The sequence below is a fragment of the Tachypleus tridentatus genome, chromosome 4, assembly GCF_004210375.1.
Source record: "Tachypleus tridentatus isolate NWPU-2018 chromosome 4, ASM421037v1, whole genome shotgun sequence".
In the NCBI taxonomy this organism is placed as follows: Eukaryota; Metazoa; Arthropoda; class Merostomata; order Xiphosura; family Limulidae; genus Tachypleus; species Tachypleus tridentatus.
The window spans coordinates 59236516-59524873 of record NC_134828.1 but is presented as its reverse complement, the minus strand read 5'-3'; the positions used below and the strand labels follow the sequence as shown (position 1 = coordinate 59524873).

The 288358-nt window shown below is 33.2% G+C and overlaps 1 protein-coding gene and 4 long non-coding RNA genes across 6 annotated transcripts; 1 reads left to right on the top strand and 4 right to left on the bottom strand.

Moving 5' to 3' along the window:
- Positions 1-86345: 86345 nt before the first annotated feature.
- Positions 86346-109917, bottom strand: LOC143249214 (uncharacterized). The gene is made up of 3 exons (XR_013027635.1): positions 109433-109917; positions 100405-100541; positions 86346-86479 (listed from the first exon to the last, which is right to left on the bottom strand). It is a non-coding gene; the product is annotated as an uncharacterized LOC143249214 (long non-coding RNA).
- On the top strand, positions 86464-186845 carry LOC143249216 (uncharacterized). Its single transcript, XR_013027637.1, has 3 exons — positions 86464-86603; positions 108689-108870; positions 185320-186845. It is a non-coding gene; the product is annotated as an uncharacterized LOC143249216 (long non-coding RNA).
- Positions 120916-158515, bottom strand: LOC143249213 (uncharacterized). Of its 2 annotated transcripts, none has more exons than XR_013027634.1 (3): positions 157778-158515; positions 147541-147632; positions 120916-127508 (listed from the first exon to the last, which is right to left on the bottom strand). It is a non-coding gene; the product is annotated as an uncharacterized LOC143249213 (long non-coding RNA). The 2 variants fall into 2 exon arrangements; XR_013027633.1 differs by lacking the exon at positions 120916-127508 and adding an exon at positions 141117-146023 and having other exon boundaries at positions 157778-158514.
- Positions 186846-188682: 1837 nt separating the features above from the next.
- LOC143249211 (homeobox protein DLL-1-like) lies at positions 188683-205606 on the bottom strand. The gene is made up of 3 exons (XM_076498692.1): positions 205119-205606; positions 201993-202174; positions 188683-189911 (listed from the first exon to the last, which is right to left on the bottom strand). Exons 1-3 carry the CDS (start codon positions 205450-205452, stop codon positions 189510-189512), a joined length of 918 nt encoding a protein of 305 aa, XP_076354807.1. The 5' UTR covers positions 205453-205606; the 3' UTR covers positions 188683-189509.
- Positions 205607-215567: 9961 nt separating this feature from the next.
- Positions 215568-234506, bottom strand: LOC143249215 (uncharacterized). The gene is made up of 3 exons (XR_013027636.1): positions 234074-234506; positions 231290-231367; positions 215568-215914 (listed from the first exon to the last, which is right to left on the bottom strand). It is a non-coding gene; the product is annotated as an uncharacterized LOC143249215 (long non-coding RNA).
- Between the last annotated feature and the right edge of the window lie 53852 nt (positions 234507-288358).

Here is a 288358-nt window from a genome sequence, read left to right as displayed (position 1 = left end):
AAGGCTAACCAAACATTTTAACTTTTCACGTTCATTATACTACAATAATTATATAACTTGTCATTAAGTAAAGAAAACTATCTACTGTAATACTTCAGGCTAAATGCAGTTATATTAGAATTTTACTTTTATAGCGCAGGAATGTGTTTTATTTTTACGTGAAAACATGTTTTCAACGAAATTAATAAGTTGTTTTTCTTTAAGTGTTATGTTTTACTGCTAGATGGCGCTACATCGGCAATTTCAAATTGAAGCAGTGATTAAGAGAATTTGAGCACGACAAGCTGCTAAACCATGTACAAAATTGTACATTTATAAACACAGTTTTTACTGATAAAATACAGAATTTTTTTAAAGGTAAAACACATCGATTTTCGCTTTATTTTATAGTATGTTATTTCTTAATTGTAGAATAATATTCTAAATTTTCTTTGAAAAATTTAAGTAACTAATGATATTAGAAGGGTAAAAAATTTAGATAGCCGTTAGCAAAAAATTAAAATTTGCATATGCTTCTTGGAAACTATGTTTAATGGATACATCTAGTTATGTACTAAAACTACTTTAAACCACCTAGTTATCTTTAAAAAGTTACTTAAAACTACCTAATTATATAATAAAAACTATTTGAAACTTAAAATCTACTTAAAACTATCTGGTTATCTACTAAAAACTACTTTAAACTATCTAATTATCTTTAAAACTTACGTGAACTTCCTGGTTATCTACTAAAAACTACTCTATACTACCAGTTATCTTTAAAAACTTACTTAAAACCACCTAGTTATCTACTGAAAACTAGATAAAAAATATCTAGTTATCCATAAACTATCTAATTATGTTCTAGAGACTATTTGAAACCACCTAGATATCTACTAGAAACCAATTAAAATTACTTAGTTATTGTATAAAATTTTCTTAAAACCACCCAGTATCTACTAGAAACTACATAAAGCTAACTAGTTATCAACTAGAAGCTACTTAAACCACCTATCCATCTTTTAGAACTTACAACCTAAGTATCTGCTGGAAATTAAAGTAAACAACTTAGTTATTTTCTAAAATCTACTTAAAACTACCTAGTTATCCATTAAGAGCTAAAATAACTAGTTATATATTAAAACCCATTTGAAATCATATAGTAATGTGCTATAAAGTGTTTGAAACTGCTTAGATATGTACCAGTAGCTAAACCATTTGGTTATCTACTAGAATCTACTAAATAACCTACTTATCTATTAAAAACTAAATAAAACAACTTAGGTATCTTATAAAACGTACTGAAGACAGCCAAGTTATCTATCAAAAACTAATTTAAACTACTTATCTACTAAAAACTATTTAAAACTGCTTATTTAAGTATTAGAAACTACTGAAAACCGCCTGATAATATTTATTTCTTAATCAGACGTTTCTAGTCTTTATACTATATACAGTAAAGGTAAAGATAAAACTGTAAATTTTACATAACCACAAACTCAGATTTCCTGTTAACAATACACAGCCTGTGAATCACCTAAAACAGCACTAAAATGCGTGGTTATTCTATTTTTTTCTCTGATTACCCAGCTGCTTGTTCTGACAGACTGTTGCTGTTTACATGATAATTGAGATAAGTAACTGTTTGAATGTTTTCATTTCAAATATATTAGTATAATATATATTTTAGTCTAAGTAATTATTTTTATCAACTATGCATTTTCTACTTACTTTTTAAATAATTAACTGTTTTCATTTCCGATGTATTACTACAAGCTACATGTTAATCTAATTATTTAATTATTTTGACAAAAAGGTAGGAAAATAAACGACTTTTATACTACAGATAATTGTAAAAGTAATTTTATAATCTAACAAATATTCTAATACCAAACAGTTGTAGTTATCAACTAACCTTAATGGAGCCGGAAGTTGTTGAAAATAAAATGTTATTTTTAGAATTATCTAGCGTATGAAGGTGACTTTAAAAACCTTTTTATCAGAATGTGTAAGTCTCTCCAGTAAACATTGTACAAATTTTGAGAGACAACAAGTAATTAGTTAACTGTTTTCACTCCTGTTCTATTAGTACAGTCTACACGTTAATCTAAATATTTAACTGCTTTTTTTGAATGATTTGTTAATGAAGCACCTGAATTTGATTTTTCCTCAAGACACTCTCGGGAAAACATTGTACACCTAAACACACAAAAGTAACTTTAGAAAATCTGTTAACATTTGTTAACAGAAAATAATATAATCTTAGTAAAAAGTGATTCAGATACCTAAATGTATAAAACACAAAAGACTTAACTAATAAGAAGAAAGGTGGGCTGAGTGTGACCCAGGGTCCAGCTTTACGGACCATGTTTCTTGTTCTCATCCCGCCGAAAAAAAATATAACTTTTTCACTTTGTGGTGCTTGTTGACTAGTTGCCTTCCCTGCTGACTTTTAAGTTCAAAATTAGGGATGACTAACACAGAGAGTGCCTGAATAGCTTTGTTCGAATTTCGGGAAACCAAATCAAGAAGAATGTGTTAATTTACATAGAATTTGAGTCTTTGTGTTTTTTAATTAAAATGTAATTTTTGACATTATGATTCTAATATGATGAGGGGGATTTAGCATATTAATGAGAAAAATATAACCCTAGACGAAACGTTATAATTCAGACACATACACTAAAGTCTTAATCTGAATGGTTGTGTGGAGTCATGGCTAAGGAAGCCATGAATATTTTAGCACAAAATTCAAAGTTTTATACATGTATGTCAATGAACTTCTTAGACTTATTGCTGCAATTCATCTATTGAAACATTCATATTCCTACTGTTATTTGACAACATGTTATAAGTCGAAACTTATGGTATAACACTACAAAGTTAGAGATTTCTAGATCAGTACATATTGTGTAACAACGTGTAGCAGTAAAAGTAGCTATATAACTAAGCCATATAATATATGCTGAGTGATTTAACAAAAACAAAGTCAATTAATTAAACCTCTTTCTTCCATTTTACTGAAAAATGTATTTGAAGTATGAAAACAGAAAGTAAATATACTATGTAGTAAAATTCCTATCGTGTTAAACAAAGAATTAAGAGAAATTAATAATAATTAAAAATAAGCAAACTGAACAAACTCTGATATGCCATAAATCTGTAGGTCTTTGTCTTGGTTTGTGGCTATCCCTTTAAAATAAAGAAGCAGCTAGGCCTAAACATCTTCTTAGTTTCACAAGCCTACGACCCCCGCTGGTACAACGGTAAGTCTACGGATTTACAACACTAAAATTAAGGGTTCGATTCCCCTCGATGGACTCAGCGGATAGTCCAGTGGTTTTGCTATAAGAAACAGATACTCACAAGTTTATAATATATATATATATATTACCCCTAAATTACCAATGTGACATTCCACCTCATTTATGAATTTATTTATTGTTGAAAACTCCAAAGAATTTTACTGATGAGGAAACCTTTCATCAATTTATTTCAGTGCCTTAATTTTAATTTTATATTGTTCCTTGTCCATCATAATGAATTAAGTGAGCCTATTGTGAAGTAAACCATAATATTTGTAAGCTCAGGGAATTTTGGTATTAATGAGATGTTCAGTGAATACACCAACTTGCTTGATCGGTCGTTTTATTCTTTGTTGTGTTAAAGAACAAAATGTGATGGTGTACGTGTGTGTTGAACGCCCTCCATTGTTATAAACCGTTAGTTCACCGCTGAGTTACTGTAAGGAACTAGATTACTTTAGGTCAGTCATTTTGGTTGAGATATTGATAATTCCTGTATAGATAACTTGCATATTTTTGATTATGAGTAAACAATTTAATACTTTTTTTCGAGTTATAACTTTGAAATATTGCAAGAAACTGTTGAAAACAACAATAATACCAGCGTCACACAAATGTGAGCAGTCTTACGATAACACTAATAAAATGAGCAATGTAAACAATCTTATGACATCATTAATAATGCAAATCAGTATGAGCAGTTTTATGGGAACAGTAATAACAGACCCGTGTGGGCAATCGCATGATAGCAGGAAATATGAACAGCAGTGTGGGCAATCTAATGTCAACCTTAATGATGCATAACAGTGTAAGTAATCAAATGACAGCAATACTGATACATAGCATTGTGAATAATCTTATGAAAATAGTGCTAATGCACAACAATATGGGCAAATCTAGTGACAGTGGTGATGCACAACAGTATCGATATTCCCATTACAACAATGATAATACTATGCAATAAGGTGAGTAACACGTTCTCAGTAACGTTGAAATCAGGTGGTCCTGGACTCGAATGCTAATTTATCATCGTGTAATCTCGAAATATATACCGCTTGTCTACTTGCACATATTTTACGAAACTCGTGGGATTCAGCTAAAGAAAAAGAAAAGTCAAGGTAAACGACTGTTTTATCCTTGTTTGATGAGGTCTGTGTAGAGATAAAGGGAACCATCTTATAGGGGTGGTACTAACAATAGGCTCCACAGTACACTCCAGCAAGAGCTTGTCATTTGTTCTTGGCTGGGCTCTCCGTAATGAGTAGGTCTCAACAGAAAATTATGATTGAAGCGTAGCGTGAGCAATAAGATATGAACAAGCCGCGGGGCTCAGCGCCATCTGTTATCAGAGCTTTTCACAATGAAATATTGTCGACTAATATCTACATTCAAAAACTCTCCTAACCTTTCTAGCAGAGATCACTAGGTTTAAACTTATCAGATGTATATCTTGGAGAGTTTTGAAGAAAAGAATACAGTAATTTCACACTGATACAATTTGTAGCAACTGTGATAAATCGTGTAGTACGAGGACAAAATTTCTGATTTTCTAGCCCAAAATCGTGAGTAAGTGAAATTCGGTTTAATTATCGGTGACCTAATACTTAACATATAACATTCTTATCTGCAGTATGTGTCTTTGAAGAATTATTTAAGTAATGTTATAAAATAAGTTTGTTAATAAAAGTTTGTTTCATAACAGCTCCGAGAAAAGGAAATTAAACAGATTAAATATAAATCGATTTGATTAAACGATCAATAAATTACCTTTTGACCCCACAACATTTATTAGATGATTCAAAGGCCTTCCTGAAAAATGAATTAAAATACTTTTTTTTCTCAGGAGCTAAATGTCATTTAATCAAATCATTTATATTCGTTTGTTTGTTTTATTTCTAACTAAGCACGATACTAACCAAGGGGTTATCTAAGCTCTGCCCACAACGAGTATCGAAATGGATTTCTAGTGGTATAAATCCGTAGGCATATCATTGAGCCATTTAAAAGCCATTTATGTTCGAAGTATCCAAGTATGCATGCACTTGTACCAATCAAATACATAAAATCAAGATAAACGGTGGTTTTACAACATAAGTTATAGAGATTATCCTGAAATTGTTTTGGAAGAAAAATGATCTTTTACAAATCATGGTTAGTATTAGGTTACAGAGCACGAATTATAAAACAGCAAAAATAAAAAAAAACGCGAAGTAAGTTGACTTAGGAATGTTTGTTTCTTTTTAATTTCGCGTAAAGTTATCTGCGCTAGCCGTCACTAATTTAGCAGTGTAAGATTAAAAAGAAGGCAACTACTCACTCGCCCACCGCCAATTCTTGGGCTACTTTTTTGTGGGATTACATGCCACTTAATGTCTCCTCTACGGCTGAAAGGGCAAGCATGTTTGGTGTGACGGAGATTCGAACCCGCGATCCTCAGATTGCGATTCGAGCGCCCTAACCATCTGATTTAGGATAATACGTCGTAAAGTGATTACCTTACGTACTACATATATTGAGTTTGCATATCTTTTTTGTAAATTTTAAACGTAAAATACATAAAGTTTGAAAAAATGAACTGATACAAAAAGCTGTACAACATTTATCGAAAAGTCGTGTTTGTCCATCTTGGCAAAAATCAAAATCTTTCTCTATTCTCATTCTGGATGCAAAACGATTACTTTTCTCAGGTCGTGATTATCTTGGATTATTGTTTAAATTTTCTCTTTATCTATATATTAACAGACTGATTTTTGTTTTTCATGTCAGAGGTAAATGAACATTTAGTTATCAAATGTTGCTTTTTTTTTACATTTGAGGTCATGTTGTCGATTTGCATGATTCTGTGTTTCATGTACGTGTAACTATAGTTACCTTGAGTTCTGATATCTACTTAACCTTGTTTAGTAAAACAGTATGTACGTGTCTTCTTCGTTTGAAACCATTTATAATTATAGTTTTATCTGTTCATCAGTTCGACGGCCGTTCTTCCACACATACACACGTATATATATATATATATAGTGAAATTTTTACCTTATTTTTTTATTCATCAATACACAGTATAGTAAGTGTACTGTGTGATAACTGCCGTATGCTGTATCATTAAAGAAAAATAACCATGGTGTATGATAAATATTCTATGCTCCAGCAACCTCTGTATCCATTAGTAATTACAGTTGTAATCAGCACTAGCAGACAACTATGAAGTACTATAGAAACTGTAAGCATTATCTAAAAGTAGCTACGGTGTTTAGTAGAAGCTGTATCCAACACTAATAGCTACCTACTAAGTATTGAAGAAATTTCAACCATTACTTAAAAGTAACTATACTGATATAAAAGTTATATCCGTCAGTACAAACACCTATGTTGTGATGTGACAGAAGCTGTATTTTTAAACATTTAAATATGGTTGTTGGTAAAAACACACATTTTCTACCGTGCCTCTAACTATAAGACATATTAAAAGTTGTATCTATCAGTGGCAGGTTTTATTGAAGCTGTTTCATTAATAAAGTAACTATGGTATGTTGTAGAAGCTGTATTTGCCATTAAAATACATCTATGGTGTCTTTTAGAGGCTCTGTTCTTCAATAATAGGTAAATAAATATGATATCTTGTGGATTACATATTAATGAACATCACGTAATTGTGGTGAATGATGGAAGGTGTATCCTTCAATAACTGAACTGCGTGATAAAATTTGTATCTTTATTGAAAAATGAAGCATGAAATGTATACATACATCCGTGTAGTTCAGTAAAGCCTATTTGCTTTCTTTAGTTGTATTTTAGGTTTAACAGACTTATGACACATGGTTATATGCCAAATATTCATGATAAAAACTTAATATTTTTATGGTAACTGTTATATCTTTCAAAAAAATGTAAAAACATTTACAATAGGAGTCACACTCTTAAGTAAAAAAGTCGCTGTAGTGAAGTGCAGCAACTGGAGGAAATAACTATTATTTGATCTCCAGTAATGCTATTCTTATTGAAGAAAATTTGTTGTGTTTTCAGGATGTCGAATAAACTTTACCCTAGCACTGCTTGTTTTAAATTTCGTGCAAAGCTACACGAGAGCTATTTGCGTTAGTCGTCCCCGAATTACAAGTGAAAGACTAAAAGAGAGGCAGCTAGTCATCACCATCCATCGCTAACTCTTGGGCTACTCTATTACTAATTAATAGTGGGATATTCATTAAACCTGGTTGCAAGCTTCAATGGCAGTTATCTACAGATTCTAATAATATATATATAATTTCTCTAATATATTAATTAATTAATTGTGTCATTAATTTACAGCATCTCTGTGCTGAGAATAACCTATGACTTACAACACATCTTATTCATCTACGTGTACTTTAGGAGAACTTACAATGTTCTCTTGGTTCTTTAAATTAAATAATATAAGAAATTCACATAAAATGAGTTTGGACTTTCACATGTTTAACAAAGCAGGCCCGGCATGGCCTAGCGCGTAAGGCGTGCGACTCGTAATCCGAGGGTCGCGGGTTCGCGCCGTGGGGGTGTATAATGTGACGGTCAATCCCACTATTCGTTGGTAAAGAGTAGCCCAAGAGTTGGCGGTGGGTGGTGATGACTAGCTGCCTTCCCTCTAGTCTTACACTGCTAAATTAGGGACGGCTAGCACAGATAGCCCTCGAGTAGCTTTGTGCGAAATTTCCAAACAAACAAACAAAATTAACAAAGCATTTTTAACAAACCTGACCTCAGTCATGAAATAGAATAGAAAATCATAATCACAATGTTTCTGTATGTGATCTTGTAAATCTCGGTGAACAAATATTTATTCATTGTTGACACACCAGTCATGACCGTGTAGTTTCTGAGAGCGAGTTTTTTTTAATTGCAGAGAACTATTGTTTATTATAGAATTCATGAACCCGTTCTTTCTATATGAGAGTTTTCGTGAATTTAATTTGAGGAATTTGTATTGTTTTGTTCAAAACAAGAACTGTGCTTACTGTGAAATGTTTCCTAATGAAACCTATCACCATAACGCATGTATTATGGTTTGTGATAGCTAGAAAACGTGAGGTACCTCTACAATTATTGATGTGGTCTATATTCACTCTATCACGCTTTCAAACACATTTTTAAAAAAATGTATGTGCTAAGTTACCTACGAGTTCGTGACTTAGTTTAATTACCAGACTGTGATAACAAAAATGTCACTCATATAATACAAATAAAAATTACCAACAAGAAACGTTGCAGTTATTGTCTCTACTCACTGCTGATTTTTTTGAAAATAAACAGACAAATATTACAAACTGTTAGAAACCTTTATCACAAAATGCAAAAGAAATGTTACGATCAGCTTATCATATTTGTGATTATTGATTAACAAAAGTCTAAGAAAACATTAATGAAAGTAAAATAATATGGAGAACAATGTTTCATTGACACTATGTCCGCTATATCCCGCATCTACCGATCTTTTGTTCATCAGGTCTAGTGGGATACGACAGATACGGTGATGGTTGAGATTCTGTTTATATTATCACATTACATAAGTAAAAACCGCTATGGTTTGAAATAGATAAAGTAGTTCAAGTGAAATATTTTCATGTTTATAAGAACCATTTGCAAGTTATAATTATAATATGGTTTGATAAAAGAACGTAGTTTTAAAACAATAGAGTTTTAAACATTTACTCATTCATTTATTCTTAATAGCCTCTGACCCATTTCAAAATTTTATGTTTAATATTTAATGACATTTCACATTAATGGTTGGATATGTTTTATTTTGTCTTTAATATATTTGTATGATTGTCTAACTGTAATAGTAGAGAACTAACAGCAAGTGACTATGAGTAAGTTGTTACTGCTAAGGATTTGGTTTGACAATTGCTTCAGAAGATTGTGACAACAGCAACAGGATTTGATTTAAGAGTTCCTACAAAACAATAACATGTGGTTTAATTGTTGGATTAGTTGACTGATAAAACAACAGTAGTGTTTGGTTTACCTGTTGCTCCGGAAAGACTGGAAAATAAAACTACAATTTCAATACTAGAAAAAAGCCCAAAAATTTGGTGATATAAGGTCGTTTATTTCTAAAATTAAAATGTATTCTGTACATCAATATGCACTACAGAAATTAAATAATTAAACATGAAATTTTCGTTAAACAGCTGCTACAGAAGCCTAAAAATAAACGTTTGCATGTGATGTGATTGTTGACGAAACTGACTGAAAATAACGATGGGATTATGTTTAACTGTTGCCATAGCGGATGAAAAAATATTAGCATGTGTTTCAGTTGCTGGATTAGTTGACTGACAAAATAACAATTGGATTTCGTTTGATTGTTGCCATAGACAATGACAATACAATAGTATGTGTTTTAATTGTTGGATGAGTTGACTGATAAAATAACAATTGGATTTGGTTTAATTGTTGCCATAGACGATGACAAAACAATAGCATGTATTTTAATTGTTTGGTTAAATGACTGACAAAATTACAATGGAATTTCGTTTAACTGTCACCAAAGAGGGCTGATAAAAATAATAGCATGTAACTCAATGGTTGTTTTAGTAAACTGACAAAGCAACAGAAAATAAAATAGTTGGCTGACGCTTAAGTCGAATGACAAAAGTGTGATAGTCAACTTAGTTAACAGAACACTGTAACCTGATATATATTTTGCATTTTAACGCTTTACAGAAAAATATATGCCATATTTAAAACTTGTTATCATAATTTCATAATAAAAGTAATTTTTTATACGTAGCTCTCATTAATTAGAACCATAATTTGAACATTATCGTATAAATATGAAAACAAATGAAGATAGGTAGAGAAAACAGAGAGAAAGATAGTTAACAAGCTACGTGAAAAGCTAAAATGGTGCACATAAATATAGACTTAACCACAATTAGACAGAAAGCAGATGGCGTACGTTGCGTAATGTTGTCACATGCTAGCAATTGACCAATAATGCTTGTAAAGGAGGTTTGACATAAAAATTGCTATTATTATTGAAAACGTACATATAACTTTCGAAAGTTAGATATTATATGTCTGAAAGTGAGGAAGGTGGTTGAGTTTAAACGTTTACAAGAACGCTGGAAAAAAATTAGATGGTTTCGTTTCCATAAATCCTTGTAATTGTGGCAATTACGTTGTATTTTTTATTTTCCTTTATTTTTTTCTCACGTGCACGTAATAAACTTCTCTGCCCAAAATTGTTATTAATTTATATCAAAATTTAGATATAAACCATGTACTTTGGTATCTTACACGTAGGTAGACATCGCTCTTGCACAGCTCAATATACACCAAGTTTCTCGTGCACCTTTTTAAATATATAATAATTGAAAACTTCATCATATATAACTATACAGACTTCACGTATAACTATACTTATGTGTGGGCTTATATGCATATAATCAAAAATGAATCACTACTTTGCCTCTTTAATTCTGTAAAACCGTACTTTAGTCTCCATTAGAAAACTGTTGGCTATGATTTATTCAATTCTCAATCACGATAAAACTACACGCATATAATTTACTCAGATTTTCGGAATATATTATTAAAAGTCTGATCGGGTAACAGTGCAGTAACAGATGGCTATATAGCTACTAATCAATATTACTTTGAAAACTTTATACTTAAACTAGGTCTGAAGTGCTTAACAGGTTCTGAGTTAATACATTATAAAACATGTGCTAATGGACTCGATACTACCTCTATCGTTCTGGTGTCTGTTTTAGATTTTCCTTATCATTAAGTTGTTAATGAATTATATCATCCGCTCCATACAGAAATAAATATAATGCATATGTTAAAAGTATTCTGTTTAACAGCTGTTTTAATTTATTTATCGGGAAAAATTAACACTATAGATATTGTTGAAACAATTTCTTTGTTCAAAATGTTATTTTCAGCCCGATAGAAACAACGAAAAAATAAAAGGTCAGTTGAGACCATTTTTCTAAATATTCACCTAAAGAAAGAACCTGTGAAGTAGGTCCGTCTCTGCACTAATTTGTAAAATTTTTTTAATTTCGGGCTAAACTACACGAGGGCTATCTGCGCAAGCCGTCCCTAGCTTAGCAGTGTAAAACTAGTCGTTTGTCGTGGCTAGCTGTCCTTAAGTATTATTTCAAAACGGTTTTGATTGTGTGAATGACTCATCTAAGATATAATGGTATGTGGCATATGCAGCTGTTATTTATTATAATAGTAAAAGCAACTGTATATCATGAGCCAATATACTGGTTCATAATAGGAATCGCAAACTCTCACAGAACGTTCTGACAAAAAGCACCTTAAATAATAAAGACTGAATTCAAGCCGCACTTTAAAACCTTTACTATTAATTGTTAAAGCGGATGTAGAGATATCAAAATGCACGAAAAATACGCATATTAGACTTTCAAGGAAAAGAAAATCTGCTCAAAACGACCATATTGTAATTATCATTATTTGCTTGTCAGCTTACGATAATAAGGCTTGATATATTGCAACCAAACCTCTAGTAGAATACTAAATGAGGTACTGCGAAGGTCTTAAAAGTATTGAAAAGTCGATCTCTTTTTCTATATTTTACATTACCTCTTGAAGTTAGTTTTCATAGACACATGTATCGTTTCTGTGAAAATCTCATGTACAAGGTGAAACAGAAATTATCAGCTACTAATAGCGGATGACTTAACATATAGATACTTAACGGTTTGTACACTATCCAATCAGTGTCCTTATGGAGCCAACATCTATTATGTATGAAATGAAGGACTAAAAATACATATAATATTAAGTTTTATTACCCTCATTCGTAAAGTAATTACTTTAAAAGACACGAGAGTTTCTGAAAGCTATGTTTCAGATTAATATTCTTTATTTTAAAAGGCTGCTTTTCTACTGGTAAAACTGTATACATACTTAGTGTGGGTTGTGCCTTTAAGTGTATATTTGCCCATTACTATATATAACACATAGTGAATTTAGTTAGACAGAAACTGTAAACGCTCATTGTATTTTCAAACAAATCTGAGTGACAATCTCTAAATGCAACTACATATTTTACATTTCGAACTAATGCGATCAAATATTTATTATCTACAGTATATCATTATGAACGTATTAGCTAGTTTCTAGCTATGTTTATTATCATTACAGTTTATAAAGCTAGCTACCATATCAAGTATTCCTTTACATAAAGTTGAGCATTACAAAATCTGACAAACAAGCTAAGTAAAAAGGTAGGAATTAAAAAAAATGAAAATAAGGATCGTAAGAAAAGTAAACAAACAATGTTGGAGACGCTGTAGACATTATTTACTTAAACTCCAAATCCCTATTTTGACTCCAACAAATGTAATTGTAGATAACAGCATGAAGCCAAAATAGGGATTTGTAGTTTCAGTAAATAATGTTTATAACTTTCTTTGTTTATTTGTTACGATCCTATTTGAAGATTTCGAATTTCTAATTTTTTTATTTATTCATCTTGTAAAATCTACCTGATATTTGTCATAATCGTAAAGGAATGTTACATATAACATCTTGATGCTGTTTAACATAAAGGAATAAATCTGCTGTATAATGGTATCTTGCTGCTATTAAAATTATAAAGAACAGTTGTATGTTAATATCTATTGCTGTTATAATGGTAAAAAATTGTTATATATATGACATATTGTTGCTGTTATGAAGTCAAAATCTATTGTATGTAATATCTATTTGCTGTTATAATGGTAAATATTGTTATATATAATATATTGCTGCTATTATAATGATAGCGTTCTACTGTTTAACATGATGCTGTCAGATATCACGTGCATAGTTTGTGAATTTCGCTCAAAGTTATAGAAGGGCTATCTACGCTAGCCGTTCTTAAGATGTCAGTGTAATACTAGAGGGAAGGCAACTAGTCATTACCTCCCACCGCCAACTCTTGGACTACTTTCTTACCAACGAATAGTGGGATTGAGCGTCACATTATAACGACCTCGCGGCTGAAAGGGCGAGCATGTAGAGTGCCAAGGGGATTCATACCCATGACTCTCATATTACGAGTCAATCGTCCTAACCACCTGGCCATGTCGGTTCGCATCATATGTAGCTGCTGTTTAATATAAAGATAAAGCCTTGTACATAATACGTAGATACTGTTTACCGCAACGGCAATGAGCTGTTGAAAATCGTACATTGCTGCTGTTCAATATAACGGAATTCACATGTTTTGTATAATGTCTTACTGCTCTTAACATGCTAAAGTGCTTTATTATCCTGACAAGGGTGTGTGTGTGTCTTTTCTCATAGCAAAGCCACATCGGGCTATCTGCTGTATCCACCGAGGGGAATCGAACCGCTGATTTTAGCGTTGTAACTCCGTTGAATAACTGCTATACCAGCGGGAGCTATCCTGATGCTAAAGAGTAAACTGTTCGTAAGTGCTCGAGTTTGAAACCCATTAGAGTTTATGTATGTAATATCTATTTGAATTTATAATATTTAAGAGCTGTTGTATATAGCATCTAGCTGCTGTTTAACGCAGTTGTAAAGAGTTGTTACATATATATAAAACTTCTGTTTAATATTGTATTCAGTGACTCAATAAAATATTAAATCGGTGCTTTATCTTGGTAATGGAAAGTCAAGTTAATTGAAGAAAAACTCACCAGACCAATTAAATTTCGCTTTGCTGTGTAAGATTTCAAATAAAATTAAAATTGAAATAGTTTTTACACCATATAAAAGTAATACGCTTACATCCTGTTTACGTAGCTAATTTGTCAATTAGTCATAAGATTAAGCTTGAGATTGTGTGTAATAAAAGTCGCTAATTTCATTCTGCTAAACATTTTCTGTTAATATTATATGACTTGAATGGTTTAGAAGTAACAATAAATTTGGATTACAGATGGTTTGGTGTGAGGATTACGAAAGGCACAGTAAAAGTTCTGCTTTCTACGTTATTAGAAAGGAATATTTTCATTTGAAAACACACAATAATTACACAGTACAAACAAATTTTTGTAGTATTCTATCTAGTATAAACTGTAGCAGGCTTCTTGAAATTTGACATATGTTTTTTTACCTGAAAATTATTGTTTTAAAGTGTCAACACTCATTTCCATTGAACTGACGTAAAGTATTTAACATCTGTCTAAACTTCTAAATAAAAGTTTAGATCGTAAATCTTGTAGTTCCATAAAGAATGTTAAATATTCAATATATCATCCTTTTATTTTCTCCTAAATTATACTAATTAGGCTTAATTAGATACAAGCTGATGTGATGTGTAGAATATCTGCTTGAGTTATGGAGCTTTAGCTGGGTAATAAGTCAGTTCGGTTTATTGGAAGTTACAGAAAGAGAATTCAAACACCATAACAGAAAGTATGGTGTTTGAATTCTCTGCCTATAACTCCCGATGAGGCAAAATTACAAGATAACATATTTACCATAACCAAAACAGTTAATGTTATAAATTTTCCATTTGCATAACAAACAATATATGTCCAAGTGTGGAATTTTCCATTAATGTAATTTTAGGAAATTAGCACTTCTTCTTTTATAATCTGTATGTGCAGTTATTTGACAGAGTCAAAACAAATAAATTAATTATCTGTATAAAAATAAAGTATTGTATCTGTAGTGAAGTGCGCAGTATTAAGCCTGTGGTTAATATTAACCTTGGGTTTTACACGAAAAACCATAAATCGTATCGGAAATAAGGTATTGTAATATAAACCATTTTGTACCATTCTTCTACGAAGACTTACAGGAGTTCGTTTTGTATTAAACTTCTATTTATGATGATAAACAAGGCTCTACACCTTCCGGTCCCTGTAACTGAGCTAGACCAGCCTGGTGACCTCTGACCTTTTAATTAGAAACAAACTCGCAAACGAGACGAGTGCCACATCCTGAATTATTCCCTGAGTGTTTTAGCGGGCGACACGTTGGCGACGGGCCTGGGATACAACATAAGGTACACTCGTCTTTACAGTTACATAAGTATGTCGAACTGCTGGAACTTGACTATTCTGAAAGAGGGGAGAAGATTTCGTAAAGAGCTTCTGCATAAGGCATTTGTCATTATAATAACAGAACGATGTGAAATTGCTTGAGTTTGGCCTTTCTGAGACATGGGTAAATACTTTCAATGAACGTGCCACATGGCACCTGGAACTCTACGAGTTGATGTTTCTGTAACAGTATATTTCACACTTAGGCTCGGCTTTCCTAATTATTAGGATGCGAAATAGAATATCGACTTTACTTCTTATTTACAAGTAATATTATGTTTATCTTCTCTTTTTATGTCTCTTGTAGTGGAATTTTGTCATTATTTATGTATTTACTTAAACCGTTTTGAAGACGCTTACACTGACATTTAAATTAAATTACACGTTGACATGTTTGAGAGGTGAAAGTATAGAACATGTGATATTTTTTAATAACTAACTCCAATTGTTTACTTGAAGAGGTTTCTATCAGTATGTATTTGAAAAAAAACTGATCTTCTGTTAGGTTTTAATTTTAGACTATATTTCAACAGTAACAAAAATATCATGATAAAGTAACGCAATAACATAAATATGTTTTACTTGTGATAAAACGTGACTGTTTTTAATTATTGATTATAATAATAGCCCTTCCGTAAAATTATGAATAATTTTATGTATGGTAATAAAAATGGCTATACGTTATGTTTATTATCAATTACTGAAGGGAAATAATTCAAAAATAACTCATGACTAATTATTATAAAGTTTTAATCGATGTCACACAACATGCTTGTAAATCTGTGTGCTCTAATGCTCTAAATTAGTCTTTTGCTTTTTAAAAAAAAAAATTAACGGAATTTTTAACACAAATAATTCATATTTCTAAAATCTTTAGACTATCTTGATAGTAAGAAATAGTTTTTCCAGGTTATTGGGTATTCTTATTAATTATTGTACGTATAAGTTCGATTTCTAAGAAGGTTTATGTTAATAGTTATTTGGTATTTGAAATGGCCATAGTAGTTTTGGAGGTTTTTTAGAGGTTATTAAACAAGCAATAGGTTCTGTAAACTCTCCTTTCGAATACTTTTAAGTTCTTAATAATTGAGCTACATGTGTTTTTGAAAAAAAAGTACTAGTACAAAACATTCTTAATAATTGAGCAACATATATTTCCGTAAGAATGATTAGTGTTGAAATATTCTTAATTTTAGAGTTACGCGTGTCTATATAATAACATGTCTAAATATTGTTAGTGATTGAGCCACAAGGTTTGAGTGAGACAGACTGGCGTTTAAATATTCTTAGTGACTGAGCCACACGTGTCTATGTACAAGAATAACAACTATTGAACAATACTTATTGATTTAACAACGCGTGTTTGAATAAGAAATAGTGTTGTTGAAATATTGTTGGTGACATATATTGTTGGGTATAAGAAAAATAGTGCTGGAATACTCTTAACGATTTAGTATCTGCGCTGGGTATGTAGAAATAGTGTACAGAATCAAGACTTCCTACAAACTGTAATTGTTCAGCATGTATACCCTTGCACGTTTTCCTGTCAATTTACTTGTGTTTTGTTTAATGAAAGGTGTTAACTTAACTGATTCAAATATTTACCAGTAAGAACAAAAATCACTAACGCAGGTTAAATAAACACTCCAATCAGTAGTGTTCTGACAGGATATCATTGTTTACTCGTCCGCTACCAGCTTAGGATTACTTTATTTCTAAGCTGAAAAACTTCGTTTAGAGTAAGTTACGTTTAGTGAACAAATGTACTAATGATCTAACCTAAATCTTTAAAGTTTACCCTTCCTCTGAAATATTATTTGGATTATGGACGAAAGTGTGATTAAAGGCGAGAATGTACGTGATATAAGTCAATGCGTTTTATGGTATTATATATTTGAAATGAGATCTGTTATAATATATTTAAAATTTACTTCCTAGTTCTGAACAATGTAGTTGGCTTACCTTCTAATCTTGATCTATATAGTTACCTTATTATCAGGTTCCGATTTGTATTGTTAGATGCTTCTTATCAACTTTGACTCAAACTAAATGCAGCATAGTGATGATTAATGTAAGCTCTTATAGGATTAGTTTTTAAGACATAATATATGAACATCCATATAAGTAGAATAACACAGATTCGTCTCACCTTTCCATTAAATTTTATATCAGTGGTTCTCGTTATACCTTCTAATAAATCTTGCACATTGCTTAATTTTCTTATATATATATATATCTTTTTCTTCAGTCGTATATTAAAACGTAATGGATTGGTTAGTCTCAATATGACAAGAACGGTTTATATTTCATTGGAAAATTTAACAAAAATAAATTTATTTAAAATCCAAGTAACTTCAACTAAGTATTAATTTGTTGGTGCAATGTAGTATAAATATATTTTATTTTGCACCACATATATCACAGTATTCTACAAGTCGCATTATAACGTTGTTTTTTATTCATATTAGTAGTACATTCCTTGCATTTGTGTTGTGTACATAGAAGTGCGTAAGTAATCAGTTGAATACGCCATAAAATAGAAACAAAAACTAAATGGATTTAGGAGAGTCAAAATTTATTTATCGACTACAAAAAATATTATAATCCATTAGATTCAAATAATACTTGATATGTACTCACTATACAGAATGGTCCGAAATGAGTAGGGATGTTATAAACGTTTAGTGTTTTTTAGTCAGTACTGGAACTGACGTTCCTAACAATGTGTTTAGTTCTTGCGTTGACTGTTACACAACAAACGGTTAAAACTGGCCCTTCTATTTACCTATTTAATTATCCTTGTGCTAATGATACCTAGGAACCAATAACATTGATCTTTTTAATTTCCTACCTAATTCTTTTTGTGTTGACCAATAAAAATCCACACAAAAAAAGAAAAAGAAAAACTAATAGTAACTCATCTATCTCCTTAAATGTTGATTGTGCAACTATTATAAATGCCAACTAATGTAAATAAACTGAAACGTGCGTCAACAGATCTCGCCCCAATATATATTTTTGACGTACTATTGTTTAACCACAATATTTACATGTTTTATGATGAGATTACATAAATGAGGATAATAAATATCTTAGTAAAGGTACTCACTATTTTAATGTATCAAAGGGCAAGATAATTAATTGTATAAAAATTATAGAAAGAAAACTAATTCATTTGTAACTTGGTTGTTTCGTCTCTCTTTTCTTTTATTCATTTCGCTATCTGACATCTTATATCGAAAATACTACAACGCATTTGGGTAACTGTAAGAGATGTTTTATTTTGTATGTTAGGTGAAGTATCACCTTCTTGAAATTAGAGAACTAACATATAGTGAAAATAGTATGAGGTCAACAATCCCTTGTAAAACTTCTGATAACCCGTTACGAATGGAAAGGAATTATTATTATTATTGGTATGACAAGATTTTCAGTATCGTTATGTTTCAGTAGAAAACATAAGATTATCGATATCATTTTATTGAATTAAAGAAACTAGGTTAATAGTAATAGGTTACAATAACTCATTAAGAAGGAAGAAGTTATTAGTTTTTATTGTACGTACTACGGAAGACAAGGTTATTAGTATCGTCTTTAACAAGTTCATTTTAAAATAATTTCTCAATCACACCTGACGACAGTCTTAAGACATTATTTTGATTGGTGTTTGGGGAGTAACACTATACTATCCTTTAGATTTGAAGCCTGCACTTAAGTTAATATGGCAGTGCCTCAATTAATTTGTTTTCTGTCAGTGTTGTTATCATAATATCCGATGTGTTCTGCAACCTAGCTTTCGTGATGTTTATCCTTAACCTGATTTTGATAAATCGATGTTTATTCTCTATATAATCGGTTACTGTCATATTTCATTATACTTAAACCCAAAAATTATCCTTAAGGTTTGTTTGTTTTGTTATTTATCCACAAAGCTACACAAAGAGCTATCTGTGCTCTGCCCATCACGGGTATCTAAACACATTTTCTGGCAGTATAATTCCGCAAACATACTGGGGGCTGGCTATCTCAAGGAATAAGTGACAGGAAATAAGGCAGAAAATACTATATTTTTTCATTGTATTATTACTTAAAAATGACATCTCGTACGGTGGTGTATATGTAGATTTTCTTATCAAGTTGTATGAAATAATAATATTCAAATAAGACGGTTTTTATGAATTAATATACAATATTTGCCATAACCTTGTGAAGGAGGTCATCTATCATAGTAGGTATGTAGAACAAAAATACACATTGTAAACAGATTTCACAGATTTAAGTGACTATTTTTACTTTGATATAGTTTGAAAATATTGAATCGATACGTTTCTGATTATGTTGTTATGACATGTTTCAGATTGGCTACTTGCCTAAATATTCGTTGTCATTTTAAACTAAATGTTCGACGATTGATCGTTAAAACGCCATCTATGTTATAGTTACAGTATACCTGAGGAGGTCTTAGAAGATATTAGATAGGGTATTCATATACTATGTATTAATTCGTTACACAGAGCCTCAGTTACTATCATTTGACATGCTGTATTTTATCTTAAATGTTTCTAATTCATCTGTTGTACAGGTGTGTACAAACGTTTAACTTCTTACATATAAAAAAGTAATGACTCAGTTGTACACTCAATAGATCAATCAATAACAGCACCTTGAAGATGTAGACAAACATGAAAATAATTGTCTCTGTTTTATTTGCCCTCATGAATTTAATGAACTCCTTATAATTACCGTTCGAGGACTAAACAGAAAACATGGGAAAATCACCAGTTTGTCGGCTTCGTTGCAGAAATACGAGACACGAAATAATGATTAATTACCAAAATTTTGTTTCAGGACTAGCACCTGAAGTTTCAAAACGGTTGATTTTAAACAGTGAAAAGAGTGGTATACTATCAATCATGTATTTCATAAAATCTACAACATTACGATACGTTTCAGTAAAATGGTTTTGATAAAAAATATATTAACTTGCAACAAAAGCGTAATTCTTAATAAAAGTGCTAAATGTGTGTATTAAAAAAAATCCGAATAAATTTCAAATAAATATTTATTCTAAATAAAGTATTATTTTTGTCTATAAATAAAAATTAAATTTTTTCTAACGGAAAGCAATATACCGCCCATGTAGAGATATATAACTAGATAACAACGGTTGTAAAGATATTAATAAATATACACATTTATAAGTGCATAATTATAATTATAGTGACATATAGTAGATAATTAACATTTCAACCGTCAGTACTTGTTAAAACTCCATTGTTAACGTTCATTGTATAAAATGTTCACATTAGCAAACGTTCGAGTTATAAAAGTTTATAACGGGTATTCATATACAAACGTTCGGTGTATAAAGCGTATACACCAATAAAATTTAAGTGTATAAAGCATATACACTAACATATTTAGCAAATGATTTGTGTATAATGTGTGTACACCAACATGTTTGACAAATTTTCAGGTTAAAAGTATTTAGACTAACAACATTTTGGTACAAAAACATGTACGCTAAAATTGTTAGCAAACGCTCAGTGTATAAACTGTGAACACTAACACGTTTAACAAGGTTGGATTATGAGACGTGTTCCTTTGGAGCTGTAGACATGAAATTGATGCATAATAATTAATATCTTATTTAATTGTTCACTTGTTTTAAATGAAAAGTTAATTTTTCTTAAATTTTTAACTGTGTTTCTATTTTTGTTGTATATTTTCATTTCAAGGAAAGAATACAAGCAGTTGATGATTGAATGGCTCAAGGATTTTGAATTATTGAAGTTAAACTTTCAGGTACACTATGAACAAAACACTCATGATGATGTTCGTGACGTTAGACAAAAGCTACGTGACTTGTTAATGCAATTCAAGAAAGAGTTAATGCGTGAAAATATCATGATCGTGTGAAAAATCTCATTAGTTTAAAACAACTCTGAAAATATACGGGAAACTTATTTAGGTAATAGAGGCATGTTCGTAAAAATATCACTGACCGCAAACAAGGTTATCATATCATAAGTGTTCAAGAATGGTTTAATTTACTTATTTCAACGGGAAATTAATAAATATACGTATTTATTTGTGATTGAAATTCATACTGTATTATAACCTACTCAACGTTTATTTTAAGGTTAATTAAGCATAGTATTCTTAGTTTTATGCGGTTTTGTATAGAATCTCTCTCGCTCGTGAAGAAAGCGAAAATAATTGTATACACCTTATGTAATAGATTGAGATGAGCATCTTTCAAAAATGGCATATGTATAGTAATAAACAAGTGTAATTTTAAAGCTGTTTGTCTGTAAATAGCATGAAAGTGTAAGTATAAAACTATTCAGGTTGTTATTAATGTTTTTGACAACATCTGTTTTAATTTCAATATTTTCTTTTTCTCAAGTGATATGACTGGTCACAAAGATTTTACATACGCAAGAATCCATAAATATTTGTGGATAAGATTTGAACAACAAAAAATATACTGAGCTGAATTTTGAATTGACTTTAGAAGTCATAGTCACACTGTCTAGATTGTTACGATTACACCACTAAATGTAAAATACAGGATGAGGTGTTATTACAGCATTTGGTTAGAATTGTGGCAACTGATGGAGACAGACAAGGAAACCACAAAGTAACGTGCTAAAAACAGAACTATAATTGCACCAATTGTAATTTGGATGTAGCTGCAAACTTGGTTGTTTGAAAAATAAAAACATTCAAGGGCCTAAATCACGTGCATTTTATTGCTCACCTATCAGTTAAGTAGTTGTCGGTTGGCACAGTTGATCATTATATTTCATTAGCTGTAATCTAAGAAAATTTATACCGTTTAGAGGGAAGCACGCGACCCTGTTTATAAGCTGGTTGATCTACGTGGTGTCAGCCATGTTAAGATGAAAAACTTAAATCTGTATAATCATTATAATTTTACCAAAGAACCAGTTGCCTGTAACAATAGCACAGCAATATATGTGAATACCCAAGTAGAGCTAGCCCTGGTCATTGCAAGGCGGTCAGAGCTTAATTCGTGCAGTTGGCGCTCTAAAAAACAGTTATTGGACTATCATCTACTTAAAGAAAATCGTACATAACGGTCTCAGGCTGAGCTAATTGAGGTCTACACATCCCTATGCAACCTTTACTGCGGGTTACCTACATGATCATTAAATCTCTTATTTGCACATTTATGATACGACTGAATGCTTCAAACGGAGTGAATCCAGTCTCGTCTGTTAGATATCAGTCGTTCTTGAGCGTGTTGATAAAGTAGGTCCTTTTCGACCCTCGAAATATTTCGTCTTTGTTTTGAAGTTTGGTTTGAATGGCAATTTTATGTTGTATAAACACATAGACATTTAAATTACAAGGGTTTACGTATTGCTTATGACAGTTTACTTGGATATTTACCTTGTGTAAGACGAATACGCACCGTGATCAACACAACATAAACTGAAGGTATTTTTTACTTCTAAGTTAATTTTACATAGTATTGTACTGTAAAAGTTCGAAGAATATTTTCAAAGAGTGCTTGGTAATGGTTATATAAACATTAACTTACAATAGCTAATCAAACCATTTCCAGTGCATATTTGACAAGAATATTACTTGATTTACCATTAAGTGTATCCAGTTCTTCTAAGAAGTTGTATTTGCCAAATATATGTAAATAGAGTTAAACACTTGAAATCTATTAAAATCAAAATTACCAGACCTACAAGTAAAGTCAAACCAAACGAAGGTTTTATTTAATGAATTATTAACAGATAAACTTCTCAAATTATCGTTAAGACATCAGTGCTAGATAACAATGTTTTGTAGTACTTGAGAGAGACAATATTTAATTGTCTCTTGATTGTTACTTGTAGCTGATGATCTGTATGAACCTCATGGTGTTAAATGTAGTTGTTAAAACTATCAAGTCTAGCAAGAAGCACAAGTTTATAATTCTTACTTAATAGTTTTTCTCGTCTTTGCGAGAGACGATTAGAATCCGAAGTACGATACCTAATATTTTAAGGGCTCTTAACTCTTTAATTGGCTTTTCACTTGTTAGCCGTAAGTTTACGGATTTACAATGCAGAAGTCCAGTGCTCGATTCTCTGCGATGAACAGAGCGCAGATTGTGTAGCCTTGCACTAAAAACAGACAATAACAAAGTCCTAATTCTATTGATTGTTAAGTTGAATTTTGGTTTCGCTGTAATAGCTTGATTTAATAATAACTTGATTCAATCACAATTTCAATTAAAATGTTATGTATGTATGCATAGATATATGGATGTTATATCTTGTTTTCATTTTTTTAAAGGCCCGATTTCACTTCAGCCGAAAGGCTGGTTGGCCAGCAGAGAGTTTAAACCTCTCTTTGGTCAAATTATGTGATAAAACTAAACTTTTTATTCTTTTTAATATATCTTAGGAGACGAAATTAGATGTGGTGTGAGAGCGAAAAATTGTAATATATATTATTTTTATATGTTGTTTGACAAATTTGTTTCTTTCTTTCAATATTCTTGTGTTACATTTCTTGTTTTGTGTTTGTTGTTTTTTTGTCCAACCATTATTTCAAACAGCAACGGAAGCATGGAAAGAACAATCAATTCGTAGGATAGAAATGGTCGGACAGGTTCTGCATAAAAACATCTTGAGCAGGTTCATTGGTGGCAAGTACATCACATAAGGGCTTTACAAATGCAGGTTGTAAGAATATCCTCTTGGTGGAAGTAGAAAAGAGAGGTTCCCAAAAATAACATTACAAGTTTGAAAACAGCATTGAGGATACCGAAGTTTAAGGCCTCTGAGATGTACTAGAACCTGTAGAAAATGAACACAGTGATTATGTTGAAAGCGACGTGGAGGGCATGACGCTTCATAAATTGAAGTCTGGTGTATAAGGGGTTATATGTAGTGTGGCCATAGTTTAAACAAGACCCAATGAATGCAGAAGAAAAGGTAGATTTTAACGTTAGAAAGTTTCCGACAATCGTCATAAGAAGTGGAGTTGGGAGGAGACAAGAACAGTCTGGTGGAGCTTCATTTAAGGTGTTTATCAAATATGACTTCAAAATGCTTGACACCATTTCAGAGTCAGATGTAAACATACTCAATCCAGATACAAAACTGGTCCAAAGACAACGACCTTGGCTTTTATAACATTAATGATAAAACATTACCAACGACTGTAAACCAAGAAGGCGTTGACTGCAGCTTGTAAGACTCTATTAATAGTGGCCATTGTCTTGCATGTGGCATCGACAGAGGTGTCATCGGAATGTATGTAGAATATGTATTTGCTACTTGCACGGTGCTTTTAGATGTCTTGTTCTCACCACAGTGAATTCACGTCTGTATAGAATTTGAAGGATACGTAACACCGACGCTATGAATTTATTATTCTAAGTTATTCAGAAGACAGGATTCTAAAAATAAATATGAAGCTAAATATTTATACCTATATATATATGTGGGATTTTTCGATGATTAGCACAGATAGTCCATTGTGTAGCTTTGTGCTTAAAACTTCAAACACACAAATTCTCTATGATTCATTATGTACACTGAAGTAGTAGTATCGTAAACATAATGTTCTTTGTCTTCTGTCTGTTTGCTGAACTAATGAAATCGTTATGTAAAAATCACTAAGCTCAAAAACCAATCTTTCCTTGACAGCTCCTGAAATATATATTCTTATAAACTGTTTTTTTAAAATATTTAAGCCTACGTGCATTATTGCTCTATAGCTAATACATTAACACGAGAACTAACGAATTGTAATGTACACACATCGTTAAGCACGAGATAAATACTTGAAGGTTAGCACCTAGAAAAATAGCCGTGAGCTGTAATGGGTCATTTTAACATTTAAATTCACGGCCCGGCATGGCCATGTGGTTAAGGCACTCAACTCATAATCTGAGGGTCGCGGGTTCGAATCCCCGTCACACCAAACATGCTCGCCCTTTCAGCCCTGGGGGCGTTATAATGGTACGGTAAATCCCACTATTCGTTGGTAAAAGAGTAGCCCAAGAGTTGGCGGTGGATGGTGATGACTAGCTGCTTTCCCTCTAGTCTATCCCTGCTGAATTAAGGATGGCTAGCACAGATAGCTCTCATGTAGCTTTGCGCGAAATTCAAAATAAATTAAACCAAACCAGTTAAATTCATTTTAGTGTACCATTTTAACATGTAAACCCTTAAGCCGTAGCGAATATTTTAACACCTCTTGTATTTGGAATGTATTACTTTTCATTTTGATTTACTATTTATTGTAATACTTTTATTATTAAATTTGCTTTCTATTTTGAATTTAACATACATACTTAGATAAAAATGTCTTAAGCCGGCCGAACACAGTGTGATACTATTGGATTTACAACAAACACATAGTTTCATCTATTAATGGCATGATGTGAGCATAATCTAAGTCATTTAAGTCTATATAAACTTATTATAGTTAACTTAAATTGTTTTATCAACAAGGTTTGAATTAACTAGTCATACTTTTGGGTTGTTCACAGAAATCTGATAAGCAGTACTTATAATTAAATAAACCAACACTTATAAATATAGTTCATTAAGTACTTTATGGAAAATTACATTTACGGAAAATTGCTTTTGTAATTAATTAGGATTAACCTAATTTGTTAAGTAAGCTGCATCTTGGTTTATAGTGTCGATATCTAAATACAGTGAAGTGCAGGCTTAATAAATTTATCTTTTTATTGCATTTAAATATTTACTTTTGTTGTTTTCCATGATGAAGACTGTAATGGTTTAAAACTACAGGATTCATTGTACTCGAAATTTATACATACGTTTGTATGTACATAAATATATAGGCATAACTGTTTTATTTCTGTCATCATTGGCTTATTGAGTTACAGCTATATATGATAACGTAAATTATTTTTTTTACACTTATGGGTACTTAAAACTGAATTATATTTATTTATATTTCTAACGTTAATGTATTTTTATTTATTCCTATTGAGAAGTTTATAACAGACTGTAAGAACAGCAACTTAGGTATTCTATTTGGACAGCTACGACACAACTTCTAGTTAAAACAAGAGATTTATTGTGGATTAACAAAGTAAAAGATAAGTGTGTTTCATAATTTACATACACATAACAGAAATGTGACTTAACAACGCAATTATGTACCTAAATAAACACAATTTTAAATAAACCTGCACCTTATATTTATTGTTAGAAAACGATATTTCACACACATTTGTGTTATTTTGGAATAACAATGTTTGTGTTAATTTATAACTCAACTCTTTATAGTGATTACAATTTCTCTCGTGTTATCGTTTAACCACAGACGTTCAACATATACTAACATTTTGCTGAACTAATTATAATGAAGACGGTTTTAATAGATTTAACTATAGTCATATTCAATATAAACTGCTTTATCTCATTAACTAACAAATTACACTTACTATTCTGATGAATTATTCACTAACTGTTTTCGTTATGAACTTTCTGTTTATTGAAGTACATAACAGTTTATCAAACTTATTAATTAGAGATCAAAATAGGTTGTAGAAATAAAATATCCATTCATAAACGTAATGCAAGTCATACTGCTATATATTTATCTGTAATACATTTTGATCAAAGATGATAAGATCTGGAGTCATTGCTAGTAACTGAAGTGTCCGTTGTGTCATGAACATTTGCCAAAGCAGTTACTATTAATTGATCCAAATACCTTTAAGTGTTATATATATATATATATATGTATTTACAAACGGGTTAGACAAAAATACTATTAATCAAAAACATCCTGTCCTGTGCAAATTAGTATTAGATAAATACTGACTGAATTTATTTAATTTTCATTGTTTTGACAAAGTATGCTTTGTCAATAGTACAGGTGAATATAGTTGTCACAAACACAGCCATCTTCAAGCTAAGAAAAAACAAATATTGTCTACAGACTCTCAGCATGATTTGCACAAATATGTTTGGGAATATTTCGTAAGTTGAAGCTCAAAATATGAGAGCCATACAGTTGACCGGCACGTACCGCATCATTCTGTTGTATAATATCCGTTGTTTAAAGGAACTTTTTACACTAATAATCTCGTTTCAATATATATATATATACAATTATTATTAATTTATGATCTATGTATGTTTCTCACCTCAACATTTGTGAGAAGGGCGAAGTAGCAGACTGCTAGTTTTCAATGAAGGAAATATGTTTTGTATATGGAAAAATGTTCCAGTTTTTTTTTTTTTAACTACTCGTTCAAATTACGTGCATTGAAAGAGTGGGTTTTGTAACATAGAAAAATGTTATTATTACTCATTTACATATTCTTTGTAGCCTAATGTTTAGATGGGCTTCGCAGAAGCTAAAACTGGCTCAGCTTTCAGGTGCTATAATAGGTCTACGAGGCTAACTCTTGTCACTGGTTTTGCAAATAATTTTTATGCGACTTTTAAGCATACTTTCCGATCAAATTATTTAACCTTTTCAGTGACAAAATGAAATGTCAACTTTTGTATTCAGAGCATGTTTAGTCCATTTTGATACTGTTATTGTAATGTTAAATTAGCACCTAAAGTTGAGTATAACTAAACAGAATCTGATCACTCATAGGATTGTTGTTAACCGCTCTGATACAAGGATTTTAAATTAATTCTACACTAAGGCCTACACTGTTTAATACATGTTCTATTCTCAGGTTTGTAACTGAATTCTTTTAGGAAACATACGTTAGCTTTAACATTTTGTGAGTAGAGTTTTTCTTCTGATAATTGTTTCGTTCAGATTATTATCAGAAATATTATATTTAGAAGAATATAAACGAAGGTATACATATATGTGTATGTGTGTGTGTGTACGTGTACGTGGTGCGTATCTATTGATTGTATCAAAGATAGTCATTATTTGTTTGTTTGCATATTAAGGGTATCTAAATCCGTATTTTAGGGTTACAAGCATTCAGACGAATCTCTGAGTCATTTGGGGCAACCTTGTTTATATCCAAATAAATAAATTATCAGTTCTAACATAGGAAAATATTAGGCCTAACAACAAAACTGCCCCTGTAATATTTACACATAACCGTGAATTTATTCATCTAAGTGACTTAGCAATTATTGATGTTAAGACATAGCCTGACAAACATCTAAAGCGCCGAATATAATCCTATAAGTAGCTTCAATAATGTAATAAACATATCGACTTCTATGAAAAAATAAAATTATACAATCATAAATCTTATATGTTCTCCCTATGGTTCAGCGGTAAGTTTATGGACTTTATATGTTAAAAAACTACTTGGTTTTTCTGAGCGGTTCAATCAAAGTTTATTTATACATTTTGTCTAAAATTTCTACCGTATATTTTTTTACCTGAAACAAATCGATACTATTTACACAAAAACTAAGCTGTTATTACGTTAAACACGCACACAAATTATGGTCTAAAAAGTGTTACAAACACTTAATGAAATTAAACGAATGTTTCAATTTTTTTTTTCAGTTTGCTTTAGCTCTAAAGTGTGATTGATGATCTCAACGTTTCACTTTCTGTTTAAGATGTATTTTACTAAATGTTGAAAAACGAGGGAACTGTTATTAATTAATGTTTCTAGAAGAATTTTCAAAGTTCAAACTATTGTTTATGGCAGGCTCTAAAACATTGCTTCTCATATTTCCCTCAATAGTAATTCATTATTTATGTTTGGATTTCCAATACAATTATTGATTAATAGTTGTTGTTTGTTGTTAAGCATAAAGCTACACAAAAGGAAATCTGCTTTCTAACAATATAAATTTGCATACATGCTGCGGTGCCACAAGGGGCTGATTGATAGTTCCGATGTACCTTATGTCTGGTTGTGTACTTCGGAAGTTAGTTAAGTATAAAGGAAGTGTCATTAAGTAGGAAATCAGTTAGAAATGTTACAATATTTTTGTGTTTTACTTTAAACTCGGCGCAGCATAACCAGGTGATTAGGGTGCTCAACTCGCAATTTCGGGTCGGTGGTTCGCCCTTTTAGCAATGTTGGCGCAATATGTGACGGTCAATCCCACTATTCATTAAGGAAAGACTAGCCCAAGAACTGGCGGTGAGTGGTAATGACTAGCTGACTTTCCTCTACTCTTTGACTGCTAAATTAGGGACGGCTATCGCAATTAGCCCTTGTGTAACTTTGCGCGAAATTTATAACAAACCACACCTTAAACCCTCTCGTATTATTTCAAATTACACATTATTTAATTCGGACATTTCTCTCTTTAACCAGAATTAATTAGCAGACTAATTTAAAAGAAAATGTGCTTAAAACCAAACTCATGAAAATTTATTCTACAAATCTAAAAATCGTAAGGCAAGACAAGATGTTTTTTAGATGTAATCTTAATTGATTTATCTGCTTCTGAACTAAAATTATTGGTATTAACGATCCGACTGATATACATCTCGCTTTTAAATACATTCATCAAGTTCTTAGTGCTTTTACATTTTAATTAAATCATCAAATTACTAGTCTAGTCACTTTTGAATAGAATAATCGAATTATGTGTCTTTTTCATAACTGGTTGTGCTTTATGATGCTGATCTGTTTTAAATGGTAGGTTGATTCTTGTTTTTAATCATTTCGACTACATAAACTGAGTGGTATAATATGTTATTGTTACGTACCCTTACGTTTACTTTCTACACCAATTTTTTTTTTTTTTGTTAACAAAACTTATATAGAAATTTGTCATTGAATAAAAATAATCCTGTTAATGAACATCACAGTTTCTTCCATCTTACAACAATTACCTTTTTATGTTTAGTTTTAGTTAGCGTGTAATACATTAGATATATATATATTTCTTTTCTAATGCATTTTGTTTTCAACAAGACTTATGTTTAATTTATTCATGGTTAAAAATCTGATAACGTGAACATTTCAAATATGTATCGATCAGAAAATGCGATGCCTTTTTTCAAGGGAAGACCGTATAATGTTCTCCATACTTTATTTCCCATTCTAGCTCTTCCTTTTGTTTCTTACCGTTTAAATGTTGTCGCACTACAAGTACTGATTTTTATTAGTTTGCTGCGTGGTGTTTGACCTATGTTATGTTTCTCGTACAGTTTCGCTTTTAAACTTTGTTTTGAAGGGCAATTCGCGTTCATATTTATTCTCAATTATAATCAGAAATGTATAATTTTAACAAATATAACACTATGAAATATATTGCTCAAAAGTAAATATTCATTTTGATCACAGTCATGATTTTGATAAGAAATCTATTTCAACAAACATAACACTACAAACTTCAGTCTGATCATGGTCATGATTCTGAATATAAATGAACAATTTCAATGAACGTAATACCTGATTGCAAACTGAAAATAATTCCTCCACGACTCCAGCAATTAAAGTAAACAATTTTACAGAAAGAAAATAAAAATTGCAAACTACTTAAATTAATGTATGCACTCAGTGTGACTATGAATCAACAAGAAAAGTGGCAGAATCTCACCTGCCAAAAGTTAAATATTTGTAACAAGATGACTTATTAGTTCTTATTCGAAGAATGTTTACCTTAATGGCTAAATTTTTGCCATATTTCTGCCACTGTTTATCATTAACGCTTTCAGTAGCCGGCTCTAAAATATTCTTCTTTCATAAGTTATGAGAACAGACAGTGTTGGTCTCTAAAGATTACATTTATGGCATCATTACAATTTAATAATCCTATTATTTATAGATTCAGTTGCAAATTGTTACCATTTTAACTCAAAACTTATTCACAGCTTTTTGCTATGATCCTAAACAATTTTAATGTTAGTAAAACCAAATTTATTAGTTGCATAGGAAAACAAAACATTTTTTCTCTATTGCATGTCTTCAGTAAAATATATTTTAAAAGATAAATTTATATAAGGTAACCTTTCCCATTCTAAAGTTGCAGAGTATTTTTGGAACAATGTCAAGATACATTCAAACAACAAATCCTGGACTACACACTAAAGGGCAATCAGTTTGTATACCATTCCAAGGAATATTCTATAAACTATTTCTAGGTACCTACTAACACTGAACTGAAACGTAACTCATTTTAACTCCACATCATAGAATATTTTATGTAAATAGTGAATTATTTCACCCATTGATTTTAGTGACTCCTGAGTGTTGTAACAAACACAAACATAAACTTATTTAATTTGCAGATCCATGCAGACGATGAACACATAAAAACAATTCGATAGTTTGAAGATTAAACAAACAACTTGCACGCCACGCTCTTAAAATGATGATACAAAAATACGTAATGCTATATGTTTATATTTGAATCAAGACACACAACAAAAGCAATGTATTCTGTACATATTGAACAATGAAACTTGATTCTGTAAACAGTGAACATTGAAGTTTATTGTATAATAATGAACAATGGTACTATATTTTATTAATAGTCAACAATAAGGTAGTATTCTATTAATAGTGATCAATGAAAGTATATTAAAAGCTGGTTTGTTGAATTATGCAGATAAATAAAGTATTATTATTACTATTGCTATATAAATGCTGTATAAATATAGGTTTTACTACGGTGTGGAAAAAACTAAGGATACCATACACATAATGTACAACTCACCGATATAAAAACCTAGCTTTGTTCTTTAAATTAAGATTAGTGATATGGGGTAGAATTCTCGTAGATTCACATTTATTTTTAATATCCTACACAAACATTTGTTAAACAATACAGGTGGAATAATTAGTAGCATTAGGTATACGTAATCTGCAAATCTATATGCAAGTAGATTTTTCATGGCAGAAAGTAACAATTAAAAACTCTTGCATCTATATTTTATAACACGTGGCAAATACACTATATTTTGCTAGTTGAACAAAGACGCTACATTCTATAAATATTGAATAAAGAGTCTGTACTGTATTTACAGTGAACAATGACAAAATAATCGGTAAACACAAAAGGTATGAAAATAAACCACGACAATATTACACCATTCTGGAATTTATTATGATAACCTGTATTCCAAATTAGAAATTTCACGTGATTCAAATTTACATGTATCGTATTCCAGATATAGAAATTTGACATGATTCACATCTAAATAGTCTGTATTCCAAAGATAGAAACTTAACGTTATTCAATTCCCTATACACTGTATTCCAGAAAGTTATTATTTCAAATCCATGTATACTGTATACTAGAAACTTTGCATTATTTCAGACCTTTTTAGACTGTATCCATAACTTTTGCGTTACTTCAGATCTAAATACCATGCTTAGTTTTTGAGGTAAGTATAATACCACTAATGAGAAACAGTTCCGAAACTAATCACATTGTAACTTCCGGTTCCTTGTACGATTTATTGATCAAACCACTGAATGCTATCACTTTGTACATTACCAAAGAAAACAACGACAATTATGTCAGGATTCGCAAAGTTGTCAGCAACAATAAAGTTGCTGTCTTGTAATTACTTCTCTGTCCTCTTAGCAGTTGAAATGATAACTTCACTACCAAGGACTACTGTAACCACACGACACATGACACGTAGTTTAGCTCAGTCATTAGCTCTGAAACTACTGCTCTGAGGATATCGAATATGATCACCGAAAACACCAACGATTGATGCGAGACCTCACGGGTTATGAAACCGGGGCCGGTAAATCTAAAACCAGCTCGCCTATCCTAGCTTAGACGGATCCATCAAATGAAGCCGGTGAGCTTTCGCCGAGGGTGAGCACCATACTGCGGCATGTTTGTGTATCTAAGCTCCCAAGCCATTATTAGAGCGCGCTGGCCCGCTATCCCAGGAGGAGTGTTGGTCGATTTGATAGATTAGAACCGGGATGAGGACAGTTAGTTCCAACTACCACCCCGAATTTTTCTCGGCACCATTGAAGTCCAAGTCGGCTCTCTGTACAACGGTTAGCCACGCAGATTATGAGCGTTGCATTTACTTGGAAGCTAAAAAAACAATAAAATAAAACTGTCATTAGATTGAAATTGGCATGTATTTTTACGGTACATTTATCAATCTCTTATTAGTGATATTATTCGATTAAAATTGACATATATATTCTATGATATATGTATCAGTATTTATAAGTGACATTATTAGATTTGAACTGGCATATTCGTTCTACAACACAGAAGTATCATTTTCTTACTAATGTTATGTTTAGTAAAAACAGATTAAGAAAGAAATGGATAAAATATTTAAGAATTAAATAGACACATATAAAGTTCTAGTTTCTCCATATTATCTACAACTTCATTACCGAAACCTTAAACATGTTAGCTATTCAGTATAGAAATGCAACTTTGTATTGTCTAAAAATAATGTGCAAAATGAAAACTTATTAAAGAACTAGTTTCGATCTTAGTTCTGCATCGTGGAATACTCTTTGAGAGATGCTAGAATTATTTAAACATTAATTTGCACATTAAAATACAAACTTTGCCCAATTTATTACTTAAAATATTTTTATAAGAGATAGTTTAGAAGTTGATATATCTAGTTACTGCATCCAAGAAATATTTATTTACAGAGTGTGTCTGTTTTTAGTAATTTAGTTTATGTTTTTAAATCAGACACAGTAATAATTTTGCTGACGTCATTCTTTCTTTCTTTGAAGTTAATTGCAAACCTAAACAATGGGCTATCTGTGCGGTGCCCACCACGGGTATCGAAATCCGGTTTTTAGCGTTATAAGTCTGCAAAATTTCTACTGCACCACTAAGCAGAAGGAAAAAAAAAATTCAAACAAATATATTCTGAAAAATAGAGTAAAATCTTTACAGTAAATAATTTTTACTTCAGTTTAATGTAATAAGTTATTTTCAATCGTTAACTTGCTAAGAAATTGTTCACAATAACATTAACTAACTACTGGTAGAAGTAAAACGTTTGAACTAATTTCATCTCATAGTAAGTAAAAACTGTTACTCATTTGGTAGTAGATGTTACTCGTACTAGACTTTCACATTTTAAACCGTTTAGAAATTTAATTCCAACTACGCTTGAGTACTGCTATATTATTCACTGTGTCGGCCTGTTCTCTCTTGTTTCGCTCCTTATGGAAAGATGGCAGCACACGTCAGTGCACAAATTTGGAGTACTTTTTCTTTTTCTTCTTAGTTGAGCGGAAAACGACTTGTTTTTTAATTTGGACATTTTCACCGCTGAACCTTATCTCTTTTCTTGGATAATAGTCATATACTGACAACTGTAAAAAAAATTCACTTCACGATAATTATCTTAATTTTCGAAAAGATACTTTTATTTTTACAATTATTTTGCAGTATTGGTAACAATTCTATCATACTTCAAAATATAAGAATAACCGTTTATGAACGTGCACTTAGGGCGTTAAAATAAAGGTGTTGATCTACAATATAAAATAAATCAGTTTAAAATACTGTTATTAAATTGTATATCTCAATAATTATGTCGATGCTCATAAAAGTAATTAATTTAGAAAAAAGGAATATTTAAGTTTTATGGCAATTTAAGCAAATATTTTGTATTCATGTTCGTTTTTACTGTTCTCGTTCTTTAGTGTACAGCGATTAGGGTGTTGTCTTTAAACAATAATTAGTTTCTGGAATGGTTGATTGTCATTTTGGGTTATAACATTGACCGATATGAATGATGCTTAAGTATATCTGTATTTTTTTTTTTTAATAATAGCTATGCATTCTCGTGATCCATCCCACGTTAAATATCTGGCCATGGTTTAGTGATTAACTTGTCAGATTCTGAATCTGTGTTTACATGGTTCATATCCCTTCACCAGAAATCAAAACAAGTCTTGTACTTTAGTACCGAGAGCGCGTGACAAGCGTGACAGCAAATACCACTATTTTATTACAGAAGTACAACAGCTGGCGATGGACACTCTTGGAAGGATGCTCTCCTTAAGTTTGTAAGTTCAAAATTACTGACCAGTAACACAGGCATAACTTGTGAAACTTAGCGTTAATATCCGGAACAAACCAAATCTGTGTTAATCAATAAGTTAGTCATTTGAACACCTGTTTTTATAAACTACATTTCGTTACTCAATCATTATAATTAATCTTGTCTAAGCTTTTCCTGATTATACACGTTGATGAACAGAAACTTATGTTTACCTTCAATGGTAACGGAATAGAACAAAAAACAGAGACAACAGCTAACTAGCAGAAATGAATTCGAAATTCTTTAATTTAATTAACAAGTTAAAGAGTTGCTCCAGATTGTTAGATACCAGAAACTCGATGAAAATATCATTACTTGTAAAGCTCTCTCAGCACTATACTCTGTTATTATAAAAGGGAAACGTCAATACCAGGTATGTTGATAGAAACGTCGTTACCGCAAAGACTAAGTAACTTAAAAAATTAATCAAATTATGTTGCTTTGCAGTATGGTCAATAGTCTTGCGACTGAGAGAAAACAGCTGTTTTTGGTACTGTAGTATAAAAATTGACCAATGAAAACCAATACATACACGATGTGTTTTACTCAAATCGTGGTGGGTTAATTTCTAGATATGTGTTCTTAGAAAATCAATTTATCTATCTGGTTTCTCTCTCTGTTTAACAATTAGTTTTTTCAGCGAAATAAAAATACCAGATATAAAAAAATAATTAATTAATTCTATAAAATAGTAGGCAGTTCACACAAGTGAATTGTTTAATTATTTAAAACTATTTTTAAATAGTGTGTTATTTATTCATCCAAAACATTATAAGTTGGGTAGCCTAGTTTACATTTTTTTTTCTGGCTAATCCAAACCATCACAGACAGTGATTGACAAATAATAGTAATAAATTACTGTATTTTTTAAATAACCTGTTTCAACAATTGATGGTAGTATAACTTAGTTTATAGATTTTATTGAAAATTATGAAACGGTATAAACAATAAAAAACTAGTATACTGTTTATATTGACATTAACAGTAGTGTTGCCCTGATTACATTGTTATGAACCATCCTGAAAGACTACATTTTATGAGACCAGAAACAACTGACTTGCTGATCCTACAGTATTTAACTCATGAATGAGAAAAGCTCTCTTTGATTAAGAAGGTCTGTTCATCATTGTCCCTTGTTATGGTTTTAAACCAATTAGGATGGATGGCAACGTCACAATTTTTAGGACATGTTCACTTGGCACGTGATCCTAGGTTAGCATATTAGTTTACTTGTGTTAACAATTTTCTTTAAAAAAAAACCAAAATACTTTTGCTTACAGCAATACACAAACAAATTTATAAACTACATTTAATTGCTTTAATTAGGAGTTCTGTCTTTAAATCTAGAAAAAAAAGATAATTAGTTTTAAACACACGACTTAGCTGTGTATGTGGCCAGATCCTTCGAATAATTTTGTAAACTGATATTTAATACTTAAACATATTTTCTGTCAAAAAGCATAATAACAAATAGATAAATAAAAAAGATGAATAAGTAAGGAGAGGTTAACCTCAGTGCCTACACACGATAGCGTGAATAACTTGATCAATGTACCTCGTTTTTATTTTGCGTCTTAACAAACAATCGGAATAACTTCCACTTTATTTTTCACTTCATCACTGCATCGTTTCTCACAGTTATCTCTCACTTATCCATCATTAATTTTCCTTTGCTTTTCTAGTCACATATCGTGGCTAAAGAGAGGATGTAATACAATTGTGATTCGACAGCCTTTGGCTGAAATGAAAAGGCAATTACATGCATATATTTACCCATGAATAGTGAACTGGTAACAAAACCTTCAAATATACATGGTTTATGAGCACCTCGATTATTCAGATAAATGCGAAACGCTATACCTAAGATATAAAAATATCTTAAAATAGAAAATATTTGATATTATTATTAAATTGTTTATGCAAACCCTTATATTTATTATAGCTAGATATTCTTCATGTACGATGAAGCAACATTCTAAGGTATTTTTTTAATGTGTGAAATAAAATTTGCACAGTTAAAGCACAAGCTATTTTTTTCGTTTCATTTTCTTGTGTGTGAATTTGTGGTACACTTCAAATTGGAATGGATCGTTATTGTTGCTAATTAAAGTGTTCTAAAATAAGAGTTTTTGATCCTGCTGATGTTTAATCGTTCCGTACACGTATACATTTGGATGAAATCATAGAGTTAAGTGTTGATTAATGAGCTTTATCATTAAAGAATCCAATTTTTTTCTAAATGCCGAGATTTATCATGAGGTCAGTGGTAGTACTTTTGTGTCAAGATTGGTACCTTCTTTAGACAATTTATTTATTTATTTTTCTTATTATGAAAAACAATAGTTAAAAATTTGTCACTAAGAGTTTAAACCACTTTATTTTTAAGAGGTACATAGATTACACGTTTACTGTTTTTAAAAACTCAAACAAGTTTGCCAATTATCTTAGTATTAGATGAGAAGAATAACAGTATTAACTTCACTATTGAACATTAACAAGGTTCTGGACACTTTAAATAGCTACAATAATAATCATTTCCAATATGAAGTGTTCTATAGAAACCATTTAATCGGCTCTGCTTGATTATTCAAATTTTATTCAAAACATTTTTATGGAAAATTTAGTTCTGATATTGTTTTATCTGAAGAAATAAAGTGTTAGTGAACCAAGTATATTTGAAGTTTATATTATCCTATTGTCGTCAGCTTACATTCTTTAATTATTAAAAAATAATTAGAGTATGTTATTCGATCTATAGACATGGTTAGCATGTGTATTTAAACCTAATTATCCTCTACAGCTTTTTTGCTTTTTAGGTATTAGGACAGACAGAAATCCTGTTTAAAATCATCGAACGTGGTTTATAGGTTGATTTGTCCTTGCTGCGAACCATGCTATATTGGTTCGACTAAAAACAACTGCTAAGGCGAAAGAAAGCATATGTTTACCTAAGATTCCCAATTAAGGGAGTGTACTTGAACGCGCCTTAAGATTATATGACGTTGTTGTTCGTTCTAATTCGTTTACTATCCTAGCAAAGGCCAATAAGGAAAGAGCCTCTGAATAAAAGAAACCTTACTCATATACAACTTGAAACCCGAAATTAATGTTGTAGGATCAGCTGGTAGACTATTTCCAGCTATGCAAAACATTCTGAGAGAATTTAAACAATAATAAACTGGTAACAATAATAACTTTGTAGATTGTATATAACGACTGCTAAAAACATTAATAATCTTGCAGTAACCCAGTTTACACTTTTACCGTCTTTAATGAAAGAGTAAAGACAAAAATAACACACCCGTGAAATGTATAATCTAGTATAACTTTATACAATAGTAAAGACAAAATTATACTTTTTCCCATTCTGAAACAATATAGAAAATAAGAGAAAGTAATACATTAGTTTATTATTTTTTGTCACTGTTCCAAAAATGTCATTAATATTGCACGTTCTGTTGTTTTAAATTTCCATACTGAAATAGCACAGACTATAATAAACTAATATACTGTTTACACTTATTGTGTTAAAACAATCACAACAATTAAACTGGTATGTTCAATGGTCAAAAAGTAGTTTTCTATGTATGTTTTCAAATAAGTATATTGTTTGTGACTGTTCCAAAAATGATAGCAGTAGAACTCAATGATACGTCCTCCTGACTATTCTGTAATAACAATAATGAACAAGAATATTTTATAAACTGGTTGTTACAACAACTGACAGTTGTGTAGCCAGTTTAAACTGTATATACTTACTGTTATATTAGAACTGATGACAATAAACTAATAAGTTCAACGATAAAGGAAGCAACCTTTAGTGGAAAAGTGTTTTAATTTCATGAAAAAGAACGTTTCTGATTATAATAGTGTTACTGTTACAGTCAGACTGATACTTATGGTATGACTTTATTATGGGACGAAACGTTTTTAATATTAGTAAAACTATTTTCTTACTAAAAAAAATTCCTTATCATTGAATTTTTTTTATAGAATCCTAAATGAATATCAAACTAAAATGTTGTTCAAACTTATTATTTTAGAAGAACATCAGTGCTAACTCTAATATCATTTTTATTGTTTGTTCCGTAACAGAAACTATAGGAACGCAACAGGTAGTAGCAGTTAGCTATCACAACAATAATTTCAGTCGAAGTGCTTAATGTTACAGTATAGAAACTCTATGGTTTCAATGGAGTGTTTTGCTAACGGATATAATAATGTTATTTAATTACATAATTATAAATATGTAGGTTCTATTTCTTCCTAAAACATAGTTACAACATAGATGGAGCTTGCTTGCTTTAAAGCACAGAGACATTGGTCTATCAACTAAATCCAACGCAAGGAATTAAACCTCGGTTTCATGGTGCTGTAAGTCTGCAAACATACTATTGTCCCATTTGAGGACAATGAAGTGCTAGAGATGAGAGAAGACTTGCTTCAAAAAGGTGACATCATTGTCCGTTTATGGCGAAGTAAAATTTCTTTGTAACAAAAAAATAAATGTTTAACAAATTTCACAAACAGAAAGAAACAAATTAGTTTAAAAGTTGGAAACAAATGAATATTATTTTACAGAAAAATAAATAAATGTAATAAACTAAGACTAGAATGTAGTGGAAACTAAACACATAGTTTAAAAGTTCTCTAAAGAAGTGGCAATTACAAACACAAAGAAGATAAACGCATAGTTTCTTTGTGTTTATAACTGTCACATTTAAAACTTCACGTACACTTCATTACAGAACTTGTAAGCGGAATCATTTCTTGGGATTCTATTATGTATAATGGAAACCCGGACCTGTTTGTAATATTTCAAGGGACCACACATCACTATCTCAAGTATTATAAGCAACCATAAAGAAATACTTCTGATTTTATTAATACAGAACTAGCATAAAAACGTTTTATAGGATGTTTAGTTTCGAAACTAGAAATGTTGACTGTCGTACCATTTCCATATTAAATTTTTCAATACATGAACGATATAATAACTTAGTTTAATATTATTTTAAACTCGTGTACAGAGTTCTTCCAGTGCAAGAGAAACATAAAGATATTGGTTGTTTGGTTTGAAAGTAATTTGGGTACTATTTTTTTCATTAGATGAATAAAATAATAACATTTTATAGGTTGCTTAGTTTTGGAATTGACAGTACATATTGTTAAGCAATTTGTGTACTGAGGTTTTAATACAAAAGCAGTCTAAGAACCTCATTATATAAGTTGCTTACTTTTTAATCTGGAAACAGTAACCGTTGTGCAGTTTATATACACTGAGTTTCCCGGACCATACGGTGCAAAGTACCAAATCAATCAAACTTTAATGTTATATCATGTTAGGTATTATTTAAATAAACATATTTTGCAGACTATGTTCATCATTTGATAGTTCGAGTAAAGCTTTGTAGATTAGTCACGAAATGTTGAAGTAAAAATGAATGATTAAAGATATAAACAAATCAAGTCTCAAATGATTAACGTTAACTTGAAAGTAATTATGTGACTCAATATTACTTTTAACACCGGTTATTAAACAAATAAAGCGAAAACAAGATATATTTTTAATAACAGTTAACTGCACATTACTACCAATGATGTTATATACAGTAATATATAATATTATAGCTGGTAATAGCTCATCACTTATAGATGATGACGTGAGAGGTAATTTAAAACAGCAGTCAAACATGAAAGTTTTACAATGTCAATGGCTTTAAGTAACTATGGCCTCTTAACATTTAGCACAACTGACCAGCGAGAGCAAAACCTATTCAGTAAGAACAACAACAACAAAAAAGGAATAACAATAAACTGGTTATATCCACGTGCGTGTACTCAAACAGTGGAGAATCGTTAGAAGATAATAAACTATGTCGATTTGATCGGCAAATATACCCGCTTCACTGGAGCTGTTCTTCAGGTTTGCTTTCTCAGAGATAAGAAATATAGCTAATCTTTAATCACGGACATCTCGGTCTGTTAGACTTCTGTGTCACAACTCCATGGTCCACTTGTCGTGTAATGTATGAAGAGGGGCGGATAACGTCTTGACCAGAGTTTGACCAAAACCAAACAATGACCTACTTGTTCCGTCATTAATGTAGCTGAAAAAATGGTTCTCCAAACCGAGTCATCAGGACTTCGAACCACCTTATCACTCTTTCGACTAAGGCATTTGTTTTCGTTATTTTTTTATTATCATTATTTTAGTGAACGTACAAACGACCCGCCTCGATGTGCTAGCTACCGAAAAGAACGTAGCGAGCGAGGAAAAAACAAACGAAATGGGATTTTAATGATAGTCTTTGTACGGACCTCGAGGTCGGTTCAGCTCGATAATCTGTGAACAACGTGTAGCGGAGACAAAGTGTGTATTAGTGGGCGACAAGTGAGCACCCTGGTGAGCGGCTGCCTTAAAGAATAAAAGCCACAGTCGGGAAATGTTTCGCTTCCACATTAGTAGCAAAACCTTTTTAACAAAGTACAGAAATCGTTTTTAACAATTGTCGGTTAGTTTCAGAAGCAATTTCTTCACTATTTTGATGCTATTAGTAAATATCTATTCAAAGTAAAAGTTCTGAAGCATATTTTCTCTTTCTTTTGTAATGACATTTTGCTTCCATTACACTCACAGGGTGGACAGAAAAGTGCCTCCAATTGAAAATATTGTTAATTTGTTATATCTTTTATTAGATAACAAAAAATGTCTAAAACTACGTGTTTTCAGGACGCACTCGATGAAGTCTGTTCTTATATTATCTCAAATCCTAATTTTAACAATAGTTTTCGTAAATACTGAACTTTTCATGATTCTAGTTAAATTTTTTCATATAAAGTGTTGTACACCTGCTGTAATTTCTTAGATCTGCTTATTACAGTTAGCTTGCAAAATGATCAAGCAACACTCTCTACAATAATCGAGTGTAAAAATGAAACTCGGAATAACACAAACCAGTTTTACAAGTTAATATTTAGTCGGAATTCTTTTGGATTTCAGTACTACTTCACATTAACATGGCATGCTTTCAATGAGTTTGTGCAGATGTTCCTGAGTGATTGACTGCCATCTTGCTTTAAGCACTTCAAAAAGTTAATCTTTCGTGTTTGGCTTCCGATCTTTCGTTAATCGGTTTAACTCAGCCCATAAATTTTCAATCTGATTGATATCAGTTGAATGACCTGGCCATTCCATAACATCAATTTTTTTTTATTTCTAAGATGTCTTTAAACGACTCCACAATTGCAGAGAAACTTGTTTGATAATTTTGTAGACGAATTGGAATAAGAAGTTCTAAGAAATTACAGCAGGTGTATAATACTTTTTTTGAAAAAATCTAAATAAAACAAATCATAAAACGTTCAGGTATTTACGAAAGCCAGTGTTAAAACTAGGATTTGATGTCATATTTGAACAGGTTTCGTCCTGTGCGTTCTAAGAACGTATAGTTTTATATATGTTTCTGTTATCTAATAAAAGATATAACAAATTAACACGACCGAATCCCCCATCTCACCAAATATGCTCACCCTTTCAGCCGTGGGGGCGTTATAATGAGAATCCCACTATTCATTGCTAAAAGATTAGTCTAAGAGTTGGCGGTGGGTGGTTATGACTAGCTGCCTTCCCCGTAGTCTTACAATGCTACATTATGGACGGTTAGCGCAGATAGCCCTCGTGTAGCTCTGCTCGAAATTAAAAAACAAACAGACAAACTAACAACATTTAAGGGGACACTTTTAGTTCATCCCCTGTAGGTCAAAGGTAAAAAACTCTTCATAAACTAAGGTTTTTGATCTGTTTTTTCTTCATATTTTTTCCAATATAGATCATACTTTGCACTAAGATACTTTTCGACAACTTCTATAGATTGAAAAAATAAAATTTATAATTTCTCTCATTCTTGTGATTTCACCGGATTCAAATATGAAAGAAATCCAGAGGTTAGGACTTTTACATTTCTATTCTTTTAGTATTTTAACCCATTTAAATGAGACTGTATGTAACGATACTTTACAAAACACATCCCAAAGACTGAACTATATAGATTATGAACTTGGGCTTGTATTTTGATTTTTACAAGGACCAAAGTTGAATAAAATTCGAAAATCAAGTTGTTTTTTGTTGTTGTTTTGAATTAAGCACAAAGCTACACAAGGGACTATCTGTGCTCTGCCAACTACGGTTATCGAAACCCGGTTTTTAGCGTGGTAAGTCGGCAGACATACCGCTGAGCCACTGGGGGGGCGAAAATCAAGTAATAGGGAGTTAATCAGTGATGACGAGAAACCCACTTGTTGAGAAATTTATATGCAAAAACGGCTCGTTTGGGCTGAGAAAACACTTTTACATAGAAGAGCGAACAACCCAAAGAGTTTCTCAGCCCAAACGAGCCGTTTTTGCATATAAATATAATAGGGAGTTAGTTCTAAGCTATACATTGTCTGCAGCTGTAAATGCATTAAGATGTTGTTATTAATAGTGTTTGGAGTTGTAAAATGCATAAAATTACATATACCGTGTGAAAGAAAATGTCTTATTTGTTCAAATGTTATCTACGAGATTTTGTCACTGTGAATGAATATATATATATATGTGGTAACTGATTGTTCTGCGTGTTATAAGGTCCATACTTATTATGTACCAGTGCATTTTATTCGGATAAAAGCCTCTTTTTAATGTTTATTCTTGTGAATTATATATGTTATAGTATGTGCTACCTTCGACTGCCTTGAATACTATTCTGTGTTAATCTGCTGTGACACTCCATATTTATTTGATAAAGCGGTCCTATTGTCTGATACCTGTTACAGCTCTCTGTTAGAATGTTGTTTAATGTTGTTAAAGCTAACCCTTTTAAACATGTATCAAGATGAATATTCATTGTTCACCATTCCATCCATTAATTTTGGATGTTGTTGGTTTTTTCAAATTGTTCCTGATATGTCACCTTTATTACCTCCCTGTTCATACCACCTGTATTACCTTTGTGTTCTATGTTGGTTTCGACTGAATGATGCCATTAAACTGGTCTGTTATACCTGCTAGCATGACGAGGCTGTGATGTACCTGGAGTAATCCAGGAGGGTCTTGAAGTCATGAGTGCCAAAGCAGTAGTGGCAACAGGTATACAGCTCGTGATTTGTTCTGTTCCATGTTGCATGGTAATTTGTGTCTGAGATTCTAATTCTTGAACGAATCCAGAGAGAGAGAGAGAGGTGTAGTTGATTTGGTTCTTACAGTTGCGAAATACTTTAGCCTGGTGTTCTTCTGTACATTGGCTATGGACTCGTCGATCGTATTATTGTAATTTTTTTAAATGCTTCTGCATACCTTCAGAAAATACTTCTGCTCATTTCCCGTGGCTTTTTAATTTCAGTATATACATCAGTATGTACATCAGTATGTGCATCAGTATATACATTTTCTCTTGGTTCATATTTCTTCTGTAAAACTAATATAAAGTTCTTCTAACCCCTTTTATCTTTTCGCCTATTTTTATATCTTCTTTTAATGGTTGTTTCTTACTTTTTTTGGTCTTTGAAATGTCTTTCATTCTTCTGTGTTACTGTTCCTCTATTTCACCATTTCCATCACGTCTTTGATATCGGTTACGAGCACCTGCTGTCATCTTGAAGCTCAGTCTAGATTATATTTTATTTTTAGTAAAATAATCTCACTCATAGTCATTAAGCCACTTGATTACTATGTAGAGTAAATAGTTCCTCTTGTCAAGAAAAAAGACGCAAAAAATACAAACACGTAGATTAAAATACAGCTTTCACAAATATATATTATTAAAATTTATGCTTGATGAGATTTCATTTGGTTAAGTGGTGCTTATTGTTGTGCTATGGTATAAATGATAATCACTGATATATATTTTTAATATTGGTGTTTGAGTATCACTGTAGCATAAGAAAAAAAACCATCATGTGGCGCCATCTAATGCTTTTTTTGTAAACTGGTTCCGTTAGCTTTGGCACTCTTCTCTTAATAGCGTGATGCAAAATAATTTATAATGAGCTACTAATTTGACAGAGCTGTGATAGATTATTTATTCTAAAACCTCTTCAAGATATTGGACAAACAAGTACATTTCACATGACATATTCCTGAGCAAAAAATATTAATAAGCGGATATATTCTAATATTGATTATAAGGCTACACCCACTTAAAGGGAGAGAAAACATTAATCTTTATAATTATTTCGAATTGTATGTCATTTTGTATGTTATTATTAATAATAGTAGTTTGTTTTGAAAAATTAATGTCGAAATGTTCCGCTCTCAGGACCATTAACCAGAATAAAAAAATAAGATATCTGTTTTCCAATAAATTCCTTCATAATCTGTCTATTGGATGGAAAAATATATATTTTGCCAAAACTATTTACAAGAATATATAGCTAAAGGGCACATCTAACAAATAAGAACATTTTTCTTTGTTTTTATTGTTATTTTGGTATCACTGTTCTTCAACCCGTTTTCTTTTTGAACCATGTTTTATTGCAAGGGTTTTAAATACGGATGTACTTTATTGAAAACTTCTTAAGAAGTATCTAACGCTCAGCTCTGTTTGTTATTAAAAGAAAGATACAAAAATTTCTATCTGTGCTCTGCCAATCACTGATTTCGAAACTCCATTTCTAGTATTATAAGCTCTGAGACTTATCACTAAGCCATCATGTTGCAAATATTAAGTATTCGATCTGAATAGTCGCTGCTGGTACAGCGGTAAGTCTACGGATTTACAGCGCTAAATTCAGGAGTTCAATTCCCCTCGGTAAACTCAGCAGATAACTCGATGTGGCTTTGCTATAAGAAAACACACACACACACTCGATCTGAACAATTTTTGACGCTGTAGCGATCTTGTTATGAGCACTTAAAAGCAACAATACAGTCATATATCACTTCAACTCAGTACAACAGTGCTTTATCAAAGGCCATGCTAGAATGAAATAACGATCAGATACGGAATACATTGTCAAGTGGATGTTGTTTATACTAGCTGCTTTCTTTTCAGTCTATCAAGTCAAAATTAAAGTATAGCTATGAGCAGATATCCCTTGTGAAACTTTGCGCGAAATTCTGAAAAAAGTAAGTATGAAAAATCATTTAAGTCTTATCTTTAATTTATAAATATAAGTATATCTGAAAATGTTTTCACAATGGGTCAACAGTAAGTGTAAGGAACAAATGCATTATAAAGCAACGTAATAAACTGAATGATTTTAATGTTTACTAATTTGCATATTAAATGCGTAGATAACAGTGAACTTTAATTCAGTTTAACGCACGTTTTTATATCTGTTTACAATGTCTGTTTGATTTATCTTGAATTTCGCGCAAAGCTACTAGAAGGATATCCGCGCTAGCCGTCCTTAATTTAGCAGTAATAAACTAGAAGGAAGAAAGCTAGTCATCACCACCCCTGCCAGCTCTTGGGCTACTCTTTTACAAACGAATATTGGGATTGGGCTTCACACTACAACGCCCTCATTGCTGAAAAGGCGAAAAATTTGATGACGGTGATTCGAACCTACAATTAACAGATTGCGCGTCGAGAGCCCTAACCACTAAGACATGCAAGGCCGTTGGGAAAGTAAACAAATGCACGTGAAAATATAAAACTATATTCTAGGGTAAAGCTCTATTCTGTAATCAAAAATTTTGGAGCCTAATTACAAAAAAAACATGGAAGAGTTGATACAGGCGTACTGTGAAAGAAAAGCTTTTGTAATTTAAGTAAGCCACCGAAAGATAAAACACAGAAGGAATATCGCGTGGTATGAAAGAATGAGTAGTTTTAAGCACGAATAACAGTTTTAAGAAGCTGCCAATCTAATGATAAAGCACATATTTGATTAAGGTATACGCCATTAATGAAATGTTAGCAAAGGAGTCATTTATGTTAACGAGAAAATAATTTATATTATAAGGAAATTGATTTGAGTACGCATGCATGTATTTAAGGCTGTATATAAGTAGCAAGTTACATTTTGTTTCAAACACTTATCACTCAATTTAGAACTCATATTCTGAATAAAAAACGAAGGAATACTGTTAGTTTACATGTAGTTTAAGTTAAGTGACCAAACAGCGAAAACAATATCATTTGATATCCATAGTTGTTCGCGGTGTTGAAATATATGAATTAAAATTTAAGTCTCTTTTGCAAGCCTATGAAATGATAAATCTTGCAATCAATAAAGGGACATATTTAGGTAAATCATTAATTCTATCTCTATCAGTTAAGGCTCAAATGATACTTTTGTTTTGTTTTGTATATAATACTTGACTATTGTCTAGCGTTCTGTGACGAATCATATTGTGTTTAATGTAACGTTACCTAACATGCTTCCCACCTGGCAGCTCCCAAGGGTTCCTTTAACGGGAATTATAATCACTCTCAAAAGAAACGTTTTAACCAACTACTTGTACCAGTGACGCAGTGAATGTCGAAGTTCTCTCTTAATATTATCCATTTACATTTTGTGTGTGTGTGTGTCTAGGTAAGTGTTTTATTACTTGTCATCTAGTTTGTTTGATTTACATATGCAGAAACATCATGAAATATGAAATAATTGGGAGTGCGTGAGTAGTAAAGTGCTCTGTATTTCCATTTATTATATATTAGTAGAGGACCTATATGTATAGCTCTATATGGTCAAATAAGCATATATATATATATATATATGTATGAATGACTGATGTATAAATCATGAAAAGAAAGAAAAAACCTTTAAATGATGGCTCTCATAATTTCCTATTTTAAAAAAAAATCCCTTACAACAGAATGTTGTAACCGTCGTTATGAGTGGTGGAAATTGTACGTGTTGGTTGTGGTAAAAGGACGGATTGGCTGCAGATTTAAATCGATTGTTGCTATGCGTGTCGCTTTCACAAACGGAGAAGACTTTTGCTAAACACTTTATTGGATTTCCGTCTGTACTTGTCGCTAATACTTGTGTACTGCCTTGATGACTGCATTATAGTTAGTTTTATTGTACCTAGTGGTAAGTTTAATCAAACAGAACACAGAAAAGAAATCCGTAGTTACGAATCAACGTATTCTAGATCAGGGAGGAAAATTAAAGCACTTATCCAGTGGAAATATTTGTCTAACTCTGTGATAGCGGGCTATTTGTTGTGTCCACTAAGAGGAATCGAACCCCTGGTTTAAGTGTTTTAAATCCATGGACTTATCGCTGTCCCAGTGGGGGACATTTGTTTAATTAGCGAGCTTACTTTATCGTCAAAGATTAGCGGTTTAGAGTTCGCTCAGAAACAGTTTCGAACTTAAGGCAACATTAATAAAATTATCTGTCATTGTCTTTATTTTTTAACTATTAAACATAAGCGAGTCCGTAGCGCCCTACCACTCACACTAAGGAATTGAGTGCAATCATAGTACAGGAGGAAATTTACAGTACAACACGGAGGCGAACCGAGCATATCAACTCGGTATAGTACAGGAGGAAATTTACAGTACAACACGGAGGCGAACCGAGCATATCAACTCGGTATAGTACAGGAGGAAATTTACAGTACAACACGGAGGCGAACCGAGCATATCAACTCCAAAAACCAGCGCTCTACCAGCGCCCTCTGAAAAAAATCACGTGATGTTTTATTGGCAAACCCGTACTCGCGCGTTTTTCAATGTAAATAAACATTCAGAAAAATCTATAACATAATTAAAGTGTCCAACGTCAACAGTAATTAGCAACTCATACAGATGTATCAACAGTAACATACCTTTAATAATAAATTGTTTGTTAACTACCGATGACGTGAGGTTTCTTGTTGCACATGCAGATAGCGATTAAATACGAACGACTTTTATGATTGCAAAAAATATTATTGTTTATCCCTCTTCAGACATTGCACAAGTGACTATAAAGTCACCCGTACCTTTAATCACGTTGCCACAATTTTTTGCTTGTAACAATCATTCAGTTTGAGAATTATTAACCCAACGATACAAAATTGCATATCAAAGTCAAGTCATTTCCAGTTATTTCAAGTTTCGAAAGCAAATCGAAATGTTAAGTATTATTTTATATTGGTTTATTGTTTCGTAAAAAAGGTTTCTATATTTGCTTGTTTGTTACACGATGGGCTATCTGTGCTGTGCCTACCACAAGCATCGAAACCCGGCTTCTAGCGTTACGTGTCTTCAAACTTACCACCGAGCCACTGGAGAAATCATTTGTGGATTTCACCTCCTCAAAAATCAATTGTGGACTATATTTTCACATTTGTATCATGTATATTCTGTAAAATACTCGTAAAATATAACAATAAGAGGTTTAGTATAGAAAACGTCAAGTAACATCTACAGCACTGCATATTTCTTCTTCCTCTTATCATGAATGTGCTTTAGAACACATAAGATTATTTATTACAATAGCATACGACATGGAAATTGGAAAAAATCCAACTTTCAAATTCATAACAAATACACATGATGTTATAGACTGCAGAAGTACTCCGTAGTAATGAGAATTACTTTAAAATACCAGTCTTAAGTTGAATGAAAAGAAGAGATTTAAAAGGTTTGTGTATGTACGTGTACATAATTATTACGACATATTCACGTTTTGGGTATTGTTATTTGCGTCTTGGGCGATAAAGCAGTTCATCTTTGAATATTTTGAGATTGTAACTAAAATAACCTGATATGATACTCAAATATTTAATACTATTAATCATTAAATTGCACGTACAAGTTTCACGCTTTGTCTCAAAAATAAGAAAGGGTATATTTTAATACATTTATATGATAAACCAACTGATGTCTTGTGATATAAACGTTACTTATTCAGTATTTGCTTATCACTAATTTTACTGGTATGAAAAAAGGATGTATGATAAATAGTTCATAGTGTCAATCGTACTTTTGTTAATTTATTTCACTATTTTTGTGCCAAATAATGTACGTGTAATTTGGTAAAACTAATTTTACAAATATAATATATTTTATCTCCCTCTTACGCGTGATTGCATCTTCTTACAACTGCATAATTTTGTTTTGTTCCTGAATAAGTATATTCAACTTTAAAGGAAATATAATTTTTTTGTATATTTCAATGCAACAACAGTAGTGATAAAGAAATGCAATGTCTAACAGTTTTATTGGCCAGGGAGAGACTAATATTTCATTAGGGTTTTCAAAACAAAAGAGAGACTAATATTTCTTTAGGGTTTTTAAAACAAAAGAGAGACTAATATTTCATTAGGGTTTTTAAAACAAAACATTATATTTCGTATATGTTGCTGCTTTTCACGACTTTAAGATAAACACTGAAATAAAGATAAAAAAAACGATTTGTCACATAAGAAAGATGAGACTAATGTTTTGGTTCTTTGTTAGTAAATTAATCAGTTGTAGAAGTTGCTCATCATTTACAACTGACGATGTTGCACGGAGGGGGAGTGTTAGCACTCTCTACGTAGGGATGGTACGGATACCCGTGTGTTAAAGCAATACGAAATTTATCTGGATATTGTTCACTATACGTCATCGGAAGCTAGATGTGAAGTGCTACCTAGTTATTCAAAGTGTTCCAAAGTCGTAAACCGCCAAATAGCCGAGATTTCTCGGTGTTGTTGAGGTTCGGCATGGCCAGGTGGTGAGGGCGCTCGATTCGTAATCTGAAAATCGTGAGTGCGAAATTCCCGTCACATCAAACTTGCTCGCCCCTTTTGGGGGCGTTATAGTATGACGGTCAATCCCACTATTAGTTGATAAAAGAGTAGCCCAAGAGCTGGCGGCAGGTGATGGTGACTAGCTGCCTTCCTTCTAGTCTTACACTACTATATTAAGGACGACTATCGCAGATATCTTTGCTCGAAATTTAAGAACAAACAAACAAACACATTTTCCTTCATTATTTTTCTTCAAACAGAACTATAATTTCTCATTATAAATATTACTCTATTATATAATATATTATATATATATTTGTTTATATTATATTATATAATAGTAAAAATAGTAGAATTCTTAAGGTAATTACCATTAAAGGAAAGGTGCCTACATAGTTCTATTTGGTTTGATTTGATTTGCATTTCACACAAAGCTACACGAGGGCTATCTGCGCTAGCCATTCCTAATTTAGTAGTGAAGTACTAGAGGGAAGGGAGCTAGTCATCATCACCTGCCGCCAACTCTTGGGCTACTCTTTTACCAACGAATAGTGAGATTGACCGCAACATTATAACACCCTCACGGCTGAAAGAGCGAACATGTTTATTTTGATTTGGATTCGAACCAGCGACCCTCAGATTGCGAGTTGAGTGTCATAACCATGTCGGGCCTAGTTCTTACTGTAACTACAATTTTGTCATCATTTGATCTAGACAAGCAGTCTTTACAGTCTTTGACTACTTATTTTTCAGTTTATTTTATGCAACATTTATAAAGCTTTAGAATACAATTTATAAGCTATAACTCTCGTACGCCATCTTATAGAAAAAGTAAACAAATAATTATTTCTTCCCCCAGTAGCATAGCGGTATGTCTGAGGACTCCCACCGCTATAAACCGGGTTGCGATACCCGTGGTGGATAAAGTACCTATACTCTTTTTTGAAGCTTTATGTTTAATTACAAACAAACAAACACAAATAATTATGATGAATAATATATCGCTGATTATAAAAGCTACATAAGGCTGGCTATTGGACTTGAACAAAGGAATGAAACAAGATAAGGATGGAAATGAGTACTTCATTGGTTAATGATCACATGGCATACTAAGTTGTCTGTTTCTTTGTTTTTAGTATTATGCACAAAACTACACAAAGGTCTATTTATGCTCTGTACACCACGGGTATGAAAACTAGGTTTCTAGCAGTATAAAACTAGGTTTCTAGCAGTATAAAACTAGGTTTCTAGCAGTATAAAACTCTCTCGATTTACATGGAGAATAAACTTCTTGCGTTACTGGTTTCCAAAACAAACAGAACTATAATTTCTCATCTTAAAATATTACTCTATTATAGTAAAATTAGTAGAATTCTTAAGGTAACTAGAGGAAAGGTATAATGAATAAAGCTGAGGTTCTATTTAAACATCAAAGTTTTGATAAAGGGGTAGGAGACAGTAATGTAAGGATTTTACTCTACATGTAAATTCTATTATAGTTTTCATTCAAATACTATTATGTCTTCGTGTATATAACTCATAATTCTTTATGACTTTGACTACTAGTATCAACAAGTTTTCAGATTCACAGAACTTACGCCTACTATCTGCTGTTACCGTTCTTTGTTTTTTTACTTCTCGAGAAATTGTAGCGTGAGTTTCATTTGTTTTCTATTTGTTACATTGGTGTTGGCCTAGTATGGCCAGGTGGTAAGGGCGCTCGACTCGCAACCTTCGGGTTATTCCCGTCTCACCAAACATGCTCGCCCTTTCAGCCGTAAAGACGTTTCAAAGCGACAGTCAATCCTACTATTCGTTAGAAAAGAGAGTAGTCCAACAGTTAGCGGTGGGTGGTGATGACTAGCTGCTTTCTCTCTAGTCTTTCAATACTAAATTAGGGACAGCTAGTGTAGATAGCCCTTATGTAGTTACGTCCGAACTTCCAAATAAACCAAATCATTGTCTCTAGTGTAATAGCTGATTGTGAATTATTATAATTATTAGCACCTGAATGTCAGTACGTTATTAATAATAATATTTCTTTATGTTCCCCAGATGCTATAAATTTGCCGAGAATAATTTATTTATTGAAAACTGAAACTAAACTATAGTCAAAGTAATAGGTGTATAATAAAATGATAATAATTTATAAGACACACAAAAAGGTGTATAATATTTTAATGTAAAATACTGCTAGTAATTCGGTTTTTATTATTATACACCAAACGTGTAAATGAAAAATCGATGGCTTAAAACAGGTAAACATTTATTATTTGAGGTCTTTTTCTCACTTATAGTTTCGTGTGTTCTTTATTTCAACAGTTTCGTTTGTATGTATGTGTACATTTGTAATGCACAACTCTATAATGCATTGTGTGAGTGTGTTTATCTCATAGCAAAGCCACATCGGGCTACCTGCTGAGCCCACAAAGGCGAATCGAACCGCTGATTTTAGCGTTGTAAGTCCGTAGACTTATCGCTGAACTAGCGGGAGGCATAATGTATTGTGAAAACTCTCTATACGAGATTGGAATTCTAATAAGAAAAGTCTATATTTTTATCTCAAAATAGCTAATATCGAAGGTTTAAAATGTAATAAGAGCCTCTGAATAAGCGATAAATCAGTTTCTAAAGTTAATCTAAAGGTGCACAAATCGTATGGCCGTAGCACTCTTAAACTATAAATATACGGAATTTGTAAAGTTTTTCAACGCGCATTGAAAGTTAACAGATTTTACTTCATGCACTGATTGTTATTAGATTTTGTATTTTTGCCAATCAACTAAAACCACTTTCCGCCGTTCCTAATATGTAGGCTACCGAGCAGAGGAAGGCACTCTCTCATCAGAATTTTAACACCCACTAAGGAAGTGTCTGTCGCTCTTATAACGTACCTACAGCGTGAAATGCGCAAAGGTATTTTTGTGTTATCCAGCTGTTTAAATTAGGATCAGTCTGCGCCGTATTTTCTCTTAGACTTGTAATATTATTTTCTTGCTAGTGAGTTTTGATCAGTAATTTAATTGTTTGTAAATATCGTGCATGATCAGATTTACAAGCTGTCCAAAACTGTGACGTGTATAAACTTAACGTACGATCAGACAATAACAGTTACGAACTAACGATTTGTGGTGTATGAAGGACACAGATATGCAGTTTTTTTCCACTTCCGTTCATTTAAATGCGTGTCCCGTTTGTGGGCTTCAAGATATCGAGTCGATATTCAGTTTGCATTCCTGTTTTGGCTAACGTATCAGTCATTACAGTGGCTGCTGCATATGCGGATCATTCACATATACCCCCCTCGGTGATAAAAAAAAACAAACAAACCAGAACTGATAGCTGGCGAGTGTTCCGTCTCCTTTCTAGCGTAGCGTGTTTACTGATTCTTGAATCTGATGGTACAACCTTTTGACGGAATTGTTAACTCACGGATTTTCCCATATATGCTACGATATTGTCTTTGGAACATAATAGTAGATTTAATATCTGTTAGTCTCAGAGCACACTTTGTATTATTTGCTGCCTTGTTTGTTAATAATGTACTTAACGACTGCACATGTGTTATATATAATTATATTTATCATGGCAAAAACTACATACTTGTGCCTTTCATTCACTGTAAACAGTAAACTGGTAACTGTTACTGGCTAGTGTTCGGGTTTGTAATACGTCACGTAATTCTTCGACTTCATGTATTGTTTATAAGTAATGTAATTATAACTGGAATCTTTTAAAATGTATTGGAAAGAATATAAAAATGCTTCTGAAACACGTTGACACAAAACTCTGTTCAGAAAGACATATTAAGTCAGATAGCAAGCTGCTATGTTTATATAATGTGCTAAGCCAGTAAGTTACACGATCATACATTATGGTTTTGTTAATCTGAAGATGACCTAGGAAGGTCGAAATGTTCTTTTTTGCTTATCAGTAAAAGTATTAATACCCATACCAGTGATACATAAGTATACAATCAGTTTCATATTCCCGACCTCTTTGTTTCTCAACTGGATGGAAACAAGGAATGATTTTTACGACGTCTGTATTCCTAAGAAATTTTAAAGCATTTCGTTTACAGTGTGAGTTAATAAACATAAATAATCATCTGATGATGTTCTTGCAGAAATAAACACAGGCAATATGTTTAAAGTAATTATAATATAAATTCATGAAAAACACCCATGCATATGTATGTCTTCTATTTTAAATTAAAAGGGCAATTTCTTGTATTATCATTTATGACTGTATTTCGGTCTTTTTGAAGCAAAGTTACTATTATTAGTGTTAAGCTTATTATAATAATGTTCAAATAACATTTTGTTTGTAAAGTTACAGGTCGTCGCTAGAAGTTAAGTTCATAAATATATATATAATTGATTTTAAACCATTAAAGAAAGCATACTTTGTAGGGTGGCTTGACCAAATATTCATTGATTACATTTGTAATATTTTTTAAATTGATTGTTTTTTGTTACAAATAATGAGTAGAGTATGTAAATCTGCAATACATAGCCTATATCTGAAAAAATATATATTAAAAAGACACATTGATATAGAATAATTCGGTGATATATTATCCGTTTTTGAAAATTGCAATAAACTCAGTAGATCAATGCATTGCAACTCAAGACTCAATTCGTAGGTAAAGAATACATGAACCTTTTATACCGCAATAGTACTTATTTAATGATACAGGAATATTTGTACAAAGAATTGGTTTCATTAATTTATAAGTTACTTGTATTTCTTATCTACATAGATTACATACTTTGGACCTAAAAGTTGATTCGATGCTGCTATAGACGACATCTCCTACACTAAAATTTTAAACTGAAGAGTTAAAGTAGCCATAATTAGAAGTTGAATTATCTCGAATTATATATTTATATTAATGATTAATGGTTAGGCGCATCAGCCTCAACTGCTGTAAGCTAGTCACCATTGGCGTTTGTCTTCTGAACAACACAGTAAATAACATACAATGTTTGTATGACCACTACCTCGTTTTCCATCGTGCGCAAACTTTGTTGTTTGATAAAACTTTTTTTAAATTCATTCTCCAGTACATGTTTGTGCATCATGCAGAACGGGCCGCAGTCGACCATTCTAGTCTTGCCACCCTTAGCGACCCTGATGAATCTCACTTCTACGTTTGCTGCCTTGGATAATGACTATTGAGCCTATTTATTACGTTCCGCACGAGATCCTCTAATGTTTCTCTTTTCAAATTGACGCGATTTCCGGCCGGTCTTGGTGTTCTGTTCGTCCGTTTGCTGACTCTGTGGCATCTTATATCTGTAACAGGTGAAAGCAGTCAGGCCTGCACCCACGGACTTTCCTAGTACCAAATGTTCACGCTGCGCGTGCTCTTGTCGCTTGACAGCTCACGTGAATACGTATATAGCTATTTATAGTCAACTATATCGTCGTGTATATATATGTTGGTTTAGTACTGTAGAAGCATTCTTGGTAAAGTGCGCTAAAAGGTGCTGTTAAAAGCCGTAAAAATTGAAAAAAATACATTATTTGGGATTGAAGCACCTTGATGACCCTATGATAGATTGATTACGAACAGAAAATAACTTTTGGTAACTGGGTCTGTAGAAAATTGAATTAGGCATCAGGTCATGTTAGGTGTTTGTTCTACAAAATGCGTAACCAATTATTTATATATATATATATATATTATAATACAGTTGTGTTAGTCAGAAAAACCACAGTAAATACACTCTCTAACATTTCTATCATCTTCGTCTTGCCCTGTTACTAATTGCCTTGAGTGGACATATTCATACAACAAGTAAATCTACTGGAAACACATTTTCCTAAACAGTGAAATTGTATTGCCACTAAACGCAGTGTTGTTGTCCATACCTACAAGCAGAGGCTAAATTGGACCAGAACCGGTTTCCGCTTTCTATCCATTCAGGTTATTAGCGTTTCTGGTTGTTTGATTGAAGAAAGAGTACCAATGTTATTCAGAAGGAAACCAACAGCAGAATACACCAACCTTTTAATGCCTAATATTGCTATTACAGGTTGTGAACACACATGCATATATATACATATACAAGTCTGTATATGTCTGTGGGTGTGGACGTATACTCGCATTCTGTTGCTATTGTAAGGTGGATCAGAAAAGATGATTTTCCTGTTTCATTATAAGAACGTATGGGTGAAAGTAAAGAAAAATGTAATATTTTGTCAACCACACTATATTTGCCATAACGATGAGGCCTTTCGACAATACCAGAGCTAATAATGATGACTAGGATCTCAAAAATATCGGTTATCTTCCTTGTCTGGACAATAGCTAAATAACTGAACATGTGATAAAATGACTAATACAATAATTATTAGAAGTACGTAAGTAGTGATAACTCCATTGTTTGCTTAGTATTATTCATTGACCTTCTCTGTTTATGATTTCATTCATAATTATGGAATGGAATGTGGAGAAAAATCGGCTTGTACATACTTGGAATCTGATTCGTTCTAGCAAAACTGTAAAACGAAATCTGTAAAATTAACATTGACTGTCAATGAAGAACCCATTTCAGTGTTATTTCAATGTGTTCTACGAAAAACTCGTGTATTTCTATACTGTTTAATATGTTTCTTAACTAGATTTATTTAAACTGTGTGACCGTTTCGAGACTTAAAAAGCACAGATAAGGAGTGATTTTACATCAGCACAGCATTAAACTTGAAGTCAAGTTGAGAACAAATAAAATAAATGTTTATTTTTAAGAACGTTCGTAATAATAGGTCATAATTACCGTGTTTCTATTGAACATAGTACCTCGTAAGCTATTTGCTTAGGAATCGTTGTATCGATCAAAGGGTTTCTGAGTAAATTATAAATAATTTAACTTATAAGTTATTTAATGTCTAATGAAATTTCCTGCCTTGACAAATATTTCCTGAGAATAGCTACATGTCATGTGTTAAAACATATGTATCCATGTACGTGTGTATGCTACATCCAAAGAAGGCAAAAAGTTCAAAGGTTAAGCAAAAAGGAAAGAAAAAAGAAATGAGTAAAATCATTGCTACCACCTATTGTGTAGATATTTATTGTTCGTGCAATATTTGAAACTTTTGTAACCATCGATAGCTCAGTAGTAAGTTTGGGTTTTTATAACACTACAATTCGGGGTCTAGGTTCTTTCGGTAAGTCACACATAAATATTTCGTAATACATTATCTAATGTACGTATGAATATTTTGTTAATTAAGTATTTGAACCAATATTTATTGCTTTTCTTCTTCGACCCCCATGTTTGTGTAGATCAAAGATACGGTTAATTGCCGAAACACCTGTATTGGTTACTTCCCAGAGAAAGATAAATTTATAGCTCCCTATTTTTTCATTTCTGTGTTGTTAAGCACAAAGCTACACAGGGGTTGTCTGAGGTGTGCCAACCACGGGTATCAAAACCCAGTTTTTTACGTTATAAGCCTTCAGAATTACCGAGAGGGAGCTATTTTTTGGATAGTTAAGGTTCGAAAGATAAGATATGTGTATACGAAATTATTATTTTTTTTTATAACAGAAACTTCTGTACACTTCTATAAATTGCTAATTCCAAAATACACTTTCGTTATGTATTCATATCTTTCTGGATCTCTCAACTTTTATCACATTGACTCTTCTTTCTTTGTTATTTAATTGCACGGAAAAACATTATTGGTCGCTGTTGGATTGTCCTTTTTGCAATTTATCAAGAAATGTAACTTTGTTACTGTCTACAGTACCATAGTATCCGTTCTTATTGTTGTACACGAATGTCAGTAACGCTGTTTACGCAGTCATCATATATTCTGCGTACCAAACTGAACAGCTTTACATTTTTACTGTCCATGTTTCTTTTTCATATATTGCCTATCTATTTAAAAACTTCAGAATCTACGCCTCAAATATTATTAATATAATCAAAATCTCAGAATTTCATCCTGGATAGAAAATCACCTCCATTCTATTTAATTTGTTCCTAGTATAAATCCGCTTTTGAGCTCAGATAGATCTTTTAACAACTGGAATTTCTGTTTTATCTGTTTAAGGTTAACAATGAGCTGACTGCATGAATTGCAAATGATTGTTTCTTACAACAAAAAAACGCGTACGTTTGTTTAAACTCAAATCAGGGTTAACGCATTTAAATCAAAGACGTTAAAATAGAATAAACATAGATCACAGAAGCGTATAAATAAAATCAACAGTTACGATACAGATATAAAAGTAAAACGACTCATGCTAAGGAAGAAAGTGTGTGAAATAGTCTGTTCAATGATAATAATAATATAAAAAATGCTGGAAAATCAGACTATTACTCAGTTACTCTGGCCAAACAACAGCTTAATACTATGCAACAACAGAAAGAGAAACTCATTGATTGAATTTCTTGCAAAGCTACACGAGGGCTATCTGCGTTAGCCTTGATTAATTTAGCAGTGTAAGACTGTGTAAGAAGGCAGCTTGCCATCAACACCCACCGCCAGCTCTAAGGCTACCCTTTTACCAATGAATAGTTGGATTCACCGTCACATTATAACGCCCCTCACGGCTGAAACTGTGAGCATGTTTGGTGTGACGGGGATTCGATCTCGTGATCTTCAGATTAAGAGTCGAGCGCTCTAACCATCTGGCAACGCCGAGCCAAGAAAATCATGTGGGAAAAGAAGTTTAGGGAACATAATCTAGCTTATATAAAATTAATAAGAACAATCTCATGCGCGAATCAGAAGAGTTTAACAACAACGAAAGATTAGGAACATTCCAGGTTTACGCCCAAGACACAAATATAGTCAGGAAGCTCAATTAAAATCAAAGTATAGAATATGGAGAACGTTATCAGTCTGTAAAGAAGCCACGTGGGAATAAAACATAATAATTCAAACTTAATAACAAGGCAAATTAAAACGGCATCTGCGTTCGATAGTCACGTTTATAATACAGTGTTCTATACATAAGTGGTTTGTAATATTTAAGTCTCTATGGTTTTAGATTTAAAACCAACACAACAAAAAATTCCAAAGACCTTGCTGAAACTTTTCTCAATTAATTTTATCATCACGGGGTTTAAAAACAAGGACTTAATCTTTTGAAGAGATGGTTTGTTTGTTTCTTTGTTTCAAATATTCCAGCAAAGCTACACAACGATTATCTGTTCTAAGTTTTGAATTGTAACTGATAGACACTGGGGGAATAACATCACCTTCCGATAGCTCATGTACCACTTAATTGAATAATAAGGCTTGGTCATTTCTCTTACAACGCATCAAAGAGCACGATTTTACTTTAACGAGACGTAAATCTTAGATCCACAGACTTATAATCCGGCCCGCTAACTACTTGACCATGGCCGATCCATGTGAAGGAGATGGTTATGCTCAAATACATACTTCACTGGGTATATTTGCGCATCAATTGGTAAGACTGTGGCATTCACATACTCACAACGAGAGAAAACAAAGGTTTTTGGTAGGGTATGGATTTTTTAACAATGGTTTGCCAAGAAGAAAAGCTTCTAATCTGACTGAACTTCGAGAGATAGTGTTGGGATTATGGTCGAAAACATCGAGATTGCCAAAATGATGGATCAATGCATTCTACTCAAAATGCGTTTTAAAGAAATTTAATACTCTTAGTTAATATACTAAATTAGCCGCATTATTTACTGGGTTGATATCTACGTAGTAACTTCGGTGAGAAGATACGATCAATTGGTGAAATAACACATTCATGGCTCTTGTCACTGTATTTGCTTACGCATCAGTTCTAACAGGGTATTTCAAACTATAGTTATCATGAAAAAAAAAGGTAATACACACTTGTGACATATTACTCATTTTATCTGTTTATTTTACACTATTTTTTTTGCAATATCTTCAATAGGAAATAGCATGCGCAACACACTTTATATTTACTGATCCAACGCCATTTTTTAAAGTAGCTTGTTTGCTGAATAATCTATATAATATATATAATAATTTCCTACGCTTGACGTGATGTTAAGTCATAAACATCATTCACTTGGTTTATGAAAATTATTTAACTCATAAGTGTAGTAACGGCTATAATATTTTATATCGAGTCTGTATAAATGATTAATTACGGCTAAGGAAATGTACCTTATTTTCTGATATTGTTCAGATTCGTAAAGCTCGAATTTCTTCTCTCTTTCATTGGACAAGCGTGCGAACGTAATAGTTTTATAACATGTTTGACGCCTTCTGCTTATATTAGACGATAGTCATGCTTTTCTAATTAGAGGATAAGTCAGTCGTAACGATAGAAAATAACTTGAATTTCGATGCTTATCTTATTTTCGTAGACAATCACTATGAATACCTAGTTCTGAAAACATTAGCTGGATAAAATACGATACATCCAATGAATTAACCTACTGATGGTTTTGAATAAAGCAAGTAAACAAACTTCGTATGTTCGTAGACTTCAGATTTCTTACATAATTCCAGGTTGATAAAGAACTAACGCTATCCTTTTTTTGTAAGTTAGATAACATAAGAAAAAATACTTAAGTTCACTAAAAATGTAAAATGTTACATCCATAATAATATAAATATTTTGAGTATACGAAATATTTACAGCAATTTTTTCTTTCTTTTGTGTTCTTTAATACAACTTACATTGGTACAACGATTTTGATTATAAAAAATAATTTAAGTAATTTTGATTTTCAAAACCTTTATTGTTTAGCATGTTTATACAAACTAAACACGTGCAATGTAAATATGTGTAAAAGCACAGCTTCATGGTAACTTGCAATGAGTATGTCCTTGACAGCTGTTGTTTATGTATACACGTGCAGAGAACTTTAGGAATGGTGACAGTTTTCTTATCGATACTTTTATCCCTTGGTATTATGTGGACATGAAACTTTTGTATTACACCATAAAGTGTTACTTTACGGAAATATACAAGGAGTTCGGCTGTAAATGTAAACTCACAGGCCGATGTTCATACATCACCATTAAACAAGCTTAACAGTTTTATAGTGCTTTGTTACTGATTTTTGTTCATATTGATCTTAAAATGATACAGTTGTATTTATCGCTGTAGTTAATACACTACTACATTATCTAAATATCTGGCGAAATAGGAATGTCAAACTGGTTTCATGAGGTTCTGAGTTCTGACTCCTAAGCCAGGAAGAACAGAAACTGGACATTTCCGTAAAAAGGTAATTTATATCAAATAGTCCATCTCCAGAACTGTGAAAGAACTCTAATTTATTGAATCATGTTATGCAAGAGCTATTGATCCGCTTTATTGTTGCTTGAATATATTTGTCTTTTGTTATACCTATTCAAATAACTCAGATTAAGAAAGCTTTTATTCTTTTTTTTTTAGACTACCAATATTTGTTTCCAACATTTTTAGATAAATAGCTTCTATTCATTTTAAGCTGGAAACAATGCTCCGTTCCTCTGTAAGCGCCCCCCGCGAGTACAGCGGTATGTCTCGGGATTTACAACGCTAAAATCAGGAGTTCGATTCCCTTCGGTGGGCTCAGCAAGTAGCCCGATGTGGCTTTGCCATAAGAAAACACGCACTCCTCTATACGTAAAGTAGATGAACAGTGTACAGTTTTTATGTTCTTCTTACTGAAAACTGTATAATGTCAGCAAAAAACGATAAGATTAAACTTACCATTTTATGGTGATGTAATATCACACAAATTACCTATCAGAAGACTTACTCTATCAGCCCAGGTGTTATACACCATCGAACTTGGTTGTTTCTGTAGTGTTCTGCTACTAACTTTCGTTCACATTGATCTTTACGAAAGAAAACTAAGCTGTTTCACCCATCTGACTATAATGACATTTTATATTGGAATAGGCTTTATTGCTCTTTTCTTTCTGCATAAAGTTCTGAACTAAAACAAGCCTTGTTCTCACACTTTTCACATTGATCTCTAAAATAATGGCTTTATTACTCGTATTTTTTACATTGTTCCTTGCATGTATTGACAGTGATTACTGGAAAGTGGACCTTGATCCTCGCCCTCCTGTTCATAGTAATAATTCAAAATGGGGTTTTATTACTTAGATATTTCCAGTAAATGGCTTACCCATTTACCTCACCTCTTCTCACAAAAGTGTATTTCTGAAATGATATGCATCATTTTTGCTTGCAGCCGTTCATGGTGAATTCCTGGAAAGTGTTCAGTAGACGTTTATTACGGTTATAGTTATTGCACCAAAACGCATAAATAATTTAATGAGAAAATGTTTGATATTTTATTAACTTCACAAAATTACTCGCAAACTAAAAGTTTCTTTGATTTTTGTGAACTTTTTGTTCATCTTTTCTTCTTAATGTTTGTCCTGGCTTTTTTGTGTTTTTATAAAAGCTGTGCCTAATGATTTTAAAATTCTGTAAGTTTCCTTGGATGTTATTCTAGGATGTTCGCTTAAGGAAATTTGAAAAAGAGTGAACTTGAAATTTATATGAAGCTGTTAGTAATATATAATCTGTAAACTAGCTGGTATATTATATAGTTGTATATTTCATTTTGTATACCATCTTTCTTGTAGATATTTCCAGCTGTCTTGAACTTTATAACGTTGATTATGGAGAAGAACGTAGAAATTACAAAATTCAAAAACATCTATAAGTTTCCACTTCTTAAAAGCACGTACTAAAACAAATACAATACTTATGTTCGTGAAAATACCTTGCATAGAAAATTAAAAAATAACTCATGTTTTACTGTTTTTATTAACATATATATATATATCTCTTTAAAATGCAGAATAAATTTACATCTATTAATTTATGCTTTAAAAGTGTTTTTATATGCATATGTATATGTTTATATATACACACACAAGTTGAAGCCCGCAGTGGCACACCGCTATGTCTGCAGACTCACACAGCTAAAAATCGAGTTTTGATACCCGTAGTGGGCATAGCACAGGTAGCCTATTGTATATCTTTGTACTTAATTCTACACAAACAACTAAACAAACGTGAGAAAGTAAACACCAAAAGTATCTCAATTTACATTCAAAACATATCGAAACTAAAAACAACATATTTTGCTATACGATGATTTTCATCTTTGTCTTGCGTAGCATGAATTTCATATATGATTTACAGAAGACTAATAATGTGTATATATGTTCAATGCTCACACGTTTTTAACGGCTAGCTAAGCGATTGGTAAACTCACCAAAAACTTTTGATATCAGATTTTAATTCATGATGGCTGATAATATAGGAATGTTATGAACGAATCAGTCAATATACATCAAGAATCTTATAATTATTGACAAGGTCATTATTCACAAATAGATAACAGAGTTTTTAGGTTATACATAGGCTCTTGACGTGTTGTTTCTAACTCTAATTTCGTTCGTTGAAATTGCAAAAACAGCACTTTTCACTGACGTACTCGTCACTCAGTAAAAATAGTTCATGAGCTCATATCTTAGAAGTTTTAAAGATCGATCAGCCGTCTTGTCGATACTATAATACAGACCAAGTAGTACAAAATGTGACTCAAACCTCTCCTAACTTTTCTGTAAAACAACAAAAGGAAGAGAAAATTACAGTCAGCCGACTGAGGGCTTCTTTGGTACACTTTATGCTATAGCCCTGAGAACAACGCATGTGGCCAAACTGGAGTTAAGCAGGCAGTTTGCTAGCAGCAAACCTCTTCTAATGAATGGTTTGGAGAAATATTCTTTCGTGACGATCTTAGATCCCATAAAAGAAATCAATATATCGTGATCAGAAGAATTTCACTTATTTCGACAGTAATTTCAAACAGCTTTTCTCCAGAGAGGGATCATTCTGGTAACTCTATCAAAATATACATTAGAATTTGCTGATATTACTCAAACACGTAATAAAAACGTATATTTTACTAACAGGGAGTATTACGACACAGAATCAAAAGCACCTTGACGACTAATGTGAAACGTATTGATAGAAAAACAAGACACTGTTCAGGAAAGAGGAGGTTGTTATTAAATCCACAAATATATATATTGATGACGAAGATATATATGTTTACTTCCTCACACTGGAACAGCAAAATGACTTCGGTTTCTGTTGTCAGAGAGCACCTTGCTAAAAACAGTGCATTTAATATTTCTACATAATTTTATATAAATATAAATGATGTAATAAAGTGTCCTTTGTTCAACACTAGTGTAGAGTAAAAACACTGAGACTTTATAATAAAGATGAACTGTTGAAATAACAACAGTTGAACGTTGTTATGGACATATAGCGTTGGTTGACATAGAACGTTGATTGTATTTCGTCTTTTAAGTAGTATACAGATCACATCGTTCATAAATTCGTGTTAAACATCAGACAAATGTCATTTTTATCAGGTCTGAGTAATTAATCTTACTTTACTGATACTTATTTTTTATCTTTTAAACCAATTAACAAATACAAAAGGTAACTTGACCTTTTACTAAAATCGTTAAAAACATCCGTAATAATAGAAATGTTGATGCATTTATATCGACTTTTTCCATAAGTTTTACTTTTTAAGTTTTTAAGAACTGTGCCAAAAATATTTTAGTCGTAAATAACTTAAGTAATTATTATTTAATCACCATTCACATAATAATTTTTATTTGTTTGAATTTATTGTCAATTGCAATGTTAATAATTATATACTCGATCTTGAAAATTTACAAAATTGTATTCAATGACAGTGTTAATTATAGCAGTTCTTCCAGCATCTGTAGATGTTTATTTACTATTAGAATTTTCTTGCAGGCAGGGAATATTTTAACGGAATAACAACACTACAGTTCAGGGTTCGTTTCCCTGCGGTGCACAGAGGCAGATAGCCCTTTGTATAGCTTTGATTGAGCTTAACTACAAACAAATCCAAAGCTATACAAAGGGCTATCTGCACTCTGTACACCGCAGGGAAACGAACCATGAACTTAAGCATTGTTATATCGTAAAGTTATTGCTTACCTACAAGGAAATTCTAATATGGATATCGAAAACCAGTTTCTAGCATTGTAAGTTCGCAGACATATCGCTGTGCCATTGGGGGCATGAATCTATGCATCAGAAAAGCGTATTTTTATTTGTAACATATGTTAGTAGCTAATCTTTGAATATGATAACCACACATATTTTGTTAGCTTACCTTTAACACAAGTTATAAAATTAAAATCAACTTAATTGTTAATACATTTGATAATTTAAAAGTTCAAAATTAAATTTATTTTCAATTCTATTAGAAAAAGCAAATCACAACTTAAATTATACCAGTAAAATTTTTCACTTCAAACATTTATTTCTGTATTAAACATGTATCTTGGTTGATCAGCAATAAGTTAACGGGTATGTGTGTGTTTTTCTTATAGCAAAGCCACATCAGGCTATCTGCTGAGCCCACCGAAGAGAATCGAACCCCTGGTTTTAGCGTTGTAACTCCGTAGACATACAGCTGCACTAGCGGGGGGCGTAAGTTAACGGACTTACAATGTTAAAATGTGGGGTTCAAATCCCTACGGTAAACATCGCGCAGATAGTCCACTATGCAGCCATGCACTAACCCAGCAGCAACATCAACATTATGATTGGTTTTTGGACTTTCGATTAAATATGGTTTTCAAAATATATTACTCTAAGTTTATACTATTTAGAATTAGATAGTTGAAAAAAAAATTGAAAATGGTATTGGTTAAATAAGTTAAAACATAACGTAAGAGAAACATTAAATATAGAGACGAATTTCCAAAAAATGTTTATTTTGATTTTATAAGGTTGAAACAAAGCAACATTCAAATGAGCTAAAATTAATCTTTGTGTTTTAATGTTGCCCTGTGTACTTTAAATAGGCGAACAAAATACACAATTTATATGCCTAAACACTTGGTTTTATATCACTGTTATATCTTTTAAACTTCTCAAATCTCTGACTTGTTTGCTTTTACACACAAAGCTACACAATGGGTTTCCTGTTTCGTGCACACCACGGGTATAGAAACCCTATTTTCAGCATTATAAGCCTTCAAACGTAACACCGACCCACTGCTAGGTCAAAATCTATGATGTTTTTCGTTATTTTTAGTTTTTCATTAAAAATAATGTAACAACAATGGAAAATACGTAACGGTATCGATATGTTATTCATTTTTATGAGTCTAAAGTGTGTCAAAATAAAAACAGTAAATTTTTTTGGAGTTTATACACATCAGTTTGAGGTCAATTTTCAAATTACAATGGCTTTTACTTGAGCAAAAGACCTCCTTAGCACTGAATATAGCAGACATAGCGTGGTTGGCATATAATTGTATTATACTTTGCTTTCACTAAAACCTTATTATAAATACTTAGCATATGTATTAGGAGTCGGCTCGATGACTAAGAGCAAGATCGAAAAAATCACCAAGTTAAATCTGCACAATCTCATCACAAGATAACTGATGAATGTTATTTATGAATGGCTGTGTGAAGTTTCAGCTTGCTGCAATACAGTGCACAATTCGAATCAAATACACCTGTTCTGCCTCTCTTACGAACTTCATGGTTGAATTTTTTGTTTATTGTATTTTGTTATTAACTTCCACGTTAAGAACAACTTATGTGTATTTATATATATTTATATTAGAAGGTGTTGAAATGATAGATATATCGATATTTGTTTTTCAGAACTTAAAGCACATCTTAACATTTAATGCAGTGAAGTATTTTTTATAGAAAGAAAGTTAGCCGATCTATTCTCTGAAACCTAACTCGGATATTCTTTAATAGTGAGCTATAACACTTGGCTCTGTACTAATGAGTCGTTTGGATAGATGATTTTTTGGGCCTTAATTCATTGCCACTAGTGGACTTTGATTGTAGAATTTGCATATTTAAGATTGTAACAAATCAGCATAAGAAACTATAGGGTTCTTTCTGCCTTTAAGCATTGTCATTGACAAGTTACAATATGATTTGGAGTAATAAACAAGTTCACCACATGTCATTTTATTAGGAAACTACGTAAGTAAAACTATTGGAACTCAATAGAAGTTTTGCATTTCAATCTTCATGTAAAATGCTACTGCACCCTACATTGCAAGATGTCTCATGACACTCCTGAGGGGATCGAGTAATCGACAGATATCTGCAACATGGACTGTTCTCAAATCTCTCTTATGCAGAGTTCTGGTTTTGGACCACCTTTTGTTGACGAAACTTAAACATGAAACGTGTAGTGTAACATCAAAAGCAAATAATCAAAATGTAATTCTTATCTTCCCTTGTTTATTGTTTTTCATATCTTACGTATTCATTTCACTAGTGTAACCAAGTGTACCTAAGAAACTGTATCATGGATATTTTAGGTAGAATATACATAGTAAATAGCAATATAGGAATCCAGGTGTCATCCCACTCTATAGAAACACGCTTACGGTAGACAAGTAAAGACAAAACTCTACCTGGGAAACCATTTTCTATGTAAGTTTTTTTTTTTGTTGAATACGGGAGAAGTAAAAGCTTTGCCCAAGTGGAGTTGATCTTCAGCTGTCTCTCAACCAGGATAATAAGCTGTGTTAGGCCTGTAGCTTGGTAATATAATGCCTTTCTAAGTGTCATAAATTTGTTTCTTGGCCATCTGTGAGAGATCTGCCATGATGGGGACTATCTGGGAAGTACAGTGAAGAATGAGAGGAATAAATGGATTTAAATGTGTGTTTCTTATAGTAAAGCCACATCGGTGTATCTACTGTGCCCACCGAGGGCAATCGAATCCTTGATTTTAGAATTATAAATCCGTAGACTTTCCGCTGTTCCATGGGGATTTTAACCGACTGATTTTTCAGTCTAATAAAATATGAAGACAGTAAACATTAGCAAGGCTATCTGTGCTCTGCCCACCACGGGTATCGAAACCCGGATATTAGCGTTGTAAGTCCGCAGACATACCGTTGAGCCACTGGGAGGCCGTAATGACGCAGACCCTACCTTTGGCAATAATTCTTTGGCTGTGTATTCTTCTCAAGAATACAGTCAACAACGGACACAAAAATGGTCACAACGAACACTGACTGTCCACATTTCTCGGTCAGCGGTCGTATCTACAACTAATTATTTTTGGCGCTGGAATCGTCCTTCTCATCGACTTGCTAATTCATCAACAAATATTATTTATTTCTCTTATGATTAAGTCTCGAGCAATAAAAATTACAGCAGGACAACTAATTACCTAACAACCCCCTAAGTTGATTTTTTTATTTTAAGAATCAATAATAAATCGATAATATTTAGTAATATCCAAATTATGACAAATAAACGTATAAAGTACGCATCTGTTTATCTTTAGCATGAAATTACACAAGATAAATGGTGAAATTTACAACATTTTGTATAAGTTGAACTTAAATAAACCAAGCTGTTTATATCGTGCTGAAAAAAATTACTGTCTGGAAAGTTATGCTTCAATGTTACGCATTCATGGTAATCAACTCGACAGCCAAACAAAATTTATGCATTTTGTTAACTACCTTGCCAAGACAACATTTAAGATGTTTCATGACAAGCACTGCACCCTCGGCCATTGACAACAAAGATTTCATTATGAGAGTGGTGGAATAATGTGTTTTGATCGGATATATTTACCTACTATGATATACATATTAAATTTAATATTTTACAACTTTGTCAGTAATTCTAAGAGCTCATGAGTAAAAATAAAGGAAAATATATCGCAATATGTGAACTACTTTTAATCTTCAGCACCCAATACTGACGAGGCCTTTCCCTAATATGTGGACACATCGGACCTGTTAAGAACGAAAGATATAAATTAACGGTATAAGAGTTATATATATATATATATATATATATCGAAGTTTTATGAATAATTACTTTCATGGTGTAACACAAATTATGCAAGTGAATTGTAATTATTGTCATAATTATTTAAGCCATTTATAAATCCTCGTGGAGTATAATAATTAAGAACAAGATATTATTTATTTTATTGTAATGCTGATTGTTCATTTTTCTCTTAATTAACTCTACTAATGTTTACAATTTGTTTACAAACGATTTGTTTGTTTGATTTGAATTTCGCGCAAAGCTACTCGAGGGCTATCTGCGCTAGACGTCCTTAATTTAGCAATGTAAGACTAGAGGGAAGGCAGCTAATCATCACCACCCACCGCCAACTCTTGGGCTACTCTTTTATCAACGAATAGTGGGATTTACCGTCACATTATAACGCCCCCACGGCTAAAAGGGCGAATATGTTTGGTGCGACCGAGATTCAAACCCGCGACCCTTGGATTACGAGTCGAACACCTTTACACGCTTGGCCATGCCGGACCTCAGTGAACGAAGTCTCCCCGATAAGGATCAAGCAACCACAGCATCAACAGCAGAAAACCACCTTAGTCATTCTAAGAAGCATGAGCCCGGCATAGCCAGGTGGATTAAGGCGTTCGATTCGTAATCTGAGGGTCGCGGGTTCGAATTCCCGTCGCACCAAACATGCTCGCCCTTTCAGCCGTGGGGGTGTAATAATGTTACGGTAAATCCCACTATGCTTTGGTAAAAGAGTAGCCCAAGAGATGGGGTGAATGGTGATAACTAGCTGCTTTCCCTTTAGTCTTACACTGCTAAATTAGGGACGGGTAGCCCAGATAACCCTGGTGTAGCTTTGCACGAAATTTAAAAACAAACACACAAACTAAAAAGCACATACTGCAGTGGTTTAAACGCTATATAGATGACCTTTCTTCGTTTTCAACGACCGTCATGTATTGATTCAGATAATAAGCAAGTGAGTTGTATTTACTATTAAATTTATCTAAGTAATTTACAGATCAGAATTTAAGGTAATAATTACTGTAAGAACAGAGAAGACATACATCTAATATATGAATGTTATGCATATAAAAAAGGCTTCTCATCCAGATTAAACCCTTTGCTGTATTTAAACTCAACTGCTCCTAGTCCACGTTTGATCACTTCCAGTATTAACACAGCTACACTAATCTGTAGATCAACTCCATTACCAAACTAGATTCTAAAAGCTTATTTTAAATATTTATCATCGTCCGAGTACTTCCACCGAAGTACATTTTCTTAGATTAAATGAAACAATATATTATTACTTTAAGCGTTGGGCGACTTCCGTTATTGTATATTCCTTCATGTCCATTACTGAGGCAACTTCACCTAAATTGTCCCGTTCTACCCTAAAGTACCTGCTGTATTGCATTTGACGTTCATTTTAAACGAAACGGATTCTAATGAAGCGTCTATTACAGTAATGAAATTATGTATGCATTACATATCCTATCCTCATTAATAATTTGACCAGATGTTATTTTCATACATGATTATTGAGTTCTGCAAATACCTATATCAATTATTACTGTATTCAGATTTTTCTTTGAGTAACTCGCCTGTTGTTTATTGATGTTTTGGACGAGGTACTCGAGGCATGCATAACTATTACAGATAACGTCAAACGGAAAATTACTATTTCTTAAAAAACTGTCAAATTTTAAACATAATGTCTTTATTTTATTTTCTCTAGAAAGTCGCGGTTTCGCTTGAATCAAATGACACTTGTAATAAAGAGCCACTACTACTTCACGTATAAAAAAATGAAATGAATGTGCTTTAAACTGAAAGAACTTTAATGGAAAGAAAATAAGTTTTGAAATAAAAATTTTTAACAGCTTAGAACTAACCAAAAAAGAAGCTTGTGAGTTATATTAAACTACGACACTTGCTTGGTCGTATAAAGCACGCACAGTTAGTTATTTTACATGGATTTCGGCCTTAAGGTATTGTTAGCTAGAGGCGGCTCTAACTGCTGAGAGATAGAGCTGACTACAATGCGTTCTTATTCAGAAATGTCACGCTATACCTTCATCAGATCTTTAAGGATTTTATGTGTCGTGGCGAGACTACACGCCAGGACTTAAAGTTTCATTATGATACCAATTCATTTTATAAGAGAAAACATGGAATTGATAAATCAAGAACGAAAGTCAACACTATCAATTATTTAACTCAAATTAAGCGAGTAAAAATTAAATTCATTATCACAGATGTTTGGAAAATAACAGAATTGTGAACACGTGAGTGATGAACCAAACATGAGCACCACTGCTACAGCTTTTCTTTCTCAACAGGCCCAGAATGGCCAGGTGGTTGAAGCACTCGACTCGTAATCCGAGGGTCGCGGATTCGAATCTCCGTTGCACCAAATATGCTATCCCTTTCAGGCGTGGGGAAGTTATAATGTCGCTGTCAATTCCATTATTCGTTGGTAAAAGAGTAGCCCAAGAGTTGGTGATGGGTGGTGATGACTAGCTACCCTCTCTCTAGTCTTACACTGCTAAATTAGGGACGGCTAACGCAGATAGCCCTTGTGTAGCTTTGCGGGAAATTCAAACAAACCCTTTCCTGAAATATAAAAAAATCACTTTATTTCTCCGTTGTTATTTCACAAACGAAGCTCAAATCTTGTAATGTGTTAAGTGGAGTTCTATTACACGAAAGTTTTTTCTCGCTAAGCAACAAAAAACAGAAACGATCATAATGTTGAACAATAAATCAAAGAGATCTAGAAGTATATAATTTGACTAGCAGTAGAAATAGCTTATGTTTTGTATTTGTAAATTCAATATATGATATTTATAATTTAATCACCAAACACGTATTGATTACTGTGGTTATTACCAAATATCCGTGCCTTTTCAGTCGGGGGAGCATTGTAAAGTGACTGTCAATCACATTATTTGTTGGTGAAACAGTAGACAAAAGGTTGGTGATGGGTCGCGTTGACTGGATGTATTCCTTGTAATTTATCACTCTTAAAAAATCTAGCCCTCATGTAGCTTATATATTTATGAGCAAAATTTAAAACGTACAAAAACCTATTGCTAATTTTCATTTTCGCGCAAGCTAGTTTAATGTTTAGTTGGTATGTGTTTGTGTGTAAGTGCAAAATTCAAAGTGCTTTTGTAGCTAGTTCTCTCTCTTTACATACATTTTCAAAATTAATTGAAAACTATTTTTGTGTGTGAGTGTTTTTTTCTTATAGCAAAGCCACATTGTGCTATCTGCTGAGCCCACCGAGGGGAATCGAACCCCTGATTTTAGCGTTGGAAATCCAGAGACATATCGCTGTACTAGCGGGGTGCAACTATGTTTTGAATGTGCATGTATCTATTTGTATCTATGTTTGTTTGTTCGTCATCCAGCCAATAATTGCACTAAATCAGAATAATTATTATGAAAATATAGGCAATGATACTATTTATAGCAGTATAATTAGGTGAATACCCTCATGGTTCCTAGGACAGAAATGTCACTTGACAAAAGTGTAGACGTTCTGTGAGGTTAAGATTGTTATATGCAACAGACTGAGACGAAATTTTATTATTCAAGAAAAAACATTGAAGGGGTTACGTGAAACAAGTACTATAGATGATAGAACTGTGCCTTGAGAAATTTCAAATCTTCAAATGTGATAATAAGTTATTCCCTTTATAATCTTAGATGATAAACGAAAATCCAGTAGATATATTTCCAGGTAAGCTACAAATAAAAATGGGTATGCTACCATTATAATTGTCAGATACATATTAGCACAATGTGTGTAGTTGCTCAAAAGACACTTTTTAGTTGAGATAAAATGTAAAATTTTAAATGAGAAACAGACTTGAAACATGAGTCCAAATTAACATTGTTTGATAATAACCAATGATGATTTAATCGATGGCAAAGAGCAGAATGTTATTACGAATAAGGTAAAAATGTTGTAATAAAGCATTTTGGGAAATCAACTTAAGTTTGTAGGATATATTGAGGCCAAAGATGCTAAATATCTACACAAAACTGATGGAAGTTTGACTACGGAAAGGTACATGCAGATTATGTTCCATTGTTTCATTCACTCAAGAACAAGACCTGTCAGCCAGCGATTCATCTTCCAGCTAAACATTATCCATGAGCATCCAAAAAATAGTGAAACGATACATTGATGTACACGAATGTAGATAGAACAACCGCAATCATAGCGTTGCCTGCAAAAAGATCTAATATGAATATTATTAAGGTTGTTTGTAGTTTTATGAAAACTTTAGAAGCTCAAAAGGCCAGCTCACAACTTTACTGAATTGTGAAGAGTAATACAAAACTTATGTAACTATGTTTTATAATCATGTATCGATAATCACTTTTGATAGCATATAATTAAGATGCATTGATCTATTTCAAGCAACTACGAAATAATAACGTATTATAAAACAGATTCGCATTTTTATTTATTTTCAAATAATGTATTCTATGAATAATAAATTGATCATTTAGTAACAATTATTCATTTTTTGTGTGTATGTGTTGACTTCCATAATTATTCCTTACTCTGTAGGTCGTTTTATCTTAATACATTTTTCTGTGTCCATATCAACTGAAAATTATGTAAATAAAAAAAATATTCCGACAAATAATTAAGTTTATTTGTGTTTATTTAAATCAATTCGTCATTTTATTACACTATACTTCCCGTCAATGCATTCAGCATATAGCCCCACGTGGCTTTGCTATAAGAAAAACACACATACACTATACTTAAAAATTACATGTATTTTTTTCATAATTTTTGGAGAAGTAATTAATTAACAAATTTTAGTTATCTAATAAACAGTGTAAAAAGCCATTATTGCTTGATGTAGAAAGTTTATTTAATCAAAAAATGCAAATCAGTATTGGCTTCACAAAGGATATGTCATCTTTTCTGACATAAATAAACGATGTTGTTTATCTTAAATGTTGTTATCCTTTAGTTTTAAATTACGTTTCCTTTCGAACACATCGATTGCTAATAACTTATAAAATAGTGTTTCATAAAACTATTAGTCTCGTATCGTCCAACCCAATTGATAAATTATGGCATTAGCTGAAAAGCTTATTGGGCACTGACCAGTTGGAAACAACACATAGATTGAAACGCTATTTATTACACATTTCTGACTTCGAGACGCAATGAACAAATTAAATTTAATTTCTTCTGGGTGACAGGATTGCCACTTGATACGTTTAGTAAGAGCTGCTCCAGTGTTCTGAATCTTTTTCTTAAGGGGTTTAATAATAACTGATTCAATGTCTCTGGGCTGTCACTTGATACTCTTAGTTGGAGTTGAACACTAAGCTTAAGCTGTCCCTTAATGTATTTTAACACAGTCCTTGTTAATATGTTGATATCACACCATTTTCTATAGCAACTAGACTCTTAAACAACAATATATTATCTGATTTTCATTATTTGTTGAAACTAAGCAAATACTTTGGCAAGCTTTATTAAAGTTTCTATGTGCTGAAGAAGTGCTGCGGTCTTAAAAGACGAATGAACGAATAAAATACTTAGAAAAATGTATAATTTAATCTGATGTTTCTTATAGAATTGTGATCATCGATAAAGTCTGAACTAATTTTTTACGAATATTTAATTTTTATTAATTAAAGTAAATAATGTGTACCGTTAATCTAATAATTTGAGCTTGAAACGATAAATTATAAAACAACATATTTTGATTAAACTGAAATACGTCACTACTTAATGATCGCTAGAAAGGAAACGTTTTTATTACTTACATAGTGGAGGTCCTTTATTTTAATTAATTTATAACTACTTGTGACTAAAGTGTGTGTATAACTCATATCCACACGTATCTTTATGCTTTCTTTATCTACAACACATAAAAGAAAACAAAAAATATTTTCCTAAACATTTTGGTTTTTAACATTCGCTAAAGACAGTCAGTTATTTAAACTATTATTAACTTTGACTATACACCAAAATTTTCAAATAGGTATAAAGTAAAATTCAATTACATAAGCTTTTCTCAGTATTCAAAACTGCTCTAATAACAAGAATATTCTAATAAACATCAAACCTATCTTTTAAATTGTAATAATGCCTTAATTATAATTTAGAAAACTTAAATCTAGCATATAAAGTTTAACATAAGAAAAACACGTAAAGTTTCTAACAGTAATGTTTATCATGGAATCAGTTAGAGAGCAAAAATAGCATTGTTAATATGCAATGCAATAACTGTTCTCAGCAAGTTAAGAACACCTGCCATCTACGTTTAGTAGGATCTGATGTAAAATATATTTTATTAAAGTAGAAGATAAATATTTGCTTTATATACATTATTATTATATTTATAATATTATTATTTATACATTATTAAATTTATTTAATGAAATCTAGTTCAATATTTGTTGTAAAATTCAATCTAATATAATGAAATTCATGGAACGAATTCCAATGAGAAACGTTTCATGCAGTAAATCATATTATATAACCAGATAAGTCATGAATAAAGACATGTTAAATTGTCTAAACTTCTAATTATTATCAAATTAAAATTCTACAGGTAATACTCTGTTTTCTAAGAATATTTAACATAAAATTGTTTAATAAAATGTGAAGTGTAATGCAATGAAATTTAATAAATAGATTGACTTACAGAAAAAAATTCAACTTAAAAGAAAATTGTAGTTAAACATACTTAGACAATTGGAAAGTATTTTTCTATTTTTTACAAGGTTATGTATATTTATGTACATTTTCTAAAATGTTCAGCCTCCAATCACGAAGTTAGCATATACACATAACTTTCGGTAAACTCTGAATAGATGTTGATTAGATTGTCAACCCCTAATTCTTTCATGAAGTACCCTTTAACATTTTTATCTAAAGCAAGGGTTATAAGGTTATTATTTCATATTCATCTAAAGCAAGGTGGCAATCATTCTCACTCTTGACCTTGGCGCTGCTACTACATTCAGCTAAATTGCGGTAATTATCAAATAAAAAGTTTTTGATAAATAAGTATCTCATAGTGTGCTACTCTCGGGTGGCGAGCAAATATGTGCAGTTTGCAATATCTGTTTCGCTCAAATAAGTTCGTAGCGATATGATTTTTATAGTTGTTACATATAATAATGTTTGCTAATAGTAATATTTTATATTAGGCTCTGAGTTTGATCGTATTTGGTTGAGTGTTTTACTAACAGCCATAGCTAATTTATTACATTAAAAATATAAGAGCTAACTTTATGAAAAATGCTGTTTTTTTAATTATCTATGATGATTTTATTTATTTAGTTTTCCAAAGCATATAGTGACAGGAAAGTTCAGCTATGTTGTGGATAAGACTTGTGAAATATAAGTATTTTATTTGCTACATGAGTGAGTTGAAAATGTCTGTAGTTTGTTTAGCAAGATATAGTTACATTAGATTAATAGGTGATCGATGACAGTGGAGAGGAGGGATAAAGTTCACGTTATTGGCGACAAATTGAACTGAGTCAACCCTGCGGCTGTGGGAGTCGATACGATTATATGAGGATGGACAAAGCTGACACGAGTAAATACGAATGACTGACCGACCAGTGTTGTTCTAATGAAGTCACTTATAGTCAACAAGTGTGGCACAGAGTATCGTTTGTCTGTGCTTAAAACTACAGTTCACTTGTAGAAGTCGATCAGATGTATAACTCATAGATGATTTCATATAAAGGAATTAATCAAGTGTATAACTCTTAGATGGATTTAACGTAAAATGAATTGATCGTATGCTTAAACTATAACAAAAATTAACAAAAACCTGAGTTAATTAAGTGTATAAGCCATAATTTTAGTTAATATAGAGGACTAATCAAGTTATAACCTATTACTCCAGCTAATTAAAAAAGTTAACCACATGTTTAAGCTAATATACAGAAGTCACTTTGATGAATAAGATACAGATCTAGTTACTATATCAAGGAAGCAGCTAGATGCATAATTTATAAGTACAATAAATAAAAATGAATTTATTATGTGTATGAACCATAAGTGGAGTTAACGTAAATGAGTTAATCAGGTGTATAAATCGTAACTGTTGTTAAAATAAAACACTCATTTACATTAAAAAAATCAGAATCAATCAGATTTATAAACTACAACACAACATGAAGATACGCATAGAAAATATATTTTAAAATTCTTATTGTTATTGTTTTATTTCTTACTTTTGCGTTATAGACATCTGAAATGTCAGAGATAAATTGTGATTGTTATTAAAAAAGATTTCGAAACTTTTTTTTTACCCAAAAGATCATAGTTCCTCAGAATTACTATGTAAAAAATAGGTGAAATACTTCTAGTACAGTGCACTACCTGGAGTCGCATATATTTCGTAAAGGAGAAATACCTGAAAAGCGCATTCTATGGAACAAATTTTGAAAGTAAAGATTATATCGAAGTAGAAAATCGTCATTGTATTTCGATGTAAGACAACTATTTTATAATCAATACCACGTTTTTTCTTTTGCTAATATGAATTATTTGCTTAGGGGGAAAAAAAACAGATGTTCATTCATATGAGGCAACTTTCTCCAATCATTTTTTACATCAAGCGTTATATTTTTTTGTGTATGGAATTGATTTGAATTGGTTGAAATAGATTTAAGTTTTTGAAGCGTTTATTTGGCAAAGGCACACACTATTTAGTCTATTTGTTTCCCACTACTACAGTTGCCCTACCTGAGCGTGTGGTTAGGTGTAACGCTATTAACGCTTTCATCTCCACCCCCAGTAGCATTCAGTGTTTCCTAAAGTTTGAAACATAATAGAGAACAACAAGTAGAGATCGATTCGGTTTGGCGCTTCACTAATGTGGAACCAACATCTTCGAACATTCTCATGAGACGATATAAACTGCTTGGTAGGAAATTACGCATTTCAACTCATTAATTTCAACCAGCCATGAAATTTTACCAACATCGGGAAGAATTGGAAAACTAAATTGCAAACCTTTATACAAGAGATCGAAAGGAGGAACACATTGGTAGTAGAGCGAGGAAAATCCGCCCCCTGTTTCTCAAGCATCGATTTCTAGTCGCTCTGACTGGGAATATGGTTTTGTTAAAAGATATTTATCGCTTTCCGAACCTCACCAGGAAAGCAGTTTTGACTGTAACCTCACAAAATAGTATTAATTAATTACTCATTCTTATCGTATGATCCATGATAGCAATGAAAATTATAAATTTGAAAACTGAAAATTATAATTTCCAAAAAAATTCATCTTAAATTGCACATAGCTATTTCATTTCAAAAGGTACGTGCTCTGGACAACCAAGAACATTTATATTTGATGTTTTATCATGCATAACACCTTAATGGAATTAAATGGTTATTCTTAAGTTTTTTTTACAGCGAAGGAGAAATTACGTTGTGTGCTTAATTACACTTTCTGTGCTATAATGAAATTGAGCAGTAAGAAACTAAAGTAAAATATTTTACAAATACACAAATTGGCTTTGTCAATTCGGACTGTACTAAATAGTGGATATAGAACTTTAAAAACATATGTACTCAAAATAGAGCAGGATTGTAAGATTGGTGCTGACAACTGTTGTATATGAATGAGTAATTTGGACCGATATTCCACATCAAACTACCATTATGTTTAACGTAAGTTATACACACTTTTTAATAAAACACACATACAAAAACCTAGAATAATAATGAACGCCCGAGATGAATATTTCTCGGGAATCTGGTGCTATTACTGTCTCACCAGAAATAAAATATTGCTTGTGTGATCGGCTCGCCACAGTTATGTGAGACAGATGGTCTTTTCCTGGAACTCAAAGTGACGTACACAGTCAGGGGAAAATATTTTAGATGTATACATGCGATTATCACGTTTATTGGTTTTTAACGAAAACCTAAATTGTTGTAGTTTGAGATTTGAGACCTAGCTTTTACAGACGACAACAAGAGGACAGTAGCCTTATCCATGTTGGAGGTGATAAAGATGTTATTTAGAAGATGTGGTAGTGTATGAAAGCTAAAATTATATTAAACAAATGGGGGATCCTAATAACCGACAATTAAGAATTTGCCTCTCAAATTTTCGGAGATGAAATAGCTAATTTGCATTAATTATTGGCTTACACGATCCCTCTAGTGGCACAGCGGTATATCTAGCAACTTATATGTTAGAACCTAGGTTTCGATACCCGTGTTTGGCAGAACACAGCCTTTTGCGCAGCTTTGCTCTTAGTAACAAACAACGACTTACATGATATTAATTAGAAGCCTATTTTTACCGTAGATCGTGAATTAGATTAATTAGAATAAAGATAATATGTAACTGTGTGTGTACTAAAATAAGTATAACTAAACTATGAATTGTTTAATGATAATTTAAAAAATTTAATGATAAAATAAATCACAGTATGCTCTGATTGAAGTGTAGGCTTGTTTTTCTTTTGCACAATAATGAGATTAAACTCAGACGATCGTTCTTCTGTCTGTTGTGGTGAGTAATTTGTATGGATTCTGTTCAAATTGTAAAGAACAGTTTGTTTTTCCACAAAGTATTGCGTTAATCAGTTGCGTTAACTTACATCAGTGGTAAAATTGTACTTTTCTATATAAACATCATACCGATGACAAATGAAATGTTATCACCAAGTAACATGAATATATATTTAGTAAATGATGGTCTGAAAGCAACAGAATAATTTTTAAAGTAGATTATATTATTAGTGATTTAGAAAGCAGTTTTTTTTTGTCAGATGTTATGATTAATCTACAGAGTGTTTAATGGATACTCTGTATTTAAGATATTTAAGAAAGCTTTGCAACACAATTTGTACTTCTTTGTAATTCTAATATTTAAAATACTTTAAAAATTATTTAATACGACTAGATCTACAAAGTAGCTTCCATAAGAATTTATTTAAAACAAAATGTTTAATTTAACAAGGAAGAGAAAATGCAATAACTGCTTATTTTAAGGAATAAATGTAAATTATTTTGATTTCTATAACTATCTTCAAAAACCTTTCATTTTTCGAACAGTATCTACAAGTAACTTAATTAATTGAAAAACAAATTAATAATAAGATGCTTAAGTAGATAAATGCACGAATGAAAAGGAAAAAGAGTGAAATTTACGTCACTATCTCCACGAAAAACAAATGTCGTAAATAGAAGTTTGTATTAATTTAAACTTTGAATACATAGGAATAGAAAAATAACTCAATTGTTCTTGACGGAAACCACAATCGAAGAGAGGAAACGGAAGTTTTCTATAATCAGTTATTGCTATCACAAGCTGTTGTTTGTTCAGGTTGATCTTTATATTTTCATGTAAATGATCAAATAACTCAGATAATATTTTTCACACTTTATATGAAAACTATAAGATTATCGGCCAGAAAAATGTGCTTCACAGATTATTATGATGCTGTATTATTTTACCATTTAATAAATTATTTATATTTTGTTTTGTTTTCATTGCGCCAGAAATGGAATAAAAGTAGCAAAGCTGAAATATGAACAAGTTTTATTCCATTCCTTTAAGAGATATTTAGTTAAGATATTGGTTTAGCAACACAATCTCTTTTTTTTTTTTTACACAGTAGCTTTGAGATTCTCTTAGTGAAATTCCTTGTTGGCTCACAAGCAACTTCACAAACATCCAACAGTAAAATCCAGAGATCAATTGCCAGTGGTGGCCAAAGCAAAAGTATTCTATTTTGTGGCTCTGCTCTAAAACACACAAAAAAACCTATGAATGAAAATTATGGCAAAACAAGATATTAAACAAACAATAAGGAATTATTTAAAAGTAAAAAGTGATGTTTCAATTAAAGAGCGTAATTAGAACATTTCTTCTGCTAGTCTTTGATTCAAACTCCATGAGGAATACAACTACCAAAATATAAAAATGTGAACAGGGAATGTTTCAGAAGTTGAATACAACAAGTCTACAATTACAATAAGCAGCGCCCTCCATAACAGTTGAATAAAAATACATTTCTCTCTTTAAAAACTTTTAGATTGTATTAAAAAAATTAACTTTCTATCATTAGCACAGAAATATGTAAAGAATGGCGTGAAACGAAAATGAAAACTTACACGTCCGTTTTTATGTGATTATTGAAGTTTGAACACAATCTTGGATTTTGAATTTCTTGTAGATACACTGCTGCCCAAAATCTTAACGTCAATAAACATAAAGAAAAAAATATGCATTTTGCGTTGTTAGACTCAACACTTATTTGAGTAGAGTTTCGAAAGATGACAATAAGAAAAGGGAAAATAAAAATAAAAAACTTTTCTAGCATTTAATAAGGAAAATGTGAACAATATGAAATTAGCTTGAATACTAGCTGGTCAAAAGTTTAAGACCATATAAAAAAAAAGTTCTAAACAGGGTAGGAAATGCCCAGCAAGAGGTCTCAGTAGTGAGTTGCACGGCCGTCATTGCTAATAACTTCAAAAATTCGCTTTGGCATGGTCGATATAAGCGTTTGCAGAAGGCTGGCTGGAATGTTATTCCAAGTGATGAAGATAGCTTCACGAAGATCATGCACTGTTTGGAATTGACGCCCATTTCTATAGACTTCCCTTGCCATCCACACCCAAACATTTTCAATGGGGTTCATTTCAAGCAAACACGCTGGATAGTCCAAAAGAATCACGTTATTTGCCATGAAAATGTCCTTTGTCCTGCGGGCATTGTGGACTGCAGCATTGTTCTGCTGAAAGATCTAGTCATTTCCACACAAGCGAGGGTTTTCAGTCAATAAGGATGCTCTCTCCAACATGCCAATGTAGCCAGCCGCTGTTTGACGCCCCTGCAGCTCCATTGTTCCATGGAAGGAGAAAGCACCCTAGATCATGAAGGAACCTCCACCACTGTGTCGTGTAGAAAATATCTCCGGTGGGATATCCTTATCGTGCCAGTAACGTTGGAAGCCATCTGGACCATCCAGGTTAATTTTTTCTCATCAGAGAACAAACCCTCCTCCACTTTTCTACGTCCCATGTTTGGTGCTTCTCAGCAAAGTTAAACCGAGCTGTTTTCGGTTATTGCAGTACATGGAAATTACACCAAATAAAGTGAAATTGCTAGAGAATTATGGATAAACAAAGGCATTGTTTGTCTCTATAATTATGAAAAGAAACAATACAATTAGAAGATCTACTGCAAGGGACAGTTCGATTTATTTACAAGAGACTACGTTTAGAAATGATCACCAGCTCTTCTAGTTATGTAGAAATGGCTGCACAAAGTTTACCCTACAAGCTTAATGGTAACAACTCACAAATAAGTCTGTATTAAACCTTCTGGTTAATGTTAATGGCCGACTGTTAAAGGCTAATTATTTTGTATGGCACTTCTCACACAATAAATAAAGGTCATCGCCAACGCAGTCTTCAGTGGGCAAGGAAACACCAAAAATGACACTCCCCATACTGGCGATATACAGAGTTTGGAGATGAAGTCATTGTGCAAAAACCAAATGTTTGTTTGTGTACGCAAAGGTTGATCAAAAATTAATTTAATGTATATTAACTAAGCAGTCACATAACTTTACAATTTTAATAATTCCGTTCTGATATATTAACTATTAAAATTTGTGTTTCTAAAACGTATTTTGTATGAACATACTACATGATGCTAAGTGCATAATTATCTGAATTGCTAACATAACAAATGTTTGCAAAGCCGGCTGTTACTTCTGCCAAAGTTTACGATCATATTTAACTCCTATTAAATTTCCTATTATTTAAGCGATACACGGCATCAACAGACAGATATGGCTTGCCTTGAATCTACTACATTGAATAAACATTCTTGCTTCTTATAATAGAAAAGTGGCATGACTGTATTCAACGATCAATTAATCTAGAGTAGAAGCAGAGATCTTTTATCTCTCGTTCCTGTCGTCTTTTGAAGCGTTATCATGTTGCATAGGCAATGGAGACATGACATCTGGAGCATAAAAGCCTTGTAGTCTCATCTGTTAGTATGATGACTGCATAATGAAACCTATGATGTGATGTCAAACAGGTGGAGCTAACAATTAGTGTTTTACTTGAGTTTTGGTGTAGTTATAGAACTCAGAGATTATTTTGAACAGTTTTCAGCTGTTTTGCTACTTTTGCTGATTCATTCCTTTTCTTCTCTATAGTATGGTTCAACCATTTAAAACTGTTTAGCTACAGAAGTCGAGATGGCTCTCAGACTCTTGTGGTGCTGTATCAGTTCTCCATGTGGTCTCTTAATAATCTTCTCATGGAGTATCTTGTCACATTCATCAACAGATATGTTTAAAAATGGCCATTTATTGGAAGTGACCGTGTTTTCTTGTGGCACTCAACCTTAATGCTTCTAGCAAAATAAGAAACAGGTTGTTAAATATTGAAGTAAAAATGAGTTGAAAATACATAAGAAATTACAAATAATGTGGCTGCCTCGGATTGTCTGCTTCTTTTGTTTTAAGATGATGACACAGTGACAATAATGTAGTAATGTCTTAAAATTACCTTATTCTGTTTTACTGTCTCATGTGGTATGGAAAGCTGTTAAACATGGAGCCCGATATTGCCAGGTAATTAGGGTGCTTGATTCGTAGTACAAGAGTCGTGGGTTCGAATCTCTGTCACACTAACCATCCTCACTTTTTCAGCCGTGGGGACGATATAATTTGACGGTCAATTCTACGATTCTTTGGAAAAAGAGTAGCCCAAGAGTTGGCATTGACGATTATGACTAGCTGCCTTCCTTCTAGTCTTAGACTGTTAAAATAGGGACGGCTAGCGAAGGTAGCCCTCATGTAACTTTACGCGAAATTAAAAACAAACAAACTTTTAAACATGTGTAAGAAGTTAATGTTTAAAATCACAATATGATGTTATCTCAAAGACAGTTTTCCACAAGCCAGAAACAATATACTATTAATGTAGGAATTCAAAGCACATGCTATAAAATATATTAAAACAGTATATCACCGCTTTAACAGACGCTAATACAAATATGTTAAAACAAAATTATAAATTCTTTATAATCAAGCGCTTAGTAAGTTCACAATTATTCTGTATACGAATAACCTTTATATAGAAAATTGATATTTCTCGTCTTTTAAAGACATTTGAAAAAAGAATGTTTAGCTAAAAATGATTCTTATAATATACATGTGTAATAACAAGTAATAATCCGTGAAGGTCGAAACGTTGTTCGCTCCTCTAGTGATTTTTCTACCCATACTAGTCGTTCTTAAATATATAATAACTAGTAATATCATTTAGAAAATAGTGTTTTACAATATCTTACTATCGATAGTTAAGCGTCCTCAAAATAGCTAAAAAATAAGAAACGAATTAGCCTTAATGTTTTTCTTCTAATTTTGAAAGATTCAACGTTAAAAATATTCCAAGATACTTAAAATGAAAATATTACAAAGAAGCTGAGGCTACGTTTGAAATGTGAGGAGTTTTTAAGTATCCAAGGTATGATTATGTAAAACATAACATCTTCATTTTAGTATCTTACTATATATTAAAATACACTTGAATACTCTTTATCCAATATGAAGCGTTTGTGCCAGGCGTATGTATAGTCCTTTAAGCATTTGATTATTTTAAATCTTTCATGTTACTCCAAAATACAACCTGCCAAAATACACATTTCATTTTATTTGGATTTCAGATAGTCTTCAAACTTTCTTTAATATGTTATAATTTTGTTTTTGTTTTGCGACGTACATGAGGTTTCGAAATAGTATTTGTAGTGTGTCCAACACAAAGAAAGAACCCCAATATTTCGTGTTACAGTCACTGAACTTATCGTTGATTTAACAGGGTGTCGTATTTAATTTTATAACAGATTTAAAAAGTTAACAAACTGCAAAATAACAATATGTTATTGTCAAAGTTAGAAGCCAAAAGCACAACGATAAAGTTTTCAGTTGTTGTCCACAATTAATGAATAATTTGTGAAACAAAAATGTGAAACTTAGAACTTCATACACAAGAATGTATAGAATAATTTGCAGAATAATTCTCCATAGTATATAAAGGTTAAATATAATATATATAAAATGCAGTTAAAAAACTTTAAACTCCTTTGGTCATACATTGAACACTTTCATACTGAGAACAAGATGGTGAACAATAACACAGTGATATTAAGAAGATCGATGCTCAACGAGATTAGAGCTTCATGCTTCCTCTGTCGAACAGAAATAAATCTTACTATAAGTTTAAATTTATACCTCTAATCTCAGTAGATAAGAGTACTTCCTGTTGACGGCGCTAATGTTCTTCTAAGGCAGGAACTGCTTAAAACAATAGCAGATTCTCACAAAATAGGCTACATGAAGGAAAGCCGTGTCGGCGGCTAGAAACTAGTAATTTCATCCCAACTTGGCTTGCTTTGTGCTGCCGGCACTTCAGCTAATCGCTATGGCGAAATGGCCCATAATTATTACGTTTGTCGCAGAAGCTGAAAGCCGGGACCTGAGGCCTCTGTTCAAAATGTTGAAACGTCTTTAGCGATTTAAAACATGTCATTTGGAGATGCCACGCCGTGCACGTTTGGAGGTATGCAGAACAGAAAGGCTCCTCCAACTGATCAGCCCACCTGACCACTGGTCGCTGTCTTGATACCACCAAGGATCCTCAGGACTTCAGGAATACCTAGTAAGAAACAAGTGATTCGAACATTACACTATTATCTACTGATATTTGTTGTGGCAGCCACGTAGATGCAACAGCTTCTACATAGAAACCTGAAATACTATTAGCCATGATCGACTGATAGGTGAGTCTGTTCTATAGAGCAAGGCTACGCACCAAACAGGTTCTTCAAGGTTTCATTTTAGTGTTTAGGTACATCTTAAACTAATATTACTTCTACAACTACAAAATATTTATGAACCATGTCCATTCTTTTATTTATCAGCTGAAATATTAATGCAAAAATCATCGCCTATTCCAACGAAATAATTGGAATATGCATTGTTTACAGAAAGTTTAGTTACTTTTAGTTTCCATTCTCTTCAAAGAAAAAAGATATCATTTTAATGTTTTGTTAAGCATTGTTGGTGACAGAGCTGAATAACTCAAGCCTTATTCAGTTTAAGGTCTTAATAAGTATAAAATATGGGTTTTGTGTCATGCAGTTAAACTATCCACATAAAAAAACAGTATTGTTTTGTAGCTGTATGGACTGGTAGATTACACAAAGTTGATATCAATAAATTACTTAATGACAACCTTAGCTCTGTCTGAAGTCAACCATAATCAAAAACACGATTTCTTTTCTTGTGAATTAAGGTTTGACAGCAGGTTTTTGTTAGTTACGGATGGTCAATAAAGGACGTAATTCCATAGTATTTTACATAGAATAATTATAGCTCTCCACCTATTTTGTGGACGGACACATTAAATTCGATTGGAAATCTACGAACTTAGAGAAAAACAAGGCACATTTTTTAGCCCTTCCTAGAAGTCTTAGTTTCAACGTAAAAAAAAGTACATTGTGATGAAAAGCGGTTATATTGATGTTGCATAGTACTACTGGTTTTTCTAGAAGTGTTTATATTTGTGTTATATGATCGTGTTGTTTCTCTTTGAAGTGTTAACATTTGTGTAAATCAGATCTAATTTTTCTAGAAGTGTTTATATTTGTGTTATACAGTTGTGTTGTTGTTTTTTCTAAAAGTGTTTTTTATGTTTGCTGTGATGGTCATTAAATTGTTCATTTACGTAAATTGAAAATAAAAATATCAATCGAACTTACAATTTTATAACTGTTTTGTAGAAATGACAAAAAATAATTTGACGTTTGCTATTTGTATTTCGAACAACAGAAAAGACATTTAATAAATCGGTAAAAGTATTTTAAAGTTAACATTTGCCTGCTATATTTACACTAACTGTTTTAGAAGTTTGCACGAGGACGTGGAACTTTGCACCATTGGATAGTTTCACACACAGAAAAAAAAAAGAAACAGTTATCACGCCAATAGAAAATATAACCTCATTTACAGTGTCCTAATACCAACTTATACGTAATATCTATAAGCAAACATTAAGTAGTCACATATGTTTATATTGGACATCTGATGATGTTTTTTCTTTGTTTTTTGAATAGTCACATTTCTTTCATCGGTAACTAGCATCCTCCAACCAATAATTGCCAAATGTTAGATGGATAGTTTTGAATACTGTTGTTAAAACAATTAAGCTCTTATTTTAAAAGTTTCTTTCGGGTCATCAATTTTATCAGTTACCAACGTACTATATTACATCATAACGATTTACAAACTCAAATATACAAATAATTCAAAAACTCGTAATATATATATACATGATATAAAAAGCTGTTCTAAAGGCGAAAATTTACCAATATTTATTCAGAGTGTTTTCAAGAGCACTGATTCACTATTTTGTTTAGCTTACATCTATACTAATACATTCTACGATTTAAGCCCGTTAATGAAACTACCTACCATTACCTCTTTCATTATTCTAAGCTACAATATACTGTTTTTTTTTTCTTGTACCTCAAACCAATACCTGTCTACGCTACTTTTGTCAACGATATTAATAGAATTAAATAACTCAATTCATTGGGAACTATTGTGTTTTTTTTATACAGGTATAAATGTCAATATTAATCGACTCACATTTTCTTCCTGAAATATTTAACATACTTTAAAAGACATTATTAATAAAATTAATTTGCGACACAACGGAAGTATATATACATGCCAGTTTTCGCCAATCATTGTATTACATCAAGAATACTATTCATTTTCAGTCGCTTTTATTCCCTGTAACCGTACTGAAAAAAGGTGCGAGTACGTAATACATAAATCGTTACTGAATATTTTAGTCACGTATTTCGGATATATCTCTGTTTTCTATATACTTTTTAGTTTGACTCAGTTGTTATTAAACGCAAAGGTACACAATAGGCTATCTCTGCACTACTCACTACGAGTATCGAAACCAGATGTTTAGCGCTGTAAGCCTGTAGACGTATTGCTGAACCACTGAGAACATACTTTTTAGTAATTTCTGAAAGTAGCTATTCAAAATGTTATTTAATTTTCTTTTTATCAAACTGCTATGCAAGGTTTCAGGGTTCTTTTGTGATACTGATAAATCTTTACTAGATATATTACCTTGTTCATTGCTAGTATTAATCCAGTATGATCAATAATGTATTTGAATCATACTGTAATCTCAGTCACTATTCAATTCATACGTTATTTGTAATCATAGTTCCGTAAAATTAATCTATTATTTTACATTTATTTTTTTGCTCGTATACAATATTTCACACTATCTCAATGTTCTTTCCACATTTTGGTAAAAAGACCAGAAAAAAAAAAGATTTTTATTTATACTGCGTATAGTTATAAAAGAAATTTTTATTTTAGCCAACGTTTCGCCTCTACGGTTTCATAGAGGTTAATACACATGTAAAAGACGGTTTGTTTTCATTCATAAAGAATAACAAAACGGATTTTATATATTATTTATGGAACAATCATTCATAAAAGAGCTCTATTAATAAATGCGTTGATATAATAATTTTTCAATATTTTGAAAGCACATTCATAAAATTAAAACATTTATCACGGTTTCATGTTATCCACAAAATGTAGTAAGAAAATAAAAAATCCGAATGCTTGTTTAAAAATAACTTCAATTGTAATTCAAGAAGTTGGTTTATATTATACACGACGTTCGATATAGTTGGTCTTAAAAATGGTTAATTTGTCATTCAGAAGTATAACATGGAATACACCTTTTTCAAAAATTAAATATATTTTTTCCAGAAGCAAATTGAGTAGTAGCATTTGGGAAATTATCTATTAAAGCCAATTGTTTACTGCCTTTAATAAACAAAGTATGGCATAACGGGTTCTTATACTTGAAACCTATACGACATACAACTAAGGGTAAGTTGATTAATAATTAACATTTTTACTTTTAATCATATGAAAGTTAAAAACAGTTCAAAGTTCTAATAAGTTTACAAAACTTTCTCTTTGAGCTCATTTCACTTTCTTGATCCTTATTAGAAAATTTCCTAAATCAAATCCAGATACATTTATTCTAAGATCTAACTAAGCATAGCCTAATTTTTATGCCCGCATTTCAAATACCAAACAATAAGTCAAGATTCCTTTTTTTATTGAACTTTGATCCAGAATCTATTTCAATTTTCATTATTGTGTTTTCAATAACACTAAATTTTGTCTCCTCTCAATATTCAAACCGTCAGTGCAAGAAAATTAAATAACTCTTTGTTGATCAATAAAAATAGAATTTGGTCTTAAAGAACTATATTCCTAATTTTGAATTACAAAGAAAGGATATTTTTAGTTAACGTAAATAAAAAATTTACTTGAATCTCCTTGTCGTAAACTCCTCTCTATGAACTACACATATAACATATTTTTACACATTGAGAGAACCTCTCTTACTTATAATTTTTTTGCCAAACAGACTTTTTAAAGTACCTTTCTTAAATAGTTGTGGTTTAAATAGTCGAATGATTTTCCATACTCAAAATCAGTAACAACTTAACATTTGTTATTATTTTGTTTTGTGAAATTTATTAGACCAAATAACTTATTTGTTACTTTTGAATTTCACGCAAAGCTACACGAGGGCTATCTGAGATAGCCGTCCCTAATTTAGCAGTTTAAGACTAGAGGAAAGGCAGGTAGTCATCACTACCCACTGCCAGCTCTTGGGCTACTCTTTTACCAACAAATAGTGGGATTGACCGTCACATTATAACGCTCCCATGTTTGATGCGACCGGGATTCGAACTCGTGACCCTCGAACGTCTGAACCCACCTGACCATGCCGGACGAACCATATGACTCATAGGAAGTTTCCTTTTTGTTTTTATGGCTTTAAAAAATTATTTATAGCCAGTATATACCAGTGATAACGATCGTCATTTTTTTAATTCCATCATATCTCCCTTATTAAGGCAACCAGCGGTACAACGGTATGTCTGCGGACTTACAACGCTAGAAACCGCGTTTCGATACCCGTTTTAGGCTCCTTTTATCAAACAATGGAAAGGAGATCACAGATGTAACATCAACATTTTATTAATATTCAAATTTAGAACAACAGACTCTCAGTGGAAGTGTTTGAGTTCAGCAAACAGTTAACATTTTACGTGCCCACTTTAATAACTGCAGACTGTCTTTCAGATATTGTTGCAACACATTTATTCAGAGTATCCTTTGAAATTTTACTCAAAAATATAAAATACACTCCCATAAAGTTTTTTTAAGTTACATTTCATTGGTCAAGTTTTTTACCTATCAAATTCCAAATCTGTTCAATTAGGTTAAGACCGGAACTCGGTGGGGGCTACTGCATTATTTGAATGACTTCAACAGCTTCTTTCTTAACTAAGCAATTTCTACATAGATTGGGTGAATGTTTGGAATCATTGTTAGTAGAATTATTTACTGCTAATACGCAAACCACTAGGTATACCAAAAACAATCAGTATCTGATAGTACAATCAGTATCTGATGGTACTTGCGCTGATTCACTATTCCATGAATTTTACAAATATCTCTTATCACCTCAACAGTAAAACACCCCAAACCATCACACTGCCTTCTCCGTGTTTCATGATAGGTGCTGTATATTGAGGTATCTTTCACCTTTCTTCCCCCGGATATACAACCTACGCTTTGAACCAAATATTTCAAACTTGAACTCAATCGCCCATAGCATCCTTTTATAATTATCAAAATTCCAGTTTTTTTTTATTTTTAATCAAATTTCTGTTTCTTGACAATATTTGGATATCAAAATGAAGGTTTTTATAAACTGCTACACGACCAAATATTCAGTTCTCGTCTAGCCTTCTTTATACTGTATATTTGTACACTTTACTGTCATTTGGTGCATGGTCATTTATCTTATGTGTGAGATCAGTGGTGCCTTTCCTTCTATCCAGAAAGCTTCATAAATAAAGATACTTAACATCATTTTCATTGAATTAAAGTGTTTTGCCTCTTCCTTTTCTATTTTCGAATTTGTCTGTCTCGATCTCACGATCTAGGGTGTACTTAACACTGTGTAGGGAGCATTTCAAGTCTGCAGCAATTTGTCAGAGAGTCCAATAAGCATCACGTAAATCATTTAGATAAAGTTTTTCCTCCACTGACAGTTCTCTATACTTTTTCGGGCCATGGTATGACATCAAAACTTAATATATATGTAGTGTTGAACACTTTTTTTACTAAGTTTTATTTGTGGAGTGCTATTAAATTGATTTACTCTTGCATATACCCGTATCATATGCTCGCTTCTTACTAGTTTTTATATACAGATAAAACATTGCATAGAGTATCATGATAGTTATTTCATACTCTAAATTGGATCAGTGTGTTCATTCAAGAACAACCATTATGACATACCCTTGGTCATATGTATGGAAATTCTGAAGACTGATAAGTATTCTTAACCTGGCTTTTTCATTTGTCAACAGGGATCAGTGATATAGTGTTGAATTTGCATTCTAGAATCACATGAAAGAATTAGCCCAATAAAATGCAAAGAATGATAAAATATTCTCTTGTCATAACACTGTTACACAGTACTGTAAATATCCTTTTGTCATAACACTGTTACACCGAACTGTAAATATCCTCTTGTCATAAAACTGTTACACAGAACTGTAAATATCCTCTTGTCATAAAACTGTTACACAGAACTGTAAATATCCTCTTGTCATAACACTGTTACACAGAACTGTAAATATCCTCTTGTCATAATACTGTTACACAGAGCTGCAAATATTCTCTTGTCATAACACTGTTACACACTACCGTAAATATCCTCTTGTCATGACACTGTTACACAGAACTGTATTTCACTTGAGTTACTCCACCATTTTTATTCTTCAAGGCTGTTAATATAGCTTTTGTTATAAGTATTTGTCCTACTGTAAACAAAAGAAAGATGTAGTGACTGTAAACATTACAGCTCTTTAGATTCAGTCTCAAATTTATTGTATTTTGTAGGAAGCTTTCTCAAAGTTTCTTCATACATGTGGTATGTATTATTAATCAGAGATAGCTAAGATAATTATATTTGTGAGCACTTACTTTCTTTCTTAATTCATATTTCCACTAGGAAACGTTATTGTGCACTTTAATCGTCCTTTCAACCGGTCTCATCACTTTCCAACGTTTTGTCTTCTTTGCTGTGTTTGAATATCTGATGTAGTTTGGTTAGTTTAATATGCGGTATTTATCAATATTTTATTGTCAACGTTATATAATCAAAATAGAATCCAGATAGCTATCATAACTACGAGATTTTGTCTGTTTGTTTGTTTTGAACTTCGCGCAAAGCTACAAGAGGGCTATCTGCGGTAACCGTCCCTAATTTAGCAGGGATAGGCTAGAGGGGAAGCAGCTAGTCATCACCCTCCACCGCCAACTCTTGGGCTACTCTTTTACCAACGCATAGAGAGATTGACCGAAGCATTATAAAGCCCTCAAGTCTGACAAAAAAGTACGATAATGTTTGGTGAGAATGGGATTTGAACCCCCTACTCACTCTGAAATTGGGGGTCGAGCACCTTAACCACCTGGCCATGCCGGGCTTAACAAAGAGATATACCTTATAAAGTATATAATAATACCAGTAAATTATGATCAAAAGAAACTACGTAGATAGGATAAAAGTAAAAAATTAACTTAGTAACTAAAATAATTAATTTGATGTTCTAATTTACAGAAACATACAGCGTCATAAAGTAAACTTGAAGTGATTAGTATGTACTTATCATGAATTGGATATTCTCGCTGTTAGCGAATATTTTAGTTTAGTCCAAAATCCTTATGTAATCTAACAATATGACATATTAATGGGCTGAATGTGACTTAGCAGCTAGCGTGTTCAATTGTGAAACCAGGGATTCATGGTTCGTGATTCAGTGACGAAAAAAAATGCAATTTTCATTTTGGGCACACGAGTGCATTATAAGAGTGATTTTCAAATCTAGTTATTCGATCAGCGAAGTGTAGCCCAAGATTTGGTGGTTAGCGCTGTTTTAATCTGCCTCTTCTCTGCTCAAAACTAGAGACACCTATGCAAGTATGTATAGCGGGTCGGACATAGTTTAGTGGCTTTCATAGCTGACTCTTCATCTGAGCGTCCAGAATTAATGATCCAGCACGAAAACTAGCTCTGCAGTTTAGAACCATCGGTGCCAAAAGAGTGATGGTCAAATTTCATTATTAGATTAAAGCAGCTCAAAAGTTGGCGGTGGGTGATGTTGACTAGCTTCGTTCCCTCAAGTCTACTGGTTCAAAATTCGGAACGGCTTGCACAGATATCCGTTTTGTTGCGTTTCGTGAACATTCAAAATAAACTAAACGAAGACAAATAAAATAATTACAATGTAAAGCAGAGATAAGCTTCAGGATAATTATATAAAACTAAAGTAAGGATGTAATATTAAGAACGCTTAAGTGATAGCATTCTTTCAACAAAAAGTATGCATAGTTATCAAATCACAGGTGGTTGGTTTGTTTTCTTTTGAATTTCGCGCAAAGCTACAAGAGGGCTATCTGCGCTAACCTTCTTTAATTTAGCAGTGTAAGACTAGAGGGAAGGGAGCTAGTCATCACTATCCACCGCCAGCTCTTGGGCTACTTTTTTACCAACAAATAGCGGGATTAACTGTCACATTATAACGCCCCCACGGCTGAAAGTGCGGGCATGTGTGGTATGACAGGGATTTCAACCCACGACCATCAGATTACGAGTCGAGTGCCTTAACCACCTGGCCATGCTGGGCCAAATCACAGGCGATTTCATTCAGGAAGATCTTCAAGTTAGCTAGTAATATTAAAATATATGTTAACGAAATACTTAGGTTACATAAAACTCGTTTTAAATTATACACATTGTGGCTTTAGTTAATTCGTTCTGTGAATTTACGGTAAAACACTACTGTGTCTTAATTATATAAAAGTGATGAAAGAATTTCATATTTTTGTGTGCAAAAGAAAATTAAAAATTAATCTACACAGTGCTGACGATAACAACGAATGATTAATTAGTTAGTTTAAAATTGTTTGCTTAAAATTCAATTTTAGTAATTATTCAATTAAGAACATACAAGAAAGTATTTCAGTATGTAAAGATACTTCTACTAATTACGTAACATGCAGAAGGAGCTTTACATGATATATTTTCTTTCAAAATACAGTGCAAGAATTTAAATAATTTTAGTAATTAGAAGCAATGAATGTCTATAAAAAGAGAATTTAAAACACATGTTGTTATGAAATACCCTGAACAAGGTTTTATTATTTTCTGTACTTGTTCTATTACTGTTCCATTATATTTTGTTGTAAAGTACATAGACATATATCAGAGTGTGACCGCATTGTTATTTTACGAAAATGCTTAAACTGTATCATTTCTCTTCTTTAATTATTAAAATACTTAGACATTAGGCGAATTCATGACATTCTAAAATTCGCATATATGAAAATTACCAACTGAAAGAATGTAACCGTTGCGGTTTGAACATGCTTAATGCCCACACATATATCAGTTAAAACTAAACAGAGATGTGCACACATATGTATTAATACACTTATATGCATCTTTTCACGCATGCATAATACTGTGGAATGATATGTATTTCATTCTGTTTCTGTCTTGGTGAAATCTGCCATAATGGTTTAATGTCTTGCTCAAACTTTAACAATAATTTTATGTGTCGCGTTTAAACCTCGAATGATTTTTTTTGTTTTGCAGAATCTTAAAATAGTTTAGATGTCTTTTTTAAACCTGTCGTGATTTCCTGTGTTATTCAAATTTTACATAGTTTTTGTATGCCTTATTCAACCTTAAGATTTTAACAATGAAATGGAAACACTATACCTCTGAATTATGTGCAGATACTACATTCTTAAATATGTAACTTATTTATGGTAGGTAAAACTGTAGGCACATTTAATATTGTTTTTAATGAACTGTTATTCGTTCAAAGCCACTAGATTTGGCATTGAGAAAAGCTCTAAACCGACTACACTATTTTTGTTTTTAGATATTAAAGCTATCTGCCGGTGGGCTTAATTTTGAACCACAGACCAGAGGCAGAATGTTAGCAGCACACTGTTATTCACCATCCACCATACGTGATTGACTGTCACTTCTAAATCGCACCGACATTTTTAAAGTGCGAAGAATATTTTGTGATATCACATAAATTCGAGTCCTGCTCGACAGTTTCGAAACCCACAACTCTATCACAGAGACAGTCCACTCCCAAATGATAACAAAAACAAGATTAAATTATTAAAGAATTCGAGTTTAAAAACGGAGAACACAACATGAGCTACAAGCCAACATGCACAAACACAAAAATGAAGATAATGTTTTATATGTTTATGAAATGTAAACATTTCAATATCTTTAACGGTTACCTGTACAAATTAAAATATGAATGTGTTAGTTGATAAAAATATATATATAAACTTGTTTCAAAGTGGACACAAATCACTCTAGGGGATATGAAATCATTTCAAGTCTGACGAAAATACAAAATCATTTCAGGTTTAGACAAAATACAGAAAATGGTTTCAAGATGAACAAGCTAAGATTCATTCCATGTTTGAAAGTTTGTTTGTTTGTTTTTGAATTTCGCACAAAGCTACTCGAGGGCTATCTGTGCTAGCCGTCCCTAATTTAGCAGTGTAAGACTAGAGGGTGCAAGATTACGAGTCGCACGCCTTAACACGCTTGGCCATGCCGGGCCTAGACATACCGCTGTACTACCATGTTTGAAAGAGACATACAAGGTTTTAACAAGAGGTACAAATTATTTTAAGATTGAACAAGACATACAAAACTGGTTCAAAAGCAAAACAGAAGTCATCACAGGTCTCAAAAAGAACGTGTAGGTTATTTTAAGATTAATAACAACACAAAATTATTCAGTGTTTGAATGTGGCATGTAAAATTATTATTAATGTTTAAGCAAGACATGAAATCATACAAAGTATGTTTCACAAAGTTAAAAAATAAAAGAATTTCGAGATTGAACATATTTCAACAAGAGGGATAAATTTATTTAAAACTTGAAGAAGTCAGACTGTTAATAAAAAATCATATCACGAACATCACTTACTTCAAAATACTGTTATATTCATAGCTATTCCCAAAACCTGGTGCACGAAGCAATAGCAAAACGAATATGAGAATGTTTTACTAATACCAGTTGTCTTTCTCCTTTCTGACGGCATTGCAACAAAAGCTTTTATGTTGAATTAACTTTTCATGTTCGTCTTAATATGACCTCAAAATTAGGCCGGCAAAAGAACTGTTATTTTTGAGAAATGCTTGCCACATTACAAATGATATCGGGATAACGTTTACTTTAAATATAAAACATATTTGATGAGTTACATTTGTAAATTATAACAATACGTTGTCTGTTTATATCTTCAATTTATACAGTTTATACTGATCAAAGAAGAACTGGTGCTCTCGTTTAGGTCGTTAACTAGCAAAGTTTAAAAAAACAAAACAACAAGAAACAAACATTCCACCAATGAAACTTCAGCAAACTTTTAATGAATATGTCATAAAAATATCACTGAATCCTGATTGGATATGAATTACACTGAGATAGAATTGCACTATAAAGCACATGTTTAAAATTAATGTGTTTTAAAGAGTAGGTCCAGCACTTCGGTAGTTTATTTAGATACCGAATATCGAACACAAGACTTAACACATTTTCGTTTCTTTCTGTTTTTGATGTAAGAGTAATATGTTACAGTGCGCATGACCTATAACGTTTCGCTTGACATTCAGTTAGGCCTACACCGCATAGCTATGATAATTTTTCGATACCCTATGAATATATATATGTATATGCTTACTATATCAGATAGTAAAGGTGTGATAGACAGTTTTTATTAACAACAATGTGAATGTACGTGTAAGTATGTGTTTTTTCTGGGTTGTGATGAGTAACAACGTGCAATGTGAGAGATTACATTTTTATCTACAATTCTAGATAAAGTTTGACTAATGATAAGCTATAAAAAACTGTCTGTGACAGCAGTTACAGCCAACAGACTTGCCACTACAAACTTGACTTAAACACCTGAAGCCCGGCGTACGTGAGTTCTCGGCGTGGCTATATTATTTTAACTCGATTCTAACAAGCACTTGGGTTGAGTGTCCGTACGGCGAGTGAATTATTCACGACACAAGAGTATGGCTTATTATCTGTCATGACGGTACACCCAAAGAGCGGCAAATGACCCACAAACATGCAAGGGTTTATTCCTGACTGTCTATCGTTAAATCAATACTTCTATTGATTAGAAAGAGCCACAAAAACTTCGTCAACATAACTATTTATGTTATCTACAATATGATTTACTCGTAGTTCACCGCACTGCTGATAGATGGCGGTAAGAACAATAGTTCAGAAAGTGCACTCGTACCGAGACGAAATAGAGATTTGATATAAAACAAATAGACAGACCATGCCGTTGTTTGAAAACAGCTCGTAGTTATTTTAAAGCTGCAATATATTTTGTACTGCTTTCGTTTTCAACATAAACAGTACAAAACGAATATTTCCTGAGATACTTTTTTAAGAAGTAAGTTCCTCTTTGCTATATAAATAATAATGGTCGTTAATATTTTATAACATTTGTTTAATTCAACCGTGTAAGTATAAATTCCCAGCAAAATCAATTTTACGTCAAAATACCTAATGTTGTGAAGTAACATCTTATTTTCTTTTGCAAAACAAGTACACAATATAGTTAAAATTAAGTTGTTTCATTTTTCATTATAATTTGACTAAATATTTTTGTAGCGGAGTATATAAAAAATAGAGTTAACGTATTTGAATAAAAATATGTTATATGCTTTCAAACATAACAATGGCAGTCAGTATCTTAGCGTGGATAGGGGGTAGGGTACTGTAACTACTGACAACTTTGGTCAGCGGTTCAAAATTAGGAAGAACATTAGATAGCCTTGTAGTTGCTTTGCCATTAAAACAATTTACAACTAACTATTAATGAATTACTATATCTGTTATTACCAGATACACATTAATAACAGTTTATACATTAATTTTCGGATGCTAATCAGCTGCTATATATAAGGAAAACCTGAAAAGTTTTGTGTGTTATGGTCAGTCTCCTTAGGACCAAGGAAAGACTCCTGAACACTTACCACACAATAAACAAACCCTTTTTTTAAAGTATTTTCCTAAAGATGGGAGCATATTAACAGCTGAAACCTGCGATGTAAGTTAGTTAGTAATCACTATCTAGGAGCAGAAATAAAGGATGTAGCTAATAACCACACTTAGAAGTTTGTTTAGACTTTTAACCATTCCAACAATTGATATTCGATTGCCTCAATCTCCACACGAATACTTTTACAAGTTAGTTTACGGTCTGTTATATTCGTTACAAACTTCATGAAATACAGAAGACTATTCAAACCAGGAATACTGACGTTTAATCTTAGATTTTGCAATAAAAGCAAATAATAAAACATAAAGTACTTTCCTTCAAGTATGTTATTACGAACTGTTAGGGAATATCCAAGCGTTTCTAGTGTAAACTTAGATTAAATGTGTAATTTGGAAAGGAAGAACAGAAAGCATGAAAGTCTGTGATTATTTGAGATAATCACATCGTCCTTCACCTTTATTACTGTATCTAATGGTACTAAACACATGCATATTAAACCAATGTAGATTCTGAAAAAAGGGAACGTTTAGGAAACAAATAATATTAATATAGTATTACCATTACAAATCCATTACCATGAAAATGGTACAAGAGTAACTAGAGTACTGTTTTGTACAATACACATCGTATAAGTACTAGGTATACAACATTAGATGTCAATATTGCGTTTAAGCTAATTATAGAGACTGCAAAAAAAAAATATAAATATATAATATATAATAATTGTAGGAAAACCAGAGAATGTGCCAAGTGATTTTGAGTTAAATTTCAAAGTTTTACTATAATCATATACGCATATTTAGACAATACGGACATTTTCTACTACATGTATGATGTTTCACTTTATGTCACAGCCGACTAAATGTTTCTAAAGTAAAATAGAGTTCATCGTATCTTGAGATACTATAGCCACAGTATTGGTTTTGTTTGTTTGTTTGTTTGTTTTATTTTGCGCAAAGCTACTCGAGGGCTATCTGCGCTAGCCGTTCCTAATTTAGCAGTGTAGGACAGCTAGTTATCACAACAGAAATTGACTTCTATATAGTCTTTCTTTAATTTCTTGCTTTTAAGAACGTTGCGTATTACGATTAGAAATAACCTGAAACTGGGTTAAATGATCATTTAAATGCAGAAGTTAATTAAATGTCGATATGTTTCAAATGTATGATATTTGTCAAAAAGATTGATGCACACGGTTTTCTTCCTTTTCTTAATACAAATACACTTTAACATACAAATAATAATATAATTTATAATAACAGTTAATACAATAATTATTTATATACAGAAGTTTCACAAACTTACAAACAATATTGAGTCTTCTATCTGATCCGGAACTTTCTTGGTATCCTAAGAAGGATTCACGATTCAGTTAACACGGAGCTAGATTGCTCTTCTCCTTGGGTTTCTCGTCATCACGATCACAGGTGAATTTTTCACAGCTGAAATTGTATAATGTCTCCGTAAAAATACTAGCGTGCGATGTTAATCCAAGTTCGAAATGTATAAAAGTTCATGGTCAAATATCTGAAGTTCCTGATTAATAATCTTTAATCACAGGTGTAGTTTTCGAGGGTTGTAGTATACCAGCAAACCAAAAGTATATACTGTCTTTCTGCGAGTTGCGTTTGTTACTTTTATAGGCTTGGGAGGAAAGTTTTTAGAAATTTCAGCCTGTACAACAATACTAACGATACATGAGTATTTACATATACACACACACATTATTGGTTCTTACATTTTTAAGTTTCGGATTTCTTGGATAGTCAAGACGGTTTCACTGGGAGAAAATCTTACCTTATTAATATTTTTGCATTCATTGAATAGGATATTGCTTAAGTAAGTGAAAGTATGTATATGGACTTGGTGTATCTAAATTTTCAGGAATCATTTGACAAAAGTACCACATAAAAGGCCTGCTAAAACATTGTCTCTTTAAGTGTATGAAAGAGAGTGGCTCATTGAATAGAAAACTGGCTAGATAATAATAAAATAGAAGGTTATAAATAGAGTTTAATCAAGTTGATTTTTTTGTCACAAATGAAGTACTTCAGGGAACAGTGTTAGGACCTCTACTCTTTTTAATTTATATCTGTAACACAGATGAGAGAGTGGTCAACTAATTAATAACATTTGTTGATGATATTAAATATTTGGCTGTTTCTGGCTGTGAGAAGGATGCCGCTTCTTTACAAAATGATTTGGATTATCTGGCAAATTAAGCGAATAAATAGCACAGGCTTATAATTATATCAAATACATATGTATGTATATCACAATTTTAATTATAATTTTGGTGCGAATGACCTGAACGGTGTGATTGAAGACAAAATATATTGGTGTTATATTTTATCAGTCTCTTAAACCATCAAAGCTATATGATGTTGCTGGTGGTAGGGCAAATAGGATTTTAAATTATATCTGCAGAAGAATTGGATACAAATGCAAAGAGATTATAATGTCATTACCCAGGTCACTGGTTAGGCAAGATTTGGAATACTCTGTTCAGTTTTGAGTTCTATACTTCAGAAAGAATATATACTTTTTTTAAAAAGTCCAGAGGAGAAATCATCAGGATGATACTTTGGATGTAAAAATTGTCACACGAGGATAGAAAAAGAAAAGTTAAAATGGGACAGACTGAGTTGTTTAAAATTCTGGGAATGAGAGTGTTCATGCATCATTTTTATTTCATGTTTAATAATCAGAAGAGTTAAACTAAGGGAAACAAATATAAATTGTCGCAGGCAACGAACAACCTTCAGCTAGGGCAAATCTATTTTTTTAAAATAATGATTTTTTATGGGTTGCCTTCAGGTATGATAGAAGCAGTTAACGTAAAGGGTTTTAAGGGAGACCGTAATAAGTATATGAAAATTAAGGGCTGGATTGTAGTTTGTATTTCTTTTGTATTAGAATTTAATACAGCAGATGGGACAGCCTAGATTGATCAACATGTCTCTCGTTGCCCTCAAATTATAGGTATGCATATATATCAAGTGAAATATATAATAAAAGATATAGAGGCTGGTTTACCAAGTGAAGCATATAATAAAAATTACACAGGGTGTTTTACTAAATGAAGTAACTAATAAAAATCATTCAGGCTGTATAACTAAGTGAAGCATATAATAAAAATTGCACAGGGTGTTTTACTAAATGAAGTAACTAATAAAATTCATTCAAGCTGTATAACTAAGTGAAGCATATAATAAAAATTACACAGGGTATTTTACTAAATGAAGTATCTGATAAAAATCATTCAGTATATAAGTGAAGCATATAATAAAAATTACACAGGGTGTTTTACTAAATGAAGTATCTAATAAAAATCATTCCGGTTATATAACTAAATGAAGTATCTAATAGAAATCATTCAGGTTATATAACTAAGTGAAGCATATAATAAAAATTACACAGGGTGTTTTACTAAATGAAGTATCTAATAAAAATCATTCCGGTTATATAACTAAATGAAGTATCTAATAGAAATCATTCAGGTTATATAACTAAGTGAAGCATATAATAAAAATGACACAAGGTGTTTTACAAAATGAAGTATCTGATAAAAATCATTCAGGCTGTATAACTAAGTCAATAAGTAACTTCACGTTTTTTGTTTTAGGATCAATATTTACTTGGCCAACGCAAGTAGCTCAATTGCTGGACTCTGGTGTTTTCAAAATATCTCATGAACTTAACTGTGTTTAAATAAATCAATGAAAACCTCATGAAAGTAAAGTTTTTGGAAATAGATTATTCGTGCCATGATGACATTTCAACTTAAGGATGTTACCAATCTTAAATGACATAAATTTAGACGGTATTTAAAACACTTTCTAGACATGTTAATATTAAGTAAAATCGCTTGATTATTTTACTCTAAAATCATCAAAGTTCTGAGAAAGAACGTGAAAGAGCATGTTTATAACTATTAAAAAGTACTTGGATAAATATTTGAGCTATTTTCATTACAATAAATAGTACATAGTACACGTGTTATTGGATTAGATAACTGATTGGGTTTGATAAGAAAAATGGTAAATGGTACATGCGTTATCGGATCAGTTAACGATTGGTATTTTAATATTTCGAATAGTACCCATGTTATTTGATATGCTATCGGCTCGTGTAATGAGGATATAACTAGTATTTACAATACACGTTTTAACTGTTATTTGAGGGTTATTATTTTCAAACAATACAAGGCGCACACAGTAGACGAGTTAAAGGCTGATGTTTGATGGTGCAAAGAGTACATATCACGCTTTTATTGGATCACTTAAGGGGTGGTGTTCTGATGGTATAAATAGTACATAATACACTTTATTAACTGCTGGTATTATTAAGATATAAATAGTACATAGTACACGTGTTATTCTATCAGATAACAGTTGGTGATTTGATGGTATAAGTAGTACAGAATACACGCGTTGTTGAATGAATTCTCGGTTAGCGTTTAGATAAAGTAAATAGCATATAGTAAACATGTTATGGACTATGTAAGTCTACCGCTGGTACAGTGGTAAGTCTACGGATTTACAATGCTAAAATTGCGGGTTTGATTCCCCTCGGTGGACTTGGAAGATAGCCCAATGTGGCTTCACTATAATAAAAAGACACGCACAGACTCTGTAGATGATTTGAATTTTGATGATATAAATACTGCACAATACACAAGTTAATGAATCAGTTAACGGATGTATTTTTATAGTAAAAAACAATACATAGAACAGATTGTGTTATTGGATCAGATAACGGTTGGTGTTTGGGCATTATTATTGTATCAGATCAGTAAGCAGTCGGTGTTTTGATAGAATTAGTAGCACATAATACATGTTTTATTATACCAGTTATTGTTTGGTGTTGTGATGGTGTAGCAGTATACGGCGCACGCTTATTCTTAATGGCTAATATTTTTAATGGCTTCTATGTTACTGGGTCAGCTAATGTATGTTTTTATATAGTGTGTGTATATACATATTACAATTTTTATTTGATCAGTTGATGGCTGAAAATTGGTAATACACGAGCTATTCGATCAATTAATGGCTGGTAAGTGATTCAATAAATGATATAAAGTACATGTGTTATGGGATTGGTTAAAGGATAATAATTAGTACGTGTGCTAAAGGATCTTGTAAATGTTGGATTTTGAAGGTACAAATAGTACACATTACACGTGTTATTGAATTAGACAACTGCTATAATTATAAAGGTATGTATATATATTATGGTTGTTTTCGTTTTGAATTAAGCACAAAGCTACACAATGGGCTATCTGTGCTCTGCCCACCACGGGTATCGAAACCCGGTTTTTAGCGTTGTAAGTCCGCAGACATACCGCTGAGCCACTGGGGGGCATATATATGTATTACCTTTTATACGTGTTGTTGGATCGGTTATATTAAAAGTACATAGTACAAATATTACAGGATCAGTTAACGTTTGGTGTTTTAACAGTACAAAATAGGAATATTTGAGTTATAGATATGGATAAGTGCATGTTTCGTTAATAACAGTGTAATTTCGTGATAAAAATATTTTAATGGTGGTACGTAAAACTAAAGTATTTTAAGATTACATCGAGTGCTATAACACTTTATAAAGCAGTTATTGCTGACGAGTCTTTTAGCTTATTTCTTCCATTAAGTGACAGCATTTCTTTGAAATTCGATAACAATAGTTTTCATTTCTGTTGGAAAAAGCGACTTCGATATATAAAATAAACAGGAAAAATACTTCAGTGGTACAAAATAAACATAGGTAAATATTTTAGTACTACGAGATAAACAGAAGTAAAGAATAAAGAATACAGCATGACAAAATAAACAGAAGTAAGAACTTCAGTGCCACAAAACAAACAGAAGAAAAGTCTTCAGTCCTACAAAAGTAAAGACTTCAATCATCAAAATAAACATAAGTAAAAACTTCGTTGCTACAAACTGACAGAGGTGAACATTTAAATGTTACAAAATAAATAGGGATAAAGTCATCAGTGCTACAAAATAAATAGAGATAAAACAGCCTTAAACAGAGATAAAGACTGAAGTGCGGCAAAATAAACAGAGACAGATACTACAGAGTAGCGCAATAAATAGAAGTAAAGTTTTCAGTGCTGCAAAATGAACTAAGATACAGATTTTAGTGCTAAAAATAAACAGATTAAGGTAATAACTATATTCTAAAATACATAATAACGCAATGTAATTGGTTTGTTACTGAAATATGTAGTTTAAGCATAGTAATAATAGAGTTTAGATATTAATAAGGTGAAATTTCGTATATACTGATTATACAAATTATAATTCACGAGAATGTAAAAATGAGTTATTGATAAACGGCTGTGAAAACGAATAACATCTAAGTTTCTAGATGGTTCAGTGCAGTCACGTCAGACACCTAATTTTTGTACGAGGGACAGTCAGAAAACGAAATACTTGTGTTATCAATAGAGAATTAATAATAAACATCATTAAACAATAACAAGTAGGGTGCATTTTCCTTTTCATATTATAAAATTTAGATTGTTTCAATAAGGCAAATATTTTAAACATATTTATTCAGATATTTTTACATGAAAGGTATTTTGGGGCGGAAGTTAGAGGACGTGCCTATCCGCGATTTATGGACATGACGCCACTAATTTAACGTCATTATTACTTGTGAAGCTAGTGAGAAACTACTTGGTATTAATTTGTCTCTCCATGAAATCTGTAATGAAAAATATTTCTCTTCATGTCAAACATCACATGAAATTTGTGTGTATGTGCCTTTTAAATAACTTTTCACATGCTAATTTTGTGTGTATATAGGCAACTTTTCACATGCTAATTTTGTTTATATATAGGCAACTTTTCACATACGAAAATAGGAATATTTTTCTATATACACATACTAATTTTGTGTGTATATAGGCAACTTTTCACGTATTAATTTTGTGTGTATATAGGCAACTTTTCACGTGTTAATTTTGTTCAATGAGAATCAGAATTGATTATTTATATGTTTGCTCTACAGATTAAAGAAGTAAAGTTGACATATTATGAAACAAAAGTTAATAGTGCTTATAAAGAGTGAAAAATCCCTGATTTTTGTTTTGTCGTGACTTTTCTACCTTCCAACGAAAATCTTTCCACTGTAACGATATTAAAGCAAAAACTATAATTATGACTTTCCTAAATAATGTTAATGTGTTTTGATTTATGGCTTGAATATTTTATAGTTATAATATAATTAATCAGAGTTCTTCCTCATGATTTTGTTTATTCATTTAACTTTATTTAGATATAAATTATTTAATTTCACTAAATAATATGTATATAAATATATAGATCAATATTTATTTTACTAAAACCTTGTGTTTATAGAAAGGAAAATCAAAAACTTATTGACAATTTAACGATATACCAGCACTATCATAAACTATCTATGATACGCTGTATTAAACAAATAGAATAAAAATAGTTTTTTTTCTTAACTTTAAATTCAGGTTATACAGCAAAAATCGTAGGTAAACCTACCACGTCACGTAACTATTTTTACATTAACTACTTCTTTATCTAAATTCAAACTCTTTGCCAGTTATCATTAATCAACAGAGACATCACTTCACAATTCTTAATTAACTACCATCCCTAGCTGAATTTTTCAACTAATTTGTTTATCTGTACTTCAAAATTTAATAATTTGCTTTTCATTAAGAACACTTCCTTCCATGAATTAGTAATAAGAGTTGGTCTTTCGACCCTAAAATCCTGGGTTTGATTTCCCGAGTGGACGGATTGTAGATACAGCATTGTGTGGTTTTTCGCCAATAAAAGTAAAGAAAACGCTTTTTCTTAAGTTTAAAGTTACTTAGGTCACACATAACTTTAAATTACTGTTCAGTTACTTTCAAAACATTTTAACAATTGCAATTTAAACTAATCAGCCCTCTCTCTCAACATCATGCTTTTCTTTGTTTTTTTTAATTTCTCGCAAAACTACACTAGAGCTATTTTCTAGCCATCCCTAATTTAGCAGAAGACAAGAGAAAAGGCAGCTAATCATCACCATCCACCGCCAACTCTTAAGCTACTCTTTTACCAACAAATAGAGGGATTAACCATAACATTATAACGTCCTCACGACTAAAAGGCGAGTATGTTTGATGTGACGGGGATTCGAAACCACGTCCGTCAGATTGCGAGTCGAACGCCCTAACCTTCCGGCCATGCCAGGGCCTTTCTTATTATCCCAAGTACACAAATAATAATCTTTTCACATTATTCATTAACTGCTCTTTCTTCTAGTCGAGTCTTTTAAACAACATTTTATTCATTAGTTCCAATTAAAGGATAAATTTTTACTCGTTAACTTTCTAACCAAAACATCTTTCACAACACATTCTAAATAACCTTACTTCGGGTAAGAAGATCAGTAAGAAATAAAACTTCTATTATGTTTGATATTATTTACCCTAAGTTGGACACAGGACAGTGGACTTTTTAAGCCATAGAATTCATTGAAGTACAAACAGAATTTAAACTACAAGACATTCTAGTTTCGTGTGGTTGAATACTCGAGCATAATTTAAAAAAACTAAAGGTTTCTTACTGTTTATTAAAACACACTGAAACGTTATTCCGAAACACTATGTATCTAATGAAAATTAATTTTAATCAATAATAAAAAATAATCTAATATTTAAGCATGGTACTTTTTGAAGAAACTTTCTTTCAAAATTTAGTCGTGTAAAAATGCCCTAAATGCTTAAGTCTTTCTTCTACTTTAAAACTAGACAAAAACAGCTCAATGTATATTGAGTTTATAGAAAGTTAAAAAGTAACAACTGAGTATCAAATTATCTTTGAGTCTACATATTTCAATGCTTAATATCACCGAAATATTCTGTTGTAAGTCCCATACATGAAGATTGAGGCCTTCCGGTTGATTAAGCTTATTTGAACTGCTTAGTTAAAAAGATTTCTTTCTAGCAAGATTTTGAATTCAAAGAGAGTTTCATTTACGCTGAATAAATACAAGTAAAATAAATCTATTGTCTAGAGCACCTGGTTTTCAAAATTTCTCTAGATACTTTCTAAAATTTATTTTATAATTTGGTCAAACACCACTTCTAAAATATTATACGATCAATATTTTCTATATAATGAAAGACTGATTCAGCAACCTTTAAGTTATCAAGAGAAGCATAATACAATTAAGAAAAAAGAAAAAACGCTATCTATAAATACAAAGGTGTCGCCTAGCTGAAACTTTGACCTTCTAAATAAACACTGCCAAAGAGCTGACGGTTGCATTTTGTAAACAAACATTATCTGGCTACTGACTAATAAACATCACTTCCAATCATTATCTAATTAACATTCAAACTTCTTAATAAACACTGCCAAAGAGGTGATTGTCAGTTTTGTGAACAAACATTTTTTAGACAGTGACTGATATGGTTAACTTCTGATCATGACGTATTTATGATTTCAAACATTTAAATAAACAGTTTATATCTACATATCGACAGACCCTCTAAATAAATGTTATATAGAGGGTAAAGAGCTTATAATCTAAATAAATGTTTTTATTTTGTCAGGGAGGCAACCCTTTAAAGAAGTCTTTTTCACTAACTGAAAGGTCGAGTTCGTCATTCTTCATTGGCCCATCAGTTCACCACTGACTGTAGACAAGTAATGATGAAAGAGATTCAGAATGTACCATCTTCTCTACTTCGGTTCAGCCTAGATCATTGTCGTAACAGTCGTTGTGTTCAATTCAGTAAGTTAATAAACCTAGTGGTCCATGATGACGAGAAACCCACATGAAGTAAAAATGTGTTCTGAAGACAACTGGTACGGGTATTAAAACTTTAATTAAAATAAAGTGAGGAACATTTTTTTTTACACTGAAGATGACCTAAGAAGGTCGAAACGTTGTTCTATACTTTATTTTAATTAAAGTTTTAGTACTCATACCAACTGTCTCTGTAATACATTTAAACATAGTGGTCATTTTAAAGCGTTATAGCTTTTGTTGCTGTGATGAGTGGCACTGTATACAGCGCAGATAGCCCTCGTATAGCTTTGCGCGAAACTTAAAAGCAAATAAGTACTATATACACTGTGTAAAAATAGTTTTACATACTTCGATTTGTATTTAGAGTGTTGCAAAGCTAGTTTGATAAGCAGTATAATCAATGTAATCTTTGGATCCGGTCATATATCGTAATCTATATTAATGCTGGCGTAGAAGCTGAATGTTTTAGATTTAATATTACCAGAGCAGTAAAAATTATACTCTGTGATCTTGGGTTCATGTTCCACTTACACAATATGTTTACCTTGCATAGCTCCTCCTTCATCGACTATGAAGAATAACTAAATGTTGGTAAGAGTGATGATATAGGACTGTTCGTGCCACATCTTGAACAACATTACCTAGTCTAGAATGACGAAAAGCGCCCGTTACACTAGAAGGTAACATGCTAGTTAAAGCCAATAAACATTATGTTCATCCGAGTGGTCACATAACACAATTAGAGAGAGTTATTCCAATGATACACCTCCGACGCCGTGCAACTCTAAGCTGTCAGCCGGTGAGCCCACCCCGTACGCTGAGGCTTCCACTTTCGTCCGCCCCTCCACAGCTGCCGCGGCCTCGGGGCAGTGAGCGGCGACAACACGGCGCCGCTTGCCATCGTCCGTCCCTCTTCCTGAAGGTATGGCAGGTTGAGACGAGAAGTAAGGGGTGTAAAATGTCATATAATCCCCCTTTCTCACGTCAGTCATAACGAGTCATAATGCACAGTGTGTTCGTGTCTTGCGAGTGCTCATTTAACGACGCAAAACAACAACTGTACTACAGTTGAACCGGGTAAGCTACCCGGGTAATATCTGAAACAGGTTTCTGACGTTGTAACTCTTGCTTCAGGTATTCACAATATTTATATTTTATTTTTAATTTTATTATTCAATTACGATGAGACAAAAATGAAAACAAAAAGAGCTCATGAGAAGTGTTACAAAAACCTTTAATTTTGAACTTACAGTTTGCATCAAAAGTGTTCAAAAATCTTTAGTTTTCAACTTACAGTTTACAGAAAAGAGACTGATGTTAAATTGTGTATCAAAGACACTGCTAAGTAGTTGAATAATTATCATATTTATGTAATTCTTTAATACTCAGATTTATATGCTGTAGCTACGCACATGCAGACATAAAGGTTTGAATGTTTTGGACAGAAAGATACAGTCTGGAGCACAACCATTATAATATCTACCCAACTTACAGATATGGTCCGAATTATGAACGTTATAATGTTTGTCAAATATACATATATCAGTTCGGAGTACGGTCGTTATAATGTTCCTATAATATAACTAACAAACATTCGAATAATATGTGGATAGACGGTACAACGTTTGTCTAACCTACAAATACTTTCTACGTTCAGTTGAAAGTGTTTTCAACTGCGCTTCAACACAGTCTAGAGATAAGCGTTGTACTCTTTTATTTGCCAAACGTATGGACAGAATCATTATAATGTCTGCCAGACCTATAGATGCTGTCTAGGAACAAATGCTATAATGTTTGCCCAACGTTTTTTCAAGGTCTGGAGACAACTGTTATAACGTTTGTCCAATGTTTAGATACAGTCGGAAAACAATATAGTTTTAATGCTTGCTATATCCAACTTCTGAAGAAACAGTCTAGAGAAAGCCGTTATAATGTTTGCTTAACCTTTAGAGACAACCGTTATAAGTTTTGTCCAAAATATGGATAGAATTTGGAGATAACTGTTGTAATGATTTATTTTTCCAGGATCTAGGTTTTACAGGTTTTAGAATAATAACCTAAAGACATATATTATAATTTATGCCTAGCGTATCTAATACAAGAGAACTGACCATAACTATTTTTACTTATTATTATTTCTCTGTTCTTGAAGAAGGAATGAAAGTCAAATTCGAACCAAATTTGGGTTATAGTGTATGTTTTAACTGGCTTCATTGGCTATTACGTACAGAATATGGCAAGTTCTTGAGCAGCTTGGCTTTTAAAGTTTCAAACACCAACAACAATAAAATATAAAGTTTGAGCTACAGCACTAAATATTTATTTTCTACGATCTAACATACACGTAATGTAATTTTTTTTTTAGTTGGAACACAAGCATTGTTTCATAATACAGTTGTGCAAGAATATAAAATCCGGCATAAACGTTTTTAAGTGTATACATCCGAAACAGAATATGTTGTACATTATTTATAATAAAGCAAGTATAGATGCATATTTAAAGAGATCCAATTTCTGCCTGCATATGTAGACAAAAGTTGGATGTATATATTTGCTCTTTACTGAAAATATTCAATACAATGTAGATTATTTATAATAAAGCAAGAACACGAGCATATTTAAAGAGATCCAATTTCTTCCTGCACATACAAAGGTTTATGTAGACATTTGTTATTTACTGAAAGATCTTCTCTTCTTCATGGTTTTCATTAAAGATTCAATTTAATTCCACTTTAAACAATCATGAATTTTATTTAGTTTTTATGAAACTTTGTGTACATTCATTGTATATTCCTCCGTAAAATGCGTGGTTGAAGCGACATTAAAACACAACTTTGAGCTTCAATTACGAAATTGCAAACGTAAACGTTCAGAAATTTCAATTTAAAGTTTTATATGGAAATTAGAAGAGCTTCGGTAATGTTCAGTGTTTGCACGCGACTAGTTTATTGTTTCCGTTTCTCTGGAATAGCTGTCATCTGGTTTCTGTAGAGACATTTATCTTAATAAGTGGAATTCAATTAGAGTTCTCTTGCTTAGCTGATGGAACATAGATCTCTATGATCGGTTCGTTAGAGCAGAAGGCTTGTTGAGACGGGAAAATGATCAGACAAAACGAACAGATTATGCACGCAGCCCAGTAATTAGCGAAGAGAGAAACTGAAATGAAACCTAAATTGTTACATGCGTAAACAGTTCAGTAGTGATTTTCATAGCTCGCTTTAACGGTTCAACGGGACTGTATAACGGTAAATGCCCTAATGAGACGTCGTACTAATTAATTTTCTGAGTATTTTGTTTTACATTTAATGTAATGACGTATTCTTATGAGAAGAATGCTTCTAGTTTAACGATATTAAATTATTAGTCTTAAGTTATCATTCAAACAAATTTCTCAATTCATAAATACGATTCATATATACTCTATATAGATATTTGATATATTTCATAACATAATTTCACACGTTAAGTCGGTATGAAACAAGATGTAATTCAAACAATTACTACAAAATCTAACAGTTAATGTATACGTGTAAACTAGTTATGGGTATATCGGACTACGATCTTGTAACATATTGTCCAATATCACACAGAAACAACGTATTACTTTCACAAAGTTTTAACTTTCTAAAGTCTTTTGTTGTTGATTGTAAACGTGTGCAATAAGCGATCCGCATGAGAAATTTATAAAACACAAAAAGTGAGATAATGTGTACAATAATGAAAGAATAAAATTAAAAAACAACAACATTACAATACAATAAGATGTGCGTAACACTCAAAAATGAATTTTGAAGCAAAACAAAACAATATCAAAATATATACACAAAACATGTTTGTTTCTTGTTGGGTAAAAAGTAGCACAATGGACCATCTGTGTTGTCCCCACCACGGTTATCTAAATACAGTTTTTAGCATTATAAGCCTCCATATTTTCCACTGAGTCACTGGTGAACCATAAAGTTATATTTGTTTGAATAAACAGTTTTTGATCTAAACCCAATAATATCTTATGGAACTAATCAGGTTTAGGGTATTTAGATCATTACTGCGTACAAGGCCCAGCATGGCAAAGCGTGTTAAGGCGTGCGACTCGTAATCTGAGAGTGGTGGGTTCGCATCCCTCTCGCGCCAAATATGCTCGCCCTTTCAGCCGTGTGAGCGTTATAATGTGACGGTAAATCCCACTATTCGTTGGTAAAAGAGTAGTCTAAGAGTTGGCGATGGGTGGTGATGACTAGCTGCCTTCCCTCTAGTCTTACACTGCTAAATTAGGGACGGCTGGAGCAGAAAGCCCTCGAGTAGCTTTGCGCGATGTTCAAAACAAGCAAACAAACCCAACTATTCAATAAGTACTTGTAAAGCATTGTGATATTGTAGAAACTGAAATACTCGGAAGTAGCCACTACTGTTTTATGTTGTGTTTCTTTCTCTTCTGCCAAATGTACATATATTATTGTAAGCTTAGAAAAAATACTTTTGCTTCTGCATTTTGTCAACTCTATTGTTTTCTGGAGAAAAAAGTGTTTGTTTGTTTGTAGTTAAACAAACTAAGAATGTCAAAACTCAATTTCTAACGTTCTAAGCCCGCGGACATACCAGAGAAGGGAGAAAACGTTACCTCGTTTAGTCATATACCTGGAATATGTTCATCAGTCATTTCAAATTTTAAATCATATCGACATTGTGATGAAAATACATATCAATAGTTATGTCGAAAAAAGTATATTTAATATTTTGTTTCTATACGGTGAACGTACAATAATGAAAAAAACAAAACCATTTTCAACAGTTATGCTGTTTTATGAAAAGCACATCTGTTGACATAAATTAAAACGTATCCAAACATGACACTGAGTTATATTAAAATATCAAAGTGTGTGTTTATGTTTTTTTATAGCAAAGTTACATCGGGCTATCTGCTGAGTCCACCGAGGGCAATCGAATTCCTCATTTTAGCTTTGTAAATCCATAGATTTACCGCAGTACCAGCGGGGGATAAAATATAAGAGATTCCAAATGAAAATAAATTGCACTTTAAACAGTAACCAACACCCATTATCACACAAAATTAATGCTTGCATGCCAAAATTATGAGAGGCAAACATAATTGTAACTGATGAAATAGGTTAGATAAAATAAGTTAATCACAATTATCACCTTTTTAATAAATAGTGCTGATAATATATAGTAATTAATAATTTCAATCAAGAAATCTTTGAGCCTGGAAAATTGTCTTGAATGTATCAATACGTATTCGAAATGCAATCCTGTTACATGGGTCCGGCATAGCCAGGTGGTTAAGGCACTTTCAGCCGTGAGGGCGTTATAATGTTACTGTCAATTCCACTATTCGTTGGTAAAAGAGTAGCCCAACAGTTGGCGGTGGGTGGTGATGACTAGCTGCCTTCCCTCCAGTCTTACACTGCTAAATTAGGGACGGCTAGCTGAGATAGCTCTCGTGTAGCTTTACGCGAAATTTAAAACAAGCCAAACCAATCCTGTTGTGTAACAATTCGTTCTTGGAATTTGCAATTATATAGTTCATATTTTTGCATACATTCATCTATTGGCTCGTTCTGTTGAAAGAGAAAAAAAATCGAACGTCTTACTTTTTTTATTTTCAAAGAAAAAAGGTTGCAAAGCTGTGTACTCTACCATTCAGGCTACCATTGTAAAGAAAAAATCATTGATTTGTTATTGTTTTGTGCGATACGCAGAACTGCATTGTCACTATAAGCTTTAAAGTATTCAAGATATCTTATCATGAGCATACGGATATTTTATGAAAGGAAACCAGCAGTAAATTGAACCGTCTTTCACAAATATTATTTATTATACATCTATATTGGTTATCGTTACAAAAATAATATATATACTTCATTATGAAACAAATTTATAGAGGATATAAAATATTTTAGAAATCTTGTACAAACATACTTTTTTAAAATAGAAGAATAATATAATCAGTCCGAGTTATGTTTAATAAACTCTCAGTACAAATTCTTAGCAATAGTTTAGACATTTTATATAATCAATTTTAATAAACAAAGATAAAAAAATGCTGTTGATACACGCTGTTATTCTTATGTTAACTTCGCACATGTCTCTGTTTTTCTAATGTTTTTACTATTTGTGACTCATGTTTTTCAATAGGAGTTGAACCATTTGGTTTAATTTAGTCAACAGTTTGTAAATATAATACCTCGTATTGGTGTCTTACACTTAATCAGTTCGTTCCACGTCTTAATAATTGTGATATTCTGTTCAAGTATAGCTGAAGATCTGAACTCATAAACAAAAATGGTACAGAAAACATTGATGTATTTTAATTGTAATACTAAGTTGATATATTTAACCTTAATAATTCACGTAAAAATATTTGTCTTTTTACTGACTGTACTGACGAAAACTTGCAACTGCCTCAATTTCTATTCCAACTCGCTGTACAAATAACAGCAAAAAAGATTAACCTTAAACCACACATTTTGGTAACTTGTCCACAGATTCTCCACCCAGCGTTGTTCATGATTACGCACTGTGAACAATGTCCAATTCTCAATTTTCATTGTAAGCAGCTTTAAGTATGACAACAAAACAATATTAACCTTAAACCACACATTTTGATAAATTGTCCATATATTCGCCACTCTACGTAGACACTGGATTAAAATACCATTCTTATACAGAAACAGAAATCACGAGTTCGTTGGAACTGCAACGGTAGGTGTACCGTTGAATGGAATTTTTGTAGTTACAGTTTCTTCGGTCATTTCATTTAACGACAACTTTCATTGAGTTTGAGAGATGACTATTATTTATATTATATTTTGAACGGTAACAAAAAGTATGGTTAACGTCTTCGTAATAGATTTTTGAGGGTCATAAGGTTCTCGTTCTTAACCCAAGTTTCTACCTTGTTCTCATTTGGTGTGAATTATTGCTATCTTAAAATTTCTGTTGTGAAAATTAATTTCTACCTCAACAGAGAAAAATAAAGGCACAAATATTTCCTGGAAATATATTGTATTTTAAGGTCTCGATTCGATAACAACTTTGATCTACAAATATCGCTTTCCAAAGAAAAAAAAACTGTGACAAATTTCTGTACCCGTAAATTAACACTTGACAACTTTGCCTATCTACATTGCTAGGAACTTATAGTAAGCCAATTATTTGGTTGTCAAACCCATCGCACTTGTCGCTAAGGCTTTTCTATCTACAACCACTTCACTAGCACATGCTAATCGTTTTTGGAAAACTGCAATTAAACCTCTGTAAGTGATATTATGTAGCTGTTGTGGAAAGAAAATTTACATTCACTTTACACTTTTACACTTACTTTATGTAATGGTTGGCTGAAAGAAATTCCACGTCGATCTATTTTCATATTCGGACAGTGTTGTGATATGTAATGTACATACATATATATATTTTAAAAAATAATTCTATGAAGCATTTTTAACTATAATTTGTTTTTTTATTGTATTATAACAATATATGAAAATCATATGTCAGAAAAATAATGTTTAAAGTCTTAGTGTCAGAAATAATACTATTTTAAAATATTTAACTTGACAGAATTATTTGTTTATGTAAAAACTTTAGGGCTGTAATTAATAGTTAAATCATTACTTGAATACTAAGCAAGCAAGGGCAATGTCTTTGATTACCATAAATTAACATACAATAAACGAACAGGAAACAACAAAATTAGAATGAAGAAAAATGTCTTTAAAATATATATACATATAACCTTGAAGGTGAATTCATGGTTAAACGAAAGCTTAATGACTTTATTTTTACAATCGTGTCTATAAAATCCAGTAGAGATAAAACAAAAAAACCGACCATGATAGAAAGTGACGGTAAACCATTGTTACACAAAGTACTTTGAAATATAAATATTTGAAATTAATAATAAACATCATATGTATGCTCATTGCTTAAAATAATTAGATTGCTATTCAAAGTTTTTTTCGTTCAATCTATTGTTTTGATGGCGAAACGGTATTGTGGAATTTAATTTATATCCTTTCCTCTTATTGAAATTATTCTTTATTTTATTTTACACGAAGGAGCAAGTAGGGTCTCTGGTAAAGCTGTGGATTTATTTTTTTATGGGGGGGGAGCTGGAGAGCTGCGTTCGAATCATTGCGGTACCACAAAATATTTCTTGCATTTTAAAATGTAAGTACATTAAAAGGAACACGATATAAATGATGAAGTTATTTTTGATACAACAAAATTAGGCCCGGCATGGCCAGGTACGTTAAGGCGTTCGACTCGTGGGTTCGAATCCCCGTCGCACCAAACATGCTCGCCCTTTCAGCCGTGGGAACGTTGTAATGTGACGGTTAACCCCACTATTTGTTGGTAAAAGAATAGCCCAAGAGTTGGCGGTGGGTGGTGGTGACTAGCTGCCTTTCCTTACACTGCTAAATTAGGGACGGCTAGCACAAATAGCCCTCGTGTAGCTTTGCGCGAAATTAAAAAGACAAACAAAAAACAAACAGCAAAATTCTCAGTTAGCTTCTACACTTCCTATTGTTTGATACTTACTAACCGATCTTCGAGCAGAAACAGCTGCACATAGCACACATCTTGTGTTTCCCTACTATTGTAGTCTTCACGCGGACGGTGGGTGCTGCTGATTGGCTGCCTTCCCTGAGGTCATTAATTCAAAATGAGGAACGGAGGCAAACAGTTTTATATCTGTCATAGATATATATCTTCTTTAGAACTAAACGTGATAGAACACAAATGCCCCCCAGTGGCTCAGCGGTATGTCTGCGGACTTATAACGCTAAAAACCGGGTTTCGATACCCGTAGTGGGCAGAGCACAGATAGTCCAGTGTGTAGCTTTGTGCTTAATACAACACAACACAAATAGTCTATTATATTTGATTACACTTCATGTTAATATGATGGGGAAAAAAAGACCGTGTTTAGATCATATTGATTTGTTTTCATCCTTTTTTAAATTTATTTTGTATTTAATTATTGGTATTATTGTAGAAATCAGTAACTTTTTGTTGAGTTAATATAACTGAAAGGTCATTTATATTTGATTCTATATCTAACAGTCCAGGTGAAAGAAACAAATACTAGATAATAAATTTAAATAATGCTATTTCGTTAATTTCATCATAACATTTAATTAACGAAACAAATAGGTATTTTTATTGAAATCCAAAACTATTCCAAGAGAAAAAAGACTGTTTATAATATTATGATAACGTGAACCATTCTTTACATAATTAATTCTAAATGTGTTCAAACTAAAGCCACAAATTTATTCAGGCTAACCAAATTCATAAGACCAGTTTCCAGATCAAATATTGTCGCTTGCACTACAAGGTTAACATAAAGACAGCATGGTTACTTGGAAAAATTTATAGATGAATTGTGTGGTATATGGATTACGTAAAACTCAAGTAGCCTTTATAATACTTTTCAGTAATGACATCATCGTTTTCGATTACAGCGTTCATCCTGAGAATGGTACAGTACGTAACATATCCCTAATAGGTTCCACAAAGACTTTGTACGTAACATCTCCCCATAAATCTTCACAGTGATGTCTACGTATCACAGTAGATCCAAGCTTACAATGAGACAATAACTAACAATTTTCAAGGTACCTCCACGATGATATTGCATGTAACACCCACCTTCCAGTTTCCTTCCATTGGTCAGCAGAGGTGAGCTAAGGGGATCATAATAGCCAAGCACGATAAAATTGGTGAATGGGTCCTCCAGTCCTCAACAATTAGTTTTATCGTGCATGAATGTGACGCTTGTGGTGTTAGTTCTGGTATGGCAGTGTTACCAGTTGGCTACACTTCCGATCACTTGATACTTTCTAACCCGTCTTCTAACAGAAACAGTTCAACATAGTAAACATTTTGTGTTGTCTTAGTACTGCAGTCTCACAAATATATTTTATTAGTCTAAACTCAAATGTTTGTTGTACCAGCAAGGGAATAACGATTGGTCAATTCACCCTTTGTTTATATAACAATGTAATTTGTATATAATATTGAGTTATGCCCATTTCAAGAAAACCTTAAATTTCTTTCTATCATTCCTCATTACATGTATGAAAGATATTTTGTCAGACGTTACTCGCCATATAGGACTTTCCCAGTGCCTATGCTAATTTTATGACACCTTCTTCTCACCCGTAAATACCTTTTGTCTTATAACCAACCGCCTTCATTTTTTTTTATCATAAATATAGTTGACAATGCTCGATTTGATGACTTTGGTTACACTATTGTTTAACTTAATGATATCAGTTTTAAACTATCTTGACGAACGTACTGGAGAGCAACAGTATAAATGACCGAAGACTTCTAAGACCATATCTAAACAGACCAAATATTTAGATAACCTGTTGGACCTACTTCAGAAAATTATGCGAACCTGCTTTCTTCAGCCATCTTTCTTGCGAAAATAGTTATTTATTTCTACATGTGGCTGGAATCAAGTGTGCGTTTTTTAACTTAAAATCCTTCCTCACTTTCTTGTTAACAGCGGTAACAGATATGTCTAACTTCGTTGCAATGGCTTTTTGTGTCGGAAAGTTTTCTTTCATAACCATAACCTTCACTTTGTGATATGATCATTGTTGTGTATTGGCTTAGGATGTGTTTTTATAACCATTTAATGTCCTAAATGCTTTGCTATGCGATATCTTTTAGCTCCAATTAACACCAAGGCTTACTCTGAAACATAGTTTGATTCAGTAGCCTAAGGATGCTTTGATATAATGTCTACAGTTTGTTCAGCAATATCTTCCAAACATTAACGTAAACGTATAGATGCATATAGAAATCCCAAATTCTTGTATTAATAAATTGTATCATCTGAAGCAAAATAAAAATAGCTTAATTCTAGTTAACATCATAACTCTAAGTTTTATATAAATAAAAGCATTTTTAAATTAACAATAACTTTATTGCCTACTGTGGCAAAACCGTTTTGCTGCTAAAATTCACTATTACACTCGTGCTACCTAGCAGAATAAACATTCGCGATGATTTAAATGCGCCAATACCGGAATCGTTCAGTAGCAAAGCTGAAGACTTATAACACTAAAAACTGCATTTCGACACTCGTAGGTGCAAGATAGCCATAGTGTGGATTTGCGCTTAACGATAAACAAAAAAACTAAATGACCTTTAGAATTGCATATAATGGCGTATAGAAAATTAAAATAATTACTCTTTAACAATTTTAGCGAATGTGACAAATAAGTAATTCGATATTTATTACTGGTTGATTAAAAAAAGACACGCATGTTTATGTTTGCTTGCTTTTGGAATTTCGTGCAAAGCTACACGAGGGCTATCTACACTAGCTATCCCTAATTTAGTAGTGTAAGACTAGAAGATTTGGTGTGTTTTGAACTTTGTGCAAAGCTACACGAGGGCTATCTACACTAGCTGTCCCTAATTTAGCAGTGTAAAACTAGATTCTAGTTCCCAACCGGTGGGTCGCGACCCCCAAGGGGGTCGCAAAGCCTTGGCAGGGGAGTCGCGTAGCCTTGTTAGAAGTAGCTTGGGATAACATTAATTTTATTTCATCAATTACATTTTCAAATCGCGAGTGCCAAAAGGTTGGGAACCCCTGAACTAGAGGGAAGGCAACTAGTCATCACCTCACATCACCAACTCTTGAGCTACTCTTTTACTAACGAATAGTGGGATTGACCGTCACATTTTAACGCTCCTACGGCTAAAAGGGCGAGCATGTTTGGTGTGGCGGAGATTCGAATCAGCGATCCTTAGATTACGAGTCGAGCGCCCTAATCACCTGGCCATGCCGGTTCTTATAATATTTATTTTCGTATATTTTTTTAGAAACAAATCAGTGTAAATTTAATAAAGCAACTTATTCCAAGTGTTATTTTTAAACAATGTCACAGAGACTGAAACTGAGTTAAATGATAATTTAAAAGTTAATTAAATGTCGATATGTTTCCAATTTATTATATTTGTCAACAAAAATTACACACACAGTTTTCTTTCTTAAAATAAATATATTTTATTATACAAAAGCAATAATACAATCTATAACAATGATTATTATAAATAATGATTCATATACAAATATTTAACAAACTTACAAACAATATCAAATCTTCTATCTGATCTGGGAATTCCTTGGTATCCTATCGAGGACTCACGGTGAGCGAATTAAATTGGATTTGATATAGGCACAGTTCACTTAACGGATAGTTGGCTACGCTGATCACATGCGAGCTTTCAGCGGCTGAAGTTACATAATGTCTTCATAAAAATACTAACGTCTGATGGTAATCCACCGAAATTAAATGGTTTGTCATATTCTAAATCTACAAACATTCCTGGTCAATGTCTAAAGTTCCCAATTAATAAGCGTTAATCACAGTTATAGCTTTCAAGGTTTATAGTATACCAACTGTAGCAAACCAATAACACGTACAGTCTCTCTGCGATTTACGTTTGTTTAATTGAAATTCTATAAATTTCAGCTGAAACAGAAATACTGGCGATCACTAATATTTACATACACACAGTACATTGTTAAGTTTTACACTCGAGAATCTTCTACAACTTTAGTGAATAGGCAGGAACTTCGCAATTCACATTTAACAGTATAAATTAAATGTATTTATAAATTTTCTAAATATATTTAAATTAAACAAACACCAATATTAAAATGAATACACTGAATGATTTATTGTTTTGGAATTACGCACAAAACTAAACAAAGAACTATCTGTGCTCTGCCCACTACAGGTATCGAAACCCGGTTTCTAGTGATGTGTGAGTCCGCAGACAGTCCGTTGTGCTACAGGGGGAGAAGCTACTACATGTATACTAACAAATCCATCACAGCAATCACTAAGAGTGTCGCTCCCCCCTAGTACAGCGGTAAATCTACGAATTTACAACGCTAAAACCAGGGGTTCGATTCCCCTCGGTGGGCTCAGTAGATAGCCCGATGTGGCTTTGCTATAAGAAAACAAACAAACACAAACTAAGATTGTCATAATTTTAAATACCAAATGTAAATAAATTGACAATACAACTGCTAAGCCAACAATACTGCAGGCTTCATAAACGTGTTTAACTATAACAGATTAGTGAATTACAAGGTCCAGTATAAATTTCACATAGCTATTTTAATAATTTTATTCTTTATATTTCTTCTCCAAAATAAACATATTGGGTGTAACTCAGCATGAACAAAATTTTGTGAGAACAAATAACTAGTTAAACAGACCAGATTGAAGAATAATTTAAAAGTTAAAGAAATTAATTCTTAGGAGATTTAGATTGTTATTAAATGCATACGTTAAGCTAACAGTTCACATTAACTCGCTTCTTTGTGAATACATATGCGGCAAATATTTATAGCTTACTCCATATTTGAATGTCTATATATGCATTTAGATAAACATTATGACCAATGTTACTGATATGTTATATATGATTGGTATGTACGTAGTATTTACGAGATGAAGAATTGCTTTGGGCATATATTACAGGCGTTATAAGCTGTGTACACATGGAGTACATCCTTTTGTACTATTGGGTACTTCTGTGTAAAATAAACGACTGTGAAACTTACTATACTTAACTGTGAGTTTCTACATGGATAATTAAATACGCTAAGCACTTGTATTTGTGTTGTTGTTTTTTTCAGTGGAATGTCAGAGAATAATTCTCTACATCTATTATCTTCTCAGTACTTCAATTATTCAAAGATGAGTTTTATCAGATGATTGGAAAGATGTAATGACGAACTTTACTATTCCTGCATTTATGTAAGATTTATCGGCTCTTGTGAAATTTTAAAATAAGTTAAATAATTAAAATAAGACGTTTTACATACACAACACGTAAAGCGTATTTATACAAATAGTCAAAGGCATTCATAAGCACTCTATATGTTTCAGAGTTTCCACTTCGTTTTCACCAGTAACTTTTAATTTTTACACACTTGTTACAAGTAATGTGGCTTTACGTTCTCCGTTATTTTAATAACTTAGTGACCAACCTTTGGAGTGATTACATCATATACCAATAGAAGGACTAGCTGAGCCTTTAACTCTGTTTATTTTCACTTTCATTTCTTTTTATTATTTCTAACAATTTTAGAATATTTGAAGCAGTCATACCGTGGGGTTATTATAGAATTATGGTTTTATCCCATGCAGTTGTGTTTTCCATGTATCCTATAATATTGATAGTTCGGTTATAAGCTAACACGTACAAATGACATGCACAATTTTATGGGATAAAACTATAATTTTAACTTAGCCTCACAATATAACTGCTATAAATTTTCTAGATTTGTTAGAAATAGCAAAATGTAGGGTACTTTGCAGGAGCCATATCCGATATTCAAGCTTTTTTGTTTTATAATATCTACAAGAATATGCAATGTTTTATTAGAAATCCAGTGATGGATGTTGAACTACAATTTAATAACCTCTAAAGAAGCTACTACAGACTCTTTACCTTTATCCATGCAAAAATCAGCATTATCGAACTACTAATTAGGAAATCTACGAGCAGCGTTTGAATAAACAATCCAGACTTTGAGCTTTTGTTCCTCCTGCGAGATGCAAAGTTAATCGGCCGGATGGTTAGGGCGATCGACTCTTAATCTGAGAATCACGGATACAAATACCTCTTCGCCCTTTCAGCCGTGGAGGCGTTATAATGTTACTCTCAATCCCACCATTCTTTAGTAAAAGAGTAATCCAAGAATTGGCGGTGGGTCTTGATGACTAGCTGCCTTCTCTCTAGTCTTACACTACTAAATTAGCATTGCTCCAAATTCGAAAAACAAAGAAACATATTGGAGCAATCTTGTGAATATAGAGTAGCAAATGTCCAAAGTGTTACAAGTGTAGCAGGTGAAGATGTGATCATGGCACACCAGTCGCTCTAAAAATTAGCTGTAAATGAGATCAAGGAAGCTTAGTCGGAAGAGGTGCTGTCAAGTGCCCAGAGAGATGTACTTCTATGTACAGGGATAGGAACGTTTGGAATGATTTTAAATTTTGGGAAAAGCTACACGAAGCCTATCTGCGTTATACGTCTGTAATTTATCAGTAAAAGACCAGAGGGAACACCACCCTTCGCCAATTCTTGGAATTCGAATTACTCTTTTACCAATGATTATTAAGGTTGTCCTTCACGTTATAATGCCCCCACAGTTAAGAGGGCGAACAAGCTTGGTGACGAGGTTTCGAACCCACGATCCTCATTTTGCGAGTCGAGCACCCTAACCACCAGGCCATGTAAAGGAACAATATACTTAAAGACGTATCTAGCATCTTGCACACAAACGGTAATAGAACAGAAGTAAGAGGATGATTCAGGATTATATAGCAAAGAGAAATCCGAAGATTTTCTCTGACTACATGAACATTACAACAATAAAAGGGTAGAAAAGAGTACTAAAATGATGGCAAAATATCCTGCTAATGGTTCATTTTGATAGGATGGGAACAGTTAACGACTATTCGGATAAGAGAAAAAGCACAGAATAATCGTCTCCGGATCATTCAATACATCTATATACTTCACTCTTAGGTTGTTAGGTGTAATGGAATACACGCCACCTACCAAAATAGTAATATTTTACTGCCGTTGACTCGGAGATTGTTTGTTAAAAAATAGCAATTAATTCTATTGGTAATGGGGTAACTTACTGTATTGGTTTGCCAATTAAAATATTGAATGGTGTAATACCACATAATATATAATAAGTACATAAACTTTCTTCTGCAGATGATGCAGACACGACAAAACATATTGAGTGCATTTTAGACGATAGTCATAGATAGTTTCAATGAACATATTGTATTTATATATAGGTCTGTAGTGGTTTTATTGTCTTCAAATGTTTGCATGTATTAATATAATTCCTGTACGCTGAATTCGAAAATGATACTTGTTTTCTCCATCACATACATATTTTTCACAAAATGCAATATGTACTTTTACACAAATTAATAATTTTCATTGAACTCGGGTAACATTTTGTTACGCTTATGATGTTGATAGCCACTGGCTATAGATTTCTCTAGACAAAGTGCGACGAGATATTCCTATCGATCGTTCTAGAACCCAAAACTGTCTATTGCGATAAATGAAATAATGATTTGATCTAAATAAGATATTTTTTCCTGAATTATAAAACATCCTTAGGTAATAGAAAAAAATATTATTTTCAAAAATCTTCATAGCTGAATTATGTAAAAGATGTTTTTAAAACCAAACTAATTTAAATTCGCCAACCTGTGTTATTTATTTGTTTGTTATAGTACTGTTCAAGTCAATAATATTACGGTACGCGTTATTAAAAATATTTGTTTTTCTACAACATAAGTTGTTTTTTTTGTGTTGTTTTTTGAATTTCACACAAAGCTACTCGAGGGCTATCTGTGCTAGCCGTCCCTAATTTAGCAGTGTAAGACTAGAGGGAAGGCAGCTAGTCATCACCACCCACCGCCAACTCTTGGGCTACTCTTTTACCAACGAATAGTGGGATTGACCGTCACATTATAACGCCCCCACGGCTGGGAGGGCGAGCATGTTTGGCGCGACGGGGATACGAACCCGCGACCCTCAGATTACGAGTCGCACGCCTTAACACATTTGGCCATGCCGGGCCTCTACAACACCAGAGCAAAATTTTTTGTGCACTATTATAAGGTTAGATATCAGGATCAGAGTTTGGTCTGTTTCTATAGAATAGGGGGATTATAGCACTCTAACTTATTATAAAATTACTAGATAAGAACTCGCCTTTCTGAGCTCAGTGCTGTAAAGAAAACAAAACCTCGTGTGGTTGTGGTCCGATACAGAATGCAGGTGCAAAGTGAAGAACAAATGAACGTGTTGGCATGAGTTTGAAAAAGGAATATGAAAGTCAGGAGTTCAGCGAAAAGGAAAATGTCAGGGAATGTGTGAAAAAAAACAAATAAACCGAGAGAGGTAAAGAAATAAAGCAATATGATCCCAGTAAGAAACGGAATATATTTCTAAACCTCTGTGTTATTCATCATTGTAATAAACAGCAACGTTTTATCTTTATATTAGCATCAGTCAATTTCTGACAAAAATAATCACAACGTGAGTAAAGTTGATGGACATAAGAAGGTGAAGGGAAGAATAAGAATGTCATTATGGACCGTTTCTTATTAATCTACACTGACATGAAGTTTGAAACCGCATTTTCAATATCTTTACATTTCAGCGAATATATCATGTTTGTTATATGAAGTAATCCTTAAAATGCTGGTATATGTTAGTTTTGTATCTTTTATTTTTCTAGGCATTAATTTGAACAAATTGAATGGTTTGGGTAGATACAACGAATTGAAAAAGTTTAAGAACACCTTTTTCTTAGTCACTGGAATTTCATGTAATCATATGTTGGAATTTGTTTTAAGTTGGATCAACTTATGATAATATTTTACCTCGACTCGACATGCTTACAGAAAACTGCCTTCAGTGATATTGTTCCTTTAACGTATAGCAAGAATGTCTTACAAGGAAATCAACTTCTAAGGCAAAAGAAAATAAATGACATGCATCAGAATTCATACAATAGAAGGATTTTTCGCTTTAATAATTACAAACTATAATTCGTAATTTATTTCAATAATAAATTTATCAACACATATTTCACGCTCTAACTGCTTAACACACGCGTAGCTAACAAATTATTTTTGGCATTTCACTGACACTAATTGTTACGTTGATTAAACTACAAGCTTTAAAATTATATTCAGACTTTTATAAAAGGTAGCTATGTATTTTGTTTTTCAGTTTATGGTACTAGCGTCCCACCGTTCTGAAATCTTGTCAGCAGGAATGGATTTGTTTTTTTTTCTTTTGTGATAAAACAGAAAACTTTTTAGAAAATGGAAACCGCCACTGCCTGATTGATGTTCTTCGACACATCACATTACCATCGGTGTATATGTTGCAGCGCGAGGGAGGCGTTTCCTTTGGAGTGCATACAAACTACTGCTCAAGTCTGGAACTCAATGTCCCCTCCGTGCGCGCCAGCTCACAAGCTTACGTTGGTTGAAGAGAGTGGGAACTCACGTCTGTCTGGCACAAGAGGATATCCAGTGAACAGCGCATCGAGTCTCACTAGCCGGGAAAATTGCTGTCTTTACGTAGCAATCTGTTTCTCCCAGTGCTGCATTATTAACGCCTGCCCGTCCATTTACGTAAGTGCAAGTAACAGGCGAGAGTGCTTCACGCCTTCAGGCAGCACGAAACACTTTTAGGACATAATTGATAAGCCATAATGCGGAATTTTCGTGCACCCACCAAGTTCTGGGATGCAAGCGCTCCACTACAAAGGTTGGAGATGAATTAATAATAGCTCGGTGAGCCGAAGCGCTCTACGTTTCCGCCGTTCATATCAATTAACATACGTGTTTATCTGCGGTTTCGATTCTGTAGGACCGAGTATGCAGATTCACAGGACAAACAAAACATTTCTTCGTTCCACCTTACGAAGAAGAACCGGATCGACCAAGTGGGCTGACTATTGTAGAAGGTGAGGCAGCGTTAGTCCAAGAGAAATGGGTCTGAACGAGAAAAAAAACAAAAACGTAATCTACATATACAAGAACAACAATGAATACAGCTTTTACGTAAACACACAAACATGTACTATAAAAAAGTACGAACAAATATTATCGGGTGAACCGCATGTTTTAATACAGAAACAGTTATTCTGACTAGCCTAAACTCACATGAATAGACTTCTGTAATCACAACTTACATTCTTTTATATAAATGAATGCACCTGCCAGATAAGTTTATCTTTTTACATTAAACGAAAGAAAGATATTTATAAACGTTTCTGAATAAAGTAGTTTCTAAAATACTTAATTTTTCTTTCAGATATACTTGATTATGTAAACAATAAAAGAACTGAAAATATCGTGTTGATATTAATAATAAATGAGGGGTGGGCGATTTAGTGACGAATATTTTAATAATCTTTTTCTAACACCAGATTGATTTGACATACACTTTATATTTTTATAGAATTTTTCACGTGTTAACTATGCCTTATCGTTTATTCAGTAATAATGACATTCAATTAAATAGCCTACTTCGAAAGATTGTCACGATAGATGAAAGTAATAATACCAGGAAACAACCAGCATTGTCACAATAGATGAGAGTAATGATACCAGGAAACAACCAGAATTTATATGAAAGTCAAGATCATAATCTTACAGAATCACTGAATTTTTAGGTTTCATGGATGAGTAAGGACAGTGCAAGTAATAATCCTGTAAACAGGAAAGTAGGAAAATATTATTATTAATTTTACAACAGAAATGTTTAAAATTCTTATTATTATCAGAAGTAAACTTAATGAGTTTCTACTAAATGGTTTTTGAAAGACTTTGTAAAGATTTTTAGTTCTTTGACTGGAGAACAGAGAAGATTATTCCTCATTTTTCTTCTAAATGTAGACTCCCACTCGTGTTTGGTGGCGATACAGCAAGGAATAAGAGAAACTTAGAATTCTATTTCTTAGTATGTCGAAATGAAAGTATACTGAAGATAGGCGCTGTTTTTCAACATAAAGAACAAACAAGAACAGTTGATATTTACAATAGATAACTGTTTCTAAAACCAAAGACATGCAAACGCTGGATTCCATCACTGAAAATAAACTGAGGTTTGTAATATTTAAGAGGGATTTGGGTTTTCAATATCGAAAATAGACTGCGGCATACATTATCAAAAAAAACATAGATTTCTAAGACTAAAGATAGATTTGGGATTCTAATAATCAAAGTATTTATTGGCATTTAACATTAAAGTGGGGATGCGAAGGTGATAGGGGAAGGGAATGATGCCATGAAAGACAATGACATAATAGTTCCACACATTGTCACCAGAGGGCTTGTTGTTAGGGCCCGTTGCTTTGCCGCCATGACAGGCAGCCATGATGGACGATTAATTAATAGTATCATTAAGTAGAGAACGTGTTTTTAGACCGCCATGACGTCAAACATTGGCACCAGAGGGCGTGTTGCTAGGCTGCTATGATAGACGATTACGTAATAATTCCACAAACTAGAGAACGAAATTCTAGACCGCCATGACAGACTGCTATGAACTGTCATTGAATCAGCATAACATGTCTTAAAGAGAATGTAGTTAAAACAGTGAGTATTAACAGTAATTCATTAATTAATTAATTTTCATAATCACTTAAATCGTCTTAAAAAGGACGCTTATCACTAAATTATTAATTACATTTTCTACCTATTTAAATTATCTTAAAAAGGACAAAATGATGAAATAATTAAAGCTAGCTGTTCAATGTCTAAAAATGACTATATTTAAAACAATCGGTTTAAGACACTAAATCATTAGTTAATTATATTTCCTTACCATTTATACGTCCTAACATGGTTATATCATGATATATTATACATAAATTAAAACTTACACTTTTACTAGTCTCATTTTACTCTGTTGTTATAATTGGACACTTAACAATAAAATTATTAACATGATGAATAAATTATACTGGTTGAAATATTCGAACCTATACGTCTGAAGTTATATCATACAATAGAGAAGTTAGGTTCGTCTGATTTGTATTATAATACACACAGTGTTTTATTCATTTCAAACAGGAATTATCATGGCGAGTTTACAGAAGATCTAGACGGACACTATACAGCATCGTGGGTCAATGATGGTCTAAAGAACTACTGGTACACGCAACGATGGAAAATCGTACTGTACAATTAGAGGGTTTAACTTCAATTTTATCAACAGCGGAAAACTGAACTTCTCATCAATGAAATGTATGATGACAGATATATTTAGCCCTTTCAAGCCTCCTATAACTCTAACTAATCATAAGAAGATTTGTGAAAATTTACAGATAGAAACCATTTAAAACAAGGAAGAAATGTAGAATTATCGTCCAGTTTACACCAAACGACACGTTTCCAGATTTAACACTCTTCCATTTGAAGAATGTTATGTGTTTTTTTTTACATCTTACGGAGCTTCGTCCTCGCCATGGTCTATGGAATGAAAATATGGCATGTGCAGAGCTTTGGGGTGAATCTAGTGTGCACTAAAATATGATCTGTATAAGGCGAGTCCCTTTCATTTATTTCTTATGTTACAAGAACGACTTTGAGTAAAATCGTTGATTACACATTGTTCTTTCTTAGGTACTTATAAGATAAGATACATTTGTTCAGGGTGTAATAATCGATTTAGGCTGATTATTCAGTTTACTTTCTTTATAATAAAATATTAAAATAAGTATAAACATGAGAAATCTGTATATATAAATGCCGTGATTTTGAATTTGATGCCCCACAGACTATGTTTGTCTTTGGGATGCTAAGCTAGGTTCAAAACACACACTCTAGCATAGTCATACAGAATATGTGTAGCACAGCGTACATTTCTAGACTCACACCGCGAAGCATCGGGTTTAGATACCCGTTGTGGGCAGATAACCCATTATGTAGCTTTGTGCTTAATTCCAAACAAATAAACAATCTGAATTTGATAAAATTAAGATGGAAAGAAAACGAATTAATAATAACAGAGACATCTTCGATTAAATGACAAACAATGCAACAACAACTCTAAGAATGAAGGATTATCTTGAAAAGAAAAAAAGAAACCAAAACCCACCTGTAGATATGACATGTATATAAAAAGACGATTGTGAATTTTGTAACATAATACATGGGAAATTGTTTTTTGATGATGGGGGATGCCAACATTGTGATTGGTGTTCTTCAGGATATTTTAGACAATTAATATATTGTTTCGTAATTGTTATAATATTCGTTCTCAGAGTAATGAATCTTAATATAAATGTTTACACAAACAAAACCTTTGTCCTGTCTTTCATTTAAAAAAGTATCGTAAAATTAAACATATCACTAATCAAAACTGATCGATGAACTCAACACACAGTATTTGAAATATATGTCTAATATATAGTAACAATGTTTCAATTTATTTTCGAAATATTATAACATGAGATATTTAAAATGATAATTATACATTAATAATGTATAATAAAATCTCAGATATTTCACATGGTTATAATAATATCATAGAAAAGAATTGAATAGAACTTTCATTATTAAAATTCTTCTAAGCTGACTGAAACTTAAGGGCCTGGCATGGCCTAGCGCGTTAAGGCGTGCACTTCGTAATCTGAGAGTCGCGAGTTCGCGCCTGAGTCGCGCCAAACATGCTCGCCCTCCCAGCCGTGGGGCGTTATAATGCGACGGTCAATCCCACTATTCGTTGGTAAAAGAGTAGCCCAAGAGTTGGCGGTGAGTGGTGATGACTAGCTGCCTTCCCTCTAGTCTTACACTACTAAATTAGGGACGGCTAGCACAGATAGCCCTCGAGTTGCTTTGTGCGAAATTCCAAAAACAACAACGACTGAAACTTATTTAAGTGCTGATAGTATTTTTGGCACAATATGTAATAACTTTATACTGACTGAATAATAAAATAAACGTTTACAATTACGATTGTAGCAAGTGATGTTTTGCAGGGGCGTAGATTTTTTACACCCGATGGGGGGCATGATTTTTGTAACCACTTATGTAGACTGTTCAATTTGCAAATTGGTAATCTCTGATTACGTGAACCTGAAAGCTGTAAACATGCAGCCACAGAGTAATCTTGTTGCCACGATACTTCAAGGTTTTCATGTAGGTTTGTATAAGTGAGGTGTTGTGAACAGTTTTCAAAATGTTAATAGAATAAAGACAAATGTGTCACAAATTAACTACCACATGAATTTATTCCTGCACACTGCACAGTATAAAAGATGGCCATTATACTTGACAAGGTTACTAATAACTTTCATTGCATGAATTACGTTTTCAAATATTAATAAAATTAGTAATTACCCTTGATAAGTTTATATCTACTGAAAAACTGTTCATGTTGTTTGATAACAATAATTATAATTTCTTTGCGAACTCTTGAAAATTACACATCAATATAATGTAGCACATAATTATTCATACTTTCCATTGAAGTAAGATTCATTTAGTCCTTTAGTCTACATGTTCCCAAACGTAGACCTCCTTTGTGATGATCTGTTTATGAATTATTTCATAAGCTCTTCTATATTTATCTTATCGACCTCATCTTTGTGAGTGTGACAAACTACCACATGGTTGAGGCGGCATTGAAACATAGTTGACCTTAACCACATCTTCAACCGTCTTAATGCAGAAAAGCTGCGTTCACATTCGCAGCTGGATACTGGACACACAAGCAAAATTTTCATGAGAAGAAACACTTCACTAAACATCTGCTGGCTTGTTTGATGCATTTTGCAGTAAGCATCCTTCGCACCTTTCAGATATACTGCTTTTGTTGTTCCTTTGAACATGGACAACTGAAACTCGAGCCGTTGTGCAGAGATTTCTGGATAGAAGTTTATAACCGAGTTGTCAATCTTGCCAGATGTGATCATGTTTTCAAGTGCCAGATATTGCCTCAAATCATTGTTTTCTGCATTGAATCTAGTGGTCAGATGTTCTATGACTGTGTCCTCAAATTCGAAATATTGGCTTCCGTAGTAATCTCTAGTTGTTGCAGAATGGTGTACTGAGCCATCACCTGTGATCCTTCTAGGGGGTCTGCGAAAGCGTGGTAGTTTAATAGATACCAGTTCAAGGGAAGTTTTTATTTCTCAGCTTCATCAAATATCTTGTTGTAATTTTCCTCTGTTCGCAATACCCGCAATTGCTCAACTGTCATGCCAGATACTGTCGTTGATTGTGCTTGAAATGCACGGTTTAGTTGCAGCTAATGGATGCTGAGCCATCAGCAATCCTAAAACTGTCTTTCCTTTGTCAAATCTGTTCAGAAGACCTCGTGCTTTCACTGCTACATCTGATTTTTCATTTGCTAATTCAGACAAAGAATCAACAATGTCACTGTAGTGATCATTAGCACATGTAATTGCAGATAGGCGGCACAATCAGCGTGTTGGACACAGTGTGCAGATGTATTTAACTGGACCATTGTGGCTGTCTGACGATACAATATTTTCAAAGATTGTCTTGTATTTGCCTGACCTTTGAAGCAAGACACCAAGTTCATGTACCCACTGGATAGAATCTCGAACACATTCACAAGCTTCAACTGCATGTTGCATTATTAAATTAGCTTTATGTGTTCCACAGTGAAAAAACAAAGCTGACGGTTGCTTCTCTTTTATTTTTGCCTGGCATCCACTGTACGCACCACTCATGTTAGCGGCTCCATCATAAGTTTGTGCTCTTAATCCTGACAGTGGTAAATTGAGTCTAGTCAGTACATTAAGTATAGTCGAGGATATTGTTTCACCAGTTGTATTGGAAACACTGTACAAACCAAGAAATGTCTCATGGACGTCGAGGTTCTCATCTACGTATCGTACACATATTGCTTTCTGTTCGGCACCTGTAACATCTTGAGTGCCATCAACCATTAATGCAAAGATTTTACTTTGCTGCACTTCGTGTGCTATGTTCCTCAGTATTTGATGGCTGAACATCTCCATTATTTCATTCTGAGCCTGGGGTGATGTGAATGTGATTTTCTTTAACAAGTAGGCCGTCAACTCAGGATCTTCCTCTTCCAGGAGCTTCATTACCTGCGGGAAGTTCCCCTCCGTATCAGTATGTCCACGTAATGCTAAACCTTGACGCAGTAAGAAACGTAAACTTCTGAATATTTTGGCTAGACTTCTTTTATATTCTTCCTGCTGCTTCTTTTTTCCATCATGTAGCTGGATAGTCACTGGAGCTACATCAAATGAACCTTCCGGAGATATAGCGAATCTGTGCTGAGAGGAGGATTGGTGTTCGTTGAATTTCTGTTTTGCCTTTTTCCAGTTGAAAAAACCGGTGGATATCAAGGTATACTCCACTGGCCTCTCCAATTTTTCTGTAAAAAAGCCTCTATTTTCCGTCTTGGCATAATGAAAGCATATGACTTTTTGAGTCTGATTGTCGAAGTGTAGCCATGGGAACTCATCAACCACTTGCCCTGGAAGTTGATATTTTGAGATTTTGCTTTCTGTCGTGGTATTAGTTGTGCGTCTGGATGATATGGCTTTCCACACTGTATCTGTGAAGTGTCAGATTTTTCATTACTGTAAAACTTGTTTCACAACTATCTGAAGGTTCATGATGTGCAATAGTTGCACAAGCATTTTCAGACTCGTCCTCTGATGAACATGGTATTTCCTTTGTATTGCAAGTTTCTATTCCTTTGCTTGAGGTTGTTGGATTACCTGCATCTGCATTGTCACTTGTAATACTAGTAACTGGCTTGCAGAACTGTCTAATATCGGAAAGTTTCAGACGCTTGCTTGTCGTAATTGGAATCTGTTTCCCAGATGACTCAACAGGCTAAAACACAGTCTTTATTGAAAAACTCTAAAGAACAACGAACGAAGATAGAATAGAATGGAAGTAGGACTGAACTGTACAATGTATTTAAGTCGAACGCGCGAACCTCACAGTAACTACCGAGCCGACTGACCGCTGGGACAATAATGTGTGCTAGTTACAACACAAGTAATTGCAAGTTTCTCGAAAAATACTTAAACAATCACAAATATATTATATTCCTGTTACAGCTCATCAAAAGGCAAACACGTGGTGATATAATGTCTATAAGCACGTCTATTAAATAAAAACACCTAAACCAAAACTAGGAATACAATTTGAGTAGAGGCTTCAGGCCGTTAAAATCGCTCCTTTTGTGTTCTAATTATACAAGAAATTACAATATCTTTGCCATCTATGATAAGAGAATATATTGTTCTTTTACCATAAAGCACCAGCACTTTATTAGAGAGCGGTGATAATCTGAAATTTTATGGATTAATGAGGGCCACAAACACAGGTCTAATGAGCCCTGTTGTAAAATCGAGGCTCAGACTAAAGGGAGCGGAGGGGGATGGTGTAGGACGCGTCTGGATCCGAGCGGCCTGAACCTGTCGTTAACCGTACACTAAACGTACACTATGGTCAGTGGATTCGGCAGCTAAGGAGAGTAAGGCGTTCGACAATAAAACCGGCTAGACATGCATAAGAACAAATGGCGAAGGAAAACCGCACAATAGACACATAAGATTGATGCAGCTACAAGCTACAAATGGCTTGCCAGATCTAGATCACAGATCGAATTTCATGTTCTGTTCAATCTGTTGTGATGAAAATGTTATTTAATCATACACTACGTACAAGACGTAGGAATATTCTTGATAGTGCTTGCAAGCCTTTGCATATATACTTAGGCCTACTGACTGATACTGACGAACTATCGCTTAGATCGAAAAGCTTAGAAGCACGCCTATATTAAAGATGTACATTTCGGCTACTGAAAAAGCCTACATCTAGGACAAATTATGTAATTCGACTGGTAAGAACACGAGAATCACACGAACAAACACATAATTCGTAGGCCTGTGATGCAATAAAACAATTCAACAGAGGGGGATGATGAGGGGGATGATTGTACGCACCATACCCCCCACCTAAAATGAAGGGAGGATGTATCCCACCCAACCCCTCAGGATCTACGCCCCTGGACTGTTTTGTTAAGTATGTATGATAGTGCATTAGGCTATGACAAACGTTGATTTGTACAGTTCCTCTTACTAAAAGCTTTCAAATGATTACTTCTTTTATAATTTAACGTCCTTATGTGCGTTTGAAAAACTAATGAGTTTAAATAAAAGATACTGAAATATATATCAAGAATTGAAAGTGTTATTTAGATTAGATGAACACAGGCCAACTTTGCCTTCAAGTGTTATGTATCTGTGACCACATGACGATACTTCTAGTTTCTATAATTCAAGATTTAGCTAAAATTAAAGTTTGTTTTTACTAAATTTGACGTGCTGCCCTTTATATGACCAAGCTGGCCAATGACCTCGAATATTAAACACATCTGACTGCGACCATCCTCTCTTCTTAGGGTCTTTGAAGTGTAGACGATAATGACGTCAGTATTTCCATAGTGGCTTTGTGTACTGTATGTTTGTGACCACATGGTAACCTTTGTAATTCTTAAAGGCTGTGTCAAGATTGCACTCGTGGATAGTTTCAAAGCTGTATGTATTCTGGTATGTTAACTATTAGTAAAGTTAAATAGTAACTCGTTGACTTACTTGATTTAGCCGTATGACGATTATCGATTATAATAATCATCTCATTCAAATAATATGTGTGACTTACTGATGAAAGCGGATGATTAAGTGTTTTACAAAACATTTTCTGAAACAAGTTATGAACAGTTTGGAAATGTATTCTATACTTTCACAAAATTTATGTATGCAAAAATATTTGAAGGTGTATTTGCCAGTAACGAATAACAGTATAGAACATATATACATAAACAAAAAGTAAATCATTCATTCGTTATTTTTACCTTAGCAAATTGTATTAGAGCAGATGTTAAATTATGCAAAATAATCATTTTAACATAATTAAATATGGACATCAATGACATAATCACACGTGAAAGTATAGTAACACTCTCACAAGAAAGTTATTAAAGTCCTACAGATAGTCATTAAAATAATTGTTTCAGTATACTCATTGATAATATGTAAAAGTAAGGGTCAACTTTTGTAAAACTTGTGTGAGGTAAAATTATAACGAAATAACAAATCATGTGTAAAAGGAATTATTTTGTCAAGTTATAGCGTAAAATCGAATTAGTTGAAGTGTGAATTTGATTATTGCATAATATTCAATAGACTTTTTATAGATGAAGCATGTTGAGATACATTGAAAGTCAATTTCCTTAGGATATTTGTTAAAGTATCTTTTATATATTCATTTGCTTATTTATTTGAATCCCGTGATAAAATTGGATCTTTTTTTAGTTTTAGCGTTATGCAAATAATATTTTGAAATGCATAGAACTATATCTAGTTTTAAAAATAATCGGACTATCATAGCACGGTAACTGGTAAAATAATAATTTGAATTGCATAGATAATATATGGTAATTTTTTTTGTCTTCATATGCTTTTTAAGTGTTCCATGCTGAGACAGCAATAACTATTCCTATTTGCAACTCTAAAATAAGGGATTCGATTCCCCTCGGTGGACACAGCAGATAGCCCAATGTGGTTTTGCTATAAGAAAAACACAAGCACGCACGTACTAGCATTTTCATTCTTTTTATTTGTAATTTCCATTTTGTACATGTTTCAAAACATATCAACCAGATTAATTTATTCATTATCGTCATGTTTTGGATATCAAGTTTTAGGTCATATTGATAGCATAAACTCAAACTGGTGAAAATGTAAGTTTTAATTAATGCATAATATTTCCTGATATTTCTAGATCATGTAAATAGAAAGAATAACCAACTAACTAATGACTTAGTGTTCAGGATCTTTTTTTAAGATGATGTAAATGATCAGGAAATGTAAATAACTAATGATTCAGTGTTGTAAACAGATTGAATTAAACAAGGTCATGTTGAGTCATGAAACACGAAGTTTTAATTACTTCATTATATCTTCCTTAATAGGATGATTTAAATGGTTAAAAGACACGTAATAAATAATTTAGAGATAAGTTTCCTTTCAGGACGATTTAAATGATCATGAAAATTAATTAACGAAAGAAAGTACTGGTTTATACTAGCTGTATTAATTATAGTAATGTTGAGACATATTCTGGTTCAATAGATGTATGATGTCGTAGATGTCTGTGATGGCAGCCTATCAACGCGTCCATAACAACCGGCCCTCTGGTGACAGTGTATGGGAATATAGTGTCATTGTCTTTGATGGCATAACCAATTCACTTATTGCTTGTCAACTCCCCAAACACACACTGAGGCGGCATCCTTTAGAAGTGCAACACCCCCTAACTACTACTAGGCCATATAATATTAAGGAAAGATCAGGGTTTCTAACATCAAGGACAAGCATTGGCTTTTTTTGCACTGAAAATATATCACCACCTCACACATTCAAACTAACTTATGTTTTACTGAACTGAAGGCAAATATTGGTTTATTTACGTAAATTTTACGTAAAAAGTTTTCTCAACCCAAACCAGCCGTTTCTACATATATACTTTTCTCTACAAATGGGTTTTCTCGACATCACTGATAAACCAAAGTCTCTAATATTTCGGATAGGTAGGGTTTCTTACCTCGAAGACAGAAAACAGGCTGTAACACTGAGATTGGACTGAGGTTTCAAATGTTGAAGATAGATTAAAATTTTTCATATCAGAGACGGACATTAAGTTTCATCTCTGAAGATAGGTCACTTTTTATAATATATTAAGATATTACATGGTTTCTGTTATTAAAGAAAGACGCTAATTTCCAGAACCCAGGACATAGTGAGATTTCTACTATTCAGACATACACGTTTCAAATATCAAAAAGAAATATTTGTTTGTTTATGCATTTTGCAAAAAGCTTTGCTTCTTTGTTTTTCGAACTTGGAGCAATGCTACTCGAAGGCTATCTGCGCTAGCCGTCCCTAATTTAGCAGTGTAAGACTAGAGGGAAGCAACTCGTCATATCACCTACCGCCAACTCTTGAGCTACTCTTTTACCAACGAATAGTGGGGATTGACTATCACATTATAACGCTCCCACAGCAGAAAAGATGAGCATATTTTTAATTACAGATAATAATTTATAACAATGACAATAAACAGTGATTTCTAATGTTCACAACAAGCAAGGGTTTCTAACATCAAATCGAGAAGCGGAGTTTTACATTCGGAATGAAAAAGGTTTTCTTTTATCAAAGAGACATGATGAAAATTTATAATATTCAGGATGTAACAGGGTTTCTGTTATAACAGAATGTAGCTCGTAAAGAACTGAAAATAGATGGAAACTTCATGTTTATTTGTTTGGTTAGAGCAAAGCCATATTGGGCTATCTGCTATATACAGCGTGCGGATGTTATCTCAGATTTCAGCGTTATTAGTCAATAGACTTACTGCTGTCCTACCGGAGGAGATGGAGATTCTACGTCTTAGTACAGAATAGGATTTATGTTATAAAATAAAAATTATTGTGTAAAGATCTGGGTAAAAGCGAAGGTTTGTAATATTCAGGACTGAACAGGATTTTTGTTATCAAATAAAAGACTAAACGGAGGTTTTTTTAATCATCTAAAGGAAGCATGGTTTCTGTTATCAAAGAAACGTGCTTGTGAGCAGAACTTAAAAAATATGGATTACTAATATTTAGGATAAAATAGGATTTCAACTGTCAATGAAATAAACACCTATTCAGAGCAGAGCAGAGATGTAGATTTATAACATTTAGGATAGAACAGGGTTCTGGCTATCGACGAAAGATCTTCTGCACAGAAGTGATAATAAATGAGAGTTTCTAATATTCGGTGTTGAACAAGACTTCTATTATCAATGTAAGATGAATGCCTACAGATCTCAGAAAATTTGGGTTTTTAATATATAGTACTTAACTTGGTTTATTTTATCAAAGACACATTCTTGTGGACATAACTAAGAATAAATGGACGTTTTTGATCTTCAGAATTGAACAGAATTTCTGTTTTCAAAAAATATGTTTGTGTAAAAACTAATAATAAATGGAAGTTCCTAATTATCAGGCAAGAATAGGATATATGTTATAAATGAAATATGATTAAGTAGAAATTAATGAAATATGATTAAGTAGAAATTAAAATATTTTGTTTTTTTCTAATGTTCAGAATGGAAAATCTTTCCTACTATTAAAGAAGTATTATTGAGTACAGAACTGAGAATACGAGGGCTGTTAAAAAATACGCGGACTGACGTCATAAAACAAAATGTACTTTATTTAGAAGTTACAGATCTGGAACCCCTTCAAAGTACTCTCCTCCCCACTTGTTGAAACAGTCCTGGTACGCTTCTTTTGTAATGTTCTCCAGCTCCTTCGTCGCATTTGCCTTAATCTTGGGAATCGTCTCAAATCTTCTTCCTTTCAACGGTCTTTTGAGTTTGGGGAACAAGAAAAATCGCAAGGAGCAAGGTCAGGTGAGTAGGGGGGGTGGGGAAGAACAGTAATCAAGTGTTTGGCCAAAAACTCACGAGTTCTGAGGCACAAATTTCGCAGCAACGCGGTGCATCTTCAATTTTTCGGTCAAAATCTCGTAACAAGATCCAACTGATATCCCACACTCTTCAGCAAGCTCCCTGACAGTCAGACGTCGATTTGCTCGCACCAGGGTGTTGATTTCGTCGACGTGTGGGTCGTCAGTTGACGTGGAAGGACGTCCAGGACGCTCATCATCTTCAATGGACTGTCGACCATCCTTAAAACGTTCATGCCACTTGAAACATGCCGTACGATTCATAGCAACATCACTGTAAGCCGTGTTAAGCATAGCAAAAGTTTCAGTCGCAGATTTTCCAAGTTTAACACAAAATTTCACAGCCAGTCGTTGCTTATTCAGGTCATGCATTCTGAAATCCGCCAAACGAAAAAATCGCACTTCACTTAAAACCGCGTAGCTAATACACAAATAAAGATATCTGCAATCGAGAAATGGCGTCGTAATCAGCTGATCTGTGCGAGCCTAGCGACACCAAGCGGATTCCCCTGAAACCAACTGGAGCCGCGCAATTCAAACAGTCCGCGTATTTTTTGAACAGACCTCGTATATTGAAGTTTCTTATATTCAGTATGGAACAGGATTTCTGTTACCAAGGAAGGATATTTGTACAGGAACTAAGGATAGAGTATTCAAATATTCAAAACAGAACCGCATTTCTATTATCAAATAAATATGCTTGATAACCGTACAAGGAGTAAATAGTGGTTTCTTATATTCAGAATTGATATGTCTCTGTTTTATTAAAACGATGCTTGTGTACAGAATCGAGAAACGACGAAAGTTTCTAATTTTCAGAATGGAACAGAATTTCCCTTATTAAAGAATAATGTTTCGCTACAGAACTGACATTAGACAAAGGCTATTTCTATTTGCAATTGAACAAGGTTTATCTTATCAAAGAGGGATGTTCGTAACTGAGAAAAGATGGAAGGAAACAAGAGTTTTTATTATTAAAGAAAGATGTTTGTATACAGAACGAAGAATGAATATGGATTTCTAATATTAAGAATACAAAATAATTTCTGTTGTCAAAGAAAACGTTGGTACACAGTGTCATGAATAGGCGGAAGTTTCTAATATTCAGAATAGATTAAACTAAATGTTATTATAAAAATTTTCATGTGTACAAAACTGAGAAAACAGAATAGGACTTCTAATGTTCCGGATGAAACATATTTTATTTTATTAAAGAAACATGCTTGTGCAGAGAACAGAAAACAGAATGGGACTTCTGACGTTCTGGATGAAACATATTTTCTTTTATTAAAGAAACATGCTTGCGCAGAGAACAGAAAACAGAATGGGACTTCTAATATTCAGAATGAAACAGAATTTCTGAATTCAAAGAAAGATACTTACGTACAAAACTAGTAACATATGTAGGTTTGAAATAATGAGAATTTAAAACGATCTATATTATCATATAAAGATACAGAAGCGAGAATAAATGGAGATTCCTAATAACCAAGCTAAAGAAGAATTTCTGTGTGTATGTATATATATATGTGTGTGTGTGTGTGTGTATCAGATATATTTTTTGTGTACAAAATTGAAAAGACGGCTTATAGCATTCAAGATGGAAGAATGTTTTCTCTTTCAAAGAAAGGTATTTATATATGGAAGTGAAAATATACAAAGGTTTATTTAGCAACCCTTATAGAATCCATTAGCACTAAAACTAATATTATGTTTAATGACCAAACTGCCTACAAATAAATGATTTAAGTATGAGCAATCCAATGTCACCAGTTCTAGTCAGCATTTTCATTACACAGATTGAATCTCAAGTGATCAATTCAGCCTTACACCCACCACTATACTGGTACAGATATATTGACGACACAATTGTTGGATTCACATCTACAAAACCCACACTTACTTTTTTTTAACCATGTTAACTCCATACACCCTAACATTACTTTCACCCGTGAACACGAAAAAAACAAACCAAATAGCATTTCTCAACCTCAAAATCACAAGAACCGATACACAAATCAGAACAGAAATCCACAGAAAAATCACCCATACTGGATTATACATTTTCTGGGACTCAGCACATGAAACAAAACAAAAACTCAACATATTAAGAAACCAAATAAACACAGCCATAAAACTGGGCTCACCAGATAAAATTAACGATGAAATCAACAAAATAAAACAACACTTCATCAACATCAACAAATTTTATAAAAACAAACCGTGGAAAAAAATTATATGCACACACCTAGACCAACAAACAACAATAAATCCCAAGAAACAACAAACTACAATACCTTATACTGCTGTATACAATACATTTCCGATATCAGCGAAAAACAACCAGTACCTGGAAAAAAACTTATAACAAAACAGAATATTCCAGTAAACACCAAATTTATTCAAAAACTAGGTACAAAACTAAAATCTATACTATGTAAAAACTACACAGACAAACACAACACCAATATAATTTATAAAATACAATGTAACAGCTGCCACGACTTCTATATTGGAGAAACAAGCAGAAAATAGGACCTCGTAGATTCAAAGAACACAAAAACACACCTTCACACGTTTTTAAACACTGAAAATCAAATAAGCACAACATAACCATAGAAAACTCCCAGATACTAAATAGTGAAACAAACATAAACAAACGCAAACTCAAAGAAACTCCACTTGTACAATAACTCAAATCAAAATTAAACCAATATGAATGAACACCTTTATACCTATACTAATTAATAATCTGCAACGCCCCCTACAATGCCGTACCTGTTTACACTCTCGTGCCTAGGACATGGGCCTGGTAACAGTCAGTACACACTCTCTTTGTTAATTTGAAGATGACTTAAGAAGGTCGAAACGATGTTCTCTACTTTATTTTAATAAAAGTTTTAATACCCATACAAGCCATCTTGACATACATTTTTACGGAATGTAAATATTTAACCATCTCATGTATGAGTTAAGGTATAAGTTATTATGTCATCATGATATATAACTTTTATTCACCTTTTATGTAAGTTGTAAACAGAACTTATTGAATCAACTTATAGTTTAATATTATTTTTATTGTAGAACGTAAATGCTCATCATTTTATATGTGAGTTGTAAATACATCTAGTTATTATTTTTACCTACTACAACTATTTAACCACCTTATATGGGGGCTGGTTATCTTTATCTGCCGTAAAGCTTGTATTTATAACACTTTGTTCTTCACTATAATATCAAGATAAAACTAAAATCGTTATTAAGAAAAAATCTACAACCATTCTTCATAATTATCTTCACTTCGACCCCACTATTTATTTTAATTTTAGGAAACATATATAAGGAACGATAAACTACGCAGAAAAAAGTTTCAACTACACTATTTAAGTCACAACGATTTATAAGAAGCTCTTATTTGTGGCTGTTGTAATAATATATTATTCCATTCACAATTAATTTAACTGCAAGAATAATTCTTTAACCGTTTCAACTTCGTGATGTTTACAGTCGACTTATGCGATCTTAGATTTTATAAGATATATAGTAAGAGCAGTTAACTGTGTATAGATCCCAGAACAAAACATATAATAATCTATTTGGTTAAAAAAATTAACAACGTGAACTTTATTACGTTACTAGTGTATTATTTTGTTACATTGGCTTACAATTTTCCAACACATATCGCTAAAGAATTCCTGTGTTTTTTAAAAATGAACCAAATTAACTAAAAGCAAAAAAAAAACAAAAAACTTAGCGTTAAGTTTCAAGTTTCTACAAAATATGTACAAGGGGTGGACAAAAAAAGTGGTCTCTCTAAAAAATGTTGTTGATTTGTTATATCTTCTACTTAATACCAGAAAATTATGTGAAACTATATGTTTTTAGAAAGCACTTGACGAGATCTGTTCAAATATGACATCAAACCCTAATTTTAACACTGGCTTTCTTAAATACCCAAACTTTTCATGATTTTTTTTATTTAGATTTTCTCAAAAAAGTATTGTACACTTGCTGTAATTTCTTAGATAATATTCCAATTACCTACAAAATGATCAAACAAGTTTCTCTGCAATTGTGGAGTCGTTAAAAGATATCTTAGAAATAAGAGAACCGAAATTATGAAATGGCTAGGTCAATCACCTGATATCAATCCGATTGAGAACTTATGGGCTGAGTTAAACCAATACTCAAAGAAGGAGAGCAGTCAATCACTCAGGAACATCTGCACAAACACATTGAAAGCATGCCACACTAATGTGAAGCAGTAATGAAATCCAATGGAATTGCAACTAAATATTAACTTGTGAAACTGATTTCTGCTATTTTGAGTTTCATTTACCGTTCCATTATTGCAGAGAAACTTGTTTGATTATCTTGTAAACTAATTAGAATTAGAAGATCTAAGAAACTACAGCAGTTGCACAACACTTTTTATGAAATAAATTTAACTAAAATCATGAAAAGTTCAGTTTTTTACGTACGCTATTGTTAAAATTAGGACCTGAGATCATATATAAACAGATCTCGTAGAGTGCGTTCTAAAGACGTATAGTTTGACATATTTTTTTGTTATCGAACAAAACATATAATAAATTAACAATACTTTTAAAGGAGCCATTTTTTTCCATCTCCTTAAAGAGAAGGTGAAATAAAGCGTTATGAAAACGAAAGGTTCTATTAACGCTCCACTAAAGTCGAGACAATTTACTTGGAAGACAGTCGACCCTTTAATCACTATAAAATACGCCCTAGAAGCATTTCGACTATTTCGTTTTGACATACACTTTTTCTCTTTGTTCGTATTTTGGTATTATCTTGTAGACTTCTGTCTAGACTCTGAGCATTAGTTTGACAGTATTTTTTGGAAATCTTTTAAAGTGAAATGACATCTAGGTATTCTCCTGTTCCGTCTTGATCGAGTTAGTAATTTAAGTTCAACAACATACATTCATTTTAATAATATTCGCAATATTTGAATAAAATACGTTAGCCGAACAACAAAATCGAAGATGAAAAGTGATAAAAACCCACGGGTCATCAATCTAAACTGAGAATATTGTGTTTGTTAGCACTTAAGGCCACAATCTGAATTTCAACTTCATTTGAATTTCAAGGTGTATCAAAGTAGAAAGGAAATATGTGAATATTATAGGAATTTTTGATGGTTTGTCTTTTTTTTATGTCCTTACAAGAAGAAATGATAGCATAACGAACTTCCGTTGATCAAACTATTCTTCCTACAACTGGTCGACCCTTTGTACAAATACTTTCAGAAATGTATAGTTTATGTTAGTGTAAAAGATTACATCTATACGTACTGCTACGCTACTACCATAACAGTATTTTTTACATTGTCATTATTACAGTGGTAGGTTTAGAAATTTTATATTCACCGTACAAACATACATAAATTTGTCAAAACACACTGGTAAAAGCTAGTAAAAGTGTATTTATATGTCTATCAATGACGTAGATACGATTCGCAAGTGTCGATGGCTGTCTGGAATTGCATGTTTGCCCGAGGTGAGCGTGCTACGTGACAACCACTTGAGTAGAATGCTCCCGTCAGCGTATACCTTAACGGCCCATCGGGAAGCGGCTACGGTCAAGAACCACAAAACCCTAGTGGAAAAACGCATTCAGAAACCGTCATTTGCCTCAGTCTTCTCCTTTGACAGCTTTATTGATATTTCAAACTAGACACACCGTTCTAAGTAAACTGTTTGTCGAAAAGCTTAACTCCGCCTTTTCGCTTAGACCTTCAATGTTCAGATGACAATCACTCGAGTCATTCCGCAAGACTGATAACAGCTACTGGTTAACTTGCTGCTACAGTTGGATACGAACACTATAGCTTCAACTCCTGCTAACGTTTCTTCGTACTCGACACGAACAGTGAAGGTATGAACGTCAGGACAGTGCTTGTGAAGGTAACACATTTTAATCGTGGACAAAAACAAGCATCTAATAACAAATAAACTATATTGAAGTTCATGAGTAGTACAAATATAGGTTTACTGAACATAATTGTAACATATTAAAAATGTACATATTACTACAATTTATGCATGAATTCTAATGTAACTGGACAGATATGCCGTACAAGTTGTCAATACATTTTCTAATCGTTATTTAAAGTCTATAACCACTGTCTACAGTACGTTCTGCCTAAAAAGACTAAAATATGTAATTTACAATTTAATATGTATTATTCATAGCGCGTATAAACATCAGATCTCACCATTCGTAACAAACTTGCTGTAACTTAAATAAAAAAAACTCTTCACAACACATCTATTGTATAATGAGCGGTGTATTCTCACAAAAATCTTCATTCCAACGTGAAAAATAGCACATATCTCCCCATATTCAAAATCTTCTTTCAACGTGATTAAACAATACATTCTCATCACAGTCAAAATCTTCATTTCAGCACAAATAAACAGCACAGTCAAAATCATTCCAGAGTGAATAAATAGTATAAACCTTTATTCCAAAGTAAATAATTAGTACATGTTTCATCACACCCAAAAACCTTCATTAAAACGTGAATTAACAGTATACGACTAACCACTCTCAAAACATCTGAAACGTAAATATATCACCATACATACAAAACCTTTATTCCAAAGTCAATAGTTAAAACATGCCTCCAAACTCAAACCCTTTATTCCAGCGTGGATAAACAGTAAACATCTCACCACACACATAACCCTTCATTCCAGCGTGGATAAACATCTCACCACACACAAAACCCTTCATTCCAGCGTGAATAAACAGTAAACGTCTCACCACACACATAACTCTTCATTCCAGCATCGATGAAGAGTAAACATCTCCCAACACTCAAACCCTTTATTCCAGCGTGGATAAACAGTAAACATCTCACCACACACATAACCCTTCATTCCAGCATGGATGAAGAGTAAACATCTCCCCACACTCAAACCCTTCATTCCAGCGTGAATAAACAGTAAACGTCTCACCACACACATAACTCTTCATTCCAGCATGGATGAACAGTAAACGTCTCACCACACTCAAAACCCTTCATTGAAATGTGAGTAAACAGTCCACGTTTTACTAACTTCATAACTAAAAGAAAACAACAAAACTATGCGTCTCACTACACCCTTCACTGACACGTCAGTAAAAAGAAAACCTCACCACACTCATAATTTTCACTTAAGCGTGAATGAATAAGATACGTCTCATCATTTAGAAAATATCGAATTTGGAATACATATACATATTATATATTTGATAACAGCACCCTTCTTAGGCGAATAAGTAAGAAATATCTCGAAATCTTGATTCTAAAGCGTGGACATAAACTAACTTGTGTTTAGTTTGCAGACTCTTCAGCGTAATAATACATGTTTATATGCGTAGGTGTATTTACTGTTACTTTATCGGAACGTCCACACACATTTGGAGTGCAGTACCTTTATTTGGATATGCAAAATACTCTAACTACTTACGTGACAGGTGTCTGTGAGATCCCAAATAAGAATGATGTTACAAGCCTCATGCTGCACCGAGAACTACTTCCTTCGTCGTTGACCGTGTCAGTCTAATGAACATGAAAATGTTCTGTTACTAGACATTATAAATTGCATTGAAAGAAGTTTCTGGCAAAAATGGCGGTAAGTCGTAGACTAAACATATTTTGTAGACCAAAGAGGAAAGTATTTTAAAACTGCCTTCACAACTTCATAAACTGTACTCGAATAACTGTCTTTTGATTTCACTATCGTCAGAATTCTTTCTGAGAGAACAGGCCCGGCATGGCCAGGTGGTTAAGACACTCGACTCGTTATCCGAGGTTCGCGGGTTTGAATCCCCGTCACACTAAATATGCTCGCTCTTTCAGCCGTGGGGGCATTATAACGTGACGGCAAATCCAACTATTTGTTGGTAAAAGAATAGCCCAAGAGTTGGCGGTGGAAGGTAATGACTAGCTGCCTTCTCTCTAGTCTTATACTGCTAAATTAGGGCGGCTAGCGCAGATAGCTCTCGTGTAGCTTTGCACGAAATTCAAGAAACAAACAAAAACAATCTGACAGAACAAAAACAAACTTACTTCACTAATTTCAGATCCTTATTATTTATCTTATTAAATAATAAGGATAATACTAGATAAATATATCTAGATAAATACTAGATAATCTAGTATTTTAGATTATCTACCTTCCTTAGAACGGCTTTTAGAATTGGAAAATTCTCTTCTGTTACCATAACATTCACGTTGCAAACAAAGACGTTACTCTGCTCTTAGTAATTCAGAATTCGTTGTTCTCCTAAACATTTTGCTGTACGAGTTCTTCCAGTTCTATGAAGAGCTTTTAAGTCTCCATTATTCAAAATACTATGTGTTTTTGGTGCTATTTCGTTAGATAATGTAGCGTATTTCACTTCGGAAAGTTGTTTATCTTACATTCTCAGATGTGGCGGTGTTAATCCATTAAATTAGCAATTTTAGGCTGCTGGTATAAAGTGTTGATTAACTTCTGTAAATCTATAAAAGTATTCATATAATAGACTGGGCAGACGACACTGAAAATTAATAAAATCTGACGTGACAGTGGGTGCCTGTCTAGCAGAAGTGTAATTTATAAAGATTATTTCTTTCATTGGGTCCTCAAATACGTCTGTCATCAACAACAAAGAGAAAAGGTCGTTGGTAACAAAGCGAGAGGAAACACAAGTTTAGAAGGCTCTGAGGTGTAACATGAGAACAAATTATGCCGACCGACAAAATTCTGATGAAGTAAACTAAATCACATTCATTTCATTATAAGAAAATTATAAAAATTTCACTGAAACAAAATAATAAATAACTCCAAAACAGACTATCTAGACCATAAATGAACAAGTGTTATCTTTTGGACTATAATATTTTAAATTTGTTTTGTTGCTGTTTTGAATTAAGCCCAAAGCTACACAATGGGCTATCTGTGCTCTGCCCACCACGGGTATCGAAACCCGGTTTTTAGCATCGTAAGTCCGCAGACATACCGCTGAGCCACTAGCGGACAAATGTGTTTCGAATAAACAACGAGCTATCTCTTGAAAATTCACTCTATTTGGGATAAACATGTATCGTATTTTCCGAAACAAACTCTTTCTAAAAGAAATAAAAAAATATCTTGCCACTTTAAACACATTCGTTACAGTTCCATTATCTACATATATTTAATTACTCATCATTCTTTCAATGTAAGAAGAAAAATACCAACACATACACAACAAATTATTTCTAGTGTTAATAACAATATATCTGTATAGCCAGCAACACATTCATTCTAGCATAAATAAACAATACATTTCTAGTCGTCTCGAACTAATTCATTAAAGCATGAATAAACAAAGCTCTTTGACGATCTGTAGCGTATTCAGTATAGTGTGAATATCCAACAGTATGTTAACTTTATGATATATTTATCTGTACAGTATGTAAAACATAATCTATTGTTACAAAATATATCAGTCTCTTCTCAGTTCATTACTATACAAATTAAACATCTGAGACACATCAGGATATGAAATAAAGATAATTCGTCTTTCAGGATAAACTTCTAAACGAAAATTTTGTAGATCTTTACATCGCTGCAGTTCATGACGTTTCACTTCTTTATGGACCAGAGTTATAATGAACAGTAAGGGAAGCCTGGTCGTGAAGTTGCATACTTAAAATCTGTGGTGTCTACTACTCTGAAAGAGCTGTTTTCATTCCATCTTTAGGGTTTCGAGTTACTTCACTTGAAACAATGTATTTCAAAGAGCATCACATACATGAAGAGTGGTGAGAAAGAATATTACTCCATTCACTCGAGGCCCGGCATGGCTAGGTGGTTAAGGCGCTGTACTCGTGATCTGAGGGTCGCGGGTTCAAATACCCGTCACATCAAACGAGCTCGCCCTTTCCTTCGTGGGGGGCGTTATATTGTGTCGGTGAATCCCACTATTTGTTGGTAAAAGAGTAGCCCAAGTGTTGGGCATTGCATAAGGGTGACTGATATTATGCTCCATTAATATAAAGTTAGGACCAAATCCAGTGTGCACAAATAACTGTAGACTGTTAAATCCACATAGTATGTGTGTGACATTAACAACTGGTTCCGCAGGCAGAATTTGATACTTTTGAGACGGTTCAAGGTTCTACCCATAATGAGTATCACTTGTACTTTGCTACAAGTTGAATAGCAAATCATCCGTAAATATAATTCTACTGCGTATGTTATTGGTGATACATTTTCTACCTTGCTGTAAGCAAAATAAAACTCACTGAGTATATGGCATACCAAATGGATTTGAAATTACTATTTCTAAATCCCCTCCATATTGATAGTTCTTCCAGTTGCAGCTGCGGACATTTTATTTAGTCTTGGAACAGGTACTTTCATTCTAATATGAATAAATACTATAAACAATATAAATAGAGATACAGGTATCATGACGGCGTTTAACTTATGTTTATAGTAGTTATACGCCTTTTACAACATAGTTGTTTTTGTCAGAATAAATAAGATTGTTTCAATGAACTGATCTCTCCATGTTTAAAAGTATATAAATAAGTTTAATGTAATAGTATCACAGATAGAATACGTTCATTTAATAACAATATTTTTATATGTTACAAATATAATATAATTAAATCCCTCAATACTGATTGAACTGCTTTTCTTTCGAATAATGGTAGTTATATACAGAGACATATCTGTATGTAAGGTCAGTTCAGTACACGTAACAGCTTGATAAAGTATGTATAGAAAAAGCAATGCCTCAGTGTGTAAAAACTTATCAAAATTACGTATGTTTCAGATAGCATCCTATGACTACCACGCAGTGCTTGACTGGAGTCGAAGTTTCGTATAATATCAAAGACTGTGAACCATCTTCGGCCTTTCACAAACAAAATAAGGCATCCTTTATAAGCGCTATTTTTCTCATACCCTATGAAATGTTTATGTTTCACAAGTTATAGCTAATTTCACATGATTCATAGTTTTTGGATGTTTCCGTAGCATCAGTAAGACAGAGAAAGGCGCGTAAAATACAGTGTTGTAGGTTACGCTGCATACTAATTACAACCGTATGCGACAGCCTCCCTCTGGACCATAATGGTATGATCTTATTATTAGCTAAATGAATGAGTTCAACAATGAACGTAGTCAAGTAATTTCGTCATGTTCAGTTACTAGACCTTCCATTATTTCGGTGATAAAGCCTACTCAAGCTCTCTAACATTGACACTCTATTTAAATCTTCAAAAGAACGGAAATAGAAGTCAGGAAATTGGTTCAATAAATTGTCCCATCAGCGATAACCATACACTGGCGTAACTGCTAGTCGCCATTGAGCCACGTGATGATCCTCTAAGTAAGGGTGACACGTCTGTCCGCCTCCGTATCCGGGATGATCGTGGCTTGTAAGTGTTGATTTCAATTTAGTTTGCGACATTCACCGTTCCCTCTCTAATGTTTACTTTGTTTCTTACACATACATATATATATATATACAAGCGAATGTATGTTTTGTGGTTTTGTTTTCTTTACAGCCTTTCAGCCTACTCATAATTGGAAGACTTCCTTCAGTGATGCAAAACAGCGATAAAAACAACACTAGTTCCTCTATGCCAAAGTGTAGTTAGTTTTTTATACATTTTGCCATCAAACGCAACATCGAGCCCACAATACACCAATTATACCATGTATGTCGTATAGGCTAGAAAAGTGACAAAAAGTGACAAACGACTATTTTAAATGCATATACACATATATGCTTTATTAGAATGAGTTACAAACCCTTCATTTCTAAATGTCTAACTACGATTGATTGGTTAATAATTCTGAAATTTTTAGGATTGGTTTGTGAGCCTCGTTTTCGCAGTCAAACACTCATGATATTTTACAGGATTTTAACTTAGTGTTCAGTAATGTTTAAAATTGCTAGTCGTTAAGTAATATTAACTGAAAATAATATAAAATTCTCCTCAACATATAAATTATAGATTAATCTCAAAAGTATTGTAAATAGTAAAGTCTAAACAATTTAAATTTACAAATAAAAGAGTTTTCTCCCAGCTGTGACTCAGCAGTTTGTCCGAGAGTTTATGATGATAAAAACTAGGTTTCGATACCTGTGGTTGGCACAACACAGGTAACCCTTGTGTAATATTGTGCTCATCAACAAACATATACAGGATGGCCCGTAAGTCCCTACCCATCTATATATCTTATGTATCCAGTGTATCTGTGTGCTGTCCCTCATTCTCACTGCATGATATTATGCGACGCCATGTTCTGTGAGACATTTTCTTCAACATAGCAGGGGTTATTGTTACAAATACGGCGGTAACAGCTGTCTTCAACTCATCATTAGTATTATTGAATATAACATAATAACATAAGGATGTGTAAGGACTTACGGGCCACCCTGTATATATACATACATACACATACACGTAAGTATAATATTAATTTTGTGCTCATCAACGAACATGTATATATATATATATATATATATATATATTAGGGTAATATTAATATAAATTTTACTTAATGTGCAAAAATCTCAGGCAACTGTGTGTAGAAGTATCAAAAATGATCCGTGATAAAGTACTGAGTGAATACTACGGTAAACAAAGAGTTAAAATTACTTTTATAGTGTTCGTTGTCTTTAAACACTGTTAACATCTTTTTACTGCTTTCCATTATTGCTGGTGGTTTGTTAGTTTACAGTATTAGTAAATAACTCCCACTGATTTCAGTGCTTTATTGGGTAAATATGAATAATAGGTTTTGATGCATTTTGAGTAACTGGGAACTACTAACTTGCCATTGTTTAGTCTCACTCAAAGAGTTCTACGAGCACGCACGTGTTTTGACCAGAATGAAGTTTTCTCATACATTAACGATAGATGGCATCTCGAACAGGAGTGAGTAATTAATTAGACATAATTGATAGCTAAATTATTTGAAGTACGTAATATCTCCAACATAAAACCCAATTATATGACTGTCTACTATTGTCCATCTGATAAATTACTTCCACTGCATTATGATTTTCGTTGTTCAAAAATAGCTATTACCATATAAATCAGCAATGAAAAACAAAGAGTAAAAGGCAACATAATCAAATCCCAAAAATAAAATATATCTGAAAATTAAGTTTAACAATAAACTATATCTCAAAATCACGCCAGCAGTAAAATATATATCAAAATCAACTTCTACAGTAGATTGGATATATGCCAAACACAATATCAACAGTAAAATAGATGTATGTGAAAGCCAACTTCAACAATAAAATATACTCAAAGCCAAGATCCACAGTACAATACATCTCAAAGTCTAGTTTGCCTCTTGAAAAATATCATGAAGTATTACAGATGCGATAAAAACGTACAAAACAGCTAATAACTCTTACAACTAAAAATTGGTCCAGTACCTAGAAAGAGGCGTCAAAACTTTTGTTTCTCTTACACCAGCTTAAACTAGCTGTAGTGGGGATAGTAATAATGTATTCTGTAATAGTAATGAAGAAGTCTTTAACTGTAATAATGTATTCTTATTCAACTTCGATACTTAAAAAATGGTTCATATGACTGTACGTGTATAGTAAAGCTTATCTATGTAAATACGATACTTATATAACTATTAGTGATTGACTGTGTAAAGTATAATACTTCACAATGACATAAAACATTTTGTTAGTATAAAAGGAAAAAACCTAATAAATAATGTTTAAGCCTACTTTCTTCATGTAGTATTATGAACTGCCTTAAATAGTTTAAAGCCTTCTTGGAAAAAAACTTTTCAGCAAGTCTACACAATTTTAGTAATTTTGATTTTATGCGACAGGCCTACACGGAATCAAACTCGGTTTGCTATGACAATAAGCAGTAAGCTTCATTTTACATTAGTAATTACAGTTTTACGCTATAAGCCTAACTTTTTCATGATGCGATATGAACAACCTTGAATCTAACATATCTATATTTGATTTTTTCTTATAATGCCTTACCCATTTTCAATTTTTATTACACACAAAACATAATGTGGATAATGCCATAGCGACTCTCAATACGATTTAGTCACTCAGCTAATAGTTCTGTGAGGTTGTTAGGGCATTTTATGACAATAGATTCCTCTGTCAGATGAGAGAGGGTTATAAGCACGTTTACTCTGAACATTCTGTGCTTGATTCACTGTCCAATATGATCTTACATGAAAAGACAAATCGCGGAGTTGAAAAGGACATAAAACATCTAAATAAATCCAAAAGAGATGTTGAAAATTAATAAGACGGTTTGTTTTGAATTTCGCGCAAAGCTTCATGAGGGCTATCTGCACTAGTCGTCCCTCATTTAGCAGTGTAAGACTGGAGGGAAGGCAGTTAGTCATCATCACCCAATGCTAGTTCTTGGGCCACTCTTTTACTAATGAATAGTGGGATTGATCATAGAATTATAACACCCCCGTGGTTGAAAGAGTTAGCATATTATTGTGATGGATATTCGAACCCATGACTCTCGGAATACGAGTTGAGTGCCTTAACCACCTGGACATGCCAGGCCTAATAAAACGGTATTGTTTTTAAAAAGAATAAATTTGATGAGAGTGGTAGTATAATTTTTGCTAATGTTTCGCTTAATATTATAGTTCAGTAATACGCCAAAAAATCCACTGCAAGTAAGGAAAACTAAAAAAAAAGATATTAGCTCATTCAAAAGTGGCTGCAAAAGAGGAAAGTTCATGAAAAATATTGTAGAGAGACTAATCAGAGTTCATCATAAGAAGATAACTTTCTGAAAACGTTCTTTTACGATTGTTTTGTTCTCTGTTCTGTCTCACAAAAAAGTAAATAGTACTATTGTATGTTTTAACATTACAGTGATGATACGAATGCACGAAAAAAACATTAATATTAAATTTGATTAAAAACGAGATAACACTAAAATAAATAAATAAAGAAAAAATAATCACTGTTATAAATTAAATAAATAAATAATTATGTTTATTAATTCTTAACGTCAACATCTGATACACAAACGACTTAAGTAAAGTTGTTATTAGTCACAATCTACTTGCTTAATATATTTCACATCATTGCAGTTGTTGTTCATAAATTGTTCAGACAATTGTTATGTTTGCTCCATCCCATCGGGCTTGATGAGCCCTATTATTGGGCAAAACGCCTCGTATGCGCTGGATATAGCTAGTGTAGAGCAAGTAGTTAACATATTTTATCATGTCCTCCTTTGATCTCATTCAATTATTTTTAGAATTTACCCGAATAACATGCTATATATCCACGTGATATATATGTATATAAACAAATACATACAATCTTCCATGGGTAGAAAACTGAGTGTGTTTTGGTTACACCAGCTGGATTACTTTCAATAACGTTTGAAAGATAGTATCAGATTAATAGATAGGATTAGTTAAGAAAATGCCTCGAAAGAATAAGGAATAGTTTAATGCATCTCAGAACGGTTGGTATGGTATTAACACTTTTATTGATAAGGAGAGATACATTTTTGTTTGAAGTGGGTTTCTCGTCATCAAGAATTTAACTTTAAGTATTCACTATGTAATGTTTGGTTATATACTATCAGAGCCCGCTCTTGACCTTGCAAACGCAAAAGCATCTTTATATACATGCATCATGTCATATACATGGAACACAATATCCGAAAAAGAAATTCTGTTTATAGTAAAGCAGAGGAGGAAGCTATTTAAAGCATTTTAATGCAAGAAGTTACACATTAAATATTTATCTTATAACACAAAAATCCATAACATTAAATATACCTAGTTGTAATTGAATGAAATGGACTAAGGAACGTGGTTTAACAGTTTCATAGACCTCTTTTTTATTGCGAAGTTCCGATCTGGTGTCGATCACCTCAGAGTGAGAGACTGTATATTCTATTTGTTGCCTGCGGCAGTATATTAAACTGAAGTAGCTTTAAGCTATTTCGGCTACAACAAGTCGGTATTATTACTGCTAACAGCGATTCGAGGCCAGTTATATGAAGAAAGCACTAACAAAGACAAGCAGTCGTTCAGCAGGATTGAGCACCTGTTTCCTGTGTTCACTCATTTGTGTCCTTCACGAAGCGATAGTTTTAACTTTCCCAGTTGGAAGCTTTTTGTCATTTTCATTCCCGGAAATTTCTCAGGCATATTATTCATAATAGAGTTCTTCCAGAAAGTAGGCCTAGCAACCTAGATGTCTGGTATTCATGCGGAAAAAAAAATTACTGAAGCAACGAACCACCTAAGGGTTAATTGTAGTTGTATGACTCCTGGAGGATGTACGATGAAAATCAAAGTTTGTAGAAATTACCTGCTGCAAGTTTGGAGTTCAACTGTAAGTTTAAATCACCTATTAATAGTATATCAAATTCTTACTAATTGTTACACAACGACAAAACGTTTTCGTAAAATAATCACAAACGTTGAAGGCCCAGTAAATGCCATAAAAGTTTTAGGCCATGTGCTTTTTTACAATCCCTGAACACATTTTGGTTAGAACATTGTTTTAACATTCACATATGTTTTGATCTAAAGATGCTGAAACTACTGCCACAGGTTTTTGTTTGACTGCTGTAAATGTAGATTAAATCCTGATAAGGGTGGAGAACATCGCCCGTCGACAAACTACCAGTTTTACATGTAATCACAACCCACAGTTTTACATCCTCACCAGTAACTCAACTCTAATTGCAATAAAATTCGGGTTCGATCACGGTGGTGGGCACACAACAAAAAGCCTATTGCGTTTAATAAAAACAAACAATGAAATCATAATATACTACATTCATGTACATTTCCATTTTTTGTTAATAATGGTTTCTGATACTTCAACACTTGTATGTTTACAATCTGTGTTTACTTTTTAAGCCCTCAACACTTGTCCATTTACAATTTACAGTCTGTTTCTGCGTCCTTGATGTTTGTTTATTTACAAGCTGCTGTTTACTTCTAAGACCTCAACGCGTGTCCATTTATATCATATTCTCTGCTTTTGGAATCTGCAATATTACTTCGTTTACAACCTGTCATTTCTTTATGAGTCTTTAATGTTTTTCTACATATTGTACTTTTGTCCTTTCCACTTTTATTTGTTTGTTTTTTGAATTTCGTATAAAGCTACTCGAGGGCTATCTGTGCTATATGTCCCTTATTTAGCAGTGTAAGACTAGAGGGAAGGCAGCTAGTCATCACCACCCACCGCCAACTCTTGGGCTACTCTTTTACCAACGAATAATGGGATTGACCGTAACTTTATAACGCCCCCACGGCTGAAAGGGCGAGCATGTTTGGCGCGACGGGGATGCGAACCCGCGACCCTCAGATTACGAGCCGTACGTCTTAACACGCTTGGCTCCACTTTTGTTTGTTGAAAACCCGCTTTCTCTTTTGTAGTTTCCAACACTAGTTTAGCTACAGATTTCTATTTATGAATCTTTTGCCTATTTTTAAGCATTAACTCTTGTCTATTTGCTTGAATCTTCAACGTTTAATGTGATATTTCCAACCTACCGTATTTTTTTAGCCTTTAGTGTTTGTCTATTTCTATCCTACCGTTTTCTTTCAGCCTTCAGTGTTAGTCTATTCATAACCTACCGTATTCTTTTAGCCTTTAGTGTTAATCGATTTAAGTCTATTGCTGAACTTTATCTCTTGTCTATTCATGACCTACCGTATTCATTTAAATCTTCACTGTTAGTCTATTTCCATCCTACTGTTTCCTTTTAGCCTTCTGTATTAGTCTATTTACAACCTGCCGTCTGCCTTTGAGCCTTCAAAACTTGACTTGTGGTCCAGAACATGGTCTTAACTGTACGATCACGCATTTGAACAACACGAGACTTTATTCTTCGAGTCTTATCAAAACAGAATGGCGAGGTCTTCTGTACGCTCCGTTTTAAACCACATTATATCTAAACGTAGTTAAACGAATAACAATTTGAAAAATTGAGGACTTGATTTTTCTCCAATTGGATGATTTTTATTATTATAGAGGTTAAAAAATTAACATGATGATATGAAATGACGTTTTTCGAAAGGAAAATTGAAAGCACTCGTAATTTGAAAATAATTAGTCGAATTTGGTACTGAGCCGTCTGATATTCGCTTAATAACTGTCATTTAGAGAGCCGGTTGAACACGTCTATTCTGCAGGTGAATAACAATCGGAACCAAACTCGCGTTAATTCCGAGGTTGAACACGCGTTTTGTCGCCGTCTGTAGAGGCAAATTGTAACGTTTTCACTTTCTATTCTAACTCCAACAAACGAGAGGAGCTATGATAAATACTCCAGCGTTTCTATTGCGTGTCATCTGTTTGTTCTATGGTACGAGAGGAAGGCCAGAGAGGTATTAGAAATCGGCTATCGTAACTAGTTTTATAGCAGTTACGGAAAAGTGTATTATGTGTAGCTTGTGTACGTAAAGGTAGGAGTGGGATTTACAAAACCTTCCATTGGTCTGTTGTATATGCCATACTTTTACTTACTAGATCTGTTATTTTCGTAGAAATTCAGAACTATGTAAATCACATAATTATATAAATAATTATACATATAAACAGGCATAAGTTATACCATACACAGCATTTTTCCAAGCTATGCTTGTTATGATTCTGTAAGCTATATAAGCGCCCTCCAGTGACACAACGGAAAGTCTGTGGACTCACACCACTAGCAACCGGTTTTCGATACCCATGGTGGGCAGAGCACAGATAGACCCTTGTGTAGTTTTGTGTTTGATTCCAAGTAAACAAGCAAAAGCTATATAAGCAGTCTGCTAGTGATTTGGGGTTTTTTTTTTCATTTTATGTAAATTTCACTCTGACATTTTAGGGTACACTGAAACTTTGAAACAGTTTTTAATTAATAACATCATGCATACAGTCTTGCTTTATGTGCACTAATAATTTGAGGATTTATTTTTCATTTTATATAAATTTCATCCTAATGTTTCAAGGTAAATTAAAACTTTGAAACAGTTGTTTATCAATAACATCTTACATATAATCATGCTTTATGTTTAATGAACTTATGTACAAAGTTTTCATTTTCAAATCAAAGGTCCACCCCATAAACTTAAATATAAAGCAGCAGTAAATATGAAAAAAAACAATTATTAATTTTACATGTGTATATCAAATCTGCATTGTTAACGAAGCTAGGTATGGGTTGGAGGTAGTAGGCCGTGTACGTATAAGAAACCTGAAGCTTTGGTAAAAATCTTTAACAAAATGATTATTGAGACTTAGCTTAACAACAGATATTATTTGTACTTCGTCGTAAACTATATTTAGATATAGAATTTAATATTTTGAATCAAAGACTGACTCAAATTACCCAAGTCTGTGTTTTTATGTTTGCCAAAAGTTTTATTTTTCTTATCTTACTTATAATGAGTTTTCCCTTGTCTCTTACAAATAAGGTAACTAAGATTAGTGGCGTACGTTTTTAATGAAAATACCCCTCCCCTAAATTTAGTTACGGGATATCTGCAAAATACGTTGTTTATAAAGTGTTTTATTTATCCAAGTAAAAGAACTAGGCTTAGTGATATAACTAAAACAAGAATGCCCCTATTTTTGCCTTATATGTGTTTCAATAAAGCTACACTTGCATCATTCACACCAATAACTTATCAACGTTCGTAAATATTGTTTAGGATTAACACTCCTACGAAAAGTGGGGCCTAATAGGCCCCAGAGCAACTTGAAAGGTTATTAATATTAGGCTAATAATTTTGTATTTAAATGAAATTGCCATTTAAATCCGTTAATGAATGGATTAACGAGATTCCCACTGTTCCTATCTACTATCTAGCGAAACCACAGCCAGGGGAACGGGCTTGGAGAAATCAGGACTAGAAACGTCTTTTCGTAGGAGTGTTAATCATTATTATATTTAAATATTCAGTGTTTTGCTGTCGTTAATAGATCAAAGAATTATAAAAGCGATAGAAACAAAACAAGCATTCGATAATTATTGGCCATTCACAATAATACACTGACTGGTCAAACCCGTAGATGTAAAACCATCACTTTATAGTAACTGGTCATTCGCTGTATGGACTCTAGTCAAACTTTTAAATGTTAAAGGTAGCAATGTAATTATATAGCTATTGGTTCTTAAATATATATATATATACGTGTGTGTGTGGTGATGGGTCAAACATCTTAATACAAAATAGTAAACAAAATAATTATTTATTGCTTTTTCATTTTATTTTTCACACAAAAAAATATTTCGTCTGAGAAACAACTAACTTTTTGTATTAGTTTGAATTATCCATCTTACTATTTTTTAGTTTGTAATTTATTATCAATAGAATAATATTTTAGAGGTAATGAATATTAAGGAGTTCAAATATAAAACTGTAGAAATATTACATAATTATGTTTATAATATGAAAGGAAAAACTTGCTTACAAACTTAAAAGATCCACAGTATCTACTCATCCATGAGTTAAATAAAGCATTCTATTATATTATAAGTGAAAGCTTGCATGTCGTTATTAGAGCAGTTAGCTATGCATGAGACTATCGCACATAAAATTTCATTTGTAATAACTCAACCATGGGTAAAACAAATTTAATGATTTAGTTGGTTAGATCTCTGAAAATTCATGCCGACAATGCAACCATTCATTAGATTATAAACATCGCTGTTTATTCAATAAAAAATCATAGTAATAAGTCAACCAAGCGCTCATTAAATTGAATTAATTTCACTACCTAATTTTCATTACAATTAATTTCATTATTTACGAAATTAATGACAGCTCTAGTGATCAGTCACAAACATTAACCTCTCGTTGGTTTGTATCCAAACCAATCAAATATTTACTTAATTATTTAGCGTAAATACAGAAAGAAAAACAGGATAATACAAATAAATATATTTTCCCTACAGATCACAAAGTCGTGACATTCTCTTGAAGCAGTGCAGACAATAACATGCAGCATTAGTTTTCAACATTTCATCAGCAGGTCACACGGTGGGTTAACGGTAGGCACAAGGTTACCCAATAGTATCTGTACTGCCCATTACAGGTTTCGAAACTTGGTTTATAGCGTCGTACGTTTATAAACTTGCCGTTCAACCACTAAAAGGCTAACGCAAGTTTACGGGCTTACAACGGGTTTGATTTCCGACGAAGACAGAGCGCAGATGCCACATTGTTAAAAACAACAAACAAAGAAACAATTCATCAACAGGACACAACATATAAATCAGAAAATGAAAGATCAAATTCTTATCATTTTATAACGGATTGATGAACATGCTTACAAAATAACAAAACTTTATTAGGGATTATAATAGTGTGTCCCTTAAATGGGTGGTGCATCTGTATCTTTATTTTTCTTCCTCTGATTCATGATTTAAATGTTAGATGCATTTTTCTCAATGAAGAAAAACATAAATAAACAGGAAAAACAACTTGATTGTCTTAACTGGAGGTTTACTTGAATACTTTACTGTTAAATATTACAAACTATAACATAACGACTATTTTTAAATTCATTTCAATAACTCGTCATATACAGTACAGAAAAGTCTGGCGTAACGTTTTCACTTCGTTTACTCCATATAAAGAAAGTAATAGTGAATATCCATTTTAGAGCATTGTAAGTGATATAGAAAATTAATAGGAGCTGGTAACTTGTGATAAAAGCTATGCTATTATATTCATGATTTGTAATTATAAACTTTTGCTTCTAAAGGGCTTCAAGTAAACAGTCAAAACCTTGCTGTATCTTCTTTTCCATATCGTGTTAGTTACAATCGGGGAAGGTTGCCCGAGTGTTTGTATATACAGATGTTTAATTTACTTCATTGTCATTGTTTTTGCTGCACGCCAGAGCTTATAAGAAAAAACGTCTTAAAGTTTTTAAGTATGCAACTTAGTAGCATTACTGTTTTATACGGGTCTAAAAAAGGGACCATATAAATATTTATATCGTTTCTTAGTTGGAAAATTGTAACCGATAAGATAGGTCTAAGAGTTCTGGCATATAAAAGCATGTTGTGTTTCTTTCACTCTAACTCGTCAAAACCGTAAAAATATACATTGTTTACTATGTCTGTGAATAGCATTACAAATTTATAGAGATGTCATGTATGTTTAAGTTTATTTTTCAGAAACAAATCTCAAATCAGTATTTTAAGCCTAATTTGTTTTGGTGTTTCTTGAAAGCAGAAGCAGTTAGTTGTAACTACCTAGTTATTTTGGTTTTCTTCGTAAAACCTGCAAACATACTGGGATTTTCTATACCCGATATACTGAACCATTGAAATGTACTGACTGTAATAAATGTTCTTGTTCAGAACTGTTTAGAGAGTGACGTAGGCCAAGCTTAACATGCACGAACTATGAATCTTGGGTGAACATTTCGTGTCTTTTTGCTTCAGAAACGAGATCTGCACTTTGGAACGGTATGTAGGTGTGTGTGTTAAAGAAACGTTGAACAAATGCTATTATTCGGTCAGACAAGAGTAACCCATAACCTGGCGATGGAAGCCGTTGAGCACTAACTCCCCGTAGTTTATCAGTTCAAAATTAGGGAAGGCTATGTGCAATTATTTCATGTGTAACTTTGGGGAAATGATTTAAAACAAAAATAATAATCTGTTGAAAATCCAGAAAAGAATGTGTTTTATACACAGAAATAAATGTTTAAAACTTTATTAGTGTCTGTAAAATGAAGATATGACCACTAAATATGCATACATAACGCTTGGCTGTGCAGAAATAAAGATACAAGTATTTTTATAAAAATTAAAAATAAAAACAGCAAAATAATCGTTAACGCGCATAGCAATAGCGTAAATATGGTTCAAGTACAAAGAGGTGTACACTTTATTGCGGCATATGTAACAGTACAAGGATTTAAATCTAATTTCAAAGATACGGCTTAAAGATATTCAGTTAATTACTCCAGGAAGTTAAAATACAAAATTCATCTTATCGAACTGTATTGATTAGTTGTGTGTACTTGGTGTTTGTTTGTTTCATTGTAAACTTTTAGTGTTTTCCATTATTTTACATGATTGAAATTTATTAAGATATTCCAGTTTCACATTTTAGCACACCATGATAAAGTATAATTTTCTTTTGTATAAACAAGCTTATTTCTACTTTCAAGACGCCATGTTTGTTTGAAGAACGTCCAACAGTTCTATTTGCTCATGAACCGTTTTTGTTTCTCATGCCTTTCATGTACCAGAAAATTCAAAATTTCCAATAAATAAGGCATGGCTTTATCTTTGGTCAGCAAAGGAGACTACGAGATTGATATAAAGGCGTAACCAAAGGATAGAATCGTATTTTACATATAAATATAACATTTCATTATATCTTTAACTGATACAAAGTTGAGGAAATGAATATGGATCTATAGATCGCAATTTAAAGGCCAGGAAATTTCCACATCATCTGCATTAAATTTAATATAGAGTCTAGACATGTTTACCTATTGTTACAAGTTGATATACGATAGCTTAGATCAGTAGTTTAGAATAATAATTACCTATTCAAATTTTAATCTTTTAAAGTTTTATTGGTCAGAAATTTCAGTTATGTTTCCGAATTTTTATATTACAGTATTTCCATACTTCACATATACTTAACTTAGTTTGTAGTTAGTTATTTCAGTCATGTTTCAATATAGACTGGTTTTCAAGTACAATTTTTCTTCTTGGGTCAAACATTTATAGCACAAAATAGATAACTATGCGTTATGCTATCATAATCTAATTATACCTCAGTTGTGCTTTTGATCACAAATCATTGATTTTAGTTGCATCATTTGTTTACTTGTCTGAGTATATTTGAATACATAAAGTATGTAGTCTTTGTCAAAAACAAGTATGGTTTATATTGTTTCTAATGTGTTATCAGGAAATAACCTCTAATAGATCCAACATCACATTGTTTACAAGATACCAGCCAATCAGTAATACTCTGTTAGATCATACAAGGTATCAGTTGTCAAAACGATAACTAAAAGCTCAACCAAATACAAAACGTTGTATATATTTATATAGTGTATATGTATCCTGAGGTGTTCAGACTAGTGAACCCATCTCGAGTATTGGTATTTTCAGTGTATATGTATCTCAAAATGATCAAATTAGTTAATTAATTTCGAATGTTAGTGTTATAGTGTATATTTGTGGTCTCGTGAGAAAATACGTTCTTGGAATGCTGGGTTTAGTTTTTTTTTTATTATCGCGCAGAGCGACAAAAGGGCTATCTGCACTAGCCGTCCGTAATTTAGCAGTTGGAGGGATGGCAACTAGTCATCACCACCCATCGCAAACTTTTGAAAATATTATTTTATCAACGAATCGTGGGATTGAACACGTCTCCAAGGCTGAAAAAGCGAGTATGTTTGTTGGGACGGGGATTCGAGCTCGCAACTTTCAGGAGTTTGTTTTTACTTAGAAGCCAGTTAATGAATTAACTAATAAGATGGAATAAAGAACATTTAAAGTATTAATGAATGTTAAATTTTCCCTGTTAAATTTGATACTTCTAAAGACACTTTCGTTATGTCTTTTGATATACTACTGATGATATTTCATTTTAAGTAAATTAGTAAGTGTTACGATTCTGTAGGATTTTTTTCCATTGTGTCAGTTTTGACAAAAACTGTGAGACGGAAACCTTTATATATTAATGCGAACCACGTGTACGGTTAAAATATCAAAACAACTACCGATATTTTAAATTATCTTTCTCGAGAAATACCAAAAAAATACACCAAAACTATATATTAACATAAACTTTCAACACTGAATATTTTTCTCTGGTACACATTGATTTAAATACGTATAATTCGAAGGAGTTAATACGAATATTTTCTATCGTTCACTTATGAAACATAATGCATTGAATTACCCAGTAAGTCTAAATTACGAAGCAAGGGTGCCGAACACAAGTACATCTTCCCTGGGGATATAACTTTCTTGTTGGTGGCTTGTTGAGATCATTGCCTAGGTCGAATCTATAGTAAAACGCTGACATCACGGTGTACAACAAATTACTTCTGTTCACGTACATCAGAGAAATCGAGATTTTTGAAGAGATGAGGAACTCGATACTCTTGAAGTCAACACTATGACTTCATCGTTCTATCAAAACCTTAGTAGGAAGGCCGTTTCGCTCACGCTTTTCGTGGTATCGACAGCAGGTGGGGTTTTGAGTGTTTCTAAACTAACTTTATCAAGTGAATACCATAGGATATTATTAATATCGTTAAATCTTTATGGATTATCTCTTATTGTAAAAGTCACTTTATTCTCGCTTCTATACCACCAATAGGTTGCTAATTTTTTTATCGTTTAACATAAACCTGTATAGAGACAAGAATTAATAAGTGTGTACCTTATAAGAGATTGTGTAGTTAATGATTAATATATGATAGTAATATTTTCTTTAATCGTGAAAGTTACATTGCAGGTTTATAGTTTTGATAGCAGATGCCTTGTTTTAAGTTTTACACAGTACCTGAACAGTAAACAAAGCCGCTGTGTTGAAACAGCAAGTAACCCCTACACATACTCACTTCAGCCTAAGGGGAACTGACAATCCCGCCTCAGACACGGTTCAATGGGCGGATAAATGTAAACAATACACCATGGCGTTGCAATCGGAGAAGCAGGGACTATTGAAGGACCCTGCGGTCATTTTGAACAGCTCGATTCATGCGTCATTCTTTTATGGTACCGACGCCTTTCACCTGCTCAGACTACTCCACCTTGAAGTTAAAACGAAAGATTTTCCTTCATTTGTGCACCTTCAGGGAAAGTTGGACCCCTTCGTGTGGGTTTGTTCTTCTAGCGTGCTGAGGGGCTCCTTGTAAGGGTTGTAAATCTGAGATGTGCGTGACTCGGGAATATCCCTGTGGAGAAAGAATCCGCAAAGATCTTCTCAGTGTTTCAAGGACTTAAAACGTAGAATGTGTACATATAAAGAAATATCATTTTGATGTGCACTTATAAGTACGCTGATTGATACAGTCCACCACTAAGAACTAATTGCTCACATGACTTCGGTGAAAGCTTTCCAACGCCTATGTGGCTGTCAACAAGGGTTTAGGTGGGTCATTTACTCGCTTTTCCAGCAACTATGAAACGCATGCGTTATAATTTTTTTAAATTGTTTCTATGTTTAACATTTAATGAGCAAAATTTTTTTGCTATAGAATTTAAGTAAGTTACTAACAAAAACAATGTCTCCTTCATTTGTTTTTTTTTATTGTAACTTTATGAAGAAACTTTACGTTTCTAGTAACGTAAATAGTGTTTAATGTACCTTCAAGATTTCAGGTGTCGTGCGATATGTATACATCTTCTCAAATAAATGTTCTTAGAAAGATTGGAGAACTGCTTGAAATTTAATTAATTTTAAACTTTAAATATTGAAATTTCATCACTCACATTATGTTTTTTATCTAGTTGGATACGATATGTCGAGAGGAGAAGAAATTTTTTTTAACTCCAGTTTAAAAAAATAGATCTTCAGCTACTGCAGTGTGGCTTATACTATAAAACTACTATTGCAAGATGGATGACTTAATGTTACACTCGACATTTGAAACGATTATGTTATCTTTAAAACATCTGGATGGTAATACATATCCAAACAAAAATATAGCATAATAGTTGAAATACATGAGGGAATTTCTTGTAACCTTATTTGGTACCTTTGATTTACAGAGATGTATGGCAGACAACATAAATGTTTTTCACGACAAGGAAAAATCAGGGACATGACATCAAAAACTAGAACTATTAAATGCATCCAATAAATGAAGTTTCTGGAGAAGTTTGTTTGTTTGTAGTTAAGCACAAAGCAACACTATGGGTTATCTGTGTTCTCGGAAGAAATGTGCGTCTATATTTATGTAATAAAGAACAAAATATAGTGTGTACACACTGGTGTAACATTAAATCCTTTCTTGGATATTTCTTTTTATGTTGTTTTTTTTTGGTATCTTACAGCTGTCCAGTGGTAAGTCTGCGGACTTATAACGTTAAAATTTGAGCTTTAATATACGTGGTGGACTTGGCACAGACAGCCTATTGTGTATATTTGTGCTTTAATTCGATCAAACAAAATTTCTGTTTTATTTTTTAAACAGTGGCTACTAGAATTTCCTAGCCTTTGAAATCCTTATGATAACTGTTATGATCTTTTCTTCTCATGGTAGGTCCACCTTTCGTAAGCACTCAGACTTCTAGTTTCTTTTCTAAAGATATATATATATATATATAATGATAATGTTACCATTCTTAAAGATATCAAACGTGCTGCTCAGCTTTTGAAATGAATACAAGGCAAACTTAACACTTTTCAGTTTACAATAATACATCAATAGAACACGACAAATGGATTTTAGTTACCTTGATGCATATGTGTAATGTCAAATATGAGTGTGAAGTTTTTTATGTCATGTTAACTCCACAAGACGGCTAACAGACTAGCAGTCTTAGCACAATATCATAGTTACTATATTGGATACTAATTCAGACTAACATTGTTAATAAAGTATCAGAGTAACTATATAAGATAGCTAGCTGATGTTAAGATTGTTAGAATATTATCACAGTAACTTTACAAGATGGATAACTAAGTCCTACATTGTTAGCATTCCGAACAATTCTCATGGAAGACATGAAAACTCTTTCAAGCAGAAATTCAGTGGATACTTTAGTTGGAGTGTTTCTAGTATCAAAGAGCATACAGTTAGTGCTGGATTCAGAGTAAAAAAAAAAAAAAAAATTTCACGGTTCTGTTTTGGATCAAAAATATGAAAACGCTCATGTATACATGAATGAAAACTGGTTTAGAATATTAGGATTCACTTCTTGGTGGGGCCGGCATGGCCAAGCGTGTTAAGGCGTGCGACTCGTAATCTGAGGGTCGCGGGTTCGCAACCCCATCGCGCCAAACATGCTTGCTCTTGCAGCCGTGGGGGCGTTATAATGTTACGGTTAATCCTACTATTCGTTGGTAAAAGAGTAGCCCAAGAGTTGGCGGCGGGTGGTGATGACTAGCTGCCTTCCCTCTAGTCTTACACTGCTAAATTAGGGACGGCTAGCACAGATAGCCGTCGAGTAGCTTTGTGCGAAATTCAAAAACAAACAAACAAACAAAACTATGTACAAATTAGCAATTAAAAGCCATCGCCATAATAAAATAAAATATCAAATCTTACTTTCGGACAAACAAACATTGACTTTTAGCTTCAATTACTGTCCTGCTTTTAATTAATAAGGTATCATGAATGTTTGAAGAGCATTGTAAAACTGTGTAAGCTAAGATTCTCTGTAGTAGTAACGTATAATGAACACACGAATAGCATTGTAATATTGTGTAAAGTATGATCCCTTGTATTAGAAACATACTAAGAATACCTGAAGAGTATTGTAGAATTGTGATTGTGCAAGGTGTTAATTATGTATAATGAATACTCGTAATACAACATTGTTTAGATTAAAATACTCTATACTTGAATAAAGTTGTAGGATTTTATAAACTAAGACGTACTACTCGGTACATACTTGTAAGAGTGTTTTCATACTGTAGAAACTGACTAACACTTATCATTCGATAAAGTCCCGACATGGCCAGGTTGGTAAAGCACTGGACATCTAATTAAAAAGTGGCGGGTTCAAATCTCTCGTTATAATGTTTCGCTCAATCCCGCTATTCATTTCCAAAAGAGTAGCCCAAGAGTTGGCGGTGGGTGGTGATGAGTAGCTGCCTTCCCTCTAGTCTTACACTGCTAAATTAGGGACGGCTAGAGCAGAGAGCCCTTGTGTAGCTTTGTGCGATAATCAAAACAAGCAAACAAACACTTCTGGGCATTAAAATGAAAGAAATCGTTGAGAAAAAAAGGAATAATAAAATTTTTATTAGTTACCTTCTTACTGAAACGAACAAATGGCTAATATGTTTAAACAAATATTACATTTTCGAAAAATGTATGAGACAGCTTTTTGTTTGTTTAAAAAGCTACATAATGGGCTAGCTGTGCTCTGCCCACCACAAGTATCGAAACCCGGTTTCTAACCGCTGTGAAACTGGGAGACCAATGAGGAATCTCTGGAAATTTTAAGATTGATTTGCAAAAACGAAGTCGGAAACCTAAACCAAATTATTTCGGATGGATGAATCCATAGTTTGAGTTAATTGAGCATGCTGTTTGCATAAACGGAGTCTTTATGACCCTATAATATACAAGCAATATAGGACTGGCTATTTGCAGCTTTTATTAGAGTTGCTACTTATAATACATTCTTTGCTACAAACCTTACGTAATATTTCTTGCAAATGAAAATAGAACACTAACTACACTTGTTAGCCTACGAAAAATATATAAGTTTAGGTATTGGCATATCCATACAAAAGTTATCAGTTTATTTTATGAATACAGGTGCCACTAACGTGGTTATAATTATGTTATTAGAAGTATAATGTTATCACAAATAATATTGCGAAACACTTTTGATAATAAAATGCTAAAATTTCTAAAAATATCACTTGGAGTGTAGCCATGCATTACTTTGGCGATAGAAAAAAATTTACCCAAATCTTGAAATAATTATAACATTACGGATTACCATATTTCAGGAAGAAACAAAACAACATTGAAACAAACAATAATGAAAGTACGAAAACGTTTCAGATAAACTGTTAAAGCTTGGATATTCACCTCGTGCTCTGATATAGTGCAATTAACGACAATAAGCGCCAGAAGAAAGAACAGACATTGCAGTCTAATAATACAAACGCATAGATAAGAAACTGACTGATTCCCATCCGAACTATGGAGGAAGTACAGGAAACTCAGTTGATTATTATATCGGTTAGATAACACTTCTTAGGATAAGAGTTGAGTATAATTCGTTAGGCACTTCTGAGACACACATCACTGATTCCTTTTGTCTTTATGTTTAACGCGAAAAACGTAAAATATAGTTTCAAGTCTAAATTCTACTGACCGAAAGTTTGACCTGATGTGAAAAATAATAAGTGGGATTTCCATTATGTTCAAACTGACGCTGGAAAACTGTAGTTATCGTACACTAGTAATTATTTCAAAATAATTTCAGTGAAAATTTGACAATATAATTGTATTGAAGCAGTTAGGTAGAGAAGACTGTGAGTTCAGTATGAGATCTGTAGTACAGCTACGTGTGTTACGTTTTGTTTTGTTTATTTTTTGAATTTCGCGCAAAGTTATATGAGGACTATCTGTACCAGCTGTCCTTTATTTAGCATTGTAAGACTAGAGGGAAGGTAGCGAGTTATCACCACCCACCGCCAACTCTTGGGTTACTCTTTTACCAACGAATAGTGGGATTGACTGTTACATTATAATGCTCCCACGACTGAAAGTGCGAGCATGTTTGGTGCGACGGGGATTCGAACCCGCGACTTTCAGGTTACAAGTCAATCGCCCTAACCACCTGGCCATGCCGGGCCATGTGTAACGTATTACAATACATTTCTGACGAATCTCCAATTTATTATATTGTGTACGTTACATATTACTCTTTCAAATAACCGGAAACTTGAGTTTTAATTTAGAAGTTAATTTAATGTTAATATGCATTAAATTTATGATATTTGATATACACAATTTTCTTTCTTAATACAAATATGGCACAGCATGGCCAGGTAGTTAAGGCGCTCGATGATCGCGAGTTCGAATCCCTGTCTCGCGAAACATGCTCGCCCTTTTGCTGTGGGAGCGTTATAATGTAATGACTACCTTCCAACTAACCTTACACTGCTAAATTAAGGACAGCTAGTGCAGTAGCTTTGCGCGAAATTCAAAAACAAAGAAATAAACAAATATATTTTAATATAGAAAAAATACAACTTCTAATAACGGTTATTACTAATAGATATTATAAATGATGTTTTATATACAATAGTTTACAAACTTACAGACAATACTAATTCCTACATCTGGTCTAGAACAATATTTTTTCGACGATCCACGACGAACAAATTAATTCTCGGTTGATATTTCCTCACCTCTCAGGCTAACTAGCCTGATTGACCTCCCACCCTTACAAGGTGACTTTTTCCGGCGAAGATATTTAATGTCCTCGTAGAAATACTAACATCCTAAGTTAATTCAATGAAGTTGAACGGTTTGTAATGTTCGAAATCTATAAACGTTCCTGGACAATTTCTGTAGTCATCCGATTAATAGACGTTAATCACAATTATAGTTTCCGATGACTATAGTGCATTGACTGTAGCTGTCCAATAATAATACCCTTCGGTCTCTCGGCTAGCCGTTTTTATACGAATTACGCGAGTTTCTCAAAGTTTCAACAATATTTTTGATTCTAACTCTCAAGAATCTTCTATAGTTTTCAAGAACAGAAGAGACTTCTCAATACACAGTCAAGAATATACGTCATATGCAAAAAAGAAAACTATACTGAAACCAATGTAGTTGTTAAAGTAAACATATAATGGTGAATATGTTTCACATGATAGAAATGATCAATGCATGATACAATGGAAAAATCAGTCAGTATTTGATATCATTATACAACGAAATATCCATTCTGGCAAAAATGTGTTGAATGTCGATGATAAACCAGACAACGATAGATGCACATTTTCACACACATATATATTATCACTCAGAACCAGCGTCCATGTGGAGTAAATTGTCCCACAGTGAACGTTCAGATATATTCAAAGAATATTACTTCCCAAACATCATGTGTCAGTATGAATATTACTGATAGGACTGTCTAATTCCTTTTTTGTCTCTAGGACATGAAGAAATGAGGATGCAATAAATACATATTCCAGAAATTCTAATGTCCTTAACACTAAGACATTCATATTAATCTTCAGCTTATATGTAGCCTTAATACTGACAATTTCCTGGTATATTTAACGTAATATTATTTTGAAGGGGTTATAAAAGTCAACTGATTCAAATTCTGAGGACTCTGAAAAGTATAGAAAGGGGAAAAGATATTTATGTGAAATATGTTAAAATATCTGCAGGAGGTATCAATGAAGAAGATTACTGCGAATGCTATTACAATGAGCTATAATGAGGGTTGAGGAAAAGGGTTATCTTTTAAACAAACTGAACAAAAGTAAAGCTAAGCATTTTCCAGTGAAGACAATTAAGATTTAAAGGCAGGAAAAGGAAATACATAACACATTAGAAGTGAGATGGTGGTAATAAATTAATCTTGGATCAGACTTTAACTTGGAAAAGTTAACAGTGACAGACTTTGTATTTACTTGGTATTTTCTTAACGTTTCATGAATAACTTTATCTACACATCTGTTAAACTTTTTCAGTGCTATTGCGTTTTCCATGTGTTATTTTACTTTTTAGATTTACAAGTTATAGTGGGTTTCACTCCATCTATATTCCAATTTAGGTGATTTGTTTTACATTATAATGTATTGAATGTCGTCAGGTTTTCAACACATAGTATAATACCACGTCACTATGCAGTGTGATATAAATTTAATAGATCCGTTTAATATTTACAATAAGTACCTTGACCTTGGCTTCTCTTTGCTCTCAGATTTGATAAACGATAACATAATCTTAAAAGAGTAGGTGGCATAAATGTAAAAAATGAATAAAAGTAAATCACGAGATTCAAAAACACTTTATACTACTATTGTTAGAAAGACATATAGTTAACAATATTAGCCTACTGGTACGTCTTCCCTTCAATATTATTTGTTCTGTAAATGTGAAATTAAGCGATACCAGCTAAAACAAAAAAAAAACAAAACCAAATTGGGCTACATAAATTTCTAGCACAGGATAAATATAAAATTATGAAATTAATTGTACAACGAACATGTGACCAATGATTTTATGGTATGTCTGTCGTGTTTTATTATGCGTAATCAGGTTTAATATATATATATTACATAGTTCGAGGCTTGGACAGCACGAATCCTGATTATTAGAGTTTATCTGGCTCTACAGTATAATAACATAGTCACCAAACTTCAAAAATATATAAAATAACATCATGTGTTGGTGTAGCAGTAATATGTTTTCAATAACTACAACATAGGGTCACGTATTGACAAACTGTACATGCAATAAACAGTCTAGTATGCAACTTAACTTGGTATCACGTTAAAATAACTTAAAATTTTACATCATCAAGGAGTAAACAAGCATGAACTGAAATATCAGGTATTTCTACAGAACAATCTTACATCAAAACTAGCGGTTTTTTAATTATTTTAATATTTCATTCACAAAAAAAGCGTGGAGATGAGAGCGTATGTTTTATCTTTCGTAAGAGAACTGGCAACTTCATTCCAGGCTACTTTATATCCGTAAGAGACAACAAGAGCATATTTTCATCTCGAGATGTGTTTTTCGTAAACAGTAGCCTGACTGGCACCGTTCGGATTATACTTATAAAAGTTTTTTATGTTTTTATGATCTTGTTTAGTGAGAAGAAGGAAGTAGTAATTACGTTGAGAGACAAGCTATTAACATGCAACAAGCACTCAGAACTAGAACCTTGGAATTAAAGTCTGTACCAGCCCATACTAATATGACGTCATCGGTGCCCTAGGTGTTCCTGGCAATAAGATCGTCTAATCGGAGAATAGGGACAAGTTTTAGACTTACCCATCCTGTTAAGACCCTCATCAAGTAATAATTATCCATTTGTGAAAAATTCTTTTGGGCGGCATTAGATGACTGATATTTTTCTAGATCATCATCGCTCAAAAGAGGACCTTCAATCGTATTATTTCTTCAAGCTTTTGTTGGGAGAGGATTCAGTTAAAGGAGTAAGCCATCATTTCTCTAAGACTGGGCGTCTTTTTGTCTCCGAAAACACAAACTAAAGCGTTTCCAAAGAAAGGGCGAGTGTCAATACTAGTGAAATCAGCACATATTTGTATGCACATGGTTCAAAAGATGCTAAGACTATCTTATCTATGGGTTTTTCTCGTTCTACTAAATCTTTTCCCACCTCTAGAATCTGTCAAGATCTGATACACGGCACAGCCTGATGTCTCCCATTTTGCCCGAATGCATCTGCTCTGAACAAATGAGCCATTCGATGGCTCAGAGGGTGGTAAGTTGGGGATGAGCAGGCACGGGCCATCCTCAGTGGGAGCCTACAAGCCACTCGAGCTGTTAAAGAAAGGCTCTATCTTTGTTCCTATTTTGTACTTGATATCTTAGTTTAACTCAAAATGCTAAGAATAGTGTACAAACAGCACAAAGATGAAAGGTCGTTTGAAAGTTATAGATTTGTTTAGTTTATAAAGTGGTAACATAGTTAGTGACAATAACTTCTATGTCCAATATTAAAATGACACATGCTCTTTATACAATTTTCTTTTCTTGTAGAAACTAATTATGAAAATAATAATAATGTATAACAAAATGATTCATTTCTAGAAATGTGAAAGAATTTTTAGAACAGTTACTAATTTAAATACATCTAAACGTCACACCATGATAAACTGTACTCATTGTATAATAACATACTGTATAAAAATTACTGTGAAAATTTTGAGAACATGACATTTTTGCAAAAATTTAAAATATCCGCGATCTGTTCAAAACGTAGTTTCAGATATGAAATAAATGCACAGAATAAATCAATATCGAGTGTATTTTGGGTTCCTCAGACTACTCTGGATAATAAAACAAACTTAATCTCCTGCAACTGTTTCCAAGTGACTCTACAACCCGTGTTGAAAATTACTGATCGCATTTAGCCTAACAGCTATCATAAATTTATGCAAAATATTTATATATATCGTAAAAATAACTTTTTTTTTTTTTAATCGTTGTTGTTGTGGTTTGTCGAGCACAAAGCTACACAAAGTAATATCTGTGCTCTGCCCACTACAAGTATCGAAACTTGTAAGTATTGTAAGTCCGTAGGCGTACTGCTATGCCACTCGGATGTTCTTTGATAGATTTATTTATTCATTGAAAATTGTATTTGAAAATACTCAAAAGCAGTATGTAAAAGCAACATCAGTTTAAGAAAACAATGAGTATAATAATATTATATACTGAAAATTCATTCAGACTGTGTTCAAAACTTTCATCATGGTATTATTTTTTATTTTTGTTAAAAATATCCGATTGATTTGTTTGTGCCTTTAAATATGTTCTCAATTTTGAACTGTTAAGAACCAACAAAAATCTTTCATCATCGCAAGTTTCCACTGCCCTTGATATCACTGTTCCAATGTAGAAATACCTTGGTGGAAGCTCTCATTATGCTCATAGCATCTAGGTTATTTGGAAAGAAGTCTAAATGAGAGTTTAAGGAATGCATCTTTAGTGACATTGTAGACCTCATATCTTTGTGGTTCTCAAGAATATCCTCACAGCATAGTTTTCATTTCTGTGATTTACTAAGAAGTTATTTTGACAATCAGCTTGAATGATTTCCAGGTAACAAGTTCCATCTGATTGAGCACTGTTTTAAAATCAATATTCATCAGCACTTCCCGAATCTGTAGCTCAACAAATACTCTTACTTTCAATTTTGCTTCAATGATTTTTGAAAAAAATTTCTCAGACGGAAGCCATTATCATTTTTGTTTATTCCTTTTGCAAAATTATTCAAGAGTTCCACTTTAATATGAATTGAAAGCCGAAACAAATTTTAAAGACCCAATAAAGGTTGATACTCAATATTATGTTTCCCTGGTATTTAACTTTCTCTCACTGGCCATCGCTTTCTGAAATAAGTTTTATCACCTCGGCTGTCCCATAGACACAGAAAGCAACAACGTTTGGTATACCCACTCTGCAGGCCAAGTATGAATGTAGTAACTTTTATATTATCACACATGTTCCACCTGTTGTGACCTTATTTGATGACCGCATGCCTTGATAAGTTTTTTACATGTTCACAGCATGTGAAACAGGAATCAAGAACTTAGTGTTCTCATTAGTCAGAAGTATAGCTTTCACAGTAATTTTATGAATCAATAAAATATTTACATTCTTGAGGATGACGTTCTGTACCTAATTCTTTCATTAGTGCATCATTATTTGTACAAAAGCACAAAGTATCTTACATGCTGTAGTGAGAAGCAAGACACTGATGGCGACTTCGAAAAATTGGAACTCTTCCTGAAATTAACAAGTTCCATTGCTGTAAACAAGACCAAGATGTTTCCCATGCTGTTTTAATAGAGCCAAGTTAGCAATCAAATAGTTTAGTTCTTCTTGTGTAATTAGATGAAGTAGCTTATGTTGAAATACCACAGGAATAGAATTACGAGATGAAGAGTATGAAGATGGTTCATTGTCTTCTTTGGAAGATTTTACAAATCGTTGTTGTATATGACTGGAAGACCTTCGCCATGACATATTGGTTTCACTGTAGATGCAATATCAGTATATTTAATGTTTTATTTAGTTTTGCCTGAATATCCAGAAACATTCATTAGTAATGCAAAAATAACAGTCATTAAGGCGATCTTTGGGCTCACACCATATTATGGGAACTGTAGATGGCATATTTCTTTTCTTATCCTGTCACTGTGTCAAGCCAAATGTGCAAACTGTACAACACACAATATTCAGCTCAGTGTTTTTCTTGATCACAAATTTTATACCCAAAATAATGGTACTAAGCTACCTTTACATTTTCTACAAATGTAGAAGAAACTGTATGAGTTATATTTGCATTTTTTTTTTGTAAAACTGTATATATATTTTTTTCAAATGTAGCAAAAACTGTATGGCTGATTTTTCTGCATTTTCAGACTTTACATGAACTGGAGGCAGCCATCACTGCGAGTTTTTTTTCTAAAAAATTATATAAAAGTTTATGTTTCCAAAGCTAAAGATTAAAGTATATTTAAAAGCATAGTTTTTCAGAATTTCATTATATTGTGGATATGCGAAGAAGAAGGTAGAACTTTGATTTACTTGTGTGTAAAGTAAGATGAAGTAACCAACTGACTGAGTGAAAAAGGCAACTAAAGGAGAGTCAGTCGTCTGACTACGGTCATTTTATTCACATTCGAGGGACTTCTCTGATATTCTATTAAAATATCACATGAGGCTTTCACAATTCACGGGTGAAGCAGATGAGCGTGGGAATAAAGCAAAAGGATGCAATTTGCTACAGTTATATTAAAACCAACCAATTTGGTACAGTTATATTAAGACCAACCAGCATATGTGAACAATATATTTTGAATTTCGCATAAATATAGTTGATTTTTGAAATTATCAAAAATGTATGTCTTTTACCCATTAAGTGTCCAAGTTAACTAAATTTCACAGCATAAATCTACTTTACTAAGTTGTTGCATAATATTTTACATGTTTCTGATAAAATAATGAGATATTATAATAAGTACAAATCTAGAGGCAATGACTAAATTCTCACTACGTTTTTGAAATAAGCACCATAAAATTAGTCCTAACCAGTTGAGTTTTCTCCAGTTGCATATTTTCTGCTCTCCAGCTCAGTTTTATCCGTGTGCACACGTACATTTGGCTTATAACTGTGACGAGTAATATAACAAACAAATACAATAATAAAGATGACTATCCACGTTATGCCTTTGATCTAAATAACAAATTAACACTGACAAATGATGGCAATCTGAACTGTCTTTGTGAGCACATACTTATTGTCCTATTATTCAGACGACTATTAGTAGCATATTAATATCAACGAGAAGATGGCTATCGTTTATGAACGTGAGCGCGTACTTTATACACAATAATTCTGATGCCTGATGGTGTGATATTAATACCAGCAAGAAGTTGGCTATGTGGCTTAGAGGTCTAAGCACGTGTTTCTCGTCAACAATTCTGTTGGCTCGCGATAGCACATTAGTATGAACAAGACGATGGTTATAATAAGAATATTTTGACGGATGTTGGTCAAATACAGTCTTCACTATAAGGATTTCAGCAACGTATTCAAAACAATCTTGATCATAAGCAAGATAAAGAGAATAATGCAGGACCTGTTTGTAAGCAAGATCATCAGAAGAATATGGGATCTTTACTCGCACAGGATAAACAGAACAACACCAAACCTCTTTACACGTAAAATAAACAAAATTCACCTAGGACACATTTAATCAAGTATCGAAATGTTTATTGTTCACGTTAAAATCAGTATATTAAAACACTTCTATTGCGCAATATCTTGCAGCATACCGTTTTATGTTGTCCAAACTAAACGTCTGAGGTCATATAATGCTAAAATCACGCTTTGATGCGCCTAGTAAGCGCAGCATAATGTTTATTGTTCAAACTAAAATTATCAGCATCGATAGAACGTCCTTATAGCACAATGTCTTGCTCCAGCGCTTTGTCTATTGTTCAGGGTAAAACCGTCGGCATCAACAGAACTTCATGACTCAGAGTAGTTTGTACCACTGACATTTCTTTTTTTGACACATTATTTTTCTTACCACGTTTTGTGAACGACATCAAAAACAATCTGATTTTATGATATACTTAGTTTTGGTTTTTCACAAGAACAATATTAAGTTAAACACATGCTTACACGAAATAATTGAACACAGACAGCAAAACCATTACAATTACAGTTTACGTTAAGTCAAATATCTGTTTAGCCAATACAAAGTGGTGGTGAGAAAAAGAAAATTTAAGGAATCAGTTTCGTTACAGGTTTGGTAGTCAGTTGTCATAGTAAAATAACGCTGCAGTTCATTGAGTGCATATGACAAAACCGTTGAGTGAGCCTTAACTTCACTTTAAAAAATTCTTAGGCCCTGCATGGCCAGGTGAGTTAAGGCGTTCGACTCGTAATCTGAGGGTCGTGGGTTCGAATCACGGTCGCACCAAACATGCTCGCCCTTTCAGCAGTGAGGGCGTTATAAGATGATGGTCAATCCTACTATTATTTAGTAAAAGAGTATCCCAAGAATTGGCGGTGGGTTGTGATGACCTTCCTTCTAGTCTTACACTGCTAAATTAGGGACGGCTAACGCAGATAGCTCTCGAGTAGCTTTGCGCGAAATTCAAAAAGCAAACTTTAAAAAAATTCTTACTTCTAAACAAATATACTGTAAGTCACGATTCACAGCAATCTTGTGTGAATGACAGACAACACGGGGTAGTTAGAGTGTTTCATTCATGGTTCTCTGAAATTCAGTTTTAAAACACCTATGAAATTTTATTTTGAGTACTTAAACTGATGCCCCACTTTTATAAATGATCAGATTGTACAATATAGCTGTGAAGAATCGTCCTATCTATCTGTTTATTTGTTTGCTTGCTACTTTATAGCACCAGGCTATGAAAATAGTGGTTTTCCAATCTCGTGACACAAAACCGCCTTCGTCATTTGTTTTGGGAAAACAAATTCCACGAACATTTCAAAATGACCGCATAATCTAAATTCTAATACAAAGAGCTGAACAGTTCATAATGTAAGGCCGATGGCAGAAAGCTGAGGAGCATAAGTCTACTGGGAAAAAGAAAACAGTTATTCCAAACCTTTAGAGTTACATTCACTAACAGAAGAGTCTCTGCTCTGTCTAACAATTGGAATTCGATCAGATATCATTTGAGCGTCAGTCCCTCATGAAATATTCAATGTGTTTTCTGTTTGACGGCAAAGTTATCGATTAACTTTTTTACGGTGCAGAAGCTTCGATGCACGTACGACTTTTGACAGATTGGTGTAATAATGGTTTTCTTCTGATGATCAATCATATTAACTTCCAACGACGCTTAGAAGCTTGTATATAAAACTCTGAAACCATGCAAAGAGTTAAACTCTTACTTCACATTTATTGGAGAATGTCGTTATAAGAATATCGTACTGCTTTTTCACGTTTTGTAGAAATTTTTCTTGTTGATAGGAAACCGAAATATTTATCGTTCTCCAGCAATAATAATGAGTTAGTGACTACTATCAAACTAAATGCATAACGTCGCCGAACAACTAACTAAACGCGACAAATATCGTACGGTTATAAACATTTGACTTTTATTGAAGTTTATTAAAAATATTTTCAAATTTAATTTTATTTTAGTCTCAAAATGTGGTCCATGTTCAACCTATTATAGTTTTCAAACCTTTATTTAAACGTAACGTATTCTTTAAAATAATACCTTCTTTTTTTTTACAGAAGAAAGAAGTTGCAAAGATACATAGGCGTGAAAAGCTACTGAAATTAAAAAAAATTAAATATAGCTCATAAAATACAACATGTGTGTGATTTGTTTTGTTAATAACTAAGCATACCTCAGTAATGTTGTTTTTTACGCATCGTGTTTAGCTGTTTCTATAGGCTGATGTTAACATATTTGTATTGGAGAGGGACGGAACAGGAACTGATGCTGTTGGTTAGATCTATCATCTCTGAGAAGAAATAGAGAAAATGTTATTCTTTTATGTCCCCGCTAGCACAGCGGTAAGTCTACAGATTTACAACGCTAAAATCAGGGGTTTGAGAACCCTCGGTGGACTCAGCAGATAGCCCGATGTGGCTTTGCTATAAGAAAACAAACAAAATTCGTTTTTATAACAATATAATACAAATTCTTAAGATAAGACATGAAATCCAACGATGTTCACTATAATAAACTGATGTTAAAAAAAAGCATAACACTTATCAAATCTGTAATATAAAATGTGTGGAAAAAAATAAAACAAAATAAACTATTCAGAAAGAAACTCTAAATAGAGAGCATAATAAAATACGATAGAAAAAATCTACTGAAAATAAAATAATGAGGTCAAAGTTTCAGAACTATCTAATAAGATACTTAAAGCATGGGTAAAGAAATATTGGGATCATGTAATAATGTTTTCAAATTTCCAATTCAACATTATTGCTTTCTATAAGTTTGATTTCCAAACATTAGTTACCCTAATGCTTTCTGCATGTCATTACAGTTACAAAAAATATTTATGGTTACATTTAAAATTACAAACACAAGGTTAGTAGAATCAAAATATGGTATAAAACTGTCTTAGTAGCCCTCTGTATCGCAACTCTAAATTATCTGCCTGAGGAAAATAAGAGAAAAAATAAAAACATTTCACTATAATTATTTCAACAGTCTACTGAACTATGAGTGATATATAAAATATATATAGTGTAGAAACTGAAATCTCCAACAATACAAATAAATTCAAATAATGTTTATTGTTTATACGTATATAATCTCCAACAATGTTCTGCATGTACTGAAATCAAGTATTTCATGAAAACAAGCAAAATAATAGTTTGTAAAAACGTGACAAGGCTAATGAAAGTTTAGTTTTTATTAAGTATACGCTTTCGAAAAGTTAAAGCGATAAATATAATGACTTTAACAATGTATTTATTCATAGTTTACTTTCATAATAGCATTTAAGTTTTCGTTTCTTTTTACAAAATATACATTAAGAGTTGAAGTTATCCTAGGAACACTTGTAGTCCGTTGATTTTAAAAGTACGATTCCTACTTTTACAGGAAAATACTACTTCATTACATTCTCTGGAAACGAACCATTTCTTAACTGTTATATTTACTAACATCATGTAAAAGTCTATTACTCATTTGATTAGATGTATTTTTAATCAATATTATATGTTATCTCAATACCATTAGAACTTTAAATTTTTATTTGAGATCATAAAGGTATGTCTGCGGCAAACTATTTGGAATGCGTGATCTCTTAAAGTGACGGAGTTAAACTAAAACTCACATGAAAAATGCTTTAACTGTTTTAAAATTGATTGTTACGTCTAGTAGGTTGCATAAAATTAAATGCTACATTTCGTTGGTAATGTATATTAACTTTAAAATGACGGACAATCATTTAAGATGTGTTGGATGATGAGCAACCAAGCCTTGTTAATTTTATGTTAACTTTAACGATGGCAAACAAGTCTCGTAGTCTCTTAAAGAGCATTTTGTGGGACAGAGTATCATACAGCGTGTGTACGTTTGTATTTTTGTTCTTTTCTTTTAACACAATAGGCTTGTACTAACCATGAATTCAATAAATGGTTGGAAACTAAATAATCAGGTGTATTAATCTATCCGTCAAAGGCTATGTTGCCAAAATATTTAATTCCGACAAATATTAAATGCTCAAGTACTCCTGTATTAGACTATTATGTCACTTGCGACATAGTTGTCATATTTATGTTTCATATGGTGAAACTGAGGCTAAGCTTTGCTGACAAACTGCCCCCCCACTCCCCGACTTAATATCATTTAGTTTGTTAACGAAGCATTTTCATTTAAAATAAATATTATGTTTAGAAACATACACTGAAGTATCAATGTTGTCATAAATTTTTGAAAGTCTGTTTTTTTTAATTTCGCGCAAAACTACTCGAGGGCTATCAGCGCTAGTCGTCCCTAATTTTGCAGTGTAAGACTAGAGGAAAGGTAGGTAATCATCACCACCCACTGCCAACTCTTGGGCTACTCATATTATGACCATCACATTATAATGACCCGACGGTTGAAAGGGCGAGCATGTTTGGTGCGACCGGGATTCGAACCCGCGACCCCCAGATTACTACTCGAACGCCTTAACCCACCTGGCCATGCCGAGCCGTTTTACTTTTTTATTTTTTAAAAGTCATTATACGATTATGAAGAGAAACATTCGTTTGTTTATGTAATTCTAGGACATTAAAATGTAGTTAACAAACAAAATATTTTACTTTACTCCTTTACTTTTTTATTTTCTTGGTATTTAACTATTACACAGCAGAAGACATTTATGCTTTTTTAATGTAATAATAGAAATAAATTAGATGAAAATCGTTGTTCGTTATACATTTTCTACCTTTTTCTTTTCTTTTTCTAACGGGCCTGGCATGGCCTAGCGCGTTAAGGCGTGCGCTTCGTAATCTGAGGGTCGCGGGTTCGCGCCTGAATCGCGCCAGACGTGCTCGCCCTCCCAGTCGCGGGGGCGTTACAATGTGACGGTCAATCACACTATTCGTTGGTAAAAGAGTAGCCCAAGAGTTGGCGGTGGGTGGTGATAACTAGCTGCCTTCCCTCTAGTCTTACACTGCTAAATTAGGGACGGCTAGCACAGATAGCCCTGAGTAGCTTTGTGCGAAATTCCAAAACAAACAATCTTTTTCTAATATAAAAATATACTTACAGATATAATCTATATTTTAGTTATGCGAAAAAAACACACCAAAAACTCATTCAATGTTAAAATATTAGACAATATTACATTGTTTATAGAACGTAAAATAGAAAATGAAAGTTCAACAAACAAAATCTTTATTGGAAATATAAATTTTGAAATAACGTGATATATATTTATTTTTCTACGTATATTTCTAGATTGAAAATATAACCACAGACAGTTAAAATTGAAAACGCTTGACTCAGCGAACCAGTGAGCCAAAGGCCTAATAATAGTGATAAAAATTACATTAGAATACAAATGTTTCTTTTTTCTATATTCTTCTGAATCAATACCCATCTTAAAAGCGTGTAAAACTAACATCAAAAGGACTAAAATGTATTTAAAATGCTGTTCTTATATTTCTCTAATTTGAAATCAGTAACGGATTAATTAAAAACCAGTCTAGAGCGATATTCATCCCTACTATTAGGCCTTACCACTCTACTTATTATAGGTTAAACTACAATACTCAAAGATGACAAATATCCTTTATCCGATTTACTATTTGCTTTCAGAATAAGAAAAAAAATATCAGTTATAATTATTTGTAATAATAAAGTATGTAATTTCTGTTCGCAAACTAAGGACCTAAAGTTATTCAAACTGTAATCAATGTGACAAAATTATTATATTTTTTATTTAAAAATAATTGGCCAAGTCTCATTTTGACATTAAAGTTAAAAATACAAATAAGAATATTGAAATTAATGTATATTTTTAAGTTCTTTTTTAGATAATTTTCAAGCAGAAAGTGTTTCATATTCCTTAAGTTCGTGAATTATGGTTTGTTTTGAATTTCGCGCAAAGCTGCACAAGGGCTATCTGCACTAGCCGTCATTTATCAAGTATTTACCTTACCTTCGAAACTCTATCACATACAGGCAATGAAGTCTGTGCTACGTTAATATGACATGGGAAAAATTTCCAATGCTCCCATGCAAAATGCAGATACATTCATATGTTTTAAATGTGTGAGACTTTTAAATTGTTTTCTCTGTCTCTGTATATATATTGTTTTAATTTAGTTAACTCTTTCAGTATTAATTTTCTCTAAAATATATATATTGATTCTAATGAAAATATGGATTTATATGAATATTTAACTAACGTGCAGAACAGTAATTCAATATAATCGCTTTCTCTCATTTATATGACATTTGTCTGATCCTCCCAAATATAGACGTCATTTTAACTTAATCATCGATCGGTCTAGAATCTAGATGTATGTTCGATAACAAAGCACGTTTCACAGTGAAAACGTTCTAACGTCGTACATTCGTATTATTGAATTTAACTAATAAAGTATACCGTTTCCAAGATTAATTTTTAACTAACTTTCAAATAATCTTACAATCAAAAATACATTTATTGACTACCTGGGGTTAATTTTACCATGCATGAGTTTCCTAAATACTATTTTCCAATTAAGCTCGAGGTGTTCAGTGGAATATTTTATGGCTGTTTCATTCCAATATAATCCAAATACAGTTAATTTTGTGTGCCCTATATATATATATATATATACATACATAATTAAAAATAAGTGAGAGAAAAGACTAAATGAAGAACAATCTCCGATTCTGTTGCTCTGTTCATGTGTTACATGTAAAAATAGAGATACCTATTGTTTGTAATATGTGAAATGAATTACTTTTCTATATAAAACATCTTAGTGAACTTAGATTTACTTTGGCGGTATGTTTTATCAGTTAAGTTCAATATTATAAATGCACGATGTTAGAATTTAGTCTCAACTATGTGCTTTGTTATCGAACAAACATTTACACCAGTTAGTGGTTAAGTTTAATGACGTTTATATCCAAAGGATCAGGCAGATGTATACAAAATATGTTTCAGGGATAATGCGTTTTTGCTGGTTAATTATTGTATTAAGAAAATAATTAAAATTCGTTTTATTTCATAATTTACGCCAAAGTTTTGGCTAGTAATCCTTTGGTAATGATTTTCGTGAAAATTTAGAATTTTATGCTTTTAAAGTTAGTATGTCGATTCACACAATTTTTTTTTGTTGAAGTTCACACAAAGCTGCTCAAGATCGCAAAGCTACAGGAGGGCTATCTGCGCTAGCCGTTCCTAATTTAGCAGTGGAAGACTAGATGGAAAGCAACCCATTAGCACCACTCACCACCAAGTCTTGGGCTACTCTTTACCAACCAATTGTGAGTTTGATGATAACATTATAACGACTACAAGGATGAACATGATTAGTGAAGGTATTCGAGCCTGCAGATTGCGATTTGAGCTCCCTAATCACCAGAACATGTCAGATATCATACAAATGGAAACTATTGTCTATGCTGCATTTCGCAGATTCCTGGGAGAAACATAGAATTATCTAATTTTAATTACTGTCCAAGTTCACGAGATCGGTTTACACTATTATGTAAACACTTTCTAGTGAATTTTAACTTGTAGTTGATTTGACATAAGTGAGTTCTAAGAAATGTATTTAGTTGAATGTTTTTGTCAGACTCCTCCTCGACGTATCTTTTATATTTTCTTTAGTCAGAAAGTCGCATTCGATGAGTTATAAGATCGGGAAGCATGGATGATAACGACTTGATTTCTGGTTTTTCACTACTAATGATCGTGATCATTCAGTGTTGTCGTGTAAACGATATCCAGACATAAAATAACATGAATCTATCCAACCACGCTTAGCACAGATATATCATTGTGTAGTTTTGTGCTTAATTCAAATCAACAACCAACCACATTTTCTCTACGAGAGAAAGAGACGTTCATCGTGGCAAAGTTTCGTTTGTTCAATATTTCAAAAGAGGATTTTCGTTGCAAAAAAAAGAAAGAAAAAGAGACAGACGCAAACAACTTTTGCTGTCAACTTGTCATGCAATGTTATGTGTTCCTTGTGATATTACACCACGCTATAGCCGAAATCCTGAAATTGAAAAAGCCTGAAGCAAAGTATGTGCTGTAGCTATTAACCACTATTTTTCTTTATGTGGTATAGTCACGCAGCGTGATGTATAAAAGTATAGGTGAATATAGACATACGGCCTTTTTATTTCGGCTTAATTTACATTAAATCATTTTTGTCCCATACTTATTTTAAATAATAAATATCTGCTACAGTATAGTCAAATAGTAGAATATCAAGCACCGTTCTATGGATGCTACTTACCAGTAACTTGTTACTATTCTATTGAGATTACTAGCTAGAAAAATTACTAAACTGAACGATATAATTCTTGTCAACGTCATTGTTTTGTGTACACGCGTTACATATAGGTGTGTTGGCTTACCCTAATCTAGGTTCATTTGTTTAATCTATAGGATTAAAATTCGTGTAACTTATGTTACTGAAATAGCAAAAACTACTAGAAAATTGAGGTGTAGTTTTTCTACAAATTCAAACATTTTCATTGCTATAAATGGATTTGAATCCTTCAATTTTTTTACTACTTATATTATTTAACACTTGATATCTAGCTAACGTTAAGTTTGAATAATTCAAAATAATATATCATTACTCTAAACTTTATAAGAATTCATCAAGTATATAGTTTACTATAAGGAAAGGAAAACGTCATTACATCAATTGGTTAAGAAATTCTTAGGTATTAAAACTAAACATAAAAAATTTGCTCTTTGTTTCCTTAATATAATTTTGAACAATACCTTACTCAGGTTTTAAGATTTTTTTTTCTTTTTTATGCTTTAAAATAATTGTGAAACATTTGTGCATGGTTCGTATGTAGTCTTTTGGTTTAGGTTTGGACAATAAAATACACATTTTAAACAACCATTGTTATTCTTTTTCTTTGTTTGCTAGCTGTATACTAATATTTTATGTGTAGAATGTAACACATCAAGCTATAGTGAAACAGCGTATTTAAATAGCATAGTTCTTTAAAATATATGGTTTAAACGCTTGAAGCTGAATAAGCATTATAAACCTGAAACCTAAAATGAATGATAAAAATCACTAAATTGTAGATTTGTTCTTCACTTCATTAGTGAGATGAATTTAGAAATACGCATAAAAACATTTAAGTTTATTAAAATAATGTTCGATCATAGTGAAAAACTAAAATTAAAAATATATAACAAAAACAAAATTAATAAACATATTGATATATGAAACGCACATCAAACTAAAGTATCTGGATCACAATGTTCTCGCATTGAAATAATACTAATCTTTCAAAAATATGCGGCCCGGCATGGCCAGGTGGACAAGGCACTCGACTCGTAATCCGAGGGTCGCGGGTTCGAATCCCCCTCACACCAAACATGCTCGCCCTTTCAGTCGTGGAGGCGTTATATTGTGATGGTCAATCCCACTATTTGTTGGTAAAAGAGCAACCCAAGAGTTGGTGCTGGTTGGTGATGACTGGTTGTTTTCGCTCTGGTCTTAAAGTGATAAATTAGGGACGGCTAGTGCAGATAGCCCTTGTGCAGCTTTGCGCGAAATTCAAAACAAACCAAACCTCAGAATGTTGTGTGAATAACATGTTTCAATGACCGTTTTTACCTAATCTATTAGCGCATTGTTATAGAGAATATATTTTTCTTGTCTAAGTGTTAAACTGATTCATCGAAATAAAAGCACATTCAGAAACAAAGCACGCGTAGTTATAGACTATTATTATCGATACATTTCTTGAAAATTTAGTAGTGGAATCTGTAACACATACTGAAGAGATTATGGGATAAGTTGCTATACATGCCCTGTGACTTAGTGGTAATGTTGCTGAAACCCTTGGGGAACATCTCCCTCAACGGAAAATTAAGGAGGATATATCGCCAACCCCCACGGCGTCAGTTACACCCGTGCAATATAAAAAGAATGATACGTGAAACATAATACGAATCCTTAACCTATGGAAGAATATCTGAAACAGAACATATAACATCGACTGAGCAATTGAAAACAAAATGTTTAAAAATCAACAGTGAACCAAATTGGATAACCATAACATTTTAGTATGTGTAAAGCCAAAACTAAACTTGTTTAAACAATGTGTAATAACAAACTTTCTACCTTAAAACAAATAATCAACTGAAATCAAAAGCTGTGAAACTGAAATGATTTGTTGAGATTGTAAGCTTTAAGATGATTATAATTAAAAATTACTATGTTTAGCTTAGGTAATTATAAGATTATTATAATAGTATTAATCACGTAAAATAACTATCATTAAGCTAACATAGTGATATAATGCGATCTTATTTTCTCAGTTCACAGTTCATATCTGGTATCGAAACAATTATAACAATAAATTTAATAATTCTATTTCTTTGTTTACTTTTCTTGCGACTTTAATTTTCTTTTTCTAGTGAAAGAAAGCCTTCATTGTAAGAAGTTTTTTATAAGAATTACTTTGGAAGTTTAGCATAAAAGGAAGCGAAGCCCTTTTTTTGTGAAACATGATTTATTGACGAACCCTGTAAAATATACACAAATATCCCGAATGGATGCTCTCGTGAATGAAACGTTGATATGAAAAGAAAACATTACTCAGACAATAGACTTGATATGGTGGCAGAATAATTTTACAGACTCTAATCACAGGAAAGATGTTGAGTATGGTACTGGTTCACAAAGACTACCTGAGGGTCGTAGTTTTTTTCAGTTTTCCATTAATTTTATTCAGTCCAGAATAATATTGTTTGAATACTTGATTTTCTGAAACAGTCTTTGATTTAATATTAAGTCGCCAGAATACTGGCACTTTCAACCCTACAGCCCTTCTAGCTTGTATTATTATACAACAAACCTAACGAGCAGCAAGCAACAGTTTACTTTCTGATCATTAACACACCTGTCCATAAATAAAATAAATTGAAGAAGTTTACATATAAGACCGCTAGGTACAATCAACTGAGTTCTTAAAATAAACAAGGGCTGTTCTGCAAAAGGGCACGCTATGTACATAGGTCGTAGGCCATCTCCCCGTCTCTTGGTGGATTGAGCCCTATGTACAAAACCAGACAGTCTGGAGAACAGCGACCGGAGCAGAAAACCGGGAAGCTGAGCTTCTTTTAACACGAGGAGATATTACAGAAGACATTAATATACATAGTAATTGATCTTTGGATATTATGTTGGCCCTATATCCCCGAGGCCTGTTAGCGGGGGCGGCAACTTGTCTGCGGCCTGAATACCGGAGCCACATACTCGTAGCATTAGCCGAGAAGAAGGGCCGGCTGCACGTGCTGGAAAAAATAACAGTATCAGGATTAGGTGAGAATTTGGTGGTTCACACTAGGCTCAGCTTGATGGTACCAGTACTGAGGCATGTAGTTATTGGTTAGATTCATTGCCGGCTTGCCAGGGTTTATGTCCCAAGAGCTGATCGGCGGACTCATGGCGGGCGGGCTGACCGCCGCTAAACTACTAACTGCCGGGCTACTGCTATTCGGAGGTAGCAGGCCTGGTTGTCCAGCGCTTCCTGGACTGTGTGTATCTGGTGGCTCCGTCGGAGTCTGTGGTGTAATAGCGGGATTAGGAGGTGGCAGTACTGGGGTATGGTTGGGATGCTGTGGTTGATGTCCCTGGCCTGGTTGCTGGCCTGGTGCTTGTTGCTGAGCTTTTAACATTTTTTTGCACTTGGACCTTTTGTTTTGAAACCAAATTTTCACCTGAAGAAGACAAAAAAATTTAATTAACAAAAAAAAAACAATTTCATGTACGATAAGTAGCCCTTAATAAGTGCTTTCGCTAGTTATACCTAAAATATATTCACAGGAAACATAGTCGTTTCGAAAATTAACATATAAGACTAACATCATGTAAAAATATTTGTCTTGCACTATGTAAATAGCATGTTACTTTTTCTGTTTTTTCAAGTAATCATTAACAACAAAAATTGCAGTAAATCCCAATAAGTTGTAGTACGTAAAGAATAGAAGTATAGACTTGGCACCAACTTATATAATTTAGTATTCGACAATCAAATGTCCTTAATCATAAGTATGGAGAGTACTGCGAGATAACGAGGTTAATATACAATGTTGACTAGCAGGATTGTTTCTGTCCTTGAAGGATTCCGGTTGGCTATTAATAATAGAGTTTAATTTATTCATAAACCGCAGTTAAAACAATAAATAGCATAGTTTTCGATACTGTTTATTAGTACTTGTTACTCGGTGCAGCTACGCTAATGCTCTAAATACTTATACACTTATAAATATATATTCACACATACAGAGAAGGTTATTATATTTACAAGTAGTTTACGTATCAATATTAGAAAGTTTAAATTGTACTGCTTTTAATGCTCTTTATAAGCTGTAACTAAACAAACGAAAGCCATATTGGTAACTCTACCTCACATGACTACTTTAGATCAGTACTGTGGCAATAAGCCAACTGGCATTATTCTATTTTTTGATAAATAAATCATTACCTGGACAAGTAACTCACATGTAGTTATAATACTATTAAGTTTTATTAACTTAACACCAGAACGCGTGACTTATTATTTCCCGAAAGTATTATTGCATATTTCTTAAGATTTGTCAATTAAGCCGTTATATAAAGAATTTTTGAACAATGAATTGGCTTTATTACAAAGTTGAAAAGAGAAACTAATGTTATTAATAAAACTGCCTCGTTCTATATGCTTCAAAATAATACTCTAAACACGAACCGATATAAATGATTTGTGTTTTAACACAACAAAACTGGAATGTGTAGAATTTGGAACTCATAATGTGGGAATATTTTATCATTAAGCAAAATCCATTTAAAATGAGAATTTCAAAAAGATATTTGCTGCTTTACGACTGTCTATTTATTTCTGACTAGGAAGGCAATCACTGAAGGCAAACAATCACAAAATATATCTCGTCTTCGAAAACTTAGGCGTAGCAGCTGCAAAGATACACTTTCGATCTCAATTTGTTCTCGAGTTTAGAGCGCTTATAAAATCCTAATTTGTTGCGATTATAATGAAAGTGTTAGAAATTTGTGCTGTTTTCACAAAAGTACAGATAATTGTTCCTTTGGAGACGGTCAAGTTTTGTAATAAATTTGATCAAAAGCATATATCTAATAATACTGTTCATTAATAATACTGATGGAAATTACTGTGATATATTATCAATAATAGTTTACACTATGTTTCAATTTCCTAAAACGAATTACAGATCACAAAATTAGCGCCACCTGTTTAAATACCTGCATATTTTTCTTTGGTTACGTTGGTAGAAATGTTTTTTTGGCTTTAAAATTCTGTTAAATAAACAAATCATAAAGTTTTGATCAAATAATCTCTTCTGTAAACACCAGCGTTCGCTCCATGATACGCTCGTAAAATGTCACAATAGTGTAAACATTTATTATTAGCATCGTCTTTACTTCATATGTTTAACTTCTGAGTTGTATATTGATGTATAAAAGACATAAATACTAGTAATAAACGACCTTATAACACCAAAATGTTGATTTTATTTCATTAGGCTCTTGACGTTTCGCTTTACATTAGAAGCTTTGTACTGTCAGTTTCGATTTGTGTTTCAGTCAGGGCTACTGATAAAGCTAAAGAGCGAAGAGTCTAATTAAATAAAAACAACATTTTGATGTTAAAAGGTTGTTTATGTATGGTATTAACGCATCTTCGATACCTCATCGAAACGAAAGCTAATTGAACCAAAAATAAAAGCAAAGTACAGTCCACCACCATTGGATTTACCACTTGTCACTGAACTAGACTGATTTCGGAAAACCCACTCTCATGAGTAACCACGGACGAAGAAAAACTGAAATAATAAAACTAGAATTCATATAGTGGTGGAGCGTATATTATATGTAAGGTGCTTCTAAGTACCTTTTACTCATACGGTAATCATACATTTATACAAGAATTCCAAAAATATACATCGTTAATGTTATTAATTCATTCTTGTAATTATACAACCAGAAAAGCTATTTAAGATAATAAAAAACGGTGAATTGTGTCACTGATATACAACAATGTTGCTTTAACAACGAATACGTAGTGCTTAATATATTTAATAAAAGTTTTTTTATGGAACATGCCATAGAGTTTCAACCACCAATGCTATTGAATAAGATGTTATTCCATTGAATTTTAGAATATAATATAAAAGTTATGTTATTTAACTTTGTTGTTTTTTTTCAAAAGCTGGCTTTTAAATCTTAACTTTTAAAGAATAATACTGTGTTTGTAATAACATTTCAGAGGATATTTTATCTCACCGCCAAGCCCAACTGAAGAGTTCTAGTACTACAGACTCTGCAGAACTCGGTAGTGTATATAAATAAAACTGATTATTGTTTCTTTAAACAGTGTCTTTGTACATTTGTAACTTACTACTGAAATAGCTGTATGTTTTATAGATACAGATCATCTTATCTCAATGTAACACAGCTAATTCTCAAACAAAAGTCATTGTAACGTGTCTGAAATGAACGGTTAAACGACTGTAAAGCGTTTTCTTAAAGACAGAGTTAAATACATGACGATATTTAAAGTTGTCTAAGGTTATTAATGGTAAGAAAAAAATTAATTGTAGGTGCTTCATGTTAGTTACTTTTAAAAGTTAAGCATGAAAACCACCAAACGATACGTGCTTTAGACTCCTTTCCTTAAAGCTTTGTTTTTTCAGATGTTCACTTTAGGTTTTCCATTACCATTAACTATTAAAGGTTGGTTTCCTAACACACATTGAGATATGCTTTGAGATGTAACAATTATATAATTAGTACAGTGATGAGTGTATTTGCTTGCTATTGTGAATATCACTGAAACTAAAAACAGAATATACCAACAAAGCTGTAAAGTTCGAGAAACACAGACAAGAAATCGACCCTGCAAAACCCGAAACTGTATAGAGTACAAATTAAATATAACTATAAATTATAAACAGTGTTGAAAAATAATCAAAACATAATCCTGAAAATTAAAACAAATCACCATCTTACTCAGGAGTTCCCCGTTGGTCAGTTACATGAACCTTAAGAACTAAGCTGTTTGTGCTATTTGAAAATATAGGTAATGAATATAAAATAACACAATTAATTCACACAAAGTGAACCTATCTCTTACTAACAGTTGAAACAAACAAAAATAATGAAACACCTATTCTTCCTCTCCCTTCAAAATCCACCTAACTATTGTATTCTGGCGTTCACGTAAATTGTTTGTTTGTTTTTGAATTTCGCGCAAAGTTACTCAAGGGCTATCTGCGCTAGCCGTCCCTAATTTAGCAGTGTAAGACTACAGGGAAGGCAACTAGTCATCACCACCAACCGCCAACTTTTGGGCTACTCTTTTACCAACGAATAGTGGGATTGACTGCACATTATAACGCCCCCACGGCTGAAAGGGCGAGCATGTTTGGTGCGAGGGGGATTCGAGCCCACCACCATCAGATTACGAGTCGAACGCCTTAACCAACCTGGCCATACTGGGCCGTTCATGTAAAATCTTAATAACAAAACTTCTTCAGGCCGAAGCGAAATGCATCATCGGCAGTGGATACGACAGCTATACTGTGATTGGAATGTGATTATCATTTACTCTTCTAACTCTTGAAAATTCCTAATGACATTCATTAAGAATTTAGTGTTTAAAAACGTAGCAAACCTAATACTAATGGCTTATGAAAAATGTGACTGCAAAATTGTCATTTCTATTCAAGCGGAATTTTAAAATATCTATTTACCATTACGTGAAATCCTGACTACAACTAGTTATTGTTGACTACTTGAACATTCTGACTAAAATTTTTGTTGTTGTTCTATTTTGGAAGAATTTCTGAATGTTTGTTTTGGATCACATTCCAGTTAAGTGATGACACTTTTGGAAAATGTGATATTTTGAGTGTATCATCTCAGAGTTACTAAAAAGATAAAATAGTTATTTTAACAGCTATCTACTTGATGTCTTGACAACCTAATGCCTATCGATATATGAACATGGCTTCTGATTATCACTGTAGGCCTAGCATGGCTTAATAATTCAGGCACTCGAATCGCAAACTGACGGTCGCAGGTTCGAATTCTCCTCACCAAGCATGCTCGCTATTTCAGCCCTGAGAGCGTTATAATGTTACGATCAATCCCACTATTCTTTGGTTAAATAGTAGCTCAAGAGTTGGCGGTGGGTGGTATTGACTAGCTGTCTTCTTTCTAGCCTATCACTGTTAGGTTAGGGACAGCTAACGCAGGTAGCTCTCGAGTAGCTTTGGTGAAATTCAAACCACAATAACTAAATAGTAAAATAGGTATTTTCACCACCTCCGATCTTTTTTGAAGCAAATTGCGTACTTACTTTAAAATACAGGCCGCACAGTAAAACAGTGTAATTTGTTTTCATATAAACGAGACTAACACTTTTTGAGGCTTTAAAAACAAACTAATATGTCAGTCAGTTTATGTGAATTGGTTCAATTACTGTCAAAATGTAATATGTACTTTAAAATTATATTTCTGCCTATATAAAACGAGACCTATACTAGCAAGGTTGTTCAATATTACAATTATTTGTGTAGCTTGTTTTATTTTATTTCGTACATTATTATGTTTGATGGCTGAAAGCCTGATAATAAGTGACTTTTTCTCATAACCTTTCAGTTTGACGTCAAAGGTTTTGACACAAACAGTTTTACTGTGTGGCTTTACTTATAGAAAATCCTCGTTTTACTCTTCAAAATATACAAGTTGTCCGATAAATAATTTTACTGGCTAATACCCCTGCTCAACATTTGCATAAAGAACTGAAGCCACGAAACACGGGGTATGTGAAAATATATGGCCAGTTTCTCTAGCCCTAAACAACGCGATGTAGAAAGGATTAGAAATTACAGAAAAACAGAAATGACTAAACGAGCAACAATTCTCTAAAAAATTGATTAATATTTTATACTTCTTCACTAGAAACAAGTAACAAAAAACATTTTCAAATGTAGTAAATTAAACCAGTCTGAACGTAACTGAAAAAGATTATTTTCCTAGCGGAAAGGCGGAAAAATACTTAAAATTCTGATTAAAAGTACACACGGTAGATAGAAGTGCACGTACATGAAACTACTAGAACTATTGCCTGAAACCAGTAGGTTCATGGAGTGGGTGCGGATCCAGGGGTAGAAGATATCAAGATCGACTAACGAGTCACTCAATGGTGGGGGATACACGTAAAACACTTTTTTTAAGTGAGGCTACAAGTTTATATTTAATAAGAAAAAACAAAAAATAATGAAATGATAACTAATTTTATCTTTATCTTGAAATCTAAATTGTTATTCAAACTAGGGTAGAGGAAAGCTGAAACGAAGTTAATGTATCGTTTATAAATTTTTCGTAAACGATTAATAAATACAACATATTTCAATACAGCTCGCTTGTAGGAAGAACAATAAAAATGTACACAAACCTATTGCTAAGAAAAATTTTCAACCCACACAAATATCAAATAAGCCAGTACCTTTATCTACTAGAAAGTGAGTCCTTTGTGTGGAAAAGCGAGCGGTAATGCAGAAAATGGCAACTTTGTCGTATGGAATAGTTGTGAAAATAAATTATTTCCTTACTAGATACTCAAACAACAGTGTAGCTGAAAGTGTCATTAAGCGAAGCCAGCTGTAGTACAGACTATGTTGAGTTTAAGCCTAACGGCAGGTGGTTCATGCACAGAAAAAGAACATCGTGCGCAGTCCGGATGTACGTTATAGAGACTTAATCATCATATTTTTCCGTTCATGGACAGACTCGTCTGCCCAAAATTGCCCAAAGGTTTTTAATGATATATTTGATTTATTTATTTCTTCTAATTGTCTGTTTTTCGATACATAAAGGGACTAATAACCAGTTTTTATTTCTAACATGTAAAATATTAAAATAACAAAGAATGTTTCTCCAAGTTCGTTATACTTTCAATGAACATTGAAAATACCATCAAGTGAAACTGAAGTTTTAAACAACTAATACGTATGGATATAATACTTTCTACCTTAAAAAAAAGTATATGGCGTTCATCAAACATTAAGACATCAATAAAGTAACATACAACTTTACAACAGTTTCATACGCAATTTCAGCGATTTTTTTTTAGTTTCGAGATTAAAATGTTTTGCAACGTTTTCGCACTAATACTTTATGTTCTTCTGAAATGACTGTGATGTGACTTTGTAAAAAAAATGTTTCATTGTTCACTGAGAATCGTGGCGTCACTGAATTGACATTGAATGCGTTTATTTTTTTCAGAAGACAAAAAAAAGGAGTACTTTGAAACCTACGATGTAAAAATATCGGTTAAACCTGATATTGTTCTATTATTCGTGAAATTATACCATCACAGTAAATATTAACAGTACTTTGTCATTCAGTAAAAAATATTGTTAGACTTCTATAATAAAGGCAGAGTTACACGTTTTCTAACCCAGTGAAAATGTTAATTAGCTTTGAAATTACTCTATGGAGTAACACTATTTTACTATCTGGCAGAAAATGTGAAGCTAAAGTTATCATTCTACTGTTACAATCAGGAATCTGGAAATAAAATAAATTAGATTAAGATTATCCGGTTATCCAGCGGAAGATAAGAAGTTACCAAATGGAGCAATCTTGAAATTATCGTTACACTAGTATACTCAGGGCAACTTAGAAATGGTACCGTGCTGCCACAAACGAAACCACAATTATTCTATCGTTCACAAAAAGTTTTATTATAACGCTTGTCTAGACATAGTTTAACGAGCAAGGCATTGTATAGTGATTATTGTGCCCATTCTGTGAAACCAAAGGTTCATGGTTTGCAATCCGTAGATAGCCAGATAAATATAAGCTTTTGTAATGCAAATTACAAAAAATTAAATTCATTGTAAGGAAAACTAAAGAAAGGCATATAATGTAGCAGATTTTTATCATCAGGAAATTAAATTTGTAGACAAAAATGTTTTAGCATGAATAATCAAGACAAGTGTAGAGAACACCAATTGTAGGATGGGAATCAACGTGCAAATGCCATAACCTTTTACACAATGATATTCACATGATATTATGTAAATGATGTCGGAGTTAAACTATTCATTTTACCCTAACTTGCTAAATTACTTACAATTTGTGGCAGAGAAGAGTAAATACCACATATAATATACAAGTATGCTGAAAAAACAACTATTCACAGTTAGTTTTTGTGTTGCTCTGTGCTACTGGTTCTAAAAATTAAACTAAAATATTAATAAACATACTGGAATTACAGAAATGTTTTCTTGAATAAAATTAGAATGTATTCTTGGTGAACATTATAAATCAACATTGTTCTGTTGATAATAGAAAGATGCTTTAGTATGACTTTGATATTAATTGCACAAGAAAAAAACGTTTTTTAATTTTTCATTTGTCACAATTAATGTTAATTTAAGCACTTTCTGAGTATGTAGTATTCATAATGTGACTCAAATGTTGTCCAATCAGTCTTGGAAATTAAGAAGTTTAATAGAGTAAGAAAATGAAGGACCCGAGTTTCGCGTTTTCCAAATGATACACATACGTGAAAGCTTTCATTTGAAACGAAGTATTATTATACAAAGTGGACTGACTTCATCTCGTGTAAAGCATACTGTATCTGATCGACCGACCTTTCTTATGATACTAATTAGTAGAATACTAAACTGTCGTAAGCAGAGACATCAATAACACATTACAATCATTTTCAAATAATCTTAATAAAAATATAAAATTCGTATTAAAACTAATCTTGCAGCTGCTAAGTTGGAGTAGATTAGTTTAGTATTAGTACTTGGTATGGTACTACTAACGTTCTTTAATAGCAAGCGAAGACCATTTTTTATAAAACCATAAATACATAATAATAATAATTTATATGTATATATAAACTGCCTCCAACCTCACTATCGTAAGCTATGTGTAAAAGTATATGCATAAACTAAACTATAGCCCACTTTCGTAAGCTTTGTACAAAAATATATATTTAAGTTACTTCTATAACCCTTTGTTTGTAAGATGAGTAAAAAGGTATATGTTTAAACTACCTCTCCAACTAACCCATGGTCTTAAAATCTATGCAATATAATACATATAACTTATCATTCCAACTAACTCCCACCAACTAAACTTCTTTAAACATATTAAATCCAAATACAACAAGTTTACAGTTTTAAGAGAAATCGAGAGCATCGAATTTTGTTGATTTAAAACGGTTTTTAGCTTATAATGAATCTTGAAACTTCATCCAATCTCTTGATCGTCTTGAGTTATATGATACTCAGTAGCCAAGTATTCAAAATATTCTAGTAACTGGTGTCCTGAAACTCATTTAAAAGTTAACAGAATTCTCGACTTCCATTTCTCTCCAAACTGTAGTCTTGTTCTAATTTTGTGAATTTCAACATATATCCACACATAAGTGCCACCTCAACTCACTACAATAAACTACTAAACCAAAATGTAAACCAGTGAATGTTTTAACTCCGTACCTCAATAAACAAACAGATTAATAAATAAAATTCTACCATTCCCACAAGCACAGACATATATATAAATCCTTACTAAAATATGGCATATAAAATAAAGATCTGTTCTTTAGTAAGGTATTCCTTATTCTTCCGTCGCTTTTCGCTCAGCCAAGACGAAATATTTCATATAATCTGTGGTTACAGACCAATCAAGTTTGCGTTATTTATTGTCGCGTCGGGTTTCTTCTCTGTCAGTTTAATAATTCAGCAACCATTGATAGAATGTTGCCCAGGGCAACAGATTGCGTGCGTCGCGAGCAGCTGAACGCCACATCACAGTCTTTAGTGTCGGTTATGTACGAACAATACCATGAGTACTTTAGTTTGTAAGACTAATGCTTTATTTTTATTTGTAAATATATTGTACTATTTGATACTTAAAGATCTACATTCATTTAAAAAGTATTTTGCAGTATTCTAAGAATATTAATAATCTTTATACCAAGCAAGCACTACTGAAAGAAGAAAAAACACTGTTTAAGAAAATAACGTAGGACTTCAGAACAATTTTCAATTTTGAACTTCAGGCAGAAAATGTTCAATTCGGTCATATCATATTTTTAACGCTTTGGCATCGAAATTAACTCATCTTCGCAATTTGATCACTGTGGCACTACTATTACTGGGAATTAGCTTACTGTAAAGCTTAAAAATCTTAAATAATTGCAAATGTATGTATATATGTAATAGGCTTATATAAGTATTACAATGTAGAATATTTCTTTTACCAAGCTGCCTTGCTTGTTCTAAAAGACTAGGGCCCGACATAGCCAGGTAGTTAAGGCGCTCGACTCGTAATCCGAGGGTCACGAGTTCGAATCCCCGTCACACCAAACATGCTCGTTCTTTCAGCCGTGGGGGCGTTATAATGTGACAGTCAATCCCACTATTCGTCGGTAAAAGAGTAGCCCAAAAGTTGGAGGTGGGTGGTGATAACTAGCTGCCTTCCCTCTTGTCTTACGCTGCAGAATTAGGGGCGGCTAGCGCAGATAGTCCTTGTGTAGCTTTGCGTGAAATTCAAAACAAACAAACAAACTAAAGGACTATTTCTTTATACATCAGTTTCATCAGTAACCTTTAATAAACTTTTCAGACGCTATCATATTCCATAGCCTTTTATTTTGATGTGTAGATAATTTTTCATCCCTTTTTAAGACCATGACGACTATCCAACTTAAAAGGTTAAGCTTTACTACCTGTGGAATATGAAGATGTGAAAAACAAAATATATGAAAAGAAGCTAACTTTGTGAATAAATAAAAATGTAACTCTAAGATAATAATGATATTGTATTTAACACTTATTCTTGGAACTTCAGGCTTTTTTCTGTGTTTTATGACAGTGAAAGTTTAGCTCTAAGCAAATTTTTAACCGTGCATTGTATCAGATGTATAATAGGGTAAGTGTTTACTTGAACACCGTATTAGAAACATCTATAAACATTATGTTAAATACACGAAGTAAACGTCGTCTTGTAAATTAGAATTAAACGTCATATTAAGAACATGGATTAAACACTATTTTATAAACAGGAATTAAAACACTTAAACGCAATGTTGTGTACGCTATACGAACAAGGATCAAACACCTTGTTAAAAACACGGATCAAAAATTTATCATTTCAGTATAAGCACCTTCTATCAAAGGCACTACTAAAATCGTTTTTCTTTTAAATGTGTGTTAAGACGCACAAGTTTTAGTTGTATAAACTACTTTTTAGTACCTTAATTTCGCAAACAAGCATTTCACACGTGACTCATTAAGAGGCTGGTTATATGTGTCATTCCTACGTTAACAATATACTTCATTATTTTAGACAGTTCGTCAGCTTTCCTAATTAAATACAAGGTTATTGTTAGCAGTGGCGATTAGTGATCGCCCATGCCGTTGGATCTCTCCAGTAACTGAAAAGTCTCAGTGGCGATGCTTGAATAATTGTAACCATTCAGAACTAACTTCAATTAGAGCAAGCACAGTTCAGAGACTGTAGCAGATATAACAACACTGTCTACAGTGTCTTTAGTGTTGAAAACAAAACGAAAACCTTCATACTAGGACAAATAAGGTGACATAGTGCAGTGGAAGTTAGAAATACCAACATAACATGCACATGACCCTAGATGATATAAACATTTTCCTAAGAGTAGATGTCATTATAAATAACTAGTTAAGTAATTGTGTTAAAAGCAGATTTAGTGACGCTGTAGAAGTCGTTTATTTTAATTTTAAAAAATCCACATCAAAACCCAGTATCTGGTAGAGACCCCACAAATAATTATTTGTCTATCAAAGGTTGGGCATGACACAAGGCTTAGCGTGCCCGGCCTGTGAGTCAGAAAGTTCATGTTTCGTGTCTCGTAACACATTCTCAATTTAAGCCTTGGTTGCGCTATAAGAATAATGGTTAGTCCCAACTATTCGTCCTCAATAGAGTAGTCAAAAAAGCTGGCCCTATATAGTTATTGATGAATGGTTTCATTTTTTTCTTGCATGTAATTTTGAGTATATATATCACGTTTTCCTTGTTAAGTATTGAAATTAAAAGCGTAAAATATGAAAAGAACATTTTTATAAGATAATTTTACCGGTTCATTGTTAAGTTTAAAAACTGATTTTACTTTTCAGTAAGGACATGTTTTCGAAACTGCAGGATTTACTTACTGCAAACAAAAAAATTTGTCATAACATCTGACACCACTAAAGAAAAGTATGATTACTCTAGATGTTGTTGTTGTATGATCATTCTAGATGTTGTTGTTGTTCGTTTCTGTTAAATGTTTCCCTGACTTTCCTTCCAATATCTGACCAGAAGAAACCCTGAAGGAAGACAATATTGCTACTGATTACTTTACGACCAGAAATCCCTGGGAAAGTCGAAGGCTTTGAAAGAATTATGACTATTTTGTTTGTCACAGTCCTCTATTCAACTGAACTCTGAAAAAAACTCACCAAACGTTTTATCAGTTCGGTGGTTGTTTACGACAAATACAACCTTAAGACTGTCCGAAAGTTCCACTGTTTCTTAAAGAAAACATAAGGATCAAATAAAAAAAGTCACCATAGAAGTAAGTCTTTAAACCGCTAACAGGGAGCTAAAAGTACTCATTTGTGGCTACCGTGTCGAGGACAATGGCCATTTTCCCAGCAAATCTTAACAGGCTGATTGTACCTGTTTAAATTGTTTATGAGGGCACTAAAACTGTAATCCTCCAGACCTACCTGTGTCTGAGTTAAGCCTAGGGATGCGGCAAGTTCGGCTCTTTCTGGCAGGGCTAGATACTGAGTTCTTTGGAACCTCCTGTTGAGCTGTTGCAGCTGAAGACTGGAATAGATAGTTCTCGGCTTCCTCATCTTCTTTTCTTTCCCATTTACCCGTAGTGACTCTTCTAACTGTTTTTTGTCTATAAATATGGCAAAAATGCTCGTTTAATATGGCATGTAGTACACATCACAGTCAATGTTTATTTAATAATTTTCATAGCTATAAGTTTATTAAAAAGTTTACTTTCGTTGATTCATAATACTTTACTACATAATTTCAGTGTAGTTAATCAAGTAATTGTGTAGTTTATCATCATCTTCAGTTATATTAATAATGCCTAATTCCATAAAAGTTATTTGAGCTGTTAGCCCTAGTATCGTTGCTATAAACAAGCAAATTAAATCATCTTCGGTTTTGAAAACAACTATGTTGTTTGTTTCTATTTTTAAAACTTTTCTAATGGAAAGTAATTTTGTATAAATTGTACCTATGCGTTAACTATAGATTGCTGTAACATTAATACGCTGTTCTCAAGTTTTCCAGTTAAACCTTTTTTATATATACTATCTTCATGTTTATTATTGCTTCTTCTTGACATAACACAACCAAGTTTTAGCATGATAAATTTATTAACAAAATTATTCAAACATGACGGTACAGATATTTTGTGTATCACGAACAGGAGATTCGCGCTATGTACACCGCTAAACCCCAACCCTAGGGTTATGAGTCTTAAAACGTACCGCTGAACCATTTAAAGAAAACTGCTTGAAACAGAATTTTAAAAAATGAAGATAATGATTTTGATATTCATATTTTCTGATTAGGATAACGTTTTAGGTGGTATACTTTCTGATAAAGACACTGCACAGCCATTAACTTTTTTAACACAATAAGATAAAATAGTTCTGTCTCAGTTTTGAAATCGCACATTCGTGATGTTTATCAGTTTTCTTTCCTATAACATTTAAAATATATTAATTGCTCGAGGATGATGCATACTATTTCACAAAAGAGAGTGGCCATGTTTCATTGACTAGAATATTTTGGAGTAATGTATCTGAAGAAAACGCAAAATGGAAAAGTTGAAGAATAAAAGTTACTAAATTATTTTTACTTTCTAGATCGTTTTATTTCTGCACTTTAATGTGTAATTTTTAGTCTTCTCGTTGAACAACAACCCAGTCTAACTCAACAACGTACATTCATTCTTATAATAAACATTCCAGGGATTAACTGTTCATTCTATTATACACTATACATCATACTTTTTCTATAGATATCACATAGCATTTCATTCTACAACAACTCTGTAAATCCATTTCCTCTCTCTATAGTTATAATATTCTACAGACATCCATTCTATTACAAAGTACCTATTGTTTCACTTAGCTATTTTATCATAATACATGCTTCTTTCTCTAAATATAACATTATCAAAATTTCATTCTTTCCGTAGCATTTAACTTGATCACTTCGAGCTCTCATATTCTTACTCAATTTTCCAATAACTACAATATTGGTAAGTAATCAACTAAGTTACATCCATATAAATCGATTCTTTTCTATTAAAATTCACAAAAATCATTTATTAATTATATTACAAGTGTGCACATTCCTGACTTGCAACCAAATTGTCTATTAAATCATCTTATGATGACATTGTAAATCCAACTTTAACATTATAACCTGTTCCACGTCAAAGCGCCATTCGTTTACTCATATTCCCCACAATACTCAACACTTTTATGAGTAAAAATGTTACTCTTTTTTGTTACACTGTATCAAGTAACATCCTAGGTTGACAATCACTAGTCGTTTCCTCTTTCTCTGTGACCAATACTGTTTTCTCTACAGTAAAAATTCTATTTCTTGGTCATTGACCAGTATCCTATAATTATATTTCAATGAAAAAATATCTTTTGCGATTTTTTTTACTTTATTTTATTCTTTAATAAATGAAATAAAATATTAATATATTTTATTTTGTCACTTATTCATCTATTTCTTTTTCTAATTATTTACTGTTGCTTTTTGGCACCGAAATCTATAAACACAATTTAGGATATTTAATATTTTAGTGGTATTCTTCCTTTCGTTAAACCTTAGATAAATTTAATGTGGCAAATTTATGTTTACATTTAATAGAATCGGACGTTGAAGTTTTTAATGCAATTCAAGATTAAGTATTTTCTGCAGTCAACGACTTTATTTATGTATTCGTTTTGCTAGGACACAAAACTTATGGTACGATGAATACGACAAAACTGAAAAAAAACAAATTTAAAATAATATTTTATCATATATCTATCTCTATGTAGATGATTTCAAAATAGGAAAATGTTTTACCATCGTTTTCAAGATTCATATACTTGGTTATTTACCATCTGTATTTATTTGTATTTAGTGAAATGTTATTAAATTTGCACAAAAATATGCTTGTTTGCACAGCTGAATTTGACTGTGACGTACATTAGCCGTCTACAACGATAAATATTATTATAGATAAGTTTAATATTCAAAGGGTTATTAGGCTTATGTTCTCTTTGACGATCGCATTCTCAGATACTTTTCGCTTCTCCAAATATCCGCGCGCGTTCCTTGAAGTGTGTACACCTACACTCTCTCTCTGACAAATGTCATAACCTTTAAAAGTTATTAAGCCTAACGCAATCGAAAGTGAAGCTCGCTTCGTTAGTTCTTTGCGTATTACAACTAACAAATAAAAAGGGTAAAATAACTACCATAAAGCCATAATATATATGTAAATTAGGTAGAAAAACAACAGTGATGAACGCTAAGCCTATAATAGCTGATCATTTTCTTGGTTATAGTCACGTGCGAGATTATTTATGTACGTGATTTTGAACCTGAACAAAGTTATCATTTTTTTAAAATAAAAAGCGAAGTTTATTAACTGTTAAATTACATAACATAAACCATTACCTATAAATAACCGAAAGAAATAACAGTCCATCCTAGTATTTAAAAGTTGTTTTTCTTATTTCGTTATACTTTTAGTGTCACATTTATAACTACATAAAAGAAAACGATATGAGAAGTCCTGGAACTAATTATCTTACCGTCTCTGGGTGATGGAGGACATGGAGGACCACAGCTTGTTACGTTCGGCGGGTAGGACCCCAGGTAATGATGGCTCGGATGGGTATAAGTGTTGTGAAGACCACTGTTCAGTGGATTGTTGTTCATGGCGAATTGGTAAGCGCCCAGCGACCTAGCATGTTGGCTGCCGGGGAAGGCCGCATCGTGCTGCGGCGCCTGATGGCTAGTATACGAGGACCGTATCTGGTAGGGCTGGGCATGGTGTTGCATGGCCGTCAGCCCTTGCTGCTGTAATTCCATGAAAACAGACTTATTAGCCACGTCCTGATCAAGGCCATCCACCGTACCCGTCATGTTCGGGTAGGGGGTCGAAAATTCCGTGAAGTTTAACGTGATGGCGATTTTTGTGGAACGTAACCAAGAAAAGATGTAAGGAAGCACAGTGTGGTCTCTCCGTTGCTAACGAACAACTACTTAAAACTACCAGCTTTTACCTCAACACTACTTGCATGAATATGGATAGCAGCTCTGGGGCTCCACCTCTATTTCTCTTACTTACTTACTGATTGGTCGCAGAAGAAAACGCGGCCTACGACGGACGCTCTTGCTGTAAACCTGACTTGTTTGCCCGTTAAGAGAAAGCTCCGCCTTCATCCCCGTGCTGTGCCTGAAGGTGCAAACGATCCGCTCGACCAAGATGACCCTTCCTCCCCCTCTCTCGAAACACCTGAGAAAGGAGACCCATACGCCTACCGGCTTCTGATGAAATCGTTGTTTGTTTGTTTGTTTGTTTTTTGACCAGCTACTGACAGTCTACTATTCCACAGAATGGCAGTACTGTAGCGGTCATCAAATGTGTTGGCGGTCAAACTTGACGTCATGAAATAAACACAAGCTTAATTCTTTACTGCCACCTCGCGTGCGGAGTGATCAACTCTTAACGTACCTGTTGTGTTACAGATATAGCAATACGACAACAATTTGATTCATATCAATGTTTATTCGCAACGTGTTTCTGTACTGTTCTTTTATGTGATTTTGTTTTCGTTTCGTCGTAATGGAAACTGCATAAAACGACCCCGAGAAATATTTTTATTTTATTAACATAACGTTAATATTAATGTGATAAAAAATATTTATATTGATTTCAATAGATTTGTTTCGTAACAACGGGTGATTCCATTTTTAACCACAGGGAGACATACTGATCACTGTTTTGTTTTTTTCTCTCCCCGCTTTCCAAAGAAAGGACGTGAGTTGTTAATCGGTAGTAATGTCTCTCCCCTGATGAAGTCCATGTAAATAAAAAGTCACCATTACTTCATTATTTGAAAGTCACGATGCGTCTTACTTACAAACCAAAGTGTTTGCTGCCTTTGATGCAGCAACTACCTGAATCAACTCTTATTTGAAAGGAGGAAAAAAAAAAACATATCGGTCGGAAATAGCGCAAAACACGTTCCAGCTCGATGCATTCATTCTGCCAACGGAGCCAGTCCATCGCTAGATTCAGGACGCGTTGTGCACGCAACACTGCGCGCGTCGCTGAGCGGGTCAGAGGTCAGGGGAAGTTGAGGCGTGTGAGGTGCGAGAGGTTGGTACAATCGGCTGGTTGGAAGGGAAACTAAATTCGCTCATAACCTGCTTTTCTAAGATACACACTCTCGTAGGACCCATTCACGTTATTTGACGTAGGAAGCCTGCCCACTCGGTATTAAATATTGAGAGATTAACCAAGGAGGTCACCACAATATTTGACCAGAGTTGCCGAAAACCACTTTAACGTATCAATAAGAGCACATATGTTTTAAATATTTTATTCGATATTGAATGATTATTTTACGTTATCATAATACACATATTATTATGTATCTAAATTGTTACTGAAGTAATACATGCATTTTGAAATAATGTTAAATAGCTAGCTACCTAACAGTTAATCATTTGTTTGCATGTGTGTGCGCCCGTGTGTCTGTTGTTTTTGGGTTTTATGCTTCTAAATTTTAGTGTATAAGCTAAAATTTGTTCTTTGAAGTTAAACACAGAGCTACACAATCGTTTATCTGTGTTCTGCCCACCACGCATATCGAAACCCAGCAAAACTCAAGAGTAAACACCTCAAAATTATATTAAAAATGTTTCCAAGAAAAAGGAAATTAAGAGAAGGCATTAAAAAAATAATAAGTCATGAACATTTGAAAAACTTCAAGATCTATAGTTTTAAAAATCACCGAGGGAATTGTTTCTTAAAATCTTACAGTAAAACAGAGATCAAGACACATGGTCGTGTGTCTTTCAACAAAAAAACGGATACCAAGACACATATTAGTGTGTCTTTTAATAAAAAAACAACAGAGATCACAACACATGGTAGCGTGCGTGTTTTGCGTAAACAAGAAAAAAACATCCTGCAGGGCATAATGTATGTTATTAACAAGAGAAATAGTTTAGTGGTGTTCTACCTATAGCTCGGACTGTAGTAATCTAAATTATCATATGCTTTCAGTTGATGTTGTTTACTGGACTCTTACTTTACATCCCATATTTCAGCACAATTCATTAAAATCTAAGGTATAACATCTCCAATTTTGATTGAGTTTCTCTACAACTTTAGTTGATTTCTTTTTCAAATTTGGGACACTGATAGATTTTCACAGCTTAGAATTAAGATTTTAGTTTGGTGTAAATATAAGACATGTGCAAAGTTATTCAACAGAAACTACCTAAATGTAGCGAAAATTTTCACTCACCCCTACGTAAAACGTTACATGAATTATTGGTTCAATGTTTTTATTGCACTTTTTGTCATTCGGTTTACAGACTACTGACTTAGAGCAGCAAAAGTATAAGGTGAGAGGACGTGCAAATACATTAATACTTATTAGGCCAAGCAAACAAAATTAGCAGTTTCTAGCTTATGTTTTCAAAAGAATCGTACAGGTGAGCTGTTATTATTTATTGCCAAGTTTTAGCACAGATTTGCAAAATTTTATAAAATTATCCTAATTAGAGAGAGTTCAGCGTAAGGTGATATTAGCTTAATCAATTAGCATAAATAATAATGCTTGATATAGCTGTACCGATTACATGAGGGTGATGACAAGAAACTGTTAATCTAAATTCCATAGCGTTGTTATAAAGTAAGTTATTAACATTGTTCTAGACAGGAAAAGCTACCGCTATATATTTTAAAGAATCTGGTTGGTTCTGTAAAGTAAAGATTTGTTCCATATAATTCGGTTATTATTACACTGTTAATGCTGGTTACTATCAAATGCTACTTTCTTGCTTGCTGTGGTTTGTTGGTGTGTACTGACAAATAGACATGATATTTTGTTTTGCCCAGTATTATGTTATCTAATAAAATATCTTAGATATATATAAAAAAAAGTTCGAGCGTGTTACTTAAATGAATAAAATCAAAACTGGTAGCTATACTTATAGCATTGATAAGAATTCTAGAACAAATATCCATTCATTAGTTAGCTAGGCTACTTATTTTATTTTACTAACCATCATGTCCCAAGTTGAACAAACACTCGGCCAGAATAACTGATGAATGAATGTTTTCTGTAAAATTCTTATCAATGTTTTGTTTGTTTCTTTGAATTTCGCGCAAAGCTACTCGAGAGCTATCTGCGCTAGCCGTCCTTAATTTATCAGTATAAGACTAGAGGGAAGGCAGCTAGTCATCACCACCCACCGCCAATTATTAGACTACTCTTTTACCAACGAATAGCGAGATTGACCGTCACATCATAACGCCCTCACGGCTGGAAGTCGAGTATGTTTGGTGCGACGGGGATTCTAACCCGCGACCCTTAGATTACGAGTCAAACGCCTTAACCCACCTGGCCATGCCGGACGTCTTATCAATGCTATAAATGTAGCTACCAGTTTTTGCCACCAGTTTCGGTTTCATTTCTTTATGTAACACGCTGAATCCTTGATGTTGTTGGTTTTTTTTGGTTGCACGTTTTTTGACACCTAAGGCGTTTTTATTAAATCGAGTTAGCATGTGTTCGGATAAATTTGGAAGCTAAACTGTAAGAAGACATTGTTTGTGAGACACGTTATTTTTAATTTACGTGGTTATGAAGGCACATTTTTATCTAATAACTTCTGAACATGTAAAATATTGGTCACACTTAGTTATAAAGCTGTTTATATGGGTTTATTTTATTTTATTTTTTATTTATCAAGAATGTATCCGAAGCCACAGAATTTGAGTGAGTATTTAGGTGTTCCTTTCCTAACCTTACAATCATTGTTTAACGTACTACAGGGTGTTCGGAAAGTCACTGTGGACTTATGTATTTATTAACATACAAAACCGCACAGTGACTTTCCGAACACCCTGTATATACAAGGGATTAGGTATGCAAGGATGATATTATAGAAATAATATTTCAAATAACAATAGTCATAATCTCAAATTAAGGGACATTTTCAAAGTTATTTGAATATTGTAAATACTCGATGTTAAAATGCCAGCGCGATTTTTAAAAGTCATGAAATAACGAAGTATAATCACATGACCGATAAATATGATTTTACACATATTAAAGTTATTGTTAACAAGACTAGCGTCAGTAGTATTTACTTAACTTTCGAGACCTCTATAAATCTAGCTTCTAGTCGTTTAACTACTCTAGTTTCGAAATCAACAATTGTGAACACCGAACCCTTTTGTTAACGTCTGTTCATCGCGCAAGGTTAGTCCCTGCTAAGTCGGCCTCGTGATCATTTGTAAACCACCACTTTCTCCTGTATTATGAAAGAGGATCCCTTTATCCTCAATAGTTCGATGGAGCGTTCAATAGCTCCTTGTCCCCCTTTATAGAGGTGTCAATAAAAAATGGAGTGAGTATTCAAAACGGGTTTGGTTTGGCGGTTGAAGTACACAGAATGGGCCTTATGGCCGCCTTAGTAATGGTTGCTTTCGAACAACAGCACAATAGGAACACAGAATACAAGCTGCTTTATAAGAACTCACATCAAAGAGAGGCAAAGAAGCTTTTAGCCATCTGGCGGATAAGCGCCGTACGAAAGTGTAGAGGTTTGAATATTGGCACGCGATCTCGACACCTGATATATTTGTTTCTGAGACCAGTGTTTCATTTATACGCAACACATAACACTATTATTTTAAGATATGCTAATAAAGGTTTTTAAATATAGTTTTTTAAAACCAATAACCTTTGTATCAAACCATAAAATAAAGCATAAATTATAGTCTTTGCTTTGTTTTTCGGTGCTGATTCATCGTTTAGATCAATCAAAATAATTATATTGCCCAATAGATTTTTAGTTGTTTTAAAAGTTTTCTCAATATGAATATTTTTTATTTTTTCACATTCAATAAAACAGTTGTTTTTACGAACGCTAGACTTGTTTTGTTTCTTTCAGAGTTTTAATTGACAACATTATATACACTACGGCACCATTTTTCTACACTGCTTCGCTTAAAATCTACCCTCTGTAAAAGGAAATGTGGTATATATATCAAAACCTAAACTGACACCTTAGTTTATAACATACTAATATGAGACATTTCCAATTTAGCCATGCTTATTTCAACTGAGCATATCGATCCCAAGCCAAGAAAGGTTACCACCTTGGAAGACCCGAGCAGTTAACCCTACATCAGCATGGGATTCAGATCATAAGAAAAAGACGAATATAAAGTGTTTTGTTTTTTAAAATTGTTCGCCGTTTCTAATTGTCAGTATTTAGGTTCTTTGAGCGGACCTTGACCTATTCCTTAGGATATTTCATGTTTGCCTGACAACTGTTAAATGTTTGACGCATCATAGAAGAAGGTATTGCTTTTACAAGTTCATGAATATGAATGAATTAAAAACCCATATCAGGGCTATGTCCATTTATGTTCGTACGTTCATCATTTACACTGGGACACAATCGCTATATAAATAGTCCATCTATTCCAATATTTTTAATGTTGTTGGATTATTTTTGTGTATTTACATAAACACCCTTTTAATAAAACAATAATATGATGAACTAAGCAGGTCTAGCGACGGATGGCGTATTATTAAAGTTATAATACACATTTAACGGTGAGAGGTACTTAGGTTCATTTTTATCATTTATGATATAGCAACATTTCGTTTTTATGTAAGATTTTTTAAATTAGGTGAATGATCTGCTCATAAGTCTGTCATAGAATGGTTGTATGCTTGCGTATTTGTGTAAGAATTTAGAGTTTGTTGAGCGAGGAACTTCTTAAGTGCTAGTGATTATTGTGTTTTGTTGTTTTTGTAGTTTAATTTTAATTTTCTAGGGTGCGGCATTAATCCAGCTGGACAAACTTATTGTGTGATTGGTGGTGTGCATTATTTATATATTTTCAATATGTTACTTGGTGTTACTCTCCAAAACTGTCCTGCTTCAACTTGGTTTAGTTTGAATATCGCGCAAACCTACAAAAGGGCTATCTGCGTTAGCCATCCCTAATTTAGCAGTGTAAAACTAGAAGGAAGGCAGTTAGTCATCACCACTCACTGTCAACTCGTAGGGTACTCCTTTAGCAACGAATAGCTACAATATAATACCCCCACGGCTTAAAAGGCGAGCATGCTTGATGGGGCGGGGATTCGAACCTGCAACCCTCTTATTGCGAGTCGAGCGTCCTAACCACCTGGTCATGCCGTTTTTACGGTAATTTTGCTAGTACTGCTATACTCACCTCGAGAAATGATGTATATGTATCATCTTATACTATATTCATTCTATTTGAAAATATTACATTACGTTATCTTATATTATCTCTGCTCTTATATGTGAATTAAAGGAAAATTATTCTGCTTTAATCTGTTCGTCGAATATATGTGGTAGTGGTCATGTTAGTTATACAAAAATACCTTACTCTTACTCAAGCTGTCACACAGACACACACATATATATATATTTAATTTACTTTTGTTTCGGCTTGTTTTAAATTATAACAAATTAGTACATATATATATACATATACATGGTACACTTACTGTATATTATTCTAGAAATTACCTGCTCTATAAATACATATTATGCATATTCCTCCAATACTATTCTCAGATACTCTCAAAGTGATATAGTTTGTTTGTTTTTAGAATTTCGCACAAAGCTACACGAGGGCTATCTGTGCTAGCCGTCCCTAATTTAGCAGTGTAAGACTAGAGGGAAGGCAGCTAGTCATCACCACCCACCGCCAACTCTTGGGCTACTCTTTTACCAACGACTAGTGGGATTGACCGTCACATTATACACCCCCAAGGCTGGGAGGGCGAGCATGTTCAGCGCGACGCAGGCGCGAACCCGCGACCCTCGGATTACGAGTCGCACGCCTTACGCGCTTGGCCATGCCAGGCCCCTCAAAGTGATATAAGCAGTACTCTACACCATACAGTAAGTGTTTTATATACACTTTAATAGCATTGATCCGACGTAGTATACAGATGATGCTCTTCAGTAATATTCTTAGCTACTCTCTGAGTAATATATATCTCAGTAACAATGGTGTGACCTACTCTACAAATGATATCTACATTATTCAAGCTACTTTTGAAGTGTCATTATCACCACTACTCTACACCCTATTACACACGAAATATAAATTTCAATAGCATTCATATGGCCTGAACTATCAGGCTATCGCATGTAAAATGTCAGATTTTTAAAGGAAAATATGAAACAAGTACATATTTTTGTTGTTGCTCTTCACAGCGGGATGTTTGCGAACTTGTACTGCTAGAAATAGGATTTCGATACCCGTGGTAGGCAAAGCAGAGATAGCCCTTTGTGGAACTTTGTGCTTAAATGCAAAACAAACAGACTTTTTGATGTTTAATTTATTTAATCAAAATAAAATCTTTTAGACTAAATATTCTTCTTCTAAGGAGTTCTCAGTTTATAAATGCTATCTTTAAAGAATTGGTTGTTTTTTGATGCAATGAAGGCTTCAAAAGCACTTTCAATTGACCTTCTAGTTGCAAACGTTTTTCCTTTCAAAAATGTCCAAATATTTATAAAGGTTATTATCTGTAGGGAGAAAATGTGATGAACGTGGAGGATTAGGTAACATTTCATACTGAAGTTAATTTAGTTTCTGGATAGTAACGCGTGAGACATGGGGTCAAGCATTGTCATGAAGCAGTATGGGTCCACTGCGATTGATGGTTGTTGGATATTTTCGTGACAGCTTTTGAAGCATAATTTTAAGTTCACAATAATATTTCTCTGCTGTGATCGTTTCTTTCTGATTTAAGAATGAATAATGAATCATACCTGCTGACGACCTCCGAACAGTGGCTTGATTATGATAATCGTCTCACTACCCTATTCTACGTATATTATATACATGTCACGAGCACTGATGTGATTTACTTTACAAGTGATATTTACGTCTCTTCAGTACCATCCCGAGGTTCTCTCTCAGTGATACATAAGCACTATAGTCCACTATTCTACTTGTATTATATTTGGTGTGAGTAACACTAATGTGATCTAGTCGATAAGTGATGTGTACATAGTTCCGGTACTATCTGGAGGTACCCTATCGGTACAGCTGTTTTGTATACTATTATCACGTGTTATATATATACACATGATATGTAGCACTGATCTAGCATGTTTAAAATAGGTATTTATATGTTTCGACTAGTATTTTCAACTTAGTGACACATAAACTACTCTAAACTATTCCACACGTGATATATCCACTTCAGAATCATTGATGTGATAACTACATATGTAAGTGCTATTTTACACGTGATATCTTTTCTATCGTTTCAGTGCTCTTTTCAACTGCTTTCTGAACGATATATCATTACTACAGTACATCATTCAACTCGTAATTTATAGACTTTAGAAGCACATATTTTACAAGTATGATGTACACTGTTTCCATGCTATTATTCTAAGTTTCTCCACTCCACACTAAACTGATATAACGCCACTACGCTACGTTATTCAATATATGATAAACAGAGTTCAGAAGCATTGTTATTAGTTACTCTATCAGTTATACTTAGTTTTAATGCTGTTGTCTGATTTGCTTTAAGTTATATGTAAGCTTTATTTTTCGTTATTCTACGAATGAAACAAACATCGATGAGTAATATCAGAATATTGCAAGCTAGTTCTCGTCTACTCTCTTAAGTGATATATAAACTCTAATCCACTTATTTTTCTGATATATTCAATTAAATAGCATCATTGTCACCTGATTCATTAATATTATGTTCTGATCAGAGTAAGATACCAATTTGAGCAAATTTAAAAACTCAACCTGATAACGATTATCGCTAATCAAGCCCAATTTTCTTACGTTATCAGCTATAGAGTTTAACTTTTATTTCTCCAGTGCTGTTATCCACCACTATTATTTTAGTGACAAACACTTCTCTACATCATTCAATACGTTATATACCTTGCAGTAATGTATACAAAGTTCCATTACTACTATTATCAGTTACTCCCTAGTCATACTATATTTATATGTTTGCAATACTTCCACATAAATACAGAAATATTAAGGTAAGAATTCAACATTAAGGATATTTGTATATAACTCGATTAGATATTTAAAAGTAAATTTAATGATAAAACTTGTGTTTATTGAAGCTGAAAAAAGTAAAACCATACATCATTCGAATATCAAAATAAAAAAATTTACAATTATTCAATTATCGAAACAAGTAGCTTAGATATTTATTATTAATTAATTTATGTTTCGTTACCACAAGGTTAAACTCTGATTTCGGTATTATGGGGTTCTTTTTTACTCTAGATACCATAGAAACCCCAGTCTGAGTTCGAATGAAATAAGTTTCCCAATTACCATAATTTAATTTTAAAATATTTTTCTATACATATAATATCCTGACCAATCATAGATTGACTTGGAGTTTTAAGATTTAATGTGTAGTTATTTCTCTTAACAATCACGGACTGAGCTTAATTTTTAAAGGTTTTATGTGTCCTTAATTATTTAAACAAAGTTAAACTTAAACGTTTTGTATATATTTAACTCTCTCAACAGTCAAGAACCGGGTTGGATTTTAAAAGATCTATGTGTAATTATGGCTTCAAATATCAAAAACTAAGCTTGATTTTTAACGCTTTTGTGTGTACTTAATTTTCTAAACCGTCAAACACCGAGTTTTAAAGCTGTTTTTAATTAACATATTATTATAGGCTAAATTAGAATTTTATTCTCTTTGTCTTATTTAGCACGAATATTTGAGTTTGTATATATTGTTCAATGGTTAGTTGTGTACCTATTTTAAATGGAGTTCATAAGTTTAATTGATATGTGAATAAATAATTTGTACTTAATCCCTCAAACAATCAAGATTTCAGTTCGAAAAGATACAAACTATTTTTTATTAAAAGTCTATTACATATTGTACTATGGTTTAAAATTTTGTAATATATTGTTTGAAGTCAGTCTATGAAACTATGCCCTATGGAACAAAATCATTTTTAGAAACTTTTCGTATTACGGTTTCAAATACAGTAATAAACCACTAGTCTTCTGACTTAAATCGAGTTTTTATTCAGCACAACTAAGTAAGTTCTACAATATTTGCAGTTTTTCGATTTGTGTCTGAGTTGGCTCCCGTATTACAGTACAATAGTACATTCTACTAATTGTTTTTTTTTTCATATTTAATTGAATTATCTATATGAAGTAACAACATTTATATGTTTCCATTAACTAAATTTTGAGATAATTTTAGTGCTATATAACCAACAAAGCACAAAAGTCATGACAGTCCACGTGCTATTTCGTTCTCCTCCACCATTTGTCCTGAAAAACAAAAACAAAACAAAAAACGATTAGGGATCTATTAGGTTGAGGAATAATTCGTGAGCGTTTTTAAATAATTTCATTCAAGCATTACATGCAAGACTATACAATACTTCAATGCATGAACACATTACACCCAAAACATTTATTATGATACTTTATTTCATGTAATACCTTGGTATATAGTATGCATTGTTTTAAACGAAATTGCAAGATATTAAATGCGAAAAGCAGATGGTGTCGAAAATGCTCGATTTTGTCCACTTGACATTCCATTTAATGAGCTGAAAATGAAAGCAAAAATTAAAGACATATGAAAATCAAACACACCATCTATTAGAGCAAAAAATTATCTACCAAATGACAAGAAATATTTTGCGAAAGCGTTTCATTTATGAATATATTTTTGTAACTTGAAAAAACGCTCACGAATTATTCCTCAACTCAATACAAGGCATAGGATAACCTAGGTTTCTGGGCTGCGGCGGATGTGCTCGCCTGACGTGCCATTGTTTTCCTAACGATCTTTTTCTCAGCTCGTGGCCAGCTCGTGGGTCGTTGACAGCAAGCATCTGTCGTGGGTCAACAAGTTTTGCACCCACACTTGGTCGGAATCGGTCATAAACCTTCGTTCCAGTCTCATACAAAGAATATGAAAACAATAATTTTTCCCAACTACTGGCCACTGCTAAATGTGAAAAGTCTAAAAGTGTCATAGATCCATCGGAGGTGAATGTCCTAGAGAAGTGTCCGTGTAACAAATGAAACACTTAAAAACAACAACACAAACATATATTTATAATCAAGGCGAAAATTAAACGAAGTTGAAAAGCATAACCTTGTTACGTATCACTTATGGTTAAGAATCCACTGAAAAAGACTGTCCGATATAGCAATAAAACGCACCACCTTCACGTTGAAAGATACTATCACGTGTTATGACACTATCCATCATAAATTAAAGCTGATGTTCTACGGTACGTATCTACACGTGCAGATTCATAAGTTAAAGCACTTACAGGCATTCCTTAACGAATCTTTATTATTAATATTATCTGCCTCATTGAATGTTTTGTTTGGTTTGTTTTGAATTTCGCGCAAAGCTACTCGAGGGCTATCTGCGCTAGCTCTCTATAATTTAGCAGTGTGAGAGTAGAGGGAAGGCAACTAGTCATTACCACCCACCACCAACTCTTGGACTGCTCTTTTACCAACAAATGGTGGGATTGACCTCACATATAACGTCCCTACGGTTGAAAGGACGAGCATATTTGGTATGACGGGGATTCAGGCCCTCATTGAATAATACGAAGGAAATACTGAACTTAAAGAGGATTTTTGTCGAAATTATGGATATCATAAATATTATTTGTTTGTACTAAATGTAAAGCAATACAATGGGTTTTATGTGTTGTTCCCACATGTTGTGGTATCGAAAGCCAGTTTCTAGCGTTATAAACCTACAGATTTACCACTTAGCTACTGGGTGTTGATACAAAAATTGGAAAAAATAATATACAGACATTCACAATTCCTTAAGATTTATTATCTGACTGGTTGAAAGAAAAATGAATGAATTCCTTTCTAGGGATGTATAGCATAATCAATTCGAAAATATATGTATACTCATAAATTATGATGAGTTGAGTAATTCAATGTAAGAAACTAAAACGTTATGTTTATAAATAAACTATGGTTATGAAATATGAGTGTGAGTAACACATAAAAAATGAACATGAAAATGCGTATTTTCAATATCTAAGTCATATAAAGTGTATTTTGTTGATAAATTCACACAGAAAATTCCAACTTGATTGAATCTAAACACAATAACTTCACATAACATTTACAGGCAGACCAAATGATTTAACCCTCGTCTAGGTAAGGTTTGAAGTATGTGTTAGCTTAACTAACCTAAAATACAACAATACTATCAGTATTTGTTTATTTTAGATCAAAGTCACGTTAGGCTATCTGCCGTGTCCACTGAGAGGAATCGAACACTGGATTTTATTAGTGAAAGAACATAACCTTACTTCTGTCCCACTGGAAAATATTTTGTTAGTAGTTCCTTTTATTAAATTACTCAATGGCTCAGCAGTACGCTTAAGATATTCTAAAGTTAAAATTCGAGGTTCGATCACGGCGGCGGACAAAGCGCAAATAGATCATTTTGTAACGTTGTACCAAACGAGATATTCATTAAATAACATTATATAAACCAGGACTGGAACAGCTACTTAATTCTGAAAGTTATATAGAGTGTTTGGCCTGAAATTGTTAAAATTGACGCTCATAATATTCTGAAAATTACACACAGAAAGAAATTACATGTATATAATACGCATTCTACCATGAGTGGCTAAATTTAGTCGAATGAGTTGGTTTTAAAACAAAGCTATCGAAACGCATAATTTTTATAGCTTATCAGGCCATGTTTATCTTCAGGTTTTGAGCAGAACAAATTTTTATAAATTCTATTAGTAAATTAAAAACTCTTATAATTGTAATGGTTTTACAATTAGGTTTATTTGAACTTGATATAATGTACTGATTCATGTCAAGTTTTGCAACTAATAATATACAGCCAAAATGAAATTATAACCGTGGTAGGAACAACAAGTTATAAGTCACTGTTATATGGGTCATAGTTTAATTGTTACTAGAATTTGAGGGAAACGTAGTTGGTGGTTAGTGAATTGAACTAAAAGATCCAAGGTGTTTGAGTTCGAGAACTGATGTTTTTAAACACACTTTCAGCTATAGGTGTATCATAAGAGTAGCAGGCAATCTTGGTAGTTTCTTAAATTGTTCGCCTCAGGCATCGTTTGCTCCCGACTGGTAACTTTATTTTCCTTTTTTCAGAATTATGAGCGAATATATGTGAACCAGAGCGGTTGTTATCCTGACTCTTTAGAACATTGTGTATACGAGCCGCTTAAGTGAACAATCAAATAATAATACATAAAATAGAAACATCCATAATTATTACTGAATACCCTGTTAAAAATTTTTATACTGATGGTTGTAGATTAATAAGTAGTGCTTTTATTTAAAAAAAAAAATGTTTCCTTCATGTCTGACACTGAAAACTGTTTCTGAATGAAATCCCGTTATCACAAAAAAAAAAATTAAAATCGCGTTTCGAAAGCTGGTGCGTTATAAGAGTAAAAATCAAATACCACTATTTCGTTAGCAAAGAATAGCTCAGAACTTCTTGGTGAACGCTGTTAACTAGGCCTTTCCTCTAGCTTATCATTTCAAAATTAGGAATGTCTAACATAAATAGCCTTTAAGTAGCTGGCCCGGCATGGCAGGTGGTTAAGGCACTGAACTCGTAATCCGAGGGTCGCGGGTTCGAATCCACGTCACACCAAACATGCTCATCCCTTCAGCCGTAAGGTCTATCTCACTATTTGTTGGTAAAAGAGTAGCCCAAGAGTTGGTGGTGGGTGGTGATGACTAGCTGCCTTCCCTCTAATCTTACACTGCTAAATGAAGGATAACTAGCGCAGATGACCCTCGTGTAGCTTTGCGCGAAATAAAATACATTAAACCAAAACTTAAATAGCCTTGTACGAATATCTGGAAACAAATAAAGAGCAGAAGAAGAGTCGAATAAAACAATACTTCGTAGTTAGTATAACTATTTGATATTCATATCTCTTATATTCATTAGGTAAAAAATTCGACACTAAAAAGTACGATTACGGGTTTATATTTCGTAATTTAAATTACTGGAAAACAGAACAATGTCGCAACAAAGATACATCGAATAATTTTAGAAAAACGTCTGGAACTGAAAACATAGCTTCAATATATACTTTTTTTATAAAGTAAACGAAAGTAAATCAGAAATCCTTTGATTTCCACTTCCCATTCAACGCCATTTGGCTACACACGGCTCTGTTAAGAAAGAAAGTAAACAATTAAACTTACGTTTCTCAACGTAAACTTCGTTTGTTTTGAATTTCACACAAAGCTACACGAGGGCTATCTGCGCTAGCCGTCCCTAACTTAGCAGTGTAAGACTAGAGGGAAGGCAGCTAGTTATCATCTTCCACCGCCAACTCTTGGGCTACTCGTTTACCAGCGAATAATGGGATTGAGCGTCACATTATAACGCACCCACGGCTGAAAGGGCGAGCATGTTTAGTATAACCGGGATTCGAACCCACGATCCTCAGATTAGGAGTCGAGTGCCTTAACCACCTGGCCGTGCGGGTCCTCTCAACGTAAAACAACGAGAGAAACGACTAACATCTCCGAAAATATCGAATGCTCAAATGTAATTTTGCTATAAGCATGTTAAGGACTATGGAAATTAAGTTTAAAAACATCACTTTAAAATTATTTTTATAAAATAGCTCAGCTATATACAGACAACTTAGTACTAAAAGAAAACAACGGAAATGCTTGTGTGAATCCCATTATGTAAAGTAATTACTTTGTATGGCTTGCACCAATGATATATATAAACGTTTTAACCACTAAGTTTGAAAAAAATAGGTACAACTTCATTTTTTTAATAATAGGTGTGAGCTCAACAAACCAAGAGCATGCACAGAATACAATATATAAGCACTCGGACATTTTCGTCATTCTTTATAAGACTGTGGCATTAATATCACATACAACGAGTTACACATCTTGGAAAGTGCGGCTAACAAAAGAAAAATCTTATACATTAAAAAGATCCTTGCTTACTATTCCAAGATCTCATCTCCTTCCCCAGAGGCTCAGCTGAAAGTCTGAGAGCTTACAGTGCCAAAACCCGGGTTTCATTTTAGTTGTTGTTTTTTTTACAATCAACGACTAGTGAAATAACTTCCCTATTTTTTTCCCCTTTTACCTCACAGCACTTTGGCACAATGTCAACAGCTCATTGTGCTCTTGATTTTACTTCTGCTAAAGAGATCGGTACGTGTTTTTTTTTCTCGGAGTTCTGGTTTTACTGAATACATTTTATAGCACAATACCTAATCATAACACTAACGGCAGAACTGCCACGAGCACAGCGTGAGGCTTAAGCCACGCGTTCCCTGCATAAACCGAGACAGTACAGTGATTAGAATAAAACTCCTAATAAAGATTAAAGGCTTCTGCTCAAGACGGGTATGTGTCAGTAGTCCCCCATGGAAGTTGAGTATTGATGAAACTAATTCTATGCTATTATGGTAGTTCTAAATCGAACTAAACTAGCTCAAATTACAGCTTTATTTACCCACTTCATTATTGACAATAGTTAGTGTACGCGTGCAGGCAACTTAAAAGAAAAGACTAGAACCATAATGTGACTGAGCTTTCTGAATATGAAGTTGGCACAGAAATATAAACCAGACAGTTTTTTTTGTCTGCTGTCTAGACCAAAAAGAGTCATAAAATCATCCGGATATTAGTGATTATGACACGTACACAATTTGTTGTCTGAGAAGCGAAAACTTAGTTGTTCTTGTTTTGAACCATGATATTTACATGTATAGATATTATGTAAACAAAATGTATTCAAAGACAGTATTGACGAATCTCACTACATTGGTTATTAAACTTCCATTACTAGAATGACACAGGTAAGATTTCTCCATGTGAAGTAATTGGAGCACATACAAATGTTAAAATGTAATTTCTTAGGGCATTTCAGTTATCAAATTTGCCAAATTCGTATATATTTATTTACAGTCCACCACATTTGAAATTCTTTTATTTTCTTTCAAAACGAGAATGAAACCATATCCTTGTCGGAATCTTTCCTACAACTCTACTGTTTTGTCCCTTCCAGAACACAGCTTTAGTTTCTAAATGAGAGTACAAAGTTACACAAAGGGATATCTGTGCTCTGTTCATCACGGGTATCAAAACGTGGTTTCTAGTGTTATAAGTCCACAAACCGGCCTTCCAGAACACAGCTTTCTTAAACGTATAGGATTTTTATATTGTTCTTTTTCTTTGTCTACCAATAATTTAGACATTAGTGATTCAAAGTTAGCATTAAGATCTTTTGTGAAGCATCTTAATAATTTGTTTTATATATTAGAATTTTATGTTATACAATTTAATTTGATTAAACATAATGGACAGTTTACTACTAAAATATAAATCTACAATTGTACACTATAGAGCAGAGATAGGCGGTTTCTCTTCAGAAGTAGAAACTTCAAATCCACTCTATGGAAGTCAAATAAAAAGTTTAACTTAAAGTGAAGTTTAGCCCATGCATTATGTGTAAGTTTTAACATCAAATGGATTTTAGCTAATTATCTATACATTTTAACGTAAAACGCATTTTAGCCCACTGTCTATACATTTTAACATAAAGAGCTAACTTATCCATTATTTGTACATTTTACCTTAAAAAGGATTTTAGTCTACTATTTACAGAAAGGTGTATTAGTTTCTACTGTTCAAAATCAACTACGAGGATAATGATTTCTTGATAACAACAAACCAAATTTTTGAGAGATCTGGGGACTTTCATTTACATGTGCCAGCTCGTGAATAGCACACTCATTATTAAAGCGACTTAAAATATAAAACAGTAATACTACATAACAGCTAAAACAGTATTTATTATTGCATAATTTGTAGAAACAGTGTTCAACAAAGCTAAAACATTTATTATTTCGTGGTTTATATAAATACTATTTAAAATAGCTAAAATAACATCTAATGTTAGTAGTTTACCTACCTAGCTATTGTCGACACTGTATAAAAGACTTGTTCTGGTTTTGAAATAAATCAGTTAAGTGTTTACTTATTAAGGGATTATATTTATATTGGTATTGTTTCTAGCAGACGTCTAATTAAGTTTACGTTTAACCTTATTTCATTCATTAGTCACTACGTACTTAATTTAAAATATATGTATATCAAATAAAAAATTAGATTAAAAATAAACCAGTAAACTACTGGAAAACTGGAACTATGTAACTAAAAGCAATAAATAATCACACCTAGTATACTACATAGGGTTTACTTGTCCTGATGGTCCCCACTAGTGGGTCAACGGTAAGTTTACCGATTTACAACGATTTCCTGAAGTGGGCATGGTTCACTTCGTATGTTTACACTAACAAAGCAACGGCGGTCTTACTTTGATGAAATTTTCTATATATATTCAGAACTATTTATTTCATTACAAGGCCGATTTACGTCACAAATCTGTCTACTGTACGTTAGCTTTCAACACTATGTTTGAGCCAACCAAAGCCACGTCATAAACTTGACTGGTTTGTGTGGTTGAACGTGATTTCAGTTTATTTCCAAGTTTGGTTGAAAGCTTGTAAATTTCCCCCTTATAAACCATGTTTTGTTTGTTTGTTTTTAATTTCGCGCAAAGCCACACGAGGGTTATCTGCACTAGCCGTCCGTAATCTAGCAGTATAAGACAAGAAGGAAGGCAGCTAGTCATCGCCATCTTTTAGGCTACTCTTTTACCAACGAACGACATTATAACTCCCTATGGCTGAAAGGGCGAGCATATTTGTTACGATGGGGATTCGAACCCGCGACCCTCATATTACGATTCAAGCGCCTCAATCACCTGACCATGCCGGACCTATAGACGATCTTCAGCTTCAAATTTCTGTTTATATCCTAATAACAGCACCAGGAAATGTGAACAGTTTCAAGATAATCCCTTTGTTTTTTTTAGTATGTAAATCTACAGATTTACAACGCTAAAATTAGGGGTTCAATTCCCCTCAGTGGACTCATCAGATAGCCCGATGTGACTTTGCTATAAGAAAACACACACACACATACTAAAATAAATTGCCTTAAAGATCTGTAGAACTACAAATTCTGTTTTTGTTCTATACACAAAATAAAAGTTTGTAGTGAAATGCTTTCTTTTAAAACATTACAAAATATTTAACTCTGTGTAATTAAACAACCGAAATTCTTCAAGATATCTTTCTAATGATCCTGTGTTACTACATACACAGAATCGCAAAAAAAAAGGATAATCTGTAAACATGTTGAAATCAAAGCAAATAACTTTGTTCTTAATAAGCAGAATTCTACGATTATGTAGCTATGTATATTTGATTTAAAATCAAACATTACCATTACCAACTGGTAATAAGTATGATGTGTTTAAATTGTATATTATTAGTAGTGTTGAAATTAGGAATTATTTGAATGATTTTTTGTCTAACGATAAATAGCTGCATATTTTTACATTTCGGACACTCACTACAAATAAACCGCTATAACGTGATTGCTTTGATCACATTTTGAGTTATGAGCTAATTTAACTAGAGTTTTAAAAGATGACTCAATACTCTATTCATTTTTTAATATATTATAAAATATTAGTATGAAGAAATATTATTAGAAATATATTCGTAATTGAAAAGAAGTAAAATCGTAGGGAACTTTAACCTAGATACTTATCATTCTGATAAGGCTGAATGTAATAGAAGGTAGTTGGGAATGACACATCGCTGTGAGATTAAAATAAACATTTGTAAATGGTCGACTACACTAATGCTTTCGATAAAATACAATTACTGTAAACGAGATGCTTAATAAACGTGCTCTGCCACTTTCTTTGTTCACACTCGCACACACACACGCACAAAACGAATTCAATTCTGGTAATTAATACATTATTTAAGGTAACTTCACCCATTTTAAAAAATTATATCAAAATGGAACTTGGAGCGAATTTTGAGTTAACTAAAACCGATCAAGTCTAACTCGTTTATGTCTTCTAGAACTTATTTCTAATTTTTTCGCCAGAAGTAAAAGAACTGAGAAACACCAATGCTAACTGACATGTTTTACAACTGATGTGAAATCATCAAACATGTTCCATTCTCTGGAGCAGTTAGTGTGTTACAAGAATAACGGTCAAATCACTTTACGATCAGAATAACTCCAGTTTGCGATTAGTGCTACTGGCCAGCTATTTTCTCCCTAAGATAACAGTTAAAAATTTATAAACGATTTTTGTAAATTTGCGAGAAGATCCTGAAATACAACTCGTCATGCTGTTTATATCTAATAAATACGCAACAGAATAAGTCTTGTACATTTTTTTTCAAAATTCACGTTCCTACATTAAAAGAAAACTAGTAGACAAAGTTACAAAGTGTACAGTAATACGAACTAAAACACACAGTGTTTAAAACTAGTTTGGGTTTTACAGGCATAAAAACTTATTTATAACTTTACCAGAACAGCTTCACATTATCCTTTAATACGCAATATTAGATTAAGGAAAGGATCTGCTTTTTTCCAATTCAACATTGATTCGTTGTTGTTAGGAGCAAAGCTACACAAATGGCTATCTGCGCTCTGTCCACCACAAATATCAAAACCAGGTTTGAAGCAGTATAAATCCACAAACATACCACTAGGGAACTAACATTGATTTGGTGAAATTTTGCAGTTGCTGATAGTATACAAAAGCGACTAAACTGCTTTCTAATTTACGGCTTGTGAAACAGGAAAAACAAACAAAATTCTACATATAAAATAATTTGTAAATATTCACAAAAAACAGTCAACCTTATTTATACTAAGATATGTTATTAGAAAATAAATTTGCATAAGTCAAATTTATGGAACTTACATATTTTTTGTTTTGAGAAGCAAAAGCAGTTCTTTTTAATTTTCTACGATCAGGTTCAATACACTGTTATATTACTATTACTGACACTGTCTAATAACACCAGTGTACTGGTTCTCGCTGTAGTTTAACCTTTATCTGTGACGTTCCCATCAAAGCAATAAAACTTTTACTTAGTAATTCTCTTAAAAGACCTCAAAACAGGGAACCTCTTAACAAAATAATCACTAACCGAAAAATAATCATCTTTATCTATATTTTTATAAACAAAATTCCCAATAAAAGTTACTTTTCAGTTTCAACACCTTTATTCAGGCAATATCTTCAGTACAAAGACTTCATTTTTGGATTTTATATATAGAAAAAAAAGAAAAAAAGAAATTCAGGATTTACTGACTGGATTCTATTAACGGAAATGTTTATTCAGGTTCACTGACTTGTTCATGAACTTATCAAGCGTCTTTATGAAATTATCTATCTTCAATAACTGTCACGCAAGTTCTCGATGACTTATAAGTATTACTTTTTTCTAACACAGGAAATACTGATAAGATCTTGCCGTGAAGTCATATGTTGACTTTAAAAAATCTTTATAAGAGGCTAACTTCTTAAAGTAAATTTTACACAAATTTAAATTATTATTCCATACATGGATTTAGCGTTCAGAATTTTTAATATTATAATCTTAATTAACCTACAAAATATTCTGACTAACATTTTACATTCGATTTTTAAATGTACTTTTTTTCAAATCGAAGTTAATGTTTCCACTAAATATATAATCTGATTTATATATGCTGTAATTTTTTCCGTTTAGGGTCAGTCGCATGGTAAAACTAACGCTTTCACTGACACGTGTATTATTTCACGTGTTGTGAAAAATTTTATCATTACGAGATATTTGGTATATGCCATTTTATGCTCTAATTAATTTCAAAATTGCATAAACTCTTGTTCTATATTATTTAGTCTCAATACGACAAACAAACCAATCTCTTGTACTTTCGTCTGTTTGCAAGACAGTGTGAATTACTTTACATTATCATCTAGTTTTAGATAATTTAACATGGCTTAACGTTGATGAGGACTACTATGCATCATCATTGTGATTTAAAATTACTTCACAACTTCATCATCTGGGGTTAAGATAACACGGAGTACCTCATGTATCTAAAAGAAAACACCAACACAACATCATTTCTTCTACATCCAACATAACATTATTTCTTCTACAGCCTCACCAACTTCTGAGATAACATCATTTATTGTATAGACTCATCTAACTCCAAGACTACATCATGTATCATGATAGAGTCTTATCTGGCTCTAATACATCATACTTACTGTATTCTGCAGTCTCGTTTATCTCTAAAACAACATCTTGTACTTTACAGCATTGTGTTCTAGCTCTAAGAAAATGTTATGTATTTTAAGAGTCTTATTTAGCTCCAAGACAGCATCTACTCCACAGTTTCATTTACCTCAAAAGCAACATGCTGTTTCCTACGGTTTCATATAACTTCAAGATTACATAAGATGTACGATATCGTCTAGTTTCATAATAGATTTGTAGTGGATTATATCCTTTAGAGTTATTGGTTACTGATGTTGGTTGGGTTCTGTGAGATTAATCTGTAAAATAAAAACAATGCAACGTCTAGTTCACTTAATTTCTGAAAACGAAAACGTTTTACTTCCTCGTATGTATGTTTTACGTGTTAACTAATAAAGTTTGTTTGGAAGGCTTAAGTTCACAATGCTATAGTCGACGCTTGCACAACGATTTTGCTTATCGCTATTTTTATTTCACGTACTCTACTTCTGATATCCTTCTATACAATAAATATTTCGTTTATACACAAAATCAGCATTCATAAAACTGAACTAATCGAGCGAAACAGACAAATTGAATAACAAGTTCGCTAACTCAGTGATCATTACGACTTACAATCAATAATCACCTACTTTATTCCAATTACTTAAATCGTTTTCTAAATTTCGTTTTAGCCATTAAGCCGCGCCCTATCGTGATGTAAAAGCCCTTTTGAAAAAAACACAGACACAAAAGTCTAAATGTAAAAACATATAGCTTACAAAATGCTATATACTATTCTATACAAGTATATAGTTTCAAAATAGTGTTAAGCGTTTTCTAACTTTAACTTAACTGGTAAAATAGAGTTTTGAAAACAATTTTCGATGTTTCAAGTGTGCATTTTATCTTAACAATTAGCTAACAGTGTTTTACAGTCTCACCTATCTTCAAAATATCACTTGATCCCATGGTAACAAACACTGTTCCATATCGGTGCCTAGTTTCAAAATAGTCTTTAGGCCGTCTTTAAGATGAACTGGTGTATTTTACGTATCTCACACGGCTGGTATGGGTACTAAAACTTTTATTATAATAAAGTAGTGAACAACGTTTCGGCCTTCATAAGTCATCTTCACGAATCACGAATGGTGCATTTTACATTTTTGTTTAGCTTTAAACGATGTGGAGTGTTTTTACGGAGCCATTTAATGTGCGTAACATAAGGAAACATCGACATGAAGTTCAAGGCGACACTATTTCGCACAGTTTCTTTCTTACATTATTGGAAGTGATGTATCGTCTCATCTATATATCGTGATTATCATGCTACACATGACTTGTATTTAATAATTATTCTGGTATAAATAACTTGTTTTTATCATAATTATCTAGTTCAAGATAATTTGTGTTTAACATGGTCATCTTGTTAAAAATAACTTTTCTTTACCACAATTACCTGGATAACTTGGGTTTCACATGGCCATCTAATTCTAGATAACTTGAGTTTAACGTAATTATCTAGTTCAAGGCAATTTTGTTTAATTTAGTTATCTAGCTGTAGTTATCTTATAATTGTTAATAGGATTATCTGGTGTTAATCAATAAGCAGTGTTTAACATGGCCAGCTAACGTTACAGTGCTTTGAACTCTTATAATTTTAACACGGGAGGCAACAGTGTTGTCTGGTTCTAAAATTTAAAATAATTCTGTTTTGAATAGATTACATAGTAGTCTAAGCTGATTATTTTACCGAAAAAAAGATGTTTGATAAAAACGTAAAATGTAATGTCTTTAAGTAATGTATATGAGGTATGTTCTTCTACGTATGCTCTCTGTATTTGATGTTCTGTTGCATTATCTGGTTTTGTACATTTTCAGTGGAACCATTTATTCATATCAACTGTAACAGTGAATTCACATGATATGTTTATTTTTATTTCAGGGCACCGAAAATCTGTGATTTTGTCTCGTTTCTTAAGGCTGTCTAGTGTTTTATTTATATTCTACTATAGCTGAATGAACTGTCAAATTCCTATCTCTACGCACAATATAATATTCGAGCTTCATTAAAATATTTGTATTGAGGAACGAAATTCTCTAATAAAGATACGTTTTGTGTGATTCACGTAATATAATGGTTGAAGGAGAAATGTGGGAAGAAATGCTTAACTGTCTCCTTTGGGAATTAGTAAAGTACCGCCAAAGGTAAGATGAAACAGGCTGCACACCTGTTTCAAAGCAAAGTTTCAAGCAATTACTAAAACATCGTAAAAATACCGTCCATTCAATTAGGAAGAAAGTAAGCAGTACCGTGTAGGTGGCTAGTCAGGCGTGATGGCCACGGGCTTCAGAGACACTTTATTTCTCTTCAGTACCCAGCCGTTATATAATTGTGTTCTTGTTGCCGCAATACTCGGACTAACAGCAGTAAATAAGAAACCAAAATACACTGTTTCTGCAATTATAACATTGTGTAATGTTACCCACGACTCAGCATTTTCTTCTACCAAGTTTTGTGATTAAAGAGGTGAATATCCCGTGGTCGTTCTAAGATAGTCCTTTAAGATTTTAATGAACTTTTCTGGTGCCTTTAGGCTATAGTTTTATAATTCTTAGTTATTCTTGCGTGTAACCAAGTATCAGAATCTTCTTTCTTAGCAAAGTAAACATTTCTCATTCGCTATAATCACACCTTGAAAGCATTCTTGAAAATAAAGTGATTATTATTATGAAATCAGTTCTGGTGACCAATCAACGCTTGTTTGGTATCTTTCATTGTTAAGAGGAGACTGTGATTAAATTACAAATTTATCATATTATAACTTCTTATGAATTTATACCTAAAATTAGTTCTTATTAAAATACATTTGTTTCTTTGTTGAATTTCGCACAAATATACTCCAGGAATTTTTGCGCTAGTCGTTCTAAACTTTGTAGTAACAGTCCACAGCAAAGGCAGCTAGTGAACAATGTCCACTGCCAGCTCTTGGACTGCTCTTTACCAATAAATGATGGGATTAACCTTCACATTATAATTCACACATGGCTGAAAGGTCGAGTATGTTGGGCAACAGGTTTCGGTCCTTCGATTCGAGTGTCCAGATACCTCGCCGTGACAAATTATATTATATATATGTATTTATATTAAATTTTGAAAGGTTTATTATATTTGTTCTAAATCCTTATTATTTTATCTTGTTCGTGTAACATCTGAATCACAGAAAAAGTTCGAAAGAATAGCGAGATAACTTGCGTTATGCAGAGTTAAGGCCTAAAGAAATCGATAAAAACCATTATTTAAACAAATTACTTTGAGATGTATATATAGACTGAATTGGAGAAAACACTATTTTTTTATCAGTAGATTTTTATCATATACCAGTCTTACTGTAGTAAAATATTTAATAGAAATGAATAGCACTATATTTTGGATAAGTTTGTTTCAGAATTTCACAAGCTTAGTAACCGAAAAATAGTTTTGAATCGATAGACTTAGAGGAAAGATAGCTAGGAAACATCACCCACCGCCAACTTTTTGACTACTTTTTATACCACGCCTGTCGTCCGAAAGTATATAGCACGTTTTTTATAGCATAGGGGTTCTACTTACGGTTCTATGGGTTCACAGGTCAGGATGCTAACCTGTGACAAATCTACATAATTCATACAGGATGTGTTTACTTAAATGCTTTATAGCTTAATTACTGAATCCTTTAACATCAGTTTGTTTATTTCCTTTGTTTATATTAAAGTTACTAACCTCGCTCCCAGTTTTGAAACGCCAACTTGTAACACTCTCCACTAGCTCTTGAGCAACTTTTTTGACCCTCAAACTGTAACACCCCAATGGCTAAAATGTTGGACATGTTTATGGAGCGCCAGATTTCGAACGATAGACCCGCAGATTGCGAGTCGAGTGCTATAGCTGTTAAACTGTGCAAGGGTATTAGCATTAGTGCTTTTAAGCTTAATTAGTTCAAATAAATGATACTTCAGTTAACAACGTCGTGAAAAGAAATGGCCGACTGTGACCAAGCGGTTAACGTATAACCCAAGAGTCTCGGGTTCGACTAAAAGTGGGCGCTCGATTCATGAGACTGACAGACAACCTGGCTATTTAATCAAAAGATGCAGGTGCTTTCATCAGCTTATATTCTTTGTGGCCATCAGTTCGAAATTATGTACAGCTATGCCTAGAGCACAGAGGTTTATGAATCTATAGTTTAGCCGAGTTTGTGCATAAAGTGTCATTTAGATGAACAAACAAATGTAAAGTAACAAAACATAGATTTAAATAGTTGAATGCACTTGAGAGTTTAAATACACTGTTACAATAATATAGCTTTTCGATGGTACAGTGACGAATATCTTGTTTTCTGTTTCTTACTTTGGATTTTTAATCATTTTAAAAGGTTAAATAAAGGTTACCAAAAATCAGTAACCTTCTAAATCCACTAAGGAAGTCAGTCAGATGTACGATACTCACTGATAACATACTTCTCTCTGTCTAGCACTGTTCACGGAATCTCTTGACGTAAAGGGTATGTTTCTACAGCGGCTCATTCTGTGTAAAAAACAACAACAAGTAGTCGTTAAACAAAAAATTGAATAAATACCCTGTTATAGGAAAATTATGTTCAAATATATTTATTTTTCACCTGGTTAAGAACACCGTTTTTCCCTAGAAGCTTATTTTGATAACCTTCTATCTCTGTGTGTGTTTTTCATATAGCAAAGTCGCACAGGTTATCCGCTGTGTAAACCGAGAGGAACCGAACCCCTGACTTTAGCGTTTTAAATCCGTAGACTTACCGCTGTCCCAACGGGGGAGGGGCTTTTTAAACTCTGAAATTATGAAAGTAACTTTTCTATTTATTACTGTGAACATAATTGACTGTTAAGAGTAAACAGCTTATCGACAATTCCTTGCATGAGTATACCATGTTCATTATGGCTTCTGACGGCAGCCGCGTAAAACTAGGAGCGAGGCTAAAGCCCACGATGTTCTGTAAAGCCGCTTTACAGAACCGCTCGAGGCAGTGAACAGTGACCCAAGCACACGGCAAAAGGCTGAGGGTGACGCCGGTCAGGCCCGCTTGTCTTAGTTCTCTCTGAGTAGATGCCATATTTTATCTCAACTGAAGTGCCGTAGGGTTGATCGTGAAATCCAGAGAATCACGCTTTACTATATCGGACAACAGGTGTACTCCTGGCAGCCAGCCAAGTGGTTCGTCCACACATGAAACATCATTCGTTGAAGTTGGAACTTTAAACAGGTAAATAAAAAAGAGTCAGGCCTTACACGTAAATTGTTTCTAATTTGTATTAGTTTCAAGTTATTACAATACGGAATAAATTATTCTATAACTTAGAACCAGCAAGAAACAGTCAAAAGTGCATTGGAGTGTGAAAGAAAATAAATGTTTGGGAAAATCCTAGCTGTAAGGTCTGACTCTTTCGGAATAAATAATGATATGAAAAAGGTGTTGTTTACAAAGCGCTAGCAAAAGTTGTAATTGTGAGTCTTATGCAGATAAGACCACGTTTCCTTTTTGTTTACTATTATTAATTTCACAACGTTACTGAACCAATGTCACTAAAGATTATTCCTTTGTTGCTGTTATCGCTTGAAATGAAGTTATTACATCAAGTTCCATTTCAAATGCACCTGAAGAATCATAATAGAAAACATCTATTGTTGTAATAATAACTTGCTCGTCATAGTTTGTGTTTTCTACCTATTATTTCGTACTGCTAAAAACTAACAAAAGCTAACTTGCAGCGAAATACCGGGAAACTAGATAAATGGTTTGGGGTTGAAACCTGTGTATTCGTTAGCATGTGAACACGCTTTGTGCTTCAGTTGCTCCTGTAAAACTGCAAGACAACAGTAATTGCAGTTTTATTTGGTGTTGAGTAATGTTGGGTTGTATGCCAACGAAACGGAGTCTCTGAATTTTCACTGCTTCATAATTACGTTTAATTGTAGGCTCCTCTACTGAGGTGTTTGCAGCCACATTAGATAAATTCAAGCGAAACGTACAGTACGGTTTTTATTCGTTATTATTTGGTGTTAAGAACGAAATAAAGAAAAACAAAACGTTTTTGGTCGCTTAGTCACTAGTGAATATTTTGTTTGATTCTAATTAAAACAACGTTTTTATCTGTGTTTATCATTTAATTTTGTGTTTAAACAATAGCAAAACACTAATGCCATATTTTCTACTCTAGGCTGCTGTACGTACGTATACGTAATTGTTTCAAACATTTGATGAGAAATCTACTTCATCACCGAGAAGTTATATTCTAGCTGCTTTGTTTTTTTCCACGTGAGAAACGTAACTGTTCATTTTTCTCTATAATGTTTCACTGAAGATTAATTTATGTGGATTTCTTTTAGTAAGTTGTGGCTACGTTTCGATGAAGTAAAAATAATTTTACTTGATATATCATTTATAGTTCGGAACACTTGGTACCAAATACTATGAAGTGAAACAAAAAAAAACAAACAAAAAACAAACAAACTCCATTTTCTCCGAACAAATTATGTTTCTCTAACTTAATCATTTTCATTATGTATTTTCTGTTTGCCTAGAAATTCAGTAAAATATTTGGTAGAGCTCATGTTAGCAACGTTTTTTACTTAGCTAATCAACGTTATTTAATAAATTTTCGTAAAAGATAACCTTTAGCAAGAAAATCAATTTATTTCACATATATCAACACTGCATTGTTTTTATAAACTAACTGCTTTGATTAAGGTTTTTATCTCTTCTGTTTTTAATGGCGGCTGTTCATTATTCGAAGGGTGCAGGAAACCATCCGAACGAAACCAATACTCACGCCCACATCTATTTAAAAGAGAGCTTTTATATATTTTAGTACTCCTAATCGTGGTAAATCTCTTAATAGAATAACTGTATATAAAAGCTGTATTTATTTAATGAACAAATATTTCTAAGAATTATAAATAAAATGAAAACGTAAGGCGATACTTTCACATTATTAGTTTTTTGTTGTTATTCTCTCAATTTTGTAGGGCGACTGACAACAACATGTGTAATGACGACACATTTAGTAGCGTTTGGAGAATTTAGTACTGAACAACATCAAGTTATAAGACTGTTTCTAGATTCGTTTACGTTAGATGATTTGTTGCATACATAGTGTATCTTTAATAATATAGATAGAGTTGATATAGATCAGAAAAAACAACATTTTTTTCTTTATGAATTTCGAAATTAGTTTTGTAATCTGTGTCCTAACTTACCTGTACATTTAAGTGGCCTTTTCGTTGAAGAGTCTACGCCATCAAATAGTGTACAGAAGAAGTGTGGTTGGCACCAAAGAACTTTATTACTTAAGAAACTCTCTCTGGTGTTTTCAAATATTTTACCATAGCTTTTATGAGACTGTAGTACAGCCAGCGAGTAGCTGTTCTTCTCGAAGAACGAACTTGTCACTAGGTTAGAGAATGCTGTCAGGTTCTAGTGGTCCTTATATTTCTAACCTTGCTTAATTTCGGTAATTTTATAAATAATTGAGAATTATTGGCATGCGCTAGAGAGTGTGGCGGTTCGGTAACGACTCTTAACTGTGTCTATCATTGGAGAGACTGGTCGTGATTGGTACACTTGGTGAGACCATCATAGAGCCTGTCACTGAGAGCTGACTCCAGCTATATCATCCATATGAAGATTTATGTCTGTTCTTCTGCTTTGAAAATAAAACTTTCAATGTCTATTCTTACCTAAGTATAACCTTAGTCATTTTTACAGCACATATTCAATTGCACAAGAGCTAAGATTTCTTTTCAACTGCCATTCCTTTAAGTACATATTCAACTTCTCAGGTCCTATATGAGTGTAAAATATCGAAACCGACGTTCCTTTTAGGATTGATATATTTCAATCTGTTATAGCTGATATTCATTCAAACAAACTTTCACAAATGATTTTCTTTTAGAAATAAAATAGGATGCGTATATGACAACGTTCTAGCTCGACATTCCTTCCAACACAAATTTCAGAGAAAAGAGAATTCTGTTATTCCTTCGAAATCATATTTATAAACTATATATATAAACATATATATAAACTATATATAGTTTCCATACATTTGCCGAACGTAAAATTTCCATGTTTTTTTCCACACATATTGTACAACATAAAGACCATACACATATATGGTAAAAGTAAAATACTGATACTTCTTTTAGCACAACTTCCAGATCACAGGTATTATATTTGTTAAACTTTCGAACTTGATATTCACTCTAACAAATATTAAAGCTTTAACAACATATTGCGGGATATATATATTTACCAACTATGGAGTGATAATTAAAGAATTAGTAAGAACGTTTAATAAATGTGTTAATTACATGTTCTTACTAGTTTGTGACGAAAATAAAATCAACAACTCAATATAGCCAGAGAATGACACCATAAAATTTCTACAATATAATCTACTTACTGTAACATTATGTTTCATAATGAGACTACATCCTTAACTTAAATGTTTCTAAAGCGAAACTGTTAAATGATTTGAAGCTAGCATACAAAAAAATTCGAAGAAAAGATCTTTCACTGCTGTCTTTATAAATGAAATAACTCAAGAAGCAGAATATTTAAGACAGGGTCTGACTTAGAAACCACACCCCATCCAATCGTGATCAGCATTCTCACCCGTAAGGGGAAGGCATGGTAACAAGGTGGAAAACCTTTCGATCCAAAAAACACGAAGGTCAAGCTGATCGTATCTTTTACAACCAAATAGATAAGGGTTTAACAGCCTTTCAATCACAACTCAAAATCAAAGACTGCTTTCATGAGAGAGAAGCCTGAAATATACTGGAATCAGAACACATGAAGGAGATTATTTAGATTTAAACTTGGTGCTTAGATTGGTGTGGTTTTAATAGCTGAATTTTACATTTTTAATCGATAGTCAAGTTTCATTCATACGTTCCATTCCTCACTCCTCTCTTCCCTAAGAAAAACAACAACAAACAAAAGTGACATGTCGGGCTACAGAATCCATCATAAGTACTCTGTAAGGCACTTCTTCATGCTCATTTTCAAAGCAACATTTTAACTATCACAATCTTAGCTTCAGGGATTAACTGGGAGTTTAGTTTTAGCAAAGAATGGCTAGCAGGCACTTTAGTCCTTCTTTGTTTGATAACTTGTTCCTTAAATTTACTACTATGCAGAAGAGACAACTTTCCCTTGCTCATATTTACTGATTTTGAGATCCTGATTAGAAAGGATAGATAATGCATTATTAAACTTCCTATTCTTCTCCTAAACGAACATTATTAGTACTAAAATACAGTTCAAAGGGTTTTACTTTTAGTGTTTCTTTTTTCAATTGCCTATAAAATTAAATCCATTTTGAAACAAAGAATGTTAATTTGAGTACCATTAGGCATATTTAACTAGTTTAGAGCGTTACCATATTGTTACATTCTATCTTACTACGTCCGATAATTTTCCATCTGGCAATCGTGCAGCTTGACAACAGCCGTACAGCTCAGTTTACATTGCATGAGACTCTGGTGTAAAAGTATGTCATGTCCAACGCATGCCGTTCCTCTTTGATGGCTTTCTATAATCAATATAATGTGAGAGGATGATAGTTGCACAGCACCCGTTCAATCGCACAGAAGTATATAAGGATCCAACCCCTTTCACAGAAATGTGCTTCACGCTATTATATTACCTGCAGTACGCAACGTACACAGCTTGAACATAAAAAAAAAACGACATTACATGCCTCATATGATTTCCCCTATATTTATGGTTTCCTCACGATATTAGAAAAACACGTAGGTTCAAGAAGTCTTGATAGAAATGAATAAAAACACTATAACACGAGTGCTTTCGAAAGGTGGACTTTTCTTCTTCAGGGGCAAATTGGTCTACTGTCAGTTTAGAGAACATTATGAAATTAAACTCATTAGACAACAGCCTACGCTTCCAGTTATTCAATGTAAACATTTTGCGATCTAAGCACCACTGAAAATTGTTTTCTTGTTTCTGTGTGAGACCAGTGTTTGCCGAACTTGAAAGAGTCTGTCAGTTAGAAAACAACGGACGTTTTTATCTTGGTCTGTCACACCATTCCTAAAGTCAAGCTCGTTCACTTTAAGTTGCACTAATAATATACTCTGACGACACAGCGTGGCAGCAAATAGTATTTGCTAACAATGTTGTCATGGTTATGAACCTGTACGATTACTTTAGATTATTTATTCTTTTTTTTTATTAAGTTCTACTTACTGACTGGCTCTTATTCTTATGATTTGGCTACTATCTGCTGCTGTGTTGAGGAAAGTTCTGAGAAAGACTTTTTCTTTGGTAACAATTACCGGAATTCGAACCTGAGCCTTCTAATTAATAATTATAGATGAACGTATAGGTTATTCTACTTAAGTGATCAAATTGGCTGCTAACTATAACAATGACTGATATCCAATCGCTACAATCTCACTGTAAATGCTTCATAACGATGATTCTGCTAAGCAGAAACCCCTGTAATGTCTCATTGAAAGTCGTAGTGACTTTGGCTTGTATCATGAACAACTGGTGAATGCTATAATTATATGAGCATGTATGGACCCCAATAAAGCAGTTATACACTTTAACTGACATATCAGTACAGTAAAAATGCCTGGCAACATGAAAGTGTGTAAATTAGATTATTTCTTCTCTCTTGTCATTTTATCAACCGATCATTCCAAGTAATTAACAAACATTAATGAACAATTTATCTTTACGTGATATTCAAAACATCGCTTTTCATGTTCATTAGATGTTTATCAAATGATGTACCATTTATTTACATGTTAATATTCTGTTAGATACAGGTTAGGATTCTTCATTTGTATATTAGTATCTTCATCTATAAGCAGCTGGAAATTGCATGGAAATTAAAGAAAGCATTTTTTATTAATAAAGAATGTTTATTTTAACTTAGTAGAAAAAGCATGTATAATAACTGTCATCAATTGCAGGAATGTAAAAGTAGTCTCAGAGATGAATTAATCCAGATGAGCTATTCTTTCAAAGTAGTCTCAGAGATGAATTAATCCAGATGAGCTATTCTTTCAGGAGTCATTACATGAATATGGAGACTTATAGCTAGTTCCCCCTCTAATATTTGAACTGGCTAGATAGTTCTGGAAAGAATAGCAGACTTAACACCATGACTTAAAGACTGCACTAGTTCTGCGCCTTTAACTTTAAGAATATGTTATTTGATCAGTGTATCTTTAAGTTTAAGAACATACTATTTGATTAGAGTCTTTTTAGGTTTAAGAATATATTGTTTGATCAGTGTATCTCTAAGTTTCTCACTGTTACCGATCGAAAAATCATATAAGCAGATTCTTTAAACAAGAGATTTTAAAGCATATACTGAAAATCCCTGCATCTTATAACAATATCGATAACACCAGTGAGAAAGTGGTGTTATTGACATTATTTTACAAAACACGAGTGTATCTCTCTTTTGTTTCTCTTTCATGTCTATTTTGCTAAATAATGCACCAAAATATGCTTATTATATGTATTTCTATGTATCTTAAAATTAATTCCTCCTGAATAAGTATCTATTCTGTTACAGAATGCTACTATAATTATGAACCGTCGAAAATTAAACATTTCAAGACGCAATAAGCAGCTGAATATACGTTACTCTCTTTCCTGAAGGAGCGTTATAAACGTGACAGTGAATTGCGTTGTTCAGTTAGGACTACTGGCGCAGGCGGTAGATATTGATGATTGTTAACATTCACTTTGATGAGCGTTTCTAAATATGGATAGCTATATCTTAAGAGGCTCTAACCTGGCCAAATGTTCTACATAACTATTTGTTTCAGATTTCATTAATCTAATTATTTTTATTGGTAAGTAAATGTTTATGTAGAAATTAATTAGCATTATTCTCCCCTTTTTGTATCCAGATTTATCCTTTCCGAATCCAGTTTAATATTGTTAAGTTTATTCCAAAATACAATAATATTCAGTATTACTGCCTAATTCACCACTGAAATACTAATAAGCAGATATATAAATCTCTTAATATAAAACCGCTATTAGAGATTTAACTTCAATATAAATAATTTACTTAAGATGATCCATACTCACTGTACTATGGAATTACTTGGGATCTAGTTACTGTTACATCATGTCTGAAATTCAGTTCATTTATTTCAATGTTCTAGTACTTTGATCAGTTTAATATTTTTACCAACTTAAAACAGGTACATTTTCAGGTGTGTCTTAGTAACAAATCCTAAACAATGTATCTAATTAATCTATATTAACACTGTCATCTGTTATGTTTTCATTTTGTCACATGAAACTTGCTATTTGGTTATAGATAAATGTTTGTACACCATCTAAACATTTGTACTAATATTGCTAATAATGTTCAACAAAATATGAATTGAATCAATAAGTTTTCAGAAGTTTTGTTCATTGTTTGTTTTTAAGAAATTCCTTATGTGCTGTGAAATTTTTAATGATGAAGATTCTATAGTTAAACAAATATGATTTAACTATATACGTATTACTAGTTTTATTACTGTGATCGCACATTTTAAATATTGTAAAAAAGTTTTGATCATTGTGTGCTTGGATGTGTTTTTTTTCCAAACGTTTTCCAAAGGTATCAGAAAGATCTATGGGAACAACAGGTGGTATTAGTAGGTTGCTCTCTACGTGAGCTTACTACTCCATATGGGTAAAGTAAAAATATGTTTTGTTTATTACCTGCCATTCGAGTTTATCCCTCTTGTGCATCCACCTACACAAGCGTTTTTAATTCAGACCTTTATTGTTCTGAGTATGATAGCAGCCAATTTCTCAAGTACATCGACGGTGCATATATAGACAAGTCTGTCACACACCTGTATGATATCGCATGTCTCTTCAACAGGCAGCTGAGAAACGTGTGTTGCTTCAGCGCGTGAAGCTCGAGCCAAACAGAAAAGCCCACTCTAAGAAATTATTCCTAGTCCTCTGTAGTCACTATTACTGAGAAACTTACCTGTGAACAGGACGATATGTCTACCTTCTGAACTATTACCGTATTTGAAGTAATAAAATCACTATAAATTAACTAAATTACTAACAATAAATCAAGTACATTAAAATAAAAAAACTTTGTTAAAGATTTAGTTATATCCATATCTTCGTAATATTGTCAGTATTGGGCACATAGATTTCTTTGTATTATCCACTATTAACACATATTTTGCGTATAATATTTTCATGATATATTTTTCCTACAACTTGATGCCATCTTCGTCTGACAGCTTTGCTCTTCTTCTCGTACTGTTATTTGCTAAGAAACCTCATTACTTTCCGTTACACCTGACAACCCATACCCATATTTTTCCTGCAACTTGATGCCATCTTCGTCTGACAGCTTTGCTCTTCTTCTTGTACTGTTATTTGCTAAGAAACCTCATTACTCTCCGTTACACCTGGCAACCCACACCCATATTTTTCCTGCAACTTGATGCCATCTTCGTCTGACAGCTTTGCTCTTCTTCTCGTACTGTTATTTGCTAAGAAACCTCATTACTCTCCGTTACACCTGGCAACCCACACCCATATTTTTCCAGCATCTTATTAAGTTTGAGTTTTATTATCTACAAACATTCTAATAGCGCGGTATACATCTATGTTATTAAACATTGTTATTATCTCTCTATTTTGTACACATCTAACTACAGCCGTCCTCTTATCCTCGTGTAGCACATGCCCGTGTTTGTACACCATGTTAATAAATTAATCTTTGCTTTATAATTTACTAAGTGACATACCCCTACTACACACGGGGGCAAACAGATTCGAGTGGCACTTAACTTATTCCTCAAAGCGCCTTTAAAAAAGTCTTCAAAATTTGGTTAAATTAACCAAATATCACTTTCCAACAGGTATAGTTAAAGTGCACCATTCATTTCTGCCTCTTTTCCATTATTTACCTAGTGCACAAGATAGGCTATGTCCGACGACTTTATCGGTTTGTCTTCATATAGAATGATATGAATACTCATTTTATTCTTCATCTGCATTAAATATGTAACAGTTTAACGAGAAGTATGACTGAAAGCCTCAACTTCATGAACCATATTCTGCTGACTAAGTTTACAGATGGATATCCTTCATATTTATGTTGCGTACTGTTAACTAAGATACCTGGACGGCTTTGCCACTAACTTTTATGTTCGTGGATCTCATCTCTTACAGAACTTACATTTTGCTTACCATTACTGCACTATGACTTATTGTAGGTCTGGATGATTCTGATGCCTCACGTTAATCAATATTCACTTTATTTTACAATGACATTAAGTACAAGGTATATTCCCGACTTTTAAATTCTAAATCCCTGACCTGAACACATCTTTATTATCTAAGAGTAGACATATTTTGAGATGGGAAGGAATGTTCATAGATTTCCCAAAAGCGATCAGTTTCTGGTAGCATTACATCACCTTCAAACTCTAAGCAATGCGAAAATGTAGTTTTGATAAGTGCCATTCTACCACGACATTATATTGGCCGTGGCTGTCATGTGGCTTTGTGATTTGCAGATTCAATATTGTTTGAATATAGCACACTCAGTCTTTCATAATTGAAAATAGTTTGACTTACACGACTTTTAAAAACTTCCAAAAAGTTTCTTTTTCTATGTTTGGTCTAAGTATTTTACTAAATGGTGGACGACTTAATTTATTAATTTGTGAACATTAAAATGATTTCATTTACCTTTGTTTCTACCAGTGAATACCTTCTTTTGTGATATTTTAATGTGTAAGACAAATCACTTGTCCCCACGCTCGTACAGTGGTGAGTCTCCGGATTTACAACGCTAAAATCAGGGGTTCGATTCCCCTCGATAGGCTCAGCAGATAGCACGATGTGGCTTTGGTATAAGAAAAAACGCAAACCAATCAGTAGCAAATGTTTTAGGTCTTAATTTCCACAAAGTTGATTGAACCTACTCAGCTAGATTTTTTCTCATATCCAAACATTTTATCATTTTAATTTTACATAATAAAAAATTGTATATACCAAATTATATATTTTATATTATTCTTAAGCTTTTTAATTTTTCTTGACAAATAAATGCACAAACTCTCAGTGAGTAGCAGACACTAGTTACCACCTATGTCGTTAATCTTACCCAGAGTAGTAAATAAACAGTTCCTGTGCCTTTTTCAAATTATTTACTTCAGTAAAAATATTACTTTCTGTTCTGTAAACAATATTTCGCTTTTAATTTCTTCACAAATATTTAACAACACACAGTTCTTTCTCTTCAACAGTTACTTCTTTCAGCCGGAGGACGAGTATGCCTGCCACATATATCCTTCCGATTCTCCAGTTATTGCAGGCTTCTTCTTTGATATCTCTAAGTAGCACACTTAGTCTGTTTACCAATGAATTTATGGAAGTCATTATAATTTTTATCACTCATCTTATAATAGGCTTACGCGTTGTTTATAAGATATGAAAAGGATTTATCTGGTTCTAATGGTATTTGCAAACTAATGTAATTACTTCTTTATATTATTTTTACCTCTATGTATGATTGGATCTGATAATTAAGGAATATACGGTTTTATTTTTCTGTATTTAAATGATGACATAAGCTTTTAATTTCCTTTTTCATGTGTTATTTTAAATGTCCTATGTCGTCTGCTCTGCTTAATGTATAATTTCTTAGATTTGACAAAATAGAATGTTTCAAGTATATTATTTGGGTTTTTATTAGTCTCTCAACGTGAGTAATTTCAATCAGTTTGGACGAAACATTCAACGACTATCTCAGCCGAAAGGCTGTAGGACTAATATCTCAAAGATTCTTTTGTTATTTAACAAAACGATACACAAAGGACTATCCGTGCTCTGCCGACTACAGTTATCAAAACCCGGTTTCTCACACTGTGCCACTGAAGCTATTTCAGAGGTTCAGAAATTATACTGTAAGTGTTTAGGTATGAATTTGTTTCCTGTGATAATTGATCTGACAATGACATATCCGCTTCTCAGTAAGAAACCCAATCTGTCAAGTCTGTAAAGGAGAATTTAAATAAAACCCTAAAATTAGTCATTCTATATGAAGTTAGTTTCAACACATACTATTTCATTTTTGTATCCAAGTGTATACATTTTCAAAGCATAACCTGTATTATCTTTTTTTCTATTTAAAAAAAGCTACGTAGAGTTTTATTATCTCTAGATTTCCCACAGGCTTTAGCGAGAGCCAATGGAAACAACCTGGCTTTTCCGCTTGGTTGAGCAGAGAAACTAAGGGGGCTCCGCCGTTCATGTGCCGACGAACTATACGCCAACGAAGCGTTCGAGGTCCCGTACTGTCACTGATCGACCCTGCATACCAGAAATAGGACATCGACTTCGCTGAGAAGTTTCTTCTCTGTATGGGATATGAACTCTGCAACATATATCTATAAATGACACCAAAGGTTGCTTGTTGGATACGCTTGGTCTCCTACAGAATTTTCGTTTTTTGTTTTCTCTGTTGAATTGTATTGTGCTTTGTACACGTTGGTTTTTATCATCCTACACAATATTATACATTGTACCTTTAAAGTTCCTTCAACAGTTTCGTTTCTGTTAATTGTTTCATTCTTGTAGACAGAGTTGATTATTTCGCTTTTGCTATCTTCTAAACAGTATTGTATCTCGTCGCACTTGGCTTTCTTAAACAGTTTCGCTTCTGTTAGATTGTATCGTACTACACATAGTTGATAATCTCACTTTCATAAATGTCTACTTAGTCAAATTCGTGCATATCTGGTAACGATCTTATTACCTGTATAGCTAGTATATTTCATTTGGTAAGAACATATTACCTGTATAGATAGAATATTTCATTCAGTAAGAACGTATTACCTGTAAAGCTAGAATGTTTCATTTAGTAAGACCGTATTACCCATATAGCTAGAATATTTCATTTAATAAAAATGTATTACTTGTACAGCTAAAATGTATCAAGTTATCCAGAAATAAATGTCGGAATTCTCACGATGACATTTAGAGGCTGAAAGTTGAGTAACTTATCGTTGGTTGGCTGGTTTAATCCAACGTTTGTCGCTTACAAGGTGTCTTAATTGCCTGCTGTTTCGACTCTACTGAGAGTAAGTTTCGCAACCCCCAAGGCAGCATGGACAAGTAGGAATTTCGTCTGATTTTCCTCCACGACTTCAAAGTTGGACGAAAAGCTACCAAAACTACACAGAATATCAACCAGGCATTCGGCCATCGAGCTGTTACTGAACGTACAGTACAGTTCAGCGTTGATTCCAAATGTTTCGACATGGAAATGAAAATCTTGAAGACCAAGAAAGTCGTGGAAGGAAGCCATCCTTAGATGAAAACATATTATGGGAAACATTTAAGACAGACCCTCGCACAACAATATGTGAGCTTGCAGAAAAGCTAGGCACAAGCAAATCAAGCATTTTCAGCCACATGAGTGCGATTGGAAAGATAAAAAAGCTGGATAAGTGAGTTCCGCATGAGCTGACTGAAGATCAACAAAATCGGCGTTATGAGACCTGTCAAGGTTGACGCTCCAAAAACTGAATGAATTGGAAATCGAGGTTCTGCCCCATCCACCTTATTACCCAGACCTTTTCCCTACAGACTTTTATTTTCTCAAGCACTATGACAACTTTTTGAACAGTAAACGCTTTCAAAACCAGGCAGCTGCAGATGCAGGTTTCAGGGAGTTCATTGACCTTAGAAACTCTGATCTCTACAACAGGGAAATAGACAGCATTGTTAAACGTTGGCAAAAGTGTGTTGAAACAAATGGTGCTTACTTTGATTAAAGCATGTTTTACAACACTGATTTATACTTCCCCAAACTTCGCAGTTCAAAAACGCCATTTATTTCTGGACAACCTAATACTAAGTAAGAACATATTACCTGTATAGCTAGAATGCATCATTCAGTAAAAACGTACCTGTATAGCTAGAGTATTTCATTTAGTAGGAACGTGTTGCTTGTATATCGGTAATGTACTAAGTAAGAACGTAGTACCTGCATAGCTAGACTGTATCAGCCAGTAAAAACGTACATAGCTATGAGTTACCAAGTATCATTCTGTAAGAATATATTACCTGCATAGTTAGAGCGTACTAACTATTTTTCAGAAATACCTACTTATCTATGTGTTAAGAGAAATAAAATAATACTACAAGTCAATTGCTTCTCTGTTTGTTTGGTTTTAGGACGCTACAGTTCGTAAGCTTATAAAATATTTGTCATATTTCTAACATTAATATAAAATATTTTCATTATTTGGCTCTTTCCATTTAACAGGATTAACTTGTGTATTATTTTTCATACTTAAAATATTATTTTTTGTATCTTATTTAGCCTTTGTCTTATTTCACGACAGAATATAGAGAATTAATAGAACAATATATGGCCAGACCACACATAACATTAGTAAACGAAATGTCTTTTATCTTCCACGAGACAGTGATCCTCCACGTGAGAAGGAAGTGCTTATTGGCGCAATCCTTCATGTTTCCACCCTGTGCTCATCTCACAAACTACAGAAAGCTTAATACCTTTTAAAGTCAGTTATGTTTTGAATCTTTTGTATTAAAGAGAAATAAAGCATTACATACAGGAAAATAATATTACCTTTGTATAATATTAGTACAAATTAGTGGATGCAATACTACAGTGCTCTACAAATAATACAACAAGTATGCCATATCTACAGTCTTCTGTAGCTTACAGCAAAGCATAGTAACGATAAGCCAACTAGAGTGTCATTCGATTCCCAATCTTGAGCACTGACTAGAGCAGGCTTCTCTTCGCTCAATCACAAGGTAATTAGTTATCGGATAGCATCGGTGACTCTAAGCTAACAAGATATTTAACATCGAACCCAAGTCTCCTGTTACTTCGCTGACACGCGCCCGTCGCTCCGGTGGGCCCGCAATCAGGCAGTTTATCTTCGCTATATGGACAGTTTTGTAACGTTAAACCGCCAGAAAAATTACACTAGAAGATTCATTCTATTACAGTGGCACAGTAGGCTCTATTAGTAAGGTTGTTTCAGTACTTTCTTTTGAAATCCCAGCTACCATATCATAATGATGGCGACCGTCATATATTAAAACTTACCCAGAAGGCTTAGTGTACTATAAATTGTCGAAACCTTCCAATATATGAAAGGTTTTGAAAGCCCTCTGCAGTATTCGACTAGAAAAGAAAGACATAAATATAAGAGCCATTTTTCATGCTATTTTTTAGTTACTCTTCGAAAATAAAATATGTTCCCATTTACTGTTTCAAAAGAGAGGTATTTCATAGACTCTGCTTAGAAAGAAAAACGGTTCCCAATCTTTGTTTGGATAGGAAAAAAATCATCTCTTAATAACGAATTGGCAAAAAAAAAAAAAAAATCCACGTGCTATTTAGAAAAGGAAAGAAAGAAGCACTCTATTACAAATTACCTAATACTTGAAAATGTTTGAATTTCGCGTCCCTAATTCAACAGTAGACTAGAAGGAAGGCAGATAGTCATCACCACCCACCGCCAACTCACTCTTGGGTTACTCGTTTACTAAGGAATAGTGGGATCGAGAGTAGCATCGTTACGTCACCATGGTTAAAAGGGCGAGCATGTTTGGTGTGACGGGGATTCGAACCCGCGACCATCAAATTACGAGTCGAGTGCCTTCACCACCTGACCGTCCCGAGTTGAGAAAGAAAAAGGAAGAACACTTCACTTGCTGATTAAGATAAAAATAAAAATGATGGTTTGAAAAATGGCAATAAATACCTGGAAAGGAAAAGAAAAGGAAGAACATTTTTTCAGCAGATTCAGTTTGAAAAATTATGCTCAGTACTTAGAAAAAAAAAGAAGAAAAGAAAGACACTTCACTTGTTGATTAACATGAAGAGACAGTTTTAAAATGACACTTACTGCTTGGAAAATAGAAAATACTACATCCTATGGTTGAGATAAAAGTTTTCTTTTTTCAGTTCTCCAGTTGGAAAGCAATATACTTTCCATTATTTGTTTTGATAACAATGGGATGTATGTATGGGGGGAAAGCTCAGTCCCATAGCATAAAGGGATATAAACCAGTTGCTTTTTTATTCTTTTTTTGGGCACAAAACAATTCGTTGCTTCAATTTTTATTTAGTTCAAAAACAGTCTTTCGTTTTGGTAAAGAGGTGAAAAAATGTTATTTTGCAATCAACCCTTGATAAAACAAATAAAAAATCCAAGTCACATCCGTATGAGAAGTGTATACACCAGTTTTGTGCCTTATAACAAGTTACAGTCCAAATTTCTTGCTTAAAATAGCTTTTTCTTGTCTCGATGTCGCTCTAAACCGCGAGGACACCTTAAATGCTGATCTATCATAGGTAGTTTTCAGGCAGAATTACCTGGTGACACCCATGTCGTCTCCTGGTAGTCATCCCTAAATTATCAGAGGGATCGAAGAAATTAGCTATTCAGCATCATCCACCGCCAACTCTTGGGTTACGTTTTAACCAAGAAATAGAGAGATTGACCGTTACATTATAACGCTCCAACGGGTGAAAGGGAAGGCATCTTGGACGATGGATTCAAGCTTGTAAGTCAAGCATTGTAACCACTAGAACGTACAACGTGTACTTCAAACATATATTTAGGTAAATAACAAAATCATGTTAAAAAAACTGCCCAGTCTCCTCCTTTTAATGTGGGACCAACAACGTGAGGTCTGTTTTCTGGTTACTAAATCCAAACAGACTAATGAAAGCACAGAAATAATATGAAAGTTCCAGTAGCCAATAGAGCATTGTTCAAAACTCTGTGACCTGCTACCAAATCTCATAAACTAAAAACGTTTCGACACACCCTGGGTAGCTTTGTTACCAAAATAAGATTGCTTAGTTTATGCTAGTCTTAAGATCCAAATAATCCTTTAACAATAATCCTTTGATTTGAATTATGATTACATATGACTAAAATAATGGATAAAAGCTCGTGTTATGCAATTTCTACATTTTTGCTTGAATAACACTACCAATGAACTTTTTCTTTATTTTTGACATCTTATGTACTAATACCAGAACTTTATCCTTGTTTCCAACTTTCCTAAATAACAAAGCTCTTCCGAATTGTCCTTTGCTCTGTTACCCAGTCTAATTTCAAAACGGATGTTTACGTGCATATAGGGTAAACTACAGTATCTACAATATAAGTGTTTAAAGAAAAACTAAAAAATACATAGAAATAATTAACAGATATGACTTAATATTTCTACCTATAAATATCTTGAACCACGTATAGCAATGTATAACAATTAGAGAAACTTCTAGTCTATTATCTTTATTGCATGTTTAGTACGTTTTTATCTTATTAAATTTATCTTATTATATTATTTTTAGTGGTCATGACCATACGTGTCTGATCTATTAGATCAATTACCTTAGACTCATTAGAATAAGTGATTATAGTACTCAGCTCGTTATCTGAAGGTTGCGAGATCGAAATCATGCGCCAAAAATACTCTTCTTTTCAATCATAGGGGCATTAAAACGCGACGGCTGATCTCACTATTCGTCGGTGGGTGCTGTCAGCAAGTTGCCTTCACAATAGTCAGCAGTTCAAGAACTGAATAACTTCAGTAGCTGTACCATAAAGAAACTAACCAATTAGGTTATGGTTGCACTCGAGCTGTACATATTAAGTTTATTCTATGCTACTTCAACCAGAGGCAATCCAGTTTTAAGAAAAATGTCTTAAATGATAAATTTGCTTTTAGAAGATTATCTGAAAGTTTTCGTGCAGGGGCTACAAGCCAACCATGGCTATAAAAATTGGGTAAATTTTGTCCATTCAACTGAGGGTTTGTTTCAAGGCCCAAGGAAAATATCATCGAATCGACTCTCAGATTCAGTTTATATCTTACCTGTTCCTACCTAGATTCACGACCTTTAAACAGCACGCCAATACCATATTTGTGAAAGGATAATCAACAGTCGTTACGTGTTTGCAACTATCGTTGCATTGAAATTAACTTCAAGAAGATCTTTTAATAAACAGTTCACGAATATCTGCATGCTTACAGTTATTAATAAAGAACCATTTCAAATATGCATTAAAATCTGTTTTAGTCTTCAATGCCAAGAACAAACGCTTTTCAATTAAATAACTATCGCTAGTGCTGAACACAAAATGCATACCTCTACTTTGGTAAGTTATGTTGCTTTATATTTCCAATAAATGAGTACCCGAAAATCCACTTGCAACTAAGCCGTATAACTAAATATTCTCAATCACAACCTAACAAACCACCTGAGTTTAGCCCTATTTAATCTTGATTTATAAGCAAAAAAAAAAAATATTTCGTTGGAGATAAAAGAACAGCCCCCAATAACCATTTTATTATTATAAGATACAAGTAACATGGAGAATTGTTTCAGATTGTAAATATAGTTTTCCTTTTCTTAAAATTATCGTATTGCTTCAAAAATTTATAATTGTCATCAATATATTAAGAAATATGGTTAAAAACACGGGATTAGTTGGTTAAAATTCTAAAGTTTCGGATGTAAGCATCATTAAATTGTTCAAAGACCATCTGAAAAATAACACTATGTAACAAAAGTTTTACTTTTTCTTGTTCCTGAGCAGAAAGTGCTATTTCCCAATTACTTATGCCTAAAGTAAATAGAAAAGACCTATTTTTCTCTTCAAACTTTGCTTTTGTGACCTGGAAGCGTACAACGAAAACATGATGGGAGGATATATTTGGGGGATGATACGTGAAAGTGATTTACATTAGAGTCGCAAATCTCGAAAAATTACTCACTTCTAAATATTTTTGTATAAGTTTAGTATAAATACATGTAAATCTTGATTTCTATGTTGTTTTATTCAGACCTTATGTAAGTGAAAATGTGCAAATGTGCCCGTTTTTACATAGAAAATAGGTTAATTTCTAAACTTCATAATCTAGGTCACAAAAGCAAAGTTTGAAGGAAATAATGGCCATTTTCTATGCTTTTACAGTATAAGCAATGAAGAAATAACACATGCTATACAGGAACAAAATTTGTGGTCTAATACAATCCTATCAGCGTCAACACTGCACGAAAGCTAGAACCTCAATTTCTATTCCTTCAGTAATCTATGATTCTAGAATGCGCTAAAACAAAATAAATAAAATCAATTTTTGATGTTCAAAATATCTTAATTATGTTATAAGACGATCCATCGAATGTACAGTTTATAAACTTTGTATAAGTGTACCTAAACATTTCATACACACAATGTTTCCAAATTTATTTATACAAAAAATAATTTAAATAAAAATGTGTTTAAATAAATATTTTAATTGTAATTATTTAAAAATATTAATGGTAAAGTATTTTGTGCACATTTTTACCACCTTTAAATAAATTGTAATTCCCTGTGCTACAAGTAATTCAGTATATTGTCTGTATATTTCATTGATTTCAATAAACAGCATATAATCCTCAGGTATAGTCTCTAATTGCGCTAAGGCATTTATCGAACGTAATTGAAGTTCGCAATAAATAATCAAAAATACCTTAATGTCAGTTTCTAAGTTGTTATAAATCATTGATATGCCACTCTTATATTTAAATGTAGAGAGAGTATAGGCCGAAAAAAATTTAATTTACATGGCAAACCGCTTTCTTTAAAAGGGAGAAAAATCATATAAATCGTTATTGAATAAACTGTCTTACGCAACTTATCAAAGTCTGATAAAAACCTCGTAAATATAAATGTATTTAATAGGATTTTTCTATAATGATAACAGAAAGTCACGTTTATATGCTTTAGAAAAATATTATATAACATACTCGATACTTTGAAATGAGGGGCACTAATCATGGACTGGCCTAGTGCTTATCATGCTGGGACTGTTTATCCGATTTTTCATGTTTCTATTATTTCAAAACCGCGATTCTTACTTCGGACCATGAGCTATAAGAATGACTGTCACATATCGTATTTTGGCCTAACAAGAGAAACTCAAGAGTGTGTGCTGTTCACTAGCTGGCTGCCTTCCCTCCAGTCTGTCAGATCGAGATTAATGAAAATATTGCAAATCCTACAAGCTGCGTAAATAACACTAGCAAGGTTACTTACTTCCTTTTGTTTATATGTATAGCTTGATCAAAAACTGATCTTCGACACTAGGCATAACACATTTCTTCATAAACTGATAAAAAGTACGACAAGATGAATTAATTATCTTTAGTGCTCTTCAATATTTAACAATAAAGTATATCTTTAGATCAAAGTCCATATATTACGTGCAAAAACTTTCACATATTTTGAGCGATAATAATTCTGAGATTTTTTTTTTTTATTTACAATGATTCAAAGAATAGAAGCAAGCTATAATAACACTAAACAAAATCTATAATGGATTTCCTAAGTCTTTGTCCTTTTCCGTTATGATAATAAAAAGGTTTAAGCATGATTCTATAGTAAGATTTATTTATTTTTTAGTATGAAATCGTCATATCTTGGTAATAGTAGCAGCATATCTATGACTAATATTGTAGGTTTCGTTGGGGAACTATAAATAGCATTGTTGGGGTTACGGTTTATCTCTCTCTTTATCTGTTGAAATAAAGATTGCAGGTTAACGTATTCAAAATGGCGCGCTGTTGTTTATAAAGGTGAGAAAGCTGTTTAGCATGTAAATTTTAGTTATACTAGTGGCCGATTTACATTACTGATAAAGTATAATAAACAAATGCGTGTTTCATTCTTTATTAATTTATATTATTGTATGTATCATTTGATACAGATAGCACAATCCTAAGTGGATTAATATCACTTTGTGATAGCTTCAAAACTAATTTAATATACCAACTTTTTATGGGGTCTTTGTTTTACCCTATCCTTAATTAACATTTTATGTTATTGAGGCTGTATTCGCGTATTTTCCTCCAACAGAAATTAATCACTTAATAAAATGGTAGCTAATATTTTATTTTATCTCAGGCTAAAAGCAAACTCAGAAAAAGTAAAAGGATAGAAAATATAATAGCGTGTCAAATTGGCCTATGATACATGTAGAAAATAAATGCCCTGAAAATCACAAACTATGATAACGTTGTATCAAACAGAAGATACAAACAATAAAATACACCAGTACTTTGGGTTTATCTGATGCTTTTCTTCATCTTCTCTCATAGTTGATGGTTTTTTGAAGTTTCAAGGTCATTTTATCATTATCTCATTGTAATTACTACATCAACCACTTTAACATAGTAATAAAGATGAGCGTGTTAACATCCATGACATTGAATGACATTAATAAGTATCAGGGGGAAAGGTAATGGCTTGAAGTATAGTATAAGATAAGACACAAACTCACGTGCTCTCTGGGGGTTCATTAACATTTCTTAAAGAGAAATGGGTCGCTATTTAATTTATTGATGAAAATTTTCCTTTATTGGCAAGAAAGGTTTGTTTGTCCTCCTCGCAGATGAATGTCAGGCAAAAGAAAAAATAATGAATTTTCAACTGTATTTGTTTGTATTAGAGAAATACTTATAACGGGAAATCGATTTTAGTGTTATATATCTGTAAGCATACCACTGTCCCCCTAGAATACTGAGCTGAAATACTCATGTATAATGAGCTGAAATATAAATTATTTAATGTTTCTACATAATTCCGTCCCAGGTGTTATACGTTTCTCAATATAAAACATGGCCGTGCATGGCCAGGTGGATAAGGTACTCGACTCGTAATCTGAGTGTCACGAGTTCGAATCCCCGTTACACCAAACATGCTCGCCTTTTCGGCAGTGGGAGCTTTATAAAGTTACGGTCAATCACACTATTTGTTGGTAAAAGAGTAGCCCAAGAGTTGGCGGTGATTACTAGCTGCCTTCTCTCTAGTTTTATACTGCAAAATTAAGGACGGCTAGCGCAGGTAGCCTTCGTGTAGCTTTGAGCGAAATTCAAAACAAATCAAACCAATATAAAACATAAGTATGTGCACAGGCGAGGGGGCCAGGAGAGGTAACTGAGGCCAGTTCCTTTTCTCCATCCCCCATTTTGACATGATAACGAAGTGTTCTTAGATAAAGCATGTACGTAACTGTCATGGAAAGTCGTTGTTTCATTTTGGAATTTAATGGTCATTATTAAAATGGCAAATAAGATGAGAACGTAGATACGTAGCATTAACAGGCACGACTAATCCACTACTATTTTTACGTTTGTGCGAACAGACATTGTGTAAATTTTTCTGTTTCAGTTCTTAGAGTCCTCCTATGAATAGTGTGAGGTTGACATATCTGTGTTGTAGGATCAACTGTGAGAGGTGGTTGATCGCTTAATTGTTTTTAAAAAGTGCGTTTGCTGTCTTACATCAAAGAAAAAAGTTATCCGCATTAAGTGCTCCTAATTTTGAACTGATCGACGGAATAGAAGTGACAACAGCTCCCATCGGCAACCTTTAGCTATTTTAATTAAATGATGGGAATTGGCTGTTTCTCTTATGACGCACCCACAGTTCCAAAGTGTGGAACGTAATTTTGCGGTAACGGAACGCGAAGTAGGATTCCTCAATTTCACATGCACAGCTACCACAGAAAAGAAGGGCTACTGTGCCTCGCTATCTAGGTATTTAACTAAATCAAAGTAAAAACCTATTACTAGAGAAACAAGTGAAAAGTCTCCTTAAATAAGAATGATAATGAATGTAAAGAGGAATGATCAGTAAATTAACAATCATGTTTCTATATGTTAAACTTTTAGATTAAGAAATTACGTGCAGGATGTTTCAGGTGAAATTATTAAACCAAATAACATTATAATGTCCATGTTCAAGAATCTTGAAAGATGTAAAAGTCATAGATTCGCTTATAAGAACATTAGCGCGAGTGATAAATAGATTTCCATATGTGAAAAGAAAAAACACGTGATGTTGCTAATTAAAAATGAAAGGTGATTACATGTAGGCTTGTTTGTTTTTTGAATTTCGCGCAAAGCTACACGAGGGGTATCTGAGATAGCTGTCCCTTATTTAGCAGTGTAAGGTTAGGGGAAAGACGGTTAGTCATCACCACCCACCGCCAACCCTTATGCTACTCTTTTTTACAAACGAATAGTGGAATTGACCATCACTTTATATCCTCCCCCCTAGCTGAAAGGGCGAGCATGTTTGGTGTGACGGGAATGTTAAATATAAGAAACGAAAATTAGTTAATAACGGAGTAAATTAATGACTTAATTATTAAAACTATTTATATTCTGGATGCTTAATAACGAATTTTGAAACTACTTTGCACTGATAAGTAACATTTAAATATATTGGTCCGCAGTGGCACAGCGGTGTGTCTGCGGACTTATAAGGTTAGAATTCAGGTTTCGATGTCAGTATTGAGCAGAGCACAGATAGCCCATCATATAGCTTTCCGCTGTATTACAAACAAACAATTATATTTTCTTCAGAATTTCGAAATATAAATATAAATTATTTTGGAAACATGGTCTTTTAAAGAGAAATCCTTTGTCAATGGACAAGTAAACGTTCTTACTCATCAGGTACCCTACTTACTCTCAAGGAAATAGAAGTGGCTAAATCTTCCCTGAAACGTTTATTTATTTTTATCCCCATTTGGGTTGAAATCAGGTCAGAATTTTCTAGAATCGCATAAATTATGTTGTTTTTAATGATAATAATTATAAAAAGTCTAAGTGATGCGAGGCCACTTTACCTGTCTCAGGAATCTTGTTTGTTCGCGCTACAGTGGTTACTGCTAGTGAACATGGCCATTCTGACACAACAACTAGGAGTTTTCCTTGGACCCAAAGTGGGGCTTCACTAGAAATCTACTAGGTCATGCCATTCCCCATGGTCCACCACACATCTAGGACTTAAACACAGCAAAACCATTCAAACAATAGGATTCATTGGTTAAAAACGTTCGTTGAAAGTCCTTTATATGACTTTAAGAAAAACATTAAATTCGCATATAAACATTCGCTCGAGTGCAAAACTGTGTCATTTTACTTAATAATATTTGGTTATTTAGCTACTTTCTCTTTTTAATTTTCAAACTAAGTACTAAGAGAAGCTCGTATCGACATGTTTTTTTTTCAAAAATATAACTAAACACAGCATTTTATATAAATTATACTAATACATTTAGCCTAATTTCTATAAATAATGAACGATTTTCTTGTTTAACTAGATAATATCAAACACAAAACCTATAACTCTTGTATCAGAAAAAACAAATTGCGTGAACAGTTTTCCGTATATTATACAGATGCACTGAACTGATCATTTAGTCGTACTAATAAAAATATGGGCATGTTATTTGGAGAAAGTTTAAATGAAAGAGAGACATTTTATCAGAGGGTTACATAGTAAAACCAATACAAAATAAACAGGACATTTAAAAACATAACATTTAGTGCATGAACACATGTATATTTAGATATTCATACACTCACAAATGTCACGCGCTGCCACTGCTCCCCTCCCTCTACAGACTTATACAAGCAGTCACTGTATAATAAAAAGTAGAATTTCCGTCACGGAGAGTTCACACAATTATGCTATATATCACCCTTGTAGCTGTCATTTACCATGCCACGTGGACCTTCTATAAGTAGGGTGTTACTAGATTCTCAGCTTTTACATAGGACGATGTCAATCCTCAAAGGTACGGTGAACGCCCATGGTCTCTCTGCTCCGATAGTCACAATAGTTACGTGGTTGGCTACACGGTTTTAACTACACTTTCTCTCACAACACACGAGACCACACGCTTTAGAATTAAGAACAGATAGATATACCTTTATCTCCAATTGAGTGATTTAGTTCTATTCGCTCATTGTTGCTTTGAGATAAAAATAATCACTGAAGTACTTTAAGTTCTGAGCTTATTGAAAATGAGATTTTTATCATTTTTAGTTTATTACAGGGTTTTATTAGCTACACAAACATTAACTGTAACATCACAATGGCTTTACATTGACTATAGCATAACTGTAGCTTTACATTAACTGTAACATCACTGTAGCTTTGTCTTCCAATATTACATCAATTTTCGAAGGTTCGTACATAATTGTTATGACCATCCTGAGGACAGAAATAGTGGTTATACTAGGTAAACAGATTCTGGAATTAAAGTTTCTGTTGCTCAAGGCCAAGTGATTACAGCGCTTAACTCGCAATCTAAGGGTAGAGGGTTTGAATCCCAGTCACACCAAATATCCTCGCCCTTTCAGCCATGGGTGCATTATTATGTGACGGTCAATCCAACTACTTGTTGGTAAAAGAGTAGCCCAAGAGTTAGCGGTGCGTGTGGCGATAACTAGCTGCCTTCCCTCTAATCTTACACTGCTAAATTAGAGACAGCTAACGCAGATAGCCCTCGAGTAGCTTTGCTCGAAATTCCATTAATAAAAGCAGAAAAAACTGTTGCTCAAAATTTAAAAGCCTCTGTAGATATGATTTAATATCGCTTAGCAATGTAGCTCTTTAGATAGAAGTTGGAAACATAAAACTCTTAACACTGAATAAAATTATAGGAGGCGTGCGACTCGTAATCTGAGGGTCGCGGGTTCGCATCCCCGTTGCGCCAAACATGCTCGCCCTTTCAGCCTTGGGGGCGTTATAATGTGACGGTCAATCCCACTATTCGTTGGTAGAAGAGTAGCTCAAGAGTTGGCGGTGGGTGGTGATGACTAGCTGCCTTTCCTCTAGTCTTACACTGCAAAATTAGGGACGACTAGCGCAGATAGCCCTCGAGTACCTTTGCGCGAAATTCAAAATAACAATAGTGATTTCTTGAAAACGAAATGAATTTTTTTAGTGTTTTATGTTTTCACTGTTCTTTTTGCCATTGAAGCAAATAATGTGTCGTGGAATTAAATATCTTACTGTATAATAAAAGGAAAAATTGGTTGAAAATGCGGCTTCAGCAGTTCTGTATAATAAACAGTATAAAGTGTTTTTTGTAAATGACACAACGTGTTCTAAAGTTGAACCTTGACAGAATAGAGACAGAATACAGGACATAACCTAATTTAGAATCGGCCTATGCGGAGTACGTAACTGATATGTGAAAGACATTTCTTGAATATAGGGACTTTTCTCCACCGCAGGCTTTAACTCCACATTCAAAGGAAAATTTGGTCTCCCTGTACTTCGAATGTGTAAAACGTGTGCAAGTGGCGACATAAAGCATGGAGATTAAGCAACACAGTGTGTATCCACTTTAGAAAAAACGCACTGTTTCACCTCTAAGAGATTTAATAACATTAGTAACCTGATTTTTTCTCACTTCCAGTAGTGTATACTAACAGAGGTTGTTTTCCTGACCCTATGTTCCACATTGTTTCTTTTTTCTCAATATGATTAAAATAGGGATGTGGTGCTATTTGTCATTACGTATAACTTCAGAAAAACAAAAACAACAGCTCCACCTTGATGAAATCAATATACATCTTTGTAACCTATGTTATAGCCTTAAATTACTTCCTATGTTATCAAAGGGAATCCATCTACTTGGGAGGTACAAAATCTTTATACTGCTCTATACATACCGAAGTTGCATTAATGTTAGGTTCTTGAATACTTTGAAGCGTTAAGAATCAGAATATATTTAGCTTTGACTTAATTTGTTTTAGATGTACTGATAGCACAACACAGACCTAAATGTGGGTCAAATACCACAAAACTATTCTATCAAAATTAAATGTGTCACATGAGATATATTTTAGCATAACCCGAGACTGTTTAGTTTTGGATTTTGAATACAGTTATGTAACGCTGGAAATAAAATGATATAAAATAGTTACTGACAGTCAAGAATCTGTGGATGTGGCAGTTTGTTGGTTATTTTGCCTTCAGCTTAAAATGCATCAATTTACTAACACCAGAACAAAAATCTATTCTAATAGATGTTCGAAGACTTGGCATGGCTTGGTTGTTAGGGTGCTCGACTCGCAATTTGAAGGTCGTGGATTCGAATCCCGTCACCGAATATACTTGGCCTTTTAGATATAGGGCCATTGTAATGTGACTGTTAATTCCATTACTTGTTGGTATAAGAGTAGCCCAAGCGTTGGCGATAAGTGTTGTTACTTTAAAATTAGAGACGGCTGGTGTGGGAGGTTACATAAAGTCACTCTGCTTGTAAATTTGCAGCAGCTTTGTGTTCTTGCATTTCATGTGTTATATTCCTGCAGACTACTGCTATGTGCTGACAAGATCAAGAAACTTTGTAGAGGAGTTATTTCTGTTTTGGTCCGATGGTCTGTTGTTTCACTTTGAGTAACATTTAACCAACAGCTTTCCGGGTTTAAAAATAAGCTTGAATGTTCAGTTGCTAACAAATTGTTTCTCCTTTTCGTGAAACAAGACAGGAGAATACCATTAAAAACTCTGGTACTGTATAATGCTAAGCTATTCAAACTACGGAAACATAAGGGTTAATCACCGTATTGTGGCCTAATTCTAGTGTTCGGCAAATTATATAGAAGTGGATATTTGTTTCAGTTGGATAGCTTGTACTATTTTGACCAAAATGTTTGCATATTTTCTAACAAGTAAGATCGTTATTATTAAGATGGAATACAAATATACTTAGTGCTGTGAAACTGAGAAAAATGTGTTATATTAAGAATCTAATATGTAATTTGTATAGTGATACAGGTTCCCTGGATATCATGAATGATTTCTCATAAAAAACAAACAATTTTATCAGACACCTGTAGGAAGATGTGTAATTTGCCATGCTATTTATCACAACAGAACTTTATAAAAACATATTTAATGACAAAATATAACATCAAATTACTATAAATAGCGTCAGTAACCTTAAAGCAGCTCATATTAAACATTCAGTATTTCGATTGTTCTTCTCGTATCCTAATAACTACAGCAATCCAACGTGGCATACTGTCGATAAAGTTACACTGATTTCATTCCAATTTGTTACTAGAAGCCGCTGCAGTACAGCTATGGTAGATGGTTCAGTGTTATAATCAGTAATTTTCCGGTTCATTTCTGCTTAACTGTTCTTAATGGGGTTATAATTTGTATACTATGCTGGCTATGACAATTTTAGAATTCCAACGTGGTCGAGAAAATCCTGTACAAATCTTGTGTTTTGGACAGTGGATGTCATCTTGGGACACAAGGTTGTTGCCAAACTTCGTTCTAAAATATAACAAAATTATCCTCCCCATGTGATGCTTGTAGAAGGCGCTATTGACGTTTCTCTGGAGGATATGAAGAACACCTTTCCATCATGATGAATAGTTGCCCAGACATGTACTGCACTACCTTCTGTGAGTTTATTGTGGGAAAGACATTCTTCCGTCATGTATTTTTCAACAAAAGATAAGCACGAATCTCTCGGATAGTCTGGAATTAATACGTTCATTCCATACCTGTTTTAAGGGGTTGCAAGACTTCTTTCGACCGTGACGTGTTAAATTGTTCAAAACATGGTTAACTTTAGCAGTATTTTTCATCGTCTATCAGTGATCTTTCTTGGAACAAAGTTTTCTATAGTCTGATGACGTTTCTGGATTCTAGAGACAGTACACTGGGTGTGTTCTATTCTTCTGACATCGTCTATTTGCTTCGTACCATTTCTGGACACTCTATTAATTCGACGCCCTACAACTTCTGGGTCGTGACGAGGTATGACCCTACACCAAGTACAGAGTAAATGCCTGGATAAAGCGTTCATCTGTTTCGAAAAATCACACTCTTTTATATAAAACGTGTGTATGTGTGTGTTTTTACGAATAAATCTCAAAACAACTTCTACAGACGAGAATAACAACGTGTACGTATTTGTTCTATCATACGCTACCTTCTGTGTTACCGAGCATTTACTCAATAACTGCTCCATGCATGTAAACAATAACGTCAGTATAGAAGAGAATGCAAACATTTTTGCCCAAACTCTATTATTCAGGCAACATATATTTTGCCTGTTCAACTTGCCTTACGTGCCGCGTAATAGAATATGATGATGAAATTGCTTTAATTTAATGTAAGCTAATACGTGTATATGTATACATTATCGGATTTTACAATAATTTTATAGATCTTTTCTGCAACAATTCCTGGAGTAATCATCATAAACCATGTAAATGAGAAGACGTTAATAAGAACCATCATTGGTAATCATAACGTGGTATAAATACGTAACACCTAAAAACCCGACATATTATACTTGCCACCGTCTTTGTGCAAATGCTCACCCAAGTCTGTCTCGCTCTCACTAAACTTCAAATTTACAAATAGAAAAGCTACAGAAGATCTGGATTAGGTAATAACGCTTTTTTATTTCTTTATAAATGAAGAGGTCAGTATCAGGCACCAAAGTCTAGGAACACATCTGCCTGCCTGAACGCTAACTAACTTTCTTACCTTGTTAAACAGTAAAGCCGATAAAACTGGATGAGTAAATGATGAACAACAGTGATTAGACATCGTTACCAGTTCCAGTGTGTTGTGAACCGCTAAGCTGAAACCGTAACACTTGTAACTCAGTAAGTTGCTGGCTTGTAATGTTAGTAACGTTACCTGTTTTGACTCATTTTATTTAGACTGAGTAATAACGAATTAGAATAATAATAAATAAAATAATGCGATACATTTCTTTTGTTATAGATCTCCGGTGACTTAAGGATTATAACGCTAAACTTCGGAGTTCGAATTCTGCAGTGTTCATAACACAAATATTCCATTGTGAATCTTTACACTTAACATTTAACAAACAAATCGTTTACTTCATATATTGCTGGCGTCGCTGTTTCTAAAATTATTCTTTTTTTTTTATAAACTCGCATTAAGATCTAGCGTGCTGTTTCTCGATGATGTTCTTTTAACGTTTAACAAGTTAAAATCCTAAATGACCCAGTTTTATCTCGGTAGCTAAGATAAATGTTCATAACAAGGAAAAGCTGCCAAATTTATATTAACTCACCTTGAAAAAAATTTGTTGTGTATTTGTGACCATGCACGGCTGGTTGTCTTCTCTTTAATACAACGCTCTATTTCCAGATTTCGCCAGATTTTCAATTAGTTTTATTTTCAACTAATTAAACGACTTTCGTCTGCACGAGCTATGTAACAGATGGCACTGGATGAGATTCACGTTAATAACGATAGATGAAACTTACAGGTTATACTAAGTTGTTCATTTTTTTTTATGTGATGTCTATAGACATCATTTAACGTTTAGGGTTATTTTAGGAAAAAAACAATAGTGAAGATATTAAAAAATTACATTCCTAAAACTTTCACTGACAGAGAGGATACAGACAGTGAAAAACAGAATTCGTTTTATTTCGAATTTTCTGTGGTTATACATGCCTTCATAAATAACGAAAGCATGCGTTCTTTGAAAGCTTTTATTTATCTTTTATACGTACGTAGAAAAAAACGTAGGTTATTAAACTATATATTTGACGTGGCAATTTCTGTTGATTATGGGAGTATTGTTCCAGTTAATCGAAACTTAATATATTCTTTAGTCGTTCAGGAAAAGCAGTTCTTCTTAACATTAAGAATTATCTCACAAAGAAATGCTTTTCTGAAAATTTTATTAGCAGGAACATGAAGAAATGCCTATGAAAAGAGAATACTTCCCAAGCACCAGTGCTTAATTTACCTAAACTGTCTCTAACAATAATGTTGTTCTACGTGAGCTCTTTAAGTTGTAAAATAGAGTGAAATATTTCGAACACTTTAAAATCTATATATCCATAAATTTTGCTGAAAGTCATCGTTAAACTTCATAAAAGCATTAATAGTTTTTCCCAGGCTGAAATATTATATCCAAATGCAAGAGCGGTCATAAATTGTTTACAAATTTACATGTACCTGCTTTAAACAGGTTTACACTGGTTCCATGATACGCCACCAAGCGGTATAAATGGACACTTCAAACGGAACGATGGAAATCATTCCAGTATTTACACACATATCAACAACATGTATGATGGAATAAACGCGTGTAACGCGACACTTTGCGAAAAAGATTTCAATTTCTATGGGTAGAAATTGTATACAATTTGTAATTACAAAAGAAAAGCGCATTGCGGATAAAGGAAGTTTTATTAATTAGAAAATTAGATCCAAGCCTAAATGATAACTCTTCGTATTTTCCAATTTTATAGCGTAGCAGTCCATTGTAAACAAGAAAGCCGATTCTAACTATTTAATTAATTTTGTTGTTTAAAGTGAACAGAAGTTTATTATATTATAATGAACTCCGTGATCTGTAACTGTTTTTCTAACCACCAAAAGTTTGAATTTCGTTAGAAGAGAAATGTGGATCAATGTTTAACAAAAGTCTTTGTGGAATGCATTTTGTAAAATGGTTCGTCTGGAACTTCATTAAGAAAATCAAGTTAATTTTACCCATAATTTAGAAGCATTTCTTTGTTAAAAAGCATTAAGAGAACGATGATTTCAGCATTATTTTACTCAAAAATTATATCCTTTTTACTGGTGAGTTAATTGCTCTAATTGCATATACTTAGGAGATTGCTCTTAACCCGTTTCATTTACTATGTTCTTACTGTGTATTTTATTAATTACCAAAGTGTTAGTATAAATAAATAGAATTATTAATTGTTGATTGTTATTGACAACACTTTCACTTTATTGAATACAATACTCTGGTTTTTAAGAGGTTATTCTGTAGTACTAGTATTCTTTGTAACGATTATTATTTTTCTTTCTTTCTTTTTTTTAGCAAAAAGCACCACTTTCGCCGCCTAGTGGCCACACAGAAGCTTAAGAAAGCCTATTAACTACAAGATTCCCTGTTGGGTAATGAGCAATCTGATTGTCATGAATTATTGAACTAAGACCGCCCACTCCTTCTCACGTGAGGTAAACAATTGGATCTTTACAGTTTATTGACAGCTCTAGTAAAACTTTATCGTATGCAGGACCACAAAGAATTCTTTAGCTGTGGTTTCCGCTAAAAGTGTTCAATGTACGTTGAAGATGCTGCTCTCGAACCGGATACAGTTTTGTGGCTTACAAAAACCCATTCTCTATCACTCGCTTTTGTTTTTTTACGAAGTTAATCTTACGTGTACTTGGCAAGCAGTGTTGAAGTAATAGCTTCATAATTCACCATTTCTGTCGGCCTGAAAGAGCTTGCCGCCCTGCCAAAGGGCTGCTGAGTTTTTGAAAGGCGTATTATGCCTCCGCACACCCGGAGGCAAGCTTCACCTGTTACGGGTGGACTTTGTTTGCAAGCTATGATGGAATAGAAAATTGCATAAAAATAGTGTTTGTACTGAAGTCTTTAATATTACAAAGATGTAAATACAACACTCATTACTTAGTTTGCAGCGTGCTGCAAACTAAGAATGTTCTTAAACTATTTACCTAACAAATCAAAGCAACTACAAGTATTGCTTAGATGCTATCAAATAATTACAAGACTCAATCATCAGTGTTTTATTTTATATGTTCGTTTGATCTTAAAGTTATATAATGTGCTTTTACGTTGAATGCTAAAAAGTAGGGATCGAAACCCTATTTTAGTGTTCTTAGTGTGCCACCAAGAGACAACTGTGCTTGCTTCCGTAACATAAGTGCTTCTACTTAACATTTTTTTTTACGTCTAACTTTGCTGAAACCACTTTATTCTGTTTTATAATATTTTTATAAAATGACTGAAATTTAGGTTACTTCTTTTTCAACTGATGAGTTACAGTCATATCCACTATTGGTTAGATTATTTTAAAAAGGCTTAATTTGATTATTTACACGATGATTAGAAGTCTCGTTTAACTTCACAGAACGTTCTCATCGATTTTCTAAAATTAAACAAATGCATGGACACATTATCTGCTGATTTATAATTATACTAAAATTATTATACGATTAGTTTTACGAAACCTTATTATCACAAGATAACTGTTTGAATTATTTAGGAATATTGTAATGTTGAATATGAGAAATAACTAAGAAAGCAATGAATAGGATGGGCATGAAATGAAAATATTATGGTATTGTCAATGTACCTTAACATGCTGAAAATGTACACAGTAATTACTGTCATATAACCTATCAGTCAGTAACATATCAGCTAATGCCTAAATAAGTACAGGCAATCACACTATTCCTAGCAGTAGTATGGTGAAGGTCTTTACAGTCTTTCAGGACAGACATGCAATATAACAAATGCTAGAAATAAAGCTCTTCCTGGTGAAAAATACTCACAGCAGTATTTGAGCCAAACATTTATGTTTCAATAGAAACCATATAGAAAACTCTGAAAAAGTACTTCACTCAAATACAGTTGTTAACAGAAGCGGTCGAAGTAAAAGGACAAATTTCACATGCAAATAAATTAATATCCATTATATCATTCATTCCTTCAACAACCTACATGTTGGTCTGGGGTTCATCTTTCAGTAAGATAAAGATATCGTGTTTGCAACAAATGTGATTCAACGTTTTTTCATTCAGATATTTTCAGGGAAAATGGCTGATAGAATGTTCGCAAACTTGGTTTCGCCTGCACGAAGTCTCAATATGAATATCGTAAAACTGTATAAGCTCATATGAAACTGAGAATTTCAAATGGCAACTAAACTACTTTGCTAATGCATAACATTTTGCAATCATACCTTGAACAATTATCATAGTATAAAAACAAGGTGTATTGTTATATTTAAAGAAGGTAAAAGATGATACTGCAATGTGCAACTTATTAACTTTTATTTTACCTATTTACTGACGCATGACATATTTATAATACCATCAAAACAAAGTGCATAGAGTGTTCAATAGCATATACTGATTTAAACAATTGGCTTTTTAAACTATAACTCAGCATTATTAGAGTACTTCGACTTTTTGTCATAGTGATGTTCATATCACTTTTTAGTCTGAGCCCATTACAAGATCACGAACATAAATTTTATAGGTTTGGTTTTGGTTTTAAATTTCTCGCAAAGCTACACGAGTGCTATCTGCGCTAGCCGTCCCTAATCTAGCAGTGTAAGACTAGAGGGAAGGCATCTAGTCCTCACAACCCACCGTCAATTCTTAGGCTACTCTTTTACCAACGAATAGTGGAATTGACCATCACATTAATACGCCCCTACGATTAAAACGGTGAGCATGTTTGTTGCGACGGCGATTCGAACCCGCGACCATCAGATTACGAGTCGAGTGCCTTAACCACCTGCCCATGCCGGGCCCAAATTTTATAGGAAGGCAAAATTCTGGGGAATTTATCCATATTGTATCCAATCACATTGACATCCTCCAGATGGTTAAAAGTATCTGTAATAATACATATTTCAAAAATATATTTCAAAGAATAATTTCAAGCGTGGAGAGCAAAAGAAACAACATTAAATACAAATGAGCAAGTAAAAAATATATTCATTTACAATAAATAACTGGACTAGTTGGCTTTTAATCCGCAGTTTAATTAAACTGGTTTGTTTGTTTGTAATTAAGCACAAAGCCACACGGTGGGCTATCTGTGCTCTGTTCACCACCGATATCAAAACTCGAAATTGCTTGGTGGGGTGGATAGAAGCTTTTTAGGTCTGTATAAGACAGGAAAAGAATCAGATTAAAGTGAGTGAGCCTATGTAGAAGAATTAGCACACATTTACGATTTTTCAACATCTGATCAACACAAGAAACTCATGTGGAAATTCATGAGTATGTGGTAGAGAACACATATTACCGTATTCCTCCTCTAACATCCAAACATAATTTTACTGTTCTTTCACTGTGCTCCAGAAGTTGTGTGTGTGTTGCCCTTTAAACATAGCACAAAAACTGCAACATTAGCTATACCACTCTTTTTGTTTTGTCACCTATACCCATGTTATCGTGCCAATGACTATTCCAGATGGAAGCTGAGTGGTCAGTTGTGAGTAATTACAGACTGTTATCGAAACAACACCAGCACTCAAATAAATCTATATTTGAGAAAGAACAGTCTGATTTCCAAACAGAAAACAACATATATCTAAATACATTGCTTCTATGACCATAGACGATGGTGATAATTCATTATACTGGATGTAGAACATCGATTTTATATTTTATGATATCGCTACCACATTCTGAATGTGCATGCATACATTCTCTTTTTTTAGGTTCAGTCTGATGGCACTGAATGGTGTTATTTGAAACTGCAGTTCAATTGTTGCACAATCAAATTTGTTTGACCATTTCTAGAATGCTAATGCTTTATTTTAGATCAGAGATGACTATCTTCATCTGATGTGCAGTACTGCCAAAACAAACTCAGTGATGCGCCTTTACACTGACACCTAACTTATCATTCTTGCCAGAATGGATTCTGTGATAACTGACCAAAATAGTATCTTTTCAGGGAACACCTGATACATGACAATACGTAGTAAGGTCCTAGCTGCACCAGCATCCACCGAAAGCTCATCCTTTTTCTTCATGTCAGCACAGGTCTTTAAATCAGCCACTAAAATGTGTATTTGATGAAAGCTGACTATAGCTTGCACTTAACCAATCTGGTAACCAGATCCAATCGAGGCTCAGTTAGTTTAAACTATATGTTGCAGTTATGGTTACTGTTAACCTTACTGCATTGATATAAGTATTCCCATTCAATGGCGATACAGATAATACTACTATCAGTGATCCTTAAACAACAACTGAAACAGGGGCCAAAACCATTGCTTTCTTTGCACCTTCGAGACTCCAACTTTGGCTGCATTTAATACAACTAAACCTGGAAGCCCTATTGTCATCTGAAGAATCATAAGTACATTTACATGACTGCCACATTACATCTTATAGAGTTTGTAGTAAATGTTTCTTTTAGAAATACGGTTTTATAGGGAACTGTCTATCTGAGGGTTGAATATATAGCTGAAGTGTCCACAGTTGTTGGATGCTTTTCTAGCTCCAGAATACAGTTAAATGTGATCACTTTCATCACTGTTTTCACAATAACATGAAATAAATTTCACAGGCAAATGTTTCTAAGACCCATTGGTATTACACGCATTTGTTCAGAAGCTTATTCAAGAACTTTACAATTTGTATTTCATTGCAAGGTATGGGAGACATGCTCAGGAACCATTTCGCATCCTGTCTCATTGAATTATCTGCATAAGTGAGCAAGTGTAAAAGAAGCTGTCGTAAAGGAGCTTTAAATTGGATTGCTTTATTCTCTACAGGATCGATCATGGAATAGAAGTGTGTCCTAATCATCCCATCGCTCTTAATCCAAATTATCTGAGGCACTGAATGTGTAACCATATGCACTAATGTGTAACCATATGCACTCCACATAAGATGTTACACTATTTCATCTTTATTGCATCCACTCTAATCATTCACTTGCTCGAAATATTTGAGAAAATGCCCAGTTCTTTAATAACCATCAATTTAAAAACTGGTAGGCTCACCTATTTCCCATTTTCACAATACTTATAAATTATGGTGCAATTATTTATGTGCCTGCTATGAAGATTTCTACTGTTGTGCAGCTGAAAGGGTTTACACATTGGAGAGATACTTTTGTCATTTGGGAGCAAGAAAATGGATGCATTCTAACAAATGTGTCATCCTTATGTACAATATGTTGCAGAATTGTGAAGTGACATGATACATGAGAATATTCATTGTCGTCATATTCTACATCAACTTTAATTTCTGATCATGGAGGTCCCTGATTAGTTTTAAAGTCCACAAGATAGCAACAACATCCTGCTTACTCTGCCTAATTACATGATGATGTGTTTAGCATCAAACTTCATCAAGCTTTTGCCTCTCATTGCTCTCTGTTATCACTGATGACTCAAACCAATGCCTTGAAATATACGAGTTTGTTCACAAGTACTTTAGAGTATCAGGACGTTTAAGCTTCATAGACCTACAATGACTACTCTGTTTAACACTATCCATCCGGCTACAGCAAATAACTATTAGAGGTTGCATTAATACAGCCTGGATTACTCCTGGCAGTCATAGCTTTCATTACTTGTTGCAGGAGCTCTAGATTTAAAAGTGTTTTTCCTGGTTGTTTTCAGATTCTCCAATCGAGTCCACATCTCACCCACTTCATACAAATATCTATCTCCTGTGTAGCTTCTATGTGGCTTTAAAAAGTGCCCTTACATAAAATCATGATTACCAAACACTACAGTACCACAAATACAAATGGAAAAATAAATATATTCAAAATAAACTATATACTAGTAAGTTATTTGACGAAGACACCAAAATTTACATTTTAACCGAGATGTTGTATTTAGATACACTGATATCCTCCAAGTGGCTAACAGTATTCACAAAAATGCAGATTTTAAAAGTGTACATCAAAGAATAAATTCAAATATAAACAGCAAAAGAAACAAAAGTATATACAATATTGTTGTTGTTTGAAGTTAAGTACAAAGCTACACGATCTGTTCTCTGCCCACCACGAATATCGAAACAAGGTTTCTAACGTTGTAAGTCTGCAAGCATACCGTTGTATCACTGAGGAGCAGTTGGCACGAGTAAAAAATAAAATATCACCTTTATTAATAATGAATTACTTGGTTTGGCCAGCTTCTAACCGGTCGATCGATTATACCGGTTACTAAGGCTAGAAAATATTTCCTACATCTGTAAACAAACAGGACCTGAATCATTTTAAGATGAACTAGACCTAGCGTCATGAAGATATCTACCTTTTATACTTAGGTAAAATCTTTAATATGGTATCCCACAGGCCCCTAGGCTATAGTCCGTCAGTCAGTAGTTTACATACAATTCCAAAATATCTAAAGCTAGTTCTTACAAGTTATTGTATTACCTGTTTTAGTAGGCTGCCTTTGTAGAAAACACCTTCTGTACTGACACTTAGCTTGCAGTATGTAACCTTCACCTATAGCTTCTGATCAACATGGACGTGATTAACTACAAGAAGAAACTGCGTGGAAGTGTAGAAAAATATCTGAATAAAAATAATTATATACCAATTGTAAAAAATAAAAATAAAATTTCTAGGTATTTCAGTTGCTATAATTACAAAAAGGAGATGGTTACAAAAACATCTAAACAGAACAAGAAATAAGTGTAACGTTTTCAGATTTAACACAAGCACGTCTTCAATCTAGTTATTTTCTATCCCTAAGCGGGCAATATGATAAATACTGTTTGAAAAATATGTTTGTGTGCTATTCTTATAGCAAAGCCGCATCGAGCTATCTGTTAGGTCCACCGAGGGGAAACGAACCACTAATTTTAGTGTTGTAAATCCATCGACTTATCGCCGTGAAAAAACACACAACCTTTTAGGTTATTTTCTGAATTTCTAACGCGGTTTTTGTTTAGCAAATATTATAGTACAAAAGATTGATATAAAATATCCATGCACCTTTTAAAAAGATATCAGCGACGTAAAGTCCCTGGATTTACAACGCTAAAATCAGGGGTTCGGTTCCTCTCGGTGGACTCAGCAGATAGTTCAATGTGGCTTTGCTATAAGATAAAACACACACAAAAAACACGCGGCATAGAATATTACAAAAAAGTTTATTGGGATAATGTCTCAAAGCTTTTCACTTTAATAATTGTGGGATTTCTCTAATCATACAGCATGTAGAGAAGAAAAGTTAAATAATACGAAATCCTAAGAAAACAACATTTTTCTCTAAACTCAAACTGAATTCCTCCTGTCATATACAACATATACATTGAGTTAGAGTAAATCAGAGAGTTTTCTCAGAGTTATCCAGTCATTAAATGCTCAGCTCCTCCTCAGTGGCTCCGCAGTATATCTGCAGACATTACAAGAAAAAATCAACTTTGGGAAATTTTTTATTCAACTCTTTTCTACAAAATATAACATTCAAAAGACATGTGTTGTAAGATGGGTGAATATTTTTCATTTGTAAAGACAGAAATAGGTGGCCTGAAGATATCCCGCTCAATAATGATCAATCAGAGTGCAAGAATTATTTCAAATTTTTTCTCTTCGATTATTTACAAAGACAGACAAAATTTGGTAGTGACTTTGGAATCACGAAACAACCTTTAATACACAAAAGTAACAAACTGATGCCAAACTTGGGTCTAACAAGGATTTTAGAAGCATTTGTAGAAGTTAATTTCAAATATGAAACAAATCTACCAAAAAAGCAAGTGAATGACATTTAATGAGTAAGAACTCACATATTTATGTCATAACGTGACCTTCAACTGTTTACTTATTTGTTTGTTTTTGAATTTCCTGCACAGCTACACGAGGGCTATCTGATCTAGCCGTCCATAATTTAGCAGTGTAAGAAGAGAGGAAAGGCAGCTAGTTATCACCACCCACCGAATAGTGGGACTAACTGTTACATTGTAGCACATCCACGGCTGAAAGGGTGAGCATGTTTGGTGCAACGAGAATTCGAACCCACGATCCTTATATTACGAATCGAGCATTCACTACCTGGCGATGTCAGGCCAACCTCTAACTGTTAAAATCTCTTAGTTCTGTGTTTGTTTGTTTTAGAATTTCGCACAAAGCCACTCGAGGGCTATCTGTGCTAGCCGTCCCTAATTTAGCAGTGTAAGACTAGAGGGAAGGCAGCTAGTCATCACCACCCACCGCCACCTCTTGGGCTACTCTTTTACCAACGAATAGTGGGATTGACCGTCACATTATACACCACCACGGCTGGGAGGGCGAGCATGTTCAGCGCGACGCGGGCGCGAACCCGCGACCCTCGGATTACGAGTCGCACGCCTTACGCGCTTGGCCATGCCAGGCCCCTTAGTTCTGTGGCTCAGTAGTAAATCTGCTGGCTTACAACCGTAAAAATTAGTTTTTTTTATCCGTGATGGGCAGACTACAAATAGTCCCTTGTGTAACTTTATATTTAGCAACAACAAAACAAAAATCAAATGAAAAATAAGAATATAAAACCTGTTACCATCAAAGATATACATAAAATTGACATCAAAGGTTTAACAGTTACTCGAAAGTGAGAGGCGAGGATTTTCGATAATTCCTCACACTTCAATAAACCGATAATTAGAAGGATTTCGCAGAAGACGATGATAACAATTACACTATCATATCCGTTTAAAATGACGATTTCCCATGAGCAACGCATAGGGCATAGACCTTTAATCTGTATATTAATAGAAATAAATATTTTGAGTGCTGAACAGCATCCAAAGTATTATATTCTGAAGAATTCGATATGTTGTGACAAAGACACTTCTTATCTGCTATAAGAACAACATATAATACAAGAAAGGCTTTCCTGTTCATGTAAACTAAAGGCACATAAGATAAGTAGACTAATTAGGAATGCAATGCTATGTAAATATATTGTAGTTGGTAAGAGTAAGCAAGACAATATTATGTAAAATTGCCTAGTTATAACGATAGTTATGAAGTATGTTATGAAAACCAAAGAGTTGGTCAATTTATAGGGATTTAATACAATGCACACATTATCCAAAGTACTATGTAAAAAATAAAGCCTAACAATAGCATTTTATTTGTACTTCTTATAAGTTAACACTAAAATACTACATAGATAAAAGCATTAAGGTACCATAAAAGAATTAGCACAATGGATAACAAAAGTCAAATATTCTTGATGACGAGCCCCCCGCTAGTACAGCGGTATGTCTAGGGATTTACAACGCTAAAATTAAGGGTTCCATTCCCCTCGGTAGGCTCAGCAGATAGCCCGATGTGGCTTTGCTATAAGAAAAACACCCACACACACTCTTGATGACGAAAAACCCACTTGAAATAAAAATGTATCTCAGTATGGCGAGTATTGGTATTAACACTTTTATTGATGTGGAGAGAATAACGTTTCGGCCTTCCTAGGTCATCTTCAGGTTAAGAAAAAGAGAGTTTAAATGTGACTTTTGACGGAAACGTCTTAAGGACGAGAGTATAAACGCATACGGGATTGTAAGGGGCGATGCAGATGGATGTTAGGTTAATATATATTTCAAAAGACCCAGGAACTCTATGGCCTTGTAATAGTTGACTGCTTATCTTCAAGTGTAGAAAGTGTTGTTACTTTACCTCATGTAGAGGTAAAAGACTATATATAAACAATATTAACTACCATGGAGAAGGTTGAACATCGTGTGACAGAAATAGGAATACTTCGAACATCCCCTGAAAAATGGTGTTTAATGTTTCATAAATAATCAAATGAGAGAATAACACAAAATGTTAGGACACAAACAAACTCCAAAATCATACTTGCAAAGAATCAACATTAAAATTATTTTTAAAAAGCGTGCAATTGAGGAAGCAACGCATTCTAACCTTTATCAGTAGCAATAGAAGAACAGTATATTTCGTTAAATATACTCATTAGAGGAGTTATCCTTTGTTTTGATTTATGTGGATAGCTTTATCTGATCAGAAGTTAATATAAATTAACTTCATATACAAAATAAAGGCAATTTTTCGAAAGAAAATCTTCTGGCCCAAGAAGCTATTACGAGAACGCTTGACATATCTTTTGCTAATGTTAACCAGAGAGCAAAATATAACCAAACGTTTACAATCTTCTAAATGACGTATCGAATTCACCGACATTTTTTAAAGACAACGAGTCATGAGGAAAATAGAATTGACATCGACGTTCGATCACACAACTCTCAAGTATCCCAATATAACTTCAACAGATTTGAGTACCTTTGGTCCACTTAAAAGTGATTTTTAAGACCTTCATCTAAGTACAGTGGAAGGTGCATCACAGAAAATAGGTCTGTCGAGGTATGTTAAGTTTTCAATAATGCAAGAACGAACTAAGAATTAAATGTAACATGTGTTACTTTTGTATATTCTTTAGAACATGCTCGTTCGTAAGATGTTCTCGTAAATTAAAGCAGTGGTAGAAATGTTTTCTAACCTTTGTACCTCTTCCATTATATACACTGAAGTGACGAAGTACAGAGGCGAGAACTTAATACTTATACATACTGTACACAACGGCAAGGTCGTCGGTCAGCGCTGACCATTTACCCATTTCTACCGCGTCCTCGCATTTTCTTTGAAACACAGTGCCCTGTCGGGACCTTTGAGCCACCTTGGCGCCCCAAGCCGTGTATTTATTATCAGATTCGTGTCCGCCAGGCTGGCGTCAGAGACTGAGCTCTAGGGTTCCTGGCGGCAACTTCAGAGAGACGGCTAACGGCAAACGCTTGCCCCTCTGCTTGATTTTCTCAATGTTCTAGTGGCATAGACCTGATTACTGTGAATGGAATAGTCGTCAGATTCTTCCCCACTAATGAGCCAAGAATTGAATGAAGAACAGTTCTACAAAAACGGATGACTTGTTCTGATAGCGAACTATCTGACCTATAAGAAAATATCCTTTATGTCCAATAACGCTTTAAGTAAAATGAGTTAATACGGATATACAAAGTTAGGGTTTTATACGACTGTCATTTTGAAACAATATACTTGAATTGAAAATTATATCAAGTTTGAATTAACAACTCAATAAAGACTTCGTGTTTAGAGTAACCCCAGGAGACTTAATTAAGTGTGTTTGTTTGTTTGTTTAGAATTAAGCACAAAGGTACACAATTGGCTATCTGTACGTTGCCCACCACGGGTATCGAAACCTGTTTTTGAGTGGCGCGCGTCCGTAGACATACCGCTGTGCCACGAGAGAACCTATGACACGGGTTGCTAAATTTAAAACATACCTTTCATTAATATATCTTGAACTTTTTTTTTTGACATTAAAGTAATATCGTCTCGTTTATTGAACAATATGTATACATATTTCTTTTTAGTAGTGTGCACCTCAGAATACATAATCCTTAAACAGACTTAGTTAATGTTCCCATATTTAAATTATCATTTTTATTCTGAATAAGCTATTTAACATTACTGATTTTTTTTGAGGGAGTTATTTTGAAAGTTTTGAATTTTACTGTAAAAAATATACGCCCAGGTTATTACTATTAAAAATTAATGCTGAGGGAATGTATTTGGTTTGTCTTGTTTCGAATTTCGCACAAAGCTACACGATATCTATCTGCGCTAGCCGCCCCTAATTTTGTAGTGTAAAACTAGAGGGAAGACAGCTAGTCATCACCACCCACCACTTACTCTTGGACTACTCGTTTACAAACAAATAGTGGGATTGATCGTCACATTATAATGCCCCTACAGCTGAAAGGGCAAGCATGTTTTGGTGTGTCGGACCTTAAATAGATATAAAAGACTGACTCTCTTTTGTGGATAGCTTTCAGTTTGAAGTGGCCACTGCCAAAAATCTTTTATGCATTTATAGTTTGTTAAATGGTTAAAGAGACATCTGCTATCTGCACTGTGTTTACAATGGGAATCCAACTCCAGATTTTAAAGTTACAAGCGATTAGTTAAGCATACCGTAGAGTCAGCGAAAGACACCTTATATTAAGCGGTATGTTTACAAAGATATTTTTAATGTGTTACATTTCAGCGGGAACATGTAGGTAGTAAATGAATAAATATTTTTCAAGTAAAATATAAAATTATATACTTTTCTTGTGAAAGCTATCAGCAGGGTACCTGGCGACGTGATGAAATACATTTACGCATGAGAAACACGTGTATCAATTTTCCATTGCTTAACGCATAGTATTAGGATTATGTAATATCTCTGGAAAACATCAAAATAAGTCCCTACGAATCGAAGTAAATAGGAGAAACACATTACTAATTTGTAAGTCTTGAATCAGGGATTCAATTCCCCTCGATGGACACAGTAGATAGCCCGATGTAGCTTTGCCATTAAGAAAACACGCATAGACACACGCACACATTACAAATTGAAAAAAAACTATAATAGGTTCTAACTTTTTATCGGAACTTATCCAAACACGTAAAGAAACGTTTTATAGTTCGTCTTTTCCAAGAATACTGAAGAACCTTGTAAAATTTTGATCATTTTTAAATTAGAAGAAAATTATACGAGAAATGCTTTGCCATTTGTGTAGTTTGATAACGCATCTTAGTTTTCTTTAACCTTTTAATGAAAAAATAAACTAAATGTGTTCCTTAAGACAATACTTTCGTGTGTTTTGTACATTTAAACTTTTATTAACCATGTCAGGGCAAAATAAATTGAGTTACTTACCTAAAGAAAACTTACCGCAAAACATAAAACATTACACTGAAAGTGTTAAGGAAAACGTGAAAAGAGATTGTTCCATTGAATGACTTGAGTTTGATATATATTTACACACTAAATGGCCTTATTATAAACACCCTTGTGATATGTAACTTTCAGTTACAAAGAAATTAGGAATGAAATTATATTATATTAATGTTCAATTCACATGATGGCCTGCCATCAATTTAACTAAGAAAATAAAAACTCACCTAGTCTGAATAAGTTAATTAGGACTAACTTTAATCTTCTAAGTTCTTCATATCTCGTGAGATATTATTGGGTTTACGGCCGAAAATATATTTAACAGAGAGGATAACAATCTATTGAAGTAATGTCTTCCAATTGCTATAAGTAAAAACCTTTAAAAAAGTATATTTGATTTGGTATACTCATCAGCTGGTTGATGCTTAGTTTTGATCTGAAATGGCAGTGTGTTCTGATTGAGAATTAATACTAATTTGGTATAGATAAAACTATTTCGTACACAGGACTTTAAATCGTCATATTGTATATGCACAAAGCTCATACCAGTAATATAAATGATTTATAATCATTACAATAGATAACTGCAACTTCATCGTAATAACATAAAGAACGTACTCTATAACAACTAAAAACCTCATTTAATAATCATGATAATAAATTCAGTGAAAGTGGTGACAACGTTCAGTTATTATAAACGTTTTACAGGACAGATTCTTCCTTCCTTCTTTTTTGACTGATATAAACATTAGAAAATCTCGTTTACTAATTACTAATTATTTGGTTCGATTTGTTTCCGACAGTTACACGAAGTTACACGACAGCTACCTGTAATACCCGTTTCTAATTTTGAATTTATTGACTAAAAAGAACGTAGCTAATAACCCACACCCACCGTCAACTCTTGGGCTACTATAAAGAAATAGTTAAATTTGATCATCATTTTCATTGTGCTTCCGAGGCTCCAAAGCGGAGTGAACAACATATTTCTGAGCATCCTTATTACTGATTATCTTTTAAACCTCTTCGAGGCCTGAAAGGTCTAAAATTAAAGTTACTGCCAAGGACCGGATTGAAAAGCACGGGATGGCGAATTGCTTTACTGCGGCAACATATCGCGAACCATAAACAGTTAGATCCACTGTTCGACTCACTTACCGCTGTACCACACTCATTCCTTTAAGCTATTACAACGTGATTTAGCGGAGTGTAACTTTAAGCCTTGTTCTCATGAATCATATCAGTGTATATCCTTTTGGAAGCCGACATAAAAAGTTTCATTTGGAAAACTACTTCACACACGTATAATTACAGCTGCTGTATCATAAGTTCTAAACACATATTGGGCGTGATCTAAATTTTGCCATGTCCGAACTGTGAAGCGAATATTCGTGATTTGGGTTCTGTTGTTGCAAAACTACGCTTCGTACTTTGGAGGCGTGGATTCGCTAAAGCTGTGACAATGGAATCCCACCATTCCATCGGACAAGAGTAGTTCAAAAATTCAAGGTGATTGTTAGTTGTTAATTACCTTTCTTTCCTCTAGTCCATCAGTCCCAAATTAGGGACGTCTATCGCAGATTGTCCTTGTGCAGGTTTGCGCGAAATACGGAAAGAAACAGTCCTGAAAATACAAATAAACTTTTAGAATAGCTAATAGGGATGAAGGTCGTTCGTTTGGCTGAAATATTGGGTACTCAATTATTTTTCTCTCTCAGTGAGTTTAATCGAGACTTTGGGCAACCTGGTAAATTACCATACAGAGTGTTTAACAAGGACACCAAAAGGTAAACGTTGTACATAGGACCGAACTGTGTGGATATTACCGTGACAACTTCAGTGATTTTGTATGCTGTTGTGTTACTATATGTTGTTCTCAGCACTCTTTTTACTTCATATTTTTGCTGTGCATTCGAATAATAAACAGAAATTTTGAAATGGATTACATTATACTTGACTTTTAATCCTGTTTTCACAAACTGCGGTAAAGTAAAGTTTAATAATAATATTCTATTATTAAATTGTCAAAAACAAACTAAAAAGATCGATTGAGTAGTTTACACAAAAATGTTTATGTGTGGGTAACCTTAATACTATAGTTTCATGACTACTTGAAAATGGCATGGAATTCATGATAACAAGCGTTAATCATTTAACATTTAGTTAAAACTGACACGTGAAACAATACTGGCAAAGTTTAAGAAAATACAAATTTTCATACCAACTGACGTTAGAAAATACTTAGCTTTCTAATATTGGTGCTGTTCGTTTTAATGACAATGGTTGTGAGAAATAAACCAACATTAGTTTAATTATATATCAAATGCACGTGATTGTAGATGTACGTTACTTTACCGCTACATTTGTTACTATAAATAAATGTTCACTTTCAGTATGAAACAGAATCATAACTAAATGACTTGAATAATGGTTCATTGTTAAAACGAAATATGCAAAGCAACTGAGAAGGCCAAAATTAAACACAGACTTATGTTAAAAAAACAAAGAAGAAAATAAATATCTCAAACGATCAGGCAAATTTTCCGGCTGCTGGTTTCTCAAACCAGGAGGCGACCGGAAGCTCTTGCCTTAACCTTCACCTATGATAATGCTACGTTAAAAACAATGGCAAGATTTAAAGAACGTTCACCTCATTTCACAGCGTGCAATTTCCTGTTCTCTCTGATCTGTTTAAACTGTCATTTATAATTCACATCTCATTCATTTCACCCGTTACTGCAACTGAGCTCCAACTACCCTCTTTTATGGTCTTTGTTTATTTAGGTTATTAGTTACTTTATCCTCATAAAGTTCTTTGTGTAACGTACGCTTCGTAATTGTTCTTAAAATGACTTAACACAATATATTACGGAAATATGAAGAAGTGTAGCTTATCTTATGATATGAGGGTACGAAATGCCATGTAATTTTTCTTTTCGAGTTAAACTGAGATAATGTATTTTTTCTGCTCCATAGAACCAGAAGTGTTCAAATTGATTTTTTGTCACTATTTGTTAACAGCTCGTAAGCAAACACAAAGCCTGTAATTTTCTTTCTCCGCGCTTTGCTGGACTGTTTACAAGTACCCCCCTGTTGAGCAAATGAAGGCGTTAGTTTATGTGTGTAGCAAGGGGGCCAGCGGCAAGTTGTGGTGCGCAATATGAAATAAAAAAAACAACTCTCTTCACAGTTTCTTTTCTTGAGCCATTTGTATCAAATAATGTTTAACTTCTTCAAAGAATGTTACAGTAGCTATTTCAATCAGGGCGACAAGGGTTTTCTTTACTTACAATTGAGTTCAGATACATATTTTTCTCTCTCTTTAAGACAAGTTTGGTTTTGGTTTGTTTTGAATTTCGCTCAAAGTAAACGAGGACTATCTGGGCTAGCCGTTCCTAATTTAGCAGCGTAAGACTAGAGGGAAGGCAGCCAGTCATCACCATCCACCGCCAACTCTTGGGCTACTCTTTTACCAACAAATAGTGGGATTTACCGTCACATTATAACGCCTCCACGGCTGAAAGGTCACGCATGTTAAGTTGACAGGGATTCGAACATGCAACCATCAGCTTACAAGTAGAGTGCCTTAACCACCTGGCCATGCCGGGCCTCTCTTCAAGACAGCCAGCTAACTTCTCGCTTAGTGTTAGATTGGTAACATCAAGAATATAGGAAATGTTGAGTTCCTTCTGACTTTCCGTTTGAGTTTCTAGGTTTAATACTATATCTGTTTTTCACGCGAAGGCTCAAAATGCCTCAGATATTGTTTTAGAATATAGTAATTAAAGAAGGTCTTTTTTACGAACTCTAATACTTTAGCAATTAGAGAACTTTATTAGATATTACAGGAAAAGCGTTTTACGATAGCTCCTTTTTTTGCAATTAACAAACGTCATTACATATAACGAATAAAACAGGTCATTTCGCGAGGGACTCTTCCTGTGGCACTTAATGAACTTCATTAGATATAACAGATAAAAGAACAGTTTTCCACGAGTGGCCACCTTTCTATCAATTATCAAACTTCACTGGTTATAACTGGTAAAAAGATTGTTTCATGTGGTCACCCAGTTTAGGAAAGTTTACGAGCTTTCATTTAAAGACTAAATACCTGTCACAATTGTTTTCTTTTAACGAGGTATACTTGTCTGGCAATTAGCAAATCTCATTAAATTATTACATTTTAAACTATTACACATATATACTAATTTAAAAAAGAGTTTTCTCAAGCGCCTACTTCATTGGAAATGAATGAGCTCCATTAGGTGTAACAGGTCAATATTTTAAATTTCATTTACAGAAGCTAGTCATTAAACCAAACACAATGTATTTAAATATTCTGTTTCAAGTTTTCAGAGAATATTCCCTTTTCCAAAGTTCTAAACAGAAAAATAACATTATAAACTGTTCATACTTATTGTCCTCTAAGTCAACTTCGGTGGTGTCATGCCACATCGTAAGTTAAATTTTTTAAAAAAAACGTGCATGTAGTATACCTTGTATTTGAAATGGTTTAGATTCATTTTGCCTGTTGAAAGCATTTGTTGCATTGAGGTTGGTGGGTCATTCTAAAAATATCATTATTTATGACATGTCTTAATGTAATACGAAAAGAGCTTCACATGACTTAAGTTGAAAGGGATACTACAGTGCATCAGTCTGTGAACCAGTAGCAAGCTTTAATAACAATATACTAAGATACTACAGTACATCAATCAGTCTGTGAATCAGTAGCATATTTTAACAGTAATATACTAAGATACTACAGTACATTAGTCTGTGAATAAGTAGTACACATTAACAATAAGACACTAAAATGCTACAATAAGATACTACAATACATCAGTCTGTGAACCAGTAGCAAGCTTTAAGAATAAAATGAGTGTAACTCTAAACCACATATAATAGACACTACTGTAATATTAAACCTCTTTTTTTTCTTTCTTTTTGCAACATTCGTTTATGAGCTACTTATTTCTCCGTGAAGGAATACTTTAGTGGTAAACTTTTTTCCAAAAATTAATTTTAATTGAAACATTACACACGCCTTTATTAACAATGCATTAATTTTCCTGCCTTTGTGTTAACAATCCAAAAGTAAACAGAAAACATATGTGCAAAGTCTTTCTGGCTTTGTTTTATAAAATCCAGTGATTTGAGCGACCTAACATAACAATTCACATAATTTTAAGAGTATTTGTCAATAAGAAACATTATTTTTTTTATATACTTACGTACGCTAAAAACAAACTGGTCTTCAAGAAGGATAAATATTTCATCTAGGCGTATCTAAGGCTTTAACATTTTTTTTGTCTATACAAGTGAATGTATACTCAAGTATAATCGATTATTAAAATGGCATGCTTTAAAACAGTTGGAAATATTTGTATCTATGAAAAAATTGCTTTCTATATAATAAATATTCATATTCGTATTTGTTTTTATTAAGTGATATTTCCTATAGAACTGTAATAAGCTATGAATGTGATTTAATTCATATTCCCTTTCGTGACTGACCTTTAGTACAATATTTCCGTCTCGGAAATACTAAATTGTTGATCTAAATATATCTTTATTATTTAGATCTATAAATATTTTGCGCTGGAAAAGGCTGTTACATACCCTTTCCAAAACTGTTATTTTTGGAACTTCACCTTAAACATTTTAATTTTTTAAACAAGCTAATTCTTGGATAATCGACTATTAAGCATTTGGGTTATAACCTGACAGTCAATAAGCATTGTGTATTTTAATCTTTTATAATAAAGTGTTGTCTTAAAAATAAGACGCATCATCCCCTCGTTTATTTGAATAAGAGAATGTATCAGTCTATGACCAATATTTTAATAAGTTTGGTTTGGTTTGGTTGGAATTTCGCGCAAAGCTACTCGAGGGCTATCTGCGCTAAAATTAGAGGGAAGGCAACCCACCGCCAACTCTTGGGATACTCTTTTGCCAAATAATATTCGGATTGACCATCACCTTATAACGCCCTCACGGCTGAAAGGGCGAGCATGTTTGGTATGACGGGGATTTGAACCCGCGACCCTCAGATTACGAGTCGAGTGCAATTTTTATAAGCATTTGACAAATTAGAACTTGATTTTTTATACGTAGATAAAGTATCACGAAAAATGTAAACCAACTGCACGTTTTGTGCAAAAATCATTACTTCAAATTGATTGATTGATCATCTATAACTATTAATACGCTTAAGATTTTATTCGCGTTTGATTACTTAAACATTGTATAGCTGTTTTGTTTGTTTTTGGAATTTCGCACAAAGCTACTCGAGGGCTATCTGTGCTAGCCGTCCCTAATTTAGCAGTGTAAGACTAGAGGGAAGGCAGCTAGTCATCACCACCCACCGCCAACTCTTGGGCTACTCTTTTACCAACGAATAGTGGGATTGACCGTCACATTATACGCCCCCACGGCTGGGAGGGCGAGCATGTTTAGCGCGAACCCGCGACCCTCGGATTACGAGTCGCACGCCTTACGCGCTTGGCCATGCCAGGCCATTGTATAGCTAGAGTGAATGATTTTATTATACTTAACTTAAAGCTTAACTCCAATTGTTTGTTTTTGTTGCTTTTTCGGCCCTGTAATGTAACAATATGAACATATGAAAACAATCGCATAGTCCTTTTATTGATAAAAAACTGATGAAACATCTGTTGTTACCAGAATAAACTGACTAAAGTTTATTGGTGAGCGTTGTTTTTTGTGTTGTTTTTTTTCACGTATATCCATTTACAAGTAGTCGTCTCCCTCTTCCACATATTGAACTTTGCAGCGCCCCCCTCTGTAATCAAGATGATAAATAATCCCTTAACATGTATATCAATTCCTTTGATAAAATAGGCGGAAAGGTGTCGCATGACTGGAGAGCCGCCATTGTTCCAAGAGAAGTCATTGGTGGCGTGACATTCCATTTGTCATCATTATAAACAGAGCACGTCGCACCCTGGCTGGTTAAGAAGCAGACTGTCCTGACTTACAATAACTGATTTCAGTGCAGAACTGTATACTGAAAAGATAACGCGAAATTTTAACACATTATTCATGGAACTCGTATATAAAAAAAATGGAAAATATATTAAAATATTATCAATTACAACATCCAGTTTTAGCACATTGAAGAGCTTAAGTTGTTTCTTTTAGGGTAAAGCCACACTGTGCTGTCTGCTTTGTCTACCGCGGGAAATCAAACCGGGATTTTAGGGTCATAAATCTGTAAACTTTCTTCTGTCCCATGAGGAACGAACCTGACGTGAAAAAATAACAACTGGATTTTTGGGGCTACATGGGCATACTTACGCCGCTGGTTTAAAGCTCACTGCCCACGAGATATTTTGCTTTGAGAGAAAGTTATAATAAACTGAATATACTAAAACTACTAGTGCCACTTAACATAACTTTTTATTATATTAACAAAACGCCATTAAAAATATATAGTGTTTGTTGTTAATATTCAAAATTGTATTGGTACTCATGAACCAGAAAGTACACCATGTGGGTCTGGCATAAGAATTGTTTCTATAGAGTAAAGCTCATTCTCGATCAGGATTGTCTAAGTATATATACTGTATTCCTTGATATCTTGGAGATAATGTTTTTCAAATAAATTTAACTTTACAAACTCCATTACTTAGCACATAGACCTAAGTTCTACAACACATGATACGAATATGGGTATTATATAATAAACCTTACAATCGTTCCGTCATAATCTCGCCGTAGGAATGGCCTGATAAAGCGTTGTCGTCACTTCCAATCTGCTCCCCCCCCCCGCGACCCTCAGATTACGAGTCGAGTGCCTTAACCATCTGGCCATACTGAGCCTTTCTCCAACAGACGTTGGTATCGAGCAAACCTAACAGGTCTATGATATGTTCGTATTTTCCCTTTCCTTCAGCTTGATTAATTGACTTAAGTCTTTGGGGGTATTTGTGAGAAGTTTAGTTTGAAAACATTCATTTCTATACGAATGAACTTGTGAAACGTATTAAGAGTTCGTTACTAATACATGCAGTTACATTATGACTTGTTGAAACATTTATTTATTCAGAAACAGTTATTTCTGAACCAATCGATACTTTTGTGGGTCTTTAAATTCAATATATACTGTACTATTGCTTATTTATGCCTTAGATGATTAGTTAAGTTTAAAACAATATTTCAGCCTCACTGTTTCAGTTTTAATTTAGGTATTGCAGACATGACAGGGATTTGTTTTTTTGGTGGACTGTTATTGCTTGTTTCAAAAATGGGGCGACGTTTCAGCTTATGTATTGAAGCCCCCTTCAGGTATCACTCTAAAGATAAATAGAAGCAATTCATTAAAGAAAAATCCCTATTTTTATCTTTGTTTTTTCCAGTCCTTCACTACGTTAATAATAGGTTTTAACTGAAGGTTTTGTTCTAGACCTGTTGATCAATGTTTCTTTCTTAATTTCATTCCATAGTATCAGCTGTAGTTTCTTAACGTATTTGTTAAGGTTTCTACTTTAATAACTATCCTAACGTTCAACAGATTTCCAGTATCATTTCGTACAATAATAATCACCCTATATTCTGCTCTTTCTCTTACAGGCGTGGCATGGCCAAGTGGTTAAGGTACTCGGCTCATAATCTGAAGTTCGCGGGTTCGAATCCCCGTCACACCAAACATGCTCGCCCTCCCAGCCGTGGGGGCGTTATAATGTGATGATCAATCTCACTATTTGTTGGTGAAAGAGTAGCCCAAGGATTGGCGGTGGGTGGTGATGACTAGCTGCCTTCCCTCTAGTCTTACACTACAAAATTAGGGACGGCTAGCACAGATAACCCTTGAGTAACTTTGCACGAAATTCAAACTCTTTCTCTTTTTGGTGTTGATATAAATCCATTAAGTCGTAATGGCGTTCAGGATGTTCTCAACCTCTTCTAAAACATATATATATGGGTGTATTTTATCCGTTAAATCATCAAAATAATGTAGTTATAATCTTTAACATCTACTACATCATATTGAAAGAAGTTATGATCTCGTCTATCCATTAGAAGTAATTGCGTCTGGCTATATGACGTAGTTCTTTGGTGGTGGTGTTTTCATTTTTTAAAAATCAGCCATTAATTATATATAGGCTGATTGCTTCGACATACTCTGTATCACTTTAACAAAACAACCAAATGATTAATTCACAACTATATTGTTTGACAAAACAAGCTTAAACTTCTTCTGGAAAAAAATGAAATATTGATCCACATTTATCTGACTAATTAGACAATATATATATACTCTTCAAAAAAAGAAATGCAAAAGACAAAATATGAGACAAATTGTTAACAAGTTTATTCCGGGTAGTTCTGTATGACATGTGTGAAACTTTGCACATTCACTGCTGAACATCCAAAGTCTGCAAAGGCGAAGTCCACGCTCACTAGGTGAAGTTTAACGTCACTCAACGTCAATAACGAGTATGCCCCCCGTGAGCATCAATAACTGCTTGGCATCTCCTGCCCATGGAAGCGATTAGATGACGAATCACATACTGTGGAATGGCTGTCCACTCAGCCTACAAAGCTGCTGCAAGCTGAGGTAGAGTCTGCGGTTGAGGTTGTCGCCGTCGCAGACGTCGGTCCAACTCGTCCCAAAGATGTTCGATGGGGTTTAAATCTGGTGATCTGGAGAGCCAGGGAAGAACGTTGATGTTGAGGTGTCTCAAGAAGACAGTGGTGAGTCGGGCTGTGTGAGGACGGACGTTGTCATGTTGAAAAACGTCGTTGACGTTCACCATGATGGGTTTCACATGGAGCCTAAGAATCTTGTCGACGGTTGCGTACGGTCTGATCGGAAATCCTACGCAGCCCTGGTATGGTTGAGGCAGTAGACGTCGCAATGGTGGTCCTATCCCGAAGGTGACGTAACCGGATGTTGCGATCTTGTGCGGGCGTGGTCACACGAGGTCTGCCAGATCGTGGACGGTCACGAGTTGATTCATGTTGTTGGTGACAATTCCATAGCCTTGTGATGGTGCTTGGGTGGACATTCACAGCTCTGGCAACATCTGATCGAGATTCGCCTGCTTCCAAGCGACTAATGGCGTTGTTGCGTTGTGCTTCAGTCAGTCTTGGCGTAACTGTATTGCGTGTCGGTGGCTTAACACTGAGCTATGGAAACCGAAAACCCGTCACTTTTATAGGGATTTTGCACATGTTGCACTTGCAGAACATGCAGACCTCTCAAACAAATTTATTGGACACGCATGCGTTTTGGCGAAAAATCCGATGTTTTCCTCCGTTTTCAAAGTGCTCAACTTTTATTGTCATTTTGGTCTGACAATCAGTGCCTTAACACGTGTAACATCACATACTCTGAGCTTGTAACGTTATTACATATATTTCTCTTTAAAATAACAAAAATATCTCTTTTGCGTTTCTTGTTTTGAAGAGTAAATATACGTGTGTGTGTGTATCCAGTACATATCTGAACATATTTTTAGAAAATATGCTAACTCCCTTACATTTAATTTTAATCGTTTTTTCGAATCCCGTCACAGAGCATGCTCGCCCTTTCAATCATTTGTGATGGTTATAGTGTGACGATTTATCCGACTCTTTATTGATAAACACTATACTAAGGATTAGCGGTGAGCAGTGTTGACTAACTGCCTTTCGTGTAGTTTATCACTTCTAAGCTAGAAACAGCTAGCGTAGATAGCCCTCGGGTAGCTTTGTTCGAAATTCAACGAAAACCAGCAAAAAATAATGCTTTTTACCAAAACAATGGAAAAGAAATCTCATTTTAAAAGTATGTACCTAACATTACTGGAGGGTTAAAATGATAACTAGATGGTCATCATTATTAATCAAATACAGCTTGAAGTTACTCGTCCATACTTTTTAGCTCTAGGTACTCGAGTTTCGACCAGTTTCTCCACCGTTTCTGTTTTAAAGTTTTGCTACTGAGAATTTTGAATCATTTTTTTAGCTTGTTTGGTACACTTAAAGTGAGATCTTCGAAAAAAGATAATAAAAAGAAGCAACTTAATGAAGGACGTCGCTAGGGAGCGTCTGTGGAAAAGGAACTTGAGCGAAACTCCTTTTGAGCCTCTAATAAACACTAATTCCACGAGTAGTGATATTTACTTGCAGCTTAATAGCAAAACCAATATTCTCAGAACACTCATAACGTATTCAAACGTATCGAACTGCTAGAGATACCGTTTATCGGTACAATGTAAATGGTCAAGTACCGTGCACTATTGTATTGTGCTGACCAGGCAAGCGATAATTCTATAAAATCGCGTTTTGTCTAGGATAAATTATTACTTTTTCCACGTGTGTTCAAGCAACTGAATTGGTTTCAGGACGCCATGGCAGATATGGTGATTAAACTGAAGGTTTCAGATGACAACATTACCACATTTTATTAAAGTTCAAAATAGTTACTGAAAAGTATAATTGGGATGAGTAATAAGGTATCCAGTTGATGTTTGAAATTCATATGAGTATTATTTCAACATAAAGTTTTCATTACTAAGTTATCGTAATTGCACATGTAGTTTGTGTGTGTGTGTGTGTTTATGTGTAAACAAAGTTATCAAACATAAACGAATGCCTTTAGAAAAATGGGCTCCTAAGAATCTTCTGATGATGTCTATATTGGTACCACCTTGATGTGTAGAATAAGGTAACACTTTCAAATGAGGCATGGCAAAAAAAAGAAAATGCAATTGTTATGATATTAAGATCCTAATTACCAAATTAAAAACTAAACACAAACTCCAAAAATTTGGCTTTCAAGTATAAAATAATAATCAATCTCTAACAAAATGTTTACTAGAAAAATGTCAAAAGAAGTTCTGCGATGTTCATGTGTTCAGCAATGATTCGCAATATCAATAAACTCTGCGGCGTACATGTGTTCAACAATGAATCATATTATCAACAGACTCTGCGTTGTACATGTATTCAACAATGATTCACGTTACCAGTAAGATTCTCGTTACATATAACCTCTGCGTTGTGTATTCGTATTTTTGTATTTGTATTTTGAATTTCGCGCAAAGGTACTCGAGGGCTATCTGCGCTAGCCGTCCCTAATTTAGCAGTGTAAGACTAGAGGGAAGGCAGCTAGTCATCACCACTCACCGCCAACTCTTGGGCTACTCTTTTACCAACGAATAGTGGGATTGATCGTAACATTATAACGCCCCCACGGCTGAAAGGTTGAGCATGTTTGGCGCGACATGGATGCGAACACGCGACCCTCAGATTACGAGTCGCACGCCTTAACACGCTTGGCCATGCCGGGCCCTCTGCGTTGTAATATTCAAGTTCTTTGTGCATACTTTATTATTGGTTCCGTCTCCTCAATTTCGTAGAAGAAGTAAGCTATATTTATCCTCCTTTTATAGGTCTATAATTTTTTTCATAATATCAACCAATTACCAACTTACGAAGAAAAAACTCATCTTTTTTCATAACGAAATTCATAATTAATCTTCTTGCGATATTTTTCTTGTTATTGATTTTAATTTGCTAAACTCTTACGTACTAATGTCATATGAAATAGTGTAATTTATTTTGTATTTGATTGAGCTCTAGTTTCAGACTTCTAAGATTAAATACTGATAAAAACTATCATTTTCTGTAAACTTAGTTTCGTCCTTATAATATAACATTCTAGGACAACATGGGACCTACTGGTCCATCTCAACTGTTGCATCCTCAAAACTAGACAAAAGATATTAATAAATTAACCATTCATATACTTATCAAGCTTTCTCTTAAACTTACCTAAATTTACTGCCTCCACAACATTCAAAAAATGTTAAAAAATGAAACTCTCTTAGCTGAAGATGGCTCCTACCTTACTAAAATTAATATTTGTGTCTCTTAGTTCTACTATTCTCACTGTTAAATGTAAAGAAAAAAAAGATGATATTCCAACATTATCAATTTTATGAACAATATTAAACACTTCAAACATATCACCCGTATTTCTCTTATTTGTTTGCAAAGTAGAACAATTTGAGATATCTCAATCTTTAGTTGTATAAAAAACCCTTCCATCCCAGGCACCATTCTATAAACCATCTTTTGAATTCTTTCTAACAATTCAATGTCTTTCCTAAAGTTAGAATCCCAAGACTGAGCACACTATTTAAAATGTGGCCTATGGAATTATAACTTCTTTAAACTTGTATTCGATATTTTCTTTTGATATAACTTAAAATCTTATCAACTCTACCTGAACAGTAACAACACAACTCTTGGATGGTTTCACAGACTGATAAACTGTTACACCAAGATCGCCTTTTTACACGACGCTGTTAAGGTTATTTCCACCCAAATTATACTT

Bases quoted from the DNA above. Each gene is read 5' to 3' on its own strand.
- LOC143249211 (XM_076498692.1), bottom strand. From the start codon at position 205,452: ATGACGGGTACGGTGGATGGCCTTGATCAGGACGTGGCTAATAAGTCT. The intron at 202,175-205,118 runs GTAAGATAATTA...CCATATTTATAG, and splicing joins TCCTCCATCACCCAGAGACG to ACAAAAAACAGTTAGAAGAG. The intron at 189,912-201,992 runs GTAGGTCTGGAG...TGTCTTCTTCAG, and splicing joins TAGGCTTAACTCAGACACAG to GTGAAAATTTGGTTTCAAAA.